The 288,358-nt window shown below is 41.3% G+C and overlaps 12 protein-coding genes and 1 long non-coding RNA gene across 38 annotated transcripts in view; 5 read left to right on the top strand and 8 right to left on the bottom strand.

Moving 5' to 3' along the window:
• LOC108927819 (diphosphoinositol polyphosphate phosphohydrolase 1) overlaps window positions 1-10,458 on the top strand; it is an 11,175-nt gene extending 717 nt beyond the window's left edge. The window contains exons 2-5 of the mRNA XM_018741378.2: window positions 828-938; window positions 7,776-7,820; window positions 8,107-8,191; window positions 8,842-10,458. Coding sequence (XP_018596894.1) covers window positions 828-938; window positions 7,776-7,820; window positions 8,107-8,191; window positions 8,842-9,038 — 438 coding nt within the window. The 3' untranslated portion in view covers window positions 9,039-10,458. The remainder of the gene's footprint in view (window positions 1-827; window positions 939-7,775; window positions 7,821-8,106; window positions 8,192-8,841) is intronic.
• Window positions 10,459-14,707: 4,249 nt separating this feature from the next.
• Window positions 14,708-20,760, bottom strand: LOC108927831 (40S ribosomal protein S10-like). Of its 4 annotated transcripts, XM_018741410.1 has the most exons (6): window positions 18,960-19,004; window positions 17,930-18,079; window positions 16,141-16,315; window positions 15,287-15,364; window positions 14,924-14,979; window positions 14,708-14,764 (listed from the first exon to the last, which is right to left on the bottom strand). In XM_018741410.1, the coding sequence occupies exons 2-6, from the start codon at window positions 18,077-18,079 to the stop codon at window positions 14,723-14,725; spliced, it is 501 nt and encodes a 166-aa protein (XP_018596926.1). In that variant the 5' UTR covers window positions 18,960-19,004; the 3' UTR covers window positions 14,708-14,722. The 4 variants fall into 4 exon arrangements, with proteins under 4 accessions (XP_018596926.1, XP_018596924.1, XP_018596923.1 ...); XM_018741408.1 differs by lacking the exon at window positions 18,960-19,004 and adding an exon at window positions 20,688-20,760 and having other exon boundaries at window positions 14,736-14,979; XM_018741407.1 differs by having other exon boundaries at window positions 14,736-14,979.
• A 66-nt stretch (window positions 20,761-20,826) lies between these two features.
• LOC108927830 (protein kinase C and casein kinase substrate in neurons protein 1-like) lies at window positions 20,827-44,625 on the top strand. Of its 3 annotated transcripts, none has more exons than XM_018741404.2 (10): window positions 20,827-20,957; window positions 32,179-32,305; window positions 35,547-35,703; window positions 36,967-37,202; window positions 38,337-38,492; window positions 39,593-39,768; window positions 40,162-40,282; window positions 40,660-40,781; window positions 41,712-41,914; window positions 42,861-44,625. In XM_018741404.2, the coding sequence occupies exons 2-10, from the start codon at window positions 32,246-32,248 to the stop codon at window positions 42,968-42,970; spliced, it is 1,341 nt and encodes a 446-aa protein (XP_018596920.1). In that variant the 5' UTR covers window positions 20,827-20,957; window positions 32,179-32,245; the 3' UTR covers window positions 42,971-44,625. The 3 variants fall into 3 exon arrangements, with proteins under 3 accessions (XP_018596920.1, XP_018596921.1, XP_018596922.1); XM_018741405.2 differs by lacking the exon at window positions 20,827-20,957 and adding an exon at window positions 20,971-21,251; XM_018741406.2 differs by lacking the exon at window positions 20,827-20,957 and adding an exon at window positions 22,920-23,202.
• A 4,759-nt stretch (window positions 44,626-49,384) lies between these two features.
• LOC108927833 (uncharacterized protein C6orf106 homolog) lies at window positions 49,385-61,490 on the bottom strand. Of its 4 annotated transcripts, XR_003798267.1 has the most exons (7): window positions 60,665-60,715; window positions 60,174-60,338; window positions 57,741-57,895; window positions 55,746-55,943; window positions 54,345-54,649; window positions 53,478-54,015; window positions 49,385-52,620 (listed from the first exon to the last, which is right to left on the bottom strand). XR_003798267.1 is itself a non-coding variant. In XM_018741412.2 (5 exons), the coding sequence occupies exons 1-5, from the start codon at window positions 61,238-61,240 to the stop codon at window positions 52,585-52,587; spliced, it is 852 nt and encodes a 283-aa protein (XP_018596928.1). In that variant the 5' UTR covers window positions 61,241-61,489; the 3' UTR covers window positions 49,385-52,584. The 4 variants fall into 4 exon arrangements, 1 of the variants encoding a protein (XP_018596928.1); XR_001965627.2 differs by lacking the exons at window positions 60,174-60,338; window positions 60,665-60,715 and adding an exon at window positions 61,083-61,490; XR_001965628.2 differs by lacking the exons at window positions 60,174-60,338; window positions 60,665-60,715 and adding an exon at window positions 61,083-61,490 and having other exon boundaries at window positions 54,345-54,571.
• Window positions 61,491-62,397: 907 nt separating this feature from the next.
• LOC108927837 (U1 small nuclear ribonucleoprotein C-like) lies at window positions 62,398-65,926 on the top strand. Of its 2 annotated transcripts, XM_029259192.1 has the most exons (7): window positions 62,398-62,459; window positions 63,165-63,207; window positions 64,073-64,181; window positions 64,367-64,456; window positions 64,802-64,906; window positions 65,233-65,377; window positions 65,852-65,926. In XM_029259192.1, exons 1-6 carry the CDS (start codon window positions 62,452-62,454, stop codon window positions 65,355-65,357), a joined length of 480 nt encoding a protein of 159 aa, XP_029115025.1. In that variant the 5' UTR covers window positions 62,398-62,451; the 3' UTR covers window positions 65,358-65,377; window positions 65,852-65,926. The 2 variants fall into 2 exon arrangements, with proteins under 2 accessions (XP_029115025.1, XP_018596934.1); XM_018741418.2 differs by having other exon boundaries at window positions 65,233-65,926.
• Window positions 65,806-74,725, bottom strand: ldlrad2 (low density lipoprotein receptor class A domain containing 2). The gene is made up of 4 exons (XM_018741415.1): window positions 74,390-74,725; window positions 69,032-69,547; window positions 67,861-67,977; window positions 65,806-66,923 (listed from the first exon to the last, which is right to left on the bottom strand). Exons 1-4 carry the CDS (start codon window positions 74,499-74,501, stop codon window positions 66,673-66,675), a joined length of 996 nt encoding a protein of 331 aa, XP_018596931.1. The 5' UTR covers window positions 74,502-74,725; the 3' UTR covers window positions 65,806-66,672.
• Window positions 74,726-75,901: 1,176 nt separating this feature from the next.
• usp48 (ubiquitin specific peptidase 48) lies at window positions 75,902-107,246 on the top strand. 8 transcript variants are annotated; one of them, XM_018741399.2, is made up of 28 exons: window positions 77,917-78,205; window positions 79,571-79,705; window positions 81,380-81,500; window positions 81,745-81,886; window positions 83,299-83,426; window positions 83,659-83,783; window positions 84,205-84,313; window positions 86,285-86,418; window positions 86,875-86,957; window positions 87,861-88,040; window positions 89,765-89,899; window positions 90,087-90,236; window positions 91,534-91,734; window positions 93,428-93,542; window positions 93,672-93,814; window positions 94,593-94,664; window positions 94,758-94,882; window positions 95,411-95,533; window positions 95,694-95,755; window positions 95,994-96,104; window positions 100,455-100,585; window positions 102,720-102,826; window positions 102,908-103,012; window positions 103,775-103,957; window positions 105,762-105,887; window positions 106,355-106,403; window positions 106,810-106,836; window positions 107,068-107,246. In XM_018741399.2, the coding sequence occupies exons 2-28, from the start codon at window positions 79,572-79,574 to the stop codon at window positions 107,088-107,090; spliced, it is 3,144 nt and encodes a 1,047-aa protein (XP_018596915.1). In that variant the 5' UTR covers window positions 77,917-78,205; window position 79,571; the 3' UTR covers window positions 107,091-107,246. The 8 variants fall into 8 exon arrangements, with proteins under 8 accessions (XP_029114804.1, XP_018596919.1, XP_018596915.1 ...); XM_018741398.1 differs by lacking the exon at window positions 77,917-78,205 and adding an exon at window positions 78,996-79,107; XM_018741396.1 differs by lacking the exon at window positions 77,917-78,205 and adding an exon at window positions 78,996-79,473.
• Window positions 107,247-110,255: 3,009 nt separating this feature from the next.
• etnppl (ethanolamine-phosphate phospho-lyase) lies at window positions 110,256-124,067 on the top strand. The gene is made up of 13 exons (XM_018741413.2): window positions 110,256-110,402; window positions 112,562-112,680; window positions 113,103-113,262; window positions 114,559-114,633; window positions 115,850-115,943; window positions 116,721-116,837; window positions 117,714-117,796; window positions 118,973-119,198; window positions 119,335-119,489; window positions 120,871-120,960; window positions 121,217-121,347; window positions 122,704-122,759; window positions 122,880-124,067. Exons 1-13 carry the CDS (start codon window positions 110,347-110,349, stop codon window positions 123,000-123,002), a joined length of 1,485 nt encoding a protein of 494 aa, XP_018596929.2. The 5' UTR covers window positions 110,256-110,346; the 3' UTR covers window positions 123,003-124,067.
• A 2,393-nt stretch (window positions 124,068-126,460) lies between these two features.
• On the bottom strand, window positions 126,461-128,670 carry ostc (oligosaccharyltransferase complex subunit). Its single transcript, XM_018741414.2, has 4 exons — window positions 128,436-128,670; window positions 128,125-128,218; window positions 127,206-127,403; window positions 126,461-126,827 (listed from the first exon to the last, which is right to left on the bottom strand). The coding sequence occupies exons 1-4, from the start codon at window positions 128,572-128,574 to the stop codon at window positions 126,809-126,811; spliced, it is 450 nt and encodes a 149-aa protein (XP_018596930.1). The 5' UTR covers window positions 128,575-128,670; the 3' UTR covers window positions 126,461-126,808.
• Window positions 128,671-131,175: 2,505 nt separating this feature from the next.
• On the bottom strand, window positions 131,176-166,763 carry LOC108927826 (sodium/potassium/calcium exchanger 2-like). Of its 2 annotated transcripts, XM_018741384.2 has the most exons (12): window positions 166,092-166,763; window positions 163,359-164,429; window positions 159,937-159,990; window positions 150,076-150,114; window positions 149,820-149,928; window positions 144,958-144,972; window positions 141,251-141,346; window positions 139,696-139,778; window positions 135,333-135,467; window positions 134,880-134,969; window positions 133,827-133,993; window positions 131,176-133,459 (listed from the first exon to the last, which is right to left on the bottom strand). In XM_018741384.2, exons 2-12 carry the CDS (start codon window positions 164,265-164,267, stop codon window positions 133,210-133,212), a joined length of 1,947 nt encoding a protein of 648 aa, XP_018596900.2. In that variant the 5' UTR covers window positions 164,268-164,429; window positions 166,092-166,763; the 3' UTR covers window positions 131,176-133,209. The 2 variants fall into 2 exon arrangements, with proteins under 2 accessions (XP_018596900.2, XP_018596901.2); XM_018741385.2 differs by lacking the exon at window positions 144,958-144,972.
• An 8,670-nt stretch (window positions 166,764-175,433) lies between these two features.
• On the bottom strand, window positions 175,434-177,116 carry LOC108927817 (histone H2A.Z). Its single transcript, XM_018741374.2, has 5 exons — window positions 177,041-177,116; window positions 176,736-176,813; window positions 176,432-176,545; window positions 176,167-176,296; window positions 175,434-175,766 (listed from the first exon to the last, which is right to left on the bottom strand). Exons 1-5 carry the CDS (start codon window positions 177,041-177,043, stop codon window positions 175,705-175,707), a joined length of 387 nt encoding a protein of 128 aa, XP_018596890.1. The 5' UTR covers window positions 177,044-177,116; the 3' UTR covers window positions 175,434-175,704.
• A 1,471-nt stretch (window positions 177,117-178,587) lies between these two features.
• LOC108927821 (uncharacterized) lies at window positions 178,588-185,755 on the bottom strand. The gene is made up of 5 exons (XR_001965624.2): window positions 185,593-185,755; window positions 183,905-184,006; window positions 183,488-183,512; window positions 183,257-183,351; window positions 178,588-179,310 (listed from the first exon to the last, which is right to left on the bottom strand). It is a non-coding gene; the product is annotated as an uncharacterized LOC108927821 (long non-coding RNA).
• Window positions 185,756-193,138: 7,383 nt separating this feature from the next.
• On the bottom strand, window positions 193,139-262,192 carry LOC108927822 (serine/threonine-protein phosphatase 2B catalytic subunit alpha isoform). 9 transcript variants are annotated; one of them, XM_029258861.1, is made up of 16 exons: window positions 261,914-262,192; window positions 225,833-226,033; window positions 215,442-215,566; window positions 214,929-215,040; window positions 214,061-214,206; window positions 213,501-213,640; window positions 210,931-211,008; window positions 210,170-210,264; window positions 205,173-205,298; window positions 204,529-204,600; window positions 203,140-203,166; window positions 200,796-200,880; window positions 200,524-200,621; window positions 199,925-199,933; window positions 197,468-197,497; window positions 193,139-194,905 (listed from the first exon to the last, which is right to left on the bottom strand). In XM_029258861.1, exons 1-16 carry the CDS (start codon window positions 261,972-261,974, stop codon window positions 194,712-194,714), a joined length of 1,599 nt encoding a protein of 532 aa, XP_029114694.1. In that variant the 5' UTR covers window positions 261,975-262,192; the 3' UTR covers window positions 193,139-194,711. The 9 variants fall into 9 exon arrangements, with proteins under 9 accessions (XP_029114694.1, XP_029114697.1, XP_029114695.1 ...); XM_029258864.1 differs by lacking the exon at window positions 197,468-197,497; XM_029258862.1 differs by lacking the exon at window positions 199,925-199,933.
• Between the last annotated feature and the right edge of the window lie 26,166 nt (window positions 262,193-288,358).

Raw genomic sequence — 288,358 nt, 5'->3', positions numbered from 1 at the left:
ATGGCAGAATAACAGAAAATGGGGAAAACGTCCACTTCTAGAGGCCGCAGTGGCAATACAGTATTAACACTGCGGACTACACGCTCTTGGGCGGCGAAAGGCGCGACGTAAAACCTGTCGGCGTCTCTTCCTGCGTGTTTTCACGGGGGCGCGTGGCTAAGCCGCCCGCGGCGAACTGAGACGCAGGACGCGCCGCGCCCAACAGTTTCCCGTAAAAAAAAAAAAAAAAAAAACGGTTTTGTTGGGAAATTCACGTTATACCTCCACTTCTGTTACCAAAAAAAGTGCGTGACGAGGTTTAGCACTACAAGGTTCTTCAACTTGTAATAATGTGCTTCAGTGTTGTGTTGTAGGTGGGGGACAGAAAGAAACCCGGCGGTGACGAGCGCGCAGCTGAGCCCGGGCTTCATTCCGTTAGGTCATATGCATCATTAAAGGCGATTATTAAGTTAGGAAAGAAGCTAATCTTGCTAGAGTTTTTGAAGCGTTTAATGATTTTATGTCAGTTTTATTCTGTTCAGCTACCCTGTGGGGTTCATGGGTTTGTCACTTTTCGTGAAACAAACAGGCAGCCGATTTTGCAGACTGACTGAGTCACTAAGAAAGCTGCAGCTGTCTGCTTGTGTCCAGTGATTAGTTTAGTTTAATAAGTGAGTTGAGGGCTGTGATACAGTGAGGACCAACTGGCCCTTTGGCCTTTGTAAGACAAAACTGGATACTCGTGATATGTAACCCATCATGTCTTCTATGTGCTTACTAGTTAGATGACCTCATGCTACTGGTTCCATCTTTGGTGCCTCAAAGCGCCTGTTGCTTGGCCTCCTCAGGTGTTGCTGGTGAGCAGCAGCCGACATCCCGATAAGTGGATTGTTCCCGGAGGGGGGATGGAGCCGGAAGAGGAACCGAACGTTGCTGCCGTTCGAGAAGTTTGCGAAGAGGTCAGCCTGCTTCTTTGATTAACAGCTGTCTGTAGTTTCCACTGCGTTCACTGGGTAATTCAACATCTGTTAGATACTGTTGTGATACATGTATAGCACAAATGTGTACATTCTGGAAGGCTTGCTTGTTGGATGCATCTTGCCTGACTTTGCAGCTTGATGGAGAGGAGAGGTTGGAGTTTGAGAAGGACTTAACAAATTAACAGCTTTCACTATTCAAAACCTGCTATTGCAGTTTTGTGTCATTTCAAAGCATCCTACACCTCTGCTGTATGTTCAGTGAGCAAGTGCCCACATGCTTTGCATCGCATAGCTGGTCCTTGGTGTGTATGCTCCTCACATCATGCAAGGTAACAAGACATGGATGCCTAACTGTACATTTCCAGCTTATGTCTCTTAACAATTTTACTTCATTTTCTGTCAGTGGCCCAATTTTAGTTTGATTTAGTTTAGTGAAGATCGTTTTATTCAATAGTACATATGCGTTTTACTTTATTTTTAAAATTATTATAGCTTTTTTTCTAATTTCTACACCTGTATACCCCTGTTGAAGCAATTCCAGGTTAGTGCCGCACTTTTGGGCACATCAGTAGGGTCTTTCAGTCTTCTTGATCCAGCAACAATTCATCGCCTGCTTCAGTTTCCTGCTGATCTGCTGCTGTTTTTTGAAGTCTAGGGTGATTATCTGAAACCCTGCAGTGGCCCAGCTCCTTCTAGTAGTTTATGCGAGGTGGATGTATTGCTGAAAACATCTGCAGTGTGCAGTACCTGGCCAGTCCCCAGGTTGCTGATCTTTTCACTGATCTTTGCAGCCAAAAGCACTGTAACCTCTTCATTACAGTTACTGGTATGCTTTATGGTACAGAGTAGTGTTTAGCCTGAAAGAGTGCAAAACCAAGATTGTTTTTTTGCTGTTCTTTGAGTTTGAACATTTTTAACTCAAGTCTAGTTTGTCAGCATTTTCGTTTTGCGTTTCTTATTTTTTTGGCCATATTATACATGGTGAGCACACGTAACATGCTTTTGGTCCCATATAACAAATAGCTGCAGCCAGTTATTCCCCATCGCTCCCATTTTATTGGTTGGGTGTTAAGTTTAGGGTTTGCTGTGGAGTCCAAATGAAAGCTAGATGCTGTTGAAAGCTGGCTAAGAAAAGCCTTTGACAACATGGAACACATTTCATTAAAAAGGAAAATTCAGTCAGATTTAAATGAAATTCAATCTCTTTGCTAGATAATTTGAGAAAAAGCAATGATGACCAATGTGATAACTTTATTCAGCTGTTACACATTAGGACCTTTTTAAATGCAGCCATTTTTTATATGTGAAATCATTACATGTTGTATGTAAAATAGTTTAGCAACTTTCTCCACAGCAACTTACAATGTCAGAATTGCTACATTACGTTAGTACTTGAGAGGTCTAGGTAGAAAAAAGAGGAAAACTTTTTTTTTTTTTTTAATAAGAGAACAGCAGTGGGTTACAGTAGCAGACACAAACAGCATACCAAGAAACTGCAAATATGTCCACATAAGTAAAATAAGGACAAAAGATTGCAATATTTCACAGCTGTGATTACATACTACCATCTAATAAGTTCCAAAAGAAATCCAAGACATAGCTGGACAGTCTTGAATTACTGATTTTTGAATCCAGTCTTGTATCCATCTAGGAGATTATTCTGCAGAAAGATTGCTGATAAATGGCTGAAACTATGTTCATGAGTTTTGGGAAGAAAATGGAGGTGACTGGTATGTATTTCTGAGCTGGGTTTGGTTTGAGATTTTTTTTTTTTTTTTTTTTTTTTTTTTAAATGGTGGATGGAAAGCAATCAGAGGGCAGTGAGAAATTAAATATTGTAGTGTGCTGTGGAAGGGATTCATTTTGACTGAAGAAATGGTACAGTGAAAGGATGCCAGAAGCTCTGTATAAGCCCTTAAGTCTGAGAATTTTAGATTTCCACCATTGTCATCTTGCAGCATGGAATCTGATTCTGTTAGTACAAAGTGTAGCTGATAGCTGTGAGTTGGAAGGGCGACGTGCGTGCTTGTTGGGATGTAAGAAAGTATAGAGGGTAAGGCAGAAGATAGAGGTGAAAGGAGATTGGTGATACTAAGACATTTGTGGTGTATAGGAGGGGGATTAGAATAGAGTAGAGGGATGAATGTGTGAGGGATTTTTGGTTGAAACATAATGGAGGGTGCAGAGGTGGAAGGTGGAGTGGGAGTAGTGACTGAAGAGTGAAAGAAGATGAAGTTGGGGGGGGGGGGGGGGGTGACCTGGAACAACAGGTAGTGTAATGGTTACAGCTGCCACTTGAAGGATTCTGAGGATTCAGATTTGAATCACACCTCCTGTGGCACCCTTGATCAACTTGTCTGGAATTGGTTCAGCAAAATTTACCCAGCTTTACAAACAGTACATCGTTGTAGCTTTGAATAAAGTCATGGGATAAAGAAACAAATGTATATGTAAGATGTTAAAGTCTTTTAAGAAACAGTGAGGAGGACAGTAGAGAGCAACAACAGATAATGCAGTCAGGACAGTAAAAGATATGGCGTGAAGCTCAAATGAGGACAGTAAAATGTTGTTGAAGAGGAGAACTGGATATTCCCATTGAGGAGAGATGATCAAGCCTGTACTCCTACCTCTGCCAATGGACAGGGTTGTGGTCGAAGAGGTAATTGGTGGGAAGTGTTCCATGTGTGGATTAATGTTTGTGTTTTGGGGAGGGCCAGGAGATCGGATGAGAGGAAGCACAGACCAGATTAAATAATCCTCCTTTGCAGCAGACTGGCAGTTCCAGTGGTCCACTTAAAAATTTGAGGAGAAGAGAGGAAAAACAAGGAGGATTTTTCTGGTTTTTGTTATGGAAGAAGTGGTCTTTGGTGGTTGTCTGTTATTGCCCACATAGCAGAGGTAGACTCAATTTTCTTGAACTATTACCTGTTAGCTAAGGTCGATTGAATGACAGAGCTGATGCGGAACAAGGTGTCTTGAGGGAAGGTGAGTCTTCAAGAGATTTATGGACATTAGGAGACTGGGGAGCAGATGTTAAATGAGCTTTCTCCCAACAGGAATCCTGAAAATGACAAAAAATATTAATTAATGCATAATATAAGCTCTCATATGTCTTCTATGCATCAAAATTTAATACATTAAGGGCCTGTATTTTTGTTGTCTATGTCAGGAATATGGGCCAAGCTGGGCCAGTCCAGATTTATCTTAATTTCAAGGCTTGTAGTATATAAATTAAGATGGCAGTAGACTTTCATGTAAAATATTTAATGAATTTGAAAAATTGATTTTCAAAATGTGTACCATTTGGATTAGTTACTGCCTTATGTACTTTCCACTAAGGGCAACAAGACTTAAGTGACTGTTAGTTCTAATTAATTGCTGTGTTTTCTTGTCCTGTGGTGGACACTCTTATGCTCTATGCTTCTGGGATAGATTCTAGACCACCATGATGTTGCATTGGTTAATTTGGTATTTATAATCTGTATTCAGAATGCAAGAGAATAGTATTTGTTACAAAGGGTGAATCTGAAAGGCTGTTAATTGTTTTGAGAGCTGTGACGGTGAGCCCATGGGTGTCCTAGGGAGAGCATGCTCTGATACTGCCAAGCAGGATGTACTGTAGTGGTTAGGACTATTATTTTGTACTCTGAAGGTCCTGGTTTAAATTCCTGCTCTTACTGTTGTACCCTTGAGAAAGGTACTTACCATGAAGTGGTCAGAGAGAATACCATCCTTTCTAAATGGGTAAACTAGCTTATGTAAAACTAAGTGGGAGATTGGCTTCTACAAGGCTGTATTATATATCACTATAGTTTTTTCCAGATCGGTTTATGCCCTATTGTGCAGTTTGTATGGGGTCTGAAGTTTTGGCCTTTGGGGCAGGGGGGTGAGTGTACCAAGTGGTGGTTGGATTGCATGTTGGATCCAGCCACCACTTGGTATGTCACATGGGAATTTCTTTGTTCTTTGCCATAAGAACAAGGTTAATAGAGATTTGTGAAACCTGCAGAACAACAGTTGTCCATGACCTGATTAGTGCAGCCCTTGTTCTAGGGCATGTTGCAGTGAAAGCCTTGGTGTTGTATATGGTCTCCAATCAACAACGGTACTGTTCTTTGACAGAAGGAAACACCTCTACACCTGGGTCTCTGCTCTTGAGAACATACCCTTTCTGTGTCCCTTGGTATGTGGTGCACAGGGCCAGAAGCTGTGGATGTGCACAAAGTCATGGTTTATTAATAGGGTGAAATTGGAACCAAAAGAAGGTGGAGCTGTTACAGGGCCATCGGGAGCTAATCGTCCCCCTTCTAGCTGTATAACCCACTCTTACCTCCACTTCAGAATTGTGCCCTAAAGGTCTCCCATCATGCTGAGATATGAGAACAAACCTAGGTCTGCACAGTTAGTTCAGGCAAATGTCTTTATTCCCCCCAGTTTTGTGATGAAATGTTAATTGTTTGCATACAGGTCACCTCAAGTTGGTTTTGTTAAGATCCGATGACAATTTTAATGTCAAAACTGCATAAACTAAAATGTTGGATTATTTAGGCTCTTGTTCAATTCTGGGTTACGTTTATAATATACTGTGCCTGAGAACGTCTTATTAGAGATCCCCAGGTATATTGAACTTAGTTTTTACCTCTGACATTTATCAGTACAGTCTGTCCTTGGAACAGACACAAACACATGCTTATTTTAATTTTTAGGATAAAAATTATGGAAAATAAGAGTTCCAGGTTGTAGTCATAGAAAACGTGCATCTCTAACGTCAGGTAAGGCAGTGTTTTGACTGTGTGACCACCAAATTTATAATAATTATATATTGCATTTCCTACCTGTTTCATTAAAACTGTGCCAAATACAAGACCTCATAGGATGGGGCCTGTCCCCCAATCACATGGTTAGCGAACACGGTAAAGAGTAATCACTCTTGATGTTAGCCATGCAATGGCTATATTCACTAACAACGTTTTGAATTACTACTTAGTGAAAGTGCTGATTTTATATGTATATAAAAATCAGGCAGCACAGTGGCACAGCGAGTAGCGTTGCTGTCTCACACCGCCTGGGTTGTGCGAGAGGACATGGGTTCGATCCCTGCTCAGTCTGTGTAGAGTTTGAATGTTCTCCCCATGTCTGCGTGGACTTCTTCCAGTTTCCTCCCACAGTCCAAAGACATGCTATGTTCAGGTTCACCCATAGTGTGTGTGTGTGTGTGTGTGTGTGTGTGTGTGTGTGTGTGTGAGAGAGAGAGTGTGTTTCACTGATGTATGGATGAGTGACCCATTGTAAGTGGTGTACAGTATTTACCAGTGTAAGTCACCTTGGTAAATTAGGTATGGGCTGATAATACTACATAGTTTGCTGGAATTTGCTTTGGAGAAAAGCATCTGCTAAATGAATAAATGTGAATGTATAGTTTAATATGCTGAGTCACTAGTTCAGCCACTCTTGATGTTAGAGCTGCTTAAAATTCATTTGACTGTGGTCACCAGTGTGGTTTTACTATACTTCTAGCTGTAATTTGCATTTTATCAACCTCACATTTAGCCAGTTTTTGAGTATTCATAGCATTTGTAGTACAGCTATGAAGTTTTAACACACTAGAGACCTTTACCAGCAGTTTAAACACAGACGCTATAGCAAGAGGGTTTTGGATCAGTATTTACTAAGAGCTCAGAATGTACAGCTCTACAGCTTAATATAGCCTGTCAAGCATGTCTTTGGCCACTCCAGTTACCTCTGTTACTTTATACTGTCCCATTTCCAGCTTGCTCCACACTCCGATTAACATTGCATAAACAAATACTGGCATGTTGTCAGCAGAGACCCAAGAATTGAACAGGCATTTCTAACCCTTCTCCATTTCACACACAAAAGGTCAGCTAATGTAAGTGACAATTTACTAGCCTTATATCTTTCTATTTATTTTGTATCCCAGGGAAGTTTCAGATGTCTAAAGCTATGTTTTGTGAAACTTTGACTGGATACACCTGTGGATAGAATCACATCAGTTGGACCCTAAAATTCAAAAGCAGAATCATCCGCCTAACTGTTTCTTCCTCTTTTAGTGTATTCTTCAGGTTGTCTTTTGATACATATTTTTTTCTTCCCAGGACCCTTAAAATGCAAGCATGGGTTTGTAGATGATTCCAGATGTGTTATTTATGGGGTCAGTCACAAAATGTTCTTTTAAATATTCATTTTTACGAAACCTACTCCTTTGAATGTACAAGTGATTGACCCTCATTTGTTTTGATGTGATCATTTATCTTGTTTACTGGATCACAGTACATACAACACTGAAGTAGAGCCGTAAACTCCGTTACCTCGTTTACTGGGCCACAAATTTAAAATGTGATATTTTGTAACAAGGAAATATAGTGAATTCTGTGCTTTTTGGAAGCATAATGTATGTCAAAATGACCCATATATAGGCCAATTCATAAACTTATGTAGAAAGCATTTTATTTTGACTAAAAGCTTGATTAGAATTTTTATATATGCTGAAAAGAAGGGTACTGATGAGTAGTTTCCAGGTTTTGACTTGCAACAAAGTGTGTCAGCCCCACCCCAGTCTGACTTGATCAGAATGATCCCTATGCCCACCTGCCCTTTAGGTATGACAGGGAGGGCCAGGTAAACATAAGGACACAAGACAGTGGAGCATATATTGTTTGCTTGTCTTTTCAAGCACTACCTATGAAATGGATGGTACCCATAGAGCCCTAGTGTATGAGGCATCAAAGCAAAGAGCATAATTTTGGCACTTGAATGACTGTGTTTTCCTAACATTTCTTTTGATTCCTTCAACAGGCTGGGGTTAAGGGAACATTAGGACGACTAGTAGGCATATTTGAGGTGAGGATATTCATAATGGACTTTTCTCCTGCTGGAATTTTGCCAAACAAATAAACCCTGTTAACTGGAATTCCTATTAGCATGAATCTGGTGATGTCCTCAGTCTTTCAGAAATCCACATGTGAAATTCAGCCTCATTCCATTATTGCAGTTAACTTTTCCAGTTGGTCAGTGGTTTCATAAATGGTTTCAACAGTACTATTTTGCACCTTTTTTTATGTTTATTTCACTTTAAATTGTTTATAAACACATCTCATTTCTGCTCATCATTATGAACTTCATTCAGAACCGAGACCGGAAACACAGGACATATGTATATGTCCTTATTGTCACGGAGGTTCTGGAGGACTGGGAAGACTCCGTCAACATTGGTATGTGTTTTTCTGTTGCTTTCTCATAAGGTGATAGAGGACAACCTTAAGTCTCTCAATTTTACAAAATGAAGAAGCCCTTTAGGTTATTTTCCTTAAGATATAACAATGTGTTTTCTTATTGGCCAGCTTTAATTCACACTAATACTAAAATCTCATTCACTGACATTTTAAATCGTATGTATGTGTGGCCTGAATATATTGATTGTTCATCTTACATTTCTGTGTAATGCCAAGAAGATTGAAAGCAGAGATTTCACTCATCAGTCAGATGCATGTTTATACATCTCTGAAGAAAGTGTTTAGTAATGTACTATTTGCAGGGTTCACACTATTACTGAAGGTTGTATTGCCTGTTTTCTTGGATGCTTTCTGCTTTAGTGTCCAAGGTATGTAAATGAAAAGTAATATTACCTACAGTGTGTTGAAATATGCTAATTCAGTGTTGAATCACCAAGGTCTAGTTGGTTAAGACCAGTTAGAAAGGACTGTTTGCATCAATAAGTAATGTCTTATAGGTGACCAGTGGTAAATGTCAGTTTCCTTTAGTTCATTAGACTAAGATAATAGTTGCAGCTTTGTGAAAACATGTGGATGTGTTCCAGTGTCCTGAGCACCACTGTGAGTCTGATCTCTGCTCCTATTGACAGGGAGAAAAAGGGAATGGTTTAAAATAGATGATGCCCGGCAGGTGCTACAGTGCCACAAGCCTGTGCAGGCCTCCTACTTCGAAGCACTGCAGCAGGGCTGCCTGACCAGCAACGGGACACCCTTGGTGGCCACAATAGCTGGAGACATATCCCCGCCCTACAGCATCAGTCAGAGCTCCGTGTCAGGTGTCAGATAACCAGGACACCACAAGGGCACATCCTTTCCCAGAGCTTTGACGATGCCACATTTTTCTTTCTTATTTCTTTCTTCTGTCAGCCCCGATGCTGCCTCCCTCTCCGTGGTGACAAAGACAAAAAATACGGTTTGCCTTGCCAGCCTTTTGTGTCAGAATGGTGGCACAGACTTGACAAGCTGGGCAAAAGTAATTCCCCCCCACTTTTTCTTATGAATGATTGCATGAAAATCTCCTCTGTTCTTTCCTTTTCCAAGATATCAGATTTTTCAAATGCAAAAATTACTTTTTACTGTTGTGATGTAAAAATATGTATAGTGCTTACATTCAAGGCCGTTAAGAGTCTTTTAATGTTGTCTTTTTGTTTTTTTTGTTTTTTTTTTGTGCATTTTCCACTCTTCCTTCCTTACAGGTAATGGAGATGTATTGCAGGCGTGTCAAACTTAAGTTTCTAGCTTGCCATATGAATTCCGAATTCCATACTAAACCCATTTCACTAGATGAATTGGTTGAATAGTGTTTTATTTTAAGTATTGATAAAATTCCCTAGAAGTAAAGCATTGCCATAGCCTGAACACATTGTGAAAGGGCTGCAGTCCTCAGATTACCTTGGCTGTTGTTTCATATATGCAACAAAAAAAAGCTAAACTAAATAATGAAGCATGGACATTTCAACAAATTACACACAATATCATCAAAGAAGCATGAACTCAATCAGAACAGGACCATTTGTGGGCCACATTTATTTGATATGAGCACTGGTATTTGTCTTACAAGCATAAGTGTTGTAACTGGAAAAGTTTAAACAATTTGATAATGGAGCCATTACTTTACCAAATGACACCATTTGGAGGGGTGGTGTAATGTTACCAGTGAGTTTAGATTTCAGGTTTTTTTTTTTTCTCCTTTCTCTTTTCCCCCCCCTCAGTCCTAACTATAATGCTAGCCATATAGAAGTGGACCCGTGAGTTGAAATTGGCCTCTGTTGGTTGTGAGTGAAATAAAGTGGAGGACTGGTAATTTAATTATGGTTTTTATAACCAAGTGGAATGCAGGTTTTTCTGAATTCATTGTATTTGGTAATCGGAGAGGTGAAATTGACCTCAGTCTTTGCACTAAACATTGTGAGACCAATGAAATTGAGAATGGCAAATGTATTTCTCATGAAAAATACTGGCAACCCTCGCGTCACAAAATTAGCCTTCCTGATAAGGGTGGGCATATTGAGATTTTGGATACTGAACACCTATTTCCTGTTAAATAGGCAAAAATAATGTTCCCAGCACATCCAAAAACCGCAAACAAATTCACCCAAATATAATTAGAACACCATAAAACACCTATATAATTATCAACCCATGACTATAGAATACATTTGCAGTTACCTTTGTTTAGCAGATTTTTTTTTTTCCTCCCCCCCCCCCCCCCCCCCCCCAAAAAAAAAAAAAAATGATATACATGGCAGAAACCAATAGAGATGTGCATTACATCTGTTACCTTTGCTGTCCTGCTTCCAGTAGTTTTTGGAAAACCCACTGCAGTTTTTGCTGTAGAAAACTCCAGAATGAAGTTACTGCTCTGTGGTAATTCCCACTTTTTAATTGAACAGTTTTCCATAACGAGCAATAAATCAAGCAGGGATCTGCTGAGCACATTGCATCTTTTGTGAACAACTTTCTAAAACTGCACACTACTGTTAAAATGTTTATACATATATAAAAAACCGTCCAACTAAACTTTTCCTGTCATCTCCAATCATTTAGTTGACCAGCCCCATATGGCTGACAGACACTGCTGTGGAATTTCAATACACTTCTCTTAAAGCAGCATTACTAACACACCAACAGATGGAGATATCTGGATGCAGACATCAACTACAGTACGTCACTGCACTTCCGTGTCACTCACGTGATGTGGGACTTTTAGATTTTACTTAAAGGTCATTATACTTTTTTTGTTCTGTAAATTGAAAACTGGGTATCAAAAGCCCATTTTTCCAAAATTTGAGAGTTTGAACATTGAAGATTGCAAATATGTATACATATAGAAAACTCTGAATTTGCATTTTTTTAAAGTGGACATGTGTCCTAGAAAAGCCATTTTCATATCTGTAAAGGAAGGGGTGGAGTAGGCTGTGTATTGTAAAAATTCTTTTTCAGATGTCTAAATGAATTTATACCACAAAAACAGGTACCATATTAGACATCCTTAATTTCTATCCCCATCATAGTAGAGCCTGCTACCAACTTCAAGTGTGAAGATTCACCCAGTTGCTTGAAGTCACTGAAGACACCCAACAAGTGTCAGTTGAATGTTGCTGCTCCATTGTGAGAGGGGTGCATGTGACAGCTGTCTCCTGAACCATAGCAATGGACCTGGTGGTGCTGAGATGCCCCCGGTCTGATATCAGCCAAGGTGCAATGCAGTTTTCACGGTTTCTTCCATTTTGTGTTCATCAGTAGCAAATGTTTACACTGTATTTGTACCGTTTACATACCCTTTGAAATGAACACTGGACTGGTAATTTTTTAAAGACTATCTATGTTTGGAAGGCACTTTTGAAATGGTTGATTGGTTAAGATTCTTAGAATTGAGTCTATGTCAAAGCCTGATTGATACTTACGTTTACCAAATTTAATTATGAGATACAGAAAAATTAAGCCTTGTACAGGGTAGATTTTTAACATGTATGACTAATTTAGATATTGAAAGTTTTTGTTTTTGTTCTTTATAACATCTGGTAGTGTCTGTTTTTAGCCAAGGTGCTTTTTCTGCCTTTTGTGGCTGAGTAGCAGTTGGCATAATACTGTGAAAATAGAGCAACAAAACATGAGCAAGACTTTAATGTGGAAACACAATGGCAAAAAACTGACACACTGATACATATAGGTACAGCACCATTGTTATATGAATGCATTTGTATGAGGTTTCAGGAGCATCTCAGTGAATCTCCAGAGCTACCACGGGAGAATATAATTGTCAGTATGTTAGCTAGCAATGCCTTTTCAGCTTACGTAAACAGCTGCTTGAAATTCTGTGAAATTCGGTAAAATGTACAATGAAATCGACGTATGCTTTTTTTATTTCAGGTGTCAAATTAGATGCAAATAATTGTCCTTTCCTCTGAACAGCACATTGGACAACCTAATCATCTGTTTATAGTAGCCTCAGAACCACCCTTGTGACAATGGAATGACATACTACAGTTGCAGGAGGCACTGTGTTTGTTTAGGGAAGGAGATGGATTTTCTGAAATTCCTGTGAAAAGTTTTAAGTCTGAATATTTCTCAGGCAAAAAGTTAGTCCATCTCTGACCTTAGTAATTGGCTGCTTTTTGGACTTTGGGATCTAAAGATCTTTATTCAGAAACATTGATTCAGATGTATACCAGAGATTGGGATTTGCAGATTAGTAATATGGATGTAATTAAATCATAAATAAGGGTCACTGAGATACAAGGTAGCATGTGGAAAATGTGTTGTACTGTCACTTGGATTGTTCACCGTTCACTTGGGGATTTGATCAATGTACTACTTGCATTGTGATAACAGAGAGGCACATAAATCAAGCCAAAATAGAAAAATTAAAACGTTGGCTTTTTTCTGTGCTGTCTTGGATACAAGCATAGAGCGGTTTAGAATGTATCGAGAAAATTCATACATTGAAGCTCATTTGGCTATGCATCTTCATTGGGTATAATCCTGTTCATACGAAGAGGGAGAAATGACAGGAAGAGGTTTGTTCGTGCATGGTTTATACTTGGCTATTTAGTGTGCCAGTTGATTAGTTGCTTTGTTTCTTGCCAACTTTGTCTGTTCTGACATTACACATTTTTAGGGGTTAACCTCTGCTTTCCCCCAACAATATAAATTTAACATCAAGGTATGTGCAATGCATAGACTGAAAATTGCAGGTATCACCTCAAGAATTGTGCAGTTGATTATTCAAATAGCAGTTTTGAATAAATTTGATGACTGATTTGAACTTCAAGCCCCACTTTTCATTGCAGCAGTGGCCTTGGTGTTTGCTCTTGCTGAAAGGATGGGTTTAATCTGAACATCAGATCATGTACCTCTGTGAAGTCAGTGCTGTATATTTTGTACTTTTACATACACCTTTTATAATATCAACTGTCATACAGAAATTATTTGCAAGGGCTTATTTCAAAATGTATACAATGTGTTAACCATTCTTTTACCTTTAGGGCATGCTCCTGCACTTTATGTGCAAATCAGGCAATAGGTACAACAGATTGGTTCCAAGTGTTTTGTGAAGAGTAAGCATGAAATTGCATAGTCACCTCTACTGATAAAGGCTTGAATGTAGTGTAAAATGATTAAGACCTCTCCCACCAAAAGGGGTTCTTTTCCATGCCAACAATCACCATCTGGTCAAGGTGAGCTTAAAAGGATATTTTTTTTTTTTTTAACCGAGTTTTAAATTGTCAGTAATGTGTTTCTGAACATCAGATATATTTCACCATCAGCATCTGAGCGTGCCCCTTCCAAAGATGAGACTGTTTTTATCCAATAATTTGCTAAATAAATCTGCACAGGAAACATTTTAACAACCTAAAGTCTGGGTAGGCATCCCTTTAGCAATCTGTGTTTGCTGCACTTTGCAATATGTATTGAAGGAATATGTATGTTAATTTTTTTTTTTCCCTCACCCTGGGAAAAAACCAGCTTGTGGAAACTGAAGATTGTAATGTAACGTGCCAACAAATAAAGATACCAGTATTTCATATCCTGTGTGGTCCTCGCAAATTCACGTATGTATGTATTTCAATTGCATGTTTTGCCGCAGTAGTTTGAGGTTTACCACTCAGTTTAAATACAAGCTGTTGAATGTAAGACAACTGGAATTCTGTATTGCCTTCTGTGCTGTTTAGGTTTTATCATAAATCTTGTGTACAACTAAGCTGAATGATCCTTTCCTTTGCCAAGGCATTTAGCTGTATAGTTAAAGGGTAAGAAAGTTAACAGATGATTTAACTAATGTATTTTCTGTGACCAGATTAAATTTAAATACAATTTTGAGATTTATGGAATAATTCACAGTAAATCAAGTTTCCATTATTCTGCTTACTAATAAGAAGCAGCATTTCTCCAATAACTTGAGCTATTCATACTAGGAGTCACATTAAATTTATTTGCACTGACTGTAAACTTTAAATGTTCATATGTTGCACCAAAGCCATTCTGAAAACTGAAATTATGCATAAACCTTCTGTAGCATTTTATGTAATGTTGTGACATTCTTTAAATGGCAAGAAAATTGGTTCCAGGCTGCAACTGCCTTTGAAACAAACTTACATATATTTAATTATACATAAAAAAAAAAAACTAGAACCTAGTGACCAACCATCCAGAGCCTTCACTCTTAACATTTATATAAACAAAAGAATTTCCCAGGAATGAACTAGAGTCTAATCTATAAGAAATATAGGGCTGCCCCAGAATCTATGTCTGCTTGGGATGGGGTTCCTGGAATTCAAGCCAGAGCTGTTTGTTTGGTACTTTTATATCCTTCTTAAACAGTGTGAGCTAAAACTAAACACTTAAAGCTCAAAGGATTAAGTATGACAGCTAACACTATCAGCCTAAACATTAACAAAGATGTAATGGTACAATAAAGACATTACCATTTATTTTAAAAATCTCATTTAAACCTTTATTAAATACAAGTTACTGGGGCTGCTGTCCTCTGCCACGTCCAAAGCCACCTCTCTGTAACGAAAGTGAAGGAAAATGAATGTCTTCCATGTTAACCAAAATCATAGCCATAATCATGTCACTTAAGTGCTGCCTTCTGTGAGCTGGTGAACAGCATGACAGAGGCTAATGACAACCACAGGAGCCTTGTGAACTACCAAAGTCAGCACTCACAAACTGGAACTCTGTAGCTGCTCCAGCACCAGCTTCTGCCTTCTTGTCACTGCCGGCTGCAGAAACAGGAAATGGAAATGAGGATGTTCGCTGTGAGAGCTTCAAATTCTTATCCTCTACATCTGTGTTCAACAGCCACTAATCCGCATTATATTGTCAGCTTACTTTAACAGAAGTTCTACACAGTTCAAAAATAAAATAAATGGCTGAAACCTCACAATATCAGTTTGTGAAGCTGGCCTTCACAGTACCAAAATGAATGCCTACTCCAAAGGCACAGTAAATTGCAACCTTTTCTGGCATCAGCCACCTCGAGTAGGTCTCGCACAAGGTCGAATCTGCATGGGGCAGCTATGTACTAACTTGGAGCTGCAGAGCGTCGGTACGCATCCCTGTCTGCTTCTCCACGGGCCAGGCGGGTCGGCCTCTCCCCCTCCAGGCCTGCAATGCAGAGATGAACATGTGGTGAAACAGTTCACATGGGGAGACAGTGAAAAGTTACCAGATTCTGCCAAGTCATTAAAATTTTCCAGCAAAAAAGGTGCTGTACAGTAGCATCATTTCACATCTTTGTGCACTGAAATATTTGAAAAATTTTCTGTAGCTGTACACTACAGAAAAATAACCAAATGCTGAAATGATGTAGAGCTGCATGGTGCCAAATTCTTTATACCAAAACTGAGGTACATCTCCTCCTCCACTTAGATTTAAAATATTTTCGACATGTTTCGGTGCAATGAAGGATGCATTCGTGTACCATCACTATTATTCTCCCATTTTTACAAAATGAAAGAGTCCAATTCGGTATCATGTCAGCGTTCAGCTGTTTTCTATTTTTTCAAAGGAAATGCCAAAATATCCTTCAGCTGTTACAATTTCTCTCATAGTTTAGTCAGCACCTGCTTAATTTCTGATGCTTACAAGTAAGGCAATCTCTTACAGCAGTGACTTTCAATGGGTTCCTACAAAAAGCCTATGACACCTTGAAAGCTGACATGGCAATATCATAACAAAAAATAAATGAAAACCAGTAGGAAAAATCATATGAAGCTAAACTCTCAGCATTTACATTTATTCACTTAGCAGATGCTTTTCTCCAAAGTGACTTACAATGGATACCATGTAGTGCTACTAGCCCACACACCTTATTCACCAAGGTGACTTACACTGCTAGATACACTACTTACAATGGAAAGATGAAGGAGAAAAGAAATTACCTTTGGGTCTTGGCCTGGCTGTCTCAGGACGTGTTTGGCGACGGAGGGTAGCGGGCACAATTTCAGGGGGCAGGTGCAGGAAATCCCGCAGGTATTGGATACCCTCATTAGTGAGGTACCAATAGAAGTGACGCCAGGCGAATTGTTCCTTTACATAACCACGAGATTTCAACGACTACAAAAGGAAAGAAAGGCCAACAGTTAAAATTCAGCATTAAAAAAAAAAACACATCCAGACCAGGTTTAAATCATCAAAAAATCTGACCAGATACATTTTTTAGGACAGATGGTGCCAGTCTTTTAAATACAATTAAATGATAAGCAAAAATATACTTTGCCTTTGAGAATTTTGGTAATTTCCAGTAAGTTAGGGTACCTGTACTATAAATGTAATTTAGCTAAGACCTTTACTTACGCATTAACAGAGCAGGGTATTTCCACTAAGCCACAGCTTACTTGCTCAAGTTACCGTAATAAGAGCGGAATCTGAACCAGCAGCCTCCAGGCTGCAAGTCAATATCCCAATTGCTGTAATATATTTAGGCCCACTAATGTAGAACAACATTTGCTGTTTGGCATTTGCTTTTTAATACATTAACTGAACAAGGTTTGCTCTCACTACAAAACACCAACATGCGTTTAACTAGAGTCCAGACTAAAGACTTACATGTTCACTCGGGCATATCACCATGAAATTTAATTTAACTTGGCTGCATTTCAGTTTTTCCCCAGTTTTCCCACCTCTGTATGAAAACGTATTAAACTTGTTTCTTTAAATTATAAATTACTAACAATTTCTTCTTGTTGAGCATCGTTTCCCCACAATAAGAACTGAGGGGCCCAACTGACCATTACAGAAGCACCCCATGCTGATCAACTGCCGTGATGGACAAGGCGTACCTTGCTGAACCGGTAAATCAAGCTACCATACAGTAACAGTGCCATTGTTACCTGTAATCTGACTCAGAAGTCCTATTTAATCTAGAATGTCCAGGAGGGGTGGGCAGCCACTGGCACTTGGACCCCCGGAGGTTTTCTTCTCCCTCGAATTTCAGCTGGAAGTTTTTTGTTCCTTTGCTTCGTGGTCAGTAGACATAGCTTTATAAAAACATTTTTTATGTATTACACTAGTTCTGTAGTTTTTGTTTCCTTGTCTGAAGTATTTGTTTCTTTGCTCTATGCCTGTGTTCGAGCGTTCTGTGTGATTGCATGAGAAGAGCGCTCTATAAAAATAAACCGAATTGGTTTAACAGATTACATGATTTAATTTGTTATAGTGTTAGCTGCATGAAACTAAAAGGTCAAGTCAGACAGAAGTGTCTAAATTATCTATTATGGTCTGTTCAATTAAAATGAAGAGCTTTTACATTTACATTTATTTGCTTAACAGACACTTTTCTCCAAAGCGACTTACAACGGATACCATGTAGTGCTACCAGCCCGCACACCTTATTCACCGCGGTGACTTACACTGCTAGATACACTACTTACAAGGGGCCACTCATTCATGCCTCAGTGAAACACACTCTCTCTGTGTCACTCACACACACTATGGGGAACCTGAACAGCATGTCTTTGGACTGTGGGAGGAAACCGGAGCACCCGGAGAAAACCCAGGCAGACACAGGGAGAACATGCAAACTCCACACAGACTGAGTGGGGATTGAACCTTTTAGCACAAGTCTAGATGGTTTTCAAGTTTCCATGTCCTGAAACACCTCACAGAAGAAATCAGCCTTAGATAAACAGTAGAAAATTATTTAAGAGACCTGTTAGACTGCTCTCACACCTGCATAGCCTTCATGACGTGCAGGTTGGGCACATTCTTGTCAGCCAACTCTGGGTGTTTGGCCAGATGTACATCCTTTTTGGCCACCATCACACCCTCCTTGAAAAGAAGCTCATAGATGGCAGTGCGGTTTTTCTTAGGCATCAACATCTGAAAGGACAGAGGGCATTTCTCAGTAAATATTTTTTCATGAACATTTATTCATTTGATGCTTTTCACAAAAGGAGTGTACAATGACACTATGTAGTATTTAGCTGCCACCTTTATTCAAAGTGTTCTATAATGCTGGCTACACTAAAGTCCTTAGTCATTCACCCATCTATATACCAAAGCAATGTAACACGCGTATACAATCACACTACAGGCCATTCACCTGAAATACGTCTCTGAACTGTGGGAGGAAACGTATGTGAAAAATGGGGAGAATGATACTTCACACTGAACGGGAATCGAACCCATGTCATCTCACAACCCAGGCATTGAGAGGTGCCACAATGCAGCAGGAGGCCCTCATCTGACCAAGAAATTATTTTTTCAGCTCTGTAGATCCAAAAGATTTAATGACATATCTATTATAGATTTTTCTTGAGTGCATGGATGGAATATGAATGACTACTAACGTCATCAAACCTTTGGACAATGTTATCTGACAAATGGAAGCATAATAAATAAGGTAGTAAAGTGGTAAAGCCGGCATTGTTGATGGAACTGGAAGAGTCATTCATTGGACTATAATTTTTTATCCAATATAATCATGTATAGTCTGGTAACACTGGGGCAATAATCCTTTAATAAGCTTTCATACAACATGCGTGTATTGTATTTTACCTGTGCCAGGCCAGGGGGGTCTGTTCTCTAATATAAAGACTTCTCACAGAGTCATTTTGGCAACTTTTCACATTTTTCCAGTAAAGGACTTAACGTTTATATTTTGGAGAACAGTACAGAACCTACAGGGACTATGAAATTGTCAAGCTTGATGTGATGTACAAGATATACAGGCGATTACTGAAACAGAATTACAGCCTACCTTCCAAACTTGCTGTGTGAGACCTGAGCCGGGAAAGGGTGCGCATTTTTATGACACAACGTTATAGAGCCGGAAGTTGTAATGCCGTACAAAGTGTTTCTCGCTTACTCAACGGCACCATTTTGTACGGCATAAAAGGGATATCGCTCATGTACGTTATACGTAAACAATGCACACGGTGATAAAGATCAAATCAACGATCATTGATAAATAGATGAAAATTATTATTTATAACGATAACAGCAATTAATGTAGTAACCTTCCATACGCATTTCCCTTTTGACACGTCTTTCCGACACCGTTTGAATCGAGGTTGTTTATTTTTTCGTATATATATATGTAATGTGTTCTGTATATTTAAGATTTTAAAATACAAGTTGTATTCACTATATACAATAAAACGATTAACTAACCTCCAAGAAGTTACATTAAAAATCTTGTCTGTCGGAACTTAATACAGGCCTTGATACAGGCCTATTACAGATTTAATACTTGATATATTATATCCAGCTTTTAGAAGTAAAAGTATTTAAAACAAAATGTTGAAATTAAATTATTATAATTAATATTTGCAGTTATTAAGACAAACTAGTGTCAAACATTACAGTGCCTCTTGTCCATACAGTGACAGACATAGTGATATTGTGATTTTATAAAAATCTATGAGCAAAACAATAAAAATGTCTCCTTAAAATGTTGCAAAAGCAGAGAAGGATAAATTGAAAAGAAAACAATCTACATTAAAAGCCAAGACAGAAATCATCAAATACATTAAAGTCTGGTATTATTGAAAGTACTACTTCTGCTGGTTCGAGTTTATAAACAATATTTCAAATTATAGAAATTAAAGAAAAAAACAGCGCGGACAAAGTAAAATATGTGGAAAAGAGCACAAAAAACACCTGAAACCAGCTCAGATACTGCACTGGCCCTTGAGCTTTATGATTCAGTTATAAAATCATTCCTATTTTCCTTCAAAGGCCAAAGGTGACATCGGCGGTGCAAAAATTATTCATTTTTATCCTGCAGAATTCATCCAGTCTAACATGTTTCCCAATACTTTTGTATAGCTCCAACAAAAACCTTTGTCAATATTTTCTGGTCCATCATCAATATCTGGGAACTGGGAAAAGAAAGGGGAACCTATTTGATTGAGCCAGAAAAAATATCATGCATTAATATAAAATCTTTTAGGGCACTTGTAAGATAATATTCGTACATATAAAATTATTAAACCTCTGGGGTCATTAACATTAATACATTTTTTTCTGTTCTGCTGGCTTCTTGTCTATGCATCTTGACTGTTTGAAATAACATTTGCTGAAGATTTTTCGTGGATTAAGCGGTTTTAGTCTTGAAACACAAAAGACTTTACGATTATAATGCAGGAGGCGGGTAGTTATTAAGGACATGGACATGTGACCTGAAGGTTTGTGGTTTATACCCCAGTCCACGGCTACCTGAGCAAGAAACATTCTAGTTCTAGTAAAACAAGCCAGCTGTACAAACTAAGAGACTAAGTTCTCGAGAAATGAAATGAAATTTCAGTTACGCAGTGACCGATGGTGTATATAATCCCAAAACTAAGGAGAACAAGCATACAAAATGAATAAAACTGCCTAGAATGCCGTTTCAACTACTCATCAATGTTGTGAACCGCGTGGGAGACGCTAAATTGCGGCGAATTACATGCGAGAAGGGGGAAAAAAGCTTTAAAATTGCATGAACCTCGTTAAACGTGTGTCAGTCGCGGCTGACGAGAACATTGCGCTGCGCTGCGTTTCACGCGCCCGGATTCCTGTCAGATCCGTCGTTAATATGCAACGTGCGCGCGCCGCGGCCCATCCCCCACCCGCTGCCTCCACTGCGCGTGTCGTGATCCCGCGGATGCGGAGTCTCGCACCAGCCGGGTCACCAACCTTCTGTCACAGCAGCAGAAAGGAGCGCGCTTTTTTACACCGTTCCACACAGCTGCTGGATTAGTGCTTCCCGCCTCTGGTATGTGACCGTTGCATAAATGCACCGCTTGAAAAACTGCTCTTAATGACATTTTTTTAGGAGTCGATCGATTCGATGTGTCCGAAACGTCGCCCGCCTCTTTCAGCCGCGGTCGTCCGACGGCGATGGTGATGCGTCGTTCTCTGGACCTGCCTGGTGTGTAAGAATGTGCTGTTTATTTTGCGGCGGTGCTGCTCATGTAACGGCATTATGTAATAATCTTTGGTCGTTCATCTTTTGCGTATGAATCACTACGAGGAGATAACAGTAAAACAGCTAAGCTTCATGGATTCGGTACGTTCATTCAACATATTACGTCTTATGTCTAAATAATATGTTGTAACATCATCGCATAAAAAACAGTGTCGAAGCGCATTTACGCCGATTTCGTTCTTTTGACAATTTCTTTGCGAAGCAGATGGGCTGCGGTTCCGACACGGTTCTTCTGCGTGGGAAGAGACGGATGCGACGGTGTCGCTCGCCCTCGCGCCATCGCGCGGCGCCGATCCGGCGCGGTGTCACCGCTCTCTGCGTAACGGACGAGCGCTGCGCAGCGCTGCGTGGGGCTTCAGCGCGTGGGGCTTCAGCCCAGTAGTGCGCGGCGAGGGGGACCTGGGGCTTCTCTCCCCGCTTCAGGGTAGTAGTGTCTCCCAAAGCGCGGTCTTTCGGAATCTGCCTGGGAATCTGTGCGCCACTCAATCATCAGGTCGATTCAAATTGCGCTTCAAATGTGCTTTTTACTTGTAGAATCAGAATAACAACATTATGGCTTCGCAACGAAGTGGAAACGCTGGTATGGTGGCAGCCTTTATCGGTTTTTGCTCAGGATCATGTAAAGACTGAGACTGGTGGGGCATCGTTCCCCATCATCAGTGGTAGATCATCCCCCCATTGAAAGGCCCAGAGTGGCTAAATGCTCAGTCACCTACCAGTTTCAGCAGCTCTTGGCACCAATGAGTAAGCTGGCATCTTGTGGGCAAGCAGCATCATTCCGTGTGTTTGCTGCTAAATCCCGCTGGAGACGAAGGGATGAACTCGTTTTTGGATGTCAGATAGAGAGGGTGCTTTAGTTTAGAAATACAGTTTTGACGTAAAGTAAGTCTCTAAGTTAATATTAAGTCTGAAGGATAAGTATGTGGTAAAATATAATGTCAAGATTCCTAGCAGGTATCGCAAAGTTGAAGCCCTCCAGATCATATCCATTTACCAGTGTACACAGCTTTAGGGTTAGTACCTCGCTCGAGGGTACTACAGCAATGAGGTAATAAACAGGGGAAAACAATTTTCCTATTAAACTGCTCAACATTTCAGTGAATTAAAAAACAGAAATAGAAAATAAATTATTCTACCTCCGTTTAGGAAGCTAGCGTTACTTATCTTGCTGCATGTGAGACATTGTTTTATGGATGAAAAATGGCAAGAGAATGAATGAATTAATGAAAACTTTATCTTCAAGGAAATTGCACAAGGCTACGGCAGCATACATACAACAATGCAGGGGCATAGGAAACAGAATGTAGTGAGACAGAAACTGGACAAGGACTAGAAAGACTGCAGTCACACCAGAAGTAAATAAATTAGTAACTACATTTACAAAAAAAACAGGGGAGTTAAGTAGTTCAGAGGAAGCTTGGTACCACTTGTTATGAGGTCACTACTTCAAAAGCTAGTGAACTCATTATTAGAGCCTAATGGCTACTGGAAGAAATTACCCCTGATTACACTCCTTAGCAGTGGGTTGGATGGGTCCTGCTCTCCGGTGGGTCTGGGGTTCAAATCCCGCTTGGGGTGCCTTGCGATGGACTGGCGTCCTGTCCTGGGTGTGTCCCCTCCCCCTCCAGCCTTATGCCCTGTGTTGCCGGGTTAGGCTCCGGTTCCTCGCGACCCTGTATGGGACAAGCGGTTCAGATAGTGTGTGTGTGTGTGTGTGTGTGTGCTTCTTCGAGCAGTGGAACTGGACCAGTCTATTGCTGAAGGTGCTTCTCTGTTTCACCAGGGGGACAAGCAGAGACAGAGGGTCCTTCTCCATAATGCCTAGGAGTTATTTAGACTTATTTAGAGTTCCTGTTTGTACTACTAGATGCAGAGAATCCAGCCTAACTCCCAAGACTCCCAAGATCTACAGCAGTGACCTGCGTGTTCCAAAAACCTGAGCCTCTTCAGAAAGTGAACATAACTCTGGCCTTTCTTGTACAGTGTCAGTGTTATAGATCCACTCCAGGCTCTTTTCCAGATGAACCCCCAGGTACTTGTATGTCCCTACCCTGTTCACCTTATCAATGGTCACTACACAAATGGACATCCTGAAGTACACCACCATTTCTTAGTCTTTCTGTTGTTGAGTTACAGTTGATTCAGTTCGTACCACTTGTATTGCTAGTCCTTCACCTAGCTTCTGTACTTAGTCCCTTGTTTTTCCCAGATACACCCAGAAATAGCTGTATTATCTGAAAAGGTCTGCAGATAATATCACTCGTTGTGCTGAGGTGTACGGTGTGAAGGGGAAGAGAGGCAAGACTGTCCTTTTAGGGTCCCCATTCTACTCATGGCCGTATTTGACACAGTTTTGCAGCCATAACAAACTGTGATCTGCCAGCCAGGTAATCCAAAATCTAGGACGTAGCAGATGTATCCACCTGGACTTACCAGTGTTTCTCCCGCAGCAGACCAGGTTGTGTGGTGTCGTACGTATAGTTCAAGATTAATTGTGCAGTTCAAATTAAAGAATGCAATCCTCACAGTGCTTTCTGTCCAAATGGGCTTTATTCAGCTGGTAGATGACAGCATATTCTAGTTCATTTTGGTCTTTATAGTTAGACTGGAGAGGGTCCAGTGCAGTCCTGACCAAAGGTTTAAATGTGTGCTACCAGCCTTTCCTGCTAGCCTACAGTCATTTAAATCTGACAGTCATGCTTTCTTGGAAATTGGTACCATGCAAGATGTTTTCCAGATCATTGCAACCCTTTCCAGGCTCAGACCGAATATATTCTGGAGGACTCCTTGTAGGTGCTCTGTAACCTCCTTCAGCATCCTCACAGTGTCAGAGTGCCTCCAGCTCTTTCCTCACCTGGCTTGTAGTGAAAGACAATCCACAGTAGCTTGAGTGGGGGGAGTGAAGGGGCGTGGTGGTCGCTGAGTGATGGGAACTAATAGCAATAAATCTGATCTCATTTGAATCGTTGCAGGGGTGTTAGGAGTTGGTGGTAGTTACATCTTAAAGTTTTGGTATGGCTAAGTATGCATTTCAATGAAAAGAAGAGAAAAGATGCAAGGGGGGGTATGAGGACAGCTAGCTATAGGGCTAATATACAGAGTTGTTGGGATGGGAGGAGGGCTACGGCAGCATGTATTGTCCTGAGGTGTAAGCTGGTGGGTTGTAACGGTCACAAGCTGAGAGCCCTTTTTCAAGCTGTTAAAGAATTATTTCAACACGTTGGCCGTGTCATTGTCACTCTTCACAGAGCAACCACTGGTCTGCTTGTAGACAGCATTGGTCATCAGGCCCTATGACCCCTGCTGCACTTCATTCTATCTTAACTTCTACTCCAAAGTCCTTCTGTAGGTGTCCTTAGCTTTCCAAATTCTGATCCTCATTCCACCTCGTATCTGTCACCTGCCCTGAGGGTTTACATCTTCTGATTCAGAAGAGCCTTCTGGTCACTTGTAAAGCCTGGCTTGGTTGGGGAATCAGCATACAGGTATGGTAGTTATGGTGGTGTCCACACAGAATTTGATGTATCCCATCACACAGTTATCCAATCTATCTGTGTCTTCCCAATGTCATTCAGAGAAAATATCCTAATCAGAGTTCTCAAAGAAGCCGCTTTGAGCCCCATTAGCCTCTGGTGACCATTCCTTTACTGTTCTGCTGCTAATCAGTTGTTATGCAGTGAGCTTGTATATGGGCACGAGATAGTCCAGCCTGTGGTTCAATCTGTCACGTGGGGGGATGCTGCGGACATTTATATTAACAGGCACCAGATGAAGATCCTTGTTCTCTCTTCTGCTGCATTTTATGAATTGACTGAATGCAGAGATGATGACAGAGTAACATGATTAAAGTCTCCTGTGATTACAGTAAAATTGTGGTGCTTCCTGTCTGAAGTCTTTCAGTCGTGTGGATGACATCATACACTCCTTCTGTGTTTGCAGAGGGTAGGAGATAAACAACAAATAGGATGGTGTAGAAAAAGTCACCATGGTAAATAAAAAGGCCGCATAAGGACAAGTCATACTAGGTATAACACCTTCATTATAAGGAAAATGAAATGGCCTGAGGGCTTCGTACTCGGGCTGCCAAGCTCTGCTGGTGTACTCTTGAAAAAAGCTACAGAAGGACACAGTTTATAATCTGCAAGACAGAAGAAAGTTCTATGCAACATAAAATTAGTAGTTTTGCTCAGAATTTGCCCTCATCATAAGACTGCAGCATTTCCTGCTCACATGCCCTTCACTGGGGACATTGTTTTGCTTACATTGTTGTGCTTGCCTCATTTAATCCATGTGATGTTTACCAACATGATTTAAGGTGCATTCAAGGCTCAAGGGGTTCCCATCTTCAAATCTGGCTGGAGGGCATAGGGCCTCTGTTTCTCCATTCAGCCCACAGGGAATTCCAGGTATTATGTATGAGGTAAACAATATAGATGCTGCAGGATAGGCTGTACTAGGAAATCTGCCAAGTTAATGGAAAAGCTGGGAGCAGGTTTTCAAGTCAATGGAGCGCTAGCACAATTCATTAGTCAATTCACATCAATGTAACATCTCTTACATTACTAATCTTATATTGTAAAGGTTGTGAGTGGATGGCAGCCCTGTTGCAGAGTAAATCAATCTGCCTAATTGCCCTCATACTCTCCAACCTTTGAAGGTTAGGAATGGCATCCTGGAACATTAAGGAGTCTCTCTGGGGAGTCCTTGAGTGGACACCAAGAACACACATACACACAACGTCTACAACTGCTTGTCTTGAGTGGGGAGCCGGAGCCTAACCCGGCAACACAGGACGCAATGCTGAAGGGGGAGGGGACGCACCCAGGCACCTCAAGCAGGATTTGAATCCCAGACCCACTAAAGAGCAGGCCCCAGCCAAACCTGCTGCCCCACCATGCCCCCCAATGCAGAGAACACAGAAATTAATTGTTTCTCTCTTCCTGCTTTCTGATTCAGAACCAAAAAAACTGAATGGGGATGGAAAAATTTTAACAGACAAAAACTGAGTAATGATAAATGGCCTGCTTTGCCAGACAAAAGGACACCAGCTCAAGGTTTCTGGCTTCAGTTAGTCTTTATTCTGGAACTCACAATCTGCTGGAGGTGTTGTTGAAATGGGGACTCATGAGAGTTGGTTGATACTACCAAACTTTAGGTCTGCGGTTCTTCTCCATGAGGCTGTAGGACCAGATACCCATTAGTAATCTGTTCATTGGTGTTTCTCATGATAGGTAGCCAACAGAGCGAGGGGAAGTTGCTGCAGAGGTGGAATTCCAATCTCAAGAGGTAGTACCAGAGCATCAGGACCACTCATTTTATTGCCAAGCATTCTTTCTTTATTGTACTGTGGCAGCATTCCCCCGGGGGATAATTTCCAGCTAATGTACAGTACAGGGTTGTCCACCCCATATACCTCCTGACAACCCCCAGGCCTCTCACCCAAGCAAGTAAGAACACTTCAAGACAGGCTGATCACAAAGACATTCTGTTCAGAAGACTGCTCCATCCACTGGACTGGATCAGGATTTTCTTTCCTCTTGAGGTCTTAGTGGGATGAGTAGTTTGGAGAAATTTGGGATGTCACTAGTAGAGATTTGGAAGCCCTTGTAAGGATCTCACTTGCTTCCTGGTTTTGAGTGGGGGCAGGCTAAAATGGTAGCTGTTTTGTTAAATAATCTTGTGTATAATTTGTTGGAACATAACAGGAGCCCACTGAAGTTTTACATTTACATTTACATTTATTCATTTAGCAGACACTTTTGTCCAAAGTGACGTACATCTCAGCAAAAGTTCAAATGGAAGGGTTACAGACTGGTGCAACCCAAGCAGAGTCGAGAAAGCTGAGCTCTCCTTAAATTTTTGGGACGGGGATCTACCATTAGCCTTTTGTTAGATCCAGTGTTGAGTATATGTGAGCCATGCGCAGGTGGTCAGGAGTTCATCCACCCAGGACGTTGGATATGCATCAAATTTGGTAACGGCATTAACTTTTCTGTAATCTACACACGATCGCATAAAGCCATCCATTTCAGCCATGAGTTATGATCAAGCTACTCCTTTCGCTTTTGACTCCTCTATCACATACCACTTTATCATTTTGTCTAGTTCTTCTTTCACAAGCTTCTGTGTATGGATGAGGAGATGGTAGAGGTAGCTTCATACACCTCTTCCCAGCTCGGGCTCTATGTGGTGCTCTCTTACGTGTGCAGCGCAAAGTCAAGAAGACATACCCAAATTTGCCGTGCAACTTCCATAGATCCTGCTGTTCAGCTGGGGACAACTCATTGTCAACAGGAACTGGGGAGAGTTTACATGGAGATGTTAGAATGTTGGTGCCTAATTTGGGATTGTTGGTTAACCAGAGTAACCGTGGAAGTGCCTCCTTCCTCCTGCCATTTTTTAGGAGATTTTGACATAGTTACCAGTAGTTACCTCTATTTGAGCAGACTGCTTTGTAGTCAGAAACCCCAACTCTCCATCTGACAATGAGGCCTTTGCCACTTTACCAGCAGTTTGGAATGGGATGTTGGTAGGACCTTGTCACCTGGCTCAAATTGTATTAACTGGACATTCTTGTAAGTTTAGTAGGGGTTTCTTTGAGGATCCCCACACGGAAAAGCTCGTGCAACAGCACGTCTACGATACATTTTACAGTATATCAGTGTATAAATGAAATGAAAGTCTTTTTCTTTAAGCAATTTTTTCTTTGTTTATATTGCGTTGGTTTTGGACTCTTGCAACACCATATTACGGGTATCTGACTGTTGATTAAAGAGCAGAACCATGGCACAGAACACATTAATACTTTATGTACATTTCCTCAGCACCTGCTCAAATGTGGTCTGATCTTCTAATACATAATAACTGACAAAGATAGTTTGGTTAAATCAATAGCACACACAAAATTGCTTGTCGTATCTTTATTGAAAATAATGTATAAATATTTGAAATATTTAAATATTCATGTAAACCTTTATATTCAGTAACAGTTAGAACCTTGGGGGGATGTGGTGGCGCAGTGGGTTGGACCAGGGCCTGCTCTCTGGTGGGTCTGGGGCTCAAGTCCCACTTGGGGTGCCTTGTGATGGACTGGCGTCCCATCCTGGGTGTGTCTCCTCCCCCTCCAGCCTTACGCCCTGTGTTGCTGGGTTAGGCTCTGGCTCCCCGTGACCCCGTATGGGACAAGCGGTTCAGACAGTGTGTGAGTTAGAACCTCTTCAAAATCAGCAATCTCAGCTAAAGGCTTCCTTTAGCTGCTGATTAGACCTGCGCTGTATTTTGATATGATTGTTGGTTTTGTTTTTCATCTTTTGTTGACTTATGAAAGGTATGCAAATATCTTTGGGCTCTTCAGTTTAACTTGCTGCTTTGTCTTGCAGAGAAGTTCAATAGAACACTATGGGTATCGTGCATAGTGAATGAATGTACAAAGTTGAACGTATGATTAGGTTTTCATTACCCAGGGAGCTGAACTGAAGTTCTGCTATATGCCATTCTCTGTCAGTGATAGATATTGCTTTTCTGTCATCTTTCTCAAATGTTTTGGTGTTTTGTTGGGAAAGATACCAGTAGCAGTAGTGCCTAAGTTGCCTGGTTATTCTTCCATCTGTAGTGAATCAGCTGTAATTTGAAATGAGATTGCTGGCAAAGTTTTAATTATTAAAGTAACCATTTAAGTAAATTGCAGAAAGTGTTATAACTGATGAAAAATTTACACAGTATTTTATAGGTCATTAAAGTGTTAGATATCCAGTTGCACCATACTAGAAATTTCTGCATAAGGCAGATTTCTTGGACAGATGTATAGCCATATCAAGAGTAAAACTGAAAGTCTGAGACTGCAGTAATTGCTCAGCATCTTCATCAATAGTCATGACAAATTAAATTCACTTTATACTGGAATGTAAAATCTGCAGAATTTAAAAACCGATGTGGTGCTCATGCAAAGTGGGATCTTCAGCAGTGCTCTTCAGTAGCACTGTACATGTTTGAAATGCAGTCTTAAATTAGACGCAACAGACAGTACAGGACCCAACACAAACACAACCGAACCACGTTCCATCCACCCTCAACTATGCAACTCCTTTCCACAGTTTCCCACCCCGAACAAACATCCCACAGACATCGGAATATTATGGAACCAGCAAAGTCACTAAAGTATACACCAAAATACAAATAGGAACTAATTTACAGTTCCCCCATAACACCATCACACTCAGTGTGCATGTTTTGTGTGTGGGTGTATATTTAATAGAATTCCCTGACAGTGGGACTCGAGAAAGCATAAAAATGACCATTGAAAGTAATGAAACTACATCTTTGATTTTTGAGGATTCACATTATAAATGGATTTTCAGGAATGTATTACTTTTATAATTCTGGGAAAATATTGCATTGTAATATTACTTGGTGATATTGTTTAATTGCATTGAATACTTGCATCAGTCATTTGGGCAGTCATTTTTGCTTTTTGCGTAATATTACATCTATCAGTCCTCGGGTTTCCTTTTAGTTGCACTGAATGACAAAATACACTTTCACTCCTATCTTCAAAGCGTGACCTGCTTTAGTCAGCCTTGTCAGTACTTGTGTGCTAAGATCCAGTGAAACATCTTTTTTTTTTTTTTTTGCTTTACTGCCACTAGTATTCTTCTCTCCTGTTCAGGAATGAGGAAGTCAAAGGTGCTGTCTGCTGGCTTTCTATACTTCTGACATATCGAGATTGCTTATGAAGCAGCATCACGTTCACCATGATGCGAAAGTCTGTTTCCCCTGATGTCGGTTGTGTTGCCATAGGTTAGTGTTCTGGGAAGTGACAATATTCCTAATGAAGAGCAACGTGATCTGGGTCAGGTTTGCCGACCTGTGTTACTGATAGGGAAGGGGAGAAGGGGATAGACGATCTTCTTACTGCAAATAACCCTCTGTAGTCATTCATTTGGTGGTTTTGTAGAAGCCTACCGATCGCCAGCATTAAAATGGATGGAGGAGGTAAAAAGGATGCATGTCGCCAGTAGTTGCAGGTTCTCACCAATACTTTTGAGACTGAATGATGACTCTTAAGTCTTCAGTGGCCAACAAAAATCAAAACACGTATAGAAGCAGACACGAACACAGTAGGCAAAAGCAGTGCTCAAGTAAAAGCGCTTGTCAAAAAATGTTCTTGAATACAAGTTTATTAAAATTGTAATTAAAAAACACATTATCACTGAACTCTTGGATTCTGAATTTTTGCAGTAGCTGATGCCAGCTCCATCCTTTTTTATTTCACTGTGTGACATAACATTTACTTTAAGGTCTGCTTGAAAAACTTCACGAACCCTGTGAGTGTTATATAGACGTACGGAGGTGGCTCACCATTATCATTCTGCAGTATTCTGTACGGTCCTGGGAATGAAGGTGGTCTCTTGGTTCAACAGGAATTCCATCTCTAGAAATGAGCAGCATTAGCTAGATGTAAGGGGACAGCCTCAGGTTATTAACTTGTATGACTAGGGTCAAATGCTGTCTCACTTCTCACTTAGGAAGAGAACTCATTAAATCCATCTTGAGGTGCTCGGCTGGAGTTTCAGTAGAGGAAAAGGAGACTAGCGGAATAGCAGTTTCACGAAATGACGTTTGGAAGTAGCCTTCTGACATATAATGGTGCTGAAAAGTTTATGAAACCTTCAAAATTTTCAGAAGTTCTGACTAAATCTGACCCCAAATGTGATCAGATCTTTTTGCAAGTCATAAAAATAGGCACAAAGAACCCTGTAAAACAAGTAACACACAAATTCTGATCACCAAATCCAGGACCACTAGACAGGAGTTGCGAACACTGTAAATTTTCAGAAGCACACAGAATGAAATCAGTCCGTTTGTATCTTTGAAAAATTTCTAACTCAAATCTAACCATAACCGTATTTTTGTTACCCGTGTAACAAGTATTAACAAGTGAAACGCAAAAAATGCTCATACAAATGGTCACGATATGGAGTGACGTTGTTCTGTTGATCCTTTTTTCTTTTTGCAAGGCTACAGAGCTTTAGCAATGCCATTCATTTCCATTGGCTGGGAAGTCATTATTCGAAAGAGCAATCTTCAACATGAATATTTTATGAGGTGGATGAGCCTGTTAGCCTAATCAAATGCCCATTGTTGTGAATATCAGATGATGGGAATTCCAGGCTGGGAGTTCCCAACAAATGTGCATAGATGCATGCCAACCTCACGCACACCATAGAGCATTGTGCAGCACACACGTCGCACAACTTTTGCACTCTGCAAAGACACATTGGTTTGATCGCCATTCAGTCTGTGTGGAGTTTACGTGTTCTCCCTGCACATGTTGCATGTTCTCTCAAGCATAAACGATGACACTGCTGACTGTGGTCTAATAGAACATGTGAAGAAATTTGCAACACAAATGAAAGGACCTAAGCCTGCTAAGAAAATAAAACCTGCTCTGTCATTTTTTCATACAGTGCATCTGTGTTGTGAGACCAGTCCGGTCTGTTGTTCACATGCACCCCCAGGTACTTAAAGGAGCAAACAACATCAGCGTCTGCACCCTCAATGGTAACCAGGCTCGAGGACTCTTTAACATTGTGAAAAATCAACCACCACCGCCTTTGTCTTTTTGATGCCGGAGTGGAGATGGTTTGCCTGACTCCGTAAAACAAAGTCCTCACTTACACACCTGTACTCCATTTCATCGCGTTTTCCTACACACCCCATTACTGCAGAGTCATCAGAGGATTTTTGTGTTTCACATAGGGTGAGGGGAAATGGAAACAGTACAGGATGAGTCTGTTTTCTAGATTTCTTTACACCACTAAGAGCTTGAAAAAGTGTTTAAATTAGTTCAGTCAGACAGACTCAGGTGCTTCACACACTGACTGAGAAAAAGAAAATTGAGGAGTGTAGTTAAATGGCTCTGATGTACAGTACGGTCAGTGGTTTTTGGTTGCAGTGTCTGTTCCTCTGCAGTCACAATGTCTACTCCTTCCCCTGTTGTTCCTCACAGTGCATGAAGAGGTGTGCTCCAACGCAGACACACTCACCCCTCAGTTCACACCACTACGTCCAGAAAAATGTCTGGATCCTACGATGAATCGGCTGGCCTTGATGAGGCCACGGACAGCTTCTGGGAGGTAAAGCTTCAGGGAATGAACGCTGGGTTGGTCCAGTGCACTAAGCAGGTTCTCTCGAGCTGTTTATTATGAGCTCACAGAAGGGGAGGTGGGGGTTTACGGAGCATGTTTGTGCCTGTTTCTGTGGCTTATTCATACATCTCTCGCAGGAGCTGAGTCTTTAACCCAGTGCCAGGCATAAGTGCACCTCTGTCAGAAAAATTGGTGTTCAACAGCACAAAGACAATTCTATGTTTCAAAGCTGACATGGATTGAAATATTGGACATCGCTGCCTCCACAGTTCTCTCACTTGCTCAATATCCTTAACCACTTGTCCAAATCACAGTCGCAAAGCAAACCCTGACTCAAAACCTTAGAGCATTAGGCTCGAAGGCATAAAGGGAAGCACAGAAAGGCAGTCAGTATACTCATCAATGAGAAAATGAAAGAAAAGGCATTTCGTTGTGAACCCTACTGGTATTGCTGGTCACCCCAAATAGTCTATAGCAAGCACTGAGCGAATCTTAAGTGATCTATAAGCCAAATGGGATCAACGTACAGCACAAACAACATAAAACATAAAACACCCATTCAGCTCCAAACTTCCTCTGCTTAACAGTTTCACTTGTAGAAGATAAAAAAGCATAACAGTTCATGTTCCATTGGTTGCTGCTCACAGTGCTGTATTTTTCCTTTCTCCACCTTTTTCCTCTCTGTTTTTGTGGCTTTTTTGACATTCAGTTCGATCAGATTTTTCATCAGTTTTAACAGTGTCTGAATGGAGTGGGAGCCACAAAGTGACACCGGTATTATTTTTATGTCATGTCTCTAGTGTAGAAAATAGTGAGATGTGGAAGATAGTGAAATCATAGGTGTGATAAAGCAATTGCCCCTTCACAGTCAATAACCGATTAGCTGCAATCACTGCAATTCAGTGCTCACTGTAAGCTGTTGAACTGCCTCTCATGTCTTGCTTTCAGCCACATTTACACATTTTTCGAGCATGAACAGCTCGAAAATGAACAGCACTTGCCACAATATTTCAGTCAAACTCACCTGAGAGTTTTGAAAAGGCTATTCCATAACTTTAGTTTTTCTTTAATGCCAGCCAATCTGTTGTTGACTTGCTTATGTGTTTGGGATCATTCTTTTCATGCATGATCCAGCTATACTTCAGCTTCGGCTCATGGACTGATGGCCTGAAATTTTCCTTTAGAATTTTCTGATGCAAACATGATACAAGCCCAGGACCTGTGGCAGCAAAACATCTCCAGACCATCACACTGCCACACTGTTTGACTGTTGGTAGAAGGTTCTTACTCTCACATCCTCTATTTGGGTTTTGTCAGACATAACAGGGTCCATGTTCAAGTCCTGTTTTTGATTAATCAATCCACAGAATATTCTTCCGCCAGTATTGAGAGACACCCAGGTGCTTTTTGGCAGACTGTAGACAGTACTAGAATGGTAATTGAGAGAATCTGTACTCTTTATAGTAGGCTGGTGAGGTTTTGACTGAGTAAACTGACAATTGCCAGTCTTCACTAAGCTGCTAGCCTAAGCAAAGGACTTGCTGGTTTTCACTCTGTGAAAGTGACACAAACATACACATCCAGATGCACATTTGTTGAGCTTAAACTCTTTGCGTAGCCGGCTCTATATTTGCAGTCATTTAACGGAGTGAGAAACAGCCCCTCTCAGATTTGTACAGCCCTAACTGAATTTCAGTTGCTCAGTTACTGATCACATGGTGACTTTATACTATCAGAATTGTGTATTTTCAGGACATGTTCCCAATCAGATGGTAAATTAAAGCTAGAGACCAACATTGGCATGGAGAGAACAGAAAGGTAGTGCTGAAAAAGCCAGGGTGCAGATGCCAGATACATTAAAGATAAAGATGGACAACACACACCAAGTGTGCACTGTAAAATATTAAGACAACTTGCATTTACTGTGCTATATGTGCTGTCCAAGAATGTAGTTGTTGTGAGTGCCACTCGAGTCAAACCTGACCCATAGCAACCATCCGCGTGGTTCACAAGGCAAGAGAGGAACAGAAGTGGGTTCCCAGGTCCCTCTTCGGCATGTTTGGGGAGGCACACAGAGGGGAGAAGCATGGAACTGCCGCACACCCCAAGCAGAGGTCAAACCCCGGACCCGCCAAACAGCGAGGCACCGGTCAAACCCGCTGCGCCATCGCACCCCCGAGAATACAGTAGCCCATGCAAAATAATTTGATGAATGTTTTATGCTGATTGCCATCTCTTCAATATGCTATTTTATTGTTTTGTGAAAAAAGTCATTATGATATTGATGAGACAAAACCAAATGAGACTTTATTGTATTCAAGAAGCTGACTCACACACACACACACACACACATTCTGAAACTGCTTATCTTGAGTGGGGTCGCAGTGAACCAGAGCCCAGCCCAGCAACACAGGGCGCAAGGCTGGAGGGGGAGGGGACACACCCAGTACAGGACGCCAGTCCATCACAAGGCACCCCAAGCAGGACTCGACCCCCAGACCCACCAGAGAGCGGGACCCGGTCAAACCCCCTGCGCCACCCAGAAGCTGACTCTACATCCTTAATTAGATTAATTAATGTTAAGGGGGCCGTTACTTTTTCACACTTGTTTCATTAGGCTCCACTAGGAAATACAACATAAAAACTCTACTGATACCATTTTTTCTCGCTCTGGCTACATTAATATACTACTAGAACTGACAAAAAAATCTGATGAAATTTACTGCCAAAAGCTGCATAAAAATGGATACAGGGCATGTAATTTTTCACAGAACTGCATATGGGCAACAGAAATCATTGTGGTGCAGCCATGTGCCTTCTTCTCGGACTCTCCTACCAAATTTCTTATTAGGTTCCCTCTCCGTGCTTGAACATATTATAACAATGCTAACACACTTCATACTGGCAAACGCAACATGTACAAGATGAGAAATATAATGTAAACAAAGAAAAAACTAATTATTACTAGCTCATACAAGTGTTACAGCCCTTTATTAACTAAAAAAAAGAACAATACTGCAGTAAATCAGTACCTGAGAACACACCATAATGAACCCTATTTGCTTGTACATGAATTGTGTTTCCCTAATCCTGTCTATGACACATTTGTTGACCAGCTATGGTTTAAGTTAATTTGCTCCAGGATTTTCGATTTACAGATACTTCCTAAAATTGTTCTGAACAAAGAGGTAGACTCAAGTAACCTCTCTGTTGCTTTTGATCTTGCCAGGTGGGAAACTACAAACGCACCGTAAAACGGATTGATGATGGCTACCGCCTCTGCAATGACTTAATGAATTGTCTGCAGGAGCGCGCTAAGATTGAGAAGGCTTACAGTCAGCAGTTGACCGATTGGTCCAAGAGGTGGAAGCAGTTGATTGAGAAAGGTGGGAGGTGGCAATCTTAATTGTATTACTAACAAAGGGTGAATGTGCGAATTTGTATTTTTTCATGTTTTCCATATTTTTCCCTGCAGTTTTCACTGGAAACTTTAGATATTAATGCTAAGAGTATAAAGATGCATATATTCTTTAAATGTCTCTTTTTAAGTATGAGGTAAACATTTTTCTGTTCCATTTTTGGATGGTAATCACACAGTTGAAATGTTATACATTATAATGTGATACAGATCTGTTTTGGAAGTGGGAAAACTATTACATATTCTAGAGCAACAAAGTATTTTTAAATAATAATAACAATAATAATAATAACAATAATATTATTATAACAGACACAGAACTGCAAGTGGAACTGGCATCCTATCCAGGGTCTACCTTGTCTCACATCCTGTTATTTTGAGATAGGTTCCTGACCATGGTGACCCTGAGTTGGACAAGTAGTTATTGATAAATGATTAATTTATTTTTCTAACATTTATTATAACCTTATCTGAGGTTTGTACAAACCCAAGCCTGTAAATCAATGTGAGAAAATGTATATAATGTACTTTTTATTGATGTGACATAGTGATAAACGTGACTTTGGACTCAAGCAAATACATATTAAGATACAAACATGCTCTTGGTCCCAGTGTGTTCATAAGTTGAGGTGCCAGTGTTCACAGTGACACACTGAATGTATAGAACTTCAGCTATGGTCATGCCGGTGGAGCGAAAGGAGCGACGGACTCAAGTGCATTGCTCTGGATCCTTTTAATAATCCAAGGGGTCAGACAAAAAGTATTCAAGGACAGGCAAAGGTTGATCGATGAACAAACAGTATCCGAAGGAAAAGACAAAAGCCGTAGTCAATAAAGTGGAGATCAAGAACCGGGGAAGCAATCATGCAAGGGACAGGAAGCACACTGGGACAAAGCGCTGTGGTGTCTCACTAGGAGGTTCCACATGGAATGGCTTCTGGGGTGCCCTTTTATACTGGGTTCCCTCAGTTGGCAGCAGGTGTTGCTGAGGGATGGACGGATGAGGGCATGACATCTATGACGTATGATATATATCATCCTTGGGGTTCTCAATGGGGTTGAGAAAGGCTAAAGGAATTAGGAAGCTATTACTGCTATATTTCTGATGGTACCTTCAGTTTATTCAGTCTGTCTTTCTACCTGTCTCTGTTGGCTAGTTTAAGATGCTTTCTCTGTTAGTCTGCCTGTCTGTCTAAATGCTGACCTCTTGCTGGGGCTTTGTCTTCTGCAGGACCTCAATACGGCACAGTGGAACGTGCCTGGATAGCAGTGTCGGTAGAGGCAGACAAGGTAAGTGAACTGCACCAAGAGGTGAAGAATGCCCTGCTCAATGAAGACTTTGAGAAAGTCAAAAACTGGCAGAAGGACTCCTACCACAAGCAGATGATGGGAGGCTTCAAAGAGACCAAAGAAGCAGAAGAGGGCTTCAAAAAAGCCCAGAAACCATGGGCCAAGAAACTGAAAGAGGTAAGGAAGAGAAGGATTGGACTGCATGTCACTCATATACATCTGTTATACAGTAGATGTCCAGCATTTCACAAAACCACAAGCTCCGTAAATGGAACCTAGGTAAATGAAAATGTCATATTTTCTACCACTGACGATCTAAAGTGTAGAGTCTATGATATCAAGAGTCAGTGATGAGAATGCTTCAGTACAGAGCTGAGCTTTAATCGTGGGACTATTGGAATAGGGCCTGTATTGGTTTGCTCAAGTGTTGTGCAGATAAACCTTGCACACAGTGAGCATAGTGAGGTCTCTGGAGAATTTCCTTTATCTAATAATGTGGTGTAGTAAAGAACAAGCAACCAAATCAATGGTTAGGTGAGAAGACCTGTGGACTGTACAATACAATCACCTTCAGCTTTATAGTTGTAAATCTGTGAATCACCTGTCAGTGAAATCTTTAGGCAAGTACTCCACTCACTCAGTTAAGGTAGCTGATTGTGGAATATGAAGAACGTGAGTGATAGTAACATGGTGCCAAAGAGTGGCACTGTGCTGCATGTTGCTCCTTGCAGACTTGTGTGTGTTTCTGTATATATTGTTTTGACGTTGTATGTAATGTTTCAGCATTATAGTAACAGTATTGCCTGTTTATTGAGGTTGTATTTGCTATCTGTGTATTTATTGCCTACCTTGTATTTATAACTTTTATAGTCTGCGGGAGATATGCAAGCAAGAATTTAAGTGTGCAATATATATGACAATAAACTTGAGTTTAATATACTGGGAAGGGTTTCGCTATTATTTATGCATTAGCAAGTTGTCTTGTGAATCTTTCTTTATGGGAACAAAGGGACATTCTGTACATAATTGCTCTTATTAAGTGTGAAGCTTGCAGTCATAACTGGTAGCTTTGAAATATAAAGACAGTTTTTTATGCATATTAGCACATTTGTGAAATATATTTCAGTGTGACATATTGAAAGTGCTAAAAGATGAATGTGTCGATGCTCAGCCAAAATCCTAGACAAGGAAACTCCCTAGACTGGGAAAAAGATACTTTTTATGAGCTTACAGGATTATATTTTACCAGCTGCCTCTGTGAGAAAATGCACAGTCAACAGCCACGCTCCAACAGCAGTCGTCTTCTTGCAGATGGAGACGGCCAAGAAGGCATATCACATGGCCTGCAAGGAGGAGAAGCTGGCTGCCACACGGGAGGCCAACAGCAAGGCCGAGACCTCAGTCACTCCCGACCAGCAGAAGAAGCTTCACGAGAAGGTGGACAAGTGCAAGCAGGATGTGCAAAAGGTAAGGCATTGGGGATGGGGTAGATGCTTAACTCATTGCAGTCATAGCGCCTTAGTACTCTTGTGTCTTCTGGAAAATTTCTTCCACAATATGAATTAATATTAGCCACAAAAAAGCAGAGGTTCACTTATTGTAGTTGATCATTAATATTCTCAGTGTCATACCATTAATTTTATATTAATTGTGTTTTCTTCGGTAATCAACTTTCTAAAATTGTTTTTGTTAAGGAGCAGATCTAGTGTTTATGTGACCACCCAGTAGATGTTGGTTAAGTGCAGTGAAACAAAACAGGAGAATATAAGTATGGAAGCACCTTAATTCAGCTCACCTCCCAGTGTTTACTGCTTCTGTCTGGTATTCGTGAGAGTCCGTGATGAATAACAAGATGATGAATATTGTACATGTTTATGGCATGAAAAGGTCAAGAATTGGCATCGAATAGGAGTCTTTATTGGTCCTTTCTTTTGACAAAGAAAAATTAAAGAACGTTTTATGTCCAAGCACAAAAAACTAAAAAAGAGCTCAGTTCCAAACAGGTCTTAAGTCTCTGACCTCCTGAGTCTAGATCACGTCTGAGTTGTCGCATCTCACTATAGGGTGGGGCTGTTGTCCTCTTTGCTGTGGCTTTGCTGTGGCTGACATGTCTTCGTGTCCGTTGATCCGTTTTATCCTACCAGCTAGAGGTGTGTAACATCAGGACACTTCCCGGTGTTGGAATATCCCTCACCATGGAGCTGTCCAGAGTACTAATGTTCTCACCAACTGTATCACAGTATTTTTATTTTCAGATTTTCAGTCATCTTGCATTAGTTTAAATGTAATGTAGCTCAAAGTCAGCACAAATATTCAGATAAAATCCTTACAAAGAATATTATAGGGTTACAAAAGACCTTAACATAACCTAAGCTGTAAAGAATTTGAGGGGTATAAGTATTATCAAGCTTTGGCTGATTGAGAATCAGAGGTTAAAGTGACCGGTGGAGCGAAAACCAGCATCCACCTGGATCGCAACTGTTTTGTTTCCTCTGTTTCTGCACGAAGCAATGAGGCAGCAAGAGGGGCTGGAGATCACAAATGATGTAGGGATTTGCTATTTGCAGGCCAAGGAGAAGTACGAGAAAGCACTGGAGGAGCTGAACAAGTGCACACCCCAGTACATGGAAAACATGGAGCAGGTATTTGAACAGTGCCAGCAGTTTGAGGAAAAGAGGCTCACCTTCCTCAGGGAGGTTCTGCTGGACATCAAGAGACACCTCAACCTTACAGAGGACCAAAAGTGAGCATCCTCTCCTCTCCTTTTCGCGTCTGTCTTCACTACAAAACGTCCAGATTTGTACATTTAATGTACTGATGTACGTTAAAGCAGCGAGGACACAAACTCAGCAGTATTTCAAATATTAAACTCTCCAACACACCTGTAACATGTTTTACATGACACATCAAAATACCTAAAAATTACAGCTGTCTCTTACCTCTCCGTTGACAGAATAAAAACATATTACTAAATGAAATTAGATATTTTATGTACCTTTTATTAACATGGGTAAACCACTCAGAATGTCAATGCCAAGGTGCAAAAATGTTGCAAGTCTGGACTCAGTTCTTTGACTGGAGGGCTTGGGTGGTCCTCTCCAGATTTTTCACATATCTGTCTCTTTACTCTCCACAGCTATGCAACTGTGTACCGAGAATTAGAGCGTACCATCAACTCAGCCAGCGCGCAGGAGGACTTAAAGTGGTTCAACAACAACCACGGTCCTGGCATGCACATGAACTGGCCTCAGTTTGAGGTAACTGCACTACAGACTTCATTTTTCCATTAATAATACTCTGTAAAGTTTAGTTTTTTTTTTTTTACATTTTAAGGATTTGTTTTGACATATTTCATGATTCTTTACACCACTTTATTTAGTTATTTTGTCTTTAAAATGTGAAGCACAGTGGTTAACAGTAATCCTCTTTTCTGGAACTTTTCTCAGTTGTATTCTAATTTCTTGTTTAATATCTTTCTTCTTACATGTGGGATTATGGAGCTATTACCTAAATGTACTAAATTTCAAAAGTGACAAAAATTACCAAATGGCAAAACAGTTACGGAAACATATATGTTACATACAATAATATTTTATTATCTAGCTTTCTTTTTGTAATCTACTATTTTTTGCAGGAGTACAATCCGGATGCCACCCATAATGTTGCCAAGAGGGAGAAACCGAAAAAGGGCAATGAAGGTGCCCCCAACACCCCAGGGTCAGAGCATGTGGTAGCACATGCAGGTGATCGGGGCAGGTAAGGAGGAGAGGAAAGGGCCCTTTCTCTGTTACATATGTGAAGCCGGTTGTTGACTCACAACATTCTATGCACTCAACATCAATATGCTGTACTTATACAGTATTTCATGTCGTTTTCTACTTGATGCTCCCAGGCAGCCGTGTTAAGGGTGCATAATAAAATAAATTGAATGAAACTGCTTCATATCAGAACATTAAGTAGTGTTGAATGTAAATTGTTACATTCTTATGCTTTTACAATCTTGTCAAGCTATGAAATCACATAATTCATGAACTCACACATCATCTGAAACCGCTTGTCCCATACGGGGTCGCGGGGAGCCGGAGCCTAACCCGGCAACACAGTGCAAAGGGCTGGAGGGGGAGGGGACACACCCAGGACGGGACACCAGTCCATCACAAGGCACCCCAAGCGGGACTCGAACCCCAGACCCACCAGAGAGCAGGACTGTGGTCCAACCTACTGCGCCACCGCACCCCCTAATAAATAAATAAATAAATAAATAAATAAAGCCGCTTAATATGCTTTTAGTCTTGCAGTGAATTTTTTAATTCATTATAGCTTTATTTGAGGATTTTAGGGAGCATAACCCATGAATAAATTGAAGGAAGTCTGCATTATTAAGCTTTTTGTATTGTGGTGGTCTCATTTATGAACATATTGAGTTAAAAACAGACTTCTACTCCCAGTTGTGTTCGTCAGTTGGGGAACCAGTGTGCCATATTGTTTTTCCCTTATTTTAGAGAAGGTCAGATCAAATCGCACCAGGCACAGCTGTGAACATAGATGTTTTTCCTTTATGAGGGTAAATTGGTGAGAACTGTGCTGCTACATTTTTCAGTTCTGTTTTTCCAGCATCCAGAGTGTCAGGAATATCCCGAGCTCATGATTCCTTTATCCTTTCTACCTCTCACCTTCGGTCCAAAGTGTGAGCAGCTATGACAAGAACCAGGCTTATTCCGCTGAATGGTCAGACGACGAGCAACCTGCCTCTCACTCAGGCAATGAGACCAACGGAGGCAACAACCCTTTTGACGAGGAGTCAGGCTCAGGCGGGGCCAAGGGGGTGCGTGTCCGGGCGCTCTATGACTATGATGGCCAGGAGCAGGACGAGCTGAGCTTCAAAGCCGGTGGGTCCCCTGCATGACTAGAACAAGACATAACCACATGTGTTTCTGCTGTCAGTGCAGAGCTGAGAAGACCTGAAAAAAGAAAAATGCTTCTATATATACATTTACCATATTTCTTGCACTGTGTTCCTTGTCTTTTTTTTTCACTGAAACAGCTATGTCAGTCCAGGCATCCTCTTGTGTACTTTCACACGCAAGGAAACAATAATCAGCTTGGAGTGTGTCCCCGAGCTTCTTTATTCTGCTGTGTTCCTTAGGCCTTAAGAGCTGAATTTTGTCTGTTTGAACACATTATTAGATATAACTTGTGCTTTTGATAGGGAATTGTCTCTCCCATATCTGATTCTGAGCATCTGTATTGTGATAAGAAAATTAACTAAGAAAAGCTGGTTGTTGAACTGCAGGTAAAGAAGTACAGTGTGTATTGTCTGATCTAAACGAGAAGCCGAACTAACGAAAAATTGAAACGATACGGAACCATATTTAGCATGAGCTTTTTTTTTTGGAAATAGATTGTTAAATAGGCTCAGAAATTAAATAAAATGCTATAAAAACCTTCATTTATATATTTTCGACCCTAAGTGGATAATAATTGTTATTATTATAATTGTATAATTATTACACTGTTGCAATTCAGTCTCGACTCATGAAGGTAAAACAGAAAACTCACGAAACGAGTGTTTGTGTAGAATAAGATGTGTACCGGGGAGTGAAGAGCACTGCTTGATGCTTACAGTCACTTCTAAATTGGATGGATTTTCAGTCAAAGCAATTTTCAAATTGTATGGCATAAAAAAGACAAAAAAAATACCTGCCACCAGATAACATGGAAAGCGGAATAATCAAAGTACTGTATGTTCCTTTTGAGATCACCTGCTAATAAAGTGTGTGCAAGTCATGTAGCGTGGACAAAAATGGAGGCCGTCTCCTTTCTTTCTCCCCACAGGGGATGAACTGACCAAGCTGGAGGATGAAGATGAGCAGGGCTGGTGCAAAGGTCGCCTAGACAGCGGTCAGCTAGGCCTGTACCCAGCCAATTACGTTGAACCCATCTAGTCAACTGCGATGATGAGGACGTCCCGTTGGCAGCAACTAAGACTGTGGCGTCCAGTCATACAGTTCTGCGCATAGCCAGAAGCTCAACAGCAACATTTCCCTTGCCACACAAATGTGCCGAGCAGTCTTAAATTCAAAAAGACAGTATATATAATTAATATATTTATGAAATTTCTGAGAAAGTGGGTTGAAAAAAACAAAGCATTAACAGTATATATTTACATATATATCTCTCAACATGCCACCATCAAAGCAAGGGTAGGAAGATGTTTAGCAGTTTTGTGTAATTGTGTTAAGTATGAATTTTTGTGCAGCTGACATTACTTTTACGTAGCGGTATGTTCTCCTATAGCAACGAGTATTACGTAGTCCTTGAAGCTAGCATAGCTAGACCGAGCTATGCAATGTGCACTATGTATATTTGATGACATTTTGGTGTAGCAGTCTGGATGCTATACGTGTACAGTCCTCAGTTCTGCAAAGGTAATTTAGTGTAGCGTTTAAAAAAAAAAGGAAGAAAAACGCTATGCGATGTAATCTCTCGTTTTTGTTTGTTTTTTCTGTGATTTGTTTACATTCCTGACACGGAGGGGGCGCTGTAACGCACTCCGCCTCTTTGTCTTCGGTACCACTGTATGCAGCAGTATGAGCTTTGCTGTTTGTTTTCTGTGCGTTTTGATGACATGGAGTTTTTAGTGATCCTCGAGGGATGCAGAGCTTAACTTCCAGGAGTCAGTGTAGGATATTCAGGCTACTTTTTTTGGAGCCTGAGCCTGTGTCCCCTGATAGCCTCCGTGAAATTCTGTTCAATTGTTCAGAAATAAAATGGAATTCCCGTCTTTCAGCTACAAATACCACATCTGTATTGTAGTGCATGGGCTTGCATTTGGGAAAGCATATTGAGATCTGGTCTTTAGTTTAAAAAAAATGGAATGCCTTTTAGTGATGTGTATATTCATGCCATTCTGAAATAACTCTGAGTGGGACTGCCGTGTGTCACCGCATTTCATCCATGAGGTAATCATTGAAACTCAGGTAAACACCCATCACTCATCACTGCATCTAGTAGACATTCTCTGCCAGCGTAGTTCCCAATATCCCTTCACAAAGTCATACTTCTTTCATGGGCTGCTAGTGATGGCCATCACTGGTCAGTAAACTAGTCAAGATATACAGTTTTGTGCAAAAGTTTGGGCTCCCGTGGTCAAATGATGTGATTTTCTAGGTATAAACTCTACAGGGAACAAACAGGACATACGGTATTTCTGCAAATTCTAATGCGTAACTACTCTTTATTTGCTGAATTTAATTGATTGCAAAAAATAAAAACATAAAACGCGTCATGCACAAAAGTTTGGGTACCCTCACAGTCGGTACTCGGTAACACCCCCTTTAGCAGAAATCACGGCCTTACATGTTTTCTGTTCTGCCTTCGGAGTTTGTTTCCCTCTCTTCCTTGCAGAAAACTTCTAATTCAGAAATATTCGCAGGTTGTAGTGCATGCAGTGCATGTCTGAGATCCATGCACAGATTTCCAGTAAACTGCCTTTTCAAAACCTTAATCTTTAGTTTCTAGAAGTATTAAAACTCGTAGGCTTCCACGGTTGGTGTCAACTGACTGGGAGTTTTGTACTTCTGGATTAAACCGCGTCGTGTGGGACATTGGTTCCAACGTTTCGCTTCTCTTGTTGGAAGCATCGTCAGGGAGCTGCGACATCTTGTGAAGGTTGGTTTCTAGAAGCAGTTCATGGTTGATTTTGAGGTATGTTTTGGATCACTGTCTTGTCATGTCCAACCTCTTTTCAGCTTCAGTTTCTTCACTGATTGTGGGACATTAGCTTCCAGGATTTGTTCATACTTATTACAATCCATTTTTCCCTCTACCTGCACAATATCTCCTGGTCCACTGGCTGCCACACAACACTAAAGCATAATAGATTCACTCCAATTCTTAACAGGTTCTTTTCTACAGAAGTACCTTTGGTGATTGTAGCCAAAGAGTTCAGTTTTTATTTCATCAGACCACGGCACTTTGATGCCTCTGCTGTATCTAAGTGTACCATAACATATTTCAGATGTTGACGTTTTTTAATGAGATCGCAGGTAAGGTTTCCTTCTGATGACTCTTCCATGGAGATCATGTTTGTGTGGATGGTGTTCCAGTACTTCTGCGCAGCTTAACCTTCCTGCAGGTCCTTTGCAGTGACATGGGGATTTTGCTTTGCATACCTCACCACTCTGAGCAGTTCCGTCTGAGATTTTCCTTGGTCTTCCAGATCTTGTCTTAACATATACAGTTTTTCTTAACTTCCATTTCTTCACGACATTTTGGATAGTAGAACTTGTATGCAGGAAGCATTTGCATATCTTTTCACATCCTTCCCCTGCTTTGTAAGAGTCATCCATATATCCATCTTCATTAATCACTTCTCCTGGTCTGTTTCACGGGGGTCCGGAACCTATCCTGAAATCACTGGTGTCAAGGCTGTGCGGGAGACACCCTGGACAGAACACCAGTCCATCACGGTAGCCACACACACTCACTGAACCATTCACACACCACAAGCAATTCAGTGTCACCGATACACTTGGACTGCACGGGAAGAACGTGCAGACTCCTCACAAACTTAGCCAGATTCCACCCTACGCCCAAACAGGATCCTTGCAGATGCTGTGGCCGTTGAGTGTAAGAGCTTCACCCCAGGAGATTCCAAGGGTTAGAGAATTTATAGGCTCTAAAATTGTCTTCGCCTGACTTGGATTAAGACCTAAAAAGGCTTTAAAAATGTGAATAAACATGTTATCTTTGTTTGCTCTCTACACAGGTTGTTTTAACTTCTCTTCAAAACTCTCAGCAGCTTCTCAGCAAAGCATGTAATCTGACCACGAGTACCCAAACTTTTGCACTTTGGGGAGGCGGGCACCACGTGGAACACTACTGCAGCCGGTCACTCATGTGCAGGTGTTTTTCTCTCCCCCACCTGCATGCATTCAATTCAAGGGCGATGCAGCACTTGGCTGTATCAGTCAAAGGAGAGAGAGTCTCAGGAAGGATCCTTGCATCAGCAGTGAAAACTGAGCCAAAGAAAGACTAGAAAAAGATGCTTCTCGGCACCCATCTTCAAAAGCAGCACCTCACTCGTTCACTTAGGTCATGTTCAGCCGTTCACGAGTCTAATCTGCTTGCTAGTTTCTGTTGTGCCTAAATCGTCTTGGTACCCATATACTCCTGCATAAGGTTTTTTTGGGGGGAGTGATGTTGTGTCTTTAGACAGGAACATCCTTTAATTATTGGATGTTGACGTATGTCGAACGGCCGAGTTTCTCCACCACATGCTAAACCCTCTGCATTTCTCATACACTTGCCTCATCTGTGTCTTTACGCTCCTGATATCTATTATTTTTATTGGACTGCACATTTTTTCCTATTTCCAGTCAAAATCTCTCTTCACATAAGTAGTTTAATGCATAGAAAGAGCAGTCCAGTGCATTGGATTTGCAACAATCACACTCATCCTCTATCTGCCAACATTATCCCAGTTTTTTTTCCTATCTCTATACAACCAACCGACATCAACAACCACTTGTCCTGAATGGGGTCGCAGTGAACCAGAGCCTAACCTGGCAACACAGGGCACAAGGCTGGAGGGGGAGGGGACACATCCAAGACGGGGCACCAGTCCATCACAAGGCACCCCAAGCGGGACTCGAACCCCAGACCCACCACACAGCGGACACCAGCCAAACCTGCTGCACCACTGCACCCCCCCTTCAACTCTATACAATTTATGATAAATCTGAAATTAATTTCTTGCAAGTCTTGGCATATTTCATCTCTGTTGTATGCCCTGATATGTCTTCAGTAAAAGCACTTGCTCTTATCCATCTTAAAATATCAAGGGTGTTCTGTTAACACATTTATAAATAATTGGTAAAAGTACCAAAAGAGTGAGAAAACAGACTTGTGCTGAAACATTAATCATGCTTGCATCACAAGATTTATTAGTACAGAAAACTTCACCAGCTCTGAGGATGTTCATCTTTTAATGCAGCCTGTAAAATAATTAAGCTTTGTAATAATCATAACTCTCTCAGCAGTCATGCACTCACTGAATTAAATGCTCATCACATTCCCTTTCCTGTATACATACACAAACACAGACCATGCTCTCTCTCTCTCTCTCTCTCACTCACACACACACACACACACACACACACACACACACACACAGAGTATCCATATTGTACTTATTGTATTTCAACTAATCTGTTGAGTTATATGAAGCGTGCGGTGAATTCACGCTTTCTGACTGTGATGATGTAATTTAAAGAATATATTCTACAGTAACTGTACAACTATGTGGAGTTGACAATGAAACTTTACCAGTGAACACTACTGTGAACAGTAAAGAAAGGTGTACCTGTGTATGGTTTATTTATTTTTGTGCATAAAGCGGGTTTGAAAAATGGGTAATAGAAAATCTCCTTCAGCGGGGTAGATGTCAAATGTACATGGACTGTATACATTAATACTGAGATTTTATCTCCTGGCTGGTGTAATGCCTGCTCATTCAGTGAAAATTTAAAAATCCTTTAAACAATGGTAGTAGTGACAGTAATAAAAAAAAGATCTGGAAGATCTCAAAGATGTCAAAGTAATACTAATGAAGTGTCATGTGTTTGAGAGTGTGTGTGTGGGGAGGGAGTACAGATTTATTATTCTTACAAAAACTCATCTAATCAATGTGTCATTATAGGATAGTAAGAAATCCATATTCATTAGCAAAATGTATATACAGGTTTTTTTCATTTTATTTTTAAAACAGTACAAATCGCTATGTAATCTACATGACAGTCTGCATACTGGTCTCCATTCCAGCAAATTGCTGGTTTAGTCCAGTTATAAATTCATCATTTAAACTGTTTACACCTTCACTTTTGCCCATAAAGTGTTGAAGCAGGGACCCTAAAGATCTAAGTAGATTATTTTGAAATGTCCTTAAATTTTAAAAACATGACTAGTTAGGGTTTGGGAAGGATGAAAAATTGGTGTTACAGCAAATACTAAATTTCATCTATTGACTGCACCAAATACTTTCTCAGGTTAGCACCACTTACTGGAACATTGAATGACAGATTTAAAGGAATGTTATTTTAACTTAGCTGTGATAGGAATCATGGTTCAAGTCTTTGTAATAATTTTTTTAGCTCTGTGCAAAAAAAAAAAAAAAAACACAGCTCTTCACACATTACATTAAGCAATCAATGCATTGCATAGAGTGGATTGAATCCAGCAACATACGTTATGCAATAATAAGCATTATCTAACAGCCAAAAAAAAATATCAAGATGACATAGAGGTGGACTCAAATGCAGAGTTTATTTACAATTATGAAGTGCAAAAGGTGTCGGTGCAATTCTTGCGCGGTGGTGACATGAATACTGCAGGACAAGGAAACGTTGAGACTTAAAGACATGGCGATTACCACACTTGGAAAACCAGAACACGGAGACTGAAGAATTTGGAGGACACAACGACATGGAGAACATGGAACCCCTTGGGGAACACTTCACAGAAAGTAAACACTGCAGAGCAAATGTAATAATGCAGATTCTATGGCACGTGCTGGTTGAGATTCCGCAAGCTTCCAAGTGATGGTCTGTCGCTTTTAAAGTTCTCACTACTTGCTTGATCTCCTGATGATTTCCCTGAATTATTAGAACCAGGCATGCTGAGTTTAATAGGTTCAGGTAGCAGGTAGCTCCTATGGTCACTGAAGGTATTACTCCCAGGGGTCATGATACAAACATGTGACAGCATCTGACAATGAGTAATGTGAACAAGTGATACAGAAGCACAGTAGGTAATACTGGTACCTCACAGATCCTGAGCTATGGTTTCCATATGAAGTTCAAGTTGGATTCCTCACACAGCACAAAGACATGAACTAAAAGATTAATTTGTAAACCACCTCCATACCGTCCCTTATGGTGAGAATCATGTGATTTCCCAGTAGAGATGCTGTGGCAGAACCTGAAATGAGCAGTTCATGCTCAACCTCCCAGTGATACTAAATTAAGGAAGTTCTGCAAGAAAGAATAGGGGGGAAAAGATATTCTTCCACTGCAATGTGAAGGACTGATACTGAAATCTTGAAAGCCTTTGGTTGCAATCATTGCAGCTAAAGATGACACAGCCAGTTATTAAATTACTTTTTCACAGTGGCAGTTACTGTTGGATAACTTTGTTCATTAAATAAATTAAAAAAGGTTTTTGTTCACTTAGATGCTTTTAGTCTAATATTTGTTTGTGGTTGAAGACCTGAAAACGTTCAGTGTCAAAAATGTGCAATAACAGAGGAAATCAAGAAGGGGGAAGTACCTTTACACAGCACTGCGTCAAAAAAAAAAAAAAAAAAAAAAAAACTTAAAGCACAAAGAGTCTTCATCAAAGACAGCTGCTAAAGTTAGGGCTCTGAAGAAACCCGGAATTTTGACAATTAGTCCCCCTCTGTTTTCTTCTTAAACCAAAATTCTTTTTGTTGAATTTATGAAATGTATTCTGATTACGCTTACAAATTTGGCACAGAAATTAATTTTAATGCTATGGTCCACAAACTGAAATTCACTCTGAATTTATTTGCCTGAAAGACATTTTTATCCAAAGCAACATACAATCCAGAATAAGCAAACTGTAAATATGTGAATGACTAAAATGTTATCTTCCTCTTAACATTTGACCTGCATGACAATTCAGAGGAATTCTGCAATGTGCACACACCCTTATGGAAAATATTACATAGGGCTGTGATCATAACTGTGAAATATTAACATTCTCACCTTCAGCCCTTGTTTCATGGATGTGGACGTATACACAATTGCTTGGTGTAGCCTCTACCTTTATGTCGCTGTGATCCCATGTTATCCATAAAACAAATTTAAAAAAAGAATGGATGCAACACATCATATACAAAACTCACATAAATTATATGCTGAGTATTTAAGAAAGTAGATCCAACTATAAAATGATCTAAATTGTGCAATGACACTCAAGGTTTCTAGTTTGAGCTATAGGGCTTGCTAATTACAGCTGATATTTTTCCAATAAAAGTTTGTCATTGGCAGATACAAAAGGAATCACTGGTCATGACAAAGATTCATGTCATCAGTATAGGAAAGAAGAAGCAAGAATGTGTGTTTTCTGTCCATTGTAGCAGCAACTGAAATGTCTCAAAGGCCTTACAGACTTCCACTTTCTTGGTGTCACACTTCAGTGGTCCATTTATTTGTCAAATGAATGTTTTGTACTATAAAAACAAACTGGTAAATCATTATTGCGTAACAATACGCTATGTTTAAAAATGAAAGTTAAAATGTTAAGTCCTCACATACAAGCATGTATAACTGCTAAAGTGACAAGCAAACCATAACACCCACGATTCAAACATTTTTAGTTTGTGTTAATCATAGAAAAAGTGCATTTATATAAACAAAATATGCTTATAATTCTTTTGGACATTTTTATGTTCTTTTATATGTACTATGACAGGAACTACACAAATCTCATTCATTCACCAAACTGTCCTGCCCACAACTAGACAGTAAGGGGGAGAAGGGGGGGGGGGGCTGGCTAGGAATTCAACACATACTAAAGGAATTCAGAAATGCAATTACAATATTAAAGTAAACTACATGATAACAAGGCAAGACAGTGAATACTCTTTGGGATGACTGTGGCAAGGATTGTGGTAACAACTAATAAGGTTACACCAACACAGCTCAAAGCAAACCTCAGATGCTGTAAACCTCATTCAGAGGTTCCCAGGAACACAGCATTTTTAAAAAAAAAAATAAAAAAAAATAAAAAACACAAAGACTCCAACAATGGTGACTCCAAATCCAAATACAGAATTACTGACTAAATCAGTGCACTACACTGGGCAAATGTGAAGAAACTTGACAAAAGTTCAACAATCCTTGACAGTAAAATGTGGGGTGAATTTGTTACTGTACACTTCAAATGTGCATGGATTATAAAAGTGCTCCTGTGAGAGCTTTAACAGTAGTACAAACTGAATAAGTATAATAAAGTAAAATTGTTTCAGACTTAAGAAACCTCTTCTCCAAAAGCTGGTGTTCAGGTGAACTGAATGTCACACAATTTAAGCAGTCAATACATAATAAATCAGTCATTTCATATTACTTCCAAACTGTATATAATAAAGTGTCTCATTTCAAGTCTCATTAGCTGCTTTTTAACCAAAATAAGACATCCAAAACCTGATTAAAATTAACATATTCAAAAGGCATAGCGTAACATTCTATAGCAACATAATTCACACACACACACACACACACACACACACACACACACACACACACACACACAATATTGATGTCACAACCATCAAGTCTGATATCACTATCACTGTACCAGTTCAAGCTGGCTGATCTTTGGATTTCACACAGTTTTTCCACACCTTTTTCACACCTTGGATCTTGACAGTGACAAATATACTCAGTTACCAGTTCATGGAACTTGGAACTCCACCTGGGATACTGATTCCACAAAATCTGAAAGACACTGATCAGGAATCCCACCACAGTTTGAACATGGCAAATGTTTTAGTGCAATGCTTACAGCTTGACTCTGCCTGACTGTGGCAGCATCCCCCTGCTAAATCATCAGCTGTGGCTTCTCGAGTCACAGAGAAGCCCTGTACCACGGGCCCAGTGCAGTCTGATCATGTAAACATCTGTAGCTGTAACTACAGCATCACATGGACACAGACAAGAAATGCCCCTCTAAAGCCACTGGCTGTGACAGAACACTGCGCAGGAGAACCCAGACAGACAGTGTCACGTAGGAGAGACTGCTTTTAGCTCTGGTGCAGCTGATCTCCCTGGCTGGCCAGACCAGCATAGTGTTTAGACTAACAACACCTACTCCTGTACTTCAGTAGTACTACTTGCCTTGACTAGTCTAAGGCATTTCAATTTCCTGGCAGCGACGACAGGATTTGTATTCATCATGAAGGTGATCAATCACACCCAAAATCATATCAGGAAGAGTTAGAACTCCCTCACCTTACATTCTTGTCTCCAAATAGCACACACTGTGCAACCAGTGTCAATATAATAAAAAGAACAAGATTCAAAACATTAAAACATCAGCTGAAAACCTAAGGTTACACAAAGGGCAAAAAGTTACAAATATCTCCCGCCCCCTTTGTCTTACCATCGTCCGCACACCCACATTCCATTAACACGCCACTTTCATATGAAGACAAACAAAATATATGCATGTTAGCTCTCCTAAAACTATTGAAATGTGTATTTTAACAATGTGCTGCATTCTTTGTTTATGAAACCACTTATGTGTACGTTCAAGGTTTGGGGCTGGTGGTTTGATTATACAAGAATAAAATCAGCCATCTCTTCATTTTCAAACGTTGCAGTTGGAGGTGAAGACTTGGGAAGAAGGGGGATTTGGGAGGGGGTCAGCAGAGAGTCAGTATTTCATTTCTGTAACCCTTTCTTTGCTCCCCCAGCATGGATTGAATCCCTAAGGTGGCAGGCTCTCAGCACTGCCTAAAATATGGGAATCCATTCAGTTAAGACTGTCCAAAATGGTATGGTCCATGTATACCCTGCAGAGTAAAACAGAAGGGGGAAAAAAGAGAGCAGGGGTTTATTTGAGTATATAGTAATTCCCAGTGCAGTAGGTAAGGCAACAACTCATCTGTTAGATTTGTCTGGTACGGGGAGGGTATCGGAAATTCATTCAGTTCAGAAGCGATACATAAAAATACAGCGTACAAATATAAACACAGACTATTTCAAATAACTCCAACAATGTCAATATTTGCATTTGTGTGGGGGGGGGGGGAATTTACATTAATACAAACTTAAAAATTTACCCAAAAGGAACAGAATTAGGCATTTCACACAAGCAATGTTTTGAAATCTGATAGTTTAACCAACCAATGTCAACAACCGCTTGCCCCAACCAGGGTCCCGGCAATCCAGAGCCTAACCCAGCAACACAGATCGCAAGGCCAAAGGGGGCGGGGACACACCCAGGACAGGACGCCAATCCATTGCAAGGCACCCCAAGGAGGGATCGAACCCCAGACCCACCACACAGCAGGCACTGGCCAAACCTACCGCACCCTGATAGTTTAACCAGTAACAATTCACTCGCTCACTCATGAAATTCTCAAAAGTTTAAACTCATCATCATTATTGTAATCAAAAGGCTGGGCAAACAGCAGTAGAAGTATGTTTAAATATCAGTCCAAAAATTGCAGTACAAATGTGAACACTACTGAAACACACCTGCTCAAATAAATATGACAGTAACTACTCAGTAACTGTAAGTAATGTATTTTTTCTGAGTTACAGAAATAATAATGGGGCTCCTATTTTAACTGAAGGGGGGGGGAGGGGGAAGAGGGAGGAGGGGAAAAAAAAAAAAAAAAAAAAAAAAAAAAAAAAAAAAACTTACTTTCTCAAAAATGGCAGCTTTACAAAGGCTTATTCATTGACTTAACGAGCCTTTCCAAGTGATTCAACACCGACACTGTGCCGGAAGAGGGAATTGTAGCATTGACCGTCAGCTCATGGCAGATACAGTGTTATGGACTGTGGTGGTGAAGGACCCGAGTCCTTTGGGGGGGGACTGTTCAGTGTACATCCCCTTCTCTCAAGCTTTGGGAAGTGAGCAAAGAACAAGATCGTGGGTATATGCAACAGAAATGAGGTTCCTCTGTAGGGTGGCAGGACTCATACTTCAGGACAGGGAGAGGTATCATGAAGGGCCTCACAAAAGTGCCAATGCTCCTCCAGATCATGAAAAAATCAGCTGAGGTTGTTCAGGTATTTAGGTAGGATATACTCCTGGAACGCCTCCCATGAGAGGTGTGTCAGGCGTGCCCTAGCGGAAGAAGGCCCCCAGGGTGTACCCAGGACACAATGGAGAGATTATATCTTGTGGTTGGCTTGAGAACTGCTGGGGATCCCCCATGAAAGGCTGGAGATTGTTGCTGTGGAAAGGAAAGTGGGGTCAGCCCTGCTCAGCCTCTTGCCACCTCAGTCCTCATAAAGACGAGCAGTTTATGAAAATAGATGAATGGATAGATGGATAATAGATGAGAAACACCCGTGTATCATGGTCACTAAACACTTTCTTTTAAATGGACCTGGACCAAGGTAGCTGGCGACTGACAGGTGAAACTACTCCTCAAAAAAAATGGCAGCAAGCAGCAGGTAGAATTCACTGGAGTGTATCCTCCAGGACCAAGAATGGCCACTCTAAGACTACGGTAAAACCAACTGACTACCCCCAAGGTTTCCACTCTCCTTTTGTACATACCTGGCTGTACGTAATCACTGAGAGGCTGTTCTGGAGACCATTTGGTGTTGCATTTACAGAGTTGCATGACAGTCCATTTTGCTCTTGCTGCATTTGGTCAGTTGAGCCTTTCCACGGTCCTCCAGGGTCCTTGAGCTGTTCATTGCCAGCATCATTCTTGTTCTTCTGTGGTGAGGCAAAGGGGTTGAAGTCTTCCTGCACACACCGGTGTGGCTGGGTGTTGAATTCTGTCTCAAAGGAAGAGAGCTGCTGAGTCACACCTAGGAGACCACCTTCTTCCACGCTGAGGATCACCCAGATTACATCTGTAGAGACAGAAGTGGGGAGAAGGCTGGAACTAGACCCATTATTATTACTGCCACCATTCTTTGCCTGATATCCAAGTACACGCCTGGCTAAGCAACTTAAAATGATGAAAGCTTAGTCTCTAACATTTGGATTATATCGCCACTATGTAATTTCTAATATTGTGAGACATAATACTCCACCAGAATCATTCCAAACAGAAACCTGAAATAAGCATGAATGCAAATACTTTACATGAAGGTATATATGGACCTGTATTAAAACTCAAATTGTGAGTTTGTATCATTTTATTGGATTCTATTATTTTAGTAGTAACTAATCTCAGTTCCTTAGTGCAGAGGACAAACCCAATGGAGACTTGCTGCAGAATGTCTTTGGTTACCATTCAAGCATAAATCAATACACAATTCACATAAACCCCACTACAAGCCTTCTACTCAAACTTTCACATAAAATTGTCTTGAAACTACATATAAATCACAAAATATATTTTTAACATGCATTTTCAAATTTAACAACTGCTTGAAAAACATCTGTACACCCATCCCTAAATTTAATAAATCTGTTCAGTGGAATCGCCCAAATGCAAATGTCTGTGAAAATTACAATTTGTGCCACTTCTGAGACAGGAGTTGTTTCTTCCAGGCTGTGAGATCATCCAGCTCTGATTTGGAAGTGAAGTGACCCAAAATCGGATGCATTCTTTAGTGCTGTGTTTGCGCCTATTTGTGCCATTTAAAGCATCATTCTCTCTCTTTTACTTTTCAAGATATTCATTCATTTAACAGGTGATATCACCCAGCTCCTCTACAGAAGCACGGTGACCCGAAATGAGCCGTATTCTTTAGTGCTGTGTTTGTGCCTGTTCTGTGTGTACACCTACAGCAGAAATTTCATACCCAAAGACACTTGCACATGTTCGTGGAGAAGGTGGATGCGGAAGTTTTCCAAAGTCAAAATTGACAGCTGAAAACAGAGTCTCTGCTGGCATAGATGAGGCAGGGGCACACAAGTAGCCTTTAACTATGCCTGCTCTCTTCTTGGATCTCATGTCATCATCACATCTCTGGTATGGAAAGAGGCAGATACCCTCACCGCCATAGAAAAATCCGTTGGCTGTGCACATCCTCCACTGGCCCTGGTACATGCCAGCTGCTGTTGGGCTGTGCATCTGTACGCTGACATCTGACACCTCCTGGGGCTCTAGTGAACGCACCATCATCATGTTCACGTGCCCAAACTGGTGCCCACCTATATATTTGAGAGACACCCCTGGTGGCCAGGTCTCTGCACCTATAATGCAGCACAAATGGTGACATTCTCTCTTATCCCACCATACACACCACAGTGGGTAAAGAATAATGGCAAGGATCTTCAGGTTATCAGTTTGAGTCACAAGCAGGGTGCTACAGTTTTATGCATAAATAACATGGCTAGAGTGACTACACTGACATAAGAGGTGCAAGTTCAACACAGAAGCCTCCAAAAATAACTGGCACACTTGACAAAGATCAACAAAAAAGGGAATATAAAATAAATATCATTCCCTGCTTGTAGTAATTTTACTTTGTATCCTGTAGTCTTACCATGGTTTCTTCCTTTGAGACAGTTCAACACCCAGCCATGGTTCCCTGGGAGCTAAAAGCCCCATTATCAATGATGTACCACTGTAGGTATGATACACTGTATACATCCCTCTGCTGATGCCAAATGTACAGAGCACTTGTTGACAACAAGGAACAAAGTGAAGCAGCTGAAATTTACCAGTTGCCATTTCTACTTTGAGTAGAACAGAGCTATGGCTAGAGGAGACCAAAACTGTAGTTTTTGGCCAAACGCTCCAGTGGTACATTTTGCATCAGGAATGAGAGTCACACAAAGAAAAGCACACAATACAGAAATATGGAGGTGGATTGTTGATGTTACAGGGCCATTTTACTACAAGTGGCCCTTGTTAAGATAATTATTCCATTAACTCCTCAAAGTTAACATATACTGACTGAAAACATTGTAAAAAAACACTGTCATCGGTGGCAAAAAGTACAACTTGGATGCAGTTGGACCTCCCAGCTTGACCATGGCCCAAAACACTTGCCAAGATCCCAAGTTCAACCCAATGTCATCTTCACCCATATTAAAAATTACACAAAAAGGTTTTTTGCTGTTATCTGTACCAAGTACTACAAACAGAAGATCCAATAATTTTGATAACTGTATTTCACCGTACTGCTCATGCAGACCGATTTGAAGAAATTGCATTTGAATAAAAGCCTGAAGTCTTCCTAATCTTTTTTTTTTTTTTTAAATTATGACATGTAGCTGTTTCTTTGTGTTGCTTATGCTGCTCCTTTGTCATTTACTGGGGTGCCAGTCATTCTGGAGGCCATTGTAGGTCTATCCAAGTGAAAAATCAGATTAGCACAAAGGTTACATAATGTAGAACAAAGTTATAGTATTAACTAGTACATCCTGTAGAAGGATAAAGGATGACTCAGTTCAACCCAAACATTCTGCACCATTAGGTGCAACACACACACAAGGATGAACACTTTACATGTGTGCAGTCTTAGTACCAGCTCAAACCTGGACCATCATGTGAATGTATCCAAATTTATTTCATTTACTCCATTTTCAATTTCAATCTTGGAAATACACACACACACACACACACACACACACACACACACACACACACTTTCTGAACCGCTTGTCCCATACAGGGTCACGGGGAACCGGAGCCTAACCCGGCAACACAGGGCGTAAGGCCGGAGGGGGAGGGGACACACCCAGGACGGGACGCCAGTCCGTCGCAAAGCACCCCAAGCGGGACTCGAACCCCAGACCCACCCGAGAGCAGGACCCGGTCCAACCCACTGCGCCACCACACCCCTCTTAGAAATACATATAAAATGAATTATCATAAAACTATTGAATAATTTCTTTTATATAGTACATGATCCCATATTGCTTCCTGTAGGAAAGGCATAATCCAGTGATTTCTAGTTGAGACAGAGTTCAGAAATGTCCAACATCTTCATGGATCTATGAATCACTATGGAATCAGAGCAAAGATGACAACTGAATACCCACCTGTGTTCTGTATTCTCCACGTCTTTGTGAACTGTGTGTCTGGGGGAACAGACTCCCCTTCACCAATCGTCACATCCTCCACAAATGACATAGATGGGGTATTCATATTTGGGATCTCAAAGTCATAATATGCACCAATGGCTGCTTGAAGGTTCCTATAAAAAGAGGAGAGGAATTGAGAAAACTAAGTATGCAACAGTCATTTTATTTTACTGTACCATTAAACCAAACCACATTTGTAGGTCTCTCGGTCTCTCTCTCTCGGTCTCTCTCTCTCAAACATGGGGTGCAGGACCAAACAGGGTACACCCTGGGCAAGATATCAGTCCATGGCAGGACAGCCACATACTACTAACTTGGAGTCACCAATTAACCTCAATCAAGGGTATTTTGGATTACAGATGGAAATCCATGTGAACATGGAAGAACATGTCAGCTCCAGGCAGACCAAGCTGGATTTGAAGCTACGCTCAGAAAACAGCCAAGATGTTGTGAGGTAGCAGTGTTACCTGCTATGCCACTGTGCTGAGAAAGACATATTGGTGCAACCCCTTCCAATTTGGGTCTGAAAACCCACCCTTTCCAGATCCATTTCGCCCAAGATCTCTCCAGCTCATTTACGGTGCAACTGTTCATGCATCGCAACTCCATAAGAATCCCCAGATACAACCTTTATTCAGCCATTACTCTGGCATCGTACTTCTCTTAACGTAGTGCATAAATTGTACTTTTGCTGAGATGTACATCACTTTGGACAAAAGTGTCTGCTAAATGAATAAATGTAAATTTCCTTTGTCATCAACAGTACGCTTAAAGGTATTACAGTTTGGCCACCCAGCCATGGTGAGTCAGGGTATTTGAATCAAGATTTTTAAAAAAAAAAAAAAAAAAAAAAAGTGTGGCTAATAAGGTGGTTTCATTTCTAAAATGACACATTCCTCAGACATATTTTATCTGAACTTTTCAGATGCAAGATTAAATACACCTGTATCATGTGTTGCGAAGAATCAACATATGAATCGTCAAAGATACAAACTTCCCTTTTTATTTTGAAGGCATTTTCTTCATTTTTATTTTCTACAATCTTTATTGCTCTCAATTATTCTGTGGTCAGCATTTAAGATAAAACTTAAATTCTTTCTCTCCATGGATTCCTGAATTACACTGCAGCTCACCCTTTAACGTTCCATGGTTCCGCAGTGCCTGATGTGCGGAAGCAACACAGTGCTGTCTCGTGTGCGAAAAGCAAGCAGGAGGGGTGTGGAGATCATGTACTTTTGCCTCTTTTCAGTGATTTTCAAGCAGACTTTAATGTTGCTTCACGCTAACAAAAGAAAACAAACCAGTATCCCAGCTATGTGGCATTCTCTCTTATGCCCTGTGCTTCCGGTATGGAGGAACAATGACACCCTGCATTGTACGAGCTGTTGATTAATAGAGAATAAATACATCTTAACAGCAATTTTTCAATTGATCACAGCATCATCGGACGTTTTTGACAGAATCTAATCCGTGGATGAACTGGGTAATTAAACCGGATAACTGGTTGTGACATAATGGGTGAACTTACAAACAATTCTGAGTTACGAATAGACTTAAGGTCCACCTGTGACTTGTTACTCATCTCACAAAGACACCAGGTTTGTCACTTTTTCTTTTTTCTATAAACCAGGAAGTTGTCAAAATGCCAAGAGGACATCATTTCAATCCATTGTAAAATGACGGTGGTGACAATAACAGCCCAAGACACTTACAGCTTATACAAAAAAAAAAAGTGTTTGGAAACATGCTCGCCAAGGAGCTAATCAAGTAAGTTGTGTTTCCAAAAAGTTTTATTATTTTAAAACTTCTTTAGGTCATCAAGTATTAATAATAATAATAATCACCCTTTGCACCTTCTCCCATTATAGTATAACTGACCCACAGCAAATTAAAAATGGTCTACGGAGCCTGATCACCACTTATATAACAGCTTAATATTTCCATTCGTCATTTAATTAAAATCTTTTTTTTTCCCCCCCATTAGGCCTTGTGCCTTGTCTGTGATATCCTGTTGTACTCTAATGTACACTCACTGCTCACAGAGGGCCTGTACACATTGTAAACACTACAACACCTTGCAGAAATATACACCCTTTTTCATACAACACCAAGCACATCGGCACATTACACTGTCACTTAAGCATTCTCAGTTAAGTACTCTGGGCTGTCTATTGTATTATTGTTACTGCAGTTGTTAGCATTATTTATTGTTATTGTTTTGTCCAGTATTATCTATCGTTGGTTTTTTTTTTTTTTAATCATAGATAGTCTGTGGAGAAGCACTCAAAGAAGAATTCATGCCCATGGTACTTCTACCTATGACAATAAACCTGAACAAACATTTGACTAACTGACGTAAAATACGAGCTGTACCAAACAGTTTCGACTTACGTAAAAATCCGATTTAAAGACTTGAGGAACGGAACCCGTTCGTAATCCGGGGACTGAGCGTCCGTACGGACAACAACACGCACGCGGTGTCTCGCGTCATCGTCGAGCACAAGAAGCGGCTGCTGACGGACGTCACGTGACGACCAAAGGCGTGCACCTGAAATGCTGAATACAGCGTAATTATATGGGGTAAGAGAGAGGGGGCCTTCTCGTACATGATCCGGCTCGGGCGGTCGTAAATCGCATATATACAGTATACTCCCTATGCCGAGATCTGCGTACTCAACAGATACACTTATCCCAGAATTTCCTTTTGGCCAACTCATAACTGTCTTGAAATTCGTCTTTCAACCTGGTCTTAGTTTGCGCTATGGCCAGCATTGCATAGCCCAAAAAAACTACCATAGCACAACTCAACTGTTATATTAACTAGTCACTGAAACACTCCAGCCTGTCGGACCCGTCCCAACCCATCAGTGTTTATCACTCACACGGATCTGTGTTTTCTGTAGGCGCACAGTTCTGCAAGTCGACATCATCTGAGCTGCAGTGGAATTCAATTCCAGCGCGCGCGCGCGCGCGCACACAGACGCAGCAGCGCGTGTCCCGCGTGTCGCCGCCAGCCTCAGTCAGATCCACTCCCTCACAGCTGAGCTGCTCAGCTAGCGTCCGAGTCCGTGCCCGCGCAGCCGCCCCCTCGTTTCGCTGACCGGCTACGGACTCCGTCAGCGCGCCTGTGTCTGTCTCGCGTAAGCCTTACGGCACCGCGTGTAAACGAAACTAGTCTAAGGCACAAAAAAAGCGGGATGGTAACGTCTTAAGTTAAGGAAGCGAGAACAGGGAGGGACCAGATCATGAGTAGTAGGAGCTCAGCTGGACTGAGAGGCCCCGCCGCATCACCGCGCTCACCAGTTGGTCATGTCCAAGAAGAAGGCGCAGCCGGCCGGATTCAGCTGAAAGCCCAATAAGCGCTGGAATTCGGAGATGAGCACGTCTTTGTCCGTAGTGCCCATACAGCTGAATTTCTGCATAAGCTCTGGGTCCAAATCTATGTCCATAGCCTCCATTGTGGACACGGAGCAGGGGCCGTGGAGGCTCGTCCACTAATTTATTGAAGTTCGAGGCCTCGCGCTCTCATAACACGAAACCCAATGAGAAGCCCAACACGCATGACTGTGGACGACCTCTGACGTCATCAAGCAAGCCCAGGACTGAGCCTGACCATGGCATTAGCTTTAAGTACGTCATTTCCGGCGCGAGGAGATCCTTAAAAAAAAAACTCAACCCACAAAACAATACCAATGACGAAAATGGAAAAAGAAAAAAGAGAACAGTACAAAAATACAAAAAGCCAGGGGAATTCAAACGCAGATTACAATTTATATGTAAATCTTAAAGTATTCACAGAGTTTAAGTTTTAATTCATTTTTATTAGTGGAATCTTGAATAGTAATGTACTGTTTGACTTCATAGTGTGTTACAAAGAGAAGTCACGTTTCTTATTACAGAATTTGTTTTTATGGATGTGAATTCCGGTTAATAATAAATTTTAACTGATTACGTAAAATTTTTTGTTGTCTTCTTTCAGCATTAAAAGAAACCAAATTGCACATTCTCCCACAATTCTGACAATGCAATGGTGTGCGATAATATTAATACATAAAATTTTTGCCAAAGTTTTAGTGTGTGAGCATTGCCAGAATAAATGCACAACAGTTTCAGACTCAGAGTGCTCTTCACAATACACAGTTTCTGATATCATCTTTTTTTAACTGTTGAAGGTAATCGCTGGGTAAATTCGGTGAATCTTGAACAATGCAGCTTTAATCTTATTTATAAGTGGATAATTCTGTAAAAACCATATTTTCTTTCCCACCGAGAGGCCCAATACTCTAAAGCAATTCCAGTATGATATGACGTAGGTAGGGTACAAAAGTTATGTCTTGAAATAAAGCACGAACGGCTCCGTGATAAAGCATATCACAGTAGTTTGTAGCAAGCTCTCGGTCATGAGTGTTTTCCTACTAGAACACAATTTGTAACTGCAAATACGGCTGCATTAAATGATATTTTATTAACATTTCACAGATTTCCAAACACGTTTTCATGGCTGAGCGACAAAGTACTCGCTGTACAACCCAGTCCTGCCCTGCTAACACTAAACGGGAGGGGGCGCTCTAACGACAACTCCGACACTACTGTAAAGGTCAGACGTTGTCTCCTAACTACTTCCGGGGTTCATGCAAGAAGAGCGCGCTCGTACACCTGATCGGTTAAAATGCCGAAGTAAGTTCTAGAATGCAGTCTTTCGGTTGTAGATTTCGTATGAGTTACGGAAATATGAATTCCTCATGTGCTTGAAAACCAAAAAAAAAAAAAAACGCAATTAGGAGTCAAAACTATTCGGGTTTGCACAGTTTTAAGTCAGTTATTGACGAATGAACAACTTGGCGGTTCGCAGCTGGTAAATCGAATCGTGTTGCCAGTCGCTAGTGTAAAACACAGTAGATAGCCAGCTAAGTTCAAGTTGTTTAGCATTGCAGAAGCGATTAGTTCACATATTTTGCTTGTTGTTGTGTTGTGAACCTGTTGACTAGACTAGCCTAAGCCTGAGGGCAGCGGGTGGCGTAGTGGTTAAACTTAAGGTACCGCCTTCCATTCGATGCAGCTTCGAATCCCACCTCCTGCTGTACTTGCCCTGATTGATAAGTAAAAAGTTACCCCAGCCAGCTGCAATATATGTGTCGGTTGTTGTCAGTTGTGTGCTTAATTACACCATGTACTTAGTCTTATTTTAATCATGTCTTAGAAAAGTTTCACAGTAAGTAACGCTATTTCACTCTCACTCAGCCTTAATCAAAGAAAGGTGGTGTTTACATTTGTGAATAACAATAAGTTTAAGTTTATTTGAAATTGAATTAGAAATGACCATCACCATGTAGTCCAGGCTGAGAGTTCAGAATGTCCTCATGTTGTCCTGACCTCTTCTAGGTTTTATTGTGATTACTGTGACACCTACCTAACACATGACTCGGTGAGTTTTTCATGTCTGTCTGCGTGTCATCGCCCTGCTGTTCGTGTTGCAGTGGCCTGCAGGTGTTCTGGACTTGCGTTGTAATCTGAGTGTTTTGAGTTTGAATTGCTACTTTTACTGGAGTACTTTTAAGTACTTACCCAAAATTGCTTCAGTGCAAATTCCCTGCTGTATAAATGGGTAAAACGCTACAAAATTGCCTTTGTCTCTTTGAACAAAGATGTCTTCTAAATAAAGGTTAATTGTAGCATGCAGGAATCCCCCCCCCCCCCCCATCTCGTGTGCCTGTACTGTGCATGATCCTAGTCAAGGTTCTCAGACCAAGTCTCTTCTCCAAAGGGTTGTTAGGGTGAGTCTATTCAGATGTGAATGTAAAGCCGAGCACTGGTATTGCACAGGTATTTATTAACCTATATGGGTAAAACTGACATGACTTTTGTCCTTTTAAACAGTTGAAACAATACAGTTTGATTCACTTATCAGGCAAAAGTGGTGATGATTTGTGCTCTGTTTGTGGTTGCTTTTCCTCCAGCATTTCTGCAAAGGGTTGCTTAGCAAGAAATCTCAAAGGTTATATTAAAACTAAAAACACTGGCAAAATAAAAATAAGAATTTTGACCTTTCCAAATGTATATTTCTCCAAGTGATATTGAAAGACTAAAAAGGTCTAAAAATTTAGTGTAAAATTGCTATACATTATAGTGAAGATTAGAATCGAGGTGCAGATTTTCTAAAAATTACCAGTGTAAGTGATTAAACTTCATTATTCACATGGGGAAAGACAAAGGTGGTTAAAACATACCAGTAAATACTTGTTCCCCCAGTATAAAACTGATATTTAACCTAAGTCTGTTTTTGATTGCAGCCATCTGTTCGAAAGACCCACTGCAGTGGGCGTAAGCACAAGGAGAATGTAAAAGACTACTACCAGAAATGGATGGAGGAGCAGGCACAAAGCCTTATCGATAAGACAAGTAAGTGGCTTGAATACTGTGGTCCATGCCCTATTCTCAGGTCCAGTTATGTTGGCTCACATTTGGGACCTCCGTTTTCTTCTCAATCATCGCCTCATGGTATTTTCTACACCTTCATATTAATTCTTTAACACTTTGCGTACATGTGCAGTTACAAATGAACAAATCTTGCTTTGTGTTCCCAGCGGCTGCTTTTAAGCAGGGCAAGATCCCATCATCTCCGTTCAGCAACGCTGCACCCTCCGGCGGAGCTCTAATTCCACCGACAAACCTTAGTAAGTGTCCTGCAGTGCTAGAATTATCCCATCTTCCACTGGAAGTGCTCATGTACTTGGGCAGTGAACAGAATGTTTTAATTGTTTTGAGATTTTTACTGAATTCTCTAAGAAATATACTAATAGAATATCCAAAGCATCATAATAACATTGTCACCTCTTTATATTTTTGAGTTGGATAACTTTGATACAATACAGTGCATAATACTTTGAACATGATACATACGGCATTTTTGGTAACAGAGTACCGTATCAATGACAGTAAAAGCATACAAGACAGTAATCAAGAAAATTCCCTTTTTTTTTTTAAACACAATAATAACATGCATATTCTTTTTATCACAGACACTCCACCACGCCCTGGGATGCTACCTACTCCCCATATGAGTGGACCTCCTATGATGCCCATGATGGGCCCACCTCCGCATGGTATGATGCCTGGAGGACCAGGTAAGCCTATTTCTTTCATTCTCTGATCCGTGGGGAAAAAAATTCTTGCTTTCTGTCGAAAGCACCAGTGGAGCATTGGTTCATGACACTGGAAACTTAGAATATTACACCTCTCATTGCAGTGACTTTAAAGTTTTTTCAGCAGAGTCAGTTTGTTCACATTTCTTTCCTTTTCCACTCCTGGAGAAAACCAGCAATCCCTCTATATAAATACCCATGACTTTTGCTTGTGTGTTCAGGCCTATGCTAAATTATCAATCGGCCGAATTTTTGTGAATATATATGCAGACTAAGAGTTCCCCTGGAATCTTCCCTCTTGACTGCAGGTCCAGGTATGCATCCCCCAATGGGTGGACCAATGCCGATGATGCCTGGACCACACATGATGCGACTGCCTGCTCGACCCATGATGCTCTCTGGCAGACCTGGCATGCCACACCCTGACAGATGAAATTCTTTCAGATGAATATGGTATCACTAGTCTCGTTTTTTAATGTTTCATTGTTCCTCTGCTGTACTGCGATTTGAATTTCCTCTTCTACTCATTCTGTTGTTATTATTATTATTGTTGTTGTTGTTTCAGAAAAAAGCAGACCTAAGTAATAATTATGGATGTTCGTATCCTTATCTACATTATTATACACTATCATTTAACAAGATTTTGTGTTGACTGGCTTTGTCAGTACATTGATTTGCTCCAGATTGTTCAGAATTTCAGCAAATGTGTTATTTTGATGGTGTGAGTTTTTAATTGCTTCTTGTTAGTCCCGTAATCTTGTTTTTTAATGCAGTTTATCAAAATTTAGTTTTTGTTTTGACAGTTTTTATAAATAAATTACAGAACTGAGTCATGTGTGACCTGTTATGCACTATCCATAACATTTCTGTGTGTTTGTGTGTATGCATGCATATAGTAAACTATATGTTTTGTTAATTTAAATGTAGGATTCCTATATGAAAGGAAAGGCAGCAAGGCTGTCAATACCTGCATTCCATGTGCTCATTCTGTGAAAACGCATTGCTCCTGTAAGTTCCTCTTACGCCTACTGACACCTGAAATCCTGCTTATAAATTTTTGTCAGATCATTCAACCCTTTATTTGATTTGTAATCCTGACATTTTTATTGTTTCAAGAATGCAATAAGGCAGCATATTAATGAATTATTTACACATTATTTTAAATGTCACACATATTATGGAACACTTAGTAGTCCAGCAGGTTTAGTCATCTGGTGATACACACAGCTGCATGGCCACTAATTATTTGGTTATTATCTAATACATTTGTATTATTGTGGAAAGAGAGAAAGAGCTGCATATCATCTGCATAGCAGCTGTAGAAGTTGTCATAAGAAACAATGGCAGAGCTAAGGGAAGCAGAGTAGACTGAGAAGAGTAAAGGACCCAGCATCAAGTCCTGTGGGGCATCGTTTGAGAGGAGAAGACAGGCAGGTGCTGCACTTGAGCCATCTACTTCTCAGTTATTACAATTTTTTTTTTGTAGCTTTCACTTTTTATTAGCTATGTCATCTATGCCATAACATTACAAAATAATTCATGTATTGTACATCTGCAAGATAAAAATTAGTTTTTGAATGACATTTTTTAAACAGTAGTGTAACCATTTCTATGAAACATGGAAACGGAAATAACTTGCTTTGCCACCCTTGGATTAAATTCCAAAGTCAAAAACTCTTGCCTTTTGTTAGTGGTTCTCTTATCTATCAATGTCTATGCAATTTGCCACAAGTGATTAAGTATTGCAGTTACATAGCAACGGTGGTGTTAGTAGTCCCATGGGGTGTAACCTTGCTTAGGCGAAACTCTGTGCAGGAGCAGCTGAAGGTGCAGAGTTTGCAAGAGCCACAAGTGGAGCTGCAGCAGGACAGGAAGTGGCAGATGCTTACCCTCCACAGGAACCAGCCTGGAGACCAGCAGCACCAGCACAAGACCACCACACCTGCCAGCAACCCGAGAGTAATGTATAGGATCAAGACCAGGATATTGGTCTGAGAATCTGTAGAGTACAAATAGGCACAATGTCACTGCAAAACACAAATAGCTGCTTTATAGTGGATTGCAAGAGAGAAGTGAATGTAAATTACATAGCGAAAGATTGTAGTTTGTTACTGTTGTTGTGTTTATGTCTGTCCCAAAAAGGGCCCTGCTCTTGTATTGAATGAGGTTATAAATAAAACCTACTTTTTTTGTTTAATTTAGTGATTGTGGAATAAATTTTTCTGTGGGAACAACCAATTTAAACATGAAAATGTGGATTATAGAAATATGAGGCTATCAGACAGTGCTTGGATGCACCTTCAAGACATAAATATTCTTGAAGTGAAAATGTGACAAGGCTGATAGTAATGCTCTGAAAGATTACAGTAGTATTTAATTCTAGAGTAAAACCCTTTTAGTTGTTTTGCACTATACCTTATAAATGATCAGATTTATTTTCATCCAACCAGAATATATACTTGTACCTCAACCTTCATATAAAATTGGCACCAGAAGCCTGTTTGTCACTTTTTTGTAAGTTCAACCAATGTCATAGTCAATAAAAGGTTAATATAGCTCAATCCCCTGTTCACGTGCTGTTAGAAACATTCTCCCAGTCTCCTTCAGATGCGACTTCAGGTTACATATCACTACAAGGCACTGAGATGGTTTTAGACAAAAAGTCTTAAAATGTCAGATGCCCACAAATGGTGCAGCACAGTGGTTTGGGTGTAAATTAGTCTTAACTGGTGAGAGTGACTGATTAACTGGTGACTGCAAATAGCCATTAATAACTATGCGAGTGTATTTAATTGCCCTGAGATGAGTTGGCATCCTTTCCCCCATGCTTCCCAGGATGGATGGATGGATGTTGAATTAGACATTTATTGAAGTTCATAAAAGTAATTATAGTTTTTTGGTGTTGTGAATGCCCAAACCCAGTAATTAAGATTCACCTGTAACAGTGTCTGGTTTAATGATGTCTGGGGTCCCGCAGCTTCTGTTTGCTAACGGCACTAAAGATGGCACCAACGATGGAATAGATGGGACTGATATTCCATCTGACTGTTGACCTGGCAAAGAAGACATATATAATTTCAAACTATACATTTGTCTGAAAACAAATAATCACTGCTTAAAAGCTCAAAAACTGCATAGTAAGAAAGAGAAACATAGTTAAAATATTTCTGATATAGAGCATTCAAGTCACCTCAGAGGTGTGTTTTCACTTGTATTTTCTTCAGTTTTTTTTTTAAACATTCTTTCGGAGCAAACATCACTATCCTTTCCATGTCTGCACATTGGCTGGCAGTAAATCACAGCTAGATAGGGTAGAAGTGTGGGACTACATTTAATTCGCTCCCAGTGTTTGTAGCTTGTGTCTGGCATTGGCAAGTATTTGTAAACTATCACAAGATGATGAATATGGGGATAAATCAGTCATCACAAAGCCAGTCATTACATCACAAAGCTGTCTTTGATCCATCATATATCATCTGCTGCATTAAGTGATTTTTTTAATTAATTTTATTAAATTATTTTATGGTTTAGTAATATCTTCCCTTTTTAGGGACTCTAAGAGTGATGCAATGACAAGATTCCCAGTGTAAAAATTGCAGGCTGTTTGATTCTTAAATGTTAAGGAATGGGGGCTTCTTAAGGATTGTATAAGATTTCACCACGTTTGAAGTTGTAAACCTTATGACAAATTGACAATAACAACAACTTTCAGAGTGAACCCCTCTTAGTCCACTGATTCATGGATAGGCTCTGAACTGCTGCAGCCCTGACAAGGATGATGGGTTAATGCAAGTAAATGAGTAAGTGATTTGCTATTTATTTCAGAGATAATTTAGTAATATCTGCATTTCATAGGGTCACCTTTGTCACACACCAGTTTCATAGGAATGAACTTGAAATTGCAACAGGTAAAATATGGCTCCTGACTATTCAAAACTGTTAAACCATAAAAAGTGAGACCAACTTACATACAGCATGCATATAAAAACCAAAATAAAATACTGTCTGGATTTGAATTTATGTTCATTTCATTTCAGGTAGGCTGAAAAAATACACGTTATATCCATTAAATATCCCTTCAGTAAATAAGAAATCTCTAGTTCTCACCCGGTCTAAATGATGTGAAAACTCCTACAAAATCCACTCTCGGTTGAGATCCCCTGGTCACCAATCGCAGAGTTAAATAGTTTCCGGTGGACATGACAGCTTTGGGCAAACTTTTCCCACATAGTTTTGAACCAATAGGTGGGGAGGCTTTATTTTTTCCATCATAGAACTGTATGTAAGAACCAGCATAACAAGGATCGCCAGACCCTTCCATGGTAGTGAGCTCACTCCAAAGCCCAGGTTTTGTAGGAACTGGAAGAGGGAGGCTCCTGGAGGCCTCTGGGAGAGGTGTTGATGAAGTAAAATGCTGCTCGATGAATGGAGAAACACGTAGCAGGCTGTAGACAAGGAAGGAACGGAAGTGGAACTGCACATTGTCTCTGGGGGATACTGCCTGCATAGTGAGGTGACAGTCTGTTTCCATGGTGACAAAGTAGTGCTTCCTTGACTCCTGATGGGATTTCACTGTGATTCTGTCACCCTGGATGGTCTGGCCACAGGTGTCCACGAGATTAACTGTAATAAAACCAAAAAAAAACCTGTAGTGAAAGATCTAAAATAACACATTAAATCAATACCCTTTAAATTGAAAGAAAACCAAATAATGAGAATGTTTTTTCCACTGTCAATAAGAATTCTTTTTTTTACCATTCCTTGGAGTGGACTAAATTAACAAGAAATTAAGAAATTAAGTTGTTTTAATATGCCATTTTCCTCGCAATGTGACAGATTACTTAAGTGTGGTTATGGCATCCCTAAGGGTATAGTTAACTAAATGGATTTTTTTTAGTTGTAATGTGTGTGATTTTGGTGTGAAAAATAAATTGTTATACATTTTTATATGGTATATACTTCCATCCATCCATATGGTCAGGGGATTTCCCCAAGATGAAAGTTGTCAGTCATTTTTTTCCATGTCCTTCAGTCTCTTGTGCAGTGAAGAAGGATCTCTTGTTACCTGCAGTCTGTCCACTGTGACATGTTGTCCAAACATTTTATTCACCGTCTACTCCGTCCCTTTTCCTTCTATTTTGCCTTGCAAGACCAAGGGCAAAATTTAGTCATTTTCTATTATCCTCATTATGTGGCTGCTATTCTTGCCTTTTCCGTTAGCTGTTATCTTGAGAAGGTTGATTTTTGCAGACCTTTTCATTCAATCACCTCATTTCTAACTTGTTCAGTCCATGGTATATTTACTATCCTTCTCCAGCACCACATTTGAAAAGAGAATATTCTTCTCTCTTTATCATTTCGTATTAACAATGATTCATTGCCATGCAAGATTGACAAAACAGAAACATTTCTGTGTTCTGAGTCTGGTAGCTGTCTAATTTTCGACAGTATACGGTCTTTTTTGACATTGTTAAAGTTTGATTTTGTCTGGGCTTTTCTTGACCTGATCTCCTTTATGCATCTGCCTTTTTGAATAATGAACCCTCCTAGGTATTTCTATAATTCAGCTGTTTCTATTTTTTACACCATTTACTGTTATGGATTTTATTCTGATATTAGTGTGCTCCCTAAATATTTGTAATTTAGTTTTCTTTGAACTTTTTTTCATTCCTTTTTTGCTATTATGACTTACAATTTCTATAATCTATTGAAGTTATTTTGTTGACTTAGTTCTGCATACAAGGTTATCTGCATATGTGATATTGTTAATATTTCCACCATTTATTTTAATTCCTTTGTTGTTTAAATTGGATTCATGATGGTTTCAGTACAGATAGTAAAGAGGATGGTAAGAAAAAAATTACACCAGTATTTTTATGTAATTTCCTTTTGAGTCAAAGACAATAAAATGTAGTCTTAGGTGTGAAAAGGTAATTTCTCCAATCTTTCATCAGCCTATATAAGCAGGTAATTAGAGTCACCTGTTTCAATAGAATCAGGCTGATCTGGGCTAGCACTTTCCAGTTTAATTTTCAACTACTTAAAACTCCCATCAGCAGAAGTCAAGTTGGCAAAACGGGGATTCATAGAGGCACATTATGCCATTCTGAAAGGAAATTTTTGAGGACCTCCAGAGAAAAGTTCCTAAAGCCTATCAGTCTGGACACAGCTGCACAATCATTTCTAAGGCTCTGACCTCCAATCAAACCAAAGTGAGAAACTTCAACAAATTGACAAAGTTTGGAACAGTGGTGAATCTAGTGGCTGTCCTGCCAAAATTTCTTCATGAGCAAGGTGTAAATTCATTAATCATGCAAAAAAGAACCCCAGAACAACATCCAGGGAACTATCTCTTGCTTCAGCTGCCCATGACTCCATAACAAAAAAGGCAATGTGCAAAACTTGAATACGCTAGAGGAGGAATTCTTACTAAAAAGAACACAAAAGCTCATCTTTAGTTTGCGAAAAAGCACTTGGATGTGTCTCGTAACTTCTGGAAGAATGCTTTGAGGATACATTAAAAACAAACCAAACTTTTTGGACAACAGTGGGCTCCGTTATGTCTGGTGAAAATGAAATACAGAATTTCAGAGTAACAACTAAGGTGGTGGCAGAGTAATGGGTTGGGTTGTTTTGCTGTTTTAGGACCTGGGCTCCTTGCTATCATTGAAAGAACCATGAAATCTTCCTTGTGTAAGAAAATTCTGAAGAATACACACATGCACACCATCTGAAACTGCTTGTCCCATACAGGGTTGTGGGGAGCCAGAGCCTAACCCAGCAACACAGGGCAAAAGGCTGGAGGGGGAGGGGACACACCCAGGACAGGATGCCAGTCCATCACAAGGCACCCCAAGCGAGACTCAACCCCCAGGTCCACCTGAGAGCAGGACCCGGTCCAACCCACTGCACCACCACGCCTCCCTCCTGAAGAATAATAATTTTGAACAAACTAGATTTGCTTAAGACTTTCATGTCTGCAGCTATGTCTCCTTCTCGTGATGTAATGAGTAAATTGTACTTTTGCTGAGATGTACGTTGCTTTGAGCAAAAGCGTCTGCTAAATGAATAAATGTAAATATAAATGTAATATCCACTAAATTACAGCTGAGTAATGCAGCGAGACAATGATCCCAAATACAAGCAAGTCTACATCAGATTGACTGGGGAAGAGAGAAAAAAAAAAACTCAAATTAAAGTTATGGAATAGCCTGGTCTAAAATGTAACCTGATTGAAATGATGTTGCCTATCAAACTGAAAAGAGCTGTTCATACTTGAACACCATCTAATGTTCTCGAGCTAAAGCAGTTCTGCATGGAGGAGTGGCCCAAAATCCCTTCACAGTGGGTTATGTGAGACCCCGGTCGACAGTTACACAAAGCATTTTAGTTGCAGTCATTGCAACTAAAGGTGTCCCATCCAATTATGGACTGTGAAAAGGCTATTACCTTTTCACACCTCTGAGTGCATATTTCATTATCTTCCACGTCAAGGAAATGACATTAAACAATACTGGTATCATTTTGCCTCTCTTTCAGACTCCATTCATGCACTCCTAAAAGTGGCAGAAAGATCCAGTCAAATTTAATGTCAAAAAAGCTTCAAAAGCAGAAACGACTGGAAATGGAAGGAATTGATGCGTTTTCACAGCACTATAAGTAAACCATTGACCATTCGAGCTATGTATGTGTTTACATTTACATTTACATTTATTCATTTAGCAGACGCTTTTGTCCAAATCAACATACATCTCAGCAAAAATACAATTCGTGCATTACATTAAGAGAGACATGGCTGCAGACATGTGACTCAAGTAAACTTAGTTTGTTACCTACCACTTGATGCACTGATGTTCATTGCTCGAGTAGGTGCATAAAACACAGGATAGATGAATCCTGATACCCCCCTAGTATTTTTTAATAATGTTAAGGTACACAAGCAAGCAATGCCAGAGTAGTGCGGCTGATGAAAGGCTTTATCTGGTGATGCTCATGAAGTTAAGCCAGTGCATGAACACCATACATGAAGAGTGTTTAGCCATTGATTTCAAATGCAGTGGACACTGTACTGCTATTTATTTAGCTGATCATGCTTTGCTCTAAAGTAACTTACAATGTCAAGGTTACAATTATTTACCCTTTACAGCTGAGTAATTTTACTGGAGCTTACTCAAGGGTGCTACACTACAGCCACAGGTGAGGCTCGAACCTACGATCTTTGGAGCTAAGGGTAGTTGTCCTAAAATTCTTTACAATGCACGGATTCTAAAGTAAAAATGACAAGTCGTCACAAAGACATAAAGGAAAAATCACTATTCGGTTTCTTCTTCCACTTAACTTGTCTACTAACTGATACATGCGGCGACAGTTTACTGTGAAAATAAGAAGCTGACAAAGTGCTAATGGGAGCAGAAGATATCTGCACCCACATCCCCCGGCATCTGGGCTGCTGACCAAATAATAGGGAGATTTATAACCTGCCCGGTGTTTATTAGCTCCGTTTCTAGGGCTGAGGAGCACGTCCGTTGGAAGTGCCTTCTGCAAGTTCTGGGAAAGCTGCAAAGAAAGAACTAAACTGATTTGTGGGAAGGCCACCCCTCGCTCCTTCGCAAAAGGCTAAACGTCATGACGCCGCGGCACCGCTTTAGAAACAGACAGCAGCGCAATACAGTAGTAAACGATCATATTTGAATCATTGTATCATTGACAAGCACTGACTGACTGCAGTCGAAGCCGAACTCGTGTTTCGCGTACTGGGCTCATTGATTGTGAATAAACACTGTTTCTAGCAGTGCAACATTGAGTTACCTTGATCATATATAAACAATACATCAGTCTCCTTCCTTGTCAGTTTTGGAATGCGAAAATAATCGCCCTTAAAACTTTTAAGTTTTAATAATACACACACACACATTTTCAGAACCGCTTGTCCCATACAGGGTGACGGGGAACCGGAGCCTACCCGGTAACACAGGGCGTAAGGCCGGAGGGGGAGGGGACACACCCAGGACGGGACGCCAGTCCGTCGCAAGGCACCCCAAGCGGGACTCGAACCCCAGACCCACCAGAGAGCAGGACCCGGTCCAACCCACTGCGCCACCGCGCCCCCTGTTTTAATAATATTATACACAAATTGTCACTATCAATTAGAGATGATGCCAGGTGAAGGTAGGTGTTGATGTTTTCTTCAGTTCGTTTGCTTATGCAAAATGCAAATAAATAGGCAAAGTTGTTCAAAATATATAAGGAGAGTAAATGAATTTTTACTCTCACAAAAAAAAATGTAATTAAGTCATTTTACGTTTACATAACTAAGAATTAACATTAACTATGGATTAACCGGATAAGACCTGCTCAGTCTGTGCCAAAAAAAATTTCAATCAGTTTGGAAAGGAGCCGCCAGAGTTCAAAGTGATACCATAAGGCTACTTCTTAAAAGTCAGAATAGCATCATGATTCCCTTACCTGTTTCGGTGGCGCTGACTCGGAGAGTCAAGAAATTCAGAAGAGCAAAGCAAGTGGATATTATCATTATGTTTTGCAAACGTGTCTTCATTTTAGCCATCCATGTGGACATTCCTCCAAACTCAGACTCAGAGGCTCTCACTTTCAGCTTCTTTTGTATGTACTACTATGTATGCCTTCAGTATTGGGTCATCAGCGCTTTCAACACTGTTCCATGAACAGTGTGATCATGTCGGAAAGTTTTCTGCTGAGGAGAATTTAAATGAATATTTCTCTTTAATGTTTCCGGCACCTTCTTTCCGCAGATTCGACCTTCGCCTTTTGGCTTTTGCGCCTTTGCGCCTTTGAGCAGCGCTCTGTTTAAACTGCACGTATCGCTGCATTTCCATGACAACACTTTTCACCCGTTGTGTTTCGGGAAAAAGCAGACTAATCCTCGGTGCCACCAGCGCAGGCGTCATTAATCTGCCAGTCGGTGCACTTTTCCCAATTATGTAGCCTGCAAAGCGATTTGGATAAAGAGAAATTACAGAAGGCTGCAGAAAATACAATCCTCCTGCTGCAGAAATACAATTAAAGACAGACTAGACTGGTCAGGTAGGGATGCACCTGATCAGCAACAATCCCTTGGTAGCCAAGGGAAGAAAATGGGCAGAAAGGTTGGGGATTGCTGGCTGCAGACTCTACATTATGATCTATCTATCTATCTATCTATCTATCTATCTATCTATCTATCTATCTATCTATGTGTCACAAAGTACACCATCACAGGATGATTCCACAAGCATAACAATGCCGTCCACCTTCACCTCCTTTCTCACTGCTACTAAGTTTGCTTAGTTCTTTAGAGACAAAGTTGATTAAATCATCAAGTTCCCTACTTCCACTATACTAGCACTCCCTGCAATGCCTCATTCCCTATATTGCAAATCCTTCCAGAAAGTAACGTTTCCAATCTCCTGCTCTCACATGAAGGCCCCCACCATCTTCTTTGATACCATCCCTTCTTTTATAGCCCATTTCCCCACAAGATGCTCATTTTATTTATTCCATTTTTTTATTCCTCACTCTTCTCTGGTTGATTCTCATCTGCCTTCAAAGCTGCCTACATCTCACCCCTCTTAAAGAAACTTGGACCCAAACTCAGTACAGTATTATAAGGCAGTCTCCTGTCTCCCTTTTCTTTCTAGAACTCTAGAGCATACAGCTTACAACCACTTATCTGCAGTCCTTGACCAGGGTGATCTCCTTGATGGATGTTCTGACATCACCTTCACTACTCAAGCCACAAGCAGAGGACAGAACATTCTGAAAGTACCCTGTATGCTCCTGAAACTGACTCCGCAGCACTTACAATATGCTTAAACACGGTGTTTATTTAGATCACGGAGTGTACAGGAATTATTTGACCTTGAGATAAGAGCACATTATTTTACAGATTTGTGTTTTACCAGTTGTTTGTCTGACACAAATTTGTGTACTTGTTTTAAAATACTGGTTTCATTCACTTTTTTAGGTTATTTGTTTAAACATATAGTATCTCATCTAAATGGCTCTGTTTTGTTTTGCTCTCCACTCGGTGAGGAGTGGACCCTGTTGGCCACTGGGATGGCTTCCTGACACCATTGGCTAACAGATTCTGTTTGTTCTGACTGAACTTGTACACTGGCTAACAGATCTGCACTTCATCATGGGCGGCACGATGGAAGAGCAAACAGGCAGCACAGTAGCATGGTAGCACAGTGAGTAATGCTGCTGTCTCACAGTGCCTGGGTGGTGTGAGAGTATGTGGGTTTGATCCCCATTCAGACTGTGTGGAGTTTGCATGTTCTCCCTGTGTCTGTGTGGGTTTCCTCTGGGTGCTCTGGTTTCCTTCCACGGTCCAAAGACATGCTGTTCAGGTTCCCCCATAGTGTGTGAGTGACAGAGAGAGTGTGTTCCACTGATGTATGGATGAGTGACCCATTATAAGTGTATCTAGCAGTGTAAGTCACTTTGGTGAATAAGGTGTGTGGGCTGATAACACTACATAGTGTTGCTTTGGAGAAAAGTGCCTGCTAAGTGACTAAATGTAAATCTTAATAGGCCACACTGGCACAACACTGCAGTGCCAAAGAAAGGTATGGGAGCCAGTGGTATCTTGACCCAAGAGGCTATTTTTCTCCCAGTTCTTTAGCTTTAGCTGCCTTATTTCACGATAACTGTAAGATGAAAGGATATGGTGTTGGGTTGTATTTTAGTTTTACAGTATGAATCTGCAAGTAGTGCTCACAGCATTAGAGCTTAGTTACTGTAAATTACTGTAAAGCAGGGAAATCCCTAATGCCATGAGATTACTCTAAATTTCAGCCACTTGTTCCACTCAGCCGGACAAGATGCCAACATCTGACAGAACTTGTAAAAACATGCCACTATTTCCATATCAAGAAAAGATTAACTTTTTCAGTCTCTCACCCCCCCACCCCAAGTTTTACATGTTGCAAGTAATGATATTGTATTTTCAACACTGATATTTCAATTTTAGCCACTTGTGATGGAACTGTAATTTCAAGTTCAAGTTGAAGTTGTTTTTATTGTCATTCTTCTATACAGCTCGTGTACAGTGAAACGAAATGTCATTTCTCCAGAGACCACACTAATTTTAGGTGATGTGGTAGATACTTCCTAAAAGGAGTTTTCTCTGTCTGTTCTTGGTGTGATTTGTGACTGAGCTAATACATATTGACACAAAGAATTTGTAATTCAGGAGCATATGTCGAAAATACTCATGTTACCAACCTATCTGTTGGGCTTTTACCGTCATTTGCCTTTGATTTGCCACTGAAAGCTGCAAAATGTCTCTATCCCAAGACTCTCACCAACAATTATTAATTAATTTAGTATTTAAAAAGCAAAATGCTTGAATTAGCAGTAACTTTGCTCAATGATTTCAAATATCTATCGGTATTCTGGAGTTTAACTAGCAGAAACGCAATGCTGCTCGCCTAGGGTTGCCAACCCCTGCATAAGAAAATAACGGACACTCTTGGGTTCTTTATAGGAAAATAAGGGACAGTATAAGGGACACTTGGAATTTCTTTGTAGCTAATGTATATGTGTAAACAAGAAGTCTCTACTTGACTGAATTACATGTTAAAATGAATCTCTGAGACAAATTTAATTTGCTTTTAGCTCACTGACATACATGTCAGTTGAAAAATAAATTTTAATGTCATGCTGAAGTGTCACATACCATAATCACTATAGCATCTGCCTAGTCGATTTATAACACTTCTTTCACAACTGATGAGGAACAGACTCACAGTCCTTTTGAGTGGGGATCGAACCCACGCTCTTTCGCACCACCAAGGCGCTGTAAGCAGCGGTACTCGCTGTACTCTCGTGCCGCCCCCGCCTTGACCCTCTCGCGGGTGGGGGGGGTTCCCCTTGACCCTCCCCTATTGGCAAATGTTGCCTCCAGGTAACGTAGCAACGGCCAATCACAGTCGGACTCACACACGCAGCACAGCTCTGTTTCGCATCCATTTTTGCGATTTGTTTTCCTAATCTTTTAGCACTTTTATGCGAACTGCGAAGTTTATCTATGTAAGAAATATATGTAATAAATGTCTAATAAATAAATGTCTCTGGGTGTGAAAGGTTGAAATATGGGACAAACCACGTTCCGTATGGTTTTAATAAGGAACGCAACTCTTATCCCTTAAAGTTTGAAGAACGATTCCGTATTACGGGACGGCTGGCAAGCGCTCGCCACCCAGCAAGACTGTAAAAGCAAGAGTCAGTAATTTCACGGAGTAATTCCCCTTCCTTTCGTGGGTATGTTGGTGTGGGGAAGACATGGTGGGTCAGTTATATTTTTTGAAGCCAGGAAGGGGATTGTTATTGGAAAGACTCTGTCACTGTCTTGATATGTATTTTATGTAATGGCTGTTTAGTAATTTTGTTGACCAACTCTGCAGGAAAATGGTTTTGGGTTCGTTTGACTGTGGATTTTTCGATGTTTGTTTTTGGTTGTGTATTTTATTGATAACTTTATTAAATAAAGTTTATTTTAAAAAAAAACCCTTCCTTTATGCTCTAAAATAAGTTTAAAAAAGTTTTAAAAAATCTACAGATAATGGCAAGGTATGGAATGAAAGTATCTTGACTTGAGTAAAGACCTTAACTTTTGTGACTTTTAGTAAGAAAAAATATAGCGAACAAACGATCGCAACACGTAGTTTAATGAAAAACAAGTCTTTGTTGCTTTAGACTTTTTCAAAACTTTCAGAAACTTTTTTCAGGACAAGCCAGGAGGATATCTATTATTGCCATATCTTGGACATTACGATTTTCTGTTATCCATGATTAAAATCCCGTTAGAACTAGAAAAGCAAAATTATCTTTATTCATACTGTGGTCGATACACGCAAGAGAAATGAATGATTTAGACGATATTGATAGCAGAAAACGAGTATCGTAACCGGCTCCTTTTATGGGTGCGAATGGTTTGGATTCAGAAGGTCTAGCGGCCGCCCCTCTATTCTATACCTTTTCCTATGGTCTCGTCCAACGTTCAGTACGTATTGCGTCACTAACAGAGATACGTACTACGTAGGTATTTCGGGCCGTGGACAAGTTTGAAAGTGAATGAGGAAATATTTGTTAAAATACGGATGTGCGTCGGTCTAGTCGAAACAAATCGATAATTCTGTAGAAAATACATGCACGTGTAAAAAGTACGTGTACTATAAACTCGTGTAAGGTTAGAAGAAAGCTTTTCTTTTTTTAAAATCCCAGTAGCTAAAACTGGGGGTGACTGGTTGTTGTCGCTGATCTCGCTCGGTCTTGTGCATATATAATATTAGCTGACGTGCTCTTTCTTAATATTTGTTACGTGGTATAAAACATCATTCTTGGTCAGCAAATGATCATGTCGAACAGTCCCTTCGTTTTTAGCCGTAGTATTTTATTGGCGGCGACCACTTGCGAGCAGCATCATGTGCTGTTGTATTGATAACATTTATATTTTGTGAGGCAGATATGAGCCTTTCGTAGTCCTAGGGCAAGGAAGGAAGGACGGAGAAGTTTAACAAAGCAGACTGGTGGGGGAAAGACGCCTCCCGATCGCTCAGTGAGTGAGGAAGTCGCTTGTGTTTCTGGATGTGTCTGAGTCCTGCTGCTGGGCCGCCCTTGTTGCAGAATGGCTCCTCGGCTGCAGCTGGAGAGAGCCGCCTGGCGCTGGGTGGACACGGTGAAGCCCGAGGATGTGACAGAGGAGCACATAGAGATGGCATATCGCATAAGAGTCCCGGCGTGCAAGAGGGGCGCCTGCAGGTACACCGACGTGTCGCCTGCCTGCGATCGCCTTTCCAGGGAACCGGTAGCGCGACGGTGTCATCGCACTTCCGCCGTTCCCGCCACACGCTCATGCGGCGGAAGTCGACTTCAGTGCCCCGTAGAGTTAAGTTTACCATTTAATTTGGAGAGCAAAACTGCAGGATCTCAGAATCAATGGAGAGTCGTCAGCCTCAATTCTGACGTTCAACCCCTCCTTGCATTTCTACCCATGCGTTTAGCTGGCGCGTGCAAAGCGACTTAGTGATTCACCCATTCGTTCTGGGTCTTTTTTTTTTTTTTTAAAAATTGGTGGGGGATTTTGGGGAAAGTTCCTTGCTCAAGGGTACTGCCGTAGGAGGGGGATTCGAACCTATGACCTTTGGGTGCAAAGGCAGCAGTTGTAACCACTATGCTACCAGCTGTCTGAAGCATGGATGGGATGCCCATATAGGTTTGTATGGACCTAATAAGTGTTAGACCAGGCTGATTTTACAGCAGATTTTAGAATTACAGAATGTAACAATCAGTTTCATTGGCTGGTTGTAACAGTGCTGTCTCACAGCGCCTGGGTGGTGCGAGAGGATGCGGGTTCGATCTCCGCTCAGCCCGTGCGGAGTTTGCATGTTCTCCCCGTGTCTGCGTGGGTTTCCCCCGGGTGCTCTGGTTTCCTCCCACAGTCCAAAGACATGCTGTTCAGGTTCACCCATAGTGTATGAGTGACAGAGTGTGTGTTCCACTGATGTATGGATGAGTGACCCATTGTAAGTAGTGTATCTAGCAGTGCAAGTCACCGCAATGAATGAGGTGTGTGGGCTGGTAACACTGCATAGAGTTCATTGGAAGTTGCTTTGGACAAAAGTGTCTGTTAAATGTAAATGATTCAGTATCAGTACTGTATTAGCTTACTGCATCCACCTGCTGCTTTGTCAGTTGGTTTTGAATGTAAAGCAGCCTGTAGTAGTCAGTAGTTTTGAATGCTGTTCCCAAGTGCTCTTTGTCAGCACCTGAATAGGACATGTGTTTTCTAAGAACAACAGAAAGCAGTATGCACAATGAAACCACCTTTGCTTGTTGTTTGTATCCTATAGGAGATCGCGTGTGTTACAGTATGTATATATATCGAGGCTGTGCCTTAGGGGTGCCGGAGCCGGATTAGTTTGCACAAGCTGTGCTAGAATTTCCAGTGCATTGCTTCAGTGAACATTGGACAGAGGTAGATAAGAAAAGTCTTTGGACATTAAAGGGTGAATTTCTTAACATGTACTTGCTGTATTAATCCCATTAGATGGCTGTTTTAATGCAGTGCTTTAAAGCACAATTTGAAATAATTGTTTAATAATAATTATTTTGACTGAATGGATTATACAATTTTTTTTCCATAGCTGGCTATTTAAATGCTTCAATCTGTGAGTTGTTCGTTTACAATGGGGGATTTGGGGGAAAATTTTAGAATAGAGTTCTGAATTGCAGCACTGGGGAAAGTGCCTTTTACAGTGGCGTTTTTCCTTTGTAACATAGCAAAGTGTTTTCCTCCCCCTGCAGAACAGTTGACTCCATGATTTCTTTTTTTTTTTTTTTTTTTTTTTTTTGTATTGAACTTCAAAATATGCCTTAACAGATCAGTACTTTTTCTTTGTAAAGTATGTAGTACTTTTTCTTTCTGTTCTTCAGAAGAAATTGTAAAGGAAATCCAAACTGTCTTGTTGGCATTGGAGAACATGTCTGGTTGGGTGAAATTGATGAAAATTCGTTCCATAACATTGATGACCCAAATTCCGAAAGGAGAGACAAGGTAAATTGTTAAATTCTTCCATTAAATATAATTCCAAGGTATTGCCTCCTGAAAGTTCTGTTTTAGGATTTAAGTAATAAGATTCATGATTATATATATGGCTATAAGCCTTATCCCAAATGTTTTTATGCTGTATACTTTGTATTCAGATGCACTTTTTAGAGACATTTTTTGAACCTATTTGTATAGATAAACTTATTACAAGGACAGTTGGATTATATAATAAAATGTTTGTAATTTGCAGAACAAATTTGTTGGGCTGACAAACCTGGGGGCCACCTGTTACGTCAACACATTCTTACAGGTGTGGTTTCACAATCTAGAATTGCGGAAAACCCTGTACATGTGTCAGAATTCACGAGCTGAGGAGCACAACCTGGACTCAGGTCAGTAAAACCACTCTTTATTTCAGCTTATGTGTGATATGTGTATCCTTGATAAAGATGAACAAAAAAGGAGTGTTAAGTAAACCATGCAGCCAAACAGCGGCATGTTATTACAAATCAGAGAAAAACACACACTTTTGTTCAAATATACTTCTTAAACATATATTTATATATGAGCAATACGTTATTTTCTTAAATATATTGTTTCTGTATTTACTTTGATTGATTGAGTCGGTGCAACATAGAGAGGAATGAAACATTATACCAAGAATTTGCAAATACTTACTGATATGATACAGTGGTCAAAAAGTCACAATATTTACCAACACCAGTCACGTAGCACTATCAGAAAAGTTCAAAAAGGTGTCCAGACATAGAATTCCTTTCAATTATAATTTTATTAACATTTTAACATTAAGTTGGACACTTGGGTTAATCACATCAGAGTACCAGGAATAGCCTTACATTTAAAACATAGCTAGGATGTCTCTGGAAATACACTATGAAGACCTACTGGAGCAAATCTGTGTGAATTGCCATTAAGTTCTGTTGTTGCATGGTGAGGGAAATGTAGACAGGGACCTCAGTCTTTATTAACCTTTATAATACTTGGGAAATTATAACTGCTAATGTACAAATAGGGTCATAGTTGGACAAAATGTTTTTCTTTTTTCTACTCTTTATTCAGGAACTAGATGTAGTTTATTACCAGTCACACTACTTAAATCAACCATAACAAAATCAACTACAGCCATTCCTCATGTCACTGGGTTAATTTGATACGGGTCAGATTTCTTATGGAAAAAAAATTAATTTACATTTCTTTAGCTATCCTCTCCAGTGACTTAGTGTTAAGCAATAATTACAAGGATGTTCCTATATATGCAGCTGAGTAATTTTTCCCAGAGCAATTCAGGACACGAGCCTTGCTCAAAGGTACTACAGTGGGATTTGAACTTTGGCCCGAGTCTATCCTCCAAGCATGGAGTGTGAGCAAAGGCGTTTTCATTATTTGACTCTGATGTTTTTGAAGTAAATGAATGTTCTCAAGATTACTGCCTCCATCTTTCACTCTGAAATGCAGACAATATCCCGTTAGAGGGAGCGAGTTGCATGTTGGGTAGAGTTGCTGCCTTTTATTCGAAGAAGCCAACTTCAAATCCGACCTTCTGTGCATCCCTTCAGCAAGATACTTGCCCTGAATTGCTCCAGTAAAAAAAAAAAAAAAAAAAATGCCTGAGCTATATAAACATGTAAATCATTGTGTCGCTAGTGAAAGACACAGACTGCTTCGATGAAAAAAATATAACTTTCAATTTGTTTATCTTGTCTTTGGAGAAAGCCTCATGTATCTGGATATGCTGTATTTTATGTCTTGATATAATTATAATAGATGTCTTTTTTCCCTCTAGATTATGAGCCTCAGACTATATGTGAGCATCTGCAGTACCTGTTTGCATTGTTGCAGAATAGTAACAGACGATACATTGATCCCTCGGGTCTGGTGAAGGCACTGGGTCTGAATACAGGACAACAGCAGGTGCAGATCCACTTGTCCTAAAGGTTTTTTCTTTTTGGAAAAAGTAACCTTTTTATATACCGATTTGGTAAAGATTTTCAGCAGTAAACCTTTGGCCTTTATTTTCTTTAGAGCAGAACTGAAATCTTTGTTTCTATGCTCGTGAAACAGTTATGCCAAGGATCAACAAACCGGACTGACAGTTTCTCAGATAAAATTTTCTTTTTTCCCATTTTGTACATTTGTTTTCTAGGATGCTCAGGAATTTTCAAAGCTCTTCCTGTCTCTTTTGGAAGATACACTTTCAAAACAGAAGAACCCCAATCTCCATAATGTAATACAGCAGCAGTTTTGTGGGCAGTTTGCATATGTTACTGTGTGAGTTTTACAATTTGTTCATATTTTAATGTGTCTGTTACTCAGTAACATTATAGTTTTTCAAGTAAATTCATGTTTCTTAAACTTTCACAGCTTTTCCTTCAGCCAGTTTCATATTTTTTCTCACAAACTACTTCTCAGCAATCTAAATCAATTTTAGCAAAAAACAATACAGGCCAAAGAAAAATAAGTTTTCCAAAGAAAATTTAATCAGAGAAACAGTTCTATGAAAAAGTATTTACTGCTTTCTAATTGTCTACATTTTTGCAGCTTTTTGACATTAAATTTGATCATATTTGTCATTTAATATAATAGTATTTAATATTAATACTTTTATTTATTTCCAGGGAATTTCGGTTTTCAAGAGTACAAATATATTATGCACGTGATGTTCATTTGAGTTCCTGTTTTTGTGATGTAGATGTAACCAATGTGGCCGTGCATCTCTGCTTCCATCCCGCTTTTATGAATTGGAGCTCAACATCCAGGGACATAAGCAGCTCACCGACTGTATCACTGAGTTTCTTAAGGTAATTTAAAAAATGGCATTTCATAACATGATAGAGAAGTAATTACTGCACACATGGAGGTGCTAGAGCCTGCCTCACCTCTTGTGCATTGGTAGACACCAAATGACTTCGGATTCATCATACTACCTGCAGAGTTGATGCTGCATCTTAGTATGTAGCATCAGTGCCCTCTAAGACAGTATTTTCAGCTGCTACCTAAAAATGTCAGTTAAATTTCACTCATCTAATTTGCTTTTACTTAGGAGCATGCATAAAACAAGGTGTCACTGAGTTGGCGAGAAATGTGTCAGCTAAATGAATAAATGTAATCCAGTCCAGTCATTTTGGTTTCACATTTATTTATTTGGTAGATGCTTTTAGTTTGTCTTCCATTTATTTGGCAGATGATTTTACATTTACAATTACATCTATTCATTTAGCAGATGCTTTTTTCCAAAGTGACGTACATCTCAGTGAAAATACAATGTGTGCATTAAATTAAGAGAAAGAGACATAACTGCAGACATGTGACTCTCAAGTAAACCTAGTTTGTTACTTTCTACTTGATGTACTGGTGTTCATCGCTCAAGTAGGTGCATAAAACGCAGGATAGATGAATCCTGATAACTTTCCTACAATTTTTTTTTTTTTGTTAATAAGGTACACAAACATTCACATACAATGCTGGGGTGGCGGCTGTGTAAAGTCTTATCTGGGGATGATCTTGAAGTTATGGTGCATGAACATTTACACCATGCACGAGCTGGAGAGATCTTGGGCAAAGTGAGTCTGGAAAAGATGAGTTTTCAGACCCTTCTTGAATGTAGACAACGTTTCTGCAGTTCTGAGGGAGAGGGGAAGGTCAATCCACCACAACTGCGCCGGAACCGAGAACCTCTGTGCTTTACCTTTCGTGCGTGGGACCACCAAGCGGGCAGAAGTAGATGAGCGAAGGGGTCTGGCTGGGGTGTAGCGGTTGATCAAGTCTTGTAAATAGCTAGGAGCAGTTCTGTTGATGCATCTGTAGACAATAACCAAGGTCTTGAACTTGATCTTGACATCTATAGGAAGCCAGTGCAGAGAAGTAGAGGAGATATATGGGAATGCTTTGGCAAATCAAAGTTATTTTAGTTGCCTTCCTCTATCATCCACTCTTGAACTATAAAAAATGTGTTATTTCCACTTTCAACTTTTCATTCGCCAGAAAACGGATTCCGGTGGACATTTACATATTTGTTTTTTTGTAGATTCTGGCATTTTGTATCAGCTGACATTAATGTTAAAAATAAGTAAATAAATGAAGAACATTATTTTTCTTTGTTTCCTGTGAGAAATGGTTTATTTGATTGGAAGAAAGTATTGTTCTAAAAACATTGTAAAAAAAAAAAAAAATTGAATTTTTTTGTATGTTGCTTCTGTTTATACATCTTTTAAATTAATTTTTGACTGTGGATGTTTTATCTATGTACCCCTCAATATTTTCATATAATGTTTGAAGTGTGTATAATATAATTGTTGTATTTACACAAGGGGGGGCACAGTGGCGCAGCGGGCTTGGCCGCGTGCCCTGCTCTCTGGCAGGTCTGGGGTTCGAGTCCTGCTTGTGGCGCCTTGCTACGGACTGGTGTGTGTCCCCTCCCCCTCCAGCCTTATGCCTTGTGTTGCTGGGTTAGGCTCCGGTTCACCGCGACCCCACTCGGGACGAGTGGTTTCAGACTGTGTGTGTGTGTGTATTTACACATTGAGATTTGTAATAAAATAAACAGCTTGAAAAGGAAGAACTGAGTTATTGGAAATCTTCATTTTGCAGTCAGCAAATAGTTTTTCATTTGATTTTTAGTCTTTTCTCTTAGTATTACTTTTAGGATTTTACTCCACTGAGTATGTACTGTGACAGGATACTGGACTTAACGTAGTATGTAACTGATATACTTTTAATAGTAATGTTTAGGTAAGTTTGTAATGTAAAAGTTTTTTTTGGTGTTCCTGCAGGAGGAAAAGTTGGAAGGGGACAATCGTTACTTCTGTGAGAACTGTCAGAGTAAGCAGAACGCTACCCGCCGCATCAAACTGCAGACCCTCCCACGAACTCTCAATTTGCAGCTGATGCGTTTTGTCTTTGACAGGTGAGACCCTGTAACCATGTACCAGAGTCAGGTGGTTCCTGCTGATTATATATACACCTTGATGTCCCAAAAGTATTTTGTTTCACATCTATTCATTTAGCTGACGCTTATCTCCAGAGCAACTTGCAGTGTTAAGGTTACAAATACTTCTCCATTTATACAGCTGGATAATTTTACTGAAGCAATTAGGGTAGGTACCACCCTGCTCATGGGTACTACAGCCAGAGGTGGGGATCAAACCTGTGACCTTTGGATCCAAAGGCAGTAGCTCTAACCACTGCACTACCAGCTGTCCTTGTTTTAGAGTTCAGTTTGGCCAGGTTGGGATTTGCACATTAATGCAGCCGCGCGGTGATAGTCTGCCAAATATGAATGTACTGAAGTCGATTGAAATGTCAAATATCTTGTTCTTAGTGAGTTTTCATTTATTGTTTAATTTTTTTATTTAAAAAACAGACAAACTGGTCACAAGAAGAAACTGAACACCTTCATCAGTTTTCCAGAGATCTTGGATATGGGACCATTTTTGGAGCAAAAAGGTAAGCTCTGTGTTTTATTTTCTCTTTGAAGGAAAAGGTAACAGTACTCTTCACTTACTCATTTAAACAAAGCCAGCAGCACTGCATGAAAGGATTTTAAGTATTGCAATACCTAGATAACTGAGAAAAACCATGTTACTTGTACAGGCAGTCCCCGGGTTACGGACGCCCGACTTGCGTAGAATCTGTACTTACAAACCACCCCCGTAAAGCCTATTATATAAAAAAATTAGTTACATACAATGGTTCGTAATAACAAATGCTACTTTGTGACACGCATCAAAGCATTGCGCGTCTACAGTAGCTCGTGGGTACATGGGCTGGAGGTAGGACAAAGACTTCATTCTTTTTAGTTGGACCATGTTGCTGTTAAGTATCTTGTGTGTGTTACTGTATTTGGCTTTAATCTTTTGTTGTTTTTTACCCTCGTAACCATGGCACCAAAGCGTAAATGTGATGCAAGTGATCGTAATGCATCAAAGAAAAGAAAAATTATCACAATTAAAACTAAAGTGGAAATAATAAAACAATCGAAAAAAGGTGAAACACCAATGAACATTGGAAAAGCATTCTGTAACTCTAAAATTTGCTGTAAAATTAACATGGTCTAACACTTATTAGGTCCATATGAATCCATATGGGTACTCCAGTCACTATTCAGACACCGGTAGTATAGTGGTTAGAGCTGCTGCCTTTGGACCCAAAGGTCACAGATTCTGTTGCTACCTGCAGCTATAGTACCTTTGAGCAAGGTACTTACCCTAAATTGTTCCAGTAAAATTACCTAACTGTATAAATGGGTAGATAATTTAACTAGCTTAACATTGTATGTTGCTTTGGAGAAAAGAATCAGCTAAATGAGTAAATGTTTTACACAGTAAATGTTCTTTAACCCCTTCCTAGATACAAAGTGTTTGTATGAGCTCAGCGCTGTGCTTATTCACCGGGGAGTGAGTGCCTACTCTGGTCACTACATTGCTCACGTGCGTGATTCTCGCACCAGTGACTGGTACAAGTTCAACGATGAGGAGATTGAAAAAATGGAGGGCAAAAAACTGCAGCTTGGAATCGAGGAAGACATTGGTAAGCCTTATATTCATTATTTTTTTGCATTTAAGTACTTATTTTTAAGTGTATAGCTATCCTGATTAAATATTTTAGCCTATAACAACAGAAATAGTTTCCCTTCATAGTATTAAATGTCATACATTTTTCATATATCATATTATATCATTTCTGTACTTATAGTGTCTAGCTTAAATGTGATCTTGGTCACAAATAAGGAATTTGTACGTTACTTTCTGCTGCTAGTATAAGACACAAACTAGTGATTCAGATTAAGATTTCTCTAACCTGACCATGGTTTTCAAAAATTTAGACCTGCCCAAGTTACAGTAGCAGGTTTTATATACTGTATATGTATATATTTTTTTTTCCTCCTCTGAAAGAAACCATTAGGATAACTGTTCCCTTGTATACAAGGTAGCAGTGACATTGTCTCACATTAGACTAGTTCCTCAGTTTATAAATACAGTGGGGACTGAAAGTCTGTTTGTAATTTCACTTTTGCCACTAATTCACAGTCAGTAAAAGTTTAGTACTATGGTTGTCCCTTGTTCTAGAATTTTCTATTACTGTTGCTGCTGTTGTCTAAAAATGAAGTTCAGAAGCCACCCACTGAGATTGCATTTCACCTTCGCTAAGCTGTTCCTTTGGCCTGCCTAGCACAATTGCATACTTTCCCATTTCAGTATTTATTTTCTAGGAAGATTAAAGCTATTCCTGGAAAGAATAAAGTATGTTAGATGTTATTGCCAGGAAATCCCATATAATTACTTATATCCATTATGCATATTCAAATTTAATCATTTTTGGTTGAATTTCAATGCTTAATATTAATATTCACACACACACACACACACACACACATTTTCAGAACCGCTTGTCCCTTACGGGGTCACGGGGAACCGGAGCCTACCCGGCAACACAGGGCGTAAGGCCAGAGGGGGAAGGGGACACACCCAGGACGGGACGTCGGTCCGCCGCAAGGCACCCCAAGCGGGACTTGAACCCCAGACCCACCGGAGAGCAGGACTGCGGTCCAACCCACTGCGCCACCACACCCCTCTCTTATTAATATTCAGTTCAATTTATTTTTATTGAGTGCTCTTCTCATGCAGTGACATAGAAATATTAAGCTTTACACTTCAGTACAAAATTTTCTGGGTTTTTCAAGCATTTTTTGAATCCAGTGAAATTCTGTTACCCCCATTCATCCATTTTGTAAATAAGCTATCCTGGTGAAGGCCCTGGTGTTAATGGACAAGTGGGGCAGACTTTCCTTTTGGTGAGGATCCTTAGACATCTCTTAGACAGACTTAGATTTTTCCACCATGTCTGTTCTGGTGCCACATTTCTGGGGTCAATGGGTGGTACATCTCCCAGAGGAGGTAGCCTGAGGGCATCCTCACTATGTGTCCGAACCACTAATTTCAGCCCCTTGTACCTGCCTCCTTGTTCTTCTTGTTACATCCCAAACATTGTGACCAAGAGTGAGGATATAGACCAAAATATAGATTGCAAGCTTTGTCCAACTCCTCTGCTTCACCTCCACCAGTCAGTCAGCTGCCACACCTCGTATTTTATTATTTTATTATTATGAAAAATAATTTATATAGTGAAGGTATAATGTCAACATAAATGTATTGTGGGCATTAAGTTATTTTAATATTGTAGTAGTTTCTGACTAGTGCTGTACATTTCACTATAATTTTTGCTATTTGTTTTTTGCAATGTATTTTTTTCAGCTGACACAAAGTCCCAGGCACGCAAACCAAAGTGCAGTAAAGGCTACCACTGCTCTCGTAATGCTTACATGCTGGTGTACAAGCAGTGGTCTGAATATGATGGTAATCAAAAAGAGGTTACTGAAGAAGTACCAGGTAAGATTGAATCCAGTTTAAGGTAATTGATCACATTGAATTTCTACAAGTAAATAACAAATAAGCTGTTATACTTTTCTGGCATATGAACTGCTGTTTGAAATGTGTTCATCTTTAAATGTGTAAGTTCATCAGTATAGCTTTTAAATGATCCCTTTGGTATCGTTTTAATCTGTGATCCTTACAGCCTTCCTTCAGAGGTTGGTGGAAAGGGACAACAAAAAATTTGAGGAGTGGTGCAAAGAAATGGCAGACATGCGGAAACAAAGCGTTGACAAGGGCAAAGCCAAACATGAAGAGGTGAAGGAGCTCTACAAATTGTTACCTGCGGAAGACGGTCTGTAAAACATTCTTATTCACTATCGCAATTACCAAAGAAACTTGGGAAGTGTATTCTTCGTGAACAGTATTTCACAATCATTCTGTAATTTTTCTTACTGTTTTTGGTTTTGTGATTATATGTGCATCTTAGTTTTAAGAATATAGGACATTTGACACAATTGAAGATTTAACCTGAAAATAGACCATCTTAATTTTTCAGATGGATATTTTTTTTTTCCCAAAAAAACAGTACTGTTTTTGTTTAATATTAACATGCTATTCGGTGCTATTAATGGTTTCCGGTTTTTTACTCGTTCCCTGTGATATCACTGGGGCTTGAACCAATACTTCACAGATCTTGGAGCCACAGAGAGATGCAGTAATCAGCCTTGGTGAATTTTATTCATTAAAATATTGATTTCAAGGAGTAAATAAATGTGATTTGGGGTTTTTCCTGTAAATCTTGGTTTTTTTTCCCAGAACCATGAATTCCAATTTAGCCTGCTTTGGTCTTACTAACTGTATAAATCAAGAGAATCCAAAGCAATAACTGAAGATATTCAGTCAGTCCTTTCAAGATCTAAACGTTTAACAAATTTTATAATATTTCTTTATCAGTCGAAATTTTAACAAAGCCCAGCTTCCCAAATTTTTTACTTTAATTTTTTTTGCATTGTATAAACATATCTTTGTGAGTTGCCTTGTTTAAATTTGTTAGCTAAATAATAATGCGTCATAATTACAACTTCATAATGGAAAACAAGTTTTTTTTTTTTTTTTTTTTTTTTTTTTTTTTTTAATTTATTTAAATAGGGTACACAATCCTGACATTACAAACTCTATATGCATAATGTTTGATAGATATTGGTAATGTGTCATTTGTCTGTTATTGTGCATTACAAGTTTTAAATATTAGTAGACAAGCTTTGTCTACAAAAGTGGTGTTTTGTATTGATTTAAATAAGCTTTTTCTATAAGCCTCTGTTTTGCAAACATTCAGTATGTTCACAGAAATATTTAATATCATTGTATAATATTTAGTGCAGTGGCTCAAAGATCTTTGTTAGAACCACAAGTTACATGGAATGAATGATCTTTGTAGATATTGCCAAAAGATCAGCAACATTGCTGAGAGCATTTGTTCATCATGATGTTGAATAAGAATGTATTTATTGCTCTTGAAATAGCTGAACAGAAAAAACTGTGTTGTTTGTCTAAAATGGTTTGAGTTTTGCATGGAATGATAATTCAAGAACCGTTTCACCTGTCTGTTTAATCTGGTATTTGTTCACGGGTCTTTTTCTTTTTTGTAGGTAAACTTTTTGAGTTTGTTCCCTTGGACTGGCTGAAAAACTGGCTTGATGATGCCACTGCTACAAAGTCTATTGACAACCTAAAGTTTCTCTGTACTCATGGAAAACTACACCCAGACAAAATTGGAGAGGTAAAGCGAATATCACTGAAGGCTGCAGACCATTTCTTTAAACGATATGGAGGGAGTCCCAGACTAGACAGTAAGTTTTAATTGTTTTATAATAGTCATAATTGTTGCCATGCAAACTTTTTTGCTTATGAACTTTAAATCTTACAGATCTATACCCTACAGATCCACACTGGCAGATAGAACAGGAGAGAAGTGAGTCTAAAAATGTGACTTGAGACCCTTCTTGAATGTTGAGGGATTCAGTAGTTGTAAGTGAGAGGAGGAGTCCATTCCACCACATTAGAACCAGAACTGGGAGCCTTAGGGCTTTTGATTTTGGACTACTTTTGTGTGGGACCGCCAAGCTGTCAGTGGTAGAGGAGTGTAGCAGTCTGGCTGAGGCGTAGCTGGTGATTGGGTCCTGCAGATATGGGGGACAGAACCATTGATTGTGTTGTAGGCCAAAACCAGAGTCTTGAACTTGATACTAGGCAGCAGCTGGAAGCCTGTTCAGAGATGAGGAGAGGAGATGTGTGGTTCGCTTTGGCAGGTCAAGCGCAATTGTTCCAGCGGCATTCTGTATCGGCTGGGGAGGTTTGATGGAGGAGGCCAGAAGACCAGAGAGAAGGCACTTGCAGTAGTCCAGGTGGGATATCACCATGGCCTGGACCAGAAGCTCTGCAGAGTGTGTTGTGAGATCAGGGCAGATGCTGTGCAGGATTTATCTGCAGGACTTGGCTATGGCTTCGTTTTGTTGAGAGAAGAACAGATGTCAATTTATCGTTACTCCTAGGCTCTTAACCGATGAAAGTGCGAGTTGTCCAATTTGAGAGATCTTAATAGAAGTACGGACCTGCTGGAAGTTGAAGCATCTTTACCTTGGAGAGAGACCAAGACATACGACAAGTTTCCCTTCCTTAGTTACTTTGTCATATTTACTGTGGAGCTGTCTCTCTGTACTCGCATAGCTTTTTCATAGCTGTTGCATACTGTACATTTACGTGGACAAAGATACATATGATATTCAGTGTTTATGTATTAATTCAACCTTGAAACGAAAAACAAAACAACTGTTTTGTATACTACCTTATGGGCAAACTGCTTTAATTAAGTATTCTGAATCAAATCATTGAAGTACTTGCAGTAAATAGCTTATTATTCTTAAAATATGCACATCTTGCAGTTCCTTACCTGCTTGTCATTCATGACATTATTGTGTATTCTTAAAGACACACTTAATACATGACATTAACAGTAAAGATAAAAGAACTCAATGAAAACAACACAAATGAATTGTCCTTCACGAAACAAGTGGACATTATTTGGATAGTACAAGTGGGGGCCATGGTTATCAAGACTAGTGGTGAAACTAGCAAGCATGTGGTAATGGAGGTTGAAGACTTAACAGAGCATGAGCAAAACTGTAATTTAAAGAGAACTTCATGGTGGTTCTAGTCTTGTGTATTTCAGCTATTGGTGGCAGGCAAAATACGTATTTGGTCCTTGTAAATGCAAAGAAATTCTTTATTAATGCTTTAAATTTGAAGACAGAATTACCTAGACCTATTTTTTTCTGCAGTCTTCATTATTTTGTTTGTTTTAAAATATTTGAAAATGTGTTAGCTAGGCATAGCAATTGGTCCAGTGTGATACTGATAGGGTGCCTAGGTGTTTATTCTATTAGGTTCAATGGAGACGAATCAACACAGCTTACAGAATTATCCTAGGCAGTATTACCGGATGGCTGAAACAATTTCTGACACATGTATGAACTTTCTGTCCAGGATCATCCCTCTGCAAAGACTGTGTGGTACAGCGATGTAGAGTACTACGGCTCAAGAACCAGTTAAATGAAGACTACAAAGACATTTCCAACCTTGTAAAAATTCCAGTTAAAAGGTCAGCTTTTTCTTGGCTGAAAGCTTTTTTTTTTTTTTATTTATTAAGCAAGTAGACTACTGTACATAAAACCTGTGCAAAAAGCAAATAACAAAATATACGTTGTGCATATTTCTGACTGTGTTTCAGTAACCAGGGGTTTTGGGTGGGAAAAGCCTCCTTGCGGAGCTGGAGGCAGTTAGCTCTAGAGCAGTTAGAAGAGGATGAAGAGGAAACCAAACACACCAATGGAAAAACAAATGGGGAAGGACTAGATATTTCTGCAGACAAAGGTGCAGTGTTCTGAAAGCACAGCATCCCATTGTTACATTTTTTTTTTATGTCCCTTAAACATGATTTAATTACATTTACTCATTTAGCTGATGCTTTTCTCCAAAGAAACTTAGAATGTTAAGGTTACAGTTATCACAAGCTTACAATTACATACCCATTTATACAACTGAGTAATTTTTACTGGAGCAATTTTAGGGTAAGTACCTTGTTCAAGGGTACTACAGCCAGAGGTGGGGATTGAACTTGCAGCCTTTAGATCCAAAGGAAACAGCTCCAACCGCTACGCTACCGGCTGTCTCATATAGCTGTCATTAATAGCTTAAAAGTAATGCAGAATGATGTGGATGACTACAAAGCTTTAAAAGCATAACCAATAACTGCAAGGTACTTCAAAACAGCAGTTAGTTTATCCAGGGTATAATGGTACCTTTCAAATGTTTGCATTCTAGTTTTATTACACTGATGCTATTTTTTTATAAACATATGTAAAGACCTTCATATTACATCTGAAATAAAAAATAAATGTTTCACTTATTGAGAAATGTTTTAACTCTATATAAAGCTATCAGATGCCAATCAGCACTTCTAAGTTGAATGAGAATGTGCATGCATTATTCATGAGTGGTAAAAATGTGTGTTTTAATGAGCTTTTTTTTAAATTTCTGCTACAATGCAAATAGAAAGGCGAATGCAGCCTACCAGTTTAAGAAGCAAAATGTACTTTTTTTTTTTTTTTTTACATTTTGCAGATTCATAAAATTATCTTCTGTTTTTCAGGTTTAGAGAGCAAAGAACAGCAAAATGATGAAGAGATGAAAACTTTCAATGAAGACATTGTTTGTGTGCATGGTATTCTTTTTTTTTTTAAATAAATGAACAGACAGTCCAATTGTTTTTATTTAAAGCAACTTACAGTATTTGGTGTATTTTGTCTTTTTCCAGGGAGCTTGTCCATATCAGACGGTGAGAAGAGGCTGGTCTCTGATGAAGTGTGGAACAGGATTAAGGTGTACTTCCCAAAAGCCCCAGAATTCACCTGTCAGCAAGAACCCTGTCAGCAATGCATAGTAAGTGTCTTTCTGCTACAATCACTAGCACTAAAGGCATGTTTTATTCTGGAAGTGGCATGAAGCTGAAATGAGATGTAAGACTGTACTAAAGGAGAGGAATAACACATTTGGTGAAATCATAAAGATTGTAGATGATGAGTAGTTGTTACATCATAAGTAGTGAGACTATGTTTAGAGACTGCTGTTGATATAGTTGGCAAAACCTAAGAAATATTAACCTTTTCAGGAGTTACAAAGTGTCATACACCTTCAGTTTAATTTTATTGGATTTATAACTTTTGCTATTAAAGTATAGCTGTTCCAATTTTATTTTTATTGTCTTTATTGAATAGAAAACTGTAAAAAGTCCCAGTGTATAAGTTGACAAACCATAATTTTCTGGAAAAGTCTTCAGAATAATTGTGAGGGATAATTTGTAGTAATTCAGTTGGTTCACATTGGTTTCTGAAATGCCTGAAGAAATAAATTGTTTTATATGAATGATGAAATGTATTGTTTTCACTTTTTATTTCTAATTGGATTTAGATGCTGGACAGGGAAGGCAAGGAAAACGAAGCATTGAACAAGATGATAGCCAATGAGCAGAAAGCAAACCTCCTAAATCTCTTCCAAGAGAAAAATCGTCCAACTCTTCAGAAATGGCCTCAGGTATTTTCATTAACTGTTAATTAACTGTGTTAATCATAATGAAGATCAAAAAGATAAGGGTGTGATGAGATGGAAGACCAATCAGAGTGAAATTTCTGTGAAACTGTTGGTCTTATATCTCACATTTTTACATTGATTCTCTTACCTTGTTTAATTCTAGGACACAGAAGTTCTTTATATTGTTTCCTTATTTTTTGTGGAGGAGTGGAAAAAGTTTATCAGGTGAAATTTTTTTATTGTTTTTAACCTCTTTTGTATCATGAACATAATTGTACTTTATGAAATTCTTAAATGGTAAGACTGCCTACAGACAGCATCTTGTTGACTGTTAGCAAGTTGAAAGTTAATTGGCATGTCTTATGAAAATGTTAACTTCAGGGACCTATGCTTCATTTCTGAGCTATGAATTTAATATACCATTGTTTGTGTAGTTAAAATTATGACCACATTTTCATTGTAGGAAACCTGCAAAGGGCAACCCTGTTTCCAGTGTTGGTAACAGTGTTCTGCTGTGTCCACACGGAGGCTTCATGTTCACCTATGACTCAATGGTGAAAGGTGATGCTCAGCAGTAAGTGTGGCTTTGTTTTATTACCGCTCGTATTTTATTGTTTCACTGCTTATCCTTTTAATACAGAGGCTGTTTAACTATCCCAAATACATGTATTTGGAACAGTATCTATAAGTGTACTACTTTTTAGTGAGTTGTCCCAGAGTGATATAAAGGCTGAACGGAAAAATTGAAGATGTTCATTTATACAATACTATAATTCATCCCTTGCTGCATGGTGGTGGAGTAGCCTCCGAGGGCCTAGGTGGTGTGAGAGAACTTGGGTTCGACCCCTGCTCAGCTGTGTGGAGTTTGCATGTTCTTCCTGCATGGGTTTGTCCCATAGTTTTCTCCCACAGTCCGAAGACATGTGGTTCATGTAAATTGATGACTCTAAATTGCCTGTAAAGTATGAATGGGTGTGTGTGTGACTACCCAGTGATGGACTGGCATCCTGTCTGGGGTACACCCCTTCAGCCTTGTACCCAGTGCTTCTAGGGTAGGCTCCAGGTCACCGCAACCCCTATCAGGAAATACGGGTATTGAAATTGGATGTATGAATGTATTTTATCCCTGCTAATAGTGTTCATCTGAGGGTGTTTATCCTTTTCTGACAATTTAAATAGGAAAAATCCAGAACTTTGATTAATATTTAAAATGTTTAAACTGTGTCTAGGTCTCAGAACAATAATAAAAAATAACGTAATTTCTTGATCTGCCTGTCCGTGATGCTTTTTTTTAGCCTATATATAAAAATGTTTTATAGTTGCTTTTTTTTAAGGTTTACTGGGTCTCTGGGGTCATGGCGAGCAGTTATGGGGCTGTGTGTGGAACCCCTCTCGTCTGGTGTCCATACAGTTTAAAATAAAAAAAGGTTTCCTAAGGTAATATTAAAAGAATTTCTTTGCAATAGTGTGCATCGAATGGCTTAAGGAAGACGAAGGCTATGTATCACATTTAACTGAATGAATAATTAGAGAAGTAAAACACAAGGTGCAAAGCTGGAAACAAACAAAAGCATGCGAGTACACAGATTGGACTGCAGAGTGCCAGAACACAACTGTGAGTATATTTACAAAGTTCCTGCTATGCAGTTTGTCTCAATCTCTCTCGCACAGGCACACTGAGCAGTTTTCAGATGTGTTCTCAGTGTATTGCTCCAGTGCAAATGTCAAAGACTGGAAAGATGAGAATCTAGATCAATTTATGATAAGTGGTATTAATAGTCATGGTCTAGATAAATGAAATATCTGATGCCAGGAGACAAAGTAATGGGAGATGAGTGTATTGTTTCATTGCTCAGATGTGTTGGTTTTTTCTTCTTTCTTACTTACGCCTTCCACCCCTCCTGGGGCATAGGCTGCCAACAAGGGCTCTCCAGGCATCTCTGTCCCAAGAGCTGAGATATCTTGAAGTTTCCTTGTTGGCTTTTCTGTAGCTGGCAAGATTTTACGGTGTGGGGTAGCTATCCCCACGCCCAATTCTCTTCCTTTTTCAGCCAGGCTTGGGACTGTCCATGGTGGAGTTTTTTTTCTTTTAATCGCCATTTATGTGTGCAGTTTACGTACTGATATATATCATACTATATATGACATAGTTTGTAGGCTGATATAGTATGATCGGTTGTATTCGCTAGATATGTTATGTTTCAAAACTACTTATCTTGATGTGGGTTGATGTGGTAAAATTATGGGAAAAGCCAGCCATGTCTTCCTTTTGTAAAAAGAGTGTTCAGCACCTCCTCGGAATCCCAGATAAGTGACAGATATAATCTCTCCAGGAACCTCCTTTCTGCAGCTTTTGCCTTCAGTCTTTTGATACCTTGTCAAAGCTTGTGAGGTAAATCACAAGCTTTGTCCAAAGTCTCATCTGTGCTTCAGCACAACAGTTGTACAGTGCTTGCAAGATTGACTAATCGATTGGTGCAGAAGTATGGTAGTTTCCCTGTCATTACTTTTTAATACAACTACAAGGTATTTAACCTCCTGCACCTGGGGCAGTTCCCTCCACTTAGGGAGTACAGTCTCAGATTTAAAAAGCTTCATCTCAGTTGTACCACAGTTGTCTGCAGACCACTGTAGTGCGGGTTGCAGATCACGGTCTCTTGAGGCTGCTATACCACATCAGACAAGGAGTAAAGCAATCCTGGTGTCCACAATTTGGAGACTCTAAAAATCGTGATAGCTCTTTCACATTCATTAATACTAGAAACAGAAGGGGAGAAAAAAGACATCTTTGGTAGAGTTCCAATTTTTGGACTTCTTACTCATTACACCTTGAGTGTTTCCTTTAAGATAGTCAAATTAGACTGACTGTGTCACTCATCAGATTTTCATTTTGATTCAAGTCTGGCCTTTGAATGAGGCATTGCAGAGTGCCAATCTTATCAGAAGTGGCAGAATAATTGGTGCCAGAACTGCAGGTGTATTGGTGACAAAAATGTGAAAATTATATAATGTGTCAAGGGGAACTATCAAAAATAATGACAGCATTTGCAAAATGTAGCTATACTGCATTGGCAAAGAGGAACAGTGGTCACAAGTCAAAACACAGTGACAAGGTTATAAGGACACTTTACAGGACAGTTGATAAATGCCACAAAAGTACAGCCTCAAAAATTACCACAGAATTGAATCAGTTCCTTTGTGGCCTATTCTAAACACAAACTCTATATTGTGAGCTTCACAAAGCTGAAGTTTATGGCATGGCTGTTATTTGGAAACTCCTTCTATCCAAGGCAAAATAAAGACTTATAACCTGGTGCAAGGGGCACAAAATCTGGACCCCTGATCAATGGAAAAAGTAATAGGTCTGTCATTTTTTTTTTTTCCCAGTTTGCTACATCTGTACAGGTTTACATTTGGAGAAAGCCAAAGGACAGGGGGCGTGGTGGCGCAGTGGGTTGGACCAGGTCCTGCTCTCTGGTGGGTCTGGGGTTCGAGTCCCGCTTGGGGTGCCTTGCGACGGACTGGTGTCCTGTCCTGGGTGTGTCCCCTCCCCCTCCAGCCTTATGCCCTGTGTTGCCGGGTTAGGCTCCGGTTCCTCGTGACCCCGTATGGGACAAGTGGTTCAGAAAGTGTGTGTGTGTGTGTGTGTGTGTGTGTGTGTGAAAGCCAAAGGATGCCTTCCACCCACTATATCTGTTGCTAGCTGTGAAATATAGTGGTGCATCCATAATGTTATGGGAAGCCTTGTGGAAATCATTAGGTCCAATGATTGCTCTGCATGGTAGTGTAATGTGCAAAGAATATGAGGTCATTTTACAACACCAGTTGCACCGTACAGTGGAAACATTGTTCCCTTATGATTTTACTATAGTATTCATAGATGATAATGCTCCCAAACGCATTGGTAAACAGATCGTCTTTGGCATTCCCAGTCAACCAGTGTAAAAATCATTAACCTTTGTGGGAAGTTCTGGATGGCAGGGTGCAAAGTACCACCTACTTCACCCCTTAAAGAATTGGAGGCTTTTTTCCCTTGAAAAATAGTGCACTATCCCATAACACAGTTCAGGATGTATATGACAGAATTCCAAGAAGGACTCAATCTTTTCTGAAGGCAAAGGTTGGCCCTACTCCTTATAAGATCCTTTATAGTAAGTTTTTCTATTATCTCGTTAATTGTTAGGTATATAAAAGAAGAGAAGTGCGAAAGGAGGAATATAGGGAAAAGAGCATGGATGTTTCAGAATCTCTGTAGAAGGAAGAACATACAGTCCGAAAGTCCGAATCTGTCCCCTCTAGAATCTTTGGGACTATTTGAAGTGCAGTCCACATGCGCTGTCCAACCAACCTGAAAAAACTGGAGCAAATTTATCTTGAAGAGTTTGTCAAAATTACAGGTGGTCCCCGATTTACGATGGGGTTACATTCTGCATAAGCCATCATAAGTCGAAAATATCGTAATGTATTTAATAAACCTAACACACATCTCTGTGTGACAGAATGGGAGATGCTGGACAGCGACAGCAATCCGCATGCCAAGAGAGTCTCAGTCCGCATATTGCTTGCCCGGGAAAAAAATCGAAATTCAAAATTCGAAGTACGGTTTCCACTGAATGTCTATTGCCAGCTCACCATTGTAAAGTCGAAAAATAGTAAGTCGAACCACCATAAATTGGAGACCACCTGTACTCACAAACAGCGTGTGAACCTGGTATATATTCCAAAAGGCTTAAAGATGAGGCATTAATATGTGGCTCTTTATGCAAACAGCTTATTTCATTTTTTATTTCTTGTAAAATACATTCTAATAGAAAACTTTGTCACCTTATAACAGTTTTAAGTTTGTGTACATTCTGGCACTGCAGTCAGCTTTTAGTTGTATTTTTAGAATTTATTGGTTATATTGTTTTTTGATCTTCCACAGAATAGTTCTGCTGTGGCCAGGTGAATGGGATGTCATAAGGAGACACTTTCTGGTGGATCAAGCAATTTCCATTTGCAGGCTAAGTGAAAAGACCCAGAACACCATGAATGCACAATACCGTACTCAACCAGGTATTTCAGATGCATACTTGAACCACATTTTATTCCTTTTTATCTCATTTTAGTAATTTTAATGACTCACTTTATACCTTTTTCAAGTATCATGACCGTGCTAACTGAAAGTAGTAAACACGGGCACACACCTCCACTGTTGTGTGTCCTGAAACACCCAAACTTCATCATAGTCTATGGGCTGCAACCTTCATCAGGGCAGCATTATGTTGCTGGAGAACGCTGTTCACCCAGCTGAAATGAACATAGATGTCGGTGAGGTCATTGTCAGAAACATCTGCTGTAGCAAGATCTAGAAATAAACTCCTCCCTGTCCTAGGGCCAGAAAAAGAAAACTACACATGTGAATTCAGCTCAACAGCACTTACCCCATTGTGGTGTATTCTCTAGTGTACCAGTACACTGAGGCTTAATGCATCTTAATGCATATTTTTTACTTCTTTTTTTGTGTTGAGAAATCATGTGCACCTCTAACAGTGCAGCAATACTCTAACACTAACTGAAATGTACATACCAAGATCTTTGTCTACAAACTAAGCAGACATCATGCTCTGTTTTGAGTGATGATTATGGCATGTTGGCACAGCAGGTAGTGCTGGTGCCTCACAGCCCCTGGTCTGTGGGTTTCAATGCAGTTCTCTGTGGAGTTTGCATGTTCTGTCTGTGTTTGATTGCATTTCCTCTGGGTATTCTGGTCTCAACCCCCAGTTGAAATACATATTTTTGAAATGAAGTGATTAATCTAAGTTGCCCTTTAACACTGAATGAGTGAGTGTCACATTGCTCTGCAGTATGTGGTTGAAACCAGAGTAGTGTTTAACACTGCTCCCTCTGCACTTGAAAGTTGCAGGTTCAAACCCCCCTGGTGTTGTATGCTTGGGCAGTGTATTTATCCTAAATTCTTGCAGAAATTAATTGGATGTATGAAAGGGTAAATAATTGTAAGTTCTTTGAAGAAAGTTTTCAGCTGAATAAATATAATGTTTTTGGGGACAGCTAGTACCGTTTGGCATTTGGACCCGAAGGTCGCAGGTTCGAATCCCACCTCCCACTGTCATACACTTGAGCATGGTACTTATCCTAAATTACTCCAGCAAAATTGCCCATCTATATAAATGGGTAAATAATTGTTGGTAGATTAACATTGTAAGTCGCTTTGGCGAAAAGCATCAGCTAAATGATCTCATATAAATTTAAGCCAATTTGCCATGGAGGAAAGGAACAAAAACACCCAGGTGAAAGGCAAGAGAGAACAGAAACCTCTGGGGATCCAAGTGCTAGTGTCTACCTACTCTTCCTGGGCATACTAGGTTAAAAAAGACTTAAGTCAGTTTACAGCTGTTAATAATGTTGTTGCTAGAGACTAATAAGTTGATTTCCCGATTTGCAGAGGAAAGTCTCTTTCATCATGTATGCAGTCATTAGCTTCCTTCAACATGAAGTGCTGGTGTCATGGCTGACCTCCACAGGTCTCGCCATAGCGAAGCAATGCTGAACAAGAAAGAATTGGAATTTGAATTCATAAATGTAAATGTATCTCTACAGAAAGCTGTTTCTGAGCAAAAATGCACCCAGTCCTAAGTACTCAAATAGGAAACAGCTTTTTCTTTGGGCCCCCCCCCCCACCCCAGTGTAAATGAAGGTCAACTGAGATAGGGTTATTTTATCATATAGTCTATGCTCCTGTGGATATTCTCTGTTCTTAAAATGAAAAGTGATTCAAACTAATTTTCGGTATGATTATAAAAAATGTTAACAAAAAGCAACATAACAAGGGCGTGATAGTGCAGCCCACTGTTATGCACTTAAAGGGCATTTCTCAGTATATTTTTCAAGATGTTTTTTTGTGTGTGTGATTGATTTTAATTAAAATATTAGTAGTAATGTTAATAAACACCCTTTAATACATAGTATTTATCATTGTTTTTATTCTTCACATGTAAATTCTGAGGTCATGAGATTTACTCTAGAAAAATGTTTGACCTTCCCATCATTTTACACGATAATCAGGCTTTCGTGAGAAAGTAATTGAAGAAACCTGACTTAAATGTTAATAACTGTATGTTGCTTTGGAGAAATGTCTGTTACAAGAAGAAATTTAAAATCTGATGGATGGAAATATCCCTTGTTTTAGACTTGTGCAAGGACTGCAGAGAGGGTTTGATCTTCCAACAGCAGAGAGACATGCGGGAGTACACACAAGCCACTGTGTACATCCGTAAAGTTGTGGACAATAAAAGGGCAAGTATTCTAATGATTCATAGCCATTATGCTGAAGAGAGATAGTCAGCATTTAGTTGGCTAAATGTCCTTTCTCTCTAGATCATGAAGGAAGCAGTACCTGAGCTTAATGCAAGTGGCTCGGATGCTGAAGATGAGAAAGAGGTTGCTAAAGTGAAAGGTGAAAGTGATCCTGACTTTTATCAGGTAATACAATTTCTAATTGTTTCCTATGTTTTACTGACTGCATTGTGTGGTTCTGTTTAGATTTGTCTTGCACATTTTGTTTCTAAAGCTTTTTCTTTTTTTGGTTTTATGATTTTTTTTACCAGAACAAATTGACAGTCTTCTAGTTGTAGATCAGTTTGGTTAAGTTTAATCATTATTACTGGATTAATTAATCTAAGTGACATGTAAAGGTGTCTTGTAAAAGAATGTCAGATGCATGTAAGATGCAGTCCACTTGAAAGATACAAACCTTTCATACCAAGTCAGTTCACTGAGCTAGAGAGGATGTGGTGGTTTAACATCTTGGAAGTACAGTGAAGGGATTGAGAAACATGAGAACTGAAGAGGATGGACAGTAAATTGAAGAGCTTCTAGCATATGAGGGCAGTCTCATTGGGGTGGCCAATCTTGAATTCAGGCAAGAAGATCATATTAGCAAGGAGTACAGATAAATGATTGGAAAAGAATTGAAGGTTTTGGAAAGGAAATGGAAATTGCAGACTAATTTTGGACTGAATCTGGGTTGAGAGAAGGTTTTCATAGCTTCACATTGCTGAAAGGTTTCAGATATTGTCATACACAGCTATGTATGAAATTTTGAAACAACTCTATTGAAGTGAAAAGAGAAAAAAAAAATTGTTTACCATAACTCTTCAAACAAATAAAAGTGGCACAATTATTCTTGTATTGCTAACCAGTTTATGTCTTTGCGATAATACCTGTAGTTCTCTTTTTTGACAGTCAGAGGATGGGGCAAAGCGGCAGAAGCTGAAAGATTCCTGTTACACCTCCAGTGGGAATTTGATCACGCCTGCCATTCCACAGAAATCTGGCATAAGGAGGAGTGCACGGCACCGCAAGCTACGTGGAGAAAAAGCACTTATTGTCTCAGCGAACCAGACACTTAAAGAGCTCAAGATACAGGTTAATCAATACTGTTACAGCTGATGTAAACAGTTTTGTTTCATATGCACTGTTGGACTGTCCTAGGCTGAAACAGAGATTCAAATGGAAGTTGTTTGCTCTTTTTTTTTTCTTAGAGTATCATTACATTTACAGTTGCAAGACAGTTTGCAAATCTTTTGAAATTACATAAATTTCTGCATTATTTATTCATAACATAGTCTGATCTACAACTAAGACACGATAATAGACAAATGCAATCTGTTAAAATTAATAAGACAAGCACAACTTTCAGTTCATTGATATTTCTTGGGATTCTTGGGGTAAACAGCTCTCTTCAGGTCATACCAGAGCATCTCATTTGGGTTGAGGTCTGGACTCTGACTTCCATTCCAAAACACAAATTTTCTGCTTCTTAAGCTGTTATGTTTGGTTTTGGTGTTGGTGTGCAGGTCCTTTGAAATTTCTTTTGATTGATGCATAATTCACATGAACATGTTTTTCTTGAAAAGAACAGAATTTGCTTTAAAAAAACACACAAGGCACTACACCTCCAACTCACACCTCTAGTCTCATCTTATTCATTGGAACACCTGATTCCAGCTGGCTTTTTCCAAGTTGGACTGTGAATATTTAAGTACTTAATATTGACAAGTACAATTTTTCATGTGCTATTAGTTTCAGCAGATTTAGTCCATTATTGTAATTTAGTTGAATGTTGGACAACATTTTTTGAATAATTAATGCAGAAATCAAGTTAATTCCAAGGCGTTTGCAAGCCTTTTCTTGCAATTATACATTCACTTGTTGAGAAAATGCTTTTCTCCAAAACAGCTCACATTAAGCTACTTACAGTCATTAACCATTTATGCAACTGGGTCATTTTTACTGGAGCAACCTTTATGGCACAGAGCATACATAATTACAGGAAGGTGTTGTTGTATGACATGGTTCCCTTACAATAAAGCAGTCATAATAGCTGTGGTTAGGGTGACGGCCTTATGACTCAGAGGTTGTAGGTTCAAATCCAACCTCCTGCCGTTTTACCCTTTAGATAGGTACTTATCGTAAATTATGTATATATTATAGCTTTATTTCAGACTTACTGAATGTAATCCAAAAATAAATGGAGGTCAGTATTAACTTTTTAATTGTTCAGATGGCAAAGAAAGCCAGTAGGGTCCAGAAGCTGAAAAACATTGCATACATGAAGGGACTGAATCACTGGGGATTGTTAGAGAAGATGTGGAAATTATATATTATTATTGTTTTCAATTGTTTTAAATTTTGATGTTTCTTTTAATTATATCTGGCATAGATTTATGTATTACAGCTTTCTCTGAGATTTTTACAGGAACTAACCAGCAAATAAATTGCAAGTTTCATTCAATTATAAAGTAGTGGCAAAAGTGATTCTAGACTTCAGAACAAATTGCAAATGAACTTCCAATCCCAGTTGCATTAATAAAATAAGGAGCCATTGTAATGCTGTGAGACCGTGGTCACAGCAGTTCTGTCCACCTTCCTCAAACCCCTTCTCGTTTATGTCATGTCAATGTCTCGATTTTCCTAGCAGCTAACTTTATTCTTCTTGTGCTGTCATTTGATCTTCATGTTTGTTTGTCCAGTAAGATTAACCAGTTCTTGGTAAGTCTGTTACAGATTTACTCACTTGAACATAGTCCTCCTGCTCCTTGATTTTTTTTTTTTTTAATTATTTTTTTTTTATCAGAGCCACCAGTAATCCATGGTTTAGTCCTTGTATATTGTGGAACTATTTTACTACCTTTGTAATTCAAACAAATTATGATTTTTGTTTTCACAGATTATGCATGCATTCTCTGTGGCCCCATTTGACCAGAATCTCACTATAGATGGAAGACATTTAACAGATGACTCTGCCACCTTGGGTAGTCTAGGTGTGATTCCAGACAGTATAATCTTTTTAAAGGTATGAGCAAATGACACCCTTAGTACTGTGGAAGCCCTTCATCTATTCTGTAAATGAGAAATAAACTCTGTAGTGAGAGTTAGTTAGGAAACACCCGTTATGTTGTTTGATGACACTTACCTAATTAATAAAACCCCAAGTTTAAATTTCATTTAATAGTTGAGGTTACTCAACAAAGATGCAGTCACAGTCATTATTATTTGTATAGAACATCTTCTAGACAATTCAAAGAATAGAACACAAACATATTCATTTGGCCTATTAGCAGCTGACTATCGGAACTGTCAAAGGTTTGGAAATGCCTAGTAATAGTTCTATATTTTTTTTTTCTCTCCCCCTCTAATAGATAATTGTAGCACCTGTACAGTTATCCCTGTAACACTAGTAGTTATTATTGCATTGCAAGCTGTCAGGTGAAAATTACTTTTTTCTTCCCCTAAAATTGTGACTCATCTGTCCTTTTGTAGGCTGATGAACCCATAGCAGATTATGCAGCAATGGATGATGTTTACCAAGGTAAGTTAAATCTAAAACAAATGTATTCAGTAAATTTACATTTATTCATTTAGCAGACGCTTTTGTCCAAAGCGACGTACGTCTCAGCAAAAGTACATTGTATGCAGTAAATTAAGTTGTAAGTAGTGTAACTAGTAGTGTAAGTCACCTTGGTGAATAAGGTGTGTGGGCTGATAACACCACATAGAATTAATTGGAAGTCGCTTTGGAGAAGAGTGTCTCCTAAATAAATGAATGTAAATGCATTAAATGCAAAAATAAAATTACATTTTAAAGCATCTGCATTTCAGGTTAAAGCCCAAATGGAAATGAACATGTTTAGTATTCCAAAATAATCAAGTCTTTTCTGTTCCGTTGTACAAATACTTGCAAGTGAAAAAATTGTGCAATTTTTGTTTTTTTTCAGTCTGTATGCCTGAAGAAGGATTTAAAGGTATGTTTTTTTAATAACAAAACTGAATAGCTGTTTACATTCATTGATAATATTGTAGTTCAGTTGTAGTTGCTTGTTGTGATTACTTCTAGACAATTATTTTAATTATTATGCACATCTTTACTGCTGAAATGTTATATTGCCATGATGATACCTTCCAAGGAAAATTTTCAGTTGTTTAAATGTATATAATTGTCCCCAGTTTGCCTCCTAATGAAGTGCTCATTGTAGGTACTGGCCTTCTTGGACACTAAAAGAAAACATTGCCATTGAAGTTGAGACGACTGTACTTAGACCAAAAAGTTTAAATTAGATGAAAATGGCAGCTGGTACTTTTGATTTTTGTTACTTTGTTGTATTTTTGTTGACTGTAATTTACAGTTTTCCCTATTTTCAGTGTTTGCCTGCTTTTAATATTTAAAAAAATGTTTATGCGTTCTCAAAATACTGACATTCATATGAATAAAAGCTGTGTGATATCTCCAGCTTTGAGGGTTTTTGTTAATGACAGTAGTGTTTCCTTAACTGTAACCTTGATAAACTAAGAGTATATTAGCAACTTTAAAATACTAAAACCCTGCTCTGTTGCATCAGAACTCACTTGGGTAAATTGCCTCTGTGAATATTCTTTAAAGCTTTTGGAATTTCCGTGATAAAGAAGCAGGTTTACTGACAAAATTCAACTATTTCAATTGAATATGTACAGTAGACACTGTAATAGTATCTCAACATTTCCAAAGTGTAAGTTTCTGCATGTTCTTAATGTGGGCTATTGCCTACATTAGGAACATATAGAAACACACACACACACATTTTCGGAACCGCTTGCCCCAGACAGGGTCGCGGGGAACCGGAGCCTACCCGGTAACACAGGGCGCAAGGCCGGAGGGGGGAGGGGACACACCCAGGATGGGACGCGAGTCCGCCGCAAGGCACCCCAAGCGGGACTCGAACCTCAGACGCACCGGAGAGCAGGACCTGGTTCAACCCACTGCGCCACTGCCATATAGAAACATAAAATATTAAATATTTTATCACAAATGTATTCTGAGCACTGAAAAGTAAGAGAAGAGTGTTTGCCATCACACTATAGTTGAAAAGAAGAAAGTTTAATCAAAGCAAAAATAAATAGTACACTGGAGTTTTAACTTTGTTATGGATGAATAGATTAATATAGCACATAAAGCAAATTTATGCAGTGTGCTTCTATAATTTTGTTTTTACACAAAACAAATGTTTATGAAAAACACATTTTAATTATTCATAAACAGTGATTTAGACAATAGTATGTATGTGTAAATAGACATGTAAAAAATGAGTTTACCCTCTTTTCCGTGCAAGAGAAAGTGTATCTAAGAATGTCACCCAGGAGAGGGTAAATGTAGTCTTGCAAGCTGTTTGTAGGCAATGAATTCTGTGTTATTCATGTGCCGAAATTCATCAAAGTTGGGACTCCACATAAAGCTGAGACCTCAACCGGTGTGACTATTATACAGGTATTGACATAAGTTCGAAAGTAGACCTTATGACCGCAAGGAAATAAAACAAATGGCAGATGTTTATACTGTAGCCACCTATATTTAAAAAATGACAAGTCTGGAGTGAATGCCTGGACAGACATAAACAATATTCAGTTTATATGCTGCATAAATGTTGCCATCATGCAATTAATCTGTGCACCATGCACGCCTTACAGAAAGAGAATGCAGACAGTTATAGATACCGTTAGGGGTTAAAGGAAGATGGAGCCATATTTGAAGGTCACATATCCTGATGTAGTACTCCTGAGTAAAGTACTTGCTTTCAATTGCTCCAGTGAAAATAGAGGTGAGAGTGAATGGGCCACATTAACCAAAAGGGCTTGACCATCATCTGCAGGGGTTAGACTGGTGTTGTCTTCAAGAACAGTGGCTGGTCAAGAGTGGCACAGGTACAGGCACAAACTGACCAGCCACCTGTTCGGCCCATGATTCTAGAGCGGCGAGACTGAAACTTGCACACGTTTTCTTGGGGCTCTGGGGAAATGGGAGAGGTCTGCCGTTTGGTGACCCACCAATGCAGGACGTTTGACCTGCAGATTATTTTGACATATGACAGACTTGAGGGCATGGAACCATGGCACTGAGAAGGCAGTAGCCACCCAGACATTGCTGGTATCAGTGTGGTGAAGCAAATGCTTTGGACCACGAGAACCCAGCTTGTCCAGACGGGTGGATTTGGGCATCCAGGGTGTGTATGACAAAATCTGAGCCAACGCACATTCAGCATGGAGAAGGATGTCATGCAATACGGTGATTTGGAAGCCAAGGAAAGCTTGGAAGGCCCTCTTTTGGCTGTAACCAAGGAGACTCGCGGCAGGCCCAGCATCTTTGGTAAGTAATACACGTCCATACACACATGCAAGACACCACCACCATTTCTGGTGAATATAAGTGTTGTGCTTTTTCTTTCATATGTGTTTTATATGCTAGATATAGGGTTTAAATACTCCATCCATCCTCTTTCAATAACCACTTGTCCTGGGGAGAGTCGGGGCAGTTTTAAATATTTATTGAATTGTATTTAATCAATTTTACATTTTTAAGCTTTATAATTATTCACCGTACATGTCACATTTAAGAAGCAATTTTAAATTTCGGCAATTTTAATGTGTTTTGTCTTTACAGGTACTCCAACTTATGACCTGCCTGACTTACAGTGACCCGTAATTACGACAGCCATTCCATCAACCTTATGACACTGTGTTGTTAGTCCCAACGTTTGGTCGAAACGTTTAAGGACAAATTTAAGCACTGTCTGCTCTTCAGTAAAAACGTCCAGCCGAGAACCGAAAGGCACCGTATTTCTTATTCAGAGTGTCAGTGTGTCCATCGGCACTGAGTTTTATTCACGGAAATGTTGCTGTATTTAAGGAACATCTCGTTTGTGATTCTATTCAACTTACTTGTGTTTAAAGTACTTAGCAAGAGAAAACATTCTGGTGGTGCTGAAAGGAAAAGTAAAGCTGAACAGATATAGAAATGAAAGCGAAAATAGTAGAGCATAAAAATATAACTATACACTCGCGTTGGTGGTGGCATCCATATGGTGAAACTAGTGTTAATGTCCCCAGTGGTGCTTTTTAATACCTAATGGATTGTATTGATTTCAGTTTTTGCATGGATGGCTATCTATCTATCTATCTCAAATATTAGGAGAACTTTGTTGAGTGACTCTTTAATGCAGCCCAACACGTTCGAAAACGCGACTGTCCGCGAATTACTGCGGTAAGCACACGGGGCAAACAAGCAGCGCAGTAAAGCGGTGCCCGCTGTGCGCGTGCAGCGCCGCGCTTTTATTGCGTCTTTATTGCGACCCTTGATCGGCGCTCCTCACGTACACCTACAGGGGGCGCTGCCGCGCGGTGACTGAGGGCGCGAGGCGCTCTCACGCGGACACCGTGCAGACGCAGCCAGAAGCGGCTCCTCGCCTCACTTCAGCGCTCTCGGTCTCTTGTAGCGCAGCTTGAACATGACGGAAACTTTTGACAAACGAAAGACAATCGATTTAAGGAATAAACACATTGGGTAAGACAACGAGTTATTTTTTTTTTCTTTTTTTCTTTTCTTTTTTAATTTTTGCTCTTTTGTTCCTACGTGTCAGTGATCCTTGTTCCTTCACGCATCAGGAGAATTCAGCACCGCCCGTTTTTTTCTCACCCAGGAGTGACATAAATGCAATAATAAATAAATGAGCAAAGGTGACACAATGAATAACGATTCGAACAATTTGACGTGAACTTGTATTTTTCTGCTGTTGTCCACCTGCTTAGTATGTTATGTAATCTAGTAATGTCTCTGCCACCTTGGCTTATCCAGGCAGCTTTATGAACACTGCTTGCCTGCCACTGTGAATCATTCACAGCGCAGCTGGTACTGTCCTGTTCACAGCTCGTGCCTTTGGTTGCCAAAAGGTTGCAGGTTCGAATCCCAGCCCGACCGAAGCGCTTCTCCCGAATCGCTCCAGTCAAACTGTCCCAAATCACCGGAGAAAAGCATCAGATACATGCACTGCAGTGGAGAGAATGCTCTTGTTCGTCCCCTGCTCTTATCTCCGCTGTGCTGTGCTCTCTATGACTCTACAGCACATGTTATCTTTACTATGAAAGATAAACAGACGCAGATTTGACCTTGTCATAACTTTCACTTGCAAGATACGAAATCCCTGATAGCATCTTGGTTTACATCTGGATTATGGTTGGTTATAGATTTAAAGGAGAGGACAATTGAAAGCGATGATCAGAAGCAGGTGGCGTAGCGGTTAGAGTTGTCACCTTGCGCTGCAAGGCCCTGGGATTGAATCCCCATCGGCCTCTGTAATAGTTTGGAGCTGCAAAAATTTTGGGACACCTGAGGAAAGCACTCTGAATGTTTCCAATAAAAGTTATCCAGCTGTGTAAACAGGGCAGTAATTGTTAGTACAATTTAATTTATTTTTTATCGATCACACTTCTTACTACGGGAACAGAGAGCTCGTAATGGTACTGAATGTTACTGAAGATATCGTACAAGCAAAGTGCACTCGGTCTCATAATATCAGCAGTAACTTTTTCTGATATTATTTGTTTGGTACTAACCAACTGAGAATGTTGAGTTGGGAGGTATTCCTGTGCCTTTTACTGTTAAAAAGACAGTTGTGTATGGATTGTTGTTAGTCATATTTAAATATGTGATTATAATAATTTTAATAACAGAAGTAGCTTTTGAGCTGATGTTTTTGAAATGTTGAGGTTTCATTTTGTGGTAAAACAAGTGAAGTTGATGAATCTAGTTGGACAACACTTAAAATTCTCCTTAAAGCCTTGTTACCATTCTCTGCAAGAACGGATTTTTAAAATGTTTCTTTAATCAGACAAAGGAATCCTCTGAGCATCATTTCAGTGTTTATATTTATTGAAATAATTCTAGTAAAATATTTTTTGTGTCTGAGATGTCTGGTTGGAGGTAGAAAATAATATTTTTAAAAAGTTGTCTTCAGTCTTTTCCTACAGCTTTTTTATTTCAAAATATTGCAGACAATTTTAAACCAATTAAAAATTTACTTTTAACATATGTGCAGCCATGAAATTCATTGTCTCTGAAAGTTTATGTAAATGATTTCTGTTTTTAAAATGATCTGCAGCAGCACCTCTTGTGTTCTTAAGTATTTTGAGTTGTTCTGTACATCCCACAGAAATTCTGGGAAAAAAATAATTCAATTTATTACACAACTGAATTGACAGGTTGTGCACTTTAAATTTCAAAGTAACTTTTTTTGGAGATGTTTTTTTCATCTGATGTATTCAGGTTCATTTATACAATAGAAATGAGATTATCTTTTTAGTCATTTTGTTTAAACAAGGGAATAATGTTTTAAGAAATGTGAAGATTGTATTTGTTTTTTACATTAAGTAATTTATACAGTGAAAATACACATATCATATTTCCTCAAAGCGAGAATGGCACCAAATTCCCTGTTAAGGACTGCATGTTTTAATACAATACATATACATCCATTTTATTTCTAGATGTTATTCACAGATCTACAGCAAAAATTATGTTTTATAACGTATCTCACATTTCTGAAATGTTTCTGTTTTTTAAAATCTGTAAATCATTTTATAATGGTAAAATGCATAATATTTTTTAGTATGATTTTATTTCAGCTCTTTTGTCGTGTAACTAACATGTTGCAACATGTGACTTAGCCCATCTTGCAAGGTTTTCTTCAGCCATGATCCTATCAAGATTGTTCGTGCCAAAGGCCAGTACATGTTTGACGAAAGAGGGGAGAGATATCTGGACTGCATCAACAATGTTGCGCATGGTGAGCAAAGCTTATTGCAAGGCTAGGCTGACGGTATGACCAGCACGACGCTTTATATTTAATGTTGCTCACAAACATTTTTTGAGCACATAAGAAATTGTCTTTTCATTTGCAGTAGAATGTTCAGCGAGTAGAAATAAGAGAACACATAGTTAGTCTCATAGGCCATGTGAATGAGTCACGCTGTTGGCCTGTACCTATGGAGAGGTTCAGCACATATTAGACTTTGTTATGTTGTACTGTAACTGGAATATGTGGGATCAAGGTTCATTTACATATTGCAGCCGATTTTTTTTTCCACGTGAGAAGTGCGCATCCGTTTCTGACCCGTTTTCATTTTACCCAGAGTTCTGGGCTCCGGGTGCTGGGCTGACTGTAAGAGCAATTTTGACCCTCTTGTCCTGTCTTTGTTTTCCTTTCAGTCGGACACAGCCACCCAGATGTGGTGAAGGCTGGGGCCAAGCAGATGGAACTCCTGAACACAAACTCCCGCTTCCTGCACGACAACCTGGTCCAGTATGCCGAGCGCTTGCAGGCCACTCTTCCGGAGCCGCTCTCTGTGTGCTACTTTGTGAACTCTGGGTACGTCCTCAAACTCATCATGGGTACCAAACAGTATTTACTATGCCCTGCGTCAGTCCTTTATGTCCGAGCACTTTGAGTCCCAAAGGATATTGCAATTAAAGTGTCCAAAAATAACCTGTGCATTCCAGGACACTAATTCACACACATCCACAATGTAATAGTAGAAGACATTATTGAGGACATGTATGAAGAACCAGCCAGAATAATGGCTGTAATTCCTGTGAAGGTCATGCTTTCCAGAGCTGGTCCATAGCATTTAAGCAAATGGATTATCTAAAATATTGTAATGACCCGCGTTATCGGGAGTTTGGGCGGGAAAAGGGGTCTATTGTAAATAGTTGAATCGTGGGGAAAAATGGAATTAAGTGTTCAGCCACTGAGGGGACTTAACAGGGAATATAGGGAGGTGACTGTGTTTGCCAGTGGGAAGCAGGGAGGAAAGCCTGTGGCGTGCTAAGCAAGCTGGGAAGGCTGGCTTGAGGTACAACTTCTTGAGAAAAAGGGGTCCTCGGAGCATTATTTCCTTGTGTGCCCGTGTTCCAATAAACGTTCGCAACGAACGCTCTCCGTGTGTCCTTCTTCGCCCCATCCTAACCCAGAGCACCGCACACCGCGGTATGTTCTGCATTACCAGTATGAGGGGCTGTTTTCCCCAAAGGACTTAAACCTTTTATTCTTTTCTCACGACAGGCATACCTGTTGAAACACTTCTGAGTGCTGATGACAATGTGCCTCTTTTCAAAATGCATTAAATAAATAAACTGTTATATTTCATGCATTACATTTAGCTGACATTTTGCCCAATATTAAGTTTGTATGATTATCTACCTACAATGATTTACCCAGTTATGCAGCTGTCTGATTTTTACTGGAGCATTTCAGGGTGGGTACCTTTCTCGGAGGTACTACGGTGGGTTGGGTTTCGAGCTACATGCTAGGTGATGGTTCTAATTACCACCTGCTGTTTACTCTCATTGTTGACAGTCTTAACTTGTGAGCAAGGATTCATTCTCATACTCATAATCAGAGGCAAATGTTCCCTTTTGAAAGCGCTTCCAGTTCAGCAACATTCTGGAAAAAATCTCTGCATATTATTTCATTCATAACTACATTAATTTCTTTGTTGAATCGATTCACTATCTTCAACGTCCAAATGCTATTAATGCTGCAGCGCATGTCTTTGTTTTCTGTTTTGCATTTATTGTTAAGCACTTTGGGATGACTTGCTGGGAATGGCTCTTTAAAATGACTTGTGCTGAGTAATGTGTAACTGGGCATCTGTTGCTCCCGCAGTTCTGAGGCCAACGACCTGGCCCTGCGACTTGCCTGGCAGTACACCAGCCACAAAGGCATCATCACTCTGGACCAGTAAGTCAGCACTGCCTCCTGTTCAAACAGCAGAGGTCATCAGCAGTCATCAAAGGCAATGTCCCTTAGTGCACCTACAGACAGAGTCACGCTTTCACCAGAATTCTTGCCCAATTCATTGCTCTTTGTCATTCATGCAACCGTGCGATTATTTCTCGTCTAAACTAGTACGAACAAGTGCATCCATACATTTTTTGCTGGTTTGTGGGCATATTCCAATTTCTGGAATTCTATAAGAGTCGTTGCGCTACGTAGACGGAAATCTATTAAGCAAATTGTGAAAAACCTGCTTCTCCGGTTTGGATCTTGCTTAATTCCATTAAATGCAAATATGGATTAGCTGTTCACAAAATGAAAGAACTTAGTTGAATCATTATAATTGTGAGTTTATTTAGTTATTTATTTTCAATTAAGGTTTTATAAATCCATTTTGTGAATTTCAGAGTAGTACAGGTATACACCAAGTGAAATGCTGCTAAAAACTAAGAAGGCCAGTACAGGTATCCCCCATTATATGGACCTGATTCATTCCTGAAAACATTCTGTATAGAGTCTGTAAACTGGGAGGTCCTTTCCCATTATTTTAAACGGGGAAACAAATGATAAGTGTTCCTGGACTCCACCGGACATGCACATGTATATTTTCATGATTAATTATTATTAATCATGATCTCTTTCATTTCTAAATGTATTGGCTGTCGTGTTTTCATTTCTGCACCGCTAGAACATTGATGTTTTCGCTTGCTAGCCATTGTAGAAAAAAAAAGTATCTTGAACTGAATCACAAACGAGACGTTCCTTAAATACAGCCACGTTTCCGTGAATAAAACTCAGTGCCGATGGACACACTGACACTCTGACTGAGTCAATAAGAAATACGGTGCCTTTCGGTTCTCGGCCGGACGCTCTTACCGTAGAGCAGATGGAGCGCTTAAACTCGTCCTTAAACGTTTCGACCAAACGTTGGGACTCGGGACTAGCACAGTGTCATAAGGTTGACAGGACGGCTGTAGTAATCACAGGTAAGTCAGGCAGGTCGTAAGTTGAGGAGTACCGGTATTCAAAATACAGCGTTTTTAGATCCATATTATAGAGCTTGAAATACTTATCACTTATTTTCAGATATCCACTGGAACTCCTCACAGGAGCAGTTTTTGTGAAAATGTTTTGACCATATTTTAGTAACAGAGCTGACATTTCATTGATGTTCTTGCAGTGCTTACCATGGTCATGTGTCATCCCTTATTGACATCAGCCCATATAAGTTTCACCAGAGGGCAAATCTGGAAAAGAATCTATCTGTTTTTGTGGTAAGTAGTCTGGCTTAGCTTCCTGAAATGTTGAAGTAAGCAAATACATTTTAAGTATTCCTTATTTCGGTTAGACAGATGATGAAGGAATTACTATAACTTCAACAAACTGACTTCTTCAGCGTTTTGGTTAGCTTCAGTGCGCGACTGTCAGGCACAGTTAAGGACCGCCTTATTTTCCACAAATTTTTTCACATTTTTTAAATGTCCATTTCTTGAACTTGACATGTACATACACGTACGTTGTGTTGCCGTTTCCCAGCTGCGCCCTGCAAAATAGTTAACCTGTTGCTTAACACAATATTCACATGTCAGTTATGTTCATTCATTTGTACAACAGAGGGAAGTTCAAGGAGGACACAGGAAGTGCTCTATTGTACATATTTTAAATTAAAGTCCTAACTACTTCTCAGTAGTACTGCATAGTTCCTGGAGGTGATAATTCATGGTGGAGAAAACTATCCCTCAAAGGTGCCAGGGGCATCTCAAAGTCCTACTCCTCCAAGTATTTGTGTGTGCAAGCCTCATGATGTCATTTCACTCCCAAGGAAGGAATGAACACTGAAGGATGGAAACCAAATTAGACTGTGGCATGGTCCTAACCCTTCTTTGTTCACAATGTGCAAAGGCGCCGTATTGCTGAAGTTCCTGTGTCTGAATTTTTGACACACTGAATGGTCGCAGTGCTTCAGCGTTGCTTATGTGCGACTGAGGGTGCGTAGCATGTTATCGGCACTGGACCGTCATCTCTATAAATACCTGCACTGTGTCCCTCAGGCTCCAAGTCCTGACATCTACAGGGGCAAGTACCGCGAGGACCACCCGGATCCTGCGACGGCGTACTCAGACGAGGTCCGAGATATCATCGATGACGCCCACAAGAAGGGCCACAGGGTAGGCTTCTCTGACGGTGTCTACGTTAAGGTGTCCCGTTCTGACCCCCCTCCGGCGGAACAGGCCTTTGGAGGCAGCTGCATTGTGTCACTGAGTTCACAGGGAAGTCAAAGTCCATTTTGCCCTAGACCATGAGCCAGAAGCATGCCTGCCCGTTGTCATCGTGCAGCGTACAGCATTTTTTTGGTTCAGCTCAATTACATGTGAAATTGACATCTGGCTTTTACTTGTCTTGTTAAAGATTTCAGGCATGTTCTTGCAATTCTTTCCATTTACTGCCTCATCTCACTTTAAATTGTTTTCCTGGCCATAAAGAGGGGAATGCTCGCGTATTTATATCTTCACGTTTTTTAAATATTTTTCCCTCTTTTCCCCCCTTCTCCTGCCCCTGTCTCCCTACTGCTGTATTTGTCTTTGCAGGCGATTCCAGAGAAGCCGCCCCCATGGGCAGGCGATGGCCTCATTCTCTTGTCCATAAGGGGGGGCGGGTGGCAAGCCGTGCCTCCTGCTGCTTTGCAGGGCCCTGCTGCTGCTCGTCTGAAAATCTGCGGCTCTTATGGCCTAACCTTCTCTTCCAGGAAAGACTGGCTTTCTGGAGTTTAACTAGAGCCCTGTATAGCCACTCCCTTCCTGAAAGAACCTTAAACATCTGCATTTGGACAGCTGATGGCATTTTAGGCTCTTCAGAAGTCAGGGCTTGTGGTTTTTCTCAGTTAATCAGACTGCTGACTAATGAAGGAGCACTTCCAGTTTCCTCGGATTCAGATGACCTAGGTCATTTTTAAGATTGCATACATTTCCACTCTGACTTCAGCTCCATCTAGGCCCATGTTCTAGGAGGAGGGGTGCGGTGTTACAAGCTCTTCTCTTGTGCAGATTGCTGCTTTCATCGCGGAGTCCTTGCAGAGTTGCGGAGGGCAGATTATTCCCCCTCGAGGCTATTTCCAGAAAGTGGCAGAGTAGGTCGAAAATACTCATCTTTTACTTGTGCTAGCTCACATTTACTGAACATAATGGGTGTCATTTAATTTTCAACACTTCTTTCTGCTTACTTGTAAATTTTGTTTTCCTCTCCAGTGAAGCCATGTAAATGATAATTTAGCATATGTCCTTTACCGCAATAAAAAACTATTTTAATTGTGTTACTACCGCTCCGTGTCCTTGTCCCTATGACTGTCACATGAGACACTCAATAATTGTTTTTAACTGGAAAACCCTGTATATCAACCTGAAACCACTGATCAAAAATGTTTGTGTGACCTTGATGTCATGATGTGACAGCTTTATATAACAAGGTGGTTCAGTGTGTTGCCTCATGGGTCCATGTACGTTGTGTTTATTCGTTTTTTTGATTTGAAATTGAAAAACAAAATGTGAATTACGATGCCTTCTTTCGATTCTTCATTTAATATTGAAAGCAGAAAAATGGGAAGCTGCTTTTATTGTTTCTGAATACACACACAAAAAAGAAAAAGGGACTTGTTTAGTAATGTTCTTTTTGTTTAATCATAAAGTGATCAAGGTGTAGAAATCAAAATCTCACAATACCAAATATGATGAATGCCCTAAAGTGCACAATATTTCCAGTCTTACAAGTAGCCTAACCTAGAACTAGAACCTAAAACTTCACGGTGCTTTTAACACCTTTGCTTAATTAGTAATAAGATTCTTAAGAAGTACCACCTGAAAAATCTGGCTGATTTTCATGGTGGACGTTTCATTCTCCCTTACTGTCACTCTTTTTGAAAAGCACCTAGTGATCCATATTAACTTACGAATAACTCGGAGCAAAGGCAGCATGTTTGATGAAGCCACTGATGGATTATGTGCGGTTTCAATTCGTTTGCATCCAGGTTGTTCAGTACCACCACAAAACGAAATAACTTGAAGTTAAAAAATAAGACAGCAATAAACTGTAAATGGGGCATATTTTAAATATTTTACATTTTGAGCAAAAATGGTTTTTAAACATAGTTAATTCATAATTTGTTTTTGATTTTTAAAATAAAAAAAAAAACGAATGAAGGCATCGTAATTTGCATTTTGTTTTTCAATTTCAAATCAAAAAACGAATGAATGCACTGTACACAGACCCTGTCACACTTTCATGATGGCGTTTTCCCTGTGTGTCACAGGCACGTGCACAAGGCTGGTGGGATCTTTATTGCTGATGAAGTCCAAGTGGGCTTTGGCCGAACAGGCTCCCATTTTTGGGCATTCCAGCTCCAAGGCGAGGATTTTGTGCCAGACATTGTCACCATGGGGAAACCCATTGGAAATGGTCACCCCATGTCCTGTGTGGTCACCACCAGGAACATCGCCGAGGCCTTTATGTCCACTGGGATGGAATACTTCAACACGGTGCGTGTCCAGTGCGTTTGCACTATTGTGTTATCTGACTAAGAAAGGAATGACAAGGAGACGGCATCAGGTAAGTGTTATCTTTCAGTGGCGAATGCCAGCAAGTGAATTATTCGTTTGTCGACTGACCATTCAGTTTGGAGGCAATCCTGTATCCTGTGCCATTGGACTGGCTGTCCTGGATGTCATCCAGAAAGAGGATCTCCAAGGCAATGCAACACGGGTGGGGAGTTATCTGATGCAGCTGCTGAAACAGCAGAGGGAGAAGCATCCCCTGGTCGGAGATGTCAGGTGAGCTGGGGGGGATGCCTCCTGCTGCAGGTAACCCAGCACCTCAGTAGAGTGAGTAGATCTCAGGTTAATGTCCCAGACAATCCAGGTGCAATGATGCGTGTGCTACTCTAGATGCATATGGCATCTCCCGTAAGATGGGGTTTCACGAGGTAGCAACATGATAATTTTGCTTCCATGGTACACCTGCTTTAATAGAATGTTCCTGTTACTAGGGATGGATTTTGTGCTGTTTTAGAACATCTAGTTTCTTTGCAAGACAGTCAACTTTTTATATATAGTTTATGTAATATTGTGCCTGAGGTCACAAAGTCTTATTCAGATTTTGTAGAGAAATTAATGGAAATATAATCTGTACTTCATTTACATCATTATTAATTATAATTGGTGCCAGTTTGCCAAACTATGTCAACTGTCACACACAACTTACCATATAGAACAAGTTATATCTTACATACAAAGAGATTATAGCACTGTATATCACGAATATCCTTGGAATGTATATACAAAGTGATCCTGAGTAAAAAGGATCAGATGTGTCTAATTAGTTCTGCTGAGATGGAGATACAGTGCTACAGATTTTAAAGTAGTGTTACAAATATAGTCACCCGCTGCACTGAATCGCAAAGCCACAAATCTTGTGTTGACACCCCAAAGTAACAACACTTACGTGACAAAGTGCCTCCGATCGCTTTTTAGATTTTTATGACTATATTAATAAGAATAAAGCGTTTTTAAAACTAAACACTGAAATACAAAAATATACCCCAATACTGATATATAATTGTCATTTCTACCAGAACTACTGTACGTATTGACCAAACTACAAAGATGCACTTCTGGAGCCCAGCTCATTGCATTTTTTTTTTTAACTTCTACAAACGCTCTCATCATTCATTACCACTTCCATCATGTGGAATCAAAAGATCATTTACTTGGCCACAATTTGTACAGTTGCAAAAATGGCTGCAGCAATTCAGGTTAAGAACATTTTGCAGAAGTACTACAGTACTGGGATTTGAACCAGTAACCTTCATGTAACCGGTCCTTAATCATTACTCTGTCTGCTGCCAATAACTGCCTCACGGGCAATCATTTACTGCAATTCACTTGTTTCCCAAAGATTTTCATGGATATACCGTATATGATGTTTTAGCACCTTTATGAGATCCACAAATATGTTATGACTTTACATTTATTCATTTAGCAGACACTTTCCTCCAAAGCGATGTACATCTCAGCGAAACTTTAAATGTGCCTGTTACACAGAGGGCTGTGTTCACTTCGTAATATTTCTATTAACAGCAGTGCGGGAGCAGCTCTTGCTCTGTGGACTGCTGTTCTGCTGTACAAATGTGTAAGCCTTCTCACTGGCCTGCAGGGGAGTGGGCCTTTTTGTAGGCGTGGAGCTTGTGAGAGACAGAATCCAACGCATTCCTGCTACTGCAGAAGCCCAAGATGTCATTTACAAGTGAGTGTCATCATTTGAAATTTTGAAAGAAGTCATCAATTGTAATACAGTCATAAATCTTGATAGTCTTAATTTTCCTCTAGTACATTCCTCAGTTTTTACAACATAATCATATCATAATGAAAAGCACTTAAAGGCATTATCTATAGAGGCCATAACTCATTTTCTCCCATTATATTAAAACTTAATCATGTTATATTAAGAATTGCTTTCTTAAAGCGATGACAGCTGATTTTTGGTGGCTGGATGTCCCTAGGCTGAAGGAACAGCGAATTCTCCTGAGCACTGATGGTCCCCACAGGAATGTGCTCAAATTCAAGCCCCCCATGTGCTTCTGTGCAGAGGACGCCAAGTTCATCGTAGAGAAGATCGATAAGGTCCTTACTGGTATGTTGGCTCAGCAGGTATTTCTAAGTAAATCAGTTTAGAATTAATTGTCTGACACTTTTCTCCAAAGAACTTTACAAGCTACTTTTGAAGTTATTCTAATGGATACAGCTGGATATTTTTTACTGGAACTATTTACGGTAAGTATCTTCATCAAGTGTGCTATAGTGGCAAATTGGATTTGAACCTGGTTTCTCTGAGTTGAAGGTGGTGGCTCTAACCACTACATTTCCTGCTACCCAAAAAAGGTTACAGTATTTGTTTTGGTTGAGTATAAAATCCTGCTCTACAGTAAGTTTTATTTAATAAATACACCCACCGCTCACATAGCAGGGTCCTGTACAGTAAAAACATTAAAATACAACAGCTTGAGTAAATACCCCTTTTTCACACAATTGTTTCATAATTCAGTACAATTGCATTTTCACCTGTTGCATGCTAATTTTGCACGCAATCCGAGAAAGACACGACAAACAGTACAACACATGCATGCAGCCAGCCCCACATAGATGATTCAAGACAACACAACTCCCGTCGCTGGTTATCGGTCTAGTTTAGCCATGGCATCCACACAACAGTAAACATAGAATACACACTGTGGACATTTAAGAAAGTTACAGACACAATATGTTCATTTAACAACTTACAGAAACCTAATTATATTTAGCACAAGACAATATGGGGGGGCTATCAGGTTTAGCCAATCATAACCATTGACTGGTGTCAATCAAAATGGCAACTGAAACAGTAGATTGGGTACTATTATCATTATAGACACTTTCTTCCATGAAACTTACAATTATTTACCCATTTTTTACCACATGGCAATTTTTACTGGAGCAATTCAGGCCAAGCACCCTTGTCAAGGGTGCTGCAGCAGGGGGTGGAATTCAGACCTCCATACTGACACAAACACAATTTAAATGGAGCCAGCAGTCAGTCAAGGTTTAAATATAGGGTGCTGTACCTATGTTTAGGTCCCTATATTATAGGGATGGATATATGATGTCCCTACATTGTCCCTCCTCTCTTTGTGCTGCTGTGGCCACACATATATGCCACAATCTTTTAAACAACTTCAATAACATGGATACCCTTACATGAGACAATGTCATTGTCATGCATTAAATTTTCCACTTCTTTTTAAATAATTAATTTTAGCTGATGCATTTTTAGTACAGGAACTATTACTACTACTACTTTTTCTATAAGAAATAATGAAATATAATGTTACAAAAATTTGCGTAATGGTGTGATTTCATGGAACAAAATAGCCTTGCTAAGTGACAGATGGGTGTACTTGTCCATCTGTATGTACACAGTGTTTATGTGAAATTTTGACTTCCTCTCATTCAGAAATTGAAGCTGCACTTGGGCTTCAACTCCCAGTTGTTATGAATGGCATTCAGGAGGTAAGGCAGCCATCCTGATCTGTCGATTTAACATGTATGAATGCAATGGCTTTGTACAAAAAGAAAATACCTTGTTAAATAGTCTACATTTTTTAAAATATTTTTTCCTTTTCTTCTTAGACATACTGTGGTGGAAAAGGGCACAAGCACAATTTAAATAGAGTCAGCGGTCAAGAGGCTGTGGAATCACATGAGTCTGGGCCTAGCAAAAAACAACGGAAAATCAAAAATGATATAAAGTAAACGTACAGTAAAACCAGCTCGCCTAGCTATACCGAGTCTCACTGGCTTGTATGATGATGTAACATGCAGAGCTGTAGAGCAGAGCAGTTTTTTTAAAAAACAGCCTATTTTAAAGATCTTTCCGAACATAGTTTAAACCAATCAGCGTAAAGGGAAAAAGCTATCTTTACTATGAGAAAAACTGTGGCTCGTGATAACATATAATTGCTTTTGTTCTTAAAACCTTGATATATATGAACTCACAAAACAAATACAAAAAAAACGGAGCCGTCCCATTTAAATTAGCTGGATATATCAGAGATTTAATTTTAATTCTTTGCTTGATGTGATTTTTTTTTTTTTTTTTTGGGATATTCCTTGTTCTCCTGCAGACAGATTTCAAGTGCCACCCTTAAATGACAACTAATACCATGGATTTCAAGTAAAATCACACATGTACATCCTGAATTCTTGCAGTTTAAGTCTACATCAATGTATTAAGAGGGCAAAAGGTGTCTTCTTTCACAGAACAATACTTTTTATCAGTATTTGAAATGTTTATTCTGTGAAATAAGTGCTGTGTATGTAAATGGCAGGATATAATGTTGTCTGCAGTGTATTTGTCTAGGGGTTGTCTTAGTGGAACACAGTGTGCTCTCCCTGTTGAAGATTTGAAGACTCTGGACGGGGTACTTAATGAAGTCTGTGCTGGAAAGCGCAAGGGCAACATTGTAGAGCTGCCAACAGTTTGATTAACAAGCCCCTCTCATTCACATTCCTCACATGGCAGCCTTAGGGAATAGATGGGCTCACAGCGAAGTTCTCAGAAAAGCTGTGGGCCAGGTTGGCACATCTCAACAAATGAAAATTGCTGTAAATTTACCAGGAGAAAAATCTCTATGTCGCAGTGTAAGCATGCTTTTTACATTTAAAAATTCAAATTCTACCCTAGAAACAGAATTGAATGGAGCACAAATGCAAGTGTTACACATCTGACAAATTGAAGTATTGTGGCACACAGCGCTGTGGGTTTGGATGGGGTGAAGAAAAAAAAAACGGAGGCAGCGTTCATGATGAATGATTTATTTGAACACCGGCACAAGGGAAATGATGCTCTCGGTCTGAGGACCCAGTTTCCTCCAGGACCTTCGCTTACAGCCAGCATTCTGGCTCTTTCCCTAACACACTGGGAGACACGGTCACCCCATCATTTCCCCCTTAAGTGGCTACACACGTATTTAACATTATTTCCCATAATGCAACTATTTACATTAAACCAGTAATGTGGGTCATTACAGTATTTAATATGTACTGCAAAGATGTGAGTAAAACCATCTATATAAAATTTTACATTTCTTTTGTCTTAGACAATGGGTATTTTGGAATTTTCACACTACAGTTAAAGGAAATAAATGCTTTTCCTAGCAGCCCTATCGGTTTATTGTTGGCTGGGGCCAACTTTGGAACACAAGTGGGCAGTTTCACCATTGCAGTCTTGTTTGGGCGGTGAGCCCAGTCGAGGAAAACCAACACTGCAAGGATCTAGGACACCAGGGTGGCCAGCGGTCTGAGACTTGTGGAACGGTAGAGCACTGAATGAACAAAGAGAGGACCCCGTGCAACAGACCGTTTATACGTATTACTTATTAGCCTTATAAGTTGGAGTAACTTAAGCTTCAGCACTCGGAGCACTGATGGTTAAGACAATGCTGGACTGTCCATACATGGCTTTCCTCTGCAAAATTCAGCACCACTTGGTTCAGTTCATTGTCTCTGGGCAGTTTAAAGATCAACCATGTAAATCATCTTTGGAATAGCTGTTTTTTTTCCTCTTCAAGCCCTTATGAAATGTTAATTTACTGAGGTTAAAAAATGAATAAGCACCTGCTTTTCCTTACTTAATTAAACATTTACACAAGAGTACACAAAGAAAGAGGACAGTTCTCAGCTTTAAGACTGAGGCATGGTACTCTACTGTATATGTGAATGGCTAAGACAACTTTGAGTGTGGTTTGTGTCATCGTGCTTCTGAATGTATGACATCAGCAAAGCAGAAATTTTGACAACTGATTTATGGGAAACACCAATCATTCCAATCATTAAGCTCTGGCTCGCCATGACCGCGCTCGGCACAAGCGGTTTAAGTCAACGTGTTTGTATATATTTGGCATAATATTGTTATGCAATGTCAAGCTTGGTGGGAGCACCACCATGTGGAAACACAAAGAAAGTGCAGAAGTTTTGCATCAGTGGTTGGGCACCTGCAGTCCATGGCAACCACCGCATTACCTTCTTCCACGTGTCCCTGGACTGTGGGAAGAAATCCATATCAACACCAGGGGAACATGCAAACTGCACACACTTTGAGCCAGATTCAAACTTACACACACAGTTCATGCACCTGCATTACCTGCTGAACCGCTTCTACATCTACTTTATTCATTTAGCTAAACCCCTCCTCAAAAGTGACTTACAGTGTTAATTTACCTACACTTATTTACTCATTTGGACAGCCAGGTATTTTATACTGGAGGAATTTAGGGTAACTACCTCACACAAGGATATTACAGCCAGAGGTGGGATTCAAACCTGCGACCAGTAAGTCTAAAGGCTGCAGTTCTAACTACAATACCCCCTTGGACCAATAACTGGAGTAAAATCCTTCAACTCATCTGACTTCTTAGTAATCTACGTGTACACATACTGAGCAGTGTATTAGGTGTTAATATTGATTTAATAAGGTAAATTAATGCAATTTAATAACTGAACTGACTGTTCAATTAATTTTTTGCAGAAGGTATGCAGAATTAAATATCACTCATCCCTCATTAAACAGCACTTATATGGGTATTCACTAATTCAGACTTCAAGAAGTAGTACACCTCACCCAAGTATAAAGACTGTTCCAGCTGTCAGGATATTTAGATGCAGGAGGGAACCACGCTATGGGAGAAACAAAACAAACTGATGGAACAGCCTGCTCACACTGCTAACTAGTCCCAGTGCTTGAACACAAGGAGAGCTGTGCATAAGAGCGGAAGATGATGCTGGGAAGAGAAGCCCTGTCAGCTTGTGTTCACAAGAAAAGACGCACTGTGTTCTCTGAGCACAACCATATTTTCAGTTTGAAATGTACTGGACATGAATGAGAAAACTGAAACTATAATCTAGGTGAAGTACCAGTTCTAGATATTAACATTAAATCATGGTCAAAGCACTCACTTCGGTCCCACAATCTGCCGGCTTTCAATCTCCACTTTAATGGAGAAATAATGCCCTTGTAAACGCAAAGAAAAGTCTTTGAGACGAAGTAAAGAATAAATACAAGTCCTCGTAAAGTCAGATTCTTATAACTTGAACGGGTGTATTTCGGGATATGATTGTACTACATTTTTAACTTCAAATTTAATAAATATTCCAGTGTTATGAGTATTATTTTCCATCTAGAAAATTGCATTTGACTACACTAGAATAGCTCATTTTTTTTGGAAAGATCATTTATTTCTCCTTTTAAAAACATTACATTGGCCCAATGAAATACTGCACAAGATACAAAAAATTAAGTGCAAAATAAAAAAAAAAAAAAAACACGTGGTAGCTTTATTTTGGCTTGCCTCTTTACAAAAATGTATTAGGAGTTTCTAATTTCAATGATTCCACACATTTCATATATAACATGAACTGAATTTGAGAGCTAGATGCTAGATGACAATGGGGTAGGATAAATTACAAAAGTACTCTGACACCACTTTGAGGACACGTCTGTGGGGCTTCCGTTCCACTACCCTCCCATCCAGTGTCTTCAGTGCGGATTCTGTGTGCTCACTTTAACCCATTAGGTATCCACTGTAAACAAAATAATTTTTATGATTACTTTATGCAGAATACGGATTTCTAAAATAAAAGTACATAACCAGCAAGACTGCTAATTAACTCTTAGAGGAGCATGCAGAAAGAACAAATGGAGGAGGATCACAGTCCTAAATTTCAGTGTCCTCAATAAGACAACAAGCACCCTGAAAGTGCAGGTCAGTCTTTAGCATCATCTTACCGAGTTGCTTTGGTGACGCTTTATCCACAGCACTTTTTCACCATTTACACTGCTACATAATGTAAAGGAGCAATTCACTGCACAAGGATCTTTACAGGGACTTGACCATGTTTGATAATATACAGTATATTCACCAAGGCTGTTTGCAAACACAGCGGAAGAGCAGCACTTACGGTAGTTTCATTCTCATGAACACCCGGACCATGAAGAAGCTCAGCAGCACGCTGACAAATCCAATGAAGAGCAGTAAGAAGCGGTTGAGCTTGGGGATATTTGGGGCATTGGAACGGTCCAGGATGATGAAGCCCAAACCACCCATGGTGAAGAGGAAGCTGGAGGCTAACCCCTCCATGATATACTGACCATTAACTCTAGGAGGGAACCAAAGCATCTGGTTAATGAAAGTAAATAAAGTTAAGAATCTAACATCACCAGAACCTAACAATTATCCTTGTGTATAGATGTCAACTTGTCTGCAAACCTTAGAGAAGACTTCATTTTTTTTTTTTTACATTCATTTGTTTAGCAGACGTGTGCACACACACACGCACAATCTGAAGCCACTTGTCCCAAGTGGGGTCGTGGCAAGCTGGAGCCTAACCCAGCAACACAGGGCGTAAGGCCGGAGGGGGAGGAGACACACCCAGGATGGGACGCTGGTCCGTCACAAGGCACCCCAAGTGGAACTCGAACCCCAGACCCACCAGAGAGCAGGACCCAGCCAAACCCGCTGCGCCACCTCGCAGACACTTCTCCAAAGTGACTTACAATGTTCAGGTATACAATTATTTACCCATTTGTACAACTGGGTAACTGGAACAATTCAGGGTAAGTACCTTGCTCAAGAGTACTACAGCCAGAACAGAGGTGGGGAATCGAACCTGCAACCTTTGGGTCCAAAAGAAGTAGCTCTAACCACTACACTACCGCCGGCTGTTCCTACTATGATTTACACTCCCGCTGAACTCAACTTATAAACTATTCTTATAAACTATTAAAACAAAAACCAAAAGCACCTTCCAAGCTGTAGGTACTGTCATAAACTTTAAAGTAAACATAAACAGTGAAGAAACACTTTTGTGTCCATATTACCTGTATGCCAAGAAGGCTACAGGTCTCTGATGGCCGTTTTCATCAGTCATTGAACCCACACTGGGAGGTTCCACAATCACATCATAGATGATGCCTGCAACGAGCAATAATATGCCATTTAAAATTCATTAGAAATGGACCCCAACATTTAATGTATGCTAATAATAAAGACAGCATAATAAGCCATAAGTACAGCGGCGGGGGCTTAAAAGAATAGCAAGTTGTTACTGGATCAACGTCATCTAGACGTAGTTTTTGCAGGAAGCCAGTAACTAAGTCTAAGAGTAAATCACGTACAGTTTCCAACTTACCTCCAGTGATCAAAAAGTAAGAGACAATAACTACAGCATACACTGTCATAGCAGAAGGCATGTGAAGCCAAGACGGCTTTTTAAGTTTAATATTGGGGCATTCCAGCACAGCAAACGGGAGACCGTAAAGCGTTTCCATTTCTAACAATTACTTTGTCCACTAAGAGAAACTCCGATGTGTCTCAGCTGCTCTCTTTGCAACAGGGAGAAACACTTCCCCGCGAATCGTGACGTGTCCAGGAAGTAGAGAGGTAGCGCTTCCGGTTTCTCTCGCCCACTGCTCTTGAACGCGGCAGTGGTGACGAACACAATTGTAATAGCGCCATCTACTGAGCAGGAGGGGGAATCGCCTCAAGGAAGAATAGCTGGATGCGCACAGCGCAGCTACCAGCTGCAGGACGTGTAAGAAACGGCGCTGCTGGTTGTGGCTCTGATTTGGGACACAAAATCAAGACCCGCCCGGTTATTTCCCTCATGTAACAGTAGAAAAAAACTGTAAGGTACAAGAGCAGAATTCAGAGTGGGGCTCTGGCCATCTACTCTTTCTGGTGGGAGCTTTCTGGATCTCCAAATATTTTATGTGGGGCAATGAACAGTTTCTGAGCAAAAAGTATTAAATTCTGACAAATTCGTTTTTTTTTTTTTTTTTCCTCATTTATAGTGATATAGAACACCTATAAATTGATCACAGCCCATTAGCTGCCACACTGAAGCATATAATGGAAATGGCCCATATAATGGAAGCGGGGGCATCGCAACCACCGTCACTGTGTGACATGTAAAAATCTGTTTTTCTCCAGTCCTTTATATTAAATCTTTGGGACTTGTGTTTTTTATGTTAAAAATACCAGAATTTCCTCAAAATTCAACCTGTCTAAGCAATTTTTTTTGAAAGGCCTTGTGCTACAAAAGATCCTACTAATATTTACCTGATACTTTTCTCTGAAGCGACTTGCAATGTTAGTGTTAATAGAGTTATTTACCTATTTATACAGCTGGGTAATTTTTTTCTAGAGGACTTGATGGTAGGGGGAGGTGGTGCAATGGGTTTGACCTGTGTCTGCTTTCTGGCAGGTCTGGGGTTCGAGTCCTCCTTGGGGTGCCCTGTGGTGGACTGGTGTCTCGTCCTGGGTGTGTCCCCTCCTGGGTGTGTCCCCTCCCTCTACAGCCCTCTGCCCTCTGTTGCCAGGTTAATCTCTGGCTTGCTGTGACCCTGCCTGGAACAAGCAGTTTCAATCAATGTGTGTGTGTGTGTGTGTGTGTGTGTGTGTGTGTGTGTGTGTGTGTGTGTGTGCACTTGATGGTAAGTGCCTTGCTCAAGTGTACTACAGGCAGAGGTGGGATTCAAACCTAATGGCTTTTGGGTCCAAATGCAGCAGCTCCAGCCACTACACTACCAGCTGATTTCTAAAAGTCTCTGAAGTGGGGTTCAAGCCTCATGAGCTATAGGACCTCTGCCCTTCACTGACACTTCTGTCACTCAAAGTGTTCCCACCAAAAAGAGTGTTGTTCATCATGGTAATTCACTCAGTAGGAGTTCTGTTCTCTTCTGTTCTTTGGAGCACGAGAAGCCGAACAGAAACCAGCACCCGGTGTGAGACACAACTTTCCACTAGCATTGGAAACAATAACAAGGCTATTATAAACATATGATTTCTGAGTTGTCTTTATTCAGATATTTCATTACATACTGTAGGTGTTACATTAACAAATGTAATTGTAGTAGATCAAGACATTCAAGTGGACTACACAATTTAATATATTATTTTGTATGTGTTTACAATATATTTACATTCATTGTAAAAATAATCAAATGACACCAACCAGGAGCAAACCTGTTCGTATATTTTATACACACTTTTCGGCTCAGAACAATAGATACTTTATAATTTACACAGAAAATATATAATGCTAAACAGCTGCTGCACTTTTAAACTCACAATTTATATTTTTCTCAGCACATTATAGGTCTTTAATATTTAAGCAATGAAGTATGATGCTTGAACTGCAAAATGAAATTTGAATTCACGAGTTACTCACAAAAACCCCATTAGTACATATGCCCTGACAAGCAATCCGTCCGTATGCTCCATGAATTTCTTTAGAAATTTCCTTCCAATTTCTGTTATATATATTTCAGAGCAAAGCTATTCATTTACAGACAGTTGTATGAGTTTCAGACTGTGTTTTATATTTCTCAATCATGCTGCAGTCTGTAAATCCACATGATGTGTTTATGAAATTTGTCAGAGATGAAGCTATAACTGCAAAACTTCATGAAAATGTGGCACCGAGGAGTTGGGGCGAGCATACTATACGCTGCCTTACATGTACCTTAACGGCTGCAATGTATCACTAATCTTTTCAGCATTTTTATTCAAAATAATTATCTGCCATCATTCAGCAAAGTATAATGAAAGCATTTGCTGAATCTTTTTTGTGTCAATGAGTCTACAGTTACGCTGAAATTTTACAATGTAAAAAATATGTTTAGAATGGCAAAATACATTTGGTAACATTATCTATATTCCAGAATTCTCTTATATTGTGAAGTAATTTCTGTACAAACCTGAAATTAAAATAATCTAGGTCTGATACTTACATAGAATTAGAAGTTTAATTGCAAATATTCCTGAAGCCAGACAACATGAAGGGCTTTTGAAAGCATGTTGGAAATAAATAAATAAATAAATAAGAAGTAAAATGTAGACAAATGGAATACTGATTTAGTACATTCAAGAATATTTCACCTTTTAATGTAACATTTTATATGTATACATGGCTATTTACAATATAAAAAATAGCATAAATGAGCAATCTTACAGTTATGTAGTTAATGCTTTCTTTGGGTGTCCAGCCCAAGGTGTTTGATACATGCATTTTTTTGTGTTAAGAATATCAAAAGATCTATATTTTCTAATCATTTACAGGTTATTTGAATAAAGCTTGTGTTGCATATACATCTGTACATCTATGTGAAACGCAGCTGATTCAAGCAATACAGAAAGGACACAGATTCTAAAGATTTGAAATTTAAAGTGTACAGTTATTTTTATTTAACTGAATAAAAATACCAGGAAATAAAGAAAAGCACCAATAGCAGCAAATAAAAATAGCCAATGACTATAAAGTGTTTTTGCTCTCTTTCACATGGCATCTACAGTTTCTATAAGTTCTTTCTGACCTTAAGGTCTGCACTAAGCGTAACTTGCATACCACGAAAATATTGCGCTGTCATCTCACGTTAATAGCAGATCGTGAACAACAAAACCCGTATTAAACAAAAATTGTAGTGCAATATCTAAACATTGGTAGTCTTTTCATATACATTATATAGAATTGTACAGAACCATTATTTTTCCTTCATTGATATCAAAATATAGACAAGCAGAATAATGTATCTGAAAATTGGTGTTTTTTCAGTTTCAAAACAAACGCGCAATATTTATGGAAAAGCTATTGTGTGGTCAGTCTTTTTCTGACTGAAAAAAGTGGTTTTTGTTATGTCTCCTGAACAATGTTTTCTGCCAACAGTGTTGGTTTATTTTTGAAAACTAAGGTACTAGGATTTAAATAAACTATGCACCTGTTAAAGACAATTCCTTCAAGAAAACAACTGCTGCACTTTAATCCATTTTTCATGTATGAAAAGGTGACTTCATCTTATACAAGTTTGTCTTTTTAATGGAAACTAACATTGAGAAAAGATTACATGTTTCTCATGACATTAATTACAGTACACAAACCTGCTGCAAAACCTGTACAATATGACAGTGTCTGCATGGATGAAGGCAACATACAGCTTAAGGTGAACAGAACTACTGCCACTAATCCTAGCCAAAAAGCAACCATTCTTTTCTTTCGCAGATCGAAAGTCCTGCCAGACTGACTTCTGACACAACATTAAATAACTGGCGGACAGTCATCTCATTGCTGATTCTTTGTTCAACTAAAAACAGCCCCGACTTTCATTTGCCACTGAATACATGAACGAATAAACAAGCAAGAAGGCCATTATTCTGTTTTGTTCCTACAACCAGTATACATGCTGATAACATATGGATTTACTCAATATTCATTCAGCCTGAGGCCTAAGAAGCAGCCGAATTGAAAATATGCCAAACGTCAAAGCTCATTCCTGGAACTCGTTTCTCCATCACACAACCCTGTTTGAAATGGTAACGACTTCTTTGTTTAAATCATACAGCCTTTCGCCATAATGACAAAATAATGGCATCAGTTTCCTCAAAGGCCTTTTTCAGCGGTCTCTAGTTGAAAGCATTGCTCTTCCATCCTGGAAACTAAGTTACACTAGAACCATGCATGTTGAATCTCAGAACAGTTTATTGAATGAGTAAAATTGAAGATTAATAGCATTCACAGATGCTTGAAGTCATACTATTAGAGACCCTCTTAGCGACACATCCTCATCTTCACAGCATTTTCCATGCTCAGATTTTGCCAAGGCCAAAGACAGAGACATAAATTCTTGTCTTCTCACACCATTTCATGGTCAGAAGATTTTGGCATGGCCATGTCTTCTTATAGCTCCCAATAATCTGATTCCCCCAAAGAGTGACTTGACCTTGTGTTCGCTAACCTTTCCATGCTCAAAAAACTCAAAACGCTGACACAGCTCTGTCCTCTCAGAACTTGCCATGCTCAATTGCCCCACAACACGTAAGACATGGAAAGTGTGGCTTTGGTGCCCCTGTTCTCAAATTTCTGGCCCATATCTAGAATGAAATATGTCCACACCAGGTTTGGCCAGGTTTTAGATGGAAACTGGGCACACAATGACCTTGTCTTCCAGCATAACACTGATTACCAGGAACACAAAGTAGAGGAGGAACATGATGAAGCCAAGTAGTTTGCTCATCTTCCACCTACAGGCAGCGATGGAGATGATGACGAAGAGTAGCATGAGGAAGAGCAGCACAATGGCACAGAACAGGCCATTGCTGCTCACCATCACAGGAGACATGTGGTTCATGAGGGAGTAAAGTAGCCATGGGAATGGAAGGCTTAGGCACAGAACAGAAAATAGAGAGGGCGTTACAAAATGTGCCACATATATACAAAGTTCCACATAGTATCATGCATGAAGCAATAGACAATAGCAATTGTAGAAATAATTGCAGATAAAAAATATTGCATAAGAAATTTGGGCAATTAAATTGGGGTGGGTTAAGTGAGAGTTTAAAGGTAAATTATTAAAAATGGTTTAAACGAATAAAAGGACTCATATGTCCCTACAATTTCAAAACATGAGCTGAACTGTGTGCAGTAGGACATTCTCTCATAGGAGCATAGTTCAGCTGTACTTCACCCACACAAGCCTCTGAGAGTGGTGTGGGGTCAAGAGTGTTGTACTTCATACTCTGGACTTACCCCACTGTAATGTCAAAGATGTTGGAACCCACAGAGCTGGACACAGCCATGTCCCCTAGCCCTTTCCGTGCCACAATGACACTCGTGATTAGGTCGGGGATAGAGGTACCAGCAGCTAGGATGGTCAGTCCCATTATTTCCTCTGTAATCCATATTGTCTCTCCAACCTGGCAAACACAAATGTTATTATAAATGTGTTGTTTCGGTGAACGATTTACCCATTTAATCGTTATTCTTGGTTAATGTTTAATTAGCTCAAAGCTGGAGTTACAGTATATACATGCTTCTATGTTTGTTTAGTATTGCCTTGCCAATGCAACAAGTCCCCAGAATCAATGAAACACTTCTATGGATGTCTGTAGTTTGAAAATATGCTTTACAATACTTAGGGTTTCCCATCCAGCAGAGTGTTTTCACATCAGGTTCTCTTGTCAGTGTAAATGTATTTATTATATTTTTATTGGCAATCCATCCAACCCTCCCCGCGACATCACCTCTTTTATCTTTTTGCCCCTGTTATCCTTCCTTGGGATTAAAAAGACATGTTAAACATCTGCAAGCCAAGGTAATGGGATCCTATACAATAAAAACTACTACATGGCCTAATAATAATATATACTCTTCTAAATACAATGGGCTTATAATTCAGCGAAATGGCATTTTTGCCCATTACGCAGTCATTTCACTTCCACAGTTGGTGGAATTAGAGTATAAGAACACCAGTTACCATAAGGCGAGCTCGAACGAATTTTTTAAAACAAATATTACAAAATATTTTGGTTTAGCTATTGACATGCATAAAAACACCTATCACTTTGGTATTTTGATTAATTTTAGGTGATACATTTTTCCAGGAGCCTATTATTTTTCCAGTGGAAATAAACAGTATTTCTTAATCCATAAGAAATGTTGCTTAATGAGGTGATATCACAGAATGAATTAATCTTGTCGTGTGAGGAACGGGTCTAAGCATTTCATAAATTATTAAGAATGCCATTAGCAGAAAGCAGAAGGAGAAAGCTTCGTCTTTATTCACTGAACACAGGAACGTACCTGATGTGCCCACCACACCATCAGGTAAGAAAAGGCTGCAATCCAGCAGATAGAACCAAGAAATGTGATGGGAAAGAACTTCTTGGAGCTCTGAAAGAAGAACCCCACAAGTGTATTCTTTCAGAAACAGTACAGAACGCTGTTGTTTTCATAGCAACTAGAATGCATATGTATATCCTATAAATTATCTATGTACGTTCACATGGACAGTCATGATGCATTTTCAGTGATCTTGTTCTGCTAATTATGCTGTAGCATCAAAAATGACTGGAAACATAATGTGCAGAAGAGCCCTCTCATGTAGAACTTTGGTTTTATGCAATAGTCTACCTGCACATGTTCAGGGTTAAGCAGTGTTCAATTTCCAAAGATGGTCAGAAGAGGATGAAATAGTGTGCAATAAACAATGACCAAGAACATGTTTTCAATTAATGTCATGGAACGCTCACTCACATCCTTCCTAACATCTGGCAGAGTTATCCACAGTGAGAAGACAATGGGGAAGACAAAGACATAAGTGAATTGCTTGCGGAGGGTATCTGGCCATGCTAAGCTGAGTGGCTGATCTTCATCTTCCCCTTCATCACCCTGTAAGCAAGAAAGAAAGGGGGCACAGAGAGAGAGACTGTGATGTCAGGAATTTTTCAGAAGAGGAAGCCTATGCCACCAGAGACAGCTTTATTATCACGCCTTAAACAGTAAATATAGCAAAATTCTTACTATTTGTTGTTGCACTTACTAAATGGGAAGAAAACATTGCAGTTTGCATGCAGTGGTGCATCATCTTAGCAAAATACCAAAAAAAATCAATGGAAAATAAGGGCACAATTTTTGAAGAGCACCACTTCAGCCATCATCAGTGCCTGGAGCATCTGATTGTATCTTCGCTTAACTAATCAGGGATCTGAAATATCCCAGCATACGATACCCACTACAAAGCCTCTTAACAAGTGTTCGGCGATTGTTATGGAACTTACAGCACAGTGGCCTCTACCCTCAAATTATGACATGAAGAGACAACTTCCTGGAGCTGTTAGCTTCACCATAACCTTGAGATAGTTACGTTACTTCATTTAGCAGATGCTTTTCTCTGAAGCGATTAACTATGTAGTGTTATGAGCCCACACACCTTATTCACCGCGGTGACTTACACTGGCTCACTCATCCATACATCAGTGGAACACACTCTCTCTCTCTGTCACTCACACCCTATGGAGGAACCTGAACAGCATGTCTTTGGACTGAGATGGAGATAGTGGAGATCATTTGGGAACAGTGGATTACTGTACCGCAGAGGTGCAAAAAGAAATTGTTACTGAGGACAGACCACAGACATGATGGGTGTCCCCCCACTACTGTACATTCCAGTAACTTTCAATTAACTTAGCCCCCAGAATTTATATACTAATTCATTTATTTATTTTAAAGCCCTGAAATGGTGAAAAACAGGGAAAGAAGCGCTGAGCATGAGTTCATATACTGCCTGCTATTTTCTTCCTACAACAGCAATGAATACTTTTTACATTTCTCACTGAAACAAACTGGATCCTTGTGTAATCAACATTTGAGTCACAGTTGTTCAAAGCCATTTTTAGAAACATTTTTCAGTTATTTATTTGTTTTAGCTGTACTTTCTTCACATTGTGGTGCAAAAACAACCGGCGGTTGCACACCCAGCCATTAATTGGCAATAAAATACCCCACCTGGGATGGCCTTCATTCAACCTCTTATCTGGCGTTCCTGAGCGTTGGTGATCAGTAACAAGAGGATGAACGATGGATAATTATGTCATAAATCAGTCAATCAGCACTGAGTAGCAGTTCTTGGAGGTCATGTATTTTTATTTTTAGTTATTTTAAATCAGTTTTAATTTTAGTATACCGCACAGTATACACCTCTAAGCATTGCTCAACAGAAAATACACACACCTGTATACATAAGCAAAATACCTTGCAGTTAAAAAAATTCTCCTCTAGTGTATTTTTTAATCATAGCTATATCTAAGACCCTTACAGAACACACTCAGTGAATAGGTAATAGATGCACGTCTCCCTAACACGCTGTCATAAATTGGTAAGTAGTGAATAGGTGGTTGTAGAGATGACATATTTTTATTTTCAGTAAGTTTAAAGTATAAGTGGCACGATGGTCAAGTGGGTAGGGCTACTGCCTGACAGTACTTGGGCTGTTTGAACACAGGCTTAAATGCTGCTCTGCCATTGTAGAGTTTTGCATGTTCTCTTATTCTTTGTGTGGGTTTCCTCCATGTGCTCCAGTTTCCTTTTACAGTCCAAAATTGTGCTTTGGGTGAACTGATTACTTCAGACTGCCTGTAGTGTGTGAATATGTACTTGTGTGGTGTCCCTGCACCAGGCTGGCATCCTGTCCTTAGCCTTGTGCCCTGTGCTTCTAGGATACGGTCTAGACCACTGCAACTCTAACTTGACCAAGCAATTGATTGTGATTGGATGAATAACTCTATAGACAATTTTTACTTATTCCAAGTTAGTAAAATGCAGCAAAACACATGTCCTATCATAGTCCGGTTGTCCCATCCCATCCTTTTACCTGATGTTTTTAAGGAACCTAGCCTGCGAATAAATCAAGGAACATCGGCATTATTAAGCTTCTGTTGATTACAACACTATGGTTGGACTTATGCACAAATCAAGTTGCAGACAGTTGCGGTTGTACGTTGAGGAACAGGGTATTCAGTGATTAACATTTCTTTTTTGGTAACAGTAATTGATCAAAATCAAATAAAAATACATAAATGAAAAATTGATATAACTTGTATTGCTGAGTAGGAGGGAAGAAAGGTTATATAAAGAAATCTCCCACACAGGTTAATTATGTAAATGCCAACTAAACTTCTATTGTTGAGTTTTCTGGGCCTTTGGTGAAATTACTTTATAAGTGAGTCATAGTTTCAACAAACTTTATTTTCATGAGATTCTTTTTGTTGATAATTTTGGAAACTTAATACAATGACTACATGCCTTCATGGGAACATTCATGCAGCAGAATAGCATAGAAATACATAGAATTAAATACATGTCTTTTATGTTTACCATAAGAATAATGTGTTTGTGTACAATGCAAAGGGAATTCCAGCACATCTGAAATGCTAAAAAAGGATCTTCGAAGTGTGAAACAGAGCATCTGTGTGATTGGTTGTGCTTGACCTCGCTCAATTTGGCTGACTTTGCCCTTGTTCCCTAGCTGCCCTGCGATTATGAACCTCCCCTATTCCACACTACAGCAGGTGGACTTTTTAACAGGAATTCGCCTTGGGACCACTTCCTGACATGGATCTCACAGGCCCTTTCCCTGCTTGGTGTGAGCATCAGACCATCTGCGATCCTTCAATGCATTTGGCAGCTTTCTGCCTTGTCTGTGGGTGATGAGGAGCAATATGGGTGGAGGGACACAGTCATCATGACATCATGCAGGTCAGGTACGATGGCAGCTGGCCCAGGACAGGGACCAACTGAACATATGCTACTTATGTGGCTGTAAGTAAAACCTAAGAAATTGAGAAGCACTAGTATGGGGGTGCAGTGGCGCAGTGGGTTTGACCAGGTTCTGCTCTCGGGTGGGTCTGGGGTTTGAGTCCCGCTTGGGGTGCCTTGCAATGGACTGGCGTCCCGTCCTGGGTGTGTACCCTCCCCCTCCAGCCCTGTGTTGCCAGGTTAGGCTCTGGCTTGCTGCAACCCCACTTGGAACAAGTGGCTTCAGCCTCTGTGTGTGTGTGTGTGTCTCTGTGTGTGTGTAACACAGGCCTTTTCAATGAAAGTATTCCATTTTCTTATAGGCAGTGGTTCAATCCAAGGAGGGTCAGTGGATGAGGGGGCAATAATGAACATTTTACCTGAACATTGGGTGGGATAACAAACAAGAAATCGCCTTTAGGATGAGGGTCTAAACACAATAATTATACTGAAAATATATCAAATATTAATGTTGCCAGCTGACAAATATTTGGTGTTTTACCTCCAACTATAGACTGAGCAAATTCTGAACAAGAAGCAAAAGAATAAATGTGATGACTTATGTGAAACATAGTTCAATATACATCAGCACTAGTATACACATCTAGCTGTTGACTTCATATTCCATGGATTCTTAGACTGAGTGCATCTGGTGCATCAAACCTCTGCTCTTGGTTGGGGAAAATGTCTTCTCGACACCAGGGGCATGTCCTTAATGCCTCCCGGTTTCTACTTCCATGATGGGAGCAATATCAGTTTGCAGTAATATTTGGAAATGAGGTCCAAGACAAATGGATCCTTTCACAAAGGTAACGAAATATGTTTTTAATATGATATCCCACCTACTCTCTGTAATCTAGACCAGTTCTTAACTGAGATGATTTAGTTAAAATGAATTGCTAAGATTTAAAGCGAAAGGTTTTTGTCTCCCAATGAATATATGGTTGTGGTAGATAGTAAGTTCAGACTAGAAAAAAATGATGGTGATTATTTGGAATGAAAAACTGATGGAACTCATTCTGAGTTTATTCTTCCTTGGTCAATTCTCATATCTTCAGATCTTTTCTCACTGGTTATTCCATCCCATATCAGTCCGTGCCCATTTTCCATTAAAACTAGATAAGTTTCAAGTTTATTGTCACAGGTACAAGTACCATGTACAAGTATCATGAAATTCTTCTTGAATGCTTCTCCACAGACTATGAACAAAAACAATAGAAATACTGCAGAAAACAAAACAACAACAATGACAGTGAGTCTTTGTTGTTGGTGCCGAGTCCTTACTATTTTAAGTATGAAATCAGAAACATGAAATCACAGTTACCCCATCTTCATTTTGTCCTGCATTTCCATTCATGGGCGGTGTGATCTCCACCTCAACAGAAGAGCTGTTTGGGAGGTTTTTATCTGATGAAAATATGGAAGAGGGAGGCCAAAAGATATGGTGCTCAGATCAAAGTGTACATTAGTTTTTACATGTAATTACAATATTCAGTCTATAGGAAACATTACAAGGATTTAAATCAGAACACAGAGCAGAGAATGGGCTTCGTCATTTTAAAAAGCTGCAAAATTATACACTTACAAACAAAAATGACAAAATTACACATAAAACAAATCTGGACATACTGAAACTTTATAGTAACCTTGTACAACATCCTTCATAAGTTTTGAAGTCTGTTGGGGAGAAAGTCATTATCATAATTTTACCCTTCTTTTCCTAGCTACGCTTACACAATGTACTTACACAATGTTTATGAGATGGCCAAAAGGCCAAAATTTGGAAGTGAATGTCCACTATATAAGGAATGTGAAATATTTTCAAGCAGTTATTTCTCCTTCAGATGTCCTAGGTGCAGAGGAAATATTTTCTGCGGATCTCTAATGCAGAGCCAATAGCTGGGGAGGTGTGTTTGTTTGCAAGTCTCCCGCTTGAGGACACTGCGACCTCTGGCAATGCTCCGGAGGCAGAGCTGACTCAGCCCATCGGCACCCCTCTTTCTCGCTCTCCACCTGACTGGCAGGCAGCCACCGGGCCGAGAGGAGGCAGATGGTCTGGCAGCGGTGGGATGTACTTCCAGCAGCTCAGGGGACACAGAGCCAATATCATCTACCAAAAATGTCTATGAATGAGAACGACCCCAGCTTTCTAGTGTCTGCATGCATAAGATGATATAAATAGCAAACAAGAGGTATGCAACAGCAAAGTAGTAATGATGTAAAGTGAAAGCTGTACGAGAAGTGTGTGACAATATGAGTTACAGGACATTGTATCAGCAGAGGAATGCTAAGTGAGTTTAAAATGATAGTCTTCTTAAAAGCTATACAAACAATCTCTGACATTTCCTCCGGTTTTCCCTGATTCCCCATGTTTTCTTTCACAGAAGCACTTTAGCATCGTATAAAACCTGTCCTTGTACCTGTCCTAAGACATGGGTTGACAGTCATGCTTGAGCTTGAAAAGCTAGAGAGCGGGGTCCAAATTTTTTCAAAAATAAAGACCAGATCTGAAAAGCTTTTGCAGCAGCACAAATGTTGTACATTTGTCAAAGGAGAAAGTCATTTAAAAGTAAAATGGACACAATATTTTTATTTTCGATTTCTGTATTTCAGAAAAAAAATGAGTGAAATTTTTGCACCAGTGCAAAGCCTGGCATATTTGTCCCACAGTTGCTGGATCTCAAACCTCAATTCATCCGCACCTTCTCTGGGTTCAACAAATAATTCTGAGACAAAGCAATAGATTCATTCTAGGTGCTATAATGAAAATAACTTAATATCACATTTTGTAGTAGCCATTTTTATGTCTCTGCATAAATAACTACGTCTCGGGGGTTAAGGGGAAGACTGGATTATACTGGAGGGTTTGTTTTACTCACCAGCAGAGCTTGTGACGCCATTGGATTTGTCGTCATCCCCTTGGCATTTTTTTTTCGCCATCTGGTGAAGAATGGATGCCTTCTCCCTGAACTTGCCTGAAATTCAACCATGGGTGCACATCTTAGAAAATATCAGATAATCCACATGGAAGAACAAATTAAAGGAGCTGTTGATGCACCGAAATTTGTAAAAATCTCAGCACAGAGTTTCAACTAATTTGTAACTAAAACAGGACACCCACTCAGAAACGTGTTATCTGAAACAGAGCAGCTGAATACAAAAGATGTGATTTGGAAATGTTAATTATCAGATCATATAGCTGTAACTATACAAGCTCCAGAAAAGATGTCAGTGCTTCAAACTGGGAAACAATATAAATAAAATACCAGTTGAGGTCTGATTTAAAAGAAGAAAACAATGTATACTTTACAAAACAGTGACACTCCTGGCTCCTTAACTGTTATAATGACCTACAGTTCCTTAACCCTCATCAGCCACAGAAAGGTCTACTCTGTTCCTTTAGATGACAATTCCGTGTTACTATGAGCATTGTGTAAGAACACACACGTGAATGTAGCATGAAGCTGAAGCACAAAAGTGTTATTAGCGAGATTGTGCTTTGGTACAAACGATTAATGAGACAAAGCAGAACACGCATGTGTTGAAAGAAGAGAGACGAATGAGTCACTGCATAATGTACAATGTCATTCTTTAGACTGAAGGAGGCTGTGCTTTAATGCACTTACTGACTGTATTTAAAAACATCAAACTTGCAAAGATGCTTTTGTAATTAATGCATGTCATATTTTTTTAATTATTGTAATTTCCTGATTCCCATGGGACTTTACCACCAAAAATGATGAGGGTTGCAGTAAGTAGCTGTCCCAGTGGGGCATATACTGAACTGGCTAAGGTGACAGTGGATCCAATGTGAAATTTGAAATATTTGGGGTAATCTCTGTGAAAGAAAAATATGGATTTACATATGACAGGTTAATGACAACACAATGTCATTTATAGTGTAAACCTTGCAACAATGGCTGTGGATCTGTGCTAGGCCTTATACATACACTGTGTCAGACTTACAGTATATACTTTTTATAAACTTTTTCATATACAGATTTACCTTGTAGTGTTTCTAATTCTACTGTTTTGTATACATTTCATTAACTTGTATTTGAAAAGCATATATGCATGTATGGAAAATAAATATATTGAGAGAGCAAATGATATCTGTGGCATAAGAAAGTACAGAAACAAAACATGAGGAATAAGAAATAATTTTAAAAGGATTTACAGTATTTTCTCCCCTTTGACGAGTTAATTTAAAAATTTATTTGGTCTGTCTGAGTACTGTTTGACTATGTGTGGTTTCATTTATTTACTAATGACATTTACTTACTAGACTTTTAAGCCCCAGTCTGGATGGATGTCTTATACACTGTCATTTTAATCAGACGGTGAAAATATTACATTACAGTTATAGTTTATATTTGCAAATAGCTTCTTTGGAGAATTAAAAAACTGACAAATAACATTACATTAATCTTTATATTGAGCATTAAATTCTAATAACATTGTCAGAGGACATTGGTGTGACAATGGGTTAAGGTGACTTAAGAGTGATTAGATTACTGGGATCCCAGTACCCTCTCAGAGACAATCAGCACATGTTAGGATGAATTCACTTAAAACATAAAATGAGGGCACAGTGTGAAATTAAATCAAGAAGTGTACCGTGACAAATGATTATCTTTTGTCTGGAGAGAACGCCTCTGCTTTCCGTGACCTGACTTTTGACTAACTTGAGATGTTGTGATGGCTGAGTCAGGAGCTGATGTAAGACTCCCCGGCCAAGGAACAAAAACATCTTAGGGAATGCTAGAATCCTCAGCAGGTTAATTTCAGGTCTGCAACACAAAACGACTATTTCTTTATTTATTCTTGTATTATGGTATGTAAAAATGTTAAATCAATCCTCTACATAAAGCAAGGTAATGTTTGTGAAAATAATCAAGTTCAGGATGACATATTTTTGACAAACAGTACGAGAGAGGAAGCTACAAAAATCAAGTGCATTACTATGTACATTAGCGAGTACATTAGTAGCTCTAGTTATAAACGTGGGGAAAATAAAGGTGTCCTTGTTCCGTATTAATTTACTTTAAAACAGCTTTTTCCCACTTTGTGCATTTAAAAGTCTGAAAGGATGTGACATGCCCAACATTCTTGAACTGTATTATGCCACAGACTGGGGTCTGTACATTGCCTTAGATGCATTGTCTTTTTACACAGTTGTGTAAATGTAATGTTTGTATGCAGCATTGTCCAGCTTTGATCTCATCAGACAAATGCTTTCAAACAATTACTGTAGCCACTGCCTAAACATGGGAATAATTTGCTTTAGTACCAGTTCCTCTGTAAATTTTGGTGACGGCAGGCAGGAAAAGTAAAAAAGAGATAATTTTCATGACTAAGAATTTGTTCTTTCCATATTGATTTCCCTTTCTATGCATCTGGGTTTTTTAAATAAGGAAGTTTTCCAATAGTTTCCTTTGTCTTCTATGCTACATGTGGAGATTTTAGGTGTAGAGGACAGCCTTAAATTGTAGCAGACTGGGTGACAGACTAATGGAAGAAACCAAGGTACCAAGTGTGCTGATCAAATGTATAACATAGGTCATGAAAACATGCCAAGGCAGAGTGACTCAGTGCAAGGTAATTAGGAGAAAGATTTTTGACAATTTAATCCATTTATGATAACTCATTCTGCTATGCTCACCAGAAACTATAGACTTTCAGTGATGAGCTCTCATCTGACTTCATTATAGACCGGGGCATTGTCAACAATGCCATTCAAGTACAATTCTTTTTAAAACCAATTTTTTCTTAAAGAGAAATTTTAGCAAAGACCAAGCACTTCAAGAGAAAATTTCAGAAGAATGGTAATTGTTTTACATACCAGGCCAGAGCCACTTTTGCAAATGGTAGTCTAATGGACTGACTGTCATTTCAAATAACATGATGTCACTTTGTTGAGTTGGACAAACTCAATAAGCCAGTGCATTCTCAGCCCTGCCCATTATTACACTGTACAGAGGACATACTCTTTCAGTCAGTTAAAAAAGTGTTTCACATTGAGTGCTGTAACACACCGCCATCAGCGTGAAAGATACAGCTTTTTTCATCTGACTGTAAAACATTACCGACTGTTCTCAACCCAAGAGAGAATAAGGTCATGATTGAGAATGCTGACTCAGCAGCTGAAGAAAGTACCACACAGTATACATGACAAATGATGGTGTCTAAATCTCTAGCAGCAAAGCTGCTATTTTCAATAAGTCTGCAAAAGAATTCTTTAAGATCACAAGCTGTGTTATCATGCATGAAGTAAAATCTAATTGAAATGTAACTCAAAGGTTAAGAACCAATATTTACAAGATGTTTTACTTCTAGAGGACCTTAAATGTTAAGAAATGTGACTATGCATGTAAGGAGAAAAAAGGCCAAAAGAATGCATCCAGAAGAAAAAAGAAAGAGCAAGATGATGGTCTCAGTCAAAATGAAAAAATGCAGGCACAGCACTTTCAATGCACAGTCCTTGTGCTCTCCTTGGGACAAAGACATATGGAAAGGAAGCATTTGCAGCAAGCTGCGGTGATGACAGGCACCTATGTTAGACAGAAAACATACTCAAGTAACTCACCAGAGTCTGCAAATTCTGGGGATAATACAAAGTAATAGAAAATAAAGAGAGGAATAACAGACAGAAAGAAAGACAAAGCAGAACATTAAACAGAGACAAGGCAAATACAAATGTAACGGAATACAGTGAAAGGTAGAACACTAATACTTCTTCATATCGCTCTTCTGTGGTCTTTCGTCATTCACATGTAGGATTATCCATATTCATACACATTTGCAAATTTAAATCACAGGGAAACTGGCAATACAGTTGTGGATGGATAGCAACACGAAATTTGGAATTTAAATTAAGTAACTCAAATCAAAGAGATAAGTTTTTCTTTTCTCCTAATTTTCCAGCTCAGACTCATTCAAATGTACAAATTGCCTCAGCACTAAACTCCAGTAAAGGATTTTCATGCAGAATGGGACCCTCCAGAATATATTTAGTAGCATTTCAATTGCATTCTTTCACAGTGAAACATCTCATACACTGGATCCTTCACTTATGAACACAACAGGGACCAGAAGGCAATTCATAACACATTCCTTTATAAATGCAAAGTGGCTTCCACCCTTAAATCACAATTATGTCTCCAGAAACTCCTATCCAATGTGGACTCTTATAAAGCAATGACTCTTACAAACATGTATAACTGTTGTCAGCTTCTTGCCCCTTTCAACTTTCTTTATCAAATACACTTTCACGCCTTGATCAGTGCACCTCTTTTACTGACTCTGTTAGAATCACCAACACCAGACTCAAACTGTAAAGTGTTGAAGCAAGTGGTCTTGTACCTTTATTGTATGCTTTATTGCCATTCATCAGCTCTGCAGGTAAACTTGTAGCATTGTGCAAAATAGTAAAACGCCATATCTTCTGATACACTTCTCTATGCAATGAACAGCCTAGGAAATAATATTATTTTAAAGATGATGTTCTGAAGCACAGTACATGTAATAACCTTGGCCAAATTGAAAATTTTAATGGTTACAGATATAAAGTTTAAAATACAAGCTTCCCTTGTATAACAAACTCTAATATTATGACAAAGGTAAAACAAAAATCACATAGTGAGCCGTCAACTTACATTGAGAAGGAGTGCCTTTCAGGAACACAAATTTCTATTCATAATATGAGCTGTGGTGATGTAAAGCACAACACCAGGTGAGCAGCTTCCCCCTCATGTACATGTCCTGTGCATCTCAGGCATCTCCTCACTGTTTCTGACTCTGATCACAGGGGTCTCTCAGAAATCTCAGGTTTTTTCATCGTAAAACCATCATCTATGATATTAATGAGCCTTAAAGAAAAAAAAATTGAAGAAAGCCTTTCTAAAGAGATTAAAACTTGAAGGGATAAAAGACATGGACTTCTCCTGAAAGGCAATAGAATTATAAATGACTTTTATTACTTTTATTTCAAATAATACTTTGATTTCAAATCATTTCTTGGCAGTGGTGGGTGACAAGCACTGCGAACATTAACCACTGCACCACCGTGTCATCTAAGAACAAACTAAATCAACTAAATAAACAAAGTAACACTAAGATAAATGACTGAAGGAAAAGAGGGACAGGGGGTAGAAAAAGGGAGCATGTGAATGAGTTACCTATAAGTGATTTGGAACATGTGGATCGTAATCTTGGATTTAAAGGTCCCAAAGTACTCTTGATATTCTGGGTATTGTTTTAAATTTGATTTTCTCTGAGTTTAAAGAATAAGGCAGGAATTTTGCACATTTGGTGAAAAATGGATAAAACTTTTCTGGCTCAGGAAAGCTTTCTGTTTTTCCCATTTAAATGAATGGCAGTCAAGTTTCACGAGAATTTGTTATGAGAAAACTTTTCGAAACAATGCACAGTAGTTATGCAAGGGAAGCCTGTAATTTTTACTAAACAGTTAGTGTTCTTCGAAATCCTCAGAAAACGTCCGGGTTGGTCTCAGTGTTATGTAAATTGGATCTACTTTGATTTTACAAGTATCAAGATACTAGTGTATTTTGTGCAGACTGCACATATCACAAAGAGAGCATAGAAATTCTAATTATCAGCAAAGGATGGAAAGAAACACATCCTATTTTATTCCTGTGTGTGATTTCACACCTGGTTCTGCGTCTGTTTGTTCCTGTTTATGCAGCTGGACAGAACTGTGGCGCCATCAGTGACATGGCTGACAGCTGGCAACAGTCTACCGCAACCGACTATGGGTGTCTTCATGCAGCCGTAGTAGGGTGCAAACGATTAACAATCCTTCAGCAGGAAGAAGCTCAATTGGACTATCAAGAACAGTTGCTATATGATTTGAAGCTTGAAGCCTGAAAGTGTACATGCATGTGATTTCAGGACATTTTAGCACCAATAACTGTGGGCTTGTTGGTGTGGTGTATCTTCTACAAAGTGTGCTTATGTTTCCATGGTCTCATCACTCTCTGGTCTTACAACATGCCTATGTGTCACAGGCATGTTTGTACTGATATACTTTGGATGAATAGAGATCACAAGTGGACAGAGGACTGAAGGACGTGAGAACACATGACTTACTGGAGCACTTACTATATTTTTAAGATCATGTACCTTATATCTGAGACTTGTACTGTTCTTTCATGTGCTCGATCCACATGTGCACCATAGGGACTGCACCTGTGAAGAAGTCTAGATACTGCTGACATACCTCTGCTGTGCACAAAAGGCTGTAAAAGAGACTAGGACGTACTCAGCATTTGTACATGGACAAATCTGCATGCTCCCCACAAAGGCTGCCCGGGGCCTGAACCATCTGCCTGTGAACACTTATTGTGTCTGATAATATAGGTAACACATCCTCACTCTGTTTGCTGTCGACTTCAAAACCAAAATCAGTCCTTGGAGTCACTGCTCAGATCCCAGACATCATAAGGAACGTATTCATTAAGCGGAGTCATATAAGACATTAAGGTAATAACACATAAATGGCTGAATTATCCTCTGTAATGGAAAGAAGCTAAAGTCACTTTCATTAGTTTGCTGCTGTTGTATTTTTTTCTTCCATCCCATTCTTTCTGTTTTACTTGTGAAACACTTTGTTGATTTCTGAGATATCCTCTGTCAGCCCTTTTGGCACCCACAAGAGGTCTCAGAGTCCCAAGGCTTCAAGAAAGCGAATCATGGCAGCCCTCCTCCGCTCTGCTGATGGATGAGATTGACTCACTTGCACAGCGAGGGGGCTCAACAATTTGGCAAATCCCCGCTCCTACACCACCCACAAAGATCAAACAGCTGAGACGGGGGCTGCACCACCCATGTGCTTCGATGTCTTGGCCCCCTTGGGTCATGGCTGACAGACCTCTCCCATGGACTAAAACAAACTCGTCCTGTTGCCCTCGGTCTTGTGACAGACAACAATTCGCCTAAGGGGGCCGGCGTTCAACTGGCTGTTCTAAGAAGGATGAACTGCCAGAAGCAAGCCATTTAGGGTACTGCGGGATTTAGATCGTTCTGCTGCTTAACAACCATTATTGGCTACATCATGCAATATTTGGCTCTGATCATGAACAGGCGGGATGAGACATATGTCTAAGAAATATTTATAGGGCCTCAGAGGCAACATGAAGAGAAAAACGTTTAACATACCCAGGAAACATAATTTTTCAAAATAAAGTATAAGAAATGTTAACAAGACTAAAGCATTGCACATTTGATGTTTTTGTTTTTTTTTTTCAGTTTTTTTGAAACGTGGCATGCTTATTCTGCCTTACTGTATACTTGGCTGACTGCCACACTTATAAACAAGATTTTTCTTTTTATTTCCACTTATTCACTGCTGAAACATACCAAAGTTTTCACCCTGAAGACACCTTAAGTGATGAATAAAAGTTCTTTTACAATATTTTCTGCTGACATGCTTGACATTTAGCTTATTGCTATTATTAGCTTCATGTAGCTTTGGCTGTTGGAGTTTCAGTGAAATTATTTTGGGGTGTTTTCCATAGAGAACATCAATGAAGAAATTACACAGTTAAAAGAGAAACAGGACAAAAAGATCCTGAAGAGGCACTAGAAGTTCTAAAAACAATGCGCACTGCGTAGCGGAAGAAGTGAAGGTGATAAGGTGAAATATTGCGCAACCATTGCTACAAAATTCAGTTTTAAGTGTGTAGAAGGCTATGTAGGAAACACTGGCGGACAAATACCTCTTCGTGTAACCTTGTGGTGTATTTTGTTATTGTAGCATGAGCTATTCGACATGAGTTGTTTAACCCAGATTACTCTTTCATGCCTTTAAAGATGAAGCTAGACTCTCATACCTCTGAACATCATATGAACTCACATCATAATTTGTTCACCAGGTTTTACACACACACACACACACACACACACACACACACACACACATCTTCAGAACCGCTTGTCCCTTACGGGGTCACGGGGAACCGGAGCCTACCCGGCAACACAGGGCATAAGGCCGGAGGGGGAAGGAGACATACCCAGGACGGGACGCCAGTCCACCGCAAGGCACCCCAAGCGGGACTTGAACCCCAGACCCACCAGAGAGCAGGACTGCGGTCCAACCAACTGCACCACCCCACCCCCTACCAGGTTTTACATGAAAACTAAAAATGTGACACAGCCTGTTTTTCATGATAGATAGCATAAATGTTAAGCCCACTGCAAGTTAGTCCAACAGAACAAGACAATATTTTCTCCCAGTAGTGAAGGGCTTCTATAATGGACTATAGCGAACCAAGTCCTTCGGGACAATTGAGCGAGTAAAGATTAGAGAATAAATTCTGATTATATCAGAAAAACAAAATAACTGACAAGTAGCCTTGAGATTTCAAAATAAGAGGAGTGGTGTATTGCATGGACTGGTCACACTGAACCAGTTACCACTGCTGGAGTTACCTTCACTGAGGGGGTCCAGTGTGTGGATCATCAGATGGAAAATGCTATTCCTCATCATGGTATTATGCAAGGAAGCAGAGCTACCCCCCCTCTGGAGACGGGGCTTTGCCTGCAGGAAAGAAGAGTGTTACTGCACCTCATTGATCGTACACAATCCCACAGCAAATCATAGTGGGGTATGCTGTGCCACAGACTCCGAGGGATTGGGATGTGCCCATACACATAGCAAGAGATAAAAAATTTCAAAAGCACATACCGACAACTTGCTCTCATCCTCTCCTTGTCCCACGTTTTCCTTTATAGAAAATAAAAAAAATAGACAGAAGGCACACTTATGACCGTACCAGTGAACAATGGAGAGAAGGACCAAAGGAAACAGACACAGATACCCCACGTTATCACGATGCGACATGCGCAAATGGAAGACATGACATTCAGACTCATCAAACACTGAAAACAGCGGAAATCAGTCACAACAGCGAAAGACTTCCTACACAAGTCTAAAACAAGTTTGTAAAAGGTGTTAATATTTACAGACAGCAGGTGAGGTTTTTCTTCAAGTTTAGGTCATGCATAGCTATGCATAACCAGAACCCATAACAAATCCAAGTGAAACAGCTCTTCCCGGGGCATATACAGTACTGCGTAAGAAAGGATATTTGGTTTTTCGGCACATTCAAATCCATGATGTGCATACCGTACTCGTTATGATCCCCAAGCAAGCAGTATTTTTGTTGCTTGTTTTTTCTCTACTTTGAAATCTTGTACTTATTAGGCATTTATATTTTATGTCTGTGCTAAAAGAAGAAACCATGTCCTGTCTGTGCTGTGAATATGTGAATCATATTCAGCGAACAGTATTCCGTTATTGATTGTCCTCAGTAAAATGAAATGAGATTTAATTCCAATAATACACTGAACAAGACTCTGTAAGACCACTATCTCTATCGACCGGAACGTGGAAGAGGTCAATTCACCAACCAATAACCTGATTAAGAAGCAGTGAAGAGATTGTGCTCATCTATGTCACCAGTACAAGGATTTTAATGGCCTTGGGTAAATAACGTGGTAATGCTGGGTTGGAGTGTTGGGAGAGTGAGATCTCATGGTCAGAGTGTGTTGTAAAGGACAGGGATATTGGCTTGATGAAATTGTACCTTGTACTTTCAAACTCATACCCTCTTTTCACAGTTCTCTCCTCTTTTCCCAGTTCTCTCCTCTCCTCCCAGTTCTTTCTGCAGTGGCTGTGACAGTGGGCCAGCTGCTCATACATCTAACTTGGATGCTTGAAGAGCACACTGTGTACTTCTTGGCTGGAAAGACCTGCTGTAGCCAAGAGCAATAAAAACTCTATTTCACCTACCAGATGCCCTCATGTTGGTACAGATTAACCCAGGCTTCTGAGTGCCACAGAAGAAGAAGACTCCCTTGCCATTCGCTAATTCCACCAGCTGAGCTGAGCTAAATGGCAGCAAGCATTGGCTGTGTGTGTCACCTGCTACCCATCTCTTCAAGTAAACCTCTCTCGACCCCAAGGGTAAGGGAGAGAAAAACACGTTCAGCACACTGACATGTTTATGCTGATCACCAGGGAACCTTCTGAAGACGAAATGCACGTCATTTACGTGGTCTCTATGCTTTTTACTCCCTGTGTACTTCTCTCTGGTGCTACCATGACTACACACTGTAGGCAGCAGTTAAAGCAAGTAGAAAAGCAAGTGTTTTATGTTGCCATAAATATTCTGCTCATTGCTACCAATCTCATCTCCTCAAATGTATTTTACATAATCTTACTATTTAGTGAATGCACTAATTAAAATGTTTATAGGAACTTTTATTTTGAAATAAGGAATGGTTTATCTTGAAATTTACCAGTCATCATTCCTAAAATTGTTATAGTTACAGTATTTTAAGAATAATAACAGGGTAGGGTAAAATGATCCTGTCAAATCAAATTCAGCTCATGGTGACTACTCAGAGCACTCATGCGGTTTTCATGGTAAGGGACAATACGGAGGTGGTTTACCATAACCTTCTTCTGTTGGAGTTGGATTAAAATCTAATCCCCAAATGTGCTGCTCAAGAGAATAGTAATAGTAATTCTTATTTCATAATTCGTGAAGGAATCTCAAAACTATAAAAATTCTTACAGCTCTTAGTAGCAGCTACATCACATGGCTTTTACTCACTGGAGAAAACCCACAAACTGTTCTAGAAGGACTGAATGGAATATGACATGATGTCGATCAGAAATTAAGACAGCTGATGTCCAACTGCTTCTACAATCCAATAAAGGATGCCCTTTATGCTTGAGTTTGCAAGGCCAGGCCAGTAATCCAGAAGCTAAAAAAGACAAACAAGGTAACATTAGATCACAATCATTTCATTACGGAATGCTATTTGATGACATTACTTCACATACAGTACAATACTGCAGGAATGCATGTGAAATCCTCCAAATGTCATACTGGTGAAAGTCAATAATTTCTTAATTAAAACCAGTATTGAGGCCTCTAAGACACAGTTTCTGTGTAAACAAATTATGTTTGAGGGAAAAGATGATGCATATGATAAAAGAGTGAAATAGGAATAAAAGCATGTATGAAAATAAGTGAGCCATAAAGAATCATATTTCTGTCATGTTAAAGTAGTTCAATCCAGTGAGTAAAAAACTGAGTATCAAGTATCAGTGGCACAGTAACAATGGAGAAGGACAAAGCTTGAGAAGCCCTCTTATTTTAAGAAGCATTCAGGTTTGTCCTCTTCCTATATGGCAGTGGAATAAACCATGCTTTGATCTAAAGAGGGCGGGTCTGGGGTTCGAGTCCTGCTTGGGGTGTCGTTCGGGGTGTGTCCCCTCCCCCCTCCAGCCTTGTGCCCTTTGTTGCCAGGTTAGGCTCTAGTTCGCTGCGACCCCGCTTTGGAACAAGCGGTTTCAGACAGTGTGTGTGTGATCTAAAGAGACCTCTGAACCTCAGAAAGACAGGTACAGTTGTTTACCAGTATAATCATAACTGCAAAATCATAGAAAAGCAGTCTAGTATTCATTAATACGCACGTTAATGCAAACTCTCTGCACAGCTTCATTCTAAGAACAGAGGGTCTGATGTTTTCGTCATCGATATTGGTATAATTCTGAATTCATAGTCACCAGAATGCCGAGCAGGTCCATATGCAGAAAAGCACCTTAAAGCATCACGTTCCCATTGCCGTACCTAATTTACAGTAAGTTTTTGTGGCTGTGGGAGTTACGATTGTCCTAAGTGTAATGCCTTGGGTGTCGCCAAAAAGATCACTTTTATATTATAATTTTAAAGAGCACTTTAAAATTTAACAAGATTTGCAGCCCTTTTGCAAAATGAAGAAAGTAATGCTCCTTTTTGACAGCAAAATTTCCATCTTCCCGGCTGCACAGCTTACATTTTATCATTCATGGATAAACATGGATGTCAGCTGCAGCAAGAGTAGCCTGCAAATCATTTGGAAAGAGTTCTTACACGCATACTGTACGATTCTTCCTGCTGCTCTGTGGGGTATTTTGGATGCAGTTTTATACTAATTCTGCAGAGTCACGGTCTTAATTTATAGGTAGAGTCTTTAATGTATTCACTTTAGACAATGATAAACTCACACTCATATCCATTTACAACATTCTGTTGAAATTATCTGTACTATATGCATATATCCTTTATACAGCTAACAGAATAAGCTATTAAAAATTTGTCTCGTAAAATAGCACTCCTCCAACAGAATATCCATAACACACCCACTTCAGTAACACCAGTCTCATACAAATTGTTCTTAGAAAATTTCATATTATAACTCATTTGATAGGGAGGAAATTCTTTCTAAAGCTCATAATAATGTTAATAAATGCAAATGTTTAGGTTATTTTTGCACATACTTGTGGAAGTCTAAAAATGGATAATAAGTAACAAATTTAGTAAGAAATCATAGGTATAGATCCAGCAACATCTGACATTCAGCCAGAGAAGGGAAGCAATAAAAATTGGTGCCAAGGCTGGAGAGAGCTAATTGGCTGTGGGTTCAAGGTTGCGGTACCTGGATAACAGCTGGGGTCTGATCAGCCCTGGTCAGGTTGCCTGATGCTACAAGACCCGAAACATCCAGTGACCCCAGGTTACAACACTGATACACTGATGTCCAGAAATGAATAGTGAATACAAGATATAGGTGTTGATACAGGTCTTGGTATAGGCCAGGTATAGGTCTTGAAAAGGAGTGATGAATACCAAACTATTTGCTGTAGTTTTATAACCATTTATACACTTACAAGAGTCTTCTTTTTACCTCAATATTAAAAAATATTAAAAAGTATTCCTAGACTTTTCCTGGATTTCATTTTGTTAAAAATTTCTTTGTTTTTATTAACTTCACACACTTTTTAATGTATCTGATCATAATTAGTTTGTTGCCTGAGATAATGTGCTTTGAGGCGCACTTATTGTTGCACAAGCCCTGACGCTTTCCGTGCATTTTCTTCTATTATGTTGATTAAGTTCTTTAAACAACACTTTGATAGTTTTTTGGATGTACTTTCTTTTGTTTTGATTCAACAAGGATTTCAAACCATTAATGTGTAAACTAGGAATTTGCTTATTTTCTAGCAGCACTGTACATTTATTCATTGCAGTCATACGTTTTCTTCTTTGTGTCTGGTTTTTTCTAATTTCTGGTTCTGCATCATGTTTTATGTTAAAAGTTTTCACTTCCACCAGGATGGTAAAGAGTGCTGCAGAACACCTAAATACCAGCCAAAACAATATTCAACACATCTCTCTGAGAGGGCTAACAGTGAACAAATTTCTGACGCAGGAAACACTTGGGATGTTTTGTGACGAGTTAGAATTACATAATCTTGCGGCCAGTTCTTCAGTGAAAACTAACTTTACATGTCCATGTTACCACTCAGTCAACAACAAAATTCATTATCTTTTCATGTATTTCAGAAATGATTTTAAGAGAAATCTACTGCACTTGAAACTGGCAGTGAAGAGAACCAATAAGCTGGAGAAAAACATTTAAAATTATTTCAATAATTAACATCAAACCAAAACAAAACAAGTCTAGTATTAAATATGATCTGTTTACAACTGTAGTTCTGAGGTAAGACATATGAAATTGGGAAAAAAATTGGTTCCTCAACTCAATGGTTGAGTTAAAAATTTTCAGACATATGAATCTTTTCATTTAATTTATTTCTCAATCACATATTCTTAATTTCTCTATTTTCTAAAAAAAAATGATTAAAGCTATTACTTAAGCTATGTAAGTAACTTTAATTCAAACCACACAAATGACCCACAATAAATTAAGGCTGAAGAGACACAATAATAGTGCCCAGCATTTTAAGTTGTTTAACAGTACATTTCAGACTCATTTATTTGCTGTTAATGTTTAATCTCCAGCCATTTATACAGGCTGCAGACAACAGCAAAAATGGCAAACACTAAAAAAGCAATTTATGCATTTGTCTGCAGGAGCAAATGACATTAATCTCTGCCCATGGTACAGAGCAATTTTGAACACTTGTGTCTCACAGGAGGCAAAAAAAAATGTGCAATCCCCTTGCAGGCAATATCACAGGGGAAGAGATTAATAGGAACCTGCAGACAGGAAGTTCTTTCTTCGAACTGAACTTTCCGAGTGCTCCTTCATTGCCTCGAACGTAATACATGAGACAACGCTACTGCCCATGGATTCCAGCATTATTAATCAACAGCTTCATGATGTGCTGCTGAAGCCAGGGAATAGAGGGGAAACATATTTTTTGGATATCGTTCAATGACTTCCCCAAGATCTGGCCCTGTACCGTATGTGAATTTCGTAGAGTTCATTTATAGATTTAACACAGCATGTAAGCTTAAAAATAGCATGCGCTTATTTGACACAGGGAGATCCAACGGGCATAAGAATTTTCAAAAAATATGCACGTGACCTTGTGTAATATCACGCCCTTTACACATTTGCACTGTCACACATCACCACACACTTTAATTCAGAACCCATTGATTGTGCTTTATATTTCCTGTCCCTCCCAGGAATTCACCTTGAAGCTATCTTTACTAGAGCAACCATACCCTGCTGTAAACCCATCGAAGCAAACCGGATTATGTTTCACGCTGCAAGAAACGCTCAGGGCTGCACGCTGTTGACCTTAAAGGACCACACTTATTAAATGATCCCGCCACACTAATTATATCTGGAGATGCTGAATCACTCCAAATCGTAGTTCCTCTGCCTGGGATTGCATTTTGTTGCTCGAAAAACAAATTTAGATTGTCTCATATAATTCAAAAAAGCTATGGAGACTAAACTTTGTCCTGTTACATTCTATTTTTCATGATTATTGCTGATTTCACAAAAGCCTAGCAACCCATATTAAGCAGAATGAGAAGGTCAAACCTTTACTGAATGAGCATCCCACAAATCAGCAAAATCTTTAAAGCTGAAACTGTAACCACCACAGTGTGAACAAAAGTATATGGACCAAGTGGATCCGAGACATCTAACTGTGTGAGTTAGTTTCCCCATCTTGTCCTCATCCACAAAGAAAGGAGAACTTTCTTATTAGGATCGAAGAATAAGCAATCAGTACATGAGCCATGCAGGGGGGCGCAGTGGTGCAACGGGTTTGACCGGGTCCTGCTTTCCAGTGGGTCTGGGATTCAAGTCCTGCTTGGGGTGCCTTGCGATGGACTGGTGTCCTGTCCTGGGTGTGTTCCCTCCCACAACTAGTGTGCCCATTCAGAAAAATGACGTGTAAAAAATGACATATGTAAGGATTCCGCAAAAGTTAAAGAAAATGGAATGTGATTGGAAGTTACTGACAATTTTAGAAGCAATAGGTGCTACTATTAACAGCAATTAAGATTCTGCAGTACAACTTCATTGATACTTTGATTTGTGAATAGCAGACTGGCAGATTGTTTCTGCGCCATTTAACAGAAAAGGCAGTTAAAGTGGAATTTGAAGCACATATTCCAGTAAAGAAGATACATGTACAGTCAGCGCACAGCTGTGTCTGATCACAGGCAAATACTGTCACTCGAGTGTGCTTTACAAGTGTGTTCATACTCACTGTGGTCCTAAGTAAGGTTCTGCTCATACACCATCTGGTCAGTTTCCAAATTTTTGGCATAAATAACAATGATGTTAACGGAGCAAAAAAAAAAAAAAAAAAAAATCATTGTGATTCATCAGAAGTAATGATGACCCATCTTTGCTTGCATTACTCTGGATATAACAATCTGGTCAAACACAGGAGGGGCTTTTCTACCCTTAGCCAATGGTCATGAACAAAATACTATGTGAGCTGAAATAGATAAAACTACAGAAATAAGGAAACTGTTTATGTTCTTGTAGCAGAGCTCAGAGGCTACATGAGTTCACAACAGCAGTGATGTAACCCTTTGGAATCAAGAGTTCAAGTTATGGCCTTATCTGAGGACTCATTAGCTCAGGTAACTAATCCTCTTGCCTGTGGCTTGAAGGTTTGTGCTGCTGTAACCCATCTTTGAGCCTCGGTCAGATATGACCTGCTACAAAGATCCCAATGACATGCCATGAATCAGTTTCTAATGGCTGTCTAATGGTCCGTATTTAGTCGGGGGGGCACTGAATTGACTCAGATGATGTGAGTCAGCTATAAACGTGAATATGAATGCTAAATTTAGAATGCATCCTATATCTGAAGATCTTCAGCTTGGCTAAAATGCACTTGCCCAAAGATTGCTCAGGTTGTGGCTATTCTGTGACACAAACAAATATGGTGCTCTCTCTAGACAGACAGTATTATCATTGTATCATCTAGGTAAAAAATAATAAGAAATCCATTTATGTGCACCGGACACAACTATACAAATGAAATACTGGGTGGGAGGAAGTAACTCATACTGTGGTGAACCATGAGACAACATTAACCTACAAGAGAGCTATGAGAATGATGCCAGAAGCCTCTCAGGAGGACAGAATTCAACACTGTCCCCAAAGCTTCCAGTTGGCCACAATTAAGAGGATCAATGAATCACACAGATAACCACATTTAGAACTGTAACTTCCAAGTGCATATCAACCCCATTCAACAAAGTAGCATTACATTTACTCCCCACTGTTCTTCCTGTCACGCACTGCTAAAAGAAGGTGGCTTCTGATTTTAAAATGACATTTAAAAACACTAGATATTTAGCAAGAAAAAAAGTGCACAAAGAGATCTTAAACAGAGCTTATTCTTCGTAACACACAGCAAGAGGAGGATCATGATAACAACCAACAACAACCAACCCAAGCCTACCCGGCAACATAAGGTGCAAGGCCAAAGAGGTTTGGAACACACCCTAGACAGGACACCAGTCTGTCGCAAGGCACCCCAAGCAGGACTTGAACCACACACCTGCCACAGCACCATGCCCTCCTCCAGGTGCAAAGAGAGTCAAATAAACTACAGATTCCATAATTCTAACACAAAATACTGATTTAACTACACATGAACAGCTGGTAGTGGTCCTGAGATGTTACAAGAAATTATTTCACCATTACACATTTATAAGCTTAACATTTTTGATTATGAACTTATTCAACATAACATATACTGGTCACACTTCATTAAAATACTGAATGTAATGCAGAACTGTACATAGTGCACTCTTTCTAATTTCACTACAAAGTAAGCTGCAGAGCTGAACATGTAACATCTGGTTAAAGAGACTTTCTCATACAGTTCTGCTTGAAAGTATGTGAATCCCTTGTGTCCCTTAGTTTTATTACAAAATAGCTATTTAATGAAATGCAGCTGCATTGGTTAAACCAAGTAGGTAAGCAAGATCAGTAGAATCAGGTGTGTACATCATAATCATCTGTTCCTTTTATAAATTTAAGATTTAGATTTATAAGGTTATTACATTTTTATTTTAATACTTTATACAAGAATTATCACCATCCCTACAGTGTTCATATACTTTGAAGCAACACTGTAGGTTGTTATCTGTAGGTTGTTATCAAAGGTAAGCAGTTAATAAGGCATTACATGGGAATATACCCCTTTAATAATTAAGATTAACTGTTTCGCCAGGGGCTTATTAAAACTGCACTGATTTCACGATTTTAGTTTTTATGTGTATAACTGACACTTCAATGTATTCAAGAACAGAAAGCATCAAGTCAGTGCTGCAAGGTTATTTTAAATCAGCAACGGTCTCAGGAAATGACATGTGACTATGTATAGTTCTGAAAATAAGATTTAAAGCTTTTGAAGGATTACTTAAGCATGCTGAAAGGAAATTGTGTATGCACTGTCAGCCGCACCCTCTCCACTTGAATGACACTGCTATGACTCAGCACATGCGGAGCAGGTGTGCACAGAATTTATTCTGGCTGCATGTTTACATGCCAAACATTTAATCAACAAACAGGTGATTCAGTGAAATATTACTTTCTGCAGCTTTCCAAAAGAAGAAAGTGGATGTACATTATGTAAATTAGAAAAAAAAAAAAACACTGTAAAAAGCACACACATGTGAGTACCTAGTATTATTAATTCTTTCTCCTTGAGGTTTTGGTAAGTACATCTGGAATGCATTCAGAGAGCAACACAAAAAATTAGCAAATGAAAGTATCAGACCACATTCCTATATCTAAGACCAAAAGGATCATGATAATAATAGCAATAATTATATTAGTAATACAAAATAATACAAAATTGCTAAAACGAAACTTGTGATGTGATCATGAACACTGACAATGTGGGCGATACGTGTTCTTAAAAAAATTACTTTTGTTCTACAGTATGACTTTGCTTTAAAGTCAGAATTCTGGTTAATTTCTACATATATTTACATTTATTCATTTAGCAGATGCTTTTCTCTAAAGCGACGTACAAAAGCTGTTCTGAAAGCTGTACGTACAGTTACTGCTTTGTGCTGCTTTGCAATCACAGCTTTGCAATACTGCTTGTTGGAATCATATTTGCAAAGTAATAGTTATTATTTCACACAAAGGAAATTAAACATTTTGACACCTGATGATTAATGGTATATGCCCCAGAAGTTGTGGTAGAGGAATCTGACAGAAAAACACATTTAACACCCAGCTAGTTCACCTGTGCTCCATATGCAGGACATAAAGCATTGGAAAGCAACGCAGAAGACTCCAACTGTATAAAGAAAGAACACACAAGGTTGGACACTTTTCCCTATAGAATACCAGGTATGTTTTCAATCTAGAATCCTGAAATATTTTGAATGTAGGCCTTTTTTCATCTCAGTACTTTTTTGTTGACCATAGTGTAAACAAGGATGAGTTTTTGGTCACATTCAGTGGTTGCTCTTAAAATTTCACCAGCTTATTTCTGTTGAGGTCTCATGTGGAAGTATTGAAACTTCCTTCATACTTTGGTGAAATTAGTTCTTTATTTTAGCCATTAGTCAACAACGGTGAATACATGCAAGAACTGACTGGTTTAATAGGAATTTGAGAACTTACATGTGCAACTACCTGTAATTCCACATACTAAGTAACCTAAACCCGATAACTGCTGTATCGCTACCATCCTTAAGGTAACATACCACAAATGTTACCCCAAACTCATCCCTTTCCCATGTAAAGTACATTGCAATTACACATGTAATTTTTGGAAGGAGGCCACAGATAACACAGCACATAAAGTAGCCAATTCAAATCTCAGTTCCTCTTCTGTTGTGCTACCCTTGCACAAGGATACTTACCATGAACGTCTCCAGCAGAAACACTCTTCTGCATAAATGGGGCAAATACTACAAGTCATCAACTAAGCAAAAAATGAGTAATTACCAAGTAGCTGCGGCAAATAAGCCATCACTTCCACTGTGTGTCAATTCAGCTTCAAATGTGATGTTCTATATGTGTTTTGACAGGTTTTTTACTAACTTTTCCATTTGTAGGCAAGGATGTTTGTATAAAGTATGTTTAAATTCTCTTTTTACATTTAGAGAAGAACATGAGGGATTCTGAGAGGAGCCATCAAAAATGTGTTTTTGAAAGGGAACATGACGGATAGTAAAAGTGCACACAAAACAGTAAGTTATGGGTGTGAGAAAGCTGAAGGATGCACATGAGAAGAGGTACAGGGAACAACACTGAAGGACTGTCAAACAGCAACATCTCTTCCTTTAAATTATTCAGTAAAATGATGTGGGTGAATCATGTCTCATCTCCTTTTTGCCTGCTCTGCAACTCTGTTAATAGGAGGAGACGGGCAGCCTCCAGGCTCTGCACCCCTTCAGAAACAAACCACTTAAGTTGAAAAAAATGAGCAGACAAGTTTTTAATTATTTTATGAACATGATTTAGCTTGGGGGTGCGGTGGCGCAGTGGGTTGGACTGCAGTCCTGCTCTCCGGTGGGTCTGGGGTTTGAGTCCCACTTGGGGTGCCTTGTAACGGACTGGCGTCCCGTCCTGGGTGTGTCCCCCTCCCCATCTGGCCATACGCCCTGTGTTACCGGGTAGGCTCCGGTTCCCCGTGACCCCGTAAGGGACAAGCGGTTCTGAAAATGTGTGTGTGTGTGATTTAGCTTTACTCTACATATGCTTTCATTTTTTTCTTGCACATAGAATCAAGGGATTCTTTGGTTTTTTCTCATGCACATGCTTTACTATTTTGTGTGCTTTTTCTAAATAAACACGTCCATTTAGCACCTCCTGGACCCTGTAGAACATTGTCTGGAGGCTAACTTTTAAATCGAGGATGAGATGTGTTGAAACCTAGAAAGACAGTGGAATTTGGCTATTTCATTAACCTTAACAAAGAACACAAAAGACAATCTGACTAGTGTTAACACGATATCAAGGAAAAACTTCTCACAATAGATCAACATATAATAAAACAAAGGTATATCTATGGTGTTGATAGTGCTTAATTTTTTTTAAAAATTACCTTGAATATGTACAGAAATGCAGTATAATTAATGTAAAGAACGATTTCTTAAGTTTTTCAGGCAAAACTTAAGACAACAAGTTCTAAAATACACAGATAAATGTTTTGATTTTTAATTTTGATGTTTAAAAACTATACATTATGAAGAAAATACCAGTGAACCTAACAACGTTGAAAGAATTAACAACCACAAAAGACGCAAGTGTAGAAGACAATTAAATTTAACACGTTTTATAACTTACTTCCAACTATTTATTGTGTTTACATTCTAATCACAAGAATGTAAACCACACTCATTGATGAAAGGGCATTATTAAGAAATGTTCCTTTCATTATCAGAAAAATGCTCATTACTTTCATGAGGATAGGCCACATCTGTTTTTCAAGGCTGACTGACCTTGTGGGGACATTTTACTTGAGAATATCCCCAAGGGATGACAAAACCTGTACACACACACTCACACAAACTTTTGACATTAGAACTGAACGCAACCTACATTAGATGTAGGCCTTGGCTAACAGAACAGCCGATATATTGAGCTTCCTCTCAAGTGGAGACTGAAGGACATCAAAAGGAAGAGTACAGTACATGTTCCAGAACTCAGAACAAACTGTGCCAAAGAAAAGCGGAAGAGATAGCATGTCTTATGATGATGAGGCCCACTAAACAATGTGAGATATCTATTTAGCAAAAACAACAAATCATTGGGAGGTGAGAAAATCTTGACAGGAACATGGGAAGTATGGACCACCTACACAAAGTTGGATCTGAGTCACTGGTTCCCAAGAAACATAATATCCTTTTTAATTTATGAAATAAGGAGCAAAATATGCCAAATAGTAATGAATAGACTGTTACAATGAAAATGGAAGGCTGAAGCTGCTTCTTTTTGTTCCTGTTTGTTTCTTGAATGATTTATTGTAAAATATTTAAAAATTGATGGTGTACTGAATGGCTTTACTTAGTACCAACAGACTACTGCAGCGGTCAAATGCAAGAAACAGCTTTAACGCTTTCTGAACTGCTGATCTGCTCAAATTAATCCAAACTGTTAATGTAGTCAAGTAACAAAAAAAAAAAAGGCTGTAAATTCAGTTTCTCCAATTTACTGCCCATTTTTATCCTTTAAACAAAAGTGTCACTTGTAACCAGTCCATTCTTTTTTTACACTCGTGATAAAGTAGTTGATGTGACAGATCTTTTCAAAGTATGGCTACCTTCTTAAAGCTCAGGAGACTAATCCTTAAACTCTTGGATGAAAACGGTTTGACTTGTGTGGCCTTCAGTGTTAGCCATAATCAGCTTCATAAAGCTCCCACAAGGTAAAAAGAAAGACCTTGGTGTATTGGGGGCTTGCACTTGACCCCATTAACAGCTTATGCTTTTATTTAGTCAGCATTAAGGACCGCTTTACACGTCAACACCCCAGTTGTGATCCATACGACTTTAGTCTAATCTTCAAGTAAGAGAAAGATAATACAAAAAAGTGTCTGGTACCCACATTTTTCCTTAGTTATTGTTTTGAAGGGAGTCACTCTCTAAAATACACTCCTGCAATGAAAACAACGTGTTGAGCAAATTACCAATACAAAAGAGACTTTCAACTCACCTTTGGTGCAGCCTCGACCTCATCAACCTGATTCCTGTTCAACTTATTCTTTATAATGCCCTCCAATTTGGAATTGTATTTCATGAATGTCACATAGGCAACATAGCATAAAAGAAGTGCAATACTTTCCCAGTAGGAGATCAGATTATCCAAGAAGAAAATGATCAGCATGATCAGGCCAACAATATAGAAGGACACGTCCCGAAAAAGTGGCCACCAGGTGAGGTTTAGGATCTCCTTGGAGAAGAGAGCACACATGCCGATGACAAACAGGATGTTGAACACAGCTGAGCCGACAATGGTGCCAATACCCACGTTGCTGTGGGAGATGAAAACCCCGATCACGGAGGTGAAGAGTTCCGGGGCAGAGCCTCCAGCGGCCATGAAGGTAGCACCAGCCACATCATCAGAGATGCCAAACTTCTCAGTAATGACCGTAAGGGCAGGGACGAAAAACTCATCACAAACTATGGCTAGGGCGATGAACATATACAGCATACCAAACATGTGCAGAATGACGGCACCTTTTCTCCTCTCCTCCAGGCTGAAGAGATCCCGGGGATATTCACCATGGCTCTCGTTGCTGGTGTCAGATGACTTAGGAGCAAAGGGAAGATCAATGGAGATGTTCAGGTCATCGCGATGTTTGGTAGAAAGCAGAGTTCGGTGTGTCAAAGGCCCTGATGGTGCTATTTCTGCAGAGGACAATGGCCCGTTGGTGTGTCCTGTGGTCCATGTCAAGGCACTGAAAGAGAGAGCCCAGGATCCAACCAGGAGACTAAGTAAAAAGCCAAGGACTCGTGCTGGCTGCAGTTTTTTCCGGACGTGCTGACGATTATGCTTTTGGCAGGTCAGACGCTGGAGCCAATTCTTCGGTCCAGAATCTCCTTTGAAGAAATGTAAACTCATTGTGGCCTTTTAAATGTAGATTATTTGTTCAAATGTTCAGAGTTAGTTCTTGGTGTTCATTCAGTGCAACACATGATGTTTTTTTCCTTTGTTCGACAAAACTGCAGATACAGTGATATCTTCCAGATCACGGAGAACCATGTAGTTTCTCCATATTAAACTCTAAAAGAGATTACAAGGGAAAGAATCAGCCAATACATAACGCAGAAGAAAAAAGAAATTTGAGAGACACTGCTCTCAGCAATCATAAACACAATTTTAACTGCAAAAAAAATGATAATTTGTAAACTGTACCAAAACTGTTTCTTAACAGTGAAACTTTGATGAGTATATGTTGGCAATCATTTCATAGCTGGAAAACATGATTCCAATAATCACACTAAAATTTGTTGTATCTAATTATTAGTAATCACACTAATATGTAATTAAACTAAAATCTGCCCTTTTTGCTTAAATTTATAAATCAAAACAAGGTCTTAGGTTAATCTGTTTTCATTCAGTATGGCTTATTTTCAAAGTTCCTTTCATGTGAATTCCCTTACGCCTAAAAACATGACTCAAGACAAAAACTGACATCTTGCAACGGAAAAAAAATCAAGTAAAAACTATTAATAGTCTTAAAATAAGATGCAATTTGTGTGTCGAAAGCTAAATATTCCAACCGTCTTTAAAAGCACAGTTTTTTAACTGAGGAATTCTACACTTGTGATTTGTGAGGAAAGTCTTTCCGGCTTCAGCTCTAGACTCTGCGCCCTAAAAAGTCTCTTTTTCTGCATCGCCAAACCCTGATGGATGCTTAGGGGTGCAAGACATCTGGGTCAATCATTGTGGTAAAATAACACACACACACACACACACACACACAAAACATGGTACAGTGCAATTGTATTCTCTCTATCCATGTTTCTCTAACTGTCTTTGACACAAATGAACTGAGAGAAAACACGTAGTACTTATGAAGAAAACATTGTTTCGCCCACAGGTGCGATGGATGGGAAGCGGTGGGAACGGGGTGGACGAGCGCTGCCTTCCAGGTAAAGTACTACAGTACTGCAAGAGGCAGCATAAATGTGTTCATTCATTTCGAACCCGAACCACCGTACCTTTAGAGGAAAAACACCTTCAACGTGTAATGGATAAAAAAAAAAATGACCCAAGGCTGGGCTACCGTCCAAATTAATGCAACTATTAATTATTTGACATATTATTCAAACGTGCGTGGGGCTGTTATGGATCAGCGCTCATAGCGGTGCGGTCACCATTGATTCATTGTCCCAAAAATCACGCGAAGGACTCGCAGTACCCAGACTAGACACCGTTTACTCGTGTCAAATGTGAAACGCGCTGTTATACTGTTTTCTCAGTGTATTTTTCCTTACTTTATTTCATCTTAATCCACCCCCGAGCGATACTACTATCCCAATGACACAGCCTGTTTCAACACAACGCGGCGACACACACTTCTTCTCAGGTTATTATACGTGTTTTTTTTCATAGGTGAATATTTAAAAGTTAACTAACCTGCATACAACAATAATAATACAAGTCTACCGGGATAAATGAAACCGGCGAAAAAAAGTAAATTAGAATTACATGTGGGCATGCGGCACGCTGCAATTGCCAATTGCAAACACACAGTCACAGTTTTAACGCACACACACAGTCAGTGTTAAAAAGCAGCAGCAGCAACAACAATTGACACTCACTACTACTAACACTAATATAATAATAATAACAACAACAATAATGGTGATGATACTAATAGCAGCGGCGGCAGCAGCGAGGGAACGGGCTGCACGGGTGTGTTTCTTTCTCCTCACTCACCTTGAAATGTGTCTTTGTCCCAGTGTGCACCGGGCAGCGCGATGCGGCCAGATGAGGGGAGCTCAGCTCGCGATGGTCGCTAACACGTCCTCACCTGAGCGCGCGGCGGAGGCGCGCGCGGCGGTCGGGCTCCCGCGCGTCGCGTGACGGGGCTCCACTCGCTCCGCGAGCGACGGAGAGGAGGAGCCCTGAGACGCTGCCAGGCGCGCGCACGGAGACACGCTCGCCCCTCGCGCCTCCTGACCGCTAAGTTGGCGCGTGACGGAAGCCGCGGAAGCGGAGCTGCACCGGCGGCGCTGCGCTCGCGGATCTGCCCGCTGATCCGCTCTAATTTTCCGCCCGAACGGCTGCTGTTGGTGGCAAGAAACTGATGTCCGTCCAGCTGTTCGGTACAGTAACAGAGCGCTGCATAGTTGCCGTGGTTACAGCGCCAGTAAACGCGAGCGAGGGCACAGTTTGCGTGCTGTATTAGTATGAGTCTGGTGCCTTTGGAGTTGAGTCAAGTGTTCCTAGGCTATAGTTACTTTGACACGTAGCACACCAGAAACTATATTGACAGGACAGTGCTGCTGTGCTGCTCTCTGTGTCGCTTTGGCTGAGGGTTTCTATTACTGAAACAGTTACACATATACAGTATATAGACTGTCTATACACGTATATACAGTATGTACACTAATATGTACCTATATACACACGCACACACACATTGGCTGAAGCCATTCTTCTCAAGTGGGGTCACGGTGAACCGGAGCCTGACCCAGCAACACCGGCGCAAGGCCGGAGGGGGAGGGGACACACCCAGGACGGGGACACCAGTCCGTCGCAAGGCACCCCGAGCGGGACTCAAACCCCAGACCCACCAGAGAGCAGGACCCAGCCAAACCCGCTGCGCCACCGCACCCCCTATGTATATACAGTATCTGTGTGTGCTTCTGGGACAGACACCAGATGAAATGTGTTCAAGGGACAGCTGGTAGTGTTCTGGTTAGAACTACAGCCTTTGGACCCAAAGGTCATAGGTTTCCACCTTCTGCTGTAGTACCCTTGAGCAAGGTACTTACCCTAAATTGCTCTGGTAAACTTGCCCAGCTGTGTAAATGGGTAAATGATTGTAAGCTGCTTTTGAGAAAATCGACTAATTGAATTAATGTAATAAGTGTTTTACTAATGTAATGTATTATTCTGCCTGTCGGCAATAGCAATGTGCCTTGTGCCCCAGCCCTCAGTTGCTGTGCAGGTATTAATGTGGTATTTAAGTGTTGCCTGTGATCTTTGAAGCCCCTGGTTTTCACCCTTGGAGTAAATTCAGTGCAAAGGCACAGTAAGCATACAGTGTAACGCCCACACTGTGCTTGTAGAGGACAAATTGTATGGTTATCGTCATCGCATGGATTTAGAAAGTACTGCAGGTGAGATTGGCAGGTTTAATTATGGCATGATTTCATTTGGAAAGAACAGGCCAACTGTTAAAAAATGCAACTCTAACTCTTACCACTTGGCCATAAAAATGCTGTATGCTGTACTAGTAACACATAATACTCTACCAGTAACAGTATGTTAATGATAAAAAATAAAACTATGCATTACGGCAATACCTGCAAGGGTGTAACAGCTTGTAATGTATTGATGGGATCAGAAATATCAGCAAGAGTACTCAGATGAGTTAGTCACGAATACTGGGGCGGGACATTAGACTTGTACGAACATTGGTGGAACTTATTCTCACATCCCTTTGTTACATTCATCCATCCATCCATCTTCCTCCGCTTTTATCCGGGGCCGGGTCGCGGGGGCAGCAGTCTGAGCAGAGTCCTCCAGACTTCCCTCTCCCCACACACCTCCTCCAGTTCCTCTGGGGAAACCCCAAGGCGTTCCCAGGCCAGCCGGGAGACATAGTCTCTCCAACATGTCCTGGGTCTGCCCCGAGGCCTCCTCCCAGTGGGACAAGCCCGGAACACCTCCCCAGGGAAGCGTCCAGGAGGCATCCGGAACAGATGCCCGAGCCACCTCAACTGGCTCCTCTCGATGCGGAGGAGCAGCGGCTCTACTCCGAGCTCCTCCCGGGTGACTGAGCTCCTCACCCTATCCCTAAGGGTGCGCCCAGCCACTCTGCGGAGGAAACTCATTTCTGCCGCTTGTATCCGCGATCTCATTCTTTCGGTCATGATCCAGAGTTCATGACCATAGGTGAGGGTAGGAACGTAGATCGACTGGTAAATTGAGAGCTTTGCCTTACGACTCAGCTCCCTCTTCATCACAACAGACCGGTACAATGACCGCATTACTGCGGACGCCGCACCGATCCGTCTGTCGACCTGCCGCTCCATTTTTCCCTCACTCGTGAACAAGACCCCGAGATACTTAAACTCCTCCACTTGAGGGAGCAACTCCCCCCTAACCCAGAGGGGGCAATCCACCTTTTTCCGACTGAGAACCATGGCCTCGGATTTGGAGGTGCTGATTCTCATCCCCGCCGCTTCGCACTCGGCTGCGAACCTCCCCAGTGCACGCTGCAAGTCTTGACTTGATGAAGCCAACAGGACCACATCGTCCGCAAAAAGCAGAGACGAGATCTCGCGGCCACCAAAACAGACACCCTCCGTTCCCTGGCTGCGCCTAGAAATTCTGTCCATGAAGATAATGAACAGAATCGGTGACAAAGGGCAGCCCTGGCGGAGTCCAACATGCACCGGGAACAGGTCTGACTTACTGCCGGCAATGCGAACCAAGCTCCTGCTCCGGTCATACAGGGAACGAACAGCCCGTAGCAACGAGCCCCGAACCCCATAATCCCGAAGTACCCCCCATAGGATGCCACGAGGGACACGGTTGAATGCCTTCTCCAGGTCCACAAAACACATATGGACTGGTTGGGCAAACTCCCACGAACCCTCCAGCACCCTAGTGAGGGTATAGAGCTGGTCCAGTGTTCCACGGCCAGGACGAAAACCGCATTGCTCCTCCTGAATCTGAGGTTCAACTATCGCTCGGATTCTCCTTTCCAGTACCCTGGCATAGACTTTCCCAGGGAGGCTAAGGAGTGTGATCCCCCTGTAGTTGGAACACAATCTCCGGTCCCCCTTCTTAAAAAGAGGGACCACCACCCCGGTCTGCCAGTCCAGAGGCACCGTTCCCGAACTCCACGCGATGCTGCAGAGGCGTGTCAGCTAAGACAGCCCCACAACATCCAAAGACTTGAGAAACTCGGGGCGGATCTCATCCACCCCCGGAGCCTTGCCACCGAGGAGTTTTTTGACTACCTCAGCAACTTCAGCTAGGGTAATGGACGAGTCCCCCTCCGAGTCCCCAGCCTCAGCTTCCTCTACGGAAGGCGTGTCGGAGGGATTGAGGAGATCCTCAAAGTACTCCTTCCACCGCCCGAGGACATCCTCAGCTGAGGTCAGCAGCGCACCACTTCCACTGTAAACAGTGTTCATGGAACACCGCTTCCCCCCTCTGAGTCGCCGGACGGTTTGCCAGAATCTCTTTGAGGCCGACCGAAAGTCTTCCTCCATGGCCTCACCGAACTCCTCCCAAGCCCGAGTTTTCGCCGCGGCGACTGCCAGAGCCGCGCTCCGTTTAGCCCGTCGGTACCTGTCAGCTGCTTCAGGAGTCCCATGAGCCAGCCAGGCCCGATAGAACTCCTTCTTCAGCTTGACGGCATCCCTTACTTCCGGTGTCCACCACCATGTTCGGGGATTGCCGCCGCGACAGGCGCCGGAGACCTTATGGCCGCAGCTCCGAACCGCCGCCCCGACAATGGAGGCGCGGAACATAGTCCATTCAGACTCGATGTCCCCCACCTCCCTCGGGACCTGGTTGAAGCTCTGTCGGAGGTGGGAGTTGAAGACCTCTCTGACAGGGGCCTCCGCCAAACGTTCCTAACAGACCCTCACTATGCGTTTGGGCCTGCCAGGTCTGTCCAGCTTTTTCCCCCGCCATCGAATCCAACTCTTGTTACATCCATTGTATCAATAAATCCTTATTAGTGTAATGCAGCTGTATTGCTGAACAATGTCAGAAAAACTCAATGCAGTCACCTATTTGTCTTTCGTTCCGATATCGGCAGCAATTCATTAATGGCAAACGTAATTTGTGAATCATTAGGATGTCGGAAACAACGATGGCTATAATAAAGCCAAAACTAGGCTTTAGTTAATTTGAGAGACACATGGGCAGCCTAATTTACTGTGCAATTTATTGTAGGAGACTTCAGCTTCTACCCTTGTTAAGATACGTTCCATCAAGATAGTTGTACATTAATTTTTTGGCATGGGCAGCTTAGTGGCTTAGTGGGTCAGCTGGTGCCTCACGTGACCTGAGCTGTGCATTTGGACGTGGGTTTGAATTCAGCTCGGTCTGTGTGGAGTGCGCGTCGGTTTCTTCTAGGTGCTCTGGTTTCCTCCTAAAGACATGCATTCCAGGTGACCTGGTGACTGCGCCCAGAGTGTGTGTCTGTGGATGAGTTTTACGTTTCTCTGAGGTATCAATGTATGGATTACCGTATGGAGTTTAGTGTATTTAACACTGTAAGTCAGCTTGGACAGAGGTGTCAGATAATTTTTATCTATTTATATAACCAAGAATTTATATAGGCAAGTCCTCAGAGACCCTTTGATTTGGTTGTTTCTTCTTTCCGCAGACAGCTTATGACCTACGGTCAGTTCCGCATCCTAGAACATTCTGAAGTCTTCAGCACTAAAAACATAAAGCACATCCATCATGTCCGGTAACACAACATGTACACTGAAAACACTAATGAAAGCAGTGCTTTAAAAGTCATAATTTTGTCTTCTGTGAGATTTTGCAGATAATAGCCTTCATGTCTGTGCTACATACAGTATATGTAAATTTTCCATAATTAAAGGTTTGCCGTGACAAATGAAAATGTGTTTTTATACTGGCCTTTCCTTTCCATAGTGTAATATAGCCTGCACAGCTACTTGTCATGAATACATTTTCTAGAGGAGCAGGAGAGCCAATACATCAGTTGATAATTGAATGCTGTCAGACCTGCTAGCTCATACAGTTAATTTACTGTTTTAAGTGATTCTGTGTTTAATTGCTTTGCTTGTTGCATTATGCATTGTCGTGCAACTCTTGATGATGGATTTCGTGTTCCTGAAGCTCCCCAGTCTAAAGTGGAAGCACTTTCAACAGAACCTGTCCCTTTTTGGCTGACAAGCCATTGAGCACAAGTTTGGTGATCGATAGGAGAATAACTGCTAATTCTAAGGGTGGCTGCCGTCAGCACCTGTTCTTCATTCTCGCCACACTTTCAAGCACGAGACCCCAGACTTGGTTTAAATTTTTGTTGTTGAGATACCCTTCATTAAGATGGTTGTATATTAACTTTTTGGCGTGGGGGTGCAGTGGGTCATACAGGTGCCTCACGTCATAAGTTATAATATAAACCTCAATGGGAAGCAAACTTTGTTTTCTCAGAGGGAAAAACACTCAGTTCCTCCTCTATTCCAAAGACTTGAAATCTCAGGTTTTTATTTAAATGTCCTTACTAGATTTTTCTGTGGAAGGAGAATGTTATTAAAAGGCTTATAAATAAATCATTCCACAAAGCAATTTTTGTCCGAATTAATTGCTCTGTTACGTATAAGCATTTTTAAACCACTTGTAACCACTGGAGCAAATGGCACTGGACATATTTACACTGGATTAACCATATTAAAATACACACACATTTTCAGAACCGCTTGTCCCATACGGGGTCACGGGGAACCGGAGCCTACCCGGCAACACAGGGCGTAAGGCCGGAGGGGGAGGGGACACACCCAGGACGGGACGCCAGTCCGTCGCAAGGCACCCCAAGCGGGACTCGAACCCCAGACCCCCCGGAGAGCAGGACTGTGGTCATATTAAAATAAATAATGATAAATGTATAATTACATTGCAAACTTCCAAACAAGAAAACTATGAGTATTTAAAATTTTAGTGGAGTTGGGAAGTTGTAAGCAGCTGTTTTTCTGATGACTGAGCTTGACGATTATCATCTTTTTTGTATCTCCCAGAATAATGCAAAAGGGATGATGTGAAGTGAAAACTTTCACTGGAAATTGTGTAAATAAAATGTTTTCTACAAATGTCTCAGTTACTCTGGCTTTAGCCTTGTATTAAAGTTAATGTTCAGTGGGCTCCAACATATGCTGGCAACTTCTCATACTTAAGAATATACCCTCCTTACACCTTAAATGTGATGTAAGGACATTGCATGTGCAGATATGAAGTAAAGGTCAGATGAGGACACAGATTGCATGGTTGGGGATTAACCTCCACTGCCAGGCTCTGGCGGGGGCAATGTTTAAGTCAGGTCAATAGAAAACGTCACGCCAAAGGTGTTCCATAATCCTCCAATCACGACCCGGCATCAAAGAAATGTCGTTCTGGTACTGCAAACCGCAACATTGCTTTTTTGCCTCTTGATTGGCAAAAATCTATACTGGCAAGATTATGGGAAAAGAAAACTGAAGAAAAGCCCCAAAACTCTGGAACAATTGTAAAAGTAGCACTATAATTCTGAATAATCTCATTCTTAAACTCAGAAAATAGGCAGCCAGACAGATGTTCTTTGCCATTTGAAAAATGAATATTTATTATAGATTTTCCTAGTGCTGCACATTTCAGTAGTGACAGGGAACAGTGTGTTAGTGCTACTCAGCAGAAACTTCTGAACAGTGAGCACATCAGTCTCTAATCCCTCATATATAGAAATAGATTAACACAACTCAGTCAAAGGCAAGATTAGGTGTCTAATGGCTAAATCTTCTCAGGAGCCTAAAATAGACATCAGGCAGAGAATGTACTGGGATGCTCTGTGAAGAACACCGATGCTATGCAGGAACATTTTAGGGAACTCCCTGGTGGCTTGTCATCACTGAGCAGGAATAAAGGGATGTATCTGGAGTAGTACAGGAGCACATTTAGTTCTGCTAACAGCAGCATTGGACGGGGGCCATAAACCGAAAGTTAGAGCCTGTATAATCAGCCTGCAGTGATGGCTGTGTCTGACATTGTGTTTGTAATATTTGAATAGGATTAACCTTCACTTAGATCTCACCCATTTTACCACCAATTATGTTTCAAGCTTTTTAAAAATATATATCTTCCCTAAACTATCCTTAGGGTACTGTAGATTTCATTTCCATATTCTGAAGACCAGAACCTGAGCTGAATCTATGGCTAAATTGCCAATACTGAATGTGTCTACAGAAATGCTAGAGTCTCAGTTGGGGTGGAATCTACCTAATGCTGTGTTTTAATGCTTTCTGGATAACTGTGATCCTAGTAGTTACAGGAACCTGAACGGCTGCATCCTTGGAGGAGCTTTGTGTAAAAGTTTCATGTGGGTGCAAATAACTTGGTGCTTTTTGTGACTTCAGTTAAGTGCAGAGAAGCAAACAGCCCCAGCCACTGGAACAACACAGGCAGCCCTGGGCTCCAAGTCCTATTACAGATGCTTTGCTGTTTTATTCCCTGAAACCTTCCCAAGAAAGCCTCATGATTTGGAACAAAATACCTTCTGTCACCTGTCTAATCAGCTTAAACCCAGGAAGCAATACTAAGTGCTACTTTGAGAACATTATGCATCTTAAAGAGTCACTGGACAGCAAAGGTTAGACTCCATTAAAGTGGATGTCCAAGGAGTAAGAGACACTGTCCAAAAACAAAGTCAACTCAAAGAACCTTTTTGGCAATATCTTAGCCCTGACACCCTGAAGTGTTCACCAAGGCAATAACCTAGTACCGCACCTATGATGTGTGCACATCCAGGTAGGTAGATCGGTTATTTGTGTACATAAACTTTTAAATGTAGTGTTTTGATTATAGGTCTTCTGGCATCTCTGTTATAGGGGTCACATAGAACACAAAAACTACCACTTCCCTGTGAAGCATGGCTGCACACAAAATTAGCCCATATTTTAGTGCATACACAGGGTTGCTTTGGACAAAAGCAGCCGTTTAATAAATATAACCATAGAAAGAAAAGGGAGGGAAAGTAGTGCCCACATCCTACTTTTGTGGTAATGAGGTTCTAGACACAAGTAGTATGTCTTCTGTAATAAAGAGATGCACCTGAAGTAATGGGATATCCAGTCTTACAATTATGGTACAGCAGCACCAAGAAATCACAATCTGTACAGACCTACAGTGCTCTGGGAGACCACATTCTACTATTTAAAAAGAAAATGCCTTACAGGAGTAATTGCTGAAAATTTCTGGGGTGTTTCCAATAAAAACTGCCATGTAACCACAAGAGGAAAGCAACAGCATTCAAGGAAAAACCCTGAAGGTTATTGGTACAAGTCAAACTGCTCTCATGTAAAATGCTTGATTTAAGTTGCTCAAGTTGAATGAGTAAAAATTCAAATGCAACAATAAGCTAGATACCATAGAAACAGCACGTACCAGCCATGTAAATATCCACTCAACTAGCTTTGCACATGATTTCATAGCATCAGTGTTTCATAGGAATACAGTGATGCACAAGATCTGAACCAATGCTAGCTCTTAAGTCTGCATTGTATTGTAAACAGCTTATTAGTTTATTTTAAACGCATGCAGAAATTCATCCAAGCACTTTCCCATAGTACATTACCACTGAAGTTTTCCCTGGAAAAGAGTGCAACACTCCTACATCTCTAGCAATTAGGAAAAACCTGCACAAGAGCTGAATGGACACCACCTACTGGCATCACCCTGTAATTACAAAAGGTGTCCAAAAAAAAGCTGTAAGTCTGGCAACTCATTAGGTCCCAGCAACACGGTGGGCAAACACAGGGACAAACGTGCCATGTGTGGGGGTTATCAAAACAAGTGGAACATTACTGAGCTGTTACATTTGACTACACAGCAGTTGCACCCAGAGCAACATTCAAAACAGAATCTACCATTAACTTCACCCATATACAGGTAGTACCAGCTTTTGCAACTCAAGTTGTCACCAAATTGGTTTTAGCCAAGGTTGACCACCTATGTAGTTCTCATTATGGTATACTGTATTATATTCTGAATAAGTGAACACATCTCACTTGTGATTACTAGGTGGTGCAAAAAAGTTAGAGCAGTTGATTGAAGAGTCTAATTCAGCCATTTAACTTCTCATTACATATCTAGATTAAACACTTGGATGCTAAAACTATTTTGCCTCATGTTAAATGTGTAACCCATAGAAGTGGGTAAACAAGGATGCATTAAATGTTCCACTGCAGTTGCCTTCAGTGTTCATAAAGCTGTTGCAGTTACCTTGTAATTTACAACTGAACAGGGAAATAAGGCCAATGCATGTTAGCCATCCCTTCAGCTGCAGGGAAAACTTCAGAAACCCACATAGTTTGACATTTTATTCCAGGATACAGTTTCAACCAAACCAGAGGGATTTAACACTTACTTCCTAACCCAAAGATCAGAAGCATACACACAACTGCTATACCCAAACAAGGCAAAAGTAAAACCAAGCTTCTCTGAAGCCATTTTTGTTTAAAATACCCCAGAAATGAGTAGGTGCCAAGCTCATCTCCATAGCCTCTTGTCAAGTCAATCTTCAAAAATGCTTACAAAACCACAGCCATCCTGAAATGGATGCAGTCAAAACAGCACTTTACACAGTCTTCTGCTGTCCTTTCTTCCCAATCAGAGACTTGTGGATGTGGGGAATAACACCTGTTTAAAGCAGGAAATATATAAAAGAAAAAAAAAAAGTTACCCACCATGGTAAACAGTGGTGAATACATTACCTGTATTTCAGTTATACTTTACACACCTTTGAGCACAAGTTCAGTGCAGATGAACAATTGCATCTCACTAACTGCTCGAATCAATGTTGGAAAACATCCAACATGTTACCCAACTCTTACACCAAGAATGAGAGAAACTGGTTAGTTGAATGAAGCAGTGACCCAAAGCCCTCCCAGATTAGACTTGAGTAACAGGCAACAATTAAGCAAGGTTTAAATTGTTCAGTTAGACTGGTCTGAAGACAGCATTTCACACCCAAGTAACCCTTGCCATTACCAAGGTAAGGCTCTCCGACACACACAGAGCAGGTGAAAGCAGCACTCACCACCACCGGCAATGGTGGCCTTGATGAGGGAGTCCAGCTCCTCGTCGCCCCTGATGGCCAACTGTAAGTGTCGCGGAGTGATGCGCTTCACCTTGAGATCCTTAGATGCATTTCCTGCCAACTCCAAAACCTAAAGACAAACCACACGGCGGCAGCAGGTCATCACGACACATGCGACACCCACCGAGCGCCGTAATATATCTTATCGATCCACGATTGTTCCAGAAGATTATAACCCAGGGCCCCGTTTCCGGCCCTGCAGTACCTCCGCAGTGAGGTACTCCAGGATAGCAGCGCTGTACACGGCCGCAGTGGCGCCAACGCGGCCGTGGCTCGTCGTCCTGGACTTGAGGTGCCGGTGAATGCGGCCAACCGGGAACTGCGGGTCGTGAGCGCACACTTGATTGACATTCGCGGTAACTGACTCCCCGTCAGAAAAAAAACAGTCAAGTCACACACGCCCGTACACAAAACATCCGCGGTACTCGGGTTGCCGAGCGAAACAACGCCAGTACACGCGGAGCGGGTTAACTAAGCTCGAGCCAAACGCTACCTATTGGACCACCCACCTGCAACCCCGCTCTCTGTGAGCGCGAAACGGCCTTTGTCTTCGTCTTCCCGGAGTCTTTCCCCGCCTTACCGCCAGCCTAAGACAGCGAACGCGTTTTAGTTACACTGACCGGCGGCTGCTTAAGTTAAGCGAAGCTCGAAGCTTGCAGACTAGCCGCCAGTATCACTAGCATTGATTAAAAACAGGAACCAGGGAAAAGACGTCGTGGACCACTCTGTAACTACCCTTTTCTCAAAGATGTAGTACTGCAGTTCAACCAGTTCGCATACTTATATTTTAAAGTTAGATCAATACCAATCTTACCATTGTTTCGCTATATCCTTGGCGGCTGCAAAAGAACTAGACTACTACTACTACTACTACCACCACTGACTAAACCCTATTTTTGAACTATGCGTCCCGCCTTCACGCTCTTATATATGCAAAGGACATCTTACATCCGGGACCTCCGAAATCAGCCAATGATTAAATGCGATAAGGTTGCTAACCAATCAGAAATCAATGGTACTTCGCGGCTTTACGGGAATAGTTGGGAAACGTAGTTTTATACGTCAATATAAATGAGTGACGAAATAATTTTTATTAAAACCGATAGCCTTTTCCATTTAAGCTCTTATGTAAAAATTTGTGGAGAGCCTGTAGACTTGAATTATAAAAACTATAAATACATCTAGACATATTAGGATGGGATATTTGTTGCATAGGTAGAACAGTCTAGAATGTTTAAACCCAATGCGAGTTAGTGAATTTACCGGGTATTAAAACACACAAATAATCAAGGCACACCAATCATTACGATTCCATTAAAACTTCCTGTAATCTAGCATTTATGTTAAAGTCTAATTGCTTTAATTATTATTAAAGATACATATAGTGCATCTAGGGGGGGCGCAGTGGCGCAGTGGGTTGGACCACAGTCCTGCTCTCCGGTGGGTCTGGGGTTCGAGTCCCGCTTAGGGGTGCCTTGCGACGGACTGGCGTCCCGTCCTGGGTGTGTCCCCTCCCCCTCTGGCCTTACGCCTTGTGTTGCCGGGTAGGCTCCGGTTCCCCCGTATGGGACAAGCGGTTCTGAAAATGTGTGTGTGTGTGTGTGTGTATAGTGCATCTATATATATGATGCTAACACATCTGTAACATTATACTTTAAATATATATTTTTATTTGGCATGTCTCTCAATTGAGTAGGGGGTGCGGTGGCGCAGTGGGTTGGACCACGGTCCTGCTGTCCGGTGGGTCTGGGGTTCGAGTCCCGCTTGGGGTGCCTTGCGACGGACTGGCGTCCTGTCCTGGGTGTGTCCCCTCCCCCTCCGGCCTTATGCCCTGTGTTGCCGGGTAGGCTCCGGTTCCCTGTGACCCCGTATGGGACAAGCGGTTCTGAAATGTCTCTCAATTGCCTTCTTACTGCTCTAGTGTATCACAATGAGTCAATCTATGAATCAGTCAATGAATGAATGAATCAATTATTGCTGTAAAATGATCTTCATGAAAATGCTCAAACATTGTGTTCACAATACAGAGGCTTATTATCAGTATACAACACATCACATGTCACACAGTCAGTTCATTTATACAAAGGGCATTTTATTCTGTGCAACAGCTTGCTCCAGATGCTTGTGTCATTTTAGGGCAAATGCCAACAAATATTTTACATAACAAAATGAACTATATGCTTGCTATTACACTGACAATCTCAGCCAACCACAATCACCAATGAAGATAAATCTAATTTCAAAACTGAAATAGTAGATTCAATATTATTACTACTATTGTTTCATTTAGCTGACACTTTTCTTGAGAGCAAGTTACAGTGTTAAGCCACTTGCAATGATTTACCCATTTGTATAGCTGGGTAATTCATGGTTAGTACCTTGCTCTAGGGTACTGCAGGAGGAGTGAGAAACAAATCTGGGTTCTTTGATTCTTATGGAAATAAGAAAATATAAACTTAACTGTATAATGTAATAGAAAAAGATCTTGGAGCATCTGTGTTTGACCTCTACAGGAAGACTAAAGTCACAAGGTGTTTGAACAGGGAAAACACGTCAGATAAATATTCCATAAATGTGAAAAAAAAATTGTATAATATGACAAGTATTACTTTCATAAAACTTTTTTTGCAGTACATGCAGAAATAGCAATACTGATAAAAAACAAAGTAAATGCAACTTATTTCATCCCTAATTTCGTATCGCTAGAAAGGTTCTCCGGCTGATCATGTTGATCTCACACTTTCTTCACTTTGCTGTTGATCACTGACAGTGACGGATAACAGGCAGGAGCTGTAAACACTGTGGTAGTGAGCTGAATTAAGGTGGCTCCACACGCCTACTGTGTGAGACACTGGAAAATCTCTTAAATTTTACCCTATTGCCTTTTACATTTAATAGCACATTTGAGATTTTGCCATGGATATTTATATCTATTTACAACATCTTTGCCAGAGAAACAAAAACAAAATTCTGAACATTTTTCTTGTACAGTTAAAATATTCAAGTGTGTAAATGTTCCAGTTTACAAGTGGTCATCATTTTAGTTCGTTGAACAGGATGACAACCCCTTACAAGCTGCAGTTTCTGTGAATAAAAAAGCTGCTTTAGAACCATTATGTAAACAAAGAACACAACAATAACAACAAATATTACATTTTTTAATAACATTAGAGAACATTAATCTGTAGAAGCTTGTTTTGGATTAAATGAGAACTGCATTGTGTAGTATTTGGAATATTGTTGTTTCTATGTAATTACACTATATTCCAACAGAGGGAAACATGTGTCCTGACTGATAACTATGCCACGCTATTTCATTTTTACAGTTATTTTCCTAGTTTTCAAAATAGGTGTTAATCTCCTTAGCAACCAAAAACTGACAGTGACAAATAAATAAAGAATACACACACACACACACACACACACACACACACACACACACATTTTCAGAACCGCTTATCCCTTACGGGGTCACGGGGAACCGGAGCCTACCCGGCAACACAGGGCGTAAGGCCGGAGGGGGAAGGGGACACACCCAGGACGGGACGCCAGTCCATCACAAGGCACCCCAAGCGGGACTCGAACCCCAGACCCACCGGAGAGGAAGACTGCGGTCCAACCCACTGCGCCACCGCACCCCCTTAAATAAAGAATACCTTTAATACAATGAGGTAGATCTTTGTTATAAATTACAGTCTAAATTTTTATTTGTACGTTTGGGTTTGGAATTTTTGCCCATTGCTCCATTAAGATTTAGTCCAGTTTTACTGAGTAGGATGAAGATTGTTAGAGGACATTAATTCTCTTTTCATTCCACACATCAAATTGGGCCATTCCAGAATATCATCTTGTTTTTAAGTCATTCCTTGCTTAGTACTATAATCCTGCAAAAAAGAGTCTTTAGTCTAAACACAAATCTCTTGCCAATTGAAATGTGTTCTCCTGCATGGTTTGCACATACTGTATTCCCTCAGTTTTGTCCTTCATGGCGACATGCTTCCCACTCCCTCCTGGTGAAAAAGGACCCCATGGCATGATGCTACTACCACCATGCTTAACATAGGGGTGTTAACAAACGGACTGGGTGTGTCCTCTCCCCCTCCAGTCTTGTGCCCTGTGTTGCCGGGTTAGGCTCCAATTCGTCACGACCCCCCCTTGGGACAAGCGGTTTCAGACAGTGTGTGTATTCCAGTTTTTGAATAACTGCTACTGGAGAGCAATTAAACATTTAGTTTTAGAAGTGAGTTGTAGAGTGATATGATAATTAATATTAATTAATGGCATTTGGGCAATTTAATGTTGAATGTAACTTATGAATACCGTGACTGCATATTCCTAATTTTATAGTACAACTGGATAGTTTTATCCACTTGATTCCTGTTCCTCATTTTTATATGTTTGTAAAGTTTTTAACCATTTATGTCACTATTCAAAAACCTTCTTCAGAATTTAGTAATACTTTGCATTGCTACCAGTGTGCCAGCTGCCTGCTTTACCCCTTTTTACATACAGTAACACCTTTTTTTGCTTAATCTCGAATACAACACACACACACCTTCAGAACCGCTTGTCCCATACGGGGTCACGGGGGAACCGGAGCCTACCCGGCAACACAGGGCGTAAGGCCGGAGGGGACACACCCAGGACAGGACGCCAGTCCGTCGCAAGGCACCCCAAGCGGGACTCGAACCCCGGACCCACCGGAGAGCAGGACTGTGGTCCAGCCCACTGCGCCACCGCGCCACCGCACCCCCTCGAATACAACACTGAATATTTTTTCTTTTGGCTCAGTGTTAATTTATCATTCCCAGCCAACCTTTTTTCCCAGTTTTGTGTAACTGGGAAAAGTTATTATAAAAGTTATAAGTTATTTTCTGGTTCCTACCAATTGTTGCAATGCACATGCAATAAAATCGCAAAATACTAATAATAATAATAATAATAATAATAATAATAATAATAATAGACATTTAAAAACCACAGAAATAATTCTGATAATACTTGTCTCACTGCTATGCAGACAATTCACTGCTTTTTCTCTCCTTTTCCACAGCTAGCACAAATGTATTGCAGCATATCTCTCTGACGTCTCCATGTACAGTCACCATCTCCAGCTCAGTCTTTATATAACTGAAACCTGACCTGCTGGTCTATCAACCTGTTGGAAATGCCCTAACAATTTTATTTATTTATTTTATTTATCGTATGATCAAAAACAGATGCAACATAGGGCAAGCTTTAAGATGTAAAACTGGCTTCATGTAGCCAAAGTTTAACATGTGTATTGTCGATGTTCGTCAAATCCACTGGTGTGGATGTGTATGTGGGGCAGTGATCCAGCAAATGTTTTACAGTTTGTTGCTACTCTCCACATGGGCATCCAGGGCTGTCACCCTTATCAGTGTAAACAGCATACTTCTCTAATTCAGTCAGCCAAGAGGTTGGGAGTAAAAATTAACAGTTGACTCATCTATGCTTCTCTTAATACACTAAAGCCATGACCTGAACATCCTCTGCCACCTTCATAGAAACTGCCCTTATCTCACGCCACAGTGTACCCAGCTACTTGTCCTGGCTTTTGGGATATCTCTCTTAGGGTACCACATCTCTGATCTCTGGTCCTCTTGTTCCCAATAATAGTGTCAACAGCTGATCCAAAATTCCATAAAATGAATTGGGTTTGACCTGCAAAAATGTTCTCATGGGCGTCGCTTCCTCTTCTCCAGAGGCTTCCTGTAGCTGCCCATATCAAGTTCAAGACTCTGATTACAGCCAATAAAACTGGAAAGACTTTAACCAGGAAAAAGAGTAGTTGGTAGTCCCAACTATGAGAGGTCCAAAACTGACAGCCTTCTAACTCTCAGCTTTGGCCCAAATGTAGAACAGCCACCTCTCCGTGTCAGAACTGCTGAATCGCTGAATCCCTCCGATAAATCAAGTAGGGCCTCAAAACCACTCTTCATACATTTCTGTAGAGCCATTTACCATGACTATGTAAGTATCTGCTGTCTGATTGTCACTTTTACAGAAAGCCACTTAAGCACAGTAACGTGTACCAACAAAATATCAATATCTCTGTTGCTGCTGCACTTTTGCTCCCTGAGTTGTACATTACTTGGAAGAAAAGCATCTGATTAATGAATAAATGTAAATGAACACATGATTCTGCTGTGCGCTGAAAAAACCAAACTGGATCATGTTGTGCAAAGATTTTAAATAATTTTAAAATCATTTTTAATAAAAACAGCATATAAAAGTAATCTAACAGGGAGCAAATCGTTTACTCTTAACTTAGGGTATTCTATATGTATCCAAATTTAGCTACTGACATTTATTAGGGAAAATACAAAGTATTTCTATTTTTTATGCTTTTAAAGGAAGTCTATTTTTATTTACATATTGTTGTTTCTAGGGTAAGCATACCTGTTTCAGGAAACACCTTGCTTAAATTTAATCATCCCACCCTGACTTTAAACACATGCATGCAAATATAGAATCAAACTTCCTCTTAAGATCTTCATTTGCATCCCACAGAACACAATGAAAGTCCTACTTCGTCTGATGTGGCTTGTGTTGTTCTTACCTTGTTAAACTTTAGTGAACTGACATTAGGCTCCATTTGTTAAAGTAAGATCTAGCACATGAATTATACAACACACACTGACTGAAGCCACTTGTCCTGAGTGGAGTCACAGCGAACCGGAGCCTAACCCGGCAACACAGGGCATGGGGCTGGACGGGGAGGAGACACACCCAAGACGGGATGCCAGTCCATTGCAAGACACCCCAAGAGGGACTTGAACCCCAGGCCCACCAGAGAGCAGGACCCGGCCAAACCTTCCGCACCACAGTGTCCCCCCAGATCCAACACATCATTTTAAAAATTATTTACGCTTAATGACTTTTTGATCCATAGTCAGTAATAGTAGGAAGAGGGGTAAGGGAGAAAGGATCCTACTAACAGTTTTAAGCAGTTATTTGACATTTCACCTGAGAAATTAGAGAAGCAGGGAGGATATGGATTGTTTACCATCTGGAATGTAGCAGTAGAAGTTGTCTCTCCCTTCAGGACCACATGGTGTCACGCCCAGAAGAACGATGTCACCATTTTTACCATATACCCTACTTTATAAAACAAAAAAGTAGTGAGATCATGGTGAGTAATAGTGGTAGGATGTCAGCACTGAGCAATGACCGCCAGCCGCCCATCACTGTATCCAGTGAACTTAAAAAATGTAGATAATACAAAAAGTAGACTTACTTCTCCACTCCATTCTCAGGTAAGACTGTTAAAGAGAAGTAAAAGCAGAATGAGCTGAATGAGTACAAAGAACAGTGATACTTCAGCTTAGGTGTTTAAAACTCAGTAACCGGATAATCACTAGACCTTATTGTAATTGCATTTGAAACCCCTGTGCCAGGTGAAGTCCATCCCAAAAGTAATGAAACAGACATTTTATTGTGTTATATATCGGAGGTGTGCTTGCTCAGTCATGTTTTTGTCGAGTTAAACTGGGAATAATTGCTGACTGACAACCTGTGGCAAAACAAGTATAAAGGCCAAGTAGGATAAAAGAAGAAATGATCAGGTACACGTGAAAGCCAAACAAAATCAGCAAGTTTAACCACAAGAAGAGTGAGAGAATCCAGGCTTTCAAAAACATGTAGCAGTACTTACCAGTGTCTTTGTAAACCTTTATACATTTCTTCCTGAATATGAAGATTATTGCAGCCACCAGCACAACCAGGACGAATGGAGCGATCAGCAGTATTTTCTGATCTATGTAAAGCACAAAAGCAAGCACATATATTACATATTAAAGACAAAATAGAGCACAGATTTACAGCATTTCGTAAACACAATACTCAAAAGTAAGCGTTAATGCAGTTCAGCAAGTCTATAACACGGAAAGTAGAGTGTACCAGTGCTTTTTGGTGCAGTTGACACGAGAAAATATATATGGGGCTGTAGCTAAGAGTTTGGGGCAAATTTGTTTAACTTTTGTTGTTTTATTTTCTTTACGCATTTATAGAGGAAGTCGATTAAATTAACCAACAAGGACTTTTGTTCTTTTTTAAGCTAATGCCTTTGCTCATGGTGACTTTCAATATCCGTGATTTTCAGGGACCATCCGTTTTTTTGTCATTGAAACAGCAGGGTATTTTCACTGGAGCATTCTGGATAAGTACCTTGGAAGTGCAGCAGGATTCAGACAAGGAAAGCTGTGATTGCAAGGAAATTTTATTTTGTAAAAGAAAATATTCATTAGGTTTTTCAGCTGCTGTTGGGTTCCTACTGGAATTTATTGTTGACCTTTATTTAGCTGAAATCTTTGCTTTGATGAGCAACTTCACGATGAGTTTTGACTCTAGATAAGAAGCAACGAAAATTGGTGTCAGCTGTGGCACAGTGGTGCAGCAGGTAGCGTTGTGCCTCACTACTCCTGGGCCGTAGGTTTGAAAACATGGTCAGGTGCAGCTCAGCCTGTATGGACTTTGCATGTTCTCCCTGTGTTCATCTTGGTTTCCTGTAGATGCTCTGGTTTCCCCACAATCCAAAATTACTTTTTTGAGGTGACTTGTTGACTCTGCCTGTAGTATGCGAGTGTATGAATGAATGTGTGTGTGAGTCTGCCCCTGTGCCCTGTGCTTCCAGGATAGACTCTGGATCACACTGACCCTGCATTAGGACAAAGTGTTAATGAAAATGAATGAATACATTAAATAAAAGTTTATGCAGCTTCACAATGGTTGTGAAACAGAACTTTAAAACCCAATGTCTGACACTGGATATGATGGTCAGGAGGGCATGTGGCACATGTTCAGAAAAACATTTGAAAATCATTTGAAAAATTACATAAACAGATAGACTAAAAAGAAAAAGTATCAATATGTGCTCACTAGGACTTGAAACTGGGGATCTGTTGGATGGTTTCCTTGCATCTAGAGAATAAATAGTCATTGACATTGACTGGCTACAAAGTAAAACAATGAACAGAGAATCATGAGATTAGTGTCTCTGATCCAAAATGTGAATTAGCATTTCTGAAAATGAGATGCATTAGGGGGAGTGCGGTGGCGCAGTGGGTTGGACCACAGTCTTGTTCACCGGTGGGTCTGGGGTTCGAGTCCCGCTGGGGGTGCCTTGCGACGGACTGGCGTCCCGTCCTGGGTGTGTCCCCTCCCCCTCCGGCCTTCCGCCCTGTGTTACCGGGTAGGCTCCGGTTCCCTGTGACCCCGTATGGGCCAAGCGGTTCTGAAAGTGTGTGTGTGTGAGATACATTAGCTGGGAAAGAAGTTTTTTCCTTGTTTATATACACTATAATCCCAAATGATTTTTTTGTACAAGAAAGAAAGGTTACGTACTAGTTTCAGTATTTGTTGTCGAGTCTTTTGCGAACGTTGGTTCTGATGATATGTCTGTACTTGAAGTTAAAAAACTAGTCCTATCTGTTAATGCAGCTAAGGGGGTGTGGTGGCGCAGTGGGTTGGACCGGGTCCTGCTCTCCAGTGGGTCTGGGGTTCGAGTGCCTTGTGGCGGACTGGCGTCCCGTCCTGGGTGTGTCCCCTCCCCCTTCGGCCTTACGCCCTGTGTTGCCGGGTAGGCTCCGGTTCCCCGCGACCCTGTATGGGACAAGCGGTTCCACAAATGTGTGTGTGTTAATGCAGCTCAACACTGGCTCTGAATCTCAGAACTATAAAAGCAAAAATTTGACAGTGAACGCAGCAGTCAGCTCATCAGTATGATACAGAATACATTATTCATCTGAAGAACTAAGTTACTTGATATTTTGGACTAACAGGAAAAAGATATTTCACTTACTAGAAGTTGAAACGGCGAATCTGCTGGATGGTTTCACTGATGCTGATGGGAAGAAATAGTTATTAACCTTAACTTATGACAAAATAAAACAATAAAAAGAAAATCACAAGGCCAATATATTTTGGATGCTCAGGATGCCAGACCACGAGAGCAACCTTTGCAAAACTCCCCTTGAAGGTCCAAGGTTCTGGTACCAGTTTAAAGTTGTACGCAATCAGAGATAAGATATTCTGGTCACAAATGAAATGTGTCAATCAGGAAAGATATTAAAATATTTCAAACACAATACAATCCTAAAAAATCCTGTATAATGATAGCAGGTTACATACTAGTTTCAGTAGCTGTTGTTGTCTGCTTAGCAGTTGTTGTTTCTACTGACGTGCCTGTACAGGAAATAAAAAAAAATCTCAGCTATTTATGCTGCTCCATAATGGCTCTGGATCTCAAACCTCAGAATTTAGTATTTTAGATTGTAATACAAAATATATACAGTATATTCACGTACCACATACTCTCCTGTCTTGGTCAGCTTGGCATCAGAGGAATAGCACTAAAATAGTTTGAGTCCTACTTATCAGACAGATCCTATCAAGTTGTCTCGCACAACTCCCATTCATCTCCTCAGCCTCTCTCAAATGGTGTCCCACAGGGCTCAGTACCGGGCCCCCTACTCTTCTCAATCTATACCTCTTCCCTCGGCCTTCCCATCACCTCTCATGGAATCAACTACCACCGCTATGCTGATGATAATCAGCTCTTCCTCTCATTTCCATCTGGAGCATCAGACATTTCCTCACATGCATCACTGCCTGCCTATCAGACATCAAGACTTGGATGCCTGATCACCACTTACAACTCAACCTGTCCAAAACAGAGATCCTTCACCTCCCAGGTAGCCTGTCTCCCTGTTGTGAACTCTCTATAAAACTGGACAACTCACTGATTTTTCCTACCTCCTTGGATAAGAGTGTGGGAGTGATGATTGACTCAAGTCTATCTTCTCTCAGCCCATCAAAGCCACAATCCTGACCTGCAGATACACCCTGCATAACATCAACAGGATCTGTCCTTGCTGCCAGAGTTGTGTTTGACTCTCCGAAGCGTTCTGACGCACAGTATCTCCCCTCCTTGTCTCTCTATATTGGCTTCCTATAGCTACCCGGATAAAATTAAAGACTCTCGTTATGGCCTACAAAAGCATTAATGGAGCTGCTCCCAGATATCTACAAGATCTGATCATCCACCCCAACCAGACTGCTGCAATCCTCTTCCTCTGCCCACTTGGTGGTCCCACACACAAAAAGTCCAAAAGCAAAAGCACAGATGTTTTCGGTTCTGGCTTCGATGTGGTGGAACGACCTCCCCCTCTCACTCAGAACTGCTGAATTTCTGTCTACATTTTAAAAAAGGTCTTTAAACTCACCTCTTCTGGACTCACTTCTCCCACGATCTCTTAAATTAATGTAAGGTGTAAATGTTCATGCTCTATAAGTTTGAGATCATAACTGTTGAGCAATGGATAAACCTTCATGCAGCTACTAGTGTACTGTAATATAAGTGTTTTTTTTTAAATTATGAATGTGATTAGGAATTGTTGATATCAGGATAAAGTTTTAAGCAGCTACTCATGTGATGTACATTGATTCGCAAGGTGGAAAGTAACTAATTGTATTTAGAATCATGCGTTTGCATCTTAGTCTCTTTCTGCTGATGTAATGCACACATTGTATTTTCTATGAGATTTACATTGCTCTGGAAAAAAAGCCTGCTAAATGAAAAAATATAAAATTAAATTTAATGCTTGGAGGTGAAGTTGAAGGCCTGGTGGGCGATGATTTGACTGATGCTGTATCTAGAGAGGAAACGGTCATTAACATGCTACAACATTGAACCACTGAAAGGAAGTCATTGGTGTCACGCCCACATCATCAAGGCAAACAACTGCACCTGCTGTGCATCAGAGCGACCAGGGATAAAGGAAGCTGCACTGATGCACAACGTTGTGGAATCTCATCGAGTCCACTGCTTCTTCTGTGACAACCAGCGAAACCCATTTACCTCCTCACAGTCCTTTCCTGTCCTTTGCCCTTCATCCCCTGTTCCCTGTCTTCTCGGTTCCTGATCTCCTGCTTCGTCTGATCAACCTCGATTCCCGTCCATCCAAAAGAACAACGTCTGTGCCTCGAATGACCTTTGCCTGTCCCCAGCTATGATTCTTGCCTATTCCCTTGTCCAGTCCTCCCAATATAAACAAACCCGTGACTCATACAATCCTCATACAATCAGTTTCCACTTTAAATCCTGATATAGTGTGGAAAAGAAAAAGGTTTCTTACTAATTTCATTGGCTTCAGATGATGACTGCTTGTTTGATGCTGCTTCTCTTGATGCATCTAGGCAGAAAAGTAGGAAAATAGAGACTCGTGTGCTACACCATGTGTGTTCAAGGAGCAAAACTACAAAGGCAAAGACTTGGAGTCACATGCATTGGTCACGTGGATATGAAAATACAAGGAGAATTTGACAAATATGGCAAATATTTGACAAAGAACCTTATGCTGTTTAGAAACTGTAGACTGTCTCAAGAAATGGATTCATGCAACCGAGAAGAACCAACAGCTTGAAAACACTGTGAACTGGTGCTCTAAGGATGCTCTTACTGCAGTTGCTTAAGATGTCTTGCAGCTTCTCCAGAGCATTCTGGAGCTCCTGGAGAGTCTCACGCAGGTCTCCTGCAGCAGGCACACAAAACAGGTTTTATTAGGTGTTCCCTAAACAATTATGGCGTTAAAATAGACACGAGGACAACAAACTATTACATTTATTCATTTAGCAGACGCTTTTCTCCAAAGCGACGCACATCTCACAGAAAAAATACGAATGCATTGCATCAACAGAAAGACACTTGGATGTAGACATGTTGATATTCTAGAGTACAGTTAATTTGTCACATTCCACCATATGAATCAGTACACATCACACGAGTAGCTGCATAAAGGATTATCCATCATTCAAGAGTTATACTCACAAAACTATTGATCCTGAACATTTATACGTTTATCGTACACTTAAGAGATCATGGGAGAAGTGAGTCTGGAAGGTGTGAGTTTTAAGACCCTTGTTAAATGTAGAAATGTTAAAATGATAGATCTAGCTCCTGTGTCCGACTTATTACTAAGAAAATTATGATTGTGTTTCAATTTTTCTTATATTTTTGCATTCGACTAAAGGAAGCCTGAAACTGTTTAACAATCAATATTAGAAAAAATCTTTACATTTAGTTGTTCCCTTTTGCAGCATTAAGCTTTTTAGGAGACCGAATCAACCGAGGAAATGTTACCTTACCCCCTTTTCCTCCTCTGGCTCCACCTTTAAATAATTCTGTAGGGAAAAAGATGCAAACACTAAGACTTTTTGATTAAAGCTGCAGTAATTCGTTGCAAGTGTGCCTGAGGTCGAAAGCTCATTGTTTTCCTCTTGGCTCCAGACGTGATGCACAGGTTTTTTGTGAAAGATTTGTTCTTCAGTCATTGTTCTCGGACATGCAGTTGATTGAGTGCTCAGATTTTCTGTACCAGAGGGAATGTAGGACAGGACAACAGTTCTTCACAATAAATTAAATCTTCAAAGTCCTTGGCTGACATAATCCAGTAACAAACAAAATAAATGTCCACTTTTTTAATTTTACTGTTTTGTTAGACTTTATTAATACTAATTAACACAGGCTTCTGCTGCAATGGTGCACAACACATATTCTGGGAAACCAAGCAAACACACCACTTATTTGATCTGAGCAGGAGCCTGATGTGGAAAGCAAAAAGCATAAGGGCAATACCGTGGTATGGATTCATGTCCATTGCAGGGCCCTCGTTTACTGAGACACATTCATTAAGTCACTGTAAGAGTGTGTCTTTGGAAACCAGATGGAACTAAAGTGCCCACAACAGAGCCGCGACCAGATCCGCCAGCCCCACGCAGACAGAGCTGAGGCTGGATTCGAACCCACAGCTCTGAGACTCTGAGGCCGATGAGCCACCATATCACTAAATGTGTTTCAAGCGTCCATTTGAGCTGTGTGAAAATGTTGGAAGAGTGCAAATACGATTAAAAATGTCCAAAAAAACATCCTAACCTCACAGTAAGTCTTCTTCAAACTCTTTTTTGTGAAGCAATGGAAAAATACATTGCTAATGTGGGAAAAATAAGACACTATTAGCAAAGAAAGTGTTCGGACAAAGTTAATGTAATAGTAAATGGCACACGGAAGAGCTGCACCACAGAAAACAAAAGAGCAGAATGCTATCCTGTGCTTCAGACTAAAATTCACAAGCACTTTATGATACTCCTCGGCGAAAACAGTAAAAATGTAAGTATAACAGCTATCACCAGGACTACATTCTGACCTTTTTTATCCAAAAATAGTTATTTGTATTAACATACATGATCACAACTCTTTGTAAATATGCATTATTTCATATTTTTTTAACTAACGTGACAATTATAAAGCCTTTTTAAAATAGAAGTAAAATGATACCAGTCGAAACAATTATTGTGTTTTCTAATTGAACATTCTTCCATTGTTAACTGGAGTCGCAGTTGCATTTATTCAGTCCTGATCAAAAGTATGTGAACCCTGTAAGGATGGTCGTTATTCTTCTACAATCTAAATCTTAAACTTATGAAGTGAATAAGTGATTATGACTCACACACCTGATTCTACTTCCCTACTTGGTTTAACCAGTGAAACTTGGGGTTCACTCATTTTTCCACCACACACACACACACACACACACACACACACACACACACACACACACACACACACGGTTCCCTCTAAAGCAACACATGGAATCGGTCATTACGCACCTGTTATGTCAGATGAGAAAAGCGGCTCCTCATTAAATAATGACTTTGCGGTAAAACTATGGGACACAAGGGGTTCACATACTTTCAAGCAGCACTCTATTTAGACGGAAAACCCGAACAGAAGAGAAGCGCACTGTACCTGGCCTCAGCAGCAGCAGGGAGCCCAAAGTGATGGAGACGATGCCAGCGAGAAGCAATGCTCCTAGCAGAGCATGCCACAATGGTGCCGGTCCAGATGACATGAGGCTGTTTCTCAAGCTGAGACACAATGCTGCCTGGTCTGTGACCTCCTCCTTCAAGAAATAACAGAGGTTCCACCTGGGCCCATGGAAAGTCTTCTTGAATAGTCAGCGGAAGTCCCAGCCCATCAGCAGACTCTTTCTTTGTCTTACATCAGGAACGTACTGTGGAAAACCTAACACAAGCTTCACAGAAGTTATAAACACAGCTGGGAGCTTACACACTGTCATACTTTTTCCTTATTTTTTTTTTTTTTTTGTTTTTTCAAATTATTACAGCAACCAAGTAGAGGACAAACAGCATCAAATACAATACAATCTTACTTCATCAGTGCCTGGCTATTTAAAGGTTACAAGAGCTATTACATATTTCAGGCATTGTTCCAAATTTGGCAAGGGAAGAATGGACTAGGGGTGGGGTTGCCTTTGCTAAAGTAAACTAAAGTGAACAATAAACTAATTGTTCAAGATGTAGTGCCTTGGAGCTTGGCAACTATAGTGATGTTCACATGGCTGAGGACAGGACCCTGGAATGGGGTTGGGTGTAGCTGGCTGGAAAGGATGCTGGATTTAATGGGCACCATAATTCAACATTTACCATCTGCGTATGTTTGTTAAACATGCTTCCTGCCCCTGTGGGAGGAAACAGGAGCACCCAGAGGAAACCCACACACACAGGGAGAACATTCAGACTCCACATAGACTGAGCGGGGGTCAAACCCATGTACCACCGTGTCACCCAGCAGAGCAGGGTAAAGCAGAATAAAGTAGGGTAAAGTAGAACACCAATAAGGCTGAGGTCTATAGTGCAGTGACAGAGTTGCTGCTTTCAGATCTGAGGGTCATGGGTTTCAGTCTTGCCTACTACTGCAGTACCCTTGAGCAATGTACTTACAGTAAATTTTTCCAGTAAAACTAACCAGCTGTATAATAAGGTAAATAATTGTAGGTGGCTTAACCTTGTAAGGCGACCTGGAGAAAAGTGTCAGGTAAATGTCATGTATTCAACACGAACTGCATACACTTCAGTTCTTCAGCCAAAGCAGTACATTTGGGAGCTGAGTGGGATGTGTCCCCAGAAGTGATGACAGTGTGCTCATGAAAGCGCTGTCCCCCAAAGCAACATGGAGAGCTGCTTCCTGCAGTCTTGATCACGGTGTGAAATAGGTTGCTGGGCTGTTAGGATTTTCTTAGAACAATATTTAATTACATCTGAGGAGTTGTTCACAGTAAAAGTGCTGTTTTTCCCAGTAATGTTTGTTTTCAGCTCCTTTTCAGTTCGACTGATTATCTCATCGAAATAAGATTTAAAAATACATGTTTTATAGAAGGGGGGTGCGGTGGGTTGAACCACAATCCTGCTCTCCGGTGGGTCTGGGGTTCGAGTCCTGCTTGGGGTGCCTTGCGACGGACTGGCGTCCCGTCCTGGGTGTGTCCCCTCCCCCTCCGGCCTTACGCCCTGTGTTACTGGGTTGGCTCCGGTTCCCCGCAACCCCGTATGGGACAAGCGGTTCTGAAAATGTGTGTGTGTGTGTGTGTGTTTTATAGAATCCTGTCAAGCCAAAAAAAGATTAACTCAAAACACTGAACAACATTTAACGAGGTGACTCGATCTTCAAGTAATTTTAAATTCAGGAAGAAAAGCCAAAACAAAATACAGGTTTAGGGAATGCACAAGAGTGCATGAAGTGGGTTTTTTTCTGGGTCAAGATGCATCATATGAGTGGGATATACAGTGTGTGGTATAGTCAATAAGTTCTAAGACTGGCTGCCGTTTGACGGTGCTTAAAAATAAAACAACTTCTGAGCACGTGAGCTTGGAAGCCGAACAGCATCACGTTTGCCAGTCTTAGAACTTACTGACGGCGTTGCACAAACAGATAAAGGTGAAGTGAAACCATGTCTTATCCCGCCATCACTGGGGTTAGTAGAGACTGATAAATCTGCACACAAATCAGACAGAGTTGGATTTTAATGAGTTTCATGCACATTTTATTGAACAGGAATATAAAATACTTTTCATTGTTGCAAAGTGCATGCCTTGTCTGCCAACAGTTCTGGAGTCAAATTACGAAAGCAAAGGCATAATGTTGTAGTGAATTGCTGGGGCACTTTCAAAGAAGACATCATCGTCTCTTTTGTTTTAAAGTATGGAGCAGTAACAAACCTGTAACTAATATACAAAGCAAAGAAAAAAATGTACTTCTACTATTACTACTTATTATAATAATAATAATAATAATAATAATAATAATAATAATAATAATTGCCTTGTAGGACTAGAACAGAACATGAATGACTAAAGCATTGTATCATACTAACAGCTATCATGCATTTTGATTTCCACATGTAACCACAAACAATTGTCACAAGAACTGCTAACCATGCTAAATTGTGTATATCATATGTGCACTTAAAAGCCTGGAGTATGCTTAAAATAGCATAAATCTTCTTCTGCATTAATTGTAGAAGAGGTTAAAGGCATAAATGAATATCATGGTGCGAATATAAAGAATTTCACTACACAATTCCAGTACACACCTGTCACGGCTGCCAGGCTCCAATAGGTCAGTGCCACCAAGTTTATTTCATGACTCGATTTTTATTAATTATTTCTTTTATTTAAACACTTAAAACATGCATAGGCAGAATATTTGCTTTGTGTAGAATATAGACCTTTTCCATTAACCTTTATATGGCATGTAAGTTTCTTGTTCACTACACTACTAGTAAAGAAAAAAGTTGTTACTCATCAACACAGTTTCAGCAAGCCACAAACCAATAATTACATCCCCAAATAAAAGGAAATAAGATGCCACTAAATGTTAAGGTACATGTAAGTTCCAGTTATCAAACTTCAAGGAAAAATGTGTTAATTTTCTGAATGAAGCATCGTACATAAAGTTGGGCCAAAAAAACACACTAAATAAAGCTGAGGTAAGCGAAAGCTGTACAAAACCATAAATCGTTCTTTTTGGCATTTCAACAATGTTGCAACATCTTAAGACTGCTTTGTTTAGTAGAGATATGACATGAGTAACAAAAAGTTAATAAATAGTCCTTATCTTACTTTATACATCTTTATATGTGTGTGTAAAAAAAAAAAAAAGTATTATTATTTTTTTCTCAAACGTTCCATCCACTTTTAGTGCTGTGTTCTGTAAACGTATAACAGTTAGATAGAAGTTAGACAAAATGTACATAAATCCAGTAATAAGTGAAGTCTTTCCAAAAATACCCTTTATGTATTTCATCTGGGGAAGGAACTTAATGAAAAATATCCCCAAACAATACAAAAAGAGCCAACCAGTGATAACTTTGAATGTCCCTATGAACATTTTGACTAAAGGTAACTCCTCTGCCAATGTTTAGTTAGTACCTTCTGCGTGTCTTGTTTTGGCCTCTCACTACTTCCCTGTATCCCTGCCAAACCAGATCCCTCCCCCTGTCGCTCCCAGCAGGGCAGCTGCAAGGGTTGGGGAGGAGCTCCAGTACGTCCCATCCTGCCTTCTGGGCCGTAACGGGTCTACGCCCCACAGCGAGGGTCGCGGGCCCTCGTCACTGGATGTTGCTGCCGCCTCCCTTGCCATCGGTGCCGTTGCTCTCGGAGGAGAGGGCCCGGTTCAGGGAGTTCAGGCTGGCGTCGGAGGGCAGCGTGTCTCGGCGAGGAGGCATACGCTCGTTGATACGATCCAGGCCCTTGGCCTCCTCGAAGCTCGAGATCCTGTGCTGGGGCGAGAAGCCCTTAATGGCTGCAAGGAGAGGGTGGGTGGTGAGGAAATAGAGAAAGAAGATGTTAACCCAGGGCCAGCGGACAAGACGTCTCCCTGGCGGACTTCCCCAAGAACTCATTTACGAGGAACAACATTTCAGGGTTACGCCAATTTCGTTTACAGCGCTTGCGTACAGCAAATTCTCGCAGTTTCAGATTGGCAACCGGTACTCGCACGTCAAATAAAAATCTAGCCAGTGCCAACTGCCAAATTTTTTCCTGTACCGTAACTTAAAGTTTCGCATCTTTCACTCGGTCGATCTGAGCCGAAACGGGCTGCCGTTCCCAGTCCAAGAAGCCCGTGAGAGACACTTCAAGTATCTGGATTTTGATGGCACCAATGGGGGGGGGGTCCTTTTGTCTTTTTTTCAGTTCAGCTGTAGCCAGATACCTACGAAAGCACAATGGCTGAGGTGAGCACAGACACGCACCTCCTACGCTGTGCTTGTTGTGAGCCTCACACCTGATATCGCTCTACTGGCAGCAGGATTCATCAGGTGATATAACACGCCCGGAAGGGAGCGCCAATCTCCTGATTCCGGCCGCAGCCCCGCAGGCGTCCGGGTGACACCGGGTGCCGCCGAGAACAAGGAGGGGAAGGGAACCCCGGCCATCTCACCAACCCAAGCGAACGTGGGCCAAGTACTGTCTCCTGGGCCTCCTCGCTACAGGTTGCCAGTGTTGCACAGCGGGGGTTCCAGCACTAGTTAAACATGCGAAGGTCCAGAGAGCTCGGCGATGGCACGAAGCACGACCAGAGAGAGTAGGCTGACGTAACAGATCCGGGCATTAATGGCGGCCGAGCCGTGGGAACGAACAGAGTCCCTTGGTATGAGCGCTAAAGGAAAGCGCCGAGCAGCAAACACTCGCACCGCTGAGGCTAAACTGGACCTGTGTGTGTTCTGCCCTTCGACTGACACAAGCGCGACATTCTCTGAACTCACACTGAGTAAGCCGAGACCGAATTAAATAAATGATAAGGAACGATCGCAGGCTTTTAAAATGCTGCTTTCCCAGTAGGTTTAACAGAAATGCTTCGTTTTGAATAACCCGTTCGCTCGAAAAGCGCTAGCGGTACATGAGTACTGCAAGCCGAAGTTCACTTTCTCTCCTGGATTCTTTACCGTACATTTAAAATACGCTGCAAAGCAGCACTAACGGCAGGAAGAACCACAACACGATAATAATTGCATAACCCAACTGAAAGCAGGATTACATAATTGGCCTGAAACAAACGGAAGGCAGAACAAAAGTGAAGAAATAATCAGAAAAGGCTACTGGATAAACAGGAGGAGTCACTAACACAAGACAAAAGAGTACTACCACACTGAAAGTAGACCAGGGGACGGCATACGGGGCACGTAGTACTGACCGGCACTCAGGCTTCCTGAGCGTGCAGCAACTCACAGGGTCGCGGTACCAGGTGTCCGGCATCCGAGCGCAATCGATCAGAGGGCAAGGATTCGTATGGTATGAAAAATCCACCTGGACGCAGGAGCGTTTCTACTAGAGTGCTTGCGAGAAAAAAGAATTGACAGACGTCCTGCAGAAATTGTTTTGTAAAAGATCACCGGGCCTGGATGCGGTGGAAAAGAACCCCTCCGTTTGCGAAAGCCGAACAGTCCCTGTAAAGGGCGGGAGCCTTAGAGCAGCGGCGTACACCGGCTACAGGGCTAGCGCGGAGGACGAGTGTGCTGCTGCACGTCAGACAAGCTTTCGGGCCGATCACAGAAAGGACACAACACCGCGGAGACACAGGAACCACAAACCAGCTATTATCGCTTCTGAGGAATTAGACAAAATTCCACCTTGGAGAGCAGCTAGCCAACTGTAGTGACGTAGTGAGCAGTTCAATTTGTTCTTGCGTTGCCTGCTTTTTCATTTATTTGTGGCGGAGGACCGTGAAATGAGCGCGTGACGGCCACTGACGCCGCCGCCGCTTCCAAAAGGAGATCCGCACAGTGCCGGCATCCAGGTTCGTTCTGCTTTGGATTAGTTCGTACCCAGAGAGAGAGCAAATGCAAGAACAAGTTCAGCTGCGCTACTTAGACGACTTTAAAGGGGAACTATTTCATGGCTTCTTTGGCTCTTTGTGTCGGTGCTATTAAACGTGCCCGCACGTAAGAAGGTATGGAATGTCACACAATCATGTGTTCTCGGCAGCACGGCTGGAGTGTCGGTGATGGTCGGTACTGGGTGGTGGGCAAGTAGGAGAAACTGGGTGTGTTACTGTTAGCCCTTCAGCGGCGCCGGATGGGACGGCTGCCGTTCTGAAGGCAGCATCCGCTGCTCAGCGAGCTGAAGCGAGCTGTAAAGGCAGTTCCCCTTCAGAGCTCTTCTTACGTACTTTTCTTTGCTTTTGCTCGTGGTAACACTCTGGCACAGTTGGTTAGCCCGGCACCCATACACACTTCACAAGCTACGGCAAAATCAGCAAACGAGGTGGAGCCCTTTTCTGTTGCGGAGGCAACAGAAAGGGGGGTTGGGAGGTGGGGGGTGGGAGGTGGGGGTCGGGGAGGGGGGGGGGCGCTGGCCTATTTACCTTCATCAGCCTCAATAGCCTCAATAGTAGCTGAAGAGAAGAAGGGTTGCAAAATGAATGAGAAAAGTGAGTAAAAGATTTCAATTCTTAGAGGAAAAAAAAACAGAAGAGCTAACGCGGGCGAAATGTACTCATTTTCTGACAGAAGACAAACAAAAATGTTAGTAGAGAGAAAACACAGTGAAAGCAAAGTGATGCCCATGTAATAGTGTAGTACTTCTAGTTTGACAATATCTATTAAACATTTCTGATACAGCTAAATTACACAAAACAAAGAGGGTAAAAAACCCAAACCATTTAAAGATTAAAACTGTTAAAATTAATAATATGAATATTAATAATCGTTTGACATGCCTGGGACAAAGGGGTATTTGTTTCTGGAAAAAGTGCGCAAAGGTAGCTGGTCTGTTACGAATATTCAGATCTGACTGCACACAATGCATAATCACATCGTAATCGTGGAATCAGACAATTAAAAACTCATTCTGTGCGACAAAAAAAGTAATAAAAGCCTTGCTAGAACAAGAAAAAGGGAATAATAATTTTTTTAAAAAAAAGCCTCAGAGACAACCCTACAGAATAAAACGGATGAGCGTCTGCTGCGGAATACACACATTAGCATATGATTGCCTCTGGACAGGAAAAAAGAAGACACACACCCCGATTTACATAACCCACATTTAAAAGAATTCCCTTTTAAAACCAAATGCAATTTGTACCTTAATTTTGATTTACGAGTCTCAATTTCTCTTGATTTTATTTACCTCCTGCAGTTATGAGAAACAGTATCAGTATGTTGATCTCTGTAAAAATCTAATTTTATATTTTTACCCATTTTCTCACATCTCTTTCCCCCACCCTGCTTTAAGGACGTTTCTCTCAATAAAATACAAATATTTTCTATAAAATATTCGTATATCACACCCTATTCTGAAGACAGACTCATTCAGCTGCAATAATTTTCAATGGATCCACTGGAAAAAAAAAAAAAACACTCGAAAGCCTTTGAAACTTAAAAATCAAGGTTTTCATGAGAAATTCCCAGAACCCTTGCTTTAAATAAAGTACAGTTTATCACACACTAATACTGTTAGGTACAGCTTTGTTAAAAAATTGGCCAGATGATGAGCTGTCATCGCCAGCTATCACGATAGGGTTTATGATTACTTACCATGATTACGGGGTTTTGTAACTACGGTAATATTCGTAACAGCTAATGTGACAGTAAACCATGATTAGCAGCACAAAAATGGCCAAGGAAGAACAGATACCTTACACTGGTGGAGGAAAAAGCACAGAAAGAGCACACGCAAATACAAAATTAAAACAGCACATCAGCTGATGATGAAGGGAACAACATTGTAATAGAAGCACATCTGTCTATCTCGGTGGAGAAGCGGACACCACGCTGTGATTCTACCAATGCTGCAGCAAGATCTCAGCAATGTCACTTCGTTGTAATAATACACTTTGCATTACAATATTAAAAGACATATTATAATAATGTTTATTACAATGTACGTTATATTATAATGTACATTGTAATAAATCTCCCTTTCTTGGCTATCAGGGATCCTGGCTGGGCGTGCATGGGGAGGTCCAACGCTGAACAAAAAAATGTTCTGCTGGCTCTTAGGGATACGGGTGCAGAAAACCCCCCCCCCCGACCTCCTACTGGAAGCCGTCTGCATATGGGAGAACGCTGGAGCACAGAGATTTCCGACTACAGCCCCAGAAGGCCAGGTGCTGGGACTTTCAGGCTCTTGTCACACCAATAAGACCTCAGGAAGGGATTTCGGTCAGGACGGTAAGTCATATCAGGTGGTTCGGTGACTGGCTGGAACTAAAACCTTCCAGAATCCGTCCTCCAGAACCGTATTTGAACAGCCCTGCTTATCGCCAGTGGAGCAGGCACTGATGTCACGGTCTAGTCTTCCACTCAACGCCACGACAACAAATTGGGAAGCAGAAAATCAGATAAATATAGTTATCTGCAGTCTCCCTGAGAGAAGTGACATTGCTTGGATTCCTGCCTTTCTGTAGATGTCAAGGTAGATATCAGTTATCCCCTTTCACACACAGATTCTGGGTATATTTTGAAACTCTTCTATAATTTGGGGTTTTCCTCTGCCAGCGGGTAGCACTGTAATTCAGTAGCAGGAAAAAAATTTTAAGCAAGCACAGATAACTTGACTCAGAAATTATATTAATTTCTGTTGGATAGTGTGAGATGGTTACAAGAAATAAAAACCCGATTTTTCATGAATCGTATTTTGTTTTGTTTTTTTTTTTTGTTTTTTTTTCCTGGACAAATTAAGAAGTAGCTGGATTCTGTAATGTAAAGGAGATAGAATGTCAACTCAGTAGGAGTTTTAGGAATTCGGCATGGGGGGGGGCAAACTCTGCAATTGCTCTCACAGACAAGTCTGACAGAATACTTGCGCCACGGAACTGTACCTGCAGTTTCTAGAAAGAGAGGGGAGGGAAGGACACACAGGCAACATTTGAGATAGGCAGCAGCATTGCAAGACTGAGAGAGAGATCAACTTACTGTACCGAGCAGCATCGGAATGAAAAACATCTGACAGGTGTACAACATGTGGCTACTGAGAGCATGAGGAAAGCCCTTCATTAACAACAGCAGTAACAGTGGACGAGTCATTGCATTTCAAAGTCATTACGGATTCAGAGAACAAAGAAACTGTGCTAATCGCACACGATACGTCTGCACAAATGTACTGAGTACTGAGTCACGTATTGTGTATTAATGTCTCATTACATTGTGTCCGTTTCTGCATAAAATATTACGGTTTTCAACTTCAAACACAATATTAACAAAGTTTACATTTAATGTAGTAAAAAAAAAAAAAAAGACATCCTTCCACCCATCCATCCATCCACCCACCCATCCATCCATCCACCCACCCATCCATGCATCCACCCATCCATCCATCCATCCACCCACCCATCCATCCATCCATCCATCCATCCATCCATCCATCCATCCATCCATCCAATTCTACATATCTGTGCAAATCGTCGACTTTGACTCCTACCGTTCTGCAGCTTCTCCTTTCCTCCGGACAGCACTCCGCTGGGCAGCATCCCCGTTGGGGTCAAGCCCTTCAGTGTGAGCACGCTCTCACTCTCCTCTCTGGGGGCACATGCCAGGGTGAAAGGAGCCCATGTGCGAGAATACAAGGTGACACAGTGGAAGTGAGAAACACACAAACCACAGCGGTTTCAACGAGCCCAATCCACACACCACCATAAACTGAGAAACCCACAGCTAAACGAGACTGAATGAAAGCACAAGAGCGACACCCACCTGAGCACGGCAAACACCCTGGCCATCTTACCGATGGCGCGGATCTTGTTCCGGATTACCTCTTTTCGTGCTGATGCCGTAGCACCTGCAGGGGATGAGGTGGGGTGGAAGGAGAGAGGCAAACAACTGAAACAGATAACCACACTCGAGGCAGTCAGTGTACACTTGAGGCTGTCTCTATAGTTCACTTACACAACACTTTTCCACAAAAACAGCATAATATATCCCCCCTCCTCTGCCAAAAAGTGCTTTAAAACAAAGGCAAAAGTATTCAAGTTTACATACGCAAAGCACCAAGCCGGGTAATGCGGAAAGCAGTAGCGATACGGCAAGGAAAGATGGCATTTTGGGGCAAACTATCTTTATATCACATGTCTCAAACATGAGAGTGTTGACTTTGACGGGAACAATGCCATTACAACGTAATGTACTGCCAGATCAACAGAACGGTAGCTCCAAAGCAACAAAACAAGGGAAACTGACAACTAATCAAGTCATCGTTCCACGTCATGGGTAAGACACTGCTCACTTGCGGTATACCTGCTGTTTTGATGAAAAACTGAATACAATGGTGACATGTTGGGCTAAAGAATAGAAAACTGGTGATGGAATAGAACACTTAAACCGGTTCGATATCTCTGAGGCCACAACGTGATGCAGGAGGGCTGAAGCTCCTTCACGTCGGCAACAGGATCTCCTTTGTCAAAAATGTATCGTCCTCTACGTCTTCGGATACGATTCCTTCACAACAGCTTGACGCCGAATGATAAATAAGAGCTTTACACAGCGGGTAACGCTGGTGCCTCACAGTGCCTCAACTGTTGTTTGAATGTAGGTTCCAATCGGGCTCAGAGGCTGCGCACTTTCCATGTTCTCCCACGCGTTCCTAATCCAGACATGTGCAGAAGGCAAACGGTAAACCATGTCCTTTCCCTCCAAGAAAACCACGCAAGTGGGTGCCATGGATTGAATTCAGCTCATCAGCACTAACCCTAACCCTACCCCAATACCACCTCTGGCTTCAGCATCCAAACAGCACCTTACAGATATTCAGCTACATGAGTACCTGTTTAACCCTGCTTCATAAATAAAAAAAATACTCGTCATTTCTTTAGCTGGCACTTTTCTCCAAAGCAAATGATGTTAGGCTACCTACAACGATTTACCTATTTATACAGCTGGGTAATTTTTACTGGAACAGTAGAAGCGGTAAGTACTCTGCTCAAGGGTACAACAGTAGGAGATGTGATTTGAACCGGCAACAGCTCCAACCACTCTACTACCCACTGCCCCTTATGAACCATAATTCAGCAACAGAGATATACACGAGTCTCTTGAGAAACATACTGCCTACATCATCTGCCCTGTGAAAGGTGCTGAGATGGCACTGAAATACAAAGTGTTGGACAGGTTAAAAACCTTTAATCATTTTCGTTATTCTAATAGGAGACTGCCCATATATACAGCGCAGCTTGGAAGTAAGTGAACCCTATAGGGATAGTCAGTATTCTTGTATAAAATATTGAAATAAACTTGAATAACATAACAAAATCTAAATCTTAACGCAAACTTTGAAAATAAATAAATCATAATGATTTACACACTTGATTCTAACGACCTACTTGGTTTAACGTAACTTCGCTGGGGGTTCACTTATTTTTGCACTTGAGCTTTTCTACGACACACACGATTTCCCCTAAAGCAGCGTATAGAATCGGTCATTACACACCTATTACGTCACATGAGACAGACTGGCTCTCATTTAAGAAGGACTTTATGGTAAAACTAAGGGACACAAGCAGTTCACATATTTTCAAGCAGCTCGACAGTTAGTATGAAGCTGAAATTAGAGCCATGTTTTGAAGAAGGGGAAAAAAAACAACACGAACGAAAAGCTCGTAAGATGTAAAGATCGCTGGAGTGGGACAGTCATGCTGGGAGCAATGCGACATTAAAAAAAGCAAAAACCCAACCGAACAAAACTGGATTACACTGAATTGTTCTGAAGGCCCAGAAGACCAGTTAGCTGTTGAGACAGATACTGGCGCCACATCAGCAGCTTCAGTGTGAAACAGCCATGCATCACTAATCTGTAATCCTCTGTGAGATCAAAATAATTAATATATAAAAAATACTGTTTTTTTTTTTTTTTTTAGGGTTCTGCACCTTGCACATGCACAACCTTCCTTACATTAATTTATATTAAGCATATTTACAATATATACATTTTATAAATGCATAGACATGACTTGTTTCATACTGAGAATTACACTGTATCTAAAGTTGCTCCTTTATAAATCTTATGTCCTAATGCAAGCAATAATTTGTTGGCTATCGTGTGTACCTTTTCTTGGGCCATAAATAAGCTGTTCTTCTTAAGAAAAGCCCAGAGGAGGAAAGGGACAGTGGACAGAGCAGTGAAAGGTTGAAGAATGAGACAGGAAGTCAGGAAGGAACTCAGGAAAGTAAAAAGAAGAGAAAAGAAAAACAATCACAGTCTAAACATAACAGGCTGGAAAACAGGAGAAACAAAAAAGGACAGATTAGATATGACGTCCTGGATGAGGTAATCCGAGAGAGTGTTTTAAATTGCCAATAATAGCAATGTGCCCATTCTCCAAGGTGCTATGAAACAAAGAAAGTCAAAGATGGACACTGGATGAAGGGCAGGGAGTGAAACACACATGTGGCGAGATGTTAGCGTTGGTGTCGAACGTACGCTCATGACGGCGTGATGGTGGGGTTCTATATTACCACAGTAATGAGAAAGCAGTGTATTTCCCATTGAGGAAATGATATCATTCTGTCTAGCGACAGCTCGTGCGTCCAGGGTCGTCACTGTAGACACTGGGACTACTCCATGCAAACTAACGTCTACATTTTGACAGAAGGAGGAAATTACGTTATGCAAGAAAAACAAACGTGGTCATTTACAGTGGAAGCGCAACGGAGGACCTGATGAAGGAACACAAACAATCGAGTGCGACAGTGAGACGTGCCGTCTGGGAGGTCCGTTTCCATCTGGGGACAGATATTTCATTTGGACCCCTTGGGAGGAGCTCTTCCTAAGGATGGGTGGGGATGCAGTTGTCCCAGGGGTTCAAACACAGACCATTAGAACTGTTCTCTGAAAGGACACATCAGCGCCGTTTGTCTGTGGCTTTCCGTCCCACGTGTGAAACAAGATAAGCGTTCCTGAGCACAGCTGTGGCACTGGGGAAATGGAGCGTCGAACCGCTAAACGTGGCTCTGCTAAGAAAATGAACTTGAAATGAACTGTGGAAGATCGGCGTTTGGAGATGATGTGTTTAGCACAAGTATGAAAGGGAGAGTGATAGTAATTCCATTAGCAGGGAATAAAACTGGAAAATCAGTCTTTCAAAGAGGATTCCCCCCCACCCCGAGTCTGATGAATAGATGTCAGCCCCACAGCACCACGCCTAATAAATAACTCATGGTGTTTTCACTATTTTGGGTATTTGGATTTGCACCCCCTGCTTCGCTCACCCTCACAACCTAAACAGCTGCTGCAGCCTGTCGATCAGCGAATATTCGTGAAGCATCACGTATTGGAAAAGTTCCTCTGACCGTGTATCGGGGAGGCTCCGGACTCCAGCAAAACTACAGCGAATATGGTATAGCCCAGGGTAGAGGAACTCTCTGTAAAGACGACACGGGAGCCTCCTGCCGCTGTTGCAGTGCAGCGCTGTGCTGTGCTTTGAGGAGCCCTTACCGTCCACATCTTCATCAGTACTCAGCTCATCATTAGAGCAGATGCTCAGAACGTTGACCAGCATTTCTGTCACTGCAACGGAAAAACACAGGAGAGGTTTAACACAAGAACAACCCGAACAACAATCCTAAGCGATCACCCTACAGTTGACAGTTATGGGGATTGCGTTATTCTTCTTGCATTACCTTCTCGATATTCCTTCTCTAAAAGCTAGAAACTGACGGGATGAAGGTCGAACACCTTGCTCACGGTTAAAACAGTACTCCACAAAGCTCGTCCTTTGACTACATGTCTGAAGGAAAGGGAATATTAAAGTATACATTGTTTTAACTCACAATACAAAGCACAAGCCATACAGAGGAAAGACTACTCAGAACCGTGGTCCAATTATCACGTTCTGCTTCTCGGGACGAGCAATACAGCATATGTACGCGGGAAAGGTGCAAGTCTTCAAATGGCAAACAGAGCTCATTTGGGCTCAGAACGAATGAACACCGATCACACTGAATGCACGGTGTTCAGAGTGAATGAACGCACACCGCTCGCAGTGAACGAAGGAAAGCCCTTTTCAAGCTGATTTAAGAGCAGTGGATGGCGTGCACCCTTGCCTACAAAGCAGACGTGGGGATGGTGACGTGACTCACCTTTCTCTCCTACGAACGGCAGCGACCAGGTGAACACGTCCATGAAGTTGGGCAGCCAGTAGGGGTGGGGGGAGCAGTTGAACTGCCGGATGTTCATGATGTTGTTCTCGTACTTCAGCACCGCAGCTGCAAGGCAAACGGGAGAAGAGAAGAGGTCTTTCGAAGGCGACGCCACGTGAAAGACTGCAGTCTTAGCCAGAACCAACTTCATCCTGATTACACTGTTCCCAATGCACGGGCTAAATGGAACCTTATTTTTACCAGGGTAATTCTCCTCTGCCCTGAGCATCCCCAAGCAATTTAAGAGGGATTAAAAAGAAAGAAGAGGAAAGAAATACACCTGGCTCAACATATGGAGCGGCAGGGCCTCCTGCCTAGAGCTCTCGATGAGTGGGAGTGAAAGACCGAGGGACTGAGGCAATGGCTCTCAAAATCCTCTCTGGCGCACGGACTGGAACAGACCAAAGAGCTGAAACGTTTCCATCGACATTTACCGCGGAGCTTCCCTGGAGTGTGTTTTTATCACAGAGGAAAGGCAGCAGATCCTTTTGAGAGTTACAGTAAAAAAAGGTCAGAGAGGCCTTAATGCCACAGACTAGGTTGACATTCACGCCGGCGTCAGCTCGGAACATGCTAGATGTGGCACACAGAATACACACGCACACACACACACACACACACACACACACACACAAAACAGAGGAGCGTAATGCATTATAATTGTGTTACATCCTATCCGGTACGTGTACCCAACCCATGTGCCGCACCGGAAATTTCAGACTTGCAAAGATTAGCATTTATTCTTATTAAGATTTTTAAAAAAAAGTATCTAATTTTGCCGTGCATGAGAAAGTTGTCTCCAGGAGAACTTGGAGCAAAAAACGTCAAGACGCCGAGGGAAGACCGATCTAGGTCCACGAACATTAATTCCAAGAAAAATACATTCCAGTTTCAGATTCAATGAGTCACACTAATGTAAAACATTGACGTGAAAGCTCTAGACACCGCTTTTGGACTATCATGAACGTGATTTAATGTGCGGTGTCGGTATCTTCGCCTTTGGTAGTCCATCAAAATAGTCCGTCTTTATTGGAATTTTCAGTTTTGAACTCTCTCTCTGACCGACTGATTGCAAGAAAACAACTTAACTCACAACCATGCGCCGCACCGAAAAGACGAATAAACCGATCACCTCGTTCTTACCCAATGGCCTGGGAACTCCTTCTTTCTCCCACGGCTATATTCACACTGGCTGCCAAATACATTCACATTGATCGCTTTTTACATTGTACTCTAATGTTGATATGAGGCTCGGTGTCGTTAACCAGGTGGCACCGATTTCTACATTTCTTCAAAAGGTGGACATCCATGGTTCTTCCTCTGCATCCAAACGTGTGGATGGAACAAACGTGGTAGCGACACTTCCTCTGACCACCACCAGGGGGCGCCAGCGGTCACACCAGCTCCACGTGCCCTCTGCATAAATCAGAGGTTTGTTATTTATTAAATACTGTATATTGAGCTGTGTTGCTCCATAATGGAGAGCAGCACAGTGAAATATATTATGCACGGGAGAGTTCCGGAAGGAAATTACTTTCTCTTATTCGAAGCACTCGAATGGCAGTATTACGGAGGGAGTTCTATATCTCTTCGGCTGTTTGTAAAATTGACTGCTCCATCCTCTTGTTTTGCACTCAGTCCTCTAAAATCTTCCCCAAGCCTTCCGAAGTTCTTTTCAGCCAGCAAACAAGGACAATGTAAAATATCAAGTAAACTTATTTATGGATATACTTAAATGTGTTCCCCAATTGATAAAATTCACAAAAAAAAAAATGAAATGTAATTCTAGGTACTTCCTAGTACATATGGAGAGATGCTGCACAGAGAAAAATGTGATAGATAAATGGGAAAAAACTAAAGTGGATAGTCGGGGAAGAACAAAAGAGAGCAGAAAAAAGCCCCAAGAACACACGGGCATCAGAAATATTTTGATTCCTGACAGCATGTCAAAATGTAGCCTCATTTCACTTAAAAGGCAAAGTAAAGTGTCACAATAACATCTCTTTACAGCGTGAAGCACAAATACGGTTAACGGAACAGATATCGCCAAATCAACCGCACATTCAGCTCTGAATAGAATTCTAAAGCACGTGTAGATAGATATTAAAGTGAAAAACGCCGATCCCAGCGTAGTGTTCTGTCAGCGCCCGTTTCGTCAGGATCGCAACTGAAATCTTGAGCCACACGATGATCAGCAACGCTTCCCTCTCCGAGCAAAGCAAAGCCATCGTGGTTCTAATTATACGGACGCTTAGCAAGGGGGCCTCTGTGGATCACTGGAAGGAAAGGTGCACGGGGGGGGGGGGGCTTGGGGGTCACAGTGAAACACGGTGCGTCGTGACTCCAAGCCCGTGTCTTGGTTGGTGCTGTGTGGCAGCTTCTTCTCAGACTCTTCTGATTTTCCTCCAGGTACCTCTGAGAGTGAAGCTGTCACACCCGTGGAGAAGGAGAGCCTGTGCTGATCTCCTTAATTAAAAAGACACAGCAGAGGCAAAGAGGAACTTTGAAAAGGAGAAAGTCGGAATGCGTCACGGGCCCTTCTGGGCCGTCTCAAAACGACCTCCTAGGCACAGGCCTGAGGGTCATACTCACAGCTCAAGACGTTAAACTAACTGAACGTCTGTCATTCAAAATTTCGGACTTGAAGCCCCTCAGCGGCAAAGCGACCTGACCGTGTTTCACCAAGGGTGCCAGGGTATCTCAGAAGCCTTCTCATTCGAGTCGGAGCCCGGTTCTTCTCTGTGGCACCCTTTCATTTTATCCCGGACACAACGTTGGTGGTGCAACCTGGGGTCACTCGGTGCTACGGGTCTCTCGGCAGCAGACCCCCTTGCCCAGGTGTCCCAGCCGGGTCGATCAACGTCCCGGCCTGGGTCCAGGTCGCACCGCGTTCGAAGCCACTGCTAACCTCTTCTGAACCAGAGATGTCTAGATGTCCTCTCTGTAGCCCCAGTAACAACCTTCACGGACTCACTCCTCCGGCTGCCTGCGATGCTCAACACGGTATAGGCTCCACACAAACATCTCCTGCAAAGGCCCTAGAGCCCGCTGCGACGGACACACACCTCGAGCAAGTCAACAACGGCGAAAAATGTGAAAGTGAAGGCCGACAGAAAGAAGGCAAAGAGGCCGGATCCTCAAATGTCCAACGACCTCCGCTGCAGGACACGCGACGTCTGCCGTACGACTGGAAAGGAGCAATAAACTGGAGCAGAAATGATCAGAAAAACAAAAAAACATATATAACAATCTTTAGCAGAAAGCTGCATCAAATCAAGCCAATTAAGCCAGGTTAAAAAGGAGCACTGCTCAGGATCGGCGCTGGCGTCTCAAGGCAAAAAATGTTCCCGACGCGCTCTTGAAAGCGGCGCTCCAGGGTCTCGGAGGCTCTAGCTGGACACCGGCCGCGTGAGCTTCCTTCGCGCTCGCCGCCACGGTCCATCTCCGCTTTTCACGGCACCCTCTCAAGACCCCCGCGCAGAAAAATCGATGGGTCCGCGGAAGCCGCCGCAGATTAATTTAGGACTCCGGCCTTAAATAAACAAACCGTGACCTGGAAACAAATCGGGCGTCGAGCCGGCTGACGTAACGCTCGTAAAAAGGCTCGACGTCGTGGAGCCTTTGCACCGTAACGCAGCTATTGACATGCAGCGGCGCTGCTTTTATACTGCGACATGCTCAGCACTTCCACCTGTATTTGCCTACCGGTTCAGTCACAGGAATGGATGAGGAATAAAGATCGAGAATGACAGTATGCACTCGGGCTGAAGTGGGGGATTTTACATTTTACACTTTACATTCTTTTTCGAGGACTAACTGTCAGGAACATTACTTCAAAACAAGACCTTTAAAGCACGAAAAACTAAAGCATTCTCCCTGCCTTCAATATATTTCACTTTGTTTCAATGATATATTTTCAGTTTTTTCCTTAGCTTGCATAGTGTCATATAAGCCATTTCCATATTACATCCCTACGTTTGACAGATTGTACTTTAACGTATTTACATTATTTTTCACTACTGCAGATGACTTTGCAGCCTTATAAATGCACTCTGAACCCAAAAATTCTCACTCCTTTTTCATACATTTGTTTTTCACTAGGGGGGCATGGTGGCGCAGTGGGTTGGACCGGGTCCTGCTCTCCGGTGGGTCTGGGGTTCGAGTCCCGCTTGGGGTGCCTTGCAATGGACTGGCGTCCTGTCCTGGGTGTGTCCCTTCACCCTGTGTTGCTGGGTTAGGCTCTGGCTCCCCATGACCCCAGATGGGATGAGCGATTTCAGATGTTGTGCGTGGAACACCTTGGTTACTGTGTTTTCTTCAGCCATTCACTAGTGATGCTTTATACTCATAAACATAACCACTGTTTCTGCACCTGAAAAATACTGTGCTTCTGAAGAGGCCCGTGTTGCGTTTCACCAGATCACTTTAATTTATAGCAAATATATTTATAAACTTCATGAGGTTAAAAAAAGGAAAGCACACGGCTCACCCAAAATAAAACAGTTTACTCAGACACAGCACCCTCCGTAAATGCTGGGACAAAAGTGTGTGCCGGTGCACAAGATGATGCTCCCGGACACAACGGAGGCGCTTCATCACGAAGCGTCCAAAAGGGCTACGCTGGTCCGGAACACGCTCCCGGTGCAGCCGAGCCCTTCGTCGAGGGAACGAAACCGGAAGTCGGATAATTAAAACTTGCCAAGTCAGACATCCGTGCTTAACGTCATCCACGCATTTGACGGCGCATTGTGATGCTATTCAGAAATGTAAAACAGCAGACACATTACGCCTCAAAATACCCTTGAATATAAGACATCCCGTCCTGTCTCGTACTTCACGTTGCGCACCCACGAGAATACAGAAGCTAGCAGTACTGAGGAGAGCAACATGTCCTTCATACCCCAGGAACTGAAAGGCGCTGTGATGCTCACACTTACCTTTATTATTATATACGTCTAGGTAGTTAGGGGCTGAAAATATGGTGATCAGTGAAGGGAACCCTGTGGTTTGGCTCTTCCTGTACATTCGGTATCTGTCAGAGAGAGAGGGACATAGGTTGCATAGGTTGTACCGCCAAGACCGGTTAGACCCGAAAGCACAAAGCAGGGGACCGAGGAACCGATGCGCGCATTTTGGAAGGACGGGACCCCGTTACGCAGCAACGCAGAACAACGGAACACGCGCACTGCTCCCTCTTTGTACCTGCAAGGAAATCATGTCCTCATAAAAATATTCCGATGTTATTTCTTCCTGCAGGCGTAGTGGGCGATACATCATTTTCACAGCTTTCTTCTGTCAGGTCCTAGCAGACTAAATACACATAGCTTTGGTCTAAAACACCTTGCTAGGCATACTACGGTAAATAAATTCACTTGTACTCACTACTATAACATATAATGTCTTCTGCCAGTATATGTGATGCTTTGTCGTTTCCTTTGTAAAACTGGGAATGTGCAGAGTCTGCCTTCAGAACAGAGCGTTATTATACAGCGTGACTAAAATGTATTGTACTATACTGTATGGTACACAGTGTTTATATTTAACAGTCCATCTCATCAAGCTGCCGGAAACATAACCCTTCTTAGCTTCACCTTCTCACGACAAAAAAAAAAAAAAACGAAAAAAAACAAAGCACACTCCACCCCACGATCTGGCAGTCTTCGGCAAGCAGAGTAGGGTCACTCTTGGAGTTCCTTACCCAGCATCCTGCGCTTCGTGGGCACGGATCACTGACAGCAGGTTGTTGTGCTGTAGGAAGTCACAGACTGCTGGGTAGCTGCAAAAGAGGAAGAAGAAAGATTCAGTTCATTAGCGCACACAGAGATATCATATCCTCGACTACGCAGGAGATGTCGCCTGGAATGAAAGACACGGTAAATCAGTCTAGGTTCGCCTGGTATGCGAGGGCTTTGCTACATACAATTAAAGGCAAAGACTAATAATTTATAAAGGGTCCGATATTTCATTTTAAAAAGAGACGTGGTGATCTGTCATACAGCAATACTGATAATAAATTACTGTGTTTTTACTCTTACTCTTAGAGTGTGTTACTGATATATTATACATGTTACTGAGTCAGCACTCAGCACAAGCCTTTAATATATTAAAGCTTTAATAAATAATGATAGAAAAATTCATTTTCCTGACGTGTAATAACTACTGACACGTTAAGTTATGATGTTTTTCTTAATGTTAAACTTTTTTTAAGGAACTTTTATTTCCACAGCACGTTGTAAGGGTGAAATTTTCATATGGGCCAGTATAAACCATGTTTGTGTGCCCCTGTGGGTTACGTTAACGATGAGCGCTAAAGCTGATGGACGGAGCCTTTGAGGGAAGTGCGATACTGTCTCTGAGCGTGTGCGCATCGGCACTTTGGCGGTCTGAGGCTGTCTGGTTGTTGGACCCATCAGAATGACACCACGCTTCTGCATGCCGTGTCCTGTCTTTCATTCAGCGGGGGCCCCAGAAGAGCCCCAGCGTGACTTAGTGCTCCACCGGATGCTGCAAACCCCATCTAAAACCAGACGGATCCGGTCCGACCCGGCCCATAATAGCACGGCGATTGTACGCTTACATATAATCTCCTTCTGCTCTAAAAAATGTCTTCAAGTGTGTTTTGCTATAAAAAATATGCAATATATGGGAAGCTGCAGCTTTTCTTTCAAGTAGAGCAAGAGCCAAAAACATGCAGACCCCCAAAATAAAAAGAAAAGAGTGTGTGCTGCGAAAGACAGGGTGTATTCTAAACATGGTCATTACAATCATCAGTGTACTGAAGGAGGAGTTACAAAGTACACGCCGGGTTTAACCGGGGCACTGGCTGGTACAGGGACACTTTTACCGTTCCTCTTGCAGCCTGCAGTGCTTTCCCTCGTAAACCGGTAGAGCGTGTCATAAAGGGGAGCGCCGGAAGAGACAGACGGACTCTAAAAATGGGCACGGAAAATCCGGGAATGTGGCGGTGCCTTTCCTTTGGGTATCTGTACCTCCGAGTGAAGGTGCAACAGTGTGCAACTCACATTTTTACCCAATGGGAAGGAAAACAGGTCTATGGGGCCAAGAGAACTGTGCTCTGGAAATTCAGCCTAAAAACATGATTCAATTCATTGAGAAAATGCGTATTACCAAATTAGATTGCATCTCTCTCTTTATATATATATACACACACAGTATATGTAAAAGGAATGTATATAAGCAGTATTTTTTTGAAACAGGAATTAGCTATCCAGAGCGCAAGCGGTGCCGCTGAAGAAGTGCTGCAGACGAAAAACACGATGGAAAACACGCTGTGCAGGACAGTCAGGATACAGAAAGTCAGGAAGCCCGCGAACAATACACTTAAAAAACGTGAACGGCCAGTCTAAAATTACTAAAATCTCACGTGACGCTATTGTGCTGGTTGCGATCCTTCCGACAAACAAACCGTCGAGGCTGACAAAATTTTTCCAAGAACGCAAAGACGACGCCTGCGAAAGAGCTGCATGTTTGTACCACTGTGGCCGGTTTCAGCGGTAACTGAGACTTCCAGGGACGTACGGGGAAGCACAGGGCGGCCTGTCTTTTCTATCTCTTTACTCCAAGGCACGCTTACCCTGGACTCTTACCCCCAAACAGACCCACAAGAAAAAATTTTCTGCATCAAGGCCCACGCACACCGTACTGTAACTAAAACCGGCGCCGAGAGAGGAATTTCAAAATTAATCCACTAATAAATCAACAACCAAATTCAACACATTTTTAAGAAAATGTAAGTAACTCCTTCTTACACAAGCTCTCATCCAAAAACGGTCTTGGAAATCTGCGGCCAGTCCCACGGTACACAAGGTGCAAAGTGAGGTAAATACCAGCGCAGGGCGCCGAAATGCACATTCATTTACACATCTACACTTTGACAGCGGTTTGGTGACTCTAAAATCACCTACAGTGTGTGTGTGTGTGAGACAGAGAGAGAGAGAGACAGACAGAAAGTGTGTTTCACTGGTAGATGGATGAGTGACTCATTGTAAATAGTGTATGTAGCAGCGTAAGTCACTTTGGGTGAATAAAAGTGTGCGCTGACGCTCCTATACAGGGATCACTGGAGGTCGCTTTGGAGAAAAGCGTCTGCCAATTGAATAAATGTAAATGTAAAGTGACTGTACTCAAGAATCACGCAACTGTATCCAGATTTCTCCGTCTATTGGCGTAAGGCGATTTTGTATTGTTTCCTGAGATGCTCGTCACTCTGGAGAGAAGCATTTGCTGAATGAATGACGGTAAAAGTACCTGTAGAAATAGGAGCAGCCACGCACGGTGTTGTGGGTGAAGTGCTCCTGGGTCTTCTCGTTGCCAAAGTCCTCCAGGGGGTCCGCCCACAGAAGGTCACACATTGGTCCGTAGGCTGGGGGCTCCCTGAACCTGTCTAACTGTAGAGGGAGACGGCAGGTTCGGACAAGTCGCCCCAGGTCCATTTCGGAAGCACGGTATGAACACGCGCGGTGACTTAGGCATACGAGCCTTCACGCTCCTTTCGCTTCAGTTTAAGAATCAGAATCAGAATCAGAACGAGCTTTATTGCCAAGTATGTTCACACATACAAGGAATTTGTCTTGGTGACAGGAACTTCCACAGCACAGACAGAATGACAGTGGCAAGACAGATGAGAAGACAGAGTATGTGAATAGGGGATGAAAAATATATAAAAATATACAGTACCCAATAATATATACAAAAATAAGAAGCACCGCAGCCGGGTCCAGTCTGCGCGTATTTGATCAATCGAGGCAGAAAACCGTAACGTGTCGGTCAAGCTCACTGCTTTGGTGAGAAGAAGAAGGGGCACGTACTTTCCTGATGTCATCGAGGTGCGTCAGCTCGGGGGAAAGGCCGCCGTGCACACACAGGAACTGCTGGTTCATGAGGGCGGCCAGGGGCAGGCAGTCAAAGGCGTCCATGCATGCATCATACACACGCTCGGAATACTTAATTTTACCTGTTGAAGGTTCGGGGAGGGGGGGACAAATGTCACACTTGCGCTGACACAACAGGCCAGCATGGTGCACTCAAGTGGAAGTATTCCAGCAAAGCAGGGACAGAGCAGCATCCAAAAGTAACTAAAACTGGTCCAACACAGGTCATCTAGCAGCCGCACATAGAACATTCATAATAAGCGGGAGGTATCTGTTAAGGGTCGATCTGAAACTCATTCCACATTAGGAAACTAGGTCCATGTGCATTAATTTTTAAGTATTTAAATTGCAGCTGCTGAGTCACTATTGGAATTTCTTTTTAACAGTGAAGGTCAAACTTCCAACACAATTACCTTTATTCATTTAGCTGATACTTTTCTCCAAAGAGACTTACAATGCTGAGGTTACAATTATTGCCCATTTATACAGCTGGGTAATTTTACCAGAGCAATTTAGGGTAAGTACCTTGCTCAAGGGTACTACAGCCGCAGGTGAGGCTCGAACCGGCAACTTTTGGGTCCAAAAATAGCGGTTCTAACCACTACTCTACCAGCTGTCTAGATTACAAACGTAAAGCTGAATGTCCACAGAGGTGGGCATCTTACTATATTTACTATTCATTTTTTCTACACTTTCATACTAGCAAACACAACTATCAGGAACACAGTTCAGATTCTTTACAGATGTACATGCAAAAATAACCCAATTATAAAAACACATTTACATATTATCTGGAAATACTTACATTCTTGCTTAAATGTAAAATACTCTGTTAAATGTCTACATTCATGGTTCCCACGGAGCAAAAACAAGGTTTTGGGGTAAAGGATTTTTAAGGCCCATAGGTAGAGCACACACTAGAAGGAAGGAAAACAGTAACATACACAAAGTAATTTAATTGCAATATACATTTAACTCATTTGAACACTTTTCTAAATATTGTGGCTTAACATTAAAAAAAAGTACTTAACCATACATTAGTAATCACACTTGAATTAAGGGACTGAACCCCATCTTCCCATTCCCATCGAATGATTCGATGAACAGTAATAGACCCTCTTATTATTCTTTATTTGATAGAAGAAGGTCACTAGGAAGTTTCCTTGAATTCCCAGTGAGAAATTTCACACGAAAACAATTCAATGGACCAAAGAATGCAAAAACTGAGCAGCTATATTTAGTACATTACAAACAACCGGTCATTGCATCAACTGGAAATAGTCATATTGGAAAGAAAAAAAAAGAGAATGGCACTTACTTCAATACTGAAATATCCTCTATCAACATAATCACCTAAAAAAAGGTAGCGTGTGTTCGCTGGTGACCCTCCAACCTCGAAGAGTTTCATCAGGTCAAAGAACTGTCCATGTATATCGCCACACACTAGAAGGAAGAAAGAGCACATTTATTATTTTATTGTTTGGCTGAGTGATCCAAAGTGATTCATTTGGCCTGCTGATACAGCTCAGTAGTCACTGCAACTCCTGAAATCTGAACGTGCAACTCATAGGTTATAAATCCATGTCCTTAACTGCTACGTTAAATCATTACACTATAATACCAATAATATTAATTGGTATTATAGTGTAATGAATAAACCAAAAATGAATAAACCAAAAAATAACACAATACTGCTGCATTACATTACTGCTATCCTAGGAGGGGGCATGCAAAAACAACGCACACACGCCTAACATACAGTTTTATTTTGTTATGCATGCTCAACACGTGAATACAGAGATCCCTCAATATACGCATCTGATTCCTCCCTGAAAACAGTTTGTATACCGAGAGTCTGCAAAATGGGAGGTCCTTTCCCATTATTTTGAATGGGAAAAAAGATGCATTCCTGGACTTTATGAACATCTCCAAATAGTTCCATAATCACCCTCCAAATAGTCAAGAAATAGTAATGAAAAAAATCTAATAAACACAATCAAGAAGGAAATGAACAAAGACTAAATGAGGGCAGACTATTTATTTATTTTGTTTTTACTAACCCTACTGTATAGTAAACATATGAAAGAGATGTACAGTACATTTACATTTTACATTTATTCATTTAGCAGATGCTTTTATCCAGAGTGGTGTAAATCTCTGAGGACAATACAAAAAGTGTATTACATCAACATATGGAGATATCTGGACACAGACACATGATTCTACGTGACATTACAGTAGTAGCTGCAGATATGCTTTTCGATTAGTAAAAAAAATTGTTATTAAAAATGATTAAACACCTACACGTTAATCGAGCACTTAGATCAGGGGACAAATGAGGGAGAAAGAGGTGAGTTTTGAGATTCCTTGTAAATGTCGAGAGGTACATGACCGAAAAACATAAAGAATACAAGAAAAAACCATTCTCATACTTGTAGTAACTTGAAAGACAATGCAAAATTAATAAGAGGATATCATACACATCATATGTTATGGTGGCACAGTGAGTAGCGCTGCTGTCTCACGGCGCCTGGGTGGTGTGAGAGGATGTGGGTTTGATCCCCATTCAGCCTCTGTAGAGTTTGCATGTTCTCCCCATATCTGTGTGGGTTTCCTCTGGGTGCTCTGGTTTCCTCCCACAGTCCAAAGACATGCTGTTCAGGCTCCCCCATTGTGTGTGTGTGTGTGTGTGTGTGTGTGTGTGTGTGTGTGTGTGTGTCTCACAGAGAGAGTGTGTTCCACTGATGTATGGATGAGTGATGTAGTGTACCTAGCAGTGTAAGTCACCTTGGTGAATAAGGTGTGTGGGCTGGTAACACTTCATAGTATCCATTGGAATTTGCTTTTGGAGGAAAGCATCTTAAGTGTGCAAGTGTAAATATGTTGAAAAGTCTGTACCTGATTGGCTCATGACTTCTGTACCATGAGGGAAAGGTCTGCCTCAAAGACCGGGAGCAGACGGTCCGTACAACTTGCCTAGGGCTCTAATACCAAAAATCTGTTAAGAGTGAAAAGTCTGTGTCCTGGGGTATACCTGTCTATGGCCTTCTTTAAGGCTACTTAAATTTTAAGTTTTATCATAACTACGTTGCATCAGCGTGACAGTTTAGTCAGAGACTATTGTTATTACACCACCTCTCATACCAGTTTAATAGATTTTCATCAGTTCATTCAGCAATTCATTTCAAGAATTTATAGCTCTATAATTTATTACGGATATAATTTCTTTAAGGAACATTAAAGAGTATGAAAAATGTTATAAACAATAAAACCGTGGAAAGTAAGCGTGTGTGAAAAGCAGCTTTGGTTCAAATTAACTGAGACGATTTAACGTATCGGTGTGAAACTCTTTTCAGTCAGTCATGTATGACCCAAGTGTAAATACACTGGAACCTCGGAACTCGAACACTTTTGAACTCGAACAATTCGGAACTCGAACGAGTTGTTCGAGAAAAAAATGTCTCAGAACTCGAACGAAATTTCGCAACTCGAACCGATGAACCTTTCAGGCTAAACCTAATAAGCCATCCTGGGTCCTAAGAAGGTTACTAGTGAAAGCAATCAGCCAAAAAGGAAAATAGTGAGAGCCACGATAGAGAAGGAAATAATCGAAAAACACGATAGAGGTGTTCGCGTGGTTGATCTGGCTGCACAGTATGGAATGCCTAAATCTACGATTTACACTTTTTATTCATGGTTTTAGCATCAGGTATGTATGGATATAGGTTTAAATAGGCGATCATCTGGGGGTCTGGAATGGATTAATCCAATTTACATTATTTCTTATGGGAAAAAATGATTCAGAACTCGAATGCCCTTGTGGAACGAATTAAGTTCAAGTTCCGAGGTTCCACTGTACTGCAAAAATGTCCTTTTTCCAGACTGCCTGACATTAAAGCCACCAAGATTTCCAAGATTCAAAAGCAGAGCAACGAGTGGCACTTTTCTTCTTCTCTTTGGCACTCCTATGCTGCAAGTGCCGTCCGTCAACGCCATGGGTCACGCTCTTCCACCTTCTGGCACCTGTAGAGACGGGGATCATGGAACTATGGCTGGTCCTTGACATCTCTGTTCTCTCCCGTCAAGCCAAGCTTGAAAAGGGGACGGCACCTGCCCGGCCAATCGGTTCGACAGCCTGAAAAAGTAACTCGAAAAGCCAGTTTTCCAAAGGGTGGATTTCCATCCATTGTCTACTACTCTACACATTTTTGGTTGAACCAATGGCAGTGAGCCAATGAATTGTCTTTTTCTTTTACAGAAATGTACAGGGAGGCGACGCACGTGTGGCTGACAGTCGCACTTCGGATGGTGTAATTAAAAAGCAGCCGCCTCCTCTTATTGATGCCTTCATTAGCATTCTGTAGAACGACAAACGGCAGCATTGGACACACTGGCAGCCGATTGTTCCTGCGAGCCGGAGCCAGTTCTGAAATTCAACACCCTTCTGTTTCTCACTTTGCAGTGCCATATTTATAGTGTGTGTGTACGTGTGTGTGTACGTGTGTGTGTGTGTGTGTGTGTGTGTGTGTGTGTCTGTGTGTGTGTTATGCAGGCAGTTCACTTACACTATTACACTGCAGTTAATCAGCATTGCATAACTGTAACATATCGGTCTGTAACTGACAGTAAGTACATAACATTCCATGCATTAGTTTATATTAATGGGGAGAATGGAGGGTGATTATATTTACCACAATCACAAGGTACAAAAATTTCAACAGTAATTAGTTATGTACTGCATGTTGTACTATATATTATTAGAAAAGGAGCAAGATATAATATTCGTATTGGTCTTTATGTACTATATGGTTATTTGCTTAATACCTGGTTGTTCAGTAGTCATTAACTAAAAAATAAATCATATTTTCTTCTAAGATTACAGGTTTCAAGATGATGGCTGAGATAACCCGTTTCAAAATAAACATTAACGTTTGCTCTTAAAATTGAATTTAAAAAATATTTGAAAGGAGCCTGTCAGCACTGAAAAACCTGCCAACATCACATATAAATGCATTCGTTTACAAGACACTTTTGTCCAAGGTGACTCAACAATGTTAAGTGAAAGAAACCTACGCCAATAAGAGGAGAATATGCCCACTAGCCACCGTTTGAACTGGACTGAAACCTACATCCAGAAGTACAGCCCATGCAAACCTACCTGCTACATCACCCTGCTGCCCAGTATCAAATTTGCACGAGTGATCTATGCCTTCTCCTTCCCAGGATCTCCCTAAAAAGTACTTTTTGACGCATAAGCAGTTTTATTTGAAACCTAATGACACTGATAATGGTGTACTGCTCCATCCCTGTCCTGAAGAAATTAATTGCTTTCGACCCACCGGGAAGGAGCGTGCAAAAGTGACTGTCCCCTCCAGTGCTGTTGGTGTTTTGGACCTGAGACTCCTCAACTTCTGCCAACTGCTTTCCTGCTCAGGAGAGTAAGCTGACATAAGGAGAAGTCACCGTGATCCTTGCAGTTATCCATCAGACATCCCCTGGTACATTCCTGTATTTGAGGACAGGCCAAGCAATCCACCCTGGATCTCCTTGAAAACTAAGACAACAGTGGTTGATCAAGTGTTATTGATCCAGCCGTGAAGCTCTGCACACATAGTGGAACACCACAGTCTGGATCAGCACAGACAACTGGCTGGGTTTATGGGCTACAAATCAGCACCGATCACCAATATAGAAGCAACAAGCTGCATGTTCTGGCCATCACAGTCCGTATATGTTTTTATCATGTATATTTTGCTCTTCCAAATACGTATCGTTCCAGACTAAGGGATGATGAGTACAATTTCTTCTTCCCCCTGAATGATGGTTGCAACAATTTTTTAAATGCATTTTTCAAAAGACACTAATTGGTCCCTTGGCACTCTGTTCCAAAATCGTGATGAAAGTACTTGTCTCTGTGCTCTAAAGTTCTAAAGATGCTCTAAAAACGATATGTATGAAACACATATAAGTGGTACTAAACACAGCACAAGTAGTCCTGTAGAGAGAGGGCAGCATTTTTGACAGAAGCTTCCGCTCAAAAATTGAGGCAGGAAACAATTAGCAGCAGTTGGGATTCTCCAGAGAGAGAGTGTGTATGGGCTGTGTCAGCTGTGATCCGATATGGACTCTTACTTCGTACACTTTCGCAGAGCTCCTTAGAAACTGACATTGCAAGAGCTTCTTTTGAAGAATGGTGAAGGGTTTTTGGAGAAATGCAATTGAAAAAGTAACCTCTGGCTCCATGGTTTGGCATCCGATGACTGTTAGAGCAAATGAACATCCAAAGAGGTACCGCATCAGCAGAAGCTTCAGACTCACTGATTAAATGCAGAGGGATGCTGATTCAACGCAAACAAATTATAATGCAAAAGCTAAGATAATATTCACCGATGCAGTTTTGCATTATGGTGTAAAAAATTAAAATAATAGTGCAAGGTTACCATTGCTGACAATAAAATGCAAAAACAACCGGAACACGAAGCCAAGCATAAGAGGTGAACTGACAGCAATTTTCCCTAAAATTAATAATTTGCTTGCATATAATTTACTCCATTTATAGAGCTGATACAGTATCGCAGCAGTTTAGGTTAAATATTTCGCTGAAAGGTAGTACATTGTGGACTCAGGCTTGTGCCCTCAACCATTATGCAACCTGAAGCACAAACATCTCACACTGAAGTGGGAAAAAGTCCATTAGATAAAATCAGTTACAGCAGATGCAATGTAAATGTGTGTAATGACACACACTACATCTCCATACGCATCTGTGAGACACAACTGCAGTAGTATTTTTGGTGCTGGTTAGCTCAGCCCATCTAAAACCCAAATGAAGAGCTAAGCGCTGACCATCTGCTTATAATAAGACTTAAAGAGCAGGCTTAACATACAGTCGAATACTGAGTAATAATGACTAATCCTTTCCTTCATACTATAGTTCACTCCATGGCCAGCACAATGTAATTAAGTGTAACAGATTAGCCTTGCATTTCATATAAATTATTTTAAAACCTTACTCCTAAAGCGCTGTGAAATAAGATCTACCTCCAGCCCTTTTGCCTCACCTGTTCTTTATTAGCCTAATAAGTAAAATGTCACGCAGCGCTGTTGCGAGAGCTTGCATTTCTTCGGGTTCTGAGTTATTACCCTTCGTAAAGCTGGTTTGCTTGCGTTTTTCCTTCGTCAAGAAGTACTTTTTCTCGTACGCCAAGCTGTTGAAATATCGGTCACCGGTTCGATCGCCTCTGGCCACGAACACATCTAGCTAACAGGTGAGCGAAAAAAGGCAGTGAACCCTTTGTCTATTATTAACCTGGGGAAGGCAAGGGAGGCATCCCTTTTCACTTGTGTTAACGTGGAACGTACCGTTACTAAGGAGATCACGGGGAAAAAAAAGGCCTTACGTTTCTTCATCGCTGCGACGGGTCTCAATCTCAACAGCTCACGCATCCGCGTCCTGTCAACTTTCACACAAAAATTCCATTACATAGGCAATCCCCTTTGTATTTGTCTTCTTTCTGCTGAATGCTCGATATAGGACAAAAACGGGGAAAAAAAAAAAAAGCGTATTTATTTTTTCGGTTCTCATTAAAGAGGACACGTGTCAACTGTAAACTGTACACAACTGGCAGTACACGATGTCAGAAAGGAAGGGGCAAACGTCATTCTTCATGTAAGAAATAACCGCTTTAAATATACAGTATCGCTGTTCTAGTCTAAAAGAGGCTGTAGAGCTGCGAGAGAGCCGAAGACTGCGGCGAAATGTCATTTTAATATTCCGAATGTGAGTGAAAATGCAAAGCAGCCACCAGATGAGCTTAGCAAAGCTTTTGACCAAATGCCTTCCTTTTATGTCGACGCATAAACTTGCTGCGCACAATTTTTCCAGCTGTTTAGAGGTTCTGACACAAGTCAGCGCACACAAGTAATACATATATTTTTACAAACATCAGAATGACAGATTTTACATTTCTGTGTGTGTCTACATACATACACACACACACAGAGACAAATATATAAATATATATATATATATATATAGAAATATTAATCTAAACAATCAACAAATGTTTATCATGCAGCATAAGACACACACACACGCACACACCAGAACACACATCATAACTGACTGAGAACAAGTGCGCCGTGACAACCGGTGGGTGTTATGGCATTTCCAGTGAGGCAGCAGCTGGTTGGACCTGCGGTGATGTCAGACCTCAGCGAACAAACCAGTATCAGCGTTGGAAGCTAGCAGCTGTGTGGGCGGCGGCATTACACAACTGCCATCCCCTTCCTACGCAGGTCAGTCCGCAGGCAAGCTTGGCGGGCTGCTCAGATACGAGCGATGGAGGAGAGAGGAAGCTGGAACATAGGCTGGCTCAACCCCTGGCCTTCCCGCTCCGCTTCTGCGGGAGAAGGTATTTAGGTCCCTGTTCCACCCAGGAAAAACGACAACACAAACGCGTACCCCTTCCTGTGTTATTTCCTTGTCTACACTGCACTACATCATCAGGTCTTTGGCAGAGGTGTGATTGGCACCTCTGTTATTTTATTTATCCCTCTCATACCTGAACTATGTGCCTGGTGCACTTCAAACTTGGCTCGCGGTCTTATAGGTTCAGATTGTCTCGTCCCCCGTTGCTCATGCCTATAAAAAGTCCAATACTGGTTGCTGACGCCGATGCTGAAGGTGATGCCGAGAACAATGACACGGTACAATAACTAGAAGAGTGAAATGACATGACATACAGTAAACTTGTGATTTTGTTCAAGACCAGTCCTACATTACAGTACATGGGATGCAATGAAAGAAGTTGTACGGCTTGGAAATTGAGCACAATTTTCCCCTTAAACAGGTCAGAACATCTGGCAGTCATTAAATAATGTGTATTCATAGATTAGATGCGCTTCAAAAAGGAGATATGAAAAGAAATGTCATTTTTATGTCATGCTGTACGTCATGTTTAAATTTCTTCCACTTGAAAAATTTGATTTGCATGACGTTTGTCATGAATTCTGGAATATGTGGACACCTTTCAGGAAGTTACCGGAAAGTGCTACACGATCATACCTGTGATAAACTGTAACTTTTCGGCCCTGAACCCTCACTCTATGAATGTGGACATATTTGCATTTTTTCAGTGTGGTGTCTCTATCTGTCTGCAGCTGGAACCCAAAACCAATAAAAAAAAAAGTCATTTTATAGTATTATTTATTCATGTGGCTGATGATTTTCTCCAAAGTGACATACAAAGTTCATGTACTCACCATGCCTTACCCACTTATACAGTTGGGTAATTTTTACTGCATCAATTCAGGGTAAGCACCTTCATCAAGGGCACTACAGCAGGAGATGGAATCTGAACCCGGGTCCTTCAAATGGAAGGCAGCACCTCTAAACGCCCGGCTTCCCACTGGCCCATTGAGGGACAATGCGATCTTCACTATGGTACTTTATAGAGGGTTTAGGCGTATCATCAGTTATCATTTTTCCTGATGCCACTGCACTGCATTCCTGCGCCATTTTTCGTTTCATTTCACTAAGGCTGACAAAACAACATTTTAAACTGGGTTTTCTACATATTTCACTGAGCTCTAGCATCCTCCCCATGTTCCATGACTGCTTTGTTTACAAGAAGCAAGTTATCTGTTATTTCACAGGACTGAAGAATAGGACCAGTAGAAGAGGCTCTTCTGTCCAAGTCCTCCCACTAAAGGAATGAGTCCAGTCCAGCCTTTGGCGCTTCTCAGGAATACAACAAGAGTGCATTCAAAACACGCAAAGCAAGAACTGGAAGCGTCACTAAGACGTGCTCCACCGCTTAGAATTTCATTCTTTCTACTCCATTAGGCACCATGCAAGTTTAATGTCACGGAAATTAGAATAATGCCAGGCCATTTGATAAAGGAACACCACAGAGCGGGGGCGAAGGGGAAGCGGGGGGGGATTTCTTTAGGCTAAAAGATATTGTTTGCATTTCCTCACATCTAAACAGTTATGAAATTTCTCCTGAAAACCAACTTTAATTAGTAGCAGAAAATCTCTTTTTTTTTCCGACTTTTAAAGGTTAACTGAATTCTGGACACTTTAGCCACAGGTCTCGGCTGTATCAAATGGGAGTTATTTCCATTCCGCGAAGGGTCCAACACATTTACATTTACATTTATTCATTTGGCAGACGCTTTCCTCCAAAGTGACGTGCATCTTATGAAAAACACAATTTGTGCATCATATCAGCAGAAAGAGAAGCTTAGATGCAGACACGTGATTCTTAAGTGCCGTTAGTTTGTTTCTTTCCACCATATGAACCAACGTACATCGCATGAGTAGCTGCGTAAAGGTTTATCCGAAGATCGACGATTCCTAGTCACCTTCCCAATATTTTTTTTTTTTCTAAAACCTTTATATTACATGAGTAGATGTGTGAAGGTTTATCTGCTGTTAAACCGTTAAGTTCTTAAAGTTGCACAAGTGGAACTCAGAGACTTGCAGCGGTGCTCAACACTGGCAGGACACACTGCTGGATGGATGGGTCAGAAATAAACAAAGCTGTAAACTTGTTCCAACATGCTAAGTTAATCTGAAAAGTGAACATCGGACTCTGCATTTTTTTTTTTATGAGTTTAAGACAAATTAGACAGAATTCAGAGCTTTTAACAGTAGTTCCCACCCACTTGAGGCTGAATATTAACTGCAAGTGACACACAAACACAAATGCTAGAGACGTTTCAAAATGTAATTACTGTACGCTGTCTGGGGGGTGCGGTGACGTAGCGGGTTTGGCCGGGTCCTGCTCTCCGGTGGGTCTGGGCTTCGAGTCCCGCATGGGGTGCCTTGCGACAGACCGGCGTCCCGTCCTGGGTGTGTCCCCTCCCCCCTCCGGCCTTATGCCCTGTGTTTCCGGGTTAGGCTCCGGCTCTCCGTGACCCCACTTGGGACAAGCGGCTTCATCCAGTGCGTGTGTATGTGTATGCTGTCTTTTAAATATTCCTAAAAAGACCTGACAAAGTAAGTTACTGCAAGAAAAGTAAAATGTTTCAGAGACAGTGTTCTGTGTTCATTTTTTGTTCTTGGGGAAAAAGGTCAACAGCCTCTACTTGTACTTCCAACGCAGAATTAATATCACGTTTCATCTCGTGTCTCACGGATGACAGGCGAACCCGTAATGAAAAGTGAACAATCTGACAAGCCAGTTAGTACTATTAATTAAGCCTCCATTAATTAGGGTATCTCAAGATATCTAACAATGAAGATAGGTCCCGGACAGAGCTTTTCATTTCTAAATCAAACTGTCGCTGGCAATAGCGTGATGTTATTTAAAACCCAACAGTGGTCAATTATGTGGAGCCAAAAAGAAAAGAACGCAAAGACGATACAAAGCAACAGAGCTGTAGGAGAGCGCGTCATCAAGGAGAAGGCAGAGCGGGCGGAACAAGGGTGCAGGGGTGTCCGACAGCAGTCATCTGTATCTCGAGTACGGACATGTCCTGCTTCCCTTCCCCACCCCACCTTCTAGATGTGCGGGAAGACTAACGTCGGCAGTACAAGCTGCTCTTGTTCTAGCCGCCTATATTTTTCACCATAACAAAATATCTAGGATTTAAGGTACCCTTAGAACAAGGCGTGTGTGAGACAGACGACTTAGACGATCAGAGCGCATATGAACCTCTTATCAAGACAGGGCAGAAAGGGGACGAGACACAGTGCCTAACCTGTGACAGGTGCCTCAATATCCAGCAAGTTCTTCTCAGATCTCAGGATGGCTGCACCCTCTGTGATGATCCTCAGGGCCACGCTTTCTTCCACGCGTCCCTCCTTGGTCAGGTGGGCCTTCAACACATCCACTCGGGGCTTGCCGTCACTGTCAAACACCTCCTTTACTGTTAGCCGGTGGCTGGGAGGGAATGGGACAGCTGCAAAGAAAACAGAGAGAACTTTTATTCTCACCAAACTCTGCTTTCTTGTGAGCAGCAGCCTTTAAAAGAGTGACACAACTATATCTCTATTTTACATGTAGCCTCCACAAGTACGAGCTAGTCCACACAGAAAACACACGCGCTGAGGAATTTGCACCACCCACCCCATCAATGTGCTCTTTGCAAACAGAAGGTCAGCTTCTCAGCTGCTTGAGGGTCGCAATACAGACAGTTAAGTGATTTATTCATTTAGCTGATGATTTGCGCCAATGCAACTTAAGGTGATTTACTTATCTAAAAGGATGGGTGATTTTTAGTGGAACTATTCAGGCAAAGTACCTTGCTCCACAGTGCCAGAAAAAGGAGGTGAGATTCAAACCCGGGTCCTTCAAGCAGAAGGTCGTGCCATTAACCACTATACTACCTGCCGTCTCTATAAACATTTAAATTTTAACAACACAAAATCCCAACGTCACACAATACGATCTCAAAGGTCAATTAAAGGTAATATCTACATTTATTCATCAGGAAAATTACAGGAATTCGTCTGGACAAAGCAATGCTCCACTAAGAGTAAATACAAGTGTACAGCAACAACGAGAGATAGGGATGGAGAAACAGGAAGCACAGGAGGAAGTTGCAGCAGTCCAAGGGAGCATGTTAGCATGGACTGGACAAATCTAGAGAACCACATTATGGTTTTGATGCATTCAAAGAACACACACACACACAGTCTGAAACCACTTGTCCCAAGCGGGGTCGCGGCAAACCAGTGCCTATCCCGGTAACACAGGGTGCGAGGCTGGAGGGGGAGGGGACACACCCAGGATGGGATGCCAGTCCATCGCAAGGCACCCCAAGCGGGATTCAAACCCCAGACCCGCCAGAGAGCAGGCCCTGGCCAAACCCGCCGCACCACTGCGCCCCCCGTTTGAAAGAAGAGACTTGAGTCAATCGTTATTCACAGACTCTTAAGCGATGAAGCAGATAAAATAGCTGAGTTGTCCAGTTTCACAGAGAGTTCCCAACAGGTGGACAGACCAGCTGGGGGGTGAAGGATCTCACTTTTGGAGAGGCTGAGCAGTAGATGGTGATCATTCAGCCAAGCAGAGATGTCTGAGAGGGACACAGTGATACACAGGGATATCCCTGTAGCAGCAGGGGGAACAGAGAAGTAGAGCTGAGTATCGCCAGCATATCAGTGATAGGGAAACGCATGACAGGCAATGGCAGAGCCAAGAGCGGTGGTATACAACGAGAAGAGTAAGACCGAGAAGAGCAGAACACCAACTGAGAGAGACTCCGGGGAAGGCAGGAAAGTGCGCCAAACCACCTGGTAAGATGTATCTGATAAGCAAGACTCAGGTTACAAATACCGATGAAACGTGATGCTTAAAATAAATAAATAAATAAGGATAGACGGCCAAACTCATCCAAAACGCTCTGTGCAAAATGGCTCTTTCCAGGTTTCACTGGCAGACAAAACACCCTGAATTGCTTCCAAAAGCAAACTAACATTTAGGCAAAACATGATCCAAATTGGAGACAATTATTTCAATGACTGACCCCCCCCCCCCCAGCTGCTATTAAAATCGGGAAAGAAAAAAAAAAAAAAAAAAAAAAAACCCTTACATGTATCAATGAGTTTGTATAAACACAATACTTGTCTAGCAGCTGTGTGGAGGACCAACACCGTTTTCATGGCAACGTTTTGTTGAGGGTTCTTCACCAGCCCACAGAAAATTCCACGTTTTTTACATTCAAAAGCTAATTAGGGTTTCGACAAACCGCTAGGGCTAATTCAATCTGGAAAATATTGTAACCTCAGGAAGAATCGACCTATTAATGTATTTTAGCAGTAGGACCGTTCCAGCTTGAACTCTAAAGACAGTGCTCTCAAAATAAATCTCCATCTGTCGATCAGGCACAATTGCATGCGTGCAATTCTAGCCAGCTACCACTTCTGTAGTGAAAAATGTCAAAAATAGATCACTTTTAGACCTTAAAAAAGGCTAATAAAGCCAGCCTTGCGCAGAGGCACTGCAAGTTAAAGGATGAAACAGATTTTGGCTTTAGGTGAACAAGGAGACTTGTTGAATCATTGGCAGAAGAGAAATGTATATTTTGACTTCCTGTTTTCACCAGTGCGGATCAGCAAGTGTTCAATCTGTTGTTTTCGTTCAGATCATCATCATCATCTGAAACTGCTTGTCCCATACGGGGTCGCGGGGAGCCAGAGCCTAACCCGGAAACACAGGGCATAAAGCTGGAGGGCGAGGGGACACACCCAGGACGGGACGCCAGTCCGTCGCAAGGCACCCCGCGCAGGACTCAAACCCCAGACCCACCGGAGAGCAGGATCCGGTCAAACGCGCTGCACCACCGTGCCCCCTCATTGTTTTAGTTGTGATATTAAATTTGGGAAGGACGTGCTTTCTTATAGTGAAATTCGCACGTAGATTTTGGGAAGTGACTTGTGGGGATATGTAGCTCAAAGGATGTAGCTGGGTGTGGAAGGTCAGCAGCCCAAATGCACCGGTCATCATTTTCCTTGCTTATCTCTCACTTATTCTCTTCTAACTCTGGAAAAGATTAAACAGAGAGTTACTAAGAGGTTCATTGCTTTATATTCTTTTGACCACACCTACATTTATTAATTTAGCTCACACTTCTCTCCAAAGCGGCTTACAATTATGTGGCCATTTATACAGTTGGGTAAGTCCTACTGGCACAATTTAAAGCAAGTACCTTGCCGAAAGGCATTACAGCTAGAGGTGGGATTCAAACCAGCAACCTTTGGTTACAAAGGCAGCAGCTCCCACCCCTGGTGTGAGAGGTTGAGAGTATCAGCATGATAGGAAGTAGGAAGGAGCTCTCCCATGTATCCTTGCACTAAACATAAGGTTCACGCACGTGGTTATACACGGTCGAGTCACATTATTAAGACCACCTCCTGCATTTGACGTCGGCAGCGCGTAGCCCATGAAGTACGTCACGTGTCGTGAGCTGGCTTGGTGGGTATATAAGGTGTGCGATAGGCCGCCTGCCCGCATATCACTCGTTGCTGTCATGGGTAAAAGGGGCGATTTATTAGAGTTGCAAAAAGGGATGATTATCGGCTTTTGGGCCAAGGGTGGCAGTATTTCTGAAATGTCCGACAGCGGTTGGAAGAGCACGACCAAGACTTCCAAGTACTTCCCTGGCCCCCTATTTCCCCGGACTTGAACCCAATTGAGCATCTGTGGGGCCACCTCGATCGTCGCGTTCGCTCTATGGATCCTCCGCCATGCACCCTCCGGCAGCTGTGGGATGCACTGCATTCATCATGGCTCCAGATACCTGTGACAACCTACCGGCACCTTATCGAGTCACTCCCAGCCCGTCTAGCTGCTGTCCGTGCTGCACACGGCGGTTACTCTGGATATTAGCTGGTGGTCATAATAATGTGACTCGACCGTGTATTATCTTCTACGGTCTTTTTAAATTAGAGTTTATTTCATGTTTACTTTGTTGTTGAGCTGAATGACTTTTCTGAACCAATAACCAGGGATGGGAGGTATATTGTCTTGTTTGTGGAGGTGACTATTTGCATGTGGGCTTGTATTGCCTGTTACATCTTTGTGAAGACAATGCAAAAGACATGTGTTGAGAATGAACACGTAACTAAATGATGTTGTACTGAATAAATAATGCCGTTGTATTTTCATAATCACTTGCGATGGCTTTTTATGCTATAGGACCTTGCTATATGAGGGCCGAGTGTACTGTGTCATTCTCTCCCTTTAAGGCTCCCTTCATATACAAGAAGATCTAACAAAAAAGCTCCAGAAATAGAGAAAAATAAGAAGGGGAACTGACACTTTTTCAAAAACTGAAATACAAAGTAACTCAAACATTGCCATTCATAACATAATATGCATTTATTACCACTTCCACATGTTTAATGGATGAACCTGCAGGGCACCATAATTCATTCCTTTTACTAATTAAAGTTCAGTGACATAGTTATCCAGAAATTTCCTTTTCGGTATTTCCCCAAAACATTTGCCAATAATAGCAGTCAGCTCCACGTTGGCTAAACAAGCGGCAAAGAATCACTACAGTAGTTCACCATCGACTGTTGAAATGAGTCTTTTCATTATTAATGAGAAACATTTACATGTATCACAAGTAAGAATGCAACACTGCAGAACATTTTGTTTATATATTATGGCATTAAGATGAACCACCACTTTTTAGGGAAATGTTTACAGACATAAACCTCTAACACCCTGCTTGCATTTATGTGTTCATTTACATTACATGAGGGCAGACTCTTCAAATTCCATTCGAAAATAAAACTCGCTTTTACTAGGGTCGGTCATTTTTAAATATGTTGAGAGCGTAATAAATGTGTGAACACTACTAACAAATGAGTATGTTTTCTGCATGGATTACTGAGTAAAAAGAGGGAAAACACATCCATCATTGTATTTTTAGGACAAAAAGCAGTCATTTTTAAAATCTGCAAAGCAGTTTGAAAAAGAACAGAGGTGAAGCAGAGCTGTTATTTTCTTGGCATATGTCGGGTACAAGACAAGTGCGGTTCTCTAAGGACTTCTCATCTGAAGTAGTATGACAACAACAAAATAGGACAGAGAGGCAGCGCGCTGTCAAGCCGTCCACCAAAATTCTGCCTTTTACCTAAATAAAGTAGCGACAAACATGCAAAAAGAAATTTTATCTTTTATTCACAGCTTGAGAATAACTCCAAAAAGGCAGTTTCCTAACAGAATTATTGGAATGCTTCGTTTCAAAGCGATTAAACTGAGAGGAACTTATTATACGTGAACACCAGGAGGAAGAATCCCAAGAAATGGCAAAAAAAAGAGATTTTTAAAAAAAAACAAACAAGTCGGTCAAACATTTGGCACAAGGTCTTCAGGTTCATTAAAGTTTATAAATTTTGATCATCATTCACCATTTATATACAATACATACTCATCCCTGTTATTAGGTCTCAGGACATTCAAATTTTCACATATCAAGACTGATATTACTGATGCCACTTATCATGATCTGGATTTTCATGTGTCTTGTCCATGACATTTGGTCCTGGGTGACAAACTGAGATCACATCTGAAAACTGTACCATGCGGCTGTGTGAGAAAGGCTATAAGACGCACTGCGTTGGGAACCATGTACCCACACTCTGCATATACACAAATACATGAAGGGCTGAGCATAAAATGTTATTGTTTTTTATTCTATTTTAATGTGCTACACTACTTTTTCCTTATAATACTATGGATCACTTAGAGTAATTCTGGAGGGAACTTGGGATGGGATTGGAGCAAATTTGAATTTTTCCCATAACAAATAATGGAATAAGCCATTTCATTATACACTTGTTTGATATTCAACCTGTTTTCAGTTAAAAATTAGGACCCGTTCACAGCAGAAGGGTGTGCATTCTCTATTCACAGCTTCTTCTTTCACTGCAAACATGCTAAAATCATATTTTATGATTATATGCACCATAAAATCTAAGGAAATACTGTCAAAGTGGTCATAGATACTGGACATTTATTTATTTTTCATGGGTCAAACAAGTTAATTGTTGAGGTACGGTGACAGGATCCCTGAAATTTGGCGCTGATTTGAAGAACACCTTGAATGTCTGTGTAAAAACGCCTGCGAGAGCTTTTTTCCACTGGGTAAAACAGTAATTAAAGAGGAGTGATGGGAAACACGAGTTCACTGTATTGGGTTGCACTTGTGTTGGAAAGCCCTTACAACAGCTCACGCTTCCATAATGCAGCTGTTTAAAAGACTCCACTTTCTCACAATAATGGCCATCATCAGCGCTCAGTGTTAACTGACATTATATATAAAATGAAGGCATTACTGTTCTACAAATGGCATTTACACATTATTGCTATTATGCTATCTTTATGTCATTGGGTATATAATTACCAGTCAAATCATTTCATCTTTGGTTTATGTCACATTTTTGGCCCTTGCTAATAAATTACCTTATATGTAGGATAGAGTAGATTAAATGCAGTGTGTTGTATTCAACTCATGGTAACAACTGGCATAGTTCTTATGGTAAGGGAAAATATGGAAGTGGTTTATTACAGCCTTCATCTGCACGTCTTTGTAGTAGAAACATGTTGAAAATTGACTCCACACGCCCCAAGCCATATTTGAACCTATACTCAAACATATGAGGCACCATCCTAACCAGCTATGCCACTTTATAACACAATGACATATTAAATCAGAGTATGGAAGGGACTGTAACAAATTACACAGCTCCAAAGTGAAGATGGTGTTTTGCATTTCCACAAAGTCATCAGTAAATAGTGATACTTTCCATTGGATTTTTACAAATCATATTACATTTATTCATTTAGCTGATGCTTTTCTCCAAAGCAACTTATCATGTTAAGGTACTTAGAACTATTTACCCATTTATACAGTTGGGTTAGGGTTACTGGAGCAACTCAAGGGTAAGTACCTTACTCAAAGGTACTATAGCTAGAGGTGAGACTTGAACCTGCAACCTCTCAGGTTCAAAGGCTGCAGTATTAACCACTACGCTACCAGCTCTCCATATTAAAATATTTTTCACATGTTCCAATGAAAAACAGAAGGCTGACCTCGTAACCCATCCCCAGACAAACTACTCCCTCTTGATGTTACTCATCCTGCGGTTATGTATTACAGCATTACATCTTCGACAGCAGCTTTGTTTAAACAGGACGGGGTAGTTCCTTATTCTGCATTAGATACATTTTGAGCCCCACCTGCTTGGACAGTTTGATGTCACAGAGTATACACTTATTGAGCCACAACACCAAACTAAGTCATATGCACAGCAAAGAGCACGGTTATATCCCTGTACAAGCTTTTGGTGTGTTTTGTTATTCCTTTCTGCAGTAAGCACTGCACGGGAAAGCTGTCACCTACTGTGTGCTTACATTCACAAATTTACACAACAAACATCCATACAATATTATTATTATTATTATTATTATTATTATTAACTATTACTATTCATTGGTTACTTTGCTAAAAGTTTTATTAAAAGTAACTTGAAATTATTTCTTATTTCAGTTTAGTATCTTGTTCAATAACACAACAGCTGTCTTCTAAGACTGAAACCGTAACCTTGTGGTGAAAAGCTTATGTCCTTAACCACTGCGTTTCCCGCTGCTCTGTATCACATTGTACTTTTACAGAAAAGGGCACTTAAGCAACCAGCCAAGGAGGCTATACCAATATAAATGCTTTTGTCTAGCTAAGCACATGGCATTCACCTGGGACAATTTTTGAACATTAACAGTAAGCCTGTTATGCCTCAATAGCCCTTTCAGTAGTACTGACCACATGGTTTAAGGTCGGTAGGGTGAACGGTTTTTGTGGGCAGAAGGAAGGGGCCTACCTACTTCCACATGATCTACTTTCCAGACTAAAATGCCCCATACAGGATTTTGTCCCCAAATGGCTGCCTCCCCAAGTGGGACTTCTTATCTGGGACGCTATGAACAGACAAGTTCCTGAGCCTAGGAAAGCTAGTTTTCAGATTCCAGCTTTCAGCCAGAGCTAGCTTACAAACTGGCCAAATCACTAATAACAACATCTAAACCTCTCATCTCACTTTAGAAAAGGAAAAAAGCAACACTTTGGTCTTGAAGTGGTTGGCAGGAGATAGAACATCATTTCCTGCATTTTCAGAGCTGCGATGAGTGAAAAAACCAAATGTGATGGCACTGCATCTGAGCATTTGTTACAAAGGAACATACTGCAATGAGCAACTCTATTTAGTAGAGCAAGCACAAACAGGCATATTGCATGCTGCCTGAACCGCTCTGACTCACGGCCTAATGAGGACCCCGTTAGCTATCCCTGTTTGCCCGGCACAATGATTAAATCAAGCTCCAAAAATCCCCCTGTCGCTTAAAGGTGAAGAATCTAGAGCTTAGACTAATCTGGCATTTGACTTATTCCTCCTCAACATACTGTATAAACAAAAGCTTCTTGGCCGAAAGATCCAATTAAGTTCCGCAGCAATACGTCAGGCAGCATATTGCCCTATCGCTGCCTGTGTCTATATACCCATCCATCCATCTTTCAAAGCTCTACTCCAGGTGAGGGTCACAGTGATCCGTCATTGCCCGTACGAGACCGTAATTTGTAGTCTGAAACCTTGGGAGGCAGCTGTTACCAGGGGACGTCTGACTTTGGCCTTGACTGCAAACGTGACTATTGGAAGACCTATTGTAGACAAGCTGGCCACGCAATCGTACTTTACCGAAGCTCGAGATGTCTTGTGCGTCCGATTTAGAAACAGCATATGGTCAGAACCATGGCCAATAGCTGAATAAAACTCTGTCCAGGAGCTACACATTCTGCCTTCTTATAAACTGTGACTAGCTACCAAATTGAGAGTGTCTATTCCAAGCCTGTTACTATGACAATGAACTGCCATATTCTCCAGGGTCCCCCTTAGAAAGCCGTTAATCATGTCAGCTGTAGTAGAGCTGTTTTTCCCACTGATCTGGGGATCATATGCAATGACTTACTTTAAAATGACATTTCCATTTCAAATTATCCTGGGTTACTTCATGTATCTGGTTTTTGCACCTCACTGACCGTCATTCACCGGCCCGCTGCCGCAGAATTCGGGTCACGCTGGGCTGAGGGAAATCGAGATATGCTTTTTCACAAATGTTTGCCTATTTTGTAACCGCAGTTGTAGGCATACACTTCCTGGCATTAGCGGAGCCGCTTAGGAACAGACGCTATCTAAACTTCCCAATGTTGTGCCTCTGGTGTCTCGTCACCACAGAGGGTCCTGATCTGATCTGGTTTTGACCAATTTCACTTCCCCACGGTGTCCCATGTATCCCTCCCTCGCTCCACTAGATCAGCTGAGATGAGAAGACGTACTGTGCAGGGTACTACAGTGCTAATTTCCCCTGTCGGTCCATTACATCCTCCCACTCCCTCCCTCTCTATTCTTTCTCTCCATTTTCTCTCACTCTCACTCTCTCCCACGTATCTTCTGAGTGGCACAGGCATCTGCTGGATGGCATGTTGCCCTAGTGGCCCGGCATCTGTCAAGTGAACAGCAAACTATTAAAACTGATCAGCAAACCAAGTATTGCATAAAAGCCTGCTCACCACTTCTTATTTCTCAACACAGATTTACCTGTATCTTTAGTTGTTCCAGCATTTTTTGTGATTCAATTAATTTTTTCCCCCAACATTTTCCCCGTTTCCTGGGATCATCTGCATTTTTTTTAAAGAAACTGATGCTCTGTGAAAAAACACATGTAAAAAGCTAGTAACAAAAAAAAAAAAAAGACTGATTTGCTGACTGTTTTAATACCGAATCGCTAAGAGGTTAGGAGTTAAAAAGTAACTAAGAGTGACATTCTGTCATATGGGGCTGAGAGAACCGGGACGGCAGGACCCAAGTGCGGAGTCGTTCGTCTGGATTCAGGGGATAAGGCAAGTTCTCGGAGTCAGGGACAGGCGAATGGTCGGTCGATCGGCGGTCGGAGTCAGAGCGAGAATCCTTAGACGAGGTCAGGGGGTGAAGCGAAAGGTTGGTCGGTCTACGGTCGGCGTTGGAACGAAGATCCGTGGACGTGGTCGGGAAACAAAGCGAAGGGACGAAAACCGGAAGACGAGAACGGAGAACAAGTGTTGAGTGTGCACTGGACGTCGCGAAGGAGGGCGGTTGTCTCTGACGAGATTCCGCAAAGGTATGGGAGCTGAGGAGGGTCTTTTAAAGGGTGAGCAGTTAGTCAGGTGTTGGATCAGAGTCAGGTTCTGTCGGCTGAGTTGTGGGCATGGACGTGACACATTCAATAAATGTATAGGGATTACAAATTTTATATATATATATAAAACTGATGCATTGATATAACATAATATACTCTAATACTGTATTATTTACACTAAAGAAGAAAACTAAACCACATTAAAGAGGTGTGAATTTCTCATTAAAAACTCAGATATGGCAAGATACTCGATCACGGTCCGAATTCAATCAACAGCTCAGTCAAGCTTAATTAAGAGCTCAGCTTGAAAAAGAAAACTGCAGATCCCCATGACTTGGGCTGGGAAAAATAGGCATCCAAATACAATTATTTTGGACAGCAGGTATCAGAGTTGTTCTGAAGCTAGGTTTGTGATCAAGAGAGCACAGGTGCAAATGCAGGCAAGTTGAAGTACAGCTGTTGTACACTTGAGGAACACACTCAAACACATCTGCATAAGCGCAACAGCCAGCTGTTTAAACCAGTAAAATTGCAGTCCATGGAAACTGGCATCAAAAAAGGTGTCCGTTCCATAACTAAATTATGAAAATAAGTACATCGCACCTTAGATATATATTTTTATCGCTGTAAAAATGCTGAAGAATGGAGACATACATATAAGATTAGAGCCAAATTTGAAGATACACCAGCAGCAGGTAAGCACAATATCTAAGGAAGCATTCAAAAGAGTTGGCAAAGAGGGAGGCTGCTATTGTACCCTCGAGTACAGTAATCACACTGAATCGATTTAGTTGAAAAAAAGGACTAACACCGATATTAATTTGGAAGTTATTTAAGTAGTCTTGAATAATTTGGTTGCTAAGCAACTACATAAAATAAAATATGCGAGGAGGTATGGACATAATCAAACATACACCATGGTGGCTTAAGAGAACAGAACAGTTCATACATTTTTAAGAAGACCTTTCTCATAAAGAAGCCCTTAGTTTCAATCTTTTAATAACTGTACTAGCTTATTTTTTACACAATTTTAATTGCACATTATGAAATTATTCTTTGGTCAAAGTTCATGGTGTCAGACTGGAAAATCATGTGTATTAATATGTTCACATCTGTTCAGTGAAAAAGTTACTGGGTAAACTTCATTTTAATTTTTTTATGTGCAATGTTCAGTTGTGGGAGTACAGCACAATATGAACGTTAAAGAATACTAATGTATATATAACATGTCTGCTATTTCAAATCAAACACCTGTTGTCTATGTTTCCATGATTCCATTGAAACTTTGGGGCCAGATGAGGAATACTTCTAAAATAAAGCACAACTACACTGGCAAAAAAAGCAGAATACTGCTACAGAAAAAACACACACAGCATGAATGACAGTCATTGTGGGAGTTGAGCCGGTCAGTTTAAACAGGTGCTGAAGATATTAACTAGGCCTTAACTTAACTGACAAGCAGTGTTTGATGTGTTTTTCAAGAAAAATTTGAAAAACTTTCCCTTCTTCTCATTCGTACGCTGTTTCCAAGCAAAGCGGACAAACACACATTTTGTATTTTTGTCACCTTCACTTACTGAGACAGGCAGAATTTTTTTTGGCTTAGTGCACATAACACACATGAAGGCCCTATTCATCCAGCCATGTTCCCCTCTCTCACCGCCTAACAGGGTAATTACACCAACAAACCTGCACACCAAGTTAGGCATAAATGAATGTTTTTCGCACTCGGGAAATCAGAAACTTTGATCCTGCTTCTCCGCTACATCTTCGCCAACATCATCCATGGATGTGCCCAGGCGGAACCAGGAAACGCAGCAAAATTTCCACGTTCTAACAAGATCACTTCTATGTTCCTTGATGGAACATGCTGGTAGAGAGGAGGATTTGGTATGCTTGACAACACGGAGCGCAACATCTGGACTGAAGCGACCCTCCTGTGATCACAGCAGCACACTGACATGTTGCCTGCCTAACACAAGCCATGTGCTACAAGTTCCGAAGCCAAAATTCCAAAGCACAGAAAGCTCCTGTCTAGAGGGACAAGCCTGAGGCTCAGTGAGAAGCCTGCACTGCCAGAGCTATCGGAGCTACTGGCCAAGCAGCTGTGAAGTCCTCCTTCAATCTTGCTAACAGTGCATGAATTTCTAGAAAAGTGGTGAGAATGCTCATCCAAGAGACACTGAGGTCCACAATCCGCGGTGGCCTTAAAAACCTCCCCAGGACACTTAATCATTCATTGTACACCTCAGACGGTGTCTTTATGATTACAAATTTAGAGGTATCATCTTAATGACCATGTTCTTCGTTCACAAAAGGACAATTTTACAAAATTTGCTGCAAAGCTCTACAGTGATGAATGCAGCTTGTGCTTTTCAAGGGAAGAGGGATATGACAGGAGAACAGGACTCTCGGGCATTACCATAACACTGTTGAGTCTGTTTCTCAAGAATGCCATTTTTAACCAAACCCCATGAGCAATCTGGCCTGCACGCATGATTTATCACATGCTTTCATGAATGATTTCCCACATCAGGAATGGCATTCTGTAGTAAATACAGTTTCTTTGAGAAAATTTATCATTTTTTAACATCTTACCCAAAGCAACTTAAAATTAACAAAGAGGTGCATTTAGACAGCTGAATGAAAACAAGAAGTTCACACCCAAGAGAAAGGATCATAATCTATAAACAACATTTGAAAAAAGCATGTTTGTGAAATGGGGGGCACAGTGGGTTGAACCATAGTCCTACTCTCTGGTGGGTCCGGGGTTCGAGTCCCGCTTGGGGTGCCTTGCGACGGACTGGTATCCTGCCCTGGGTGTGTCCCCTCCCCCTCCTGTGTTGCCGGGTTAGGCTCCCGCTCCCTGCAACCCCTTACGGGACAGGCGGTTCAGGCAACGTGTGTGGGTATGTTTGTGAAACCATATGCGCTCATTTTTCACAAACGAGATGAAACCGAATTCGAAGAAACACACTTAAAATCGAAAGACCGCACAGTCAAAGCAACACGAAAACAAGGCTGCACAGAGAGGCAGCATAGACGAGAAAGTTAATATCTCTCATCAGATTCCCATAAATCACCCATGGGTGAAACAGTCCTGAAAACAAACTGAAAATGTGAGATGGCCAAGTGTTGAACTGAGTAGAATGAACAACGGCTCTTCCTCCGGCGTAGTTACTACACAATATAAACATCTATAACGTAGTTCTAACAGTGCTGAAAGGATCCATTCATCCGTATGGTCAGAAATAAACCCAGAGGGAAAAAAAAAAAAAAAAATCATGGAATATTTGAACAGTGTTTTCAGGCTTAACATTTTAATTCAGGAAGTATCACAAGTTATGAAAATTTTTCTTTTATATATATTGTGGTTCTGAGTGAATAAGTAGACAGAGGGGAAAATGCTCCACAATGGAAGCTTAAGTGGTGAACAAGAAAATAACTAAAGCTAACAATTTCCCATAGTTATTCTGTGTCACGATACAGGCATTGTGTTTTGATAGAGTAAAGCAAATACATTCCCTTCCTGCTTAGAAAGAGACATTTTAGGGACGTAGAAATATTCCTAAATAGATGTGCCAGAATAAGGTGTATTAACGTGCACTAATATACAAAAAAAGTTGCAGGCATTCTCTTTCATTTTATTGTATTTCTTTCTTTTTTTTTTTTTTTTTTTTAAAAAGACTGCATTCCACTTCTGTACCACAGAACAATAGACTGAATTATATCACATCAAATTCTTCTGCGTGAACTGGTGTCATTCCCGAACTGAATCACAAACCCTGTTCTGTGATGCGTATCATACCACTGTCAAGTAAGAATTCTGTAACCCATTTCTGCAGCTGGGATTCAGCTGCCAGTGCGGAGGTAAAGCACCTTATCTCACATAACATGAGCTTTAAAAACCAGTTGGAATTCAGACCTGCAACTTCAAGAGGGTAATAAATAAGAAGAGGTGTGACCAGTCTGCTACAGGTGAAAATATATTGCTCCCTTGTCTGTTCAAAAGGCTATAATCCTTCCAATCAATAAAATACTTTACTCGTAGTCTTGACTGAAGATTAAATTAAATTAAAAATGAAAAATAAAGTAAAAATAAAAGCTTGATAAATTCTTTACTTGGCTTACATAGTAAAAATCAGAGTGGAAAACAATGATTTTTGTACCCAATAAGGAGTATTGAATAATGTCCACAATTATGGTTTATTCCATTCTTTTTAAATATATTTAAGGTCTGGCTGGAAAAAACAATGCTTGCAGAAATTAGATTATAGGAATGGCAAAAAAGCACTAGGAATTTCTCCTGGAGAATGACAGTAAACATTCTGTGTGACTTCTAGTCTTTCCTTGACGTCATTATTTCCTGTGTCTTTTTTCACATTAAAAACCCAAGTAATCAAAACCAAAAAAACACTGCAAACTATGACACATATTCCAGCAAGAGCTGTGGATAAATCAGCAGATTTTTACTGCCTATGAGATTATACTAAAAAGAAGTGGGTGATACTTGTCTAAAACAACAACAATGAACTTAATTTTGAGCATTATTCACTTTATTTTCACATTTGATTCATTTACAGACCTTGTCAAGGCTCTGAAGGCTGAATGCTGCACTGGGCCTCCACTGGAGTACAAATGGTGTAGTGGTAGGGACAGCTGGTAGTACAGTGGTTACAGCTACTGCCTTTAGACCCAAAGGTTGCAGATTTGATCCCCACCTCTGTCTACAGTACCCTCGAGCAAGGTTCTTACCCTAAAATTGTTCCAGTGAACTGACCCAGCTGTGTAAATGGGTAAATAATTGTAAGCTTGTAACAACTACAACCTTTACATCGTAAGTTGCTTTGGAGAAAAGAATCAGCTAAATGAGTGAAGGTAGGTGGCCACAAGGGCAGGACAGCAGGCTTTCACAAAAATCTGTGACTTCTACTGGGAAAACCAACAGCGCAAAATTCGGACACGGCCTCTTTAAAGCCCTTTTACATCACCAGGGGCAGGAGATAATGTTGGTGTTAGAACCGGTGCCTTTGACTCAGAAGGATGCCGGTTCAAATCTCACCTACTACTGTAGTACCCTTGAGCAAGATACTTACCTTAAATCGCTCCTGTAAAAATTACCCATCCATATCAATGGTTGAGTAGCTTAACACAGTAAGTTACATCGAAGAGACGTGTCAGGTAAATTAATAAAAGTAAGCGTAAAATTACTAGGTTGGGCAAGCATCAACAGCAGAAATGCTCATCACGAACAAACACAACCCAGCATCTTCTTCAGGGTAGAGCTCCTACTCTCCCCGAGCCTCTCTCCAGTCTCATAGATCAGTTTACATGTCCTTGTTGATGGGTCTTCAACAGCCAGCTGCTTACCTTCATTACTCTGGCAGGGCAAAGGTGAGCGAGCCGAGAGCTGTCAATCGAGCTCAGCCCCGCCCCCACGTCACGGCTGCAGTGCCCACCAGTTCACAATAGGTTCTGACCGTACTTCACGTCGTCTCTTTAGCGAGACGCTGCCAGGACGACACCCGTGCAGTCTCTAGAGAACACAGTCCAAAGCCCGTTCACGTGTGATTTATACGTTTCCGGTAGCGACGAAACAGCCCAGCGTATTGCCGAGTACACCTTCGGCACACCGGTTGCCCTTATTGACTTATCCGTGGGAAGCGAGGCCTGTGAGGACTCAAGACACTAACAAACTGGATGAATGGAGGCGTGTTGTGACCGAGCCCCGGGGCGACACTTCTGTTCGGGCCCAGTGGCTCCGTGAGTCATCCGCTGCTAATGGGTTCTCTTAGAAAGACGCCGTCACCACTGAGCTCCATTAGTACTTGACCCACACGTCAACCCACTAGTTACCATTAATATCAGTTATGCTGGAATTAGAAAGAACGCTGTTACGGTAGTCAAATTACTAATACAGCACTCTTCTTCGACTGTGTTATATTGTATCCACGGCGTGTAACTAATGTGACGTGTTCATTGTCTTGTAATCACTTTTATTAGGCAAAGTAATAAGGTTTCAGTTGAATCCTAATTACCTCAGACACCACTGGCAATGACTGAAATTATGAGAATTTTCTGGGGAGAGTTAGCTTTAATTAAATAAGTAATTCTCTTTGGATTATTACACTTGGAAACACAATTAAGTCCTCCCTGAGATATGATTAAGTCTGCTCAAATACAAACTGGAGCACATGAGTTCTGTTCAAATGTCTTTTCTTTGCCACTTCTTTCAATAAAATTCACAGAATGAAAGGGGCACTTTAATGCTTGTTTTTTTAAAAACACAATTTGGTAGGAATTCATTATGGCTTACTAGTGCACTGCGCAAAGCCGTAGATGATTCAGTGGGTTCATTTACTCTTAAGGTAAAAAGACCACTTCAGACTTAAGCCAATACCGAGCATTTTCCATAACGGATGCTGATTTATTTATTTATTTATTTTTTTAATTCTGTACAAGGCACTTGTCAGAGTGACACCATTCGCAGAGGGCCACATCTGAAAAGCTTGAGCCCCAGGTTCAAATCCTGTTCCGACCCAAATGGTGAGTGTGAAGGGGGGGGGGGGGGGCTCGGGATATCACAGGAACCCTGCATTTGTGTCAAGACCGCAAGGAGGCTGATTCGAGTCAGTGAAAAACAATGGCCTCTTTCACCATGGTCCTTCTCCCAGGACAGATCTGGAGGCGGACAATGCTGTTTGCCCATCTGATTGCGAACAGGAACCCAAAACTGAGAGTGGGGAAAGGATCTTATAGAACCATACACATGCAGAGACACAATTCTGAGATCATGCTGGCTATTTGTTGAACGCAGCCTGCACTGCAGCAGAGAGAGCGTTTGTAAAGAACATCGGAAAACCCTGGGCATCAGAAATACTCAAGGTTCAAATCAAGCACAGCAGAATGGAGCTAAAGGGCCAAAGTAAGATTCTTGTGGATTGCTGAGCAGATAATCACACCGTAGATGAAAAACGCTGGATCTTTTCCCCGCTAAGACCGCTTCGCTGGTTTGCGGACCACTATAAATACCTTTCTATCTAATATGTTTTTGTGCCACATTATCAAAGATTGGCACATCAACTTAGAAACAAATACCTTCCTTATAGCCCTGAGAAAAAGGAAATGTAAGTGAAAGTGGATAGTTGCCAAGGAAACGGAGAAATAAAATCGCACTGTGGAATCAGTCATCAATCATACTGATGAACATGAAAACAGTTTTAAAGCAATCCTTTTCCTTCACAAACAGCCATTAAGTAAATACCAGCCTGTACTTCTCCAGCAGCTCTTCAATTCCCATGGGACTGTTAAAGGACAATAATACTTTCAAGCTTGTTGGTATGTACTGTTAGACCAGGGGGACAGTATTGGACATCACGCACTGGGGACCTTCTTATTTATGTAGTTATTCAGTTGGTAAAAGTGTGGATCTGATGAGAGAAAAGCAAGACCATGCCAGTGAAACACAACTCAAATCCATCCATCATAAGCATGTCAGCAAAGGTGTGGTGAGGACAGGGTAACTACATTCCGCTGCTTATTAAGTAGACCATACACACAGAGACACACTTCTATGTGACAAGAGACAGTGGCTGGTTGACTGAACAGTATTGTCCACACTATTTGGAATTCATCTTCTCTTTGTTCGGAAAAACACGTTTCAGAATGGGATTTGATTTAACAGGATGCCATTTTATTCACAAATACAAAATGAAGCAGGGGTCTTAGAGAACAAACTGGAAAAACGTTTCAGGGCAAAGGGTTTTTATCTTGTCACGTAATTGTCCTCCCCCAAACACTATTTGCTTAAGACCGAATTGAAGACTTTGTCACTGTACTGCTATGCAATACAACTAAATTATAGCAGTACTCTCTGAGTTCTTTAGACAGCCATAAAAATCACAACACTTAAGTGTAAAAATACAAAATTAAACAGTTTAAACAGATAATACAGTGAATAAATAGATAAATAGATAATACAGCATAATACAAGAAAAAATCAGGCAAAATGTAGATTGAAGTATAAGAGTGACCTAAGATTTTCCTGACATAAGTGTTTTTCCCAGATTTGTTGGAGGTGTACTTATGGAAAAAAAAAAGGGAAAAAAACACATTCTTTTGGCTTAATTGTGCATTAATAATAGATTGCCAAATGTAATTAGGATTAATAAATTATTTCATTATCCAGATAACTTAATATTTCATAACGCCCGAACAACTAATTAAGATTAATCAGTCATTCGGTTACTTAAATTAAATACTAATTTGTAGTACAGTACATTGCACTTGTCAACCAAAGACTACATGTTTCACATTGAGATGGAAGCGTGTTCTGCGCAGCCAACAAACAACATTTTACTTTAGTATTTCCGTCACAGTGATGAGAGATAAAAGCGTTCATCACTTGTTCCCGCAGAGCTCTTTCCAGTATGGGCTGCAGCAGATATCCTATTGCTAAAAAAATCTGTACTAGTGGAAAAAAAAAAGGTTTCAACGTTTAAGGGCAAAAAGGGTTAAAGCTATTGTAAATTTCGGAAAGGTGCTTAAATCACTCCAGCTATAAAAATGGGCAAAAGCGTAGAGTGGGAGCTCTGTGCAGGACACACTGAATAATGATAATGGCGATAATAATGTAAAAGGCTGCAGACTGACAGCTCGGCAGAAGGATCCCACACTGCGTGGTCGCACTGCGGTACAAGACAACGGCACAGGTGGTTAGGGCTCTAACACCAAGCTTCAACATACCGTAAGCGCTCCCCACTCTGACTCAGCTTGGCTCGCAGAATATCTACGGAACAACAATCAACAAGGCCTAGCGCGACACACACACAGATTCACGCTTAGGCCTTCCTTATTATTATGTAATCTGTTTGATCAACCATCACCGGCTGTCCCTTACATAAGACAAATTAGAAAGCACTTCACAAATTACATAAGTGTCTCATTAAAGTCTATTCGGGCAAACATCCACATATAGGCCAGTAGGTCATGTAACCGCTTAAAGGCATGGACTCGAAGGTTGCCAGTTCGAGTTCCGGCATGGGTCGGGATGAAGGACCCATGACTATTTAACCTAAATTACTCCAGCGAACTACACAACTGAAGAAACAGGTTCAACACTTGGCCCCTCGGGATAAGTACCATCATAATAATGACACATATTACACTTCTATATGAAACTGATGGGCTGGTGCAACAAAATGAAACAGACCAGTAGACTTGCATGCAACAGACTAATGGAGAGGAAGCTCACGCTGGAATTCACTGACTAATTTTTCAAAGAGGGTATTCCTCTCCCAGGAAGGTATATCTGACAAATATTATATACCCCTTCTGTCCTGCTGTCAGGAGGAGCATTCACCGCAGTGTAGGCGGGTGATGTTTCATTCCCAGGCCGTGTTTCGCAGCATTTAAGGGTCACTTCATTCTCTTCACAGACCAGGAAATTCTCACCGATGCTTTTACACTCGCTGAGGAGGTAACGGTGCACTTCCACAGCGACGCCCACGTTGGCAGCAGTCGCACTGCAGCACAGTCATGTCACACTGGCACATTTCCTGGAGAACAAGTTAGTCAGTCAACAGAAACACCCAGTGCCAACCTCTGGAAACCTCAGCAAATTCTTGGGGAATTGCGTTCAAAATGCAGGATGTAATGATAGCAATGCAGCAAAAGCTGTAATTTCCCGTTGCGTGTCACTCCGTCGGCGAACGCGCGTACGCGGGAGCGTGGACTTGCCTTTCAGCCAGCATGTGCCTCTCTCTAGAGCCTACGTTAAATAGCCACAACCCTAATTACAGAAAGAAAGCGGTTACTGAAAATGGATGGTTGCTGTTTACCTTGGACAGAAAAAAAAGGCATCTTATAACACAAAGCTGCACAAGGCTGGTCAGGCTGCTCCTAAGAGAAAGCCTTTGTCTCTATATGGTCAAACGGCTGAGAGCCCCAGAGCCCTCAGAAAGCCTGCTCCCTGCTAGGCACTCCAAACCGGTTGCCAAGGCGCTGCTGCCGGCACTGCCAACTGGCTGATTTACTATGCTCCGAGGTGGTGAGGATTTACTGCGCGGCCGTGCTCGTGCTGTCAGCAGGCTGGTGCAAGCAATCCGAGGGGTACGGCTGTAGGTGCCGTAAAGGACGCAGAAGCCGACGCCTTGGCGTCTTCCGCCCTTGCTCGAAGATTCGACGTGTAATTTCGAAGGAATATCACGTGACAATAAAATCGGCCGGCCGAAAACACCCGAAAGGTCGTCTCAGCGATCCTTAGCGCGGATCAGGAAAAAATATGCGCCTGTACCGCATGACTAAGGACCTATGGCCGCCCTGGACCCGGGGGTCCGGGAACATTAAAAAAAAGTGTGCCAACAGAATGGAAAGCGACCTTTCTGCGGGAGAATCTGCAGCAGAAATGACAAGTTCCTGCAGAGAATTTCGTGAGCGTTCCTTAATACAGCGCGCCCTTACCGTCAGCCTGAAATAAGCCAACCACACCCATGAAGGCTCTCGGTGGAAATGCCTCATGACACAATAGGAAGTCCAAAAGATCCCTTATGTTTGTATGTTATCTCCTTGCCCGTAAGCCGACAGACAATCCGCCTGCGGGCTGAATGATCGTTTTCGTGCTAGTCCCCAAGGCCCCGAGTGTTTCTGTTGGGGACCGAGACTATGTGGTGTACAGAACGAGGGCCAAGATGCTGCATATGTTAGGCTTTCCCCTGCTACATACGCCTGGCGCCCAGTGCAGCTACTCTGCCCAACGCAATTTATTATTATTCACGGAAACAGACTTGCAATTTGCCTTAGTGGTCTCTAGCCAACGCAATAAAAATGTCAGAGGTCTTTGTTTCACCCTGGACTGCTTTCTGGGGTTCCGCAGAAAACACAATGCTTTCCCATAAAACCGCTGAGGTGGCGCAAGATTTTCCGTGCATTAACGAGCGCATTGTTATGAACCATACGAAAATATTTTCCAGAAAATGTTCTTCTCTGGAAACATCACACTAACTGAAACGATCTTTAAAGGAGGAGAGCAGTCCACGGTTGGTTTTTCAGACACGTTCGTTAGCAAAATGATGCAATAGAGCCTATTCGTAAACTTAATTCAGATTTCAAGTAAAACCAGTACAGAGTGTTCACTGGAAGTCGCTTTGGAGAAATGCTCCTAAATGAATAGAGGTAAACTGAACGTAAAACCACTTTTGCGTAAGAAGAACCTCACTTGTGCAGAAGACGGTATTCTCGGATAAAAAGGTTTCTATCTGGTTGATTTTTCACCCCACAAGACATAATGTCATTCACATTTATTCATCAGATGATGCAGAGGAAAAAAAATAACCTTGTGTAAAAATGAGATCAAACCATTTTGAAGCGTGTGGAAAAGTAGTGATTTCACATGACACTTCAAACATCATGACTTGAATCAGTCATCACAGCCATATTATAGTTCAGCATGTCAGATCTGGTAACCTCACCTGCCTGAAATCTAAATCAGAATGTGCTTTAAAACATAAGATAATAAGATATTTGGGAAAAATATGTTGTGCCGAGTCCTCGACAGGAAGTGAGCAGGTAGCACGGTAGAACACGTGACCGAGAATACTGATGGTTTAAATCCTTGGACTTCCACGCTTGTTGTGATGTCAGCAATGTTCGATTTGTATCAACAGATAAAAAGTAAGTAAAAACATTACAAGATGTTTGGGACTAAAACGTGTGCCAAGACAATGCACGAATAACAAGAGCGATGACCTCACTCGATTCCAGAGGCCAAGAACGCAGGTGGACAAAGAGCCACGCGATCAGACACGAAGAAACATTGAGACACGCAGGGTCACGTACGAGTGATCTCGCATGAGACCGACTAAAAGTTTCACTATGCTCAATCAAAAAAAAAAAAAAAAAAAAAAAGAATTAACAGTACTTGTTCTGTCCTCATTTCCAAAAACCAGACATGCAGGATGAGAAACTGGTCCACACTTCCAGTTTTGTGCAGCACACACCTGGAGGACCACAGCAGTACAGCGAAATCTCAGCAGTGTGACCTGGATTCTTCTGTTCCTGAGAGAAACAGTCTCTCCTCCTCCTCCTCCTCCTCCTCCTCCTCCTCCTCTTCTTTATCCTCCCCCCGCAGCAGCTCCCCAACAGAGGCCGACAGCACGGCACCCTCTCGCTGAGCTTTACGGTCAGACAAAGGTCTGCACAAAGTGCCTGGGAAACACATGCTCATATGTGAAGGTCTGACTCAGCAGGCTCCCCCGGTCCTGGGCCATACACCTCACAGTAGTCACGACATCCTCCAGCCCTCCCTCCCGCAATCTCTGCCTCCCACTCTGAGGTTGATGCCACTGGCTCTGTGATCAGCCCCCCACACAGTGAGATGGAGGAGCGACCAAAGAACCTGTCCTCCAGCTGCTACCCACTGCTTTAACTCTTTGCCGTCTCACCCACCTCTGCAACATGTCAGGAAAGATTTATTCATTTAGCTGACGCTTTTCACCAAAGCGACTTATGATGTTAAGCTACCGACAGTTATTTACCCTTTTATACAGCTGGGTTGTTTTACTTGAGCAATTTAGGTTAAATACAGCTGGAGGTGGAATGTGAAGCTGCAACCTTTGAGTACAAGGGCAGCAGCTACAACCACGATGCTACCAGACGCCCCTAGACTCAGGTGTAATTCATGGCCTCCGTGACGGAATCAGACAAGCAGTCGTAGTTAAAGATCAGGAGGTGCCGGATTAAACTGAACAAAAACACTTTTGGTTGCATTAAACAGTCTACTGCTATAAAAGCCCGACGTTACACCGAACGGTCCGCTACAGGGAAAGCAAGGCAACACGTGGAACTGTTGACTTGTTTTCATGTACAGGGCAGAAACTGCATTCTGTTCACAGGCCCTTCTGGTAACACGTAAGACACTGCAATTTGCATAGCAAATGGAAAAAAAAAAAAAAAAACATTTGCATCCATTTGTCCTTTAGCTGTGAAGATACGGGGCACATATAACGTGAACAAGCGGATCGGGATGAGGGTGCAGCCCTTTCTCCTCGGTGCACAAGCGCACCTTTTCTGATTTCTAACGAAAAGTCCCTTTAAGAACCAGCAACTGGACTTCGGAATAAGACGGCCCGACAAATAAGATGCTGGTTTCATGGTTACGAAACTCATCTTCACTTCCATCGGCCAACGAACGCACCATATCCAGCGTGGCCAGCACCTGGCATTCTTGCTGAATGTGAAACATCTCTTAAGAGGAGTAGACAGATGGCATCTCTCCCCGCTGTCTCTCTGAGTGTGCGGCTGGTGCGCTGCCTGCACAGCGAGGGACGTGAGTACAGGTAGGGTGGGGGACGTAGGGGGTAGGGGGAGTAAGGACTGATCAGGCCTGGTGGCTACACGGCGTGGGCAGACTGTAATGAAGCCTAAACCAGGCAGCGGGGGCCAGGCACTTGGAAAAGCGGGTCTGTGTTCCACCGTCGCACAGTGAATAAGCGGTCGCAGCATGACAGCCGAAAATGTACCATACAAAACGTAGCACAAGCCAGACTCCATTATTCCTCTTGTAAGGTGTAGTTTATAGCTGCTGGAAGAGCGAACTATCAGAAGAGCCTTCGTGCAATTTTTGCATTTTTACATGTATTTTACATGCAAGAACACTTATTCTACAAAGTGAGTTATGCATATATAGGTAACTATGGCAATATGAATGGAATCATTTTATGTGTACCTAGGAATAATCTGAATATATAATAGACTTCAATTTCTTCATGCTGTTTCAGCTCAGATGTCATAGTTAATATCAGCTGAATGATAAATGCATGCATGGCTTCATTTGCTCACCACTGTCCAGTGCAATGCATTCAATCAGAAGGTTATCTGATATCGCTGCAGATGACATTAATTCCAATACTAGGAGGAATACATTTGTGACAGAAAGCAAAAATCTGGAAGAATACGACATTCCGGGAATGTTATGTAAGTGTTCGATCAGCCATTCCCTTATTTTTACTGATCCTCACATGCTTTGACATTTGTCCATAAGTCTGCACAACCAAACTGGTGGTTTTTTTTTTTTTTTTTTTTTTTTAGCATTTTCTAATATTTAAGGAAAACTACAAAAATGAAGGACTAAAACATTCCCATTTTATAATCCAAGCATTTGTGCAGTGCCCACCTAAGTGTCTCTTGTCTGCTTCAATTTTTGTGATCTTTTTAAAGCTCAAACTGCTTTTCAGACAGATGGCTTCAGCCTGCAAGTTACTTCTCCTCAAAGGGACCTGAGGGCTCAGAGCTATACAGAAGACATGGACCAGAGACTCAACACACCAATGCCACACCTGTACTGTTCCCATTAAACTGAATGAGCTGATACTACTGCCAATAGCGCAACAATGAAATGATCTTTTGCAAACAGCAAAGCTACCACTGCAAATGTTTCACAGGTATTATGGGGGAGGGGGACGTATTCATGCAGTGTACAATGCAAATTATTAAAAATTTCAACTCCAGTATGAGGGGGGCATGGAGCGGGTTGGACTGAGTCCTGCTCTCCGGTGGGTCTGGGGTTCGAGTCCCGCTTGGGGCGCCTTGCGACGGACTGGCGTCCCGTCCTGGGTGTGTCCCCTTCCCCTCCGGCCTTGTGCCCTGTGCTGCCGGGTTAGGCTCCGGCTCCCCGCGACCCCGTATGGGACAAGCGGTTCAAACGATGTGTGAACTCCGGTATGAACGCGGTTTTGAAATGTATGTGCATCTTCCTGCAATACTGCAACCTACATAAATTCCCATAGTTACTATGCTCTTCAGGTTTGCTATAAAATGTTTAATATCAGTCACGGCCCTGAATGGGTGGATTTAGAAAATCTTTTAGCAACGAAGGAATGCACACAGGTGTACCTGAAAACAATGGAATATTATAGTGAATTGTGCATGCATTTCACAAAAAACCATAATTATAAGGCTGAACAGGCAGGCTACAGCCATGCTTCTGTCTTGCCTGAGCATGTCCTGTACTTATTGTAACAACCACAGTTATGTCCTCAAGTGAAAGTGCAGAGACTTAACATTTAACATTCACACATTCCTACATTGGGAAACGCACTGGTGCCTCAGTGCCTGGGCTGTGCAACTGGGCATAGGTTCAATCCTTGTTCACACTGCTTAGAGCTTGCATATTCTCTCCATTCTTGTGTGGGCTTCTTCCTGGTGCTCCAGTTTCCTCCAACATTTTGAGGACATGTGATTCAGGTGAACCGCTGACTCTAAATTACCTTTGCCGTGTGACTGTGTGGGCGAGTGTGTAAGTGGCTATCCTGTGACAGACTGGTGCCCCTTCCGAGGTTGACCTTGCCTAGCCTAGCGCCCTGTGCTTCTAGGACAGCCTCCAGATCACTGTGACCCTGCCTGAAGATGAGCAGTTACCGACACTGAATAATCGAGTGAGTAAAATACATACATACATACATTTTCCGAACCGCTTGTCCCATACGGGGTCACGGGAAACCAGAGCCTACCCACCAACACAGGGCGTAAGGCTGGAGGGGGAGGGGACACACCCAGGACGGGACGCCAGTCCAGCGCAAGGCCCCCCTAGCAGGACTCGAACCCCAGACCCACCGGAGAGCAGGACCTGGTCCAACCCACTGCACCCCCATAACACACACACACACACACACACACACACACATTTTCTGAACCGCTTGTCCCATATGGGATGGCAGGGAACCGAAGCCCACCCGGCAACACAGGGCATAAGGCCGGAGGGGGAGGGGACACACCCAGGACGGGACGCCAGTCCGTCGCAAGGCACCCCAAGCGGGACTCGAACCCCAGACCCACCAGAGAGCAGGACTGTGGTCCAACCCACTGCGCCACCGCACCCCCCTCTACATACATACATACATACATACATACATACATATTTAAATGAAGGACATTCTTCTACGTAGAAACACACTGCACGTGCCACGGAAGACGCTGGGATTGGGACATATACACTAACTAAACTCTAAAGGAGAGGACTGAAGACGGTGCGCACTTGAGCAGATCACGCTTCAGATTCTCTTGACAAGCCCAGCAAAGCACGGTACCTTTCAAGGAAGGGTCCCGAGGGACATCAACGGAGAAAGGATCCCTTTACGTTTCGTATTAAAGATTCTTTTTTTTCTCTAACTGCTGCATCCCTCATTGCTAAAGAATAAAGTACATTTTTTTCTTAACCACATCCGTAGGAAGCATTGCAGATACAAGCGGGAATTCTTACACCATAATCACTGGAATCCTCAGTGCTAACCAGCCAAAATGCCTCTCCTCTGCTTCTTGTTATACTTAGCACAGAAAACGCACCGTAAGCAGCCGTTCCGTCAGCCACGCTGATAGGAACACGGGCAGTCACCTGTACAGGTAAGGAACGTAGACACAAAGCCTGATCTTGTGCCGCTCATCGTATTTTTCTATGAGACGGACGGCATGTCGCTTTGGAGAAAAGCGTCTCGTAAACGAACGCGCGGAAACGTAAATGTTCGGTCCGTGGGTTAATAAGATCCCTGCACAAGTTAAAAACGCTCTCGGTGCATTAAATTTCTTGACGGCCAGTCACGCTAACGCTCAGCGTCCGGCCAGTGCAATCGCACCTCAGACGACAGTTGTTCTCCGTAACTCTTCTGGCACGCGTGGGAGGATAGTCATTGTTTGGAAAGGTTTAAACCGAAGGAAAAGAAAACAACAACAACACCGACTGAATGTTTAATACCACACAGACATCAGAAATGTTCAACACCTTTTTCCCAGTGCGTCTTGCCAGAGCTCCTGTCCATCATGCATTGCAAACAAGGCAGCGGGCGAAGGCTGGAAGCTACTGACGACAGGAGTCTGTCCGAGGCAGGGTAGCACTCCGGAAGCAACCCCCCCTCCCCCAGGGATCTCTTTCCGATCACGCCCGATGCGGATCTCACCCTTCCCAAACTCGCTCTCAGTCCACTTAGTTACATTTAGAATCGCACACCTCGCGCGCACTTCTCTTTAAAGCGGCGGACGGCTCCTTGCAAACCGAAGTGCACCGACAACGAAGATGCCGACGCTCTTTGGTCTGCGACGATGCTTTCAACGGAGACATGCTGGTGTGCCATGCTCTCTGTTCAGAGACTCATCGCTATTAAACGGTAGAAACGGGTATTATCAACAACCGGCGGGGTGTTTATTGGCGATAACGGGGAGCATAGCAGTCAGGGCTGTGGCCCTGCAATCCGAAGGCTCGGGGTTCATACGTCCCCTTCTGTTGCGGTGCCCTCCTGTTGAAGTAACCTGTACTTGTCCTGATTTGACTCAGCGATGCCCTGATGCGAAAATGGGTAAATCGCTGTGAGCTGCTTTGGACGAAAGCACCAGATAAACAGGGACTGACGATAACGGCACGAGCACCGAAACGGGCTTGCCGAGTCCTTTGTTACAACCTCTTCGGCATTTGTTGTCCAGCCAAATGCAAACGCTCGGGTTCTTCTTACTAATCCTAAAAAGCATATTTCGAACGCTTAATTTCCTGCGGAGAATGTACTAGAAAACCCCGCATAAACCCAAGCCAACTGCTGTGGTTTGTTCGATCATATCTTCAGTATCTGGTAGGAGGAAAGGAAAGGAAACGAAAGGAAGGAAATTCTTAACTAGTGAGCAGAAACCTGTCGGTTCGCCACATGAGCCGTTTGTGGTAACTGTCAAAAAAACGAATTTATTGAACACTTCACTAAACAATGTTTAATAATACTGAATGTTTTGAATATAAATACGTGCTTTACTCCAGACCACAACATGGAGCCAGATTATAACTATTTGGATAAAGCTTTTATCATCTAATGAACATAATCCTACTAAGTGCACAACTTCTGCTAGCTGTGAGCTCCAAACCCAAAACAAAGCCTAATTCCTATTTAATCCAATCAACAACATACCTGCCCTGCTGCCAGGTTAAACACCATTCCATATGAAATGGAACCGTGCCCAGGACGTCGGAAATGCCTGGAACACATTTAGTTAGTGGAGCCGAGAAGGGCGCAAGCGACAGTAAAATCAGACCTAATTTAAAAAGGGACATTTACTAAAGGATACGCCAATCACTATGAGTCCGTTACCTGCCTTTGCCTTCCCGGTAAGGCTTACGCTGAGCAGAAGAAACCGAACACAAGAGAGCGTGCCCAGAAAACACGTCCACGAACTCGGAGAGAGAGGAAAAAAAAAAAGAAAAACCTGGCAGGAGGAGACTGCGATTGAGGTAGGAACACAGGAAAGGGAGGCAGATGAAACCTGGCGCAGGTGCAGAACTGCAGAGGCATCCCAGGAGCTCGGAGTCTATTTCAGTCTGCTCCACATTTTAGGGGTTATCGCTGAGCGAGCATGTCGACCCACCAGGTTTACAAAGACTCCAGCATGGTGGGGGAGAAATGAGGCCCATAAAGAGCCAGTTAGATCGGTGTGGAGGAAGGATACCGCCATCCAAAAGGTACAGTGGGTAGGAGTGAGAAGACAAACTGGATCTTCCACCAGAAAGATTAAAACTGACATGGAAAATAGCGTGCTGGGAACCTTGGTACTTAACCTGAAATGTCACACTATGTAGTGAAGTCATGTATCCGCTGGATAAAAGGTGAATATCAAGACATGCAACCACAATAAACAGAGGAAAATTAAAATGAGCAATTTCAGATCGATACTGATTTCAATAATATCTTCGTCGAACTGTTCCTTATAGTATACGCACGATCGGGTGTCCGCCGTGGAGTTGTCACGCACGGCCGCAGCACGAGCTCTTAATGTGGGCTCACTACTCAATACATCGACAATGAAATGAGAGGGCAAGTCATCTGGATTAACTTCATTTTAGCTGACTTACTCTACACTGCATTGTCAGTTCTAGGTCAGGTCTGAGTCTACCATGAGTTCTGTGCAGAAAAAAAGAAGAAAATGTACATGTACTTCTAGCGCAGAAATTGGAACTGAAACACATATATGACGTTCATTAAGATATCACAGGGGCAGCAGGTTGTTATGGTGGTTAATGACAGACTTGAGTGCATGACCTTCTTGTAACACATTGTACTTTATATATAGAATACTGATGACTGCTAAGTCAAAAACCACAAATGCCTTTGTCATTCACTAAAATAATCACTGCTGGCAAGACAGATCTATTAGATTCAATCCTCACATAGTGGGGAGGAGCATGACTTTGCACTGTGGGAGGAAACCAGAGCACCCGGGGAAAAAAACCACACACAGGGACAACGTGGAAACCCCACACAGACCGAGTACATTTACATTTACATTTATTCATTTAGCAGACGCTATTGTCTAAAGCGACGTACATCTCAGCAAAAGTACAATTTATGCATTAAATTAAGAGAAAGAGCCAGAGCTGCAGACATGCGACCCAAGCAAACCTAGTTTGTTCCCTACCACTTGCTACACCGAGGTTCATCGTTCAAGTAGGGAACAAACCCATGTTCTCTTGGACCACCCAGGTCCTGACGCAGCAGTGTTACTCACTGAGCTACCATGCCAACCAATATTTTATGATATTTACAACAAAATTATTATTTGTAGCTTTTATCGTTATATGTTGGCTCATTCATTATCAATAGCCACTCGGCCAATTACATTTATTGAGGATCACAGAGAATATTGGTGGTCTTTGTAGCTCGGGTAGATGGTTAAAGTGTTCGGTTGTTCGCCGTGCTTGGCATTTAGGTTGCAAACGTTCCGTCACCAGTCGAGGTGACGTCATCAGCGCGCAAGTTGTGTCTGATGACGTCACCTCGACTGGTGACGAAACGTTTGCAATCTAAATGCCAAGCTCGGCAAACAACCGAACACCTCGTTTACATTTATTAATTTGGCTGATGCTTTTCTCCAAAGAGACTTACAGTTATTTACCCAGCTGGGTAATTTTACTGGCACAATTTAGGGTAAGTACCTTGCTCAAGGGTACTACAGCTGGAGGTGAGACTCAAACCTGCAACCTTCAGGTCCAAAGTAGCAGCTCTAAGAACTATTCTACCAGCTACCCAGTTCACTGTAGTCTGGAGTCTGTTCTGCAACCACAAGTTTTAAGACAAGGCACAGATTGAACATTTCAATAATCTGGCTCATGGATGTTTATGATATAAACAAATAATGTCCACAAGATTCCTGCCTTTGTCTTTCATTCTGCAAACATGTGGACACCATCGTTTTAGCAGCACTGTGTCACATTACTAGGAAATGACTGACCTTAGATGGTCTTCTATTGATCATGATATAATAGCCTGATGCATGTCACTGCCTGGAGCCAACAGCTGCGTTTGACGATCGACGGGACCAGCGACCTCAGGCCTGGAGAACAAATTTTTCAGCCTCCGTAGTTTATATCTTAGTCATGACGGTAGCATTGGACTTTTAGGTTTTAGACATCTCCATAGGTGTCCTCTGTCACCACAGTACAATACCCAGGAGGCGTGAGCAGCCACTGGTACTTGGACCCTGAGAGGCCCCCCCACCATCCTAATAATTTGGTAGTTCTTTGCTTAGCTTAGTCTATTGATATTCATATTTCCTTAAGTTTGTAATCATGAAATTGTACTGCAGTCTTGTACAGTGCTCTGTGTCACTCCAGTGAGAAGAGCGCGCTGTAAAAAAAATGTATTGAAATGAGTTTAAGGCTTCACACTAGTGTAAGGTTTTTCAGGTTATTAAAGCTGTTACAAAACCTTTTAGAATTCAGCGACATTAAGTGTGTATCACTATTTGAAGATGTGATTCATGCCATGGAACAAAATAAAAGGGATAACTGGTAGTGTAGTGGTCAGAGCCACTGCCTTTAGACCCAAAGGTTGCAGGTTCAAGCCTCACCTCCAGCTATAGTACCCTTGAGCAAGGTACTTCCCCCTAAAATTACCCAGGTGTATAAATGGGTAAATAATTGTAACCTCAACCTTGTAAGTTGCTTTGGAGAAAAAGTGTTAGCTAAAGGAATAAATGACAACTAATAAACCTCTTATATAAAAAACAGTACATACAATGGGTCCTTGTGCTACTACCATTCAAGGTATGAATTTCTGAAAGAAAAATGTTTCAATTTATTTGTTGATTAATTGTAATTTATTTCTTTCCAAAAACAGATGTTATTTGGCAACAAACAGCACGTGCACAGAACAGGAGTCTAGGATTGGATTAATTTAACTGCCTTTTGCAGCAGGTGTTCAGTGTTTCTGACTATTCGTGATCAGTAAGAAAACATGTTACAGATGTTTTCTATCTTAAATCAGTTACTACGCAGCATTAAATACAGGTTTACAGAGACAATATTTGAGTCATTTTAAATTAAATGTAACGAAGCTCAAAGTTAAAATGTTTAGTTTTAACACGGTAATTTTTTTTTTTTACTATAGCTATTTCCAAGACTTTTAAAAGAATTTACACATCAAAAGAAAGTACTTTTTTTTACAGAAACTAACCCATGAATAAGTCGAGGGACATCAGTATTTCAGAACCACTTGTCCCTTAGGGGGTCACGGGGAACCGGAGCCTACCCGGTAACACAGGGCGCAAGGCCGGAGGGGGAGGGGACACACCCAGGACGGGACGCCAGTCCGTCGCAAGGCACCCCAAGCGGGACTCGGACCCCAGACCCACCGGAGAAGAGAACTGCGGTCCAACCCACTGCGCCACCGCACCCCGTGTAGGACATCGATATTATTAAGCTTTTACCAAATGTGTCATAGTTGGATTTACACACAAATGGGGTTACAACAAGGCTTCTTATCCCAATGGTGTTCATAAATTGAAGGCAAAGTGTATTTTAGCAGGGGCACGTTGGCGCAGCGGGTTGGACAGGGTCCTGCTCTCTGGTGGGTCTAGGGTTTGAGTCCCGATTGGAGTGCCTTGTGGTGGACTGGCGTCCCGTCCTGGGTGCGTCCCCTCCCCCTCCAGCCTTATGTTCTGGTTTGCTGCGACCCTGCTCGGAACAAGCTGTGTGTGTGTGCATTTTAGCGGTTTTTCATTGTCCAACACTCTGTCATGTGAAGGCTAAGTTTACTTGCAGCTGTGGATTCCAGCTGTAACTTTCATGCCGTTTCTATGCCTCCAAAGAATCATTATTATTAAACAATGTCAAAACATTCTCCTGCCAGTCTACATTACAAAGAGAATGGATTTATGTTTACTATAAACCTGCTGTAGGAGAAATAATGCATCATAATTTACTCCTTTCCACTGCACATAGAAAATAATAATCTTATTATAAGTAGACTCCCCATAGGTATGTATTGATTTATTCCAACTGTTTCTAGAATTGGCATGGAAGAAAATATTTTGAATTAGTGACTAGGATTCATGGGTAGTTTACATAGCGATGCTGCGGGGTACACAGTCATCGAAAGTGGTTGAAAGGGAAGCTGCTATGAACTTGCACCTTCATTATTTTGTCGTCCATACTGTAAAAACCAGGACTAGGAAAAAACACACAATTCCACTGGGCCGGACCACAATAAATGATCATTCGAGTCCAAGACTTTAAGAAATAAAGCCCACTACTGCCATCAAACCTTTGCAGCTGATACAGAACGTTGCTGCCCGAGTTGTGTTTGACTTGCTGAATTCAAAGCTGTGTTTGACCTCCCCCTCTCACTCAGAACTGCTGAAACTCTGTCTACAATCAAGAAGCATCTGAAAACTCACCTCTTCCAGACTCACTTTTCTCATAATCTGTTAAATTCATGTAAGGTGTAAATGTTCACGCACCATAACTTTATGATCATGCCTGGATAAGCCTTTACACAGCCACTACTGCTGTAATATATGTAAATGCTTGTGTATCTCCAAAAAAAAAAAAAAGCGTAGGAAGGTGATCAGGATTTGTCTATTCCAAGTTTTATGCAGCTACTTGTGTGATGAACACCGGTGCATATAATGGAAAGAAACTAACTTTACTTAATCACATGTCTGCAACTACATCTCTCTTTCTCCTAATGTAATGCACAAATTGTGTTTCTCTGAGATTTAAGTCGCTTTGGAGAAAAGCATCTGCTAAATGAATACATTTAAATGTAAATATTGCCTTTGCATCACAGATTTATTATTTGACAGAAAGATGCTGAAGCTGGGCAGCCAATATCTGCTTAGAATTTGGCATCCTGAAATCTTTGTAATGCTAGGTTAGGTCAGCGGAGAAACATTTCTGATGTTCAGCTGCAACATTAATACATCTTTTCATACACGGGAGGAAACTGATGCTTTACACGCCACACCAAGTCTTCGTGCTATGTACCTTGGCACAAGTCAAATGACTCCCAGATAGCTGGACTATTTCTAAATTTTGACCAAGGAGCTTCCACAGTACTTCTACCAACAATCCTTTTTTCTTGTGCAATTTTGTAAGGCCAGAGGTCAGTCTGCAATAAACTGAGACAAAGAAAAATCATTTTATCATTTATTTCTCTGAGATTCTGACTCTCATCTTCTGGGCTGCAGCTACCCTGTTACAGATCCATTGCATCAGTTGGCAAGGCTACACTATGATCCCTGCAACTTTTGTGTATATAGATGTGTGCATACGATTCTGGGAACAACATCTGAAGTCTCTGTCCAGAAGAGTACAGTCCTAAGAACAGCTAAGATACTGCGCAGAACCCTTAAATGCCAAGGCCTCTGGTAGAGGACCTGAGCTTGAGGAAGACACACATACCACCCCATGTGGGGGTGACATGGAGATTTTTTTTTTTTTTATATATACATACATATATATTGTTTTTAACTTACTTTTTTCTGCCAGAGTCCAGTTTAGTATTCTCAGTGCCAGTGTTTAGAGTTTCTGTCTTTGGCTGCAACCATCAGAACATGCTGTGGATTGCCAATCGCATAGCTGGGCATCCAAGGTCGGAAAATTTGTTTTTGTTACATATAGTTTATTATTAACTTTACCTTAGATAGAGCCCTGCTGGCCAACTAGCCGAAGAATGACTCCTTAAAACCACAACCGATACCGAATAATCCATTGTAGTTCAGCTGGGGGGGTGAAATATTTTTCAAGCATCTGTAACACGGGGGCACGGGGGCGCAGTGGGTTGGACTGGGTCCTGCTCTCTGGTGGGTCTGGGGTTCGAGTCCTGCTTGGGGTGCTTTGCAATGGACTGGTATCCCGTCCTGGGTGTGTCCCCTCCCCCTCCAGCCCTTCACCCTGTATTGCTGGGTTAGGCACCGGCTCCCCGCGACCCCGTATGGGACAAGCGGTTCAGACAATGTGTGTGTGCATCTGCAAACACCTGCACCATACATTTTTCAGTGCAACAACAACAAAAAAAAAAAACTAAAAAATTAAATGCAAAACTTGAAATTTGTGCTGTACCCTTTACTAAAAGTCATTCAATTTGTAATTCTACTTATTACACAAAGTTGTACTCTGGGGGGGAGAAGCCATGCAACAGTGTAGGGCAGGCAATGGCACTGCCTTAAGTTTCATCCATCATTTTCAAAACTGCTTATCCTATTGCCTTAAGTTCCATTCTAAAAATGACTCGAGATGGCAGCTGAGAGTGCCAGCGGCCGAGGAGCAGCGCTGCGGGCCACATGCGCTGGTGAGCTGGAGGGAGGAGGGATTCCCCTAAAGGTCAGATGCCACACACTGTCCAAATCAATGACAAGTCCAGGCCAAGAGGGCAAGGGATGTCCGCCGCACAGCTTCCGAAGGTGCAAACCGTGGCAGAAATTAAAGCGACACCCTTTGCTCTTGGTTAAAAGGGAATCGGCTTCAAACGACCGGCGACCGCCGTAGGCCCTAAACGGCGGCCGATCCTTCCTCGGAACCGAACGGGACTCCTTGTTCGGCAGCCTAACATCCTGCGAAACGGGTTCACTCGTACCCGGCCGGTGTCCCTAGCCTTCATTTAGGCGGCTTAGTTTCTGCAGCGGTTCCACATTCTCAACCAAGGTGTGCACCACTGGGTGGGGCTCCCTACAGGTCTGCGCACTGTTTCACCTGGGGGTAAACGGGGTAGGGCAGCAGCGACAGGAGGAGGCGGCTCCTTTCCAGCCACAGAAAACTGATCAGGGCTGAGCGGACACCACAGGCCACAGATCGCAGCCTTCGGCGCCGATTTTTCGCGTTTTTATGCCGGCTTTGCTTTTCGGCTTCGGCGGATCCTTCGCAGCGCGCAGCAGTCATTTCCATCACCGCGTCCGTCCGTGTGAGGAAGCCGAACTTCTGCCGCGACGAGGAGGATCTCTCACACACGCGCGGCTGCAGCTCGGACCTAGCGAGCAGGGTGCGAAAAAAGGCTAAAAGGGGGTGGGGATCGGGGGGTCCACCTCACGGGCTGTGCGTGTGACGATTCAACACACACACACACACACACACACACACACACCGCGAGGATGGAGCAGCGGCAGCGCCGGCGGAGCCCGCAGCCGCCCGGACGCTCCAGCTCACCGTCACGTTGTCGGTGGGAATTGCGGAAGCCAGGCGGTCCGGAGCGGAGCGGCAGAAGAAGACTACGGACAGAAGGCGTTTCTTTGTCACTGCCGCTTCTGTTGTGTTGTGGAAATGTTGTTAACAGAAGCACTACGACTGGGAAGCAGCCGGCGGTCATGGCCTGAACGGTACTATGATGTGACACCAAAAACATGAAAATGCGAGGAGGAGCCGGCGAGTGGTGTGGCCGGGTGGCAGGGTGGCAGGGTGGCGGCGGGTATCACGGCACCCGCTCCCCTCCGACAAAGTCCATCACTTCGTCGGATCGTGCAGTGTGTGTGTGTGTGTGTGTGTGTCTGTACTCCGGGACGGCTGCAGCGCAAAAAATGAGCCCACACTGGAAAACAGCACGGCGGCAACACGTCGCCAACTCACATTATTACCGCTACTTCCTACTTTGTTTTTAAAAATATTAAAGACAAAAAAAATCGCCTGCTCAACCCCTCCCGATGCAATCTATCTGACGATTTACCAAAAAAAAAAAAAAAAAAAACAACAACAACAAATAAGTACCACACTGACTATGATGTTTTTAACACATGTGTGTGTAACGCGATCGCGCGCGAATTAAGTCAATGAAATGCGTGCAAGTGGAAGTGCAGCAGTGTCAGTACTCACATTTCACCACCCTCTCCGTCGTTGACAACTTTGGGTCATCATTTGGCTTATTTTCGGACATTTCCAACGGGTTATCGCAACTGAATGTAACAGTGCAGCTGAAAGCGATCCGTTAAAGTCGAGGCACCGGCGCCACTTCGGTTCCGTTCCCGTCCTTCTGCGCAGCGCTGCGATCTGACTTCTGTCAGCCGCCGTCGTCAAAACACTTGCAACTGTGTTGTAATTTACAACACAGTGAGCCTCTCCAGATTCACAGCTACACCGTATCAATATCGCTGCCGCCAGTGTGAGCGCAACCTACCCTTACAGTTCCGATGGACCCGCCTTCTGGGCAAACCCGGCTTCTCCATTGGTTCTCCGAAGTTCTTGACTCGAATTCAGGAAGTGTTTTTCTCCTTGTGAAGGGTTAAACCGCACGTCAATCTCCCGTCGCGGGGAAATGTCATTTTGATTAAGCTATTCGTTGGCTGTACACTGACAGAAATTACAGCACTACTGTATGCCTAGTTGTGCGACTGAGGCAAGTTGGTTTCGCGCAAGTAATAGGCTGGTTCAGTCGTTTTTGTGCTGCGAATTGCCGAAGTAAGTGTGGATTTTACCCACGAAAAAGGCAAATCAAAAGACCCCCATCGTGTGTACACGGTATTTTAGGAATATATTTTACGTAGTAGTACAAAAAATTGCGAATTTCCTCACTTCCTAATGTGAATAATTGCCAGATTTTGTGCACGAACGAACGGTATATAGTCAAAGCTACAGCTCCTCTGAAGCTCGGAGTTTTATATCGTAATGTTCCGCGGTTCATATAGTGTCTAAAATGAATATCCCATGATCTAGCGAGGCTGTGTAATTTAAGCGATGAGATGAAGAAAACGTCGTATCTCCTCGATGATTGTATGTATAATTTTCGTCGGTAAGGAAAAGCACGTGGCGCTCCATTTAAAATAGCGGTTTAGTGCTCGGTGCCATTATAAAAAAGGCATTGCCCTAAAACGCAGTACAGGCTATTTGAATAAAGGGAGTATTCAAAGCATTTCCACAGTGCGCCATTGAGGACGTGTCCGCATTATCGGCGATCGGAGACTCGCTTTGCTCAGGAGAAGAAACGCTTTTTTTCTCTCTCTCTCTCTGCCTGGGAAAGGAACCTCTTAGGAATCCGTCCTTTTTATAATATATCAGAAGAAGATTTCCAAAAACCAGTTCGTTGCCTTCTCTCTTGTGTTAATAAGATCGGCGACATGCATGGGGTTGCCCGTTTCTACTTGGAGACATATAATATACTCTGTAACAAAAAGCACTGAAAGAACATGACTGGTCCTTCAGATAGAGAAGTGAAAATTACTGCTTCCTAAAGTACATTAAGCCATAGAAGAAAATTGCTCTTTGATCCAGATGGAGGTACGTTGAAGTAAATGGGAAGTAACCAGCGATTAGAAGAAGACGGAGTAGCAAACACCTGTGCGCACTTTGGCCCCTCAAGTTTAAGACTCTTGTATCGAATGTGCTGTAAAGTTATTTATATTACATAATGATGCAACTACAGCAATATAAAAGTTAAGTCAGACCAAAGAAAATACCAGAAACGATGGTCTCTCGCTATAGCAGGCTGCAGAATAACCAACAGGTTGCTGGGCATGTGCTTCAGTCTTCTCACCATCAGTGACCACATAATCCCTGTTTGTGACATGGATATTTTATTTGCATGCCATTCTCAGTCAAGATCTAGGCTGTTATCCCCCAAATCTGTAATTCACTTTGGATACCCTTGTTATGCTTTGCATCACTGATACTGTATGTGGACAGATCTTTGACTTGCGGGATGGAGAATGTCAGTGTGATAGGAAGTTGTTCTCCCATGTTGCCTTGTGTTAAGCGTAAGTTCTCATACATTGTGAAATGAATTTTCATAAATGTTGTCACGAGTGTTTATTCGTTCTTAATCAGTTGCTGGGGATGGGATTTGAGTTGTCAGAAATGACCTGCGTGTATGTGTTGCTGAACTCACGTACTGTATGTGTAGTAGTAGTGCTTGTTGTACCCTTGCCAGCATTGTGCAAAGGACAAATTTGGAAGCAAAATCACTGGAAAAAAATGCCGCTCTACTAAGTTATATGGTCATTGTACAAAAAGAGTATATTTTTTCACAAACTGGTGTAGAGATTTTTAATTCTACGGAACCCTGTTACGGTTGTAATGGACATTGCAAGTATGGGTTTACTTAGATGGTGTTAAGTGCTTTCATTTAACCTAACCTCAGATGAGTTTTACATTCTGATTCCTTCCACATGTCCTGGAGAAGGTCACATTGGTAGCAGGCTGAGCAGGTAGGTCCAAATCTTTCTTTCCCCAGCACTTTCCCCACTCTTTTCTGGGAGAGGACCATGACTTAAATCTTTTGAGCGCTGATTTTCTCCCTAGCCACAGCAAACTACTTGAGAGCATCCTAAGTGTCACCGCTGGGCAGCCTGAGCTTTGTCGTCCTTTCCGTGAAAATTACAAACAGGATTTGAGACAAGAAATAACCTTGGCAGAATGTAATGACTACATTGAATGGATTTGACAAAAACATGGAGAATATGGACACAATTCACTTTGTGCTCATACAGGGATTGGATAGCATGCATCAGTAGTCCTGGCAGCCCATATTCATGTGGTTCCTCCCATAGCACTGGTCATGGGATGCTGTGTTCCAAGTCCATGCCTTTTTCCAAGCCCACAAAGCACATGTAGACTGCATTAGGACATTACCTAGCTCCCTCGAACAATGTGCCAAGAAGAAGAGCTAGTACACTGTCAGTATGGAAGGGCAGTGCAATATGAATATTCTGAGAAACAGAAGTAGGATATAGATGGTTGATAAACTCAACATTTAATACATTGCCCAGTAAAGGCATGCAAAAAAATCAGTTTACTGAAATTATATTATTTACTCTGGAAAAATATCTGCAAGCACTGGCTGAATAGAAAGAAAGCACAAGTTTGTGGGTACTGTGTAAACTGCATTTCAGTAAACATTTGTCACGTCCACGCCCACTACTCAACCGACAACACCTGACTCTGCTTCAGCACCTGATTAACCGCTCACCTTTAAAAAGACCCTCCTCAGCTCCCATACCTCTGCGGAATCTCGTCAGGGACAACCGCCCTTCCTTGTGACTCCTCACTCATACGCATCTCCGGTTCTCAGTTCTCGTTCTCCGGTTTTGACCCCTAGCTTTGTTTCTCGACCACGTCCAGGGATCTTCGTTTCAACTCCGATCACTGTTCGACTGACTCTTCGCTTGTCTCCTGACCTGGCCCATGGATTCCTGCTCTGACCCCGACCGCCGACCCTCCACCTGTCCCTGATACCGCGAACTTGCCTGATCCTCTGACTCCAGATGAACGACTCCGCACTCGGGTCTTGCCGTCCCGGTTCTCTCGGCCTGACGTGACAACATTAAATCACAATAAATGTAACATTAAGCAGCAGCGGCTTGAAATATACATAGTTAAAAACTTGCTTTTTAGCTTTTTAATGCTTTTCTTCAGTACTTCATGATGTTTTTGTGGTTTCAGTATGTGATAGAGCTATTTTAACCCTTTTCAAGGTTATAGATCAGAAATCACTGGATAAAATTGAAATTCAATTTTAAATTCACTGTTAATACATGTGTGAAAGAACTGACATCAAAAATCACATCCAGAAAAGGATGATTCTATCTTCAGTCTTTGCTGTTATGTTGGATTCTTGTCAGAATAATCTGTTGGACATAATCACTCTGTAGTGCCAAAACAATAAGAAAAACATTTTATTTTCTCATCTGGCTAATTGTCAAATGCTTAATGCAAAACAATTCAGAAATATTATTACACCACCAGTGCCTCTGTTATTTTTCAGTCCTTGCTATGTGTTGGGTAATCTCAGTCGTGTGCTTTTAATTTGTCAGTTGTTGATGTCATTAATCAAAAAGTTCTAAACTTTCAATCAACTTTTAAGGTTTCATGGGGATGTAACAATATGAAATAATGTGATTAAAAATCCATTACTAAGAAATTTACTACCGACATTAATATCAAATAGGATGGTAGCTGTTCTCTTCTAAGTACACATTCAACTCATTTCATATCTCTTGCTTCTAATTAAGTCTTCGGGCATGTTCAGCACTTTACTATACATGTCTAACTGTTTTAAAGCACTACTTATGGTTTATTTGATTGCTTTTGATTATGACACAAATCTGAACATTATTGCCATAGATTCATGTTGGTCCCAGCACTAGCTATAGATAAACATAAACCTAAGAAGAAAAAGCAATACCATTTTACTTCAGAGAAGCTCAGCTGAAATATTGTAGGACGACTTGTATCAAAATAAAATATTCAATCTATTCAGAGAACATGTAAGGCGATACTGAAATATATAAAACGAAATGAGCAGGTGTTTTCCCTAAATTGCTCCAGTAAAGGTTACCCAGCTGTATAAATGGTTAAATAAGTAGGTAGGTAGCTTATACATAAAAAGTAGCCATATGTATAAAAAGTAGCATTTACTTTAAATACAAAAAATACAAATGCATGTATTTTTCATGTGGCCTGGGATATGTGGGAATAATTAGTGTATGTATAGCATGGGTCGTATTTCTCATCCGTTGTCTGGTGTGAGTTAAATCTTGTTCCTCAAGAGTGTAAAATGCCAATAATACGGTAATTTAAACCTTAATTCATGAATATACAGACCGTGTTTCCATCCAAACAAAAGTAACATGGGCCTGGAGTGTTATGGAGAATACCTGAGGTGACAGCCATCGCTGCATGACGAAGGCAGCAGGTTGTTTGTTCCTGACCCGATGCAGGATGACGTGGTGCTGTGCATCTGGCTAGGAAGATGGGGCTTTTCTCAGAGAGATTAATCACTGGCATGCAACCTAGAAGCAAAAGGAAGGCAATGACAGAAGGCAGTGGACAATGTATATCCCTTTCCTTTCGGATGAAGCCCCGTATCGATTACTCACCTGATGTTTGAGTGGGATAAATATTTGTGATTCACTAAGGCCCATCTGTACACCTTTGGCATGGCTCCAGCTCTGTCAGCGGCCAAAGTGGAGATGCTGTTTTTTTCTGTCTCGGACTTCTACTCTGGTATACAGATGTTTCCTCTTGCACCGGAGCTGTTGCCATGATAGCTGCCCTCCTGTCCAAGGGCCTGAGAAAACACTGATAATGCAGGGTATCATTACTGGGGGGCAGTGCTGTCATTTGTGGCTCTAAAGTGATCATTAGGATAATTTGGGATCACAATGGTTAGACACTGGCACAGTTATCATAAACATGATCATGTCGAGCAGCCCCAGATGAACACAAAGATCTCTTTCACGTAAAGACTGGAGAAAAAAAGTGTATGTTTTTGTAGTGGAGCAGATGTAACAAAGCTGCAGCAATGTTCAGGTTTATAGGTCCATGTCTTTAACCAGAAAGCTATCTGCTTCCAGTTTCGATAAACTACAACACATGTAATCTTCTTCAATATAACAGGTAGTATAATCAATATAACAGGGTCCACATAAGTAAAGTACAAAACAAAAATATGTTTATTATACTTTCCCTCCTGGAAAATCTCAACATTCCTTTCCTTAAAACTTTTACAACAGGCGTAGGAGACTTTGGTTTGCCACATGTACAGTTAAAAACGAAATTCTTGCTATTATTGATTCTTGCTGTTATTGGAAAAGCAAACTGAATAATGATGAATAATTCCTTGCCAGAGGTGATTACATTACAAATAGTGAGCTGTTGTGTCTACATCCTAGAACAAATGTACACAACCCCAGGCATAACTCTTCCAGGGCAACAAGGCTGCAGTAAACTCTCTGTCCACCATATGTTCCCATTACTGGCAAGCGCTGTTTCTACTGACAGCTGATAGATAGAACCAATAACAAAACGTGTTCTCTAATGAGACAGAATAAAGTCTGTTTTGTGCATTAAAATTCATTATTTAAAATGTGTTGTCAGTCGTCATCCTATGTTGAGTGAGTTTGCACGTCATAGTAGTGTCCCTTACTGTTGCACGTTGATTTGGGACGTTCCTAACAGCTTAAGCAGTGGCATTGTGCATCTACATATATGTGTATATACATATTTACAATGCTTAAGCATTTAGAAAGATTGTACATCAATATACTGTATATATAATTATATATATCTATGTATATAATAATATGTAAATACACATAAACATTTAAGATTTATGCAGGTTTTTAATTGCAGTTATTGGAAAGTAACAGTATTGCTGTTACTTTCACACACACACACACACACACACTGGACAATTTTAGAGTCACCAGCTCACGTGAATTATTGAAGGAAACCCACACAAACACACAGAGAACATGGGAAAACTCCACACAGACTGAACGAGGATGAAACTCACATCCTGTTGTACCATGAGAGCGCAGTAGTGGTCACCACTATGCCAGGAAGAATAACATCCTGGGTATTTGCTGTGGATTGCGTGGATAGTTAGCACAGAGATATATCTGAATTGGCTGATAATGTCTAAATTATCCTCTTTAGGGTTCCACACCTCTTCAGCATCCCTCCCTTGTTCTGCCACTGTACCTCTTCTCTATACCACCCTCAGGATCCCCCAGACATTATGCAGCAGCTGTGCACTATGCTTATTGACCCCCGAGGATCCTTCGCTTGGGCCTGGGGCTGAACTAGCTCTTGTCTTCCTAACAGCCTCTCATACCTTCTTCCAAGTAGGTTGCCCCTTGTGTAAAGGTATCCAGCGGACATACATACCCCATCCCTCTTCTCAACCCTGTTACCTGCCTTCAGGAACTTTGGCCCCAGTAACCCCAGCAGAAACACAAGCTAATGCAAAACAATAACATAGCAGGATTCACACAAAGCACTACAAACAACATTGCAGCGGACAGAAGTATGGCCATGCCTACGTGTGTGTTTGCATTTATTTACTTAGCAGACACTTTCCTCCAAAGCGACTTCCAATGAACACTATGTAGTGTTACCAGCCAAGACACCTTATTCACCGCGGTGACTTACCCTGATAGATACACTACTTACACTGGGTCACTCATCCATACATTAGTGGAACACACTCTTTCTGTGTCACTCACACACTATGGGGGAACCTGAACAGCATGTCTTTGGACTGTGGGAAGAAACCAGAGCACCTGGAGGACTTTAAATAGAAGATTTAATTAAATTTATTGCAAAGGTATATATTTTTCCCTCAATTAAAACTGTATATTAAAGCCGTTTACATTGCTAATGGTTCAGACTATTAAAACGCATAAATTGAACCAAAGTAACTGATCCTTGACTATTTTTTGACCAATACATTTCAACCTTTAACGTATTTCTGGATGAGTACTTCTAACTGGTTATTTTTAAAGTTTTTTCTTGATTATCGCCCTTGACTACTTACATCTTGTTATACTCTAAGGATAATAAGGCACTGTATAAGATTTTAAATAACATTAGGTTATGTTAATTATAAGACAAATGATAGTTCAAAAAGTTAGATGGACCACTGTCCTCGAGCTGGGACTTAAAGAGGCAGGTGTTGACTTTGCACAAGACTGCTGGTGACAGGGCCATTTTAATGTGTCTTGGCACTCAGTGAACCACTTGGGCTACTGGAAAGTAAAAAACTGTGGTGTGGCAGCAAGAGCATGGATCTAGTGGGTCACAGACAGAGGAATGAATGCTTTGTATGGGCAGACATCATATAAAGTAGACAGAGTCTGAACAATGGAGAACATGGTAAATGAGAAACGTGTTTTAAATTTAGTCCAGACTATGACTGAGTGTCAGGGTTGGGTTCCGAGCGGAGGGCTGGTTTCTGTATAGCCGTAGGCTAAAAACACCAGTTGTGCGGCAAAATTTTGAATAAGCTGGAATGGTTGGGAAGCCAATTGTAAAGTGTGATTATTTCAAATTGTGCCATATGCTAGTGGATGGAAAATAAATTAAAGAAATAATCTGTCCCAGGCCACAGCAAAACACAAAAGAATTAACACAAATTGTTTTTTTCCAACAAGTTAAACAAAAGAAATGTATTAGAGGTAGATAACGCCAAGATCTGTGAGTACAACGCAAAACATAGGTTTTACACACACACACACACACACACACACACACACACACACACAGAAGCCACTTGTCCCATACAGGGTCACAGAGCCTAACCCAGCAACACAGGGCACAAGGCTGGAGGGGGAGGGGACACACCGGACGGGACACCAGTCCATCGCAAGGCAGCCCAAGCAGCACTCGAACCCCAGACCCACCGGAGAGCAGGACCCGGCCCAGCCCACTGCACCACCTTGCCCCATGGACCTAGGTTTGAGTTGGTTGAAATGTCTCATCTGCATCATTGAATGTGAGTTGCTGTCAAGAAATTTCCAAGCTATGTGCATACGAGCATACTGCAAGCACTTTCTGTAGACATGCAGATTTCCTTAAGCAGTGCGCATGCATATAAATTAAATAGTGTATCATATATGAGATTGTAAACAGAGCTGATCCAGGGAAACACTTTAGAGAAGTCTAGGATAATAAACAAGACAGGAAGTCACAGTTTGCACATTTTAAAATAGTAACTCTTATAGCATTCTTAGATTTATATTAGAGCAACATAATATAACATTGTTATCGTTTAAAGAAATAACGATAAGGTAATATTTCACACACAGCATAGCAGCGGATGGTGGAAACACAACCAGAAAGGAGTTGCAGCTTTCCAGTTTGGAGAGGACCAGTGGCTGCACAAGTCAGTCGGTGATAAGGTAGTCAGGAAGGGTTAATTTTTTGGATGTTGTGGAGGTAGCAGTAGGAGAGGTAAATCATGGTGAGTCAACTATAATGATGGCTTTCAGAAGATTTCAGAAAGACTGCGAGGTGGATGATAGCGACATGTCATCCATTAGGAAGATGTTAAGAAGAAGACACAAGGAAGGAACAGGATGACCAACTTTGTGATATTCAGCTTCAGGTGATGAGCAACTATCCAGGCCGTGACTGCTGCAGCTGAGGAGGACTGGATTGCACATGCTTAGAAAACCTTTCTTATTCATCCCTTCTCAGAGGCACAGATGTGTGTCGGAGACGTTGACGGCAGCTACTGACATCGAGCCGGAATCGCCATAGTTCAAATACAAATATGCTATCAGGAGAGCCACATGCTTGTCCTGTATATTAAATATTATGTCTGTCTCTGTTTGTATGGAAGGATCTTGTTGTAAATCAGTGCTCAGTGACGAAAATGTACTGCAGCAGCCATGGCACTAAGTGGAGCATCCCACTCACACACTCTCTGAAACCACTTGTCCCAAGAGGGGTCATGGGTGAGCTGGAGCCTACCGAGCAGCACAGGGCTGGAGGGGACACACCAGGACGGGATGCCAGTCCATCGCAAGGCACCCCAAGCAGGACTCGAACCTCAGACCCCCCAGAGGGCAGGACTTGCTCATGCCCGCTGCGCCACCGCACCCCAGTAGAGCTACCCTCTCAGCTAAGAAGAAAAGTAAGAATGGATAATGAAACTATATAAATGTGTCACTTTATATCCGTTTACATTAAATATTAGTCTGTGCTAAGCACATACACAGATGTCTGAAGCAATTAGTTTTCAAGTGTACTGCTCATCAGGTGTAATGAGTTTCTTCTACTAAAAATGATCTTTTCCTAATATTCTGTGCAAGAGCCTTATATTGGTGTGCTCTTCTCAAAAGGCATCTCTTTGCAGCACTGAATCATTATTCAGCAACTTGCATGTATGTGTGAGCTCTGTGTGTGTAATAGCGGTGGCTCTGGGACTGTTGCATTTGTGCAGTGTGAAATGTGTGTGTGTGTGTGTGTGTGTGTGTTTGAGAGCTGTACAGTATGTGTAACAGCACTGGGTGTTAGATTGCTGGGGCCGTGTGGTGATATCACTCAGTGTGTGTGTATTTGAGAGCTACGCAGTGTGTGTAAAATGAGTGGGCGTTACGCTAACGTTTGCTCCGAGAGTTCGGTGTTATGTACGTACGGCCGAAAAGTTAAGGGCTGTTCGAAAGAGATCTGTGAGACTGTTCGCTGCGTGTGTGTGTGTGTGTGTGTGTGTGAGAATGGGAGGACTGCTGTGTTGACGTGAGAAGTGCGTGCGTGAGAGAGACCCGTGTGTCCTTGCACTCTGTGGGTACCCCCAAGCAGGCAGCTTTCCTTTCCAGAAGGATCATCACTTGTCATTTGTTCTTCTGTCCTTGTCCCGCACGTCCTTCTTCAGCGCGTCCTTTGTGTCATTCTTCTGTACATGTCCCAATATTTGCTCGGCGCTGAGAACTCCGCCTGCCCCGTAACTTCATACCCCGTTCACCTGTTATCGCCATAATTAAAGTGGTAGAGCCTCAAACATATCTGTGCAAACACTGTGAATGTGTTCATTGTGCAGCCTATCCCGCACAGCTTCCCATTCTCTCTCTCTCTCTGTGAAGATTAGTCTCTTAATGGCCCGGGATTAAAATTTACATTGTTCCTGGACAAACACCAGGCCTCCCACTGCTTGAGTATATTATTAATATGAAGTGGGTGGAAGAGAGATAAAACACGAAGCTTTTTAGCTGAAGTGTTGTTCTACTACTCCAGCACGTCCACGCAATCCACAGCAAGTACCCAGTTTTAAAAAACTGGCCGAACAGCAAACAAAGGCAGCGCTTATCATGTCGCTGCCTGTAAATGCTCTTAAAAGGAGAAACGACAGTCATTACCTTGTTTACTTTTGCTATGCAGGTCAACTTGAGGTCTGGCCTGTGTTTAAAAGCGGATTGTTCTGCAATGCAGAGTAATAACCAATTGCAGTGTGGAAAAATAATAATGGATTTAAAGTGCCCATGTATATCATCGTTGTCTTAATACCACCAAAAGGATAAATCAGAGGTTCTCCAATCCATAAACTGCCAAAAATATGAAATTAAGTTTTTATGAAATAATTTGAGTAATTTGGCTGGGATAATAGAGAATGAGGGGACGTGATCTCAGAGGACGTGTTTTCCATCCATCCATCCATTGTCTGAAACCGCTTGTCCCGAGTGGGGTCGTGGCGAGCTGGAGCATGACCCTGCAACACAGGGTGCGAGGCCGAAGTGGGGAGGGGACACACTAGGGAAGGGATGCCAGTCCGTCGCAGGGCACCCCAACCGGGGCTCGAACCCCAGACCCCCCACTCAGCGGGCACTGGCCGAACCCGTCGCGAGGACATGTTGTGTGAAAGCTTTATGAAAAAGGTGGGACTTTTTGAAATCTGAGCTCTAGTGGTGTGACCATACACTGCCCCACTGTGCTGAGACCCAGGGAACCGTTGTTGGAAACACTTTCACTACACACTTAACCAACAGCAGTGACTGCAAGGCTGTTTTTGAACCACTAGGAAAACAGCACTTGTTTCATCACAAATGTGACTCTTTATCACTCCCTTGTGGTACCAGTATGTATTATTTTGTGTTTCTCATCCACCTATGCTGAGCCATTACACAATTGGCTTGTAATTATATTATATTATATTATATTACGAAAATGTGTGTGTGTGTGTATATTATATTATATTATATTATATGCATAAGGATGGGGGGCACAGTAGCGCAGCAGGTTGGACTGGGTCCTGTTCTCTAGGAGGTCTGAGGTTCAAGTCCTGCTTGGGGTGCCTTGCAATGGACTGGTGTCCTCTCCTGGGTGTGTCCCCTCCCCCCACCAGCCTTGTGCCCTGTGTTGCTGGGTTAGGCTCCGGCTCCATGCGATTCTGTATGGGACAAACAGTTCAGATGGTGTGTGTATATGTGTAAGTGCATTACAATTAAAACTCCATTTACATTTATCTCCACAAACCCTCATTTCTTGCCATTGACTGATAAAATATCTTGTGTTTTTCAGTTTTGGGCCATTTTCAGATTGATTTCTATCTATACAATTACACACACACTGTCTGGACCACTTGTCCCTTACAGGGGTGGCGGGGAACCAGAGCCTAACCCGGCAACACCAGGCGTAAGGCTGGAGGGGGAGGGGACACACCCAGGATGGGACGCCAGACCGTCGCAAGGCACCCCAAGCGGGATTCAAACCCCAGACCCACCGGAGAGCACAACCTGGTCCAACCCACTGTGCCACCATGCCACCATGCCCCCCCTCTCTATACATTTAGTGAGAGCCTCATAAAACTGATGTTCCTCAGTTTATTTACTGACAAAGTTTTGTACAAGCCTTAGATATAGCAGTAGTACATAAAATACTTTCATTTAAACATTTTTATTACTTTGCAGCAACACACACACACACACATGTCTGAAACCACTCGTCCCATGTGGGGTCGCGAGGAGCCGGAGCCTAACCCGGCAACACAGGGCATAGGGCTGGAGGGGGAGGGGACACACCCAGGACGGGACACTAGTCTGTCGCAAGGCACCCCAAGCAGAACTTGAACCCCAGACCCACCGGAGTGCAGGACCCAGTCCAACCCACTGCGCCACTGCACACCCCGCTTCCTTGCAGCAACATTAATATTAAAATGACTGAAAATAAACATACATTCTTTCTCTGAACCCCTACTGAATGTGATTGCTGAGTGATTAATCCAATAAAGGTGAACAACATTCATCACATGGCTATTGATGGGTGGCGCTGAGGAACACCAGACACAAGCTGTAAGCGCTGTTGACACTGTAGAAGTAAACGGAATAAAGGCAGTGCGGCACTCCATTCTGAGTGTGTTTTGCTGACAGCTAATGCCAGCAGGCAGAATTACAGGTGATTCCAAAATAAAGAATGGTGGGAAAAAATGCAGCTAAAACTAAAATAAGATAACTAACCAATTACACGCACAGACATTTTGTGAAACCGCTTGTCTCATGAGGGGTCGCCAGATCCTAACCCGGCAGCACAGGGCGAAAGGCTGGAGGGGGAGGGGACACATGCCAGTCTGTCACAAGGCACCACAAGCTGGACTCAAACCCTAGACCCACTGAAGAGCAGGCCCCAGTCCAACCCACTGCGCCACCACACCACCACACCCCCCTACTAACCAACTAACTAAATAAAACAACTAGGAAATGTTTGCATCTTCTAAAGTTTCTAACTCAAAATGTTCGTAACTCAAGGAACCAGCGTATACGTTTCGGTATGTATATGCTTTGCAACACTTCTTTCAGACACTTCTTTCCTGGCCTTTGCTTAAAAACTGCTCGTTAGACCCATTAAAAGAGTTTGTGGATAAATATCCAGCTATATTTTTTCATGTGCCTTCAGACCGTACTGTGGAATCACAGCTGCTGACTTTGTAAAACATTGTCTTCATGGGTTGGAGCAGTGGTCAGTGCTTTCAATGAATCGTTCCAGGACTAACTGTTGTCGGATCTCATGGTGCATTCACCACGTCACTGTACTGTGCGCCAAACTGTGGCTTTGCTGCTTCATACAGCCTCTGTGTCTGGCTCAGGCAGCAGGTAAAAGCTGCTGATAAACCGTCAAAATGAATGCCTATAAATGTCAAACAGTATGCAGCGGCTCTAATGGGTACATTCCTGACATGCAAATGAAACAGCTTGATCTTAGAGCCAACGGTGTGGATTTTAAAAGGTTGCACTATCTATATAGGTTCCCCAAGAAACCTCAAGGCAGGAAACGGTCCCCACTTTGTTGCCTTGGAGACTGCAAAGAAAAGAGGCAGGAAAAAGCTGCACCAGACATCGCTCTCTACCAATACGTTTCAAAAGGTGATGGTAATTAAACAGCTATAAATGCTCATGAGCTGTAATGAAGCTGCTACAAGTGAGACTGTAATAAACCTTACCGTGAGATTGTTACTCGCCGGGTTTATTTTGCACATCGCAACACAGAATAAAAAGAGCGTACTCTCATCACTGTTTTCAGTTATCAGTACGTATGCTATCAGTCACACTGATTATCATTCATACGAGGCAGAACAAAGTTGTTCCATATGGTCATAAGTCACAGATCGAGGTGACATACGAAGAGCAGCCACTGTGTCGTCTAAAAGTAGAGGCCATAAGCATGCAAAGTACAGTCAGTTAAGTGCTGTCTTGCTTCATATCATTCACTACAAATACACACACACAGTCTGAAACTGCTTGTTCCAAGCAGGATCACAATAAACCGGAGCCTAACCCAGCAACGCAGGGCGCAAGGCTGGAGGGGATACACCCAGGACGGGACTCCAGTCCATCGCAAGGCACCCCAAGCAGGACTCGAACCCCAGACCCAGTAGAGTATAGGCCCTCGTCAAACCTGCTGCACCACCACACCCCCCAACCACTACAAATACAATAATACAAAAGTAATGGATAGCATTAATGGTAAACAAAACTAATGTTATGCATAACCTACATTACCTGCATTAAGAAACATAAAGAAAACATAAACATTGAACAAAGACAAGACATCAATAATAAAGAAATATATAACGAAACACTTCACAATCCGATTCCTTGTGTGAAATTACTGATATTGCTGCATTAACTTATGCTAAATACATTCCAACGAATAAACAAGCAAAAAGCAGGGTACCTTACGAGATGTGAAAGGGAAACCACAATTATCTGCTCCTGTTAAGGGTACTCCATTTTCACCGTGGGATCAGAATGAGAAAAGTTATCATCGTGGAACCTAGTGTCCAAATCTCATTGAAAGTGAAAATATACTCATTGCTTTTCTTGCAGTAATTAAAGTTTTTTGCTCAGACATATTATGTCATCAGGATTAATCATATGAATTATTCAGTAATGCTCTCAAGGATGGTTTCATTAATCCTCAGAAAGTTGACGCGCAGGGTTTTTACACCAACGGACATGATTCGGGCTCCTAAAACATCACTTTTAGAAACTGCAGTTGCACCTACAGCTGAAATCAATAGACATGAGCAGAGAAATGAGCAAAACCTGCAACATCATTAAAAGTACAATCAGCAAAGGCGACAAAGCAATTTCTTTCCTCTGACACTTCTAACTGAACTGACCCGTAATACTGTCTTCAGTCATTCTGTGGGAGTTCTCTTACTCCGACTAAATTCCCACCTTTTGCGAATGCTGCGGTGTGATAGGTCTCAGAAAAACTGGAGAGCCGTCACAGACAAAAGGAGATTTATGTCACCGTACACGTATATCTGGCCATAGGCAAAAAGGTCATCATCTGAAGAGAAAAGCACAATGGGCACTTTTCACTAAATTAGACTGTTTTTAACTTGTTAGGGCAGAGCCTTCCTTGGAACTGAACTGATAATGTACAGATTAGAATTCTGCATCCCTATCATGTCACCTACTGCTGCTGATGATGGAACTAAATGCTGATGTTAATTTGGAGAACATGAAACATCTTGATCCAATACCATGTTCTGCTTAAATGAGCCTCAACGCAATTTTGCCACGATCTTCTTTTAGTTTCCATGCGGAGGTCAATACGAGTGTTAATGTAACCAGCACAATACCAGTTCCCTAAATCACAATGAAAAACTCCACAGATAGATGGATACATTCGAATATTGAAACAGTTTATCCAACACCTCCATTGTTGTCCGTATATATTATGCAAGTGGCTGCCAATACAATTAACAGAAAATACAAAGGTGATCGTGACAGATGATGTGATGTGAATGAGACAGGAATTAAAGATGTAAGAAACGGTAAGTTTTGCGATAATGGACTGTAAGAGAGAAGAAGAGTTGGGGTCAGGGAAACAGATGGTGGACTGCTGTGAGTACACAAGGTCTGAGATTTCACTTTTCAAAAGGGGTTCAAATGTTCCAAGTAGCTCTTCATAAAGTGCAAAGTCTGCCAGACTTTTACGTTGTACATTTACACTGGTTTACATTTAATTAATTTTATCTTCGGTAACACTTTCAGAAAAAACACACTTAAGATTTTTCCTTCCTATTTTAACCTTTAATATTATGTAGATTACCAGGGGCTATATATACAAAGAAAGGTACATCATGTACAGTTGCATAATCATGTAAATGACTTCACACTTATCAGGTATAAACCTGATATAAACCTTATCAGTAGTGTTTTTAAAAAATATTACTTTTTCTAATTTAGCCACAATGTGGATTGCAATTAAAATCCGAAGCACAACTATGAGAAAAATGTAAAGCTTACTGATATACTGATAATATTCATTAACCCGTAACATTTCATTTTAAAAATGATGCTATTTTTGCAGTTATTTACATCACCCTGAATTTGCTATAGAGGGGTATGCAGTGGCTCGGCAGGCTTGGCCGGGTCCTGCTCTCTAGTGGGTCTGGGGTTCGAGTCCTGCTTCTAGTGCCTTGCGACGGACCGATGGCCCGTCATGGGTGTATCCTCTCTCCTCCAGCCCTGCTCCCTGAGTTGCCGGGTTAGGCTCTGGTTCACCACGACCCCGCTTGGGATGAGCGGTTTCAGTCTGTGTGTGTGTAATGTACAAAATGGATTAATGCTCGTCTACTGGGGCGGGTGGCAGTAAGGAGTAGGAGATACTTTCCAGACAAACTTTCTCCCAAAAACTCACTTTTAAAATTGAGAAAAGTAATTAAAACTCACCTATTCAGAATATAATCTGAGAAACACAGAAGATTTCACACCTTGTATTCCAGCCTATTTTGTATGGTTTTTGTACCATTAGGAACCCTCCGTAGCATTTTACGAAAGCAACACTACATGACATTTCAACATAAGTGGACCTTTGCTTCGATTTTCACACGGATCACTGCAATGGCGCGCAATGGAGTAGTGGACAATACGGCAGACCATGGAAACCTGGAAGCACAAGGCTGCTGCTGCTGAAAGTCCTCTGAGCAAAGTTAAAACATTACAATACAGTACATGTACAATATACTCTGATCTATGCGTGACTTTGGAGAAAAGCTTTTGCCACATGAATCGATGTAATAAGTGTAACTCATTATTCTGGACTGAACAATAAGCTATGACTATGAAGAGAAACAATCCCAAAGGAAAGGATGATTCTCCTGGAACTTAATAAGGTCTTGCCAGGGGTCTTTCTAGTGTGTAGGCAGACACTGGCACTGAACTCATGCAGAGCCTTCTGTTCTATTTAAAATTTGATTTTTAAAATACTGCAATATCACAGCTCGTGCTCTGACAGTTGCAAACACATGAGACGGTCTGAAATTAAACAACGCCAGGTTCCAATTGCATTACGATGCTATTTACTTTCTAGCACTGACCTTAATTGAAACCGTGATCATGGCTGTGTGAATCAGGGAGCTATGAGTGTTCATTTGGACCAAGTAATAGAGAACCTATTTGTTCCCACTCTCAGTGCATGTATAGTGCATCTCCCTCTGGGAAGCGCCTATGAGGGCCAAATTTATCTCTGTAAACGCATTATTCAGACTGAAGTGGCACTGGTCTGAACCTCTCTTGAAAAGATTTTTTTTTTTAAACTTTGCCATGTTGACAAGGAAAAAAAACTGGTACAGTACAGAAGGGAAAACTATGTTCCTTTGACCAGTATTCCTGTGGTGGGAGAAACAGTGCCTGTTTGTTATGAGCGCTGCATTGCCGCCATCCTTACGCCTACCTTCTTCCACCTCCTCCAAACAAATCAAGGCAAGGTTTACAAACGATTCACTGTCATAAGATAAGTTTTTCCTCTCCCTCATTCCGAGGAACATGTTAGACTTTCAGTGCACCAAGATTCATATGTTGTACACTAATTTACTTTAAAAGTACTGCTTGCTGTGACTGGGTCCTGCAGCTCTGCTATGGGTAACTCATTTTCTTTGTCTTGATTGTGCCGAATAGTTTAAAGCTATATCCTACAAGGCACAATTAAGTGTTGTTTATATTTTTAGCTTGCAGATATAAAGTTTTTACTGTAAATTTGCTGCGGGCAAAATCGATTTTTCTGCACTTCAAAACTCTTGCTCGTGAGTAGGTAGCAAGGTTGTGCAGCAGACTCTGGAAGAACTGGCATTGCTATAGAGATGCCGAAGCACTGTGGCTGTGTGCGCTGTCTAGGCTGCGCTCTGTCTCTAATGTCATTTCATGCCATAAGCAAAGCGTGAGCCACTCCAGCCCACACAGGTGAGCCCTCCTCCACAAGCTCTCCAGAGCCCACAGCTGCAGTCTGTTTCATAACCGTCAAAGACGTTAAAGATCTCAGTTTTTTTTTAACCAATATTCTGTTTGTTCTATTACCTTCACCATTTGTGTTTTTGTACACCCTAACCCCTAGGCTACACTGAAGACTATTTTTGCTGTGTCCCTTCACTTGTGTGATGCAGCACTTTGTTGGGGTATAGTGGGAGTCTTAGTTTTTTAATTGTATTATTTCCTTCTTGCCCTCAGTACACTTACAGTCCATCCATCCATCCATCCATCCATCCATCCATCCATCCATCGGTGAGAGTCAAAGTGGTAACTGACTGAGCAGAACATGTCTTACTTCCTTTCGCACAGCTATTGGCTCCAACCCTTCCTGGTGGATCCCCAAGTGACTGCCTTGAGGCTTCCACCAAATGGTTCCTCTCTACCTGGAGATGCAGTAACTGTACTGCAAAGGGCTCCTTGACCACTGCCACAGACAATGAGCCTGGCTATCCTGGAGAGCAACGTCATTTTCCTTCCTTATACCCATGCTCTTTCGATCACTACCCAAAATCATGACCATTGGTGAGGATGGGGATGACTCTTTAAGGTCCCATTTCACCACCACGATTCTGTACAACATCTGCAGTAATGCAGTAGCTGCATCGAGCCATGGGCTGATCTCAAGATTGTCCATGATGTCATTTGTGAAAAGGACCCCGAAGTACTTAATTTCCTATAGCTGGAGCAGTTGTCCCCTACCATGAGAGAACAACCTACCTTAACCCTTGTGAGAACCATCTCCTCAGATTTGGAGGAGATCACATTGAGATGAAGATAACAAGACCAAATCATATAGAAAGAGCAGTGATAAAACCCTACTGTCCCTATTTTGTACATCCTTTAAATCCTGACAGTGCCTTTATATCCTGTCCACAAATTCGACAAACAAAAGAGACTAATCATACCATTAGCTCCTTATTAGAGCTGCACATTTTCAAGGACACAAACAGATACATGAATTCATGATATATGAATAAATCTAAATATAACACAGATACCAGGGGGTGCAGTAGTGCAGCAGGCTTGGCTGAGTCTTGCCCTCTGGTGGGTCTGGAGTTTGAGTCCTGCTTGGGGTGCCTTGTGACAGACTGACATCCTGTCCTGGGTGTGTCCCCTTCCCCTCCAGCCTTGAGCCGTGTGTTGCCAGGTTTGGCTCCAGTTCGCCACAACCCCGCTCAGGACAAGCGGTTTCAGCCAGCGTGTGTGTCTGCATAACACAAATAAAATGGTATACGGTCGTAAAATGATAGTAAGATAAATCATGATATGGAAAGGAAAAACAGGAGCACTCAGATGTCTTAGTATAAGGGATTTTCAGACATATGGATCTTAATCCTGGATTTAAAGGTGTACACAGCAGTGTGTTTTAAATTAGATATTCTTCATGCTTAAAAGATAAGGCAGAAATTTTGCATGCTTGGTGAAAAATCTGAGAATCTCTTGTGACTGAGGAATACATTACTTTTTTAGATGAAAGGAAATAAAGAGTTCTTTTCACAAACAGATCTTCAGAAATGAATAATGCTTGTGATGCGAAGAAGGCCTGTACTTGTTTTTGCAAGTAATAGTACCTGTTATTTTTTCTTGGGGGCTGTGTTGTGAACGCAAGAGCAGAGTTGCAAATGTAAGATGAAGCAGACGCACACTAGGGTTCTGTCACTTTTTCTGAGTGTTTAGGAAAGACAGGATGGCTCTTTGGAGAATGAGGCAATGATGGGCACGCAGACAAGGAAAGGGCCTTTGTGGGGGGCATGGTCCGAGCTACGATCCAGGTTGCGATCTGAGAAGACATGTTTGTGGTCCGAAGAGTTGGCTTTAAGATCCGATTAGCCAGTGGGTCAAAGGTTGTGATCTGAAGAGATGTGGTTGTGGTCTGAAAGACAAGGATTTTAACCTAGAGAACAAGAAACTACAATGTAGACAAAATGGAATGATGAGATTCTACACCCTTTGTGGGTTTGCTTCTCTCTTATAAAGACCTGTGTGATGGAACACAGGTGTGTTGTATTTTGTATGGTGAACTGGAGCTGGACCTCTGGTGACCACTTGGAGGTACTGCATGCCTTACCCATGACAGTATCCAATTCTCCACATCTGGCGACTGACAACAAAGAATTTATGTGAGTTTGATCTTAACCTATATTTGAGAAAAGTTGAAAATGAAATAAGGGGGTGCGGTGGCACAGTGGGTTGAACCACAGTCCTGCTCTCTGGTGGGTCTGGGGTTTGAGTCCCTCTTGGGATGCCTTGTGATGGACTGGTGTCCCGTCCTGGGTGTGTCTCCTCCCCCTCCGGCCTTACGCCCTGTGTTACCGGGTAGGCTCCGGTTCCCCATGACCCCGTATGGGACAAGCGGTTCTGAAAATGTGTGTGTGTGTGTGTGTGTGTGTGTGTGTGAAAATGAAATCTATTTATTCATTTAGCTATATGTCTGATTTATTTCCTTTCCTTTGTCTCCTTACCTTACCTCCACCCACCCACCCACCTACACACACACACACACACACACACACACACACACACACACACACACACTTAGAGTCATACACTACAGACAATTTTGTGCCCATTCATCAATCCAGAAATACCTTTGCAGTGTGGGAGCATACTCATGTGGACATGGAGAGAACACTTGACTACTACTACACTACTCTACCGACACTGAATAAAAGTTTTAATGTTTGCAAGAATCCAGATCCACTCACCCAAAACTAAATGTAAGCCTTTGCTACACGGTTATGCACACAAAAGATTTTCCTAGACCGAAAGCAGACTTTGGACTCTTTGAAAGAAAAATAGAAATAAGTTCCATCATTTGTATAATTTTTTTTCAGTTCTGTTGTCTTATAATTTTAAAAGCTTCTCCTGATTCCTTATTTCTTTTTGACAGTAAACAAATCAAATGATTGGGCTAGTAACACTACATAGTATCCATTTTAAGTCTCTTTGGAGAAAAGCGTCTGCTAAGTGAATAAATGTAAATGTAAATGATTATGTTTCCTTCCCTGGGGGTGCGGTGATGCAGTGGGTTTGGCCTGGGCCTGCTCTCCGGTGGGTCTGAGGTTTGAGTCCCGCTTGGGGTGCCTTGTGACGGACTGGCATCCCGTCCTAGGTGTGTTCCGCCCCAGCCTTATGCCCTGTGTTGTCGGGTTAGGCTCCAGCTCCCCGCGACCCTGCATGGGACAAGCGGTTTCAGACAAGCGGTGTGTGTGTTTCCTTCCCTGAAATTAGGAGTAGGTCTGCAGTTCGGAATCATACAAAGGGATCACCGCATTTTTTCTGATGATATAGAGACACTCTTTGCAGTGTTTTATATTTTGTCTTTTATATGCTTTATTTTTCAATTTTTAAACTCTGACTGTGACTGCGTTTTTAATATATAGGTTGTGGATCATCTACTGTTCCTCTGTTTGCTTAAGAGGCACGCTAACAGTTGAGCTAATGCATCTTGTTTACATTTACATTTACGTTTATTTATTTAGCAGACAACTTTCTCCAAAGCGACTTCCAACGAACTCTATGTAGCATTATCAGCTCACACACCTTATTCACCAAGGTGACTTGTTTCATCTCTTGCGTAACTGAGCTAAACTTAACCAGTCATGCACAGTTAATTCCTGTCTTCTCAACTGTACTTGCATACGTGGGTCAAAAGCTGGTTGGTTTCTGTAGGAACTCCTTGAAACCTATGCAGTATAATGAGGTAGTTTTCCTTGTTCTCTTGTCAGTGCTCAGATCCACCTGTGTGCATGTTTCCCGTTATATCATTGACTGCAATTAAAGAAGTACAAATAAAACAGTGCAAGGGTTTCCTTTTTCGTCCACAACACTTTCAAAGTTATAGTGATTCAAGAGAAAAAGACTTACAAAGGACAAAAGATTAGTTGACCATTTTAAATAAAGATGTGAAAACGTAACAATTTGGATTTCAATAGCTTAACTGTAGAGACAAAAGACAATGAAGAATATGCGTGGCTGTGTTGATAATAATTTATGAACATGTGCCTCCCCATGTTCACGTAGGTTCCTTCCCACAGCCCAAAGATGTTGAAGAAGGCAAAGGCAAAACACTTCTGCACCATCCTTATATTGGAAAAGTGCGAGTAGTGACCATGAGTTGACTTTGACTTGACATAACCCTTATCATATTGATTTTTCATTACATATAAGTAGGAAAGAAATGTCTTGATTAAATACTGGACAAGTTATCTTTCAAGACTTTGAATCTAGTGGAATGGGGGGTGTTACTGGCAGTTTTTTATCAGCATGACCTCCCTCTTGTGGCAATTTTTATCTCTACCTATCCATATACCCTGTGACATGTGTAAGAAATACAGTGCATCTGTGACCCCTTTCTATTGCCAGAACTGCATCAGAAAATAGTGTATAAACAGGTGAGCATTTTTCAGTTCAAAACTAATGTTGCGTGAATCCATCCAATCCGTTTGACATTTTTGGTAATCACTGTGCACCATGAAAAATATTGCATGTAGTTCCATTATAATTACAGAATCTCACATACACACAGTCTGAAAACACTTGTCCCATACAGGGGTTGCGGGGAACCGGAGCCTAACCCGGCAACATCGGGTGTAAGGCTGGAGGGGGAGGGGACACACCCAGGACGGGACACCAGTCTGTCGCAAGGCACCCCAAGCAGGACTCAAACCCCAAACCCCCAGAGAGCAGGCACAGGGCAACCTGCTGCGCCACCATGCCACTGGAAGTGACTTGCGAGAAAAGCATCTGCTAAATAAATAAATGTAAATATAAATTAAAGGGGGGTGCGGTGGCGCAGTGGGTTGGACCGCAGTCCTGCTCTCCAGTGGGTCTGGGGTTCGAGTCCCGCTGGGGGTACCTTGCGATGGACTGGCGTCCCGTCCTGGGTGTGTCCCTTTCCCCCTCCGGCCTTACGCCCTGTGTTGCCGGGTAGGCTCCGGTTGCCCGTGACCCCGTAAGGGACAAGCGATTCTGAAAATGTGTGTGTGTGTATAAATTAAAAAGTACAAAAATAACTGTGAGATCTGAGCTTATATTTGTGAATTCCATCTATTGTTACATCTGAGTTAAAAGCTATGTAGTCTAGTTGTGGAACGTGTACTGGTGTGAAGAGCTGCAAACATTTTCCGTTGCTTAATGGTTCTAGTTAAAATTTCATGAGCAGTGCTGTTTTGTTTATACTACATTGGATGTCTGGTGAGAGGTTCTACTATTACAATTTTCATCCAGGGACTCAGAATCACTACATAACCCTTATCTGTATCATGATGATTATTCAGTCAAAATGTGGCTTTTAATAGGAGTACTTGGATTTTATGTGATGACCAACATCTTTCCTAACTTTTACATTGTCAAAAACCTTGTCCTATCTTGTAGCATTTTAAAAGACACAATGTATTAATATGCTGTGGAACTAATACAATTTAGCATCAGAAAAATATAAATCAAGAAGCGTCTCATTCTGCAAAATATCCAGTTCAAAGGCTTTAAGGATTTTATTTCCTTTCTTGCGGTGTTTTGGGAAGAGGAATAAATATGTTTTTCGGATGGGTTTCCCACAATCCACAGAGGCTGAGGAAGCACTATGCACTAGAGGGAGCTGTCACACTTGCCTTTGGGTTCCTTGTGATATCAGCTGCTTGGTGGATATAAGGAGGTTCACACATCCAGCTCTTCGCAAACCTGTCACTTCATTCCTTTCTGCTTTGAGGGGCTTCGGGAAGCCCTGTGTGGTGGTCCCAAAGATGGGGGACAAGGTTTTTGTAATATTATTTTCTACAGGAGGGACGCCAATTGAACTAATGCCAAGGGTGTGGATGAATGGAATAATGACGGCTTGGTGGAGGGAGGCATAAGGAGCTGCCAGCCAAGCAGCTGGGTGTGCACATGGCATTTGCATGATCAATCAGGCCCTTTGTGAGCATCGTGTATTAAAGCTATGTGATGCTGCCAGTTTGCCTTCGGAAAAGATGGGGTATCCAGGTCCTGGTGCTCATCTTTGGCATATGCTGTATCCCCACGGTGGAGGAGGGAACTCCACACGGCCACAGAGATAGTCCACATTTTGTTGTATGGGTTGTGTATGTAAACAACAGTGATTTGAGATACCCTGCTTGAAGCAGCGGGTCCGTCTGGCCTTGTCTCAGAAACCCATCATCTCCATCGTGTTATTTTCCGGTCCATTTCATTTTCTGTTAAATCTTATTAACAATTCTATCTGCACATCAATGATAGTTAAAAGTCACGGCATGAAAGTGTACTAATGCATGATTTCGTTAATTGTAACACCTCTGTCACAAACATCTTGAACAAGTACTACACAATGAACTGAAAATATGATGCTTTTTTTTATGTATGATTCTTCTGCTCTCCGTGGCTTCCACCAAGTGCTTCAAGTTAAATTCCAGTTGCCTTCTCTAGATCAAGTTAAATCTTTTATTTTTTGAGCTTTCATAAAACAATTTATTGTTATATAAATGGGTGAATAGTGCAGTTGCTTATGGCTGAGAATGAGGTTCCATGTTCTCCCAAGTAAGTATAAAAATGTCTTCAGAAATAACAGTAGCCTATCAATACTCCAAGCCTAATGTTCTGAAAAGAAGGCACGCATGCCCTCGCTGGACGTCCCAAGGAGATACTGAGGGCAGGGGGAAAGCCGGGATAGGAGAGAAGGAGTGCGGCAGCGATGTGCTGCTGATGGAGCCACGTGGATTACCTTGCAGCTCCTTCTCCATTCAGCAGGTCGCTGGAGATCAGCAACCCCCAGCCGGGCTTTTCAAACACAGCTCGCCCACGGACGGCAGGCTGTGTGCTTGAAGCTGTCCCTCACGAGCAGAGTGGGCATCTGCCAAGGGGCACAGGTACGAGTGGCACACGACCCTGGCCCTCAGCCCTGGCCGAGCTGTCTGATCCAGGGCCAAATGAAGCACCCGCAGGGGGCCTGTCTTCCCCCCTCCTCCCCAAAAGTCTCTGGGAAAAGCAACCCTGGCACTGAGATTGTTGCTCTCTTCTTTTAGGCCTCTGGGAGATTAGCAGTGCCCCCTGCTTGGGCGGGGCCCTCTGGAGGTCTTTGTGCCCCGGTGCCCAGGCGTGTCCAAGCTGTCGGAACTGCAGGAGGCAAGGCCTGGGTAAGCTGCTGTGGGGGCTCACTATTGCCCCCTGCTGATTGTATGCTTTTCACTTGACAGAAAAGGTCATACATATAACATTTGAACTAAAAATATAGCTCACTTCTTTTTCGACATGATTTTAAAGCACAGGTTTTCATTAGCACCCCCTCACGTTCAGTCAAGGATAATTGAATTTAGCATCTTGGTCGTTTGATCGTTGGCCCCCAATCTGAACTAAGCCCTGTGGGTTTCAGTCTGAAATATGCTATGATAAATGTACAATCACTTAACATTCCAAAAAGCTTTTTTTTTTAGGATCCAGCACTAATGCGTCTGCAGGATTTCGCTTTAACCCCTCATTCACATAGCTATGTCTCAGAGATCCACAAAGTCCTGGTTCTGTGATGACTTTCCACAGTGTTAAACTGCATTGCACAGATTTACTTAATCATGTCTATCGAGCATTAGCAGTAAAGAACATTTACATGTCTGTAGAGCTTTGTGGCCTTTCTTTGTATCAGGTACCTTGACAGTGTGAATGCTCATCAAATGGTCCCTGAAAGACACTATGCAGACGTGTCATAAGTTGCCCTTTTGTAAGATCCAGGAAAGGGAGTCCAGTGTTTATTACTGTGCATAAAGTAATGTCTCCTTGTGAATACAGTAGGGAGAGAAAAATAGTTTTATAAATGTTTAGAGTAGTCTTTTTTGCTAAAAAGTCCACTGGGCCACTGCAGCAATACTGTCATTTTTCTTTAAATGTCAAAGTGTGGTCCCATAGCAGAGCAGGTAACACTTCTGTCTCATAGCTCCTGGGCTGTGGTTTCTGGGTCTTGACTCTAATCTGCCTCACTCTGCATGGAATTTCTAAGTCCTGTCTATATTCACATGGGTTTCCATGCACAATCTAAAGACGTGCTAACGAAGGCTAAACCACTTGTGAACCCTCACTTAACATGAAAATCACATGAGTGGGTGGCTTTCCCCCCCTCACTTTCACTATGCTGAAAATGGTACCTCATGTGGTGTTGAAACATTCACAGCCAAACCACTCAACCCCTGAAGGCTGTTTGCAATCAGAAGACACGAGCCTTCAAGGCAGGTGACAGAGAAGAATTTAAACTGTGCCGAAGCTGACCATCAGGAATGCCAAGGACAACTACAGGAATAAGGTAGAGGACAAA

Source organism: Scleropages formosus, chromosome 16 (assembly GCF_900964775.1).
Source record: "Scleropages formosus chromosome 16, fSclFor1.1, whole genome shotgun sequence".
In the NCBI taxonomy this organism is placed as follows: domain Eukaryota; kingdom Metazoa; phylum Chordata; class Actinopteri; order Osteoglossiformes; family Osteoglossidae; genus Scleropages; species Scleropages formosus.
Note: the sequence above shows the minus strand (reverse complement) of the source record. Positions and strands in the feature narration are given on the sequence as shown.

Excerpts from the sequence above, each read along its gene's own strand:
- usp48 (XM_018741399.2), top strand. The coding sequence starts at position 79,572 with ATGGCTCCTCGGCTGCAGCTGGAGAGAGCCGCCTGGCGCTGGGTGGAC. Across the intron at positions 93,543-93,671 it reads GTAAAAATTCCAGTTAAAAG|TAACCAGGGGTTTTGGGTGG; the intron begins GTCAGCTTTTTC and ends ACTGTGTTTCAG. Across the intron at positions 103,013-103,774 it reads GTGATCCTGACTTTTATCAG|TCAGAGGATGGGGCAAAGCG; the intron begins GTAATACAATTT and ends CTTTTTTGACAG.
- ldlrad2 (XM_018741415.1), bottom strand. The coding sequence starts at position 74,501 with ATGTCCACATGGATGGCTAAAATGAAGACACGTTTGCAAAACATAATG. Across the intron at positions 69,548-74,389 it reads AGTCAGCGCCACCGAAACAG|TTAATCTCGTGGACACCTGT; the intron begins GTAAGGGAATCA and ends GTTTTATTACAG. Across the intron at positions 67,978-69,031 it reads TTTCACATCATTTAGACCGG|GTCAACAGTCAGATGGAATA; the intron begins GTGAGAACTAGA and ends CTTCTTTGCCAG.
- ostc (XM_018741414.2), bottom strand. The coding sequence starts at position 128,574 with ATGGAAACGCTTTACGGTCTCCCGTTTGCTGTGCTGGAATGCCCCAAT. Across the intron at positions 128,219-128,435 it reads TTACTTTTTGATCACTGGAG|GCATCATCTATGATGTGATT; the intron begins GTAAGTTGGAAA and ends TGCTCGTTGCAG. Across the intron at positions 127,404-128,124 it reads GTAGCCTTCTTGGCATACAG|AGTTAATGGTCAGTATATCA; the intron begins GTAATATGGACA and ends GTTCCCTCCTAG.
- LOC108927833 (XM_018741412.2), bottom strand. The coding sequence starts at position 61,240 with ATGGAGGCTATGGACATAGATTTGGACCCAGAGCTTATGCAGAAATTC. Across the intron at positions 54,650-55,745 it reads CAACGGATTTTTCTATGGCG|ATGTAATCTGGGTGATCCTC; the intron begins GTGAGGGTATCT and ends CTGTCTCTACAG. Across the intron at positions 52,621-54,344 it reads CAGTGATTACGTACAGCCAG|GGTATACATGGACCATACCA; the intron begins GTATGTACAAAA and ends TTTACTCTGCAG.
- etnppl (XM_018741413.2), top strand. The coding sequence starts at position 110,347 with ATGACGGAAACTTTTGACAAACGAAAGACAATCGATTTAAGGAATAAA. Across the intron at positions 113,263-114,558 it reads TGCTACTTTGTGAACTCTGG|TTCTGAGGCCAACGACCTGG; the intron begins GTACGTCCTCAA and ends TTGCTCCCGCAG. Across the intron at positions 122,760-122,879 it reads TTATGAATGGCATTCAGGAG|ACATACTGTGGTGGAAAAGG; the intron begins GTAAGGCAGCCA and ends TTTTCTTCTTAG.
- LOC108927831 (XM_018741408.1), bottom strand. The coding sequence starts at position 18,079 with ATGTTGATGCCTAAGAAAAACCGCACTGCCATCTATGAGCTTCTTTTC. Across the intron at positions 15,365-16,140 it reads AGCCAGGCCAAGACCCAAAG|GCCTGGAGGGGGAGAGGCCG; the intron begins GTAATTTCTTTT and ends TCTGCATTGCAG. Across the intron at positions 14,980-15,286 it reads CCGACGCTCTGCAGCTCCAA|CCGGCAGTGACAAGAAGGCA; the intron begins GTTAGTACATAG and ends CTGTTTCTGCAG.
- LOC108927826 (XM_018741384.2), bottom strand. The coding sequence starts at position 164,267 with ATGAGTTTACATTTCTTCAAAGGAGATTCTGGACCGAAGAATTGGCTC. Across the intron at positions 135,468-139,695 it reads CAGGACAAAATGAAGATGGG|GGTGATGAAGGGGAAGATGA; the intron begins GTAACTGTGATT and ends TCTTGCTTACAG. Across the intron at positions 134,970-135,332 it reads TGCCAGATGTTAGGAAGGAT|AGCTCCAAGAAGTTCTTTCC; the intron begins GTGAGTGAGCGT and ends TTCTTCTTTCAG.
- LOC108927830 (XM_018741404.2), top strand. The coding sequence starts at position 32,246 with ATGTCTGGATCCTACGATGAATCGGCTGGCCTTGATGAGGCCACGGAC. Across the intron at positions 37,203-38,336 it reads GGGCCAAGAAACTGAAAGAG|ATGGAGACGGCCAAGAAGGC; the intron begins GTAAGGAAGAGA and ends GTCTTCTTGCAG. Across the intron at positions 40,782-41,711 it reads CATGCAGGTGATCGGGGCAG|TGTGAGCAGCTATGACAAGA; the intron begins GTAAGGAGGAGA and ends TTCGGTCCAAAG.
- LOC108927837 (XM_029259192.1), top strand. Across the intron at positions 63,208-64,072 it reads CCTACCTAACACATGACTCG|CCATCTGTTCGAAAGACCCA; the intron begins GTGAGTTTTTCA and ends TTTTGATTGCAG. Across the intron at positions 64,907-65,232 it reads TATGATGCCTGGAGGACCAG|GTCCAGGTATGCATCCCCCA; the intron begins GTAAGCCTATTT and ends TCTTGACTGCAG.
- LOC108927822 (XM_029258859.1), bottom strand. The coding sequence starts at position 261,974 with ATGTCCGAAAATAAGCCAAATGATGACCCAAAGTTGTCAACGACGGAG. Across the intron at positions 215,567-225,832 it reads TATTGAGGCACCTGTCACAG|TGTGTGGCGATATACATGGA; the intron begins GTTAGGCACTGT and ends TCTTCCTTCTAG. Across the intron at positions 199,934-200,523 it reads AAAGGAGAAGCTGCAGAACG|AAACTGCAGGTACAGTTCCG; the intron begins GTAGGAGTCAAA and ends CTCTCTTTCTAG.
- LOC108927817 (XM_018741374.2), bottom strand. Across the intron at positions 176,546-176,735 it reads CACAGAGAGCGGGGTTGCAG|TTCCCGGTTGGCCGCATTCA; the intron begins GTGGGTGGTCCA and ends CACGACCCGCAG. Across the intron at positions 176,297-176,431 it reads TGGAGTACCTCACTGCGGAG|GTTTTGGAGTTGGCAGGAAA; the intron begins GTACTGCAGGGC and ends GTTTGTCTTTAG.